The sequence below is a fragment of the Stegostoma tigrinum genome, chromosome 10 (genome assembly GCF_030684315.1).
Source record: "Stegostoma tigrinum isolate sSteTig4 chromosome 10, sSteTig4.hap1, whole genome shotgun sequence".
NCBI classification, from domain to species: domain Eukaryota; kingdom Metazoa; phylum Chordata; class Chondrichthyes; order Orectolobiformes; family Stegostomatidae; genus Stegostoma; species Stegostoma tigrinum.
The window spans coordinates 51,270,200-51,558,557 of NC_081363.1; the positions used below are offsets into that span (position 1 = coordinate 51,270,200).

The 288,358-nt window shown below is 41.0% G+C and overlaps 2 protein-coding genes across 2 annotated transcripts; one reads left to right on the plus strand and one right to left on the minus strand.

Moving 5' to 3' along the window:
* The first annotated feature begins 31,450 nt into the window (after window positions 1-31,450).
* On the plus strand, window positions 31,451-235,305 carry daam1a (dishevelled associated activator of morphogenesis 1a). Its single transcript, XM_048537719.1, has 27 exons — window positions 31,451-31,597; window positions 84,622-84,749; window positions 108,265-108,494; window positions 148,935-149,024; window positions 170,446-170,517; window positions 178,562-178,656; window positions 180,932-181,265; window positions 183,631-183,741; window positions 183,988-184,091; window positions 184,169-184,235; window positions 184,330-184,447; window positions 185,061-185,199; window positions 185,342-185,400; window positions 185,996-186,183; window positions 186,449-186,760; window positions 187,079-187,186; window positions 188,392-188,421; window positions 191,472-191,578; window positions 198,766-198,850; window positions 213,519-213,625; window positions 215,225-215,313; window positions 217,885-218,053; window positions 219,833-219,940; window positions 220,990-221,050; window positions 224,452-224,583; window positions 226,680-226,850; window positions 233,342-235,305. The coding sequence occupies exons 3-27, from the start codon at window positions 108,306-108,308 to the stop codon at window positions 233,543-233,545; spliced, it is 3,249 nt and encodes a 1,082-aa protein (XP_048393676.1). The 5' UTR covers window positions 31,451-31,597; window positions 84,622-84,749; window positions 108,265-108,305; the 3' UTR covers window positions 233,546-235,305.
* Window positions 235,306-280,604: 45,299 nt separating this feature from the next.
* Window positions 280,605-285,653, minus strand: LOC125455676 (G-protein coupled receptor 135). Its single transcript, XM_048537971.2, has one exon. The coding sequence runs from the start codon at window positions 284,737-284,739 to the stop codon at window positions 283,432-283,434; it is 1,308 nt and encodes a 435-aa protein (XP_048393928.1). The 5' UTR covers window positions 284,740-285,653; the 3' UTR covers window positions 280,605-283,431.
* Between the last annotated feature and the right edge of the window lie 2,705 nt (window positions 285,654-288,358).

Genomic DNA, 288,358 nt, shown 5'->3' on the forward strand with positions numbered 1-288,358 from the left:
TTACGATGGAGGACAACTCCTTGATGAAGCTGCCGAAGCAGTTGGGTAAAAGCAAAATACAGCAGATGCTAGAGACCTGAAATTAAAATGCAAATGCTGGAGGAACTCAGCCGGTCTAACACCATCTGTGGAGACAGAAACAAAGGGCACATTATGAGTACAACAATGAGTCTTCTTCAGGATGGAACAGAATTGACATTGAAATCCCCCAGCTAGAGTACATTCTGTTCTCTTACCATCTTTAGTGCTTCCTCCAAATCATGCTCGATGTAGAGGAGCACAGGGTTATCAGGCTAGGAGGGTTTGGATGGTAATCAGCAGGGAATTTCCTTGTCCACATTTGACCTGCTGCTTTGAGACTTCATGAGGTTCAGAGTCAATGTTGAAGGCTCCCAGAGCAACTCCCTCCTGATCGAATACCACTGTGCCACTCAAGTTAGGCATGAACTGCCAATTGAGCAGGGATGGTGATGGTTGCATCTAGGGTATTATCTGTAAGCTATTCTGTGTAAATATGACTATGTTGGATTGTTCTTTGATCTCTTTGTGGGGCAGCTGTCCCAGTTTTGGCACTAGACACTAGAAGTTGCAGTCTGCAGCATTGAGAGGGCTGAATTAGCTGTACTCAGTTGCGGTGCCTTAGTCAATGACAGGAGGTCCCTCTGGTTTCATATCTTTTTGAGATCTTCCAGAAGTTCGAACAACTAAGTAACTTGCCAGTCCATTTCAGAAGTCAACCACGGTGATATGGGTCTGGAGTCATATGTAGGCTGATCAGACACTTTCCCCCCCTACAGGGCATTATTAACCAGATTATTTTTATGACAATCAATGGTTTCATGGCAATCATTAGACTTTTATTTCCAGATTTTTTTTATTGAGGATAGACGTGACCACCAGTTAGGAATCTGGGCATCTGTCAGCTGGTCATTCTAGGTGGGTGGGTCATAGTCATTCTGTCACCACCGCTCACCACAAAAATTAAATGTGAAAAAGAGCTGGGAATTGGGGGAGTGACAGGGAACCAGTATAGGCACACGTACATGGCTTGGGTGATGACCTGGAGAATGTGAACTGAGTTAAGGTTGCAGAATGGGCACCTAGAAAGGAGTGAGTGATGTTGGGGGTCTCAATGATGTTTATGCTTAGGCTGAAAACCAATGGCAGAGGACCGCTCGCTGTCATTTCCATCATGAAGAGTATGGATGATGGTTATAAAATCTCTCTTAATAGCTGGTATAAGTGAGCTGAGGTGTAAGGCAAAGTGGATAGGCCTTTGTAGAGAGAATATTGGCTGAGTACATAAGATCTTGGTGACAAAGGCAGTCAGAGTATGTGGTCCCTGGCAATAATGCAGCATTGGCTTTCTCTGTGTGTCACACCTTTCTGGCAGCTTCACTGCTTCACTTTGAAGGACATTCTCACACACACACACACACACACACACACACACACACACACACACACACACACACACACACACACACACACACACACACACACACACTCCCAGCTGAATAATTGGCAATCATGAAGGGGAGATGACGGAAGTAGCTAAGGCATTGGACTGTTTACCATGGTGGAGCCAGTTGGTTCTGAAAATCTGCTGGGGAAGCCCCTGGTGTTTGTGTCCAGACAGGCAGACATACCAAGGGTCTTGTTTCCTAAGTTAAAGTGATCCTTCATAGCCTGAACTTCTAAGGGTTGGAGGAGGGCAGACAGAGTGGAGATAGAGGCTCTGGCTGACTCTGTGTTCTTCTGATTAGAAACTGCAGAGGGACATGCATGTTCTTTGACCAGTTGGATTCCTCTGGACACTACCCTTGGCATCTGGACTGTGGTCTAGTCTCCCAGCCCTCCTTTCACCCTGACTTCAGTCTTGAGGATGAATGCCCGGCATCATAGCATTCAATGACTCTCTAATATCCCCAGAGAGCGCTTGACTTGTCTGCATTGCAGCTGCCAGTCCAGGGTAGATGACCATTTCCTGGGCTGGCTCTGTCGCTCCAGCATTACAGTGATGAGGGCCATTACATCCTGAATGTCAGCAAGCCAGCATTGCTTCTCCTTTAGCATGTATATGAAGACCCTCATGCCATGTCCATGGATCATTTCCTGCTGCTGATTGGCTGATTGAGCAGGTGCCTGGTCTCCAACAATCCTCCGAATGCCTGTGGCCTCAGATGTTTCTCGCTCAACCACGTACACAACAATCAATGTCAAGTTCTCAGCAGCCTCCATTTCCACACTCCCTTCCACTATTGACCCTACTAACAAGTCAGTCTTGCAGCTAGTGGGGAGTCCAGCAGGCAGCCTTGTTAATGATTCCTCTGGACCCTGGATGGTGTTAACCTCTGAGGTTGAGGAGGGGACGATGGACACTTCTAGGCTGATGTGTTTGGCATGCTGGCTACAGCCGTGAGACGTAGGAAGCCGAAGGCCTTGCAGCCACTCATTACAATGGCCTCCATTGCTGGCAAATTTCAGCTTTTCAGCACTAAAACAAGTGATATTTATTCAGTTTCTGGGACATAGATAGCTCTGCATTCTCAGAGGACTAGTCCTGATCATCTTGTGCGAGGACTAATACCCTCTCCTCATGTGGGTGAGTATTAGGGAATTGCCCATTCATCCTTCAAAGCCCCCAGTGCCCCAGCCAAGGGTGTGGTTGCTCAGCTCTGTTCTGGGATGCAATGTCCTGAATTGACATAAAGGGGTAAATGAGTTAGACAAAAGATGGTGACACAGCTGTTAGTGCTGACGTATGTGGGAAAGATGTTGAGGTGTTCCAAGGGATTCAGGGTTAGAGATATGTGAGGATAGGTGGGGTGTGATAAGGAGAGTGATTGAAGGAAAAATGTTGCATACAACAGAGGTGTTGTCAGAGCAAAAACTTTGGTGCAGCTGAGTTGAATGGCACATATAGAGTGAGTGTAAGATAGCAAAGCATGGCACTTACCATGGCTGAACAGAGATCATTGACTTCTTTCAACACTGCTGCCCAGTCCTCTGAACCTGCACATGGCATTAATCTTTGTCCAAACTAGCATCATGCAGCCTCTGCAGTCGGACACTGGGATTACAGTTCTCCTCTGCAAATCCATCAACCAGGGCCACAAAGAGTCTGTCAGAGACTGAGTTACTAATTTGCCCCTTTCTGCCACCACTTCATGAGCAAAGCAGTTGCCAGATGTAAACATTCCTCCTGGTGTGTTATGGGATTTTAAAAGATGGCATGGCTGCAGGGGGAATCTGGTCTTAGAACGGATATTCAGTGATTGGAGAGTTCTTCTGGGAATGACTCATAGTAAGATGGGGAGAAAATCAAATGTAATACTCACCACGGGGGCAATTACAACAATTCAAGCAGTGAGTTTAGTAAAATTCAGAAAGAAAACTCACTCGATCTCACAGTATAAAACACTCCGCCAAATTCAACTTACCCTGTACTTAGCCAAACAAAAATATAAGAGTTAGTTTCTTGCATGTTTCTAAATTTACAGCTATAATCTCTTTAATGATCAATTCCAACACTTTCTCAAGGGCAGACGTCAAAATAACTGGCCTGTGGTCTTTACTTTTATGAATCCCTCCCTCTTAAATAGGGACCTTGAAATTAATAACAATGCATCTTCTACCTCATTAGTTATTTCTTTTAATGCCCTCGGATGAAATCCATTTTGTCAGCATGCAGCTCCATCGGTTTAAAGAGTACCACTTCCTCTGCAATTATAATTTCACTACTTTCCTCTCTCCCTTACTTCCTGATTACTGGCATTATTTTTGTGTCCTTTATAGTGATGACAGAACAAAATATTTCCTTGTTCATTCATGGATTCCTTACTATCTACTATTAACATGCCCCCATTCTCACTCTCTGAAGGATCAACACTGGCTACATTTTTTTCTTTTTAACTACCTGTAAAAAAAAATCCATTTTTACATTCCTTGCTAGCCTCTTCTCAAACTTCAGTTATTTCATCAAAATCATATGTTGTTACTGGCAATGTATCAACATGTGAAAAGGGCAATATGTCTTCCCTGTTGAGTTCTCTCTGTAAAGGGTACAACAATACAAATATCGCATCAGCATTACAATGATCTTCTGATTATCTGTAATAAAAGTAGTATTTATAACAGACACAAACAAAGTCCATCATTGCACTTGGCCTGCAATTAATGTGATACTAAGGATTTTAGATTCAAAATTGCCTTCAGTGTCTTATGATCAGTTTCAATTGTGGAACTATAATCATGCAAGTATTTACAAAATCTTCTCGATCCAAAAATCAAACACAAGGGTTTTTGTTCTATCAGAGCATAATTTCATTCACTGCCACTGAGGGTCCTCACCATTATCCAACACGTGGAAGATCATGGCATCTGGTTCATACAGAGAAGCTTCATTTGCTGTCTTGATCTTTTTGAACACAGCATAATGTACGAGAATTGTATAGAATTTTAATTTACTTTTACACTGCTTGAATGCTTCATCATCATCCTTGTCCAATATCATACAATAATCTTCCTCAAAAGCCTGTTCAATGGTTGTAGTAAGGTTGCCAAATTTGATATGAATTTACTGTAAGAATTCATGTGACACAAAAAAAATCTGAGGATTCTGATGGATACGTGATGGATCTCTTACTGCTTAAACTTTTCACTGAGTAGGAAGTAACCCATCATTTTTATCACTATGCCAACCCATTGTTAACTCCGAGTCCTCTAGAATCACATTCCACCATATCCATGACCAGTGCTATTTGGCAAGTTACATAAAAAGCTAACTTTGGAAACGTCAGCAATTTATTGCAAATGCATTTTCTTCTCACCTTTACTCAAATCCATCCTGTTATGTTCTCTCTCGAAATTTTCCAAAATTACAATGGAAGGACAGCTTTTCAAAGTCAAGATAAAATCTCCAGGAACTTCACTATGCAACTGATTACTTGATTCAAGCTGACAATTTTCTTCAAACTCTAATGACTTGGGACTGTAGTTCTACACTCTACAGCTAAGCTCATTTGCGACTTTACCTCTTAGTGAACTCGCTCTGCTAGCGTTTCTCACCACACGTGCCTATCCTGGTCTATACACTGGAATCCTGTTATAACCTGGCTCTTTGTATCCATATTTCAAGACCACAATATAAGTAAGAATACATTATACTGCTATACTGTTGTGTTTATCTTATGTGAGATTTTAAAGAGATAAATTGTTACTTTGTGCTTTAATGGGTGTATGGGAACCCCACACTCTTGATTGAGCAGGTTTGAAATTTTTGTTTCGCTGCCCAGTTAATGCATTCCTCCAACAAAAATAAGAATCTCCATAGATATGACAGAATTGCACAGATTGCTATCATCTGTGCTGCTTTTCACCCTTGTAAACATTTTAACTCAAGTCTTTATAGTTAAAGTTGGGGGTTGGGTAGCCATCTGGTAAAGATCAAAAAGCAGACAGAATTTTCTAAAAGGACAAACTTCTGGTTTTGATGTGATTTTTAAACCCAGTGCAGCTGTCAATATTTGTCAGATAATTCCAAAATACAAACACTTCAGTAACCTGGAAAGGAGCATCCCGTGCTGAACAAGGAGACCAAAATTGTTAAACATATTTCAAAACATTAACCCTAGCCACAAAAAAGTACAGAAATTAAGCATTTTTAAAAACTTCATGTCAATTTTCAGTAATGTATGTCTAAACTAATGTTATATGACAACTGCAGAGATAAATTTAAAAATCTTGGATTCCAAGGTAAAGATCTGCACGATGACAGACCATACTATAGTGACCTCTCATTGTACTACACTGTAATGCATGCTCAGTGTTAATATCTGATGGAGTGGCTTAGGTTGACTGAACAAGTGATGGTTTTTCTTCACCAACTGTCTGGACTTCATGGTGCATTGCTTTACAAGTGGCAGTTCTTGGGTATCTGAGAGCAAAAATGCAAAAGACAAGGGTTCAGATTGAGGATAGAAGGTTGAAGTGAGAAAACAGAAGAGCCATGGAGGCGCCATTAGGGAAGAAACATAAAGCAGGAACATACCATTATCCTAAAAGTAATTTGTGATGCCAGATGCATCAATCTAAGCATCTGAAGGTCTTATAATATGGAGAATTCTCCCCTCCCAAAGAATTCAGGGAATACAGGCATGCCCATCCTCTGCATATTCTGTTTTTCTTCCTCCTGCTATGGACCACCTTCTCCAGAATACACAGGGAAGAATGACAGTAATTGCTTTATAATATGTTTGGGTGATTTGCATAACACAACAGAATAGCATGAGTTATGTGGAAACATTGGGAGCTGGATGTGTAACTAATATTATTGAAAAGTATATGAAGATGATGTAGAGTATTTAGATTTTAGGGCAAGATGTGAGGGCCAGGGACTGCAGATGGTTGAGTGATGATGATGAGATATTTTAAATAGCATGATATTGGAGATTTTGGAGATTGGAGATTTTGATATAACTTATGTAAACATGACCTTCACCACAAATCTAATGTTATTGTATTTCATTTAGCTCTGCCTCAAGTCCTTGATACCAGACTTCAGGAATTGATCTCCCTGGTCATATGTTCCTAATCCTGTTTGAGGGTGCTTGTTCTGGACATTTTGATCCCATTACCACAACATGGTATTCCTCATCTGGACCAGCTCCACCACCGACGCCTCCAGCACATCATCAGTGAAACTAGGAGCCCTTCATTTCCCAGGGGTCTGTTTATATACTCTGTTCCTACATTCAGCCAGTGTCATTGAAGGTAACCAGCAGCAACTCCCTTCAACCAAGCTCCCACAGCTCACCAACGAGGAGGAGAACAAAAGCACAGTATTATGAACACACCTTGTCACTTGAATCTGACACCACCTGAGATCTTGATTGAAAAGCAAAATTCTGCAGATGCGGGGAATCTACAATAAAAACAGAAATGTTGGAAAAATTAAGCAGATCAGGCCACATCTGTGGAGGGAGAAATAGGATTAATGTTTAAAGTTGTTGACTTTTCATCAGAACTGGGAGAAGTTAGAACTGTAATAGATTTTGAGCAAGGGGTGAATGAAGGACTAAAGCAAGGTCAGTCATAGTGTGAAAACAGGAAAGATTGGATGCTGGAAAAGGTGTTCTTCTTGGGCCAAAAAGAATGGTCATGGGGAGAGAAAATAAATAAAAGAACAAAGGATATGTTTGCAGGAGGTGTGCTAATCAAAAGCAACAACAAGAGAAAAAGAAAACAAAAAAGCAAAGGAAATGAAGCAAAATAGAGGCTTAGATTATATTCTAAAACTGACAAACTTAATGTTGAGCCTGTAAGGCTGCAAAGTGACCAACTGAAAATTGAAATGGTGTTCGTTGAACAGTGCAGTGCACCGAGGACAGAGATATCAGTGTGAGAGTGATGTGTGAATCCAAGATGACAGGCAAATATCTCCAGAAGCCCAGGGTTATGCTTGTCCTCAGCAACATTACTCGTATTCATTTGTTTCTCAATGAAAGTTCCCTGATCTAACATGTCTTAAGAAATGATAAAAACAGAAACTGAGGAGTCCTCTGCACCCGCCCATAGTCTTATGCATTCAACCAGAAAAGACTAGATTTCATGTTTGTAATTCGGGATGACAGAATCTCCTACTTCCTAAAGACACAGATTTAAGATATGAGAATTCTTGACTGTAAATACTGTAAATAAAGTTCTTCAGACAGCTAAAGGGAGGTCGACTGCTTGATCCAGTTTGATCATGCCTCCCTTCACTCTGCACTTGTGCTGTATCCATGGCATGGGCTTCCTCAAACGACCATCTCATATTTCCTGCATGTCTTTCTGATTCCTCCCTCGTCTGGAACCCTTTGCAGTAATGTACAAACTGCACCTATCTCCAACACCAACTATCACCAATGCCTGCAATTTCTTATCCCCATCTCAACATCTCTGATCACTGCCCCAGCCTCAAATCTTCCCTACCAATGCATCAGATCTTGCAGCACATCCTGGTCACCAACCAATTTTCTTCCTGTCTCCCCTCGAACTTCCAATCTCTCTCCTCTATCCAAGCAACTCAGCTCTCCCCTTTAGAATTTATGTTCTCAATCCCACTCCATCGTCTCTGATCAACTCTTAACCTCAATTTACCAGTAAACCTAACTCTCCCTCGAACTTCCAATCTTCGCCTTATGCCCCATCCCCACCACAAAATCATCAACTCTACAAACTATTCCTTCTAACTCTGGCACATATAATCTCATCTCCAGCCTCCCAACTCTTGTTTGCCTCTGATCTTTCCTCTGGCTTTCAATTTCCCAGCCTTCACTCTGGGATCGCGTTCTACTTCCTCTCTACAAGCTGCATCCTGGTATGTGCCTTTCAATCTTTCAGTATGTGACTGGAAAACGGAGAAAAATATCAATCAGGTTCTGCTGTTAACTTTGGGAGAACCTGAATAAAATTTATTCTTTCCTCCAACCTGCATCTACTTTTCTGCACCCCGACCTCTGAGCTAATATTGGGACTGTAGTTATTAGTTATCTGGGCAGAGGTGTCAACTGACCAGCTCAGTGTTTCCAGCTTATTCATTTCAAATTTCTTAAAATTTAGATGAAAGTTGGACGTTTTCTGGTGCAGACACAATGGTCTTCTTCAGCACAAAAATAATCTTGTGATTCTATTATTCTTATGTTAACAGGACAAGCGTACTATCCACACACACAATCACACACACACACACACACACACACACACACACACACACACACACACACACACACACAAATTCGGTGATCACTCGCAATTGATGAAACAAGATATTCTTAACTAAATATATCCAGCACAGATGTGGATTATTTTTACTTTCCTGAAATAGTATGGATTTGAAGGATTACAACTGACATTGCATACATGTTGTTTCTTTCAATTTGGCAATGACACAGGAAGATCATGAGGCAGTGAAAGATTATCCAATGACAGTCTCATCCAGGAAATATCATTAATACTCAGAAGCCTGACGTCAACAGAATACATGGATTGTCTAATTCATAATAGTACTTTCAGCAAAATAGCCTTGAGGATAGTTCCATTCATTTAGCAACAGCTGTAATCTATCCACAAAAGGTTTAGATGATATCATGAACTGCAAAAGTGGAAATGATCAATATTTACTGAAATTAAATAATAGGTTACTGCCCTTTTTAATGTCTTCATAATATTTTGTCCTGCTTCTTACTGAAAAATAAAAATAAGTTTCACTTCTTAATGTTGTGTGGAGAGTTTGACAAAGTGTTTGACTTACACAGCAACACTATGTAAACTTGCAATCATTGGTAGGTGTTAGCTCTTATGTCTCAGCTGAAGTAATACAAAGAAATGATTTGTGCTGGACTAAAAGAAGCTCTGTATACATTATTTTGTTTCTGGGTATGCAGTGCGAGATGAATTTGAACAGCAGGGACTATGCCCTCATAAGATTAGGTGTGGAATTTGAGAAGACTGCCAATACATATTCTCTTCCATAGGCATCCAAATTCAGCATTGCTTATCAAATGAAATATTTTTCACTAGACTTAGTTAAGTTGTTAGTTTAGCTATAACCCTGTATTTTGATGCTGTGGAAAAGCACAAGCAGAAACTTAAATTACTACAAATTGAATAGTTTCAAATTGGGGGGGTGAAGAGGAAAAATATCAGTTAATCAGTTTTTCTTACAGTGAATGTTCACTTTGAAAAGTAAATAGTGAATGACTCCATCATTAGGAAATACCTTTAACTTTTCAAAGTACTGAAAGGAAAGAAAATGCCTTTCCAATGTTGTTATTGCATGGTTCCACCAATACTGGCAGCTTCTAATACCCAGCTGATATCCATGCATGCTCATTGATCATTAAACATCTACTGTAGCTTAATAGTGACAAAAAGTCAGGCTGACTTGTTTCTTACGTTCAGCCAATTGTAGTAGTTACTGACATTAATCAGCTGTAAATCCACCAATTGAAATGAGATTGTGACTGTTTGCATAGCTCAGTTCTACAAGAAGTTATGCTTTAACTCAGTAACTAGGCCTTTTGGGTGTTTTTCCTTTACCACAGTAAGAGATCTGTATTGTCTTAAATTGCAGTGTTTTTAAAGCTCTGTTTTTCAATGAAAAGTGTTCGGCCAGTTGGAAACTTTTCAATGAGGGTAAATATTTGCAATGATAGACTCCAACCAAACAGCATTGCAAATCTCACCAGTCCCAATCTTCACTAAATTATTGGAAAATCTCCATACTCAATTTACTCATCCATGGTCTCGGAGAACAAATTCAAAACTTCTTCACCAGGAAGACCTGTTTTCAGACTGCATTATCTCAGCATGGGAGACAGCTTTCTGAGTTGGCTGGCTGACAGACAGTAGGAAGGACACTACTGGGAATACTGTTGTGATCCTAGGATATGCAGACTGTAGAGAGCTGCTGTCACTCCACCAGACAGTACCCAGTGATCTAGCCATCTGTAGGAATTCAGGTTGCGAGCCTGCTGTCATGCAAAATCATGTGCCAGCAGTCCAATCCTCCACTGCAAGACATGGACATGTGTAGTTGTTGTTTCTGTTGAAATGGAAGCTAAGATAACGGCCACTAAAAACTGCAGTAACACAAACATGGCAGTACAAACAAGTTGATAGAGTTAGTCACCATATTAGAAAAGAGGAATTCCTGGCTCTAAGCAAAGAACACATCAGCCAGACACCTACATATTCCTTGACACAGATCGCAGACTTCATGGGAGACCTGTCGGTGCAACAAACATTTCAGCCTCAAAAACCATCAGGCATTGTTGAAGCCTAGCCCACTAGAAGTTGTCATCTAATTGCTTTGTAGAAGAGCTCATCTACAGCCTCACCCTTCAACAGGCTTGTCCCTGCAGTACCATTGTCATCTGTGTGTCTGTTTAGTGTTTGTTCCTGGTGTCTCCATGCAGAACTTGCCTCCATATTATTCTCAATGTTATCCTTTAAATTATGTGGAATCTCAGTAACTGAACTGGTGACTGCTATTGTGACATCAGGTGATGGTTTGTCTACATTATCACTGGCTTCTTATTCTTCTCTCAATTTGTTCAGGTTGCTGTTCTCTCATATCTGCTGGGATAAAAACAGCAAAATAAACTGTTTGGAGTGGAGAGAAAGAAATGAGTGCAACTTGAAAATTAGAACAGATTGTGAGTGCGTGTATTTTAAGGAGAATTTATAAGAATACTGTCATCCTTAATGGTTTGAGTCTCACCAGTAAATTTAGCCTTAGCAATTTCCTTCCCAAAATAGATATTACTCTCTCTTTGATAGGGTTTAGGACATGCAGCCACACCTCATGTTGTCTTTAGTAATGTAATACTTTTCCGTGCAAGTGGGATAACTAGTGTTTTGCATTGTGTATGGGTGATGTGGTGTATTGTATAAAATATGGTAATGATGACAACAATATTGCTAAGTCTGTTATAATCTCCATTGCAGCCAATAACTTAAAAATGCTTGAATTTTCAGTTATTAATGCAAGGAATGACACAACAGTTTCCAAATTTTAAACCTTCTATTGTAATAAATGACTAAAAACTAAATAACATTATTTTCTTGTGTAGGCAATTTATGTTTCCAAATTACTTCAGAGAAAGGAATGTTCTCCTTACATACTTATTACCTATCGCTCTCCATAAGTTATAGTCCTGTTAGCAATCTGTCCACAGTCAGGCTTGTCTTCCAAAGGGTTACAATATCCTCATTTTATTAGTTGGAGTGACTGACTACAGATTCTTTCTCCAGTTTCCATAGTTTCTTAAATCCATCGCCATCAAGAAAGGCTGCCTGATTATTTTCCTTGCCCCTGGTTATGTCAAGGCAAATCTCCAGATATCCTTAGACAGCTACAGGGTGCATCTCTTTGCCTACAGACCAGCATTCTTCTGCATCCAACTACGGTAGCTCACTAAGCTAAAAAGCCTCTGCTGTTTGCCATCCATAGAGAATATCTGCTGTCTAAATGTTGTATTCAGTGATTTATAGGGAAGCCTGTACCTTGATCATACAAATGGCTTCCTCTGTCTTCTTTCTCATGGCAACATGAAAGACGTTAATTTTATGCATAAGTAGAAATGCTACTTAACCAGCCTTGATCCTATGTCCCTTCAATCTTGGAAATGAGTAGACAATTTATAGTGTAACTGTTTACAACCTCGCATTTTCAATACTTTCTTGGACTTTAGGAGGCTTACAGTCGAACACATTTTTAATTCAGAGACTATACCTTGTACTTTCTTCTCAGTGACACAAGCTGAACCTTCCTTTGATCTTGAATAAACGAACCACTCAGGTTTATGGCCAGGCAGAAAATACAACAGGTCTCATGATTCTTTTCATTAACTCTAAATTAAAAGTTAAAGTCCTAGGTAACGTTAATCTTATAAATCTCAGATAGTGTGTATGAGGGGAAGGTGCAGATTACTATGAATGCTTATTGAGAGAGAATATAGATGAATAAGCAATGGGGATGTGGTGAACTGTTTTGTCTAAGGTTAATCATGTTGTTGGTACGATATAGTGCTGGAAATTTCATTTATTGACAACACTACATCTACATCATTAGGGCTAAATATTTGTCATTGATCTCCACTGACTATTCTCCTCCCTTGTCATCATGTGTTAGGAAGGCCTTCTACAGGACATTTCAGCTCTTTTCCACTCCCTCCACTGAGAGCTCCAGTGCAGCAGCCAGGAAAGTTTATGCACTCTGTCCTGTTGTCAGTCTTTGTTGTTCGTTCCTACTACTCCCAATGATTTCAGAATCTGTTTGAGCCACAATGCATTTTCCCTTTAAAAATTGCAGACTCAGTTTCATGGGGCTAGCAGCATGCAGAGAACATGACAATGAGCTGGCAGCAGGAATTTTATATCTTGCCTGCATTACATTAAATGGGCATATTGTGATCTCAAATCTGAATCTCCATATTCATTTTCAGTGACCATATAATTTAATATCCAATATTTCAGAGATTTATCAAGCAACAAGCAGCTTTGTTTTATCCTCCTTTAGTGCATGGAAGTAAATGCATTATTAGAAAAAATTGTATATTGAGTTACTGCGCAGTTTGAATAAATTCTGGCAACAGTCCATTAAACATTTGTATTTATAGATTGTTACAATACAGTCACAACCCATTATATGGCTGGAAAGCAGCAGCAGAACTGCAAATGCTTGTAAACACCTACATGCCTGACTGCTAGAATGTAGTTAATAGCTGTTAGGAAGTTGAATGACAGCACAAAGTGGAGGGAAACATTCAACAAGGGAAAATAGCTCAATTGAAACACAACAGTCACAGTTGATACCTCTAACAGTGGTTTATTTAATGACAGCATCAACTACTGGCAGCCTAAATGCAAGATCTCCAAACCATATTAAATGAGGAAGAAAATCAGAGCTTTATTATTTTCTTGGAATGTCCCAGGGAACTTTACAACTTGATTATCGCTTTGTTGGCAAACATGAACAAAAATTGCTAAGGCTATAATGCTCTACAAAGACATATAAAAGTAGTTATCAAATCCAGTAACAATATTTCCTTGATTACTAAATGTGCAAAGGAATAGATGCTTCTGCTAAAGAACTAAAGAATACATACCCAAAAATCCCAAGCATGAACTCAAGTCAGTTGATCATGACTGGTGAAGTCATAAAGTGATACAAATAGCTTCTGTGTTTTTCAGCAAGAAAACATCTAACTGGTATTCTTGCTCTTGAATAATGTTCAGTAATGTCTGACCATAAAGTGAACTTATAATGACATTGGGTTTGAACAACTAGAAGTGTCCAAAACCGATTACCCTGCCAACATCTATTGTAGAAATATCTTTCACATTGTCAATAACAATAATCTGAGGAGATGCACAAAACCAGCTCTTCACTTTCTGAGACATTTTTAACATATCTTAATTCTCAAAAGTGATGGAAAGTTTTTATTTGGAAATCAACATTCCAAATGTCAGACTACAGGAAATTGAAGGATAGATTTTAACTTATTAGCCCTGACATTGGAACATTGATAGGGGAGGTTGTAGAGGCGTGAACAGGCAGGGAATAAAGGAAAATTGAAAATGTGCAGGCAGATCAGATTAGTTTGGAATGGTATTATGGTCAGCACAGACTTGTGCTGCAGTGTTCAATGTTCTAAATTCTATGTTCTGTTACTAATTTATGATTACTTTACACAAACAAAGTTTAAAGTATGGATTTTGGGGAGATGGTGAAATAAAAAAGGCTGCTTGACAACGCCTGTATTGTTTGATTTCAACTTGATGTATAGCAAGACTTTGTTAAGGAGACCTATTATACCAACATTCTCAAGAAATGACACCATTTGAAATTGGACTTGAATGAATAATTGGCATTGCAGACAAATCATACAAATCTGCTGGAAATATCTTCCACATCCATTCTCTGGACTTCAATTTCACCTGATATTATGGGGAAAACAATGAATATGTTCTCCTTCAGAGACAAGACAATCTTTACTCACTCCCTTGAAAATGTCAGCACTCATCCAAAAAGAACCCAAGAAACCAAAATTTTCTGTTTGCATCCATGAGCAAGTATCACTGCCATATCATTTTAACTGTACCCACAGAACTCCCAACATTCTAACTTTTGGCTCAATATTTCTCACTTCTATTGGTTATTGATCTTCCCAGTCACTCCTCATCTTTTCCATTGATGCCTTAGTCACCAGTATACACTTCACTCTCATACTTATTTAAATGATGCTCCTGTCAAACTCCCAGCCTTCATAAACTTCAGCTTTTCCAAAATTCAGCTGTTTGAATCGTAACCCCACCAAATCCCATTCACCTACCACTCTTGGGCATTCTGACTTACAATGGTCCCAGGACCATCAAGAGCTCCAATCTAATTTTTGGCTGTCCTCCCAAAGTCTCTTCATATCCTGTCCCTCTGTGACCTCTTCCTGCCCTACAACTGTCCAAAAACGCTGTGACCTAGCAATTTTGCCATGTCTTAAGCTTTATCATTTCATGACCTCCTTTAAATCTATTTCTTTGACCTAACTTCCACAGGCACACATCTAGGAAGTGCCTTTGAATGTTTTTCAATACTAACGTCTTGAGATCCATGCAGATTTTTGTCCTCCATTTAGTGTCATCCATAAGAAAATAATTGGAAATTCCATCAACCGACTTATCAAATATGAGTGTTCTTGTTCGTTCTTTGATTGAAAATATATCTAAAAATAGAGGTAGATCTCATGTTACACACTGCTTTAATCTCAGGCCATGCTATTTCCCTTTGATGAATGTAAACCTAGTCAGGAACAATGGTCAAATGACCAAAATCAGAAGTAAATGTAAAGAATCAGATAATAAGAACTGCCGATGCTGGAGTCAGAGATAACACAGTGTGGAGCTGGATGAACACAGCAGGCCAGTTGGCATCAGGGGAGCTGATATTTCGGGCCGGGACCCTTCTTCAGAAAATGTAGAGACTCATTATCTATGAAAGGACTTCAAGAAGATCATGAACAGTGAGTGTCAGAAAACAACTATTGTAGCAATTTGATATGCTGATGCTGATTATAAAAAGTTGAAAATTAAATACCCTCTTGAGTCATTATCAATTAATGCTGGATGTTGAGTGAATTTAACAAATATTTAGGTCAATCCTTTGTGTAACTCTTTACCATTTGGATTAGTTGGATATTTCTAAGTTTGCATACAAGACTAATGAAAAGAAAAAAAAGTCTGAAAACCACAAATAAACTATTGAAACTCAATGGCTGAAATTTTATATTTATAAAAAACGAGGTGAATAACACTCAAATTTATTACGGAGTAAATTGGACTTCCAGAATACGCATATGTGCAGCTAAATGTAGAATTCAGGTAATAATTTGAGTTTTGTGGTTCTTCACAGTTTGGGATATGATAGAACTAACCAATGGATTCAGCCTTAAAATTAAGTGAGAGCATTAACTTATGTAGCCTACCCATTAGTTACTTACGAAATAAACCAATAAAAATAAGGGTTGGTGTATTTACATAAAAGTTAATCTTTAATTACATGATCAAATCATAAGTGAAAATTTTATATTTGTGGATACTCATTGCCTCAGAATTTAATTCGTATTGATTTTTAAAGACGCTTTTTAAATCTATTTTTAATTCTGCCTTTCTTTCCCAATCCTTATTTCACTTCCTGCAGTCTCTTTCACAATTCCTCATTAATACTTGCTGGTATAAACTCTCTGGGAAGAAGCCTATTGGGGTCTGAGTGATGTGGCCTATCGCAAGATATGTAGCAGATGAGACATCTGGTGTGGCCCATCTCAATGTCAAGGTCATCACAGTCCATCCTTTACGTATTTCAAAAGTGACATAATAAGATTCACACTATGCCTTGATAAAATGCCAACTGATGGTCATTATTGTTAAACACCTTGTTAATACTACAACTTGCCTCAGTAATATTCAGTGTCTCAACTTGCCAAAAAAGTTACGTATTAGGAAAGCACAACAAACAAACTAGAGCAGGTATCTGGCAGATTCAGCTCACCACTTGTGCCAAACAACATCCATGTTTGTGATGACCATACTACAACACCATCATAATCCATAGGCACCAGATGCACTCACTCTTCTCACACCATCTAGGAATTAATTCTCTTATGCGATGACAGTGCACTGTGGATGCATTGGGTCACATTAGCGACTAGCATTAGAAAGCTGCAGTGGAAGCATCTTGTGCATGGACAGGCAACCTGCTTGCAGAAGTGGACCAGGCTGTATCTCAGAATTGCTCACTTTCTCTTTCAGTGCTCAATCACATAGCGCCAACCTGGCTGAACTCAGCATCACTTCATCACCTTGCGTGTCGTACCGTGCCAATTTGCACATTCATAAAATCAAGCAGCCGACCTTTCTGATAAACATCCTTAGACTTGGGAACATATATCATGCAGAATGACAATATGGGGCATTAATTTTCACAACTGCTGCATGTGCCAGCAGTTTACATGGCAAACACATTGCTTGTGCAGCAAGAGGGCAGCCATATCTTGGGAAGTAGTAATTACCATCAGAAATAGGTCAGCAAGATTCCTTTTGTGACAATTAAAGAATTAATTTATTGTAAGTAAAACATATTCAATGAAAGATACAAAGGCAATTAACAAAACATTTGAAATGTACAAATATATACAACTATAGTCCTTAAAACTTTCAATCACAAACACAAAACCTCCCAAATCTGGGAAGAAAATAAAAACTTGGCAGAATGCCATCTTAAAAGTTCTTTGGCCAAGTAACAATTAAATTCAGGAAAAATAATTATTTGGAGATTGTCCAAATGTAGTACTACATCCAAAGTCACTTTGCACACAAGCTATTGATATTGGAATATGTTTCTGGATCAATTATGGGTGACTGAATTCACTTTTCTTGAGATGATGGTATAGGTTCCAAATTATCTTTTAGTAATTCTCCATTCATGAAAATAAGGTTTTTGGTGGGTTTACAACTCAAACATTGATGAGAGGGGTTCTGAAGAAATGTCACTGGTCCATAAGACCATAAGATATAGGAGTGGAAGTGAGGCCATTCGGCCCATCAAGTCCACTCTGCCATTTAAATCATGGCTGACGGGCATTTCAACACCACTTCCCTGCACTCTCCCCATAGCCCTTGATTCCTTCTGAGATCAAGAATTTGTCGATCTCTGCCTTGAAGACATCCAACGTCCCGGCCTCCACTGCACTCTGCGGCAATGAATTCTACAAGCCCACCACTCTCTGGTTGAAGAAGTTGTCTCATTTCAGTTTTAAATTTCCCCCCTCTAATTTTAAGGCTGTACCCACGGGTCCTAGTCTCCCCGCCTAACGGAAACAACTTCCTAGCGTCCACCCCTTCTAAACCATACATTATCTTGTAAGTTTGTATTAGATCTCCCCTCAACCTTCTAAACTCCAATGAGTACAATCCCAGGATTCCCAGCCGTTCATCATATGTTAAACCTACCATTCCAGGGATCATCCGTGTGAATCTCCGCTGGACACGCTCCAGGGCTAGTATGTCCTTCCAGAAGTGTGGGGCCCAAAACTGGACACAGTACTCCAAATGGGGCCTAACTAGAGCCTTATAAAGCCTCAGAAGCACATCGCTGCTTTTATATTCCAACCCTCTTGAGAAAAATGACAACATTACATTTGCTTTCTTAATTACGGACTCTACCTGCAAGTTAACCTTTAGAGAATCCTGCACCAACACTCCCAGATTCCTTTGCACTTCTGATTTGTGAATTTTCTCACCGTTTAGAAAATAGTCCATGCCTGTATTCTTTTTTCCAAAGTGCAAAACCTCACATTTACTCACATTGAATTGCATCAGCCATTTCCTGGACCACTCTCCTAAACTGTCTAAATCTTTCTGCAGCTTCCCCACCTACTCAGTACTACCTGCCTGTCCACCTATCTTCGCATCATCGGCAGATTTTGCCAGAATGCCCCCAATTCCTTCATCCAGATCATTAATATATAAGGTGAACAGCTGTGGCCCCAAAACTGAACCCTACGGGACACCACTTGTCACCGGTTGCCATTCTGAAAAAGAGCCTTTTATCCCAACTCTCTGCCTTCTGTCAGACAGCCAATCCTCAATCCAAGCCAGTAGCTCATCTCGAACACCATGGGCCCTCACCTTGCTCAGCAGCCTCCCATGAGGCACTGTATCAAAGGCCTTTTGGAAGTCTAGATAGATAACATCTACTGGGTTTCCCTGGTCTAACATACTTGTTACCTCTTCAAAGAATTCTAACAGGTTTGTCAGGCACGACCTCCCTTTACTAAAACCATGCTGACTTGTTTTAGTCTGACCCTGCACTTCCAGGAATTTAGAAATCTCATCCTTGACAATGGATTCTAGAACTTTACCAACTACCGAGGTTAGGCTAATCGGCCTATAATTTTCCATCTTTTGCCTTGATCCTTTCTTAAACAAGAGAGTTACAACAGCAATTTTCCAATCATCTGGGACTTTCCCTGACTCCAGTGACTTTTGAAAGATCACGACCAAAGCCTCCTCTATTTCCTCAGCCACCTCCCTCAGAACTCTAGGATGTAGCCCATTGGGGCAGGAGATTTATCAATTTTTAGACCCTTTAGCTTTTCTAACACTTTCTCTTTTGTAATGCCTACCATACTCAACTCTGCCCCCTAGCTCTCCCTAATTGTTGGCATACAACTCATGTCTTCCACTGTGAAGACTGACGCAAAATACTTATTAAGTTCTTCAGCTATTTCCTTATCTCCCATTACTAGCCTTCCAGCATCAATTTGGAGCGGCGCTATATCTACTTTTGCCTCTCGTTTGTTTCTTATGTATTGAAAGAAAGAAGTTTTTACTATCATTTCTAATATTACTAGCTAGCCTACCTTCTCCTTCCTTATTGCTCTTTGTTATCCTCTGTTTGTTTTTGTAGCCTTTCCAATCTTCTGATTTCCCAGTTCTCTTGGCCACTTTATAGGCGGTCTCTTTTTCTTTGATATATTTCCTGACTTCCTTTGTCAGCCATGGCTGTCTAATCCCACCCCAGATAATCTTTCTTTTCTTTGGGATGAACCTCTGTACTGTGTCCTCAATTAGACCCAGAAACTCCTGTCATTGTTGGCCTACTGTCTTGCCCGCTAGGCTCTGCTTCCAGTCGATTTTCGTCAATTCCTCTCTCATGCGTCTGTAACTACCTTTATTTAACTGTAACACCATTTTGATTTTGCCTTCTCTCTTTCAAACTGCAGATTGAACTCTACCATATTATGATCGCTGCCTCCTAAGTGTTCCCTTACTTTAAGGTCTTTTATAAAGTCTGGCTCCCAAAACATAGACTCTGCTTTCTCTCCACGTATGCTACCAGACCTGCTGAGCTTGCCTAGCAATTTTTGTTTTTGCTTTTAATGAAAGGGTGGTACACAATCAAGCTCATGGATGTTCTCAGGAATTTGCAGTATCTAAAGATGTGGTGAACACTGTCAACAGCAAAACTGCCTCATTATATTTCACATTCCAGTGCTCATTTCTGCTATAATTTGTTGAAAATATTTGGCCCATGCCATTTCAGATTAAGAAGAATTCTGAAAAATCTCCTTTCGACCCTTTCACCCTTTAACCCTTCAATACTTCAGACTGCAAGGAAGCTGAAAAGCTGCCCTGAAATGCTTGGGCACTGTATTTGCCAGCATTGAACCTATGAGAGGCAGCTTGTGCTGCTTTCCTTAGAAGATAAATGCTCAATGAAGGATAGTGGACATGAGAAACACTCTTGGTCTTGAATAACATTGTGCCGCCTCGAAGCGACGATACACAGAATGAACGTTTCCCTGAAGAGGTGTGTGAAATCATCTTTGATTACATTTACTCTTATTTATAAATGTAGAATGGCTTACGTAGGGCAGGCCATTGCACAAATCCTGAACACTGTTATTCAACCACAGTATTGTCCACATTAAAGTGCAATGTCTTGGCTGCAGTCATCAACACCATGGTTGAACCATCCCTAGAGACTGATGCTATCTGCAGTCAAGCAGTCAGTTTCTTGTGGTTGATGAACAATGTTTGGTCATTCCAATTTGTTTTACCCTTGTAATGTCTGAATAGGCTGCTCATCTTTCATGTGACTTAACAGGAATTGACAGCAAAAATGACTTTAGAGAGACAGAATTGAAATGAACATATTGCATATTTACAAAAGTGTAAGTGTATTTACAATTACATGTCACCCGTTCTGCCTATATGTGCTCAGTAAGTTTTCTCCTTCTGCTCCCTCCCCGTTACATTTAACTGCAGCCCTGACTTCAGCAGCTGGATTGAAGGCAGCCTTCTTTGTAGTTGTCCCTGTTGGACTGGATGTCTTGGGCCATCATCCTCAAGATCATTTATGTCTCGGAGTCCCAGGTCTGTTACATGTCTTGTGCCAGCTGCATGCTTACCTTTCTGGGTTTGGACCTCTGCAGGTTTTGGTATCATCGGCAGAGAGGAGGTGGAGGGGCTGCACACCTCTGGAGTGTTTTGAGAAGAAGCTTCTGTGGGTCCTATGTGTGACTCCTTCTCCCTGTGGTGCCTCCTAGAATCAACCTGTCTCATGGGAGGAAAGGACACCTGAAGTGAGATTAATCTCTCTTTGTCTCCTTGTCACATTGCTATTGATGCTGAGCACCAATCCTAGCTTTTTAATTTGCTATATTATTATCACATGTTTTGCGTGCAGTACAGGCAGATCATACCATATAATGTGCATAAAAGGTAATATTACAGCATGAGGAGTCCAAGATTATGGCTGCAGAGAAGGTGCACAAAGAATGAGGTCAACATTAAATTTGAAATTTGAGAGGTCCATTCAGAAGTCTAGTAACAGTGGGGAAGAAGTTGTTTTTGAATTTGTTGGTACATGTGTTTAAGGTTTTGTATCTTCTGCCTGATGGAAGAGATTAGAAGAGATAATAACTGGGGTAGGAGGTGACTTTGATAATGTTGGCTGTTTTTCTGAGGTAGCGAGAAGTATAAATGGAGTCAATGGATGGAAGGTTGGCTTGTGAGATGTTTTCACAACTCTCTGTAGTTTCCTAAGCAGAGCAGTTGCCATACCAAACTGTGATACACCTGGAAGGAATGTTTCTATGGTGCATCTATAAAAATTGGTAAGAGTATTTACGGACATGCCAAATTTTCTTTGCACCCTGAGCAAGTAGAGGTGTTGTTGTGCTTTCTTGACTGAGATATCAATATGGGTGGACCAGAACAGATTGTTGGTGATCATCACTCCTCAGAACTTGCCGATCTGGACCATCTCCACCTCAACTCCATTGATGTAGATAGGCTCATGCTCTCCACCTTGCTTCCTGAAGCCAATGACAAGCTCTTTCATTTTTCTGACATTGAGGGAGACATTGTTATTTTTATGCCATGTTGCCAAGCACTCTATCACTTTTCTGTATTCTGTCTCATCATTGTTACAGATCTGGCCTACAGTGGTAATATCATCAATAGATGGTGTTAGGGTGAAATTTGGCCACAAATCATGAGCGAATAGGAAGTATAGTGAGGGGCTGAGTATGCAGCCTTGCGATGTGCTGGTATTGAGGACAGTAGTGGAAGAGATGATGCTGCCTATTCTCACTGATTGCAGTCTGGGGGTCAGTAATTCGAGGATCCAGTTATAGGGGGCAGAGCAGAGACTTAGGTGTCAGGGTTTGGAGATTAGTTTGGTTCGAATTAGTGTTGAAGGCAGAGCTATAGTCAATGAGTAGGAGACTGACATAGGTATCATTGTTATCCAGTTGTTCCAGGGATGAGCATAGGGCTAAGGAGATGGTGTGCAAGTACGTGCACATACTGATTGTACTGGACTTGGACCTCCAATGGTAATTGTCAACCTCATCAGGGAGGCAGCCAAACACATATAATAGAGCCAGTAGAGTATTGATAGCATCACTAGACTCTGCCATTCTTTGATCCAACTTACAAACTGCCTATGACAAACCTGATTATAGTTTTACAAGTTCTGATGAAGTCTCACTGAATTTGAAATATTAACTCTGCTTTCATCTTTACAGACGCTGCCAGAGATGTTGAATTTTTCCAGTTTCTATATGATATTGTTTATGTGCCTATCTGTAAATTTTAACAAAATCATTAATAGCTGAGACCCATGGGATCACCTTCTACCTGGTGCTGAACTGATACCTGGTCTCCAGTAGTTCTGAGTGAGAGAGACTTGGGGCATTTCTTCCTCAATCACCCTGCAGAGATGTGTCAAGAGATGTTCTAGAGATTGTACTCCTGAATTCATTCTACATGAAGTATCCACTGGGGTGAAAATCTCTGAGCTAGTATGTGCAGGTGAATACTTTGCTAGTGATCTTCTAAAGTTGCAGTGACTTCCTCCTCAGTAGTGGAGCTGAAAATTTTTGATGCTGGCCTCTTCCATGCCTAGTTTCACAAGGTGCCACCATTCTGGCAATTAGCTAAGAGAGGGACTAAAGGTCTATTTCTGCCCCTATTATTTATTTGTTTATACATTTGTATTGCTCTTCCCTAGCAAAACCAAATATTTTCTCCTTAAAACATGTGTGGATCCTAACACCTACAACTTCACTGCTGTTGGTCTTGGTTCTCTCAGCCTGGAATGGGTCAGTTTTTTTTTCTGCAATGAGACAAAGGTAAGGATTAAGCAGGATGAAAGTGGGTGCAAGTATAGTTAGTGGTTAATGTATGAGCATGAGAGGTGCTGAGGCACCTGGAGTAAGTGAGTAGGAAGGTCAGAGGGCAGACACTTTAATAGTGTGGGAAGATGGTGCAGTCAATTGCCATTAAGTGGTCATGATGCGTATTATCGTCATGATGAAGGGTCAGCAAACTCAAAACGTGACTACGGTTTTTCTCTGCGCAGATGCTGCCAGACCTGTGGAGTTTCGCCAGCACTTTCCAATTTTGTTTTTCGTGATTCTTGGTGTGTTGCATATGAAATGGCAATGTTAGAGTGAGTGGAGTCCCTATGAATGTGTGGTAGCAGATAAAAGATAGTTGCACTTAGTATTTTGTGTATTTCATTGAACTTGGGACTCAGCACTAACCCAATATTTGCAATTCTGGCTGGCTATACCTGGTGGGAATGTGCAGGAAAACAGATGCTGCTTTCTTCACCACCTAGTCCATCAGCATTTCTGGGTATCTGCCCACAAAATGGGGAGCTAACTTGCCTTTCTGGGCCATTTTCACAGGGGTAAAAGTGTAAATTCATAGTATGAGGGCTAGTTCCTCTCCGGAAGCATCTAAAAGTGGTATGAAACTTGGTTTAAATATGGCATAATGGGAGGAGGAGGATCAAGATCAGGAATATCACACTGGCAGCTAGAGTGAAATAGGTGGAAGTCCAACTGATACATTATGGGTGGTTTTTTAAATTCATTCATGGGATGTGAGCTTCGCAGGCTAGGCCAGCAGTTATTCCTCATCCCTAATTGCTCCGACGGCAGTTAAGAGTCAGCCACATTGCTGTTGGTCACATGTAGGGCAGATCAGGTAAGGGTGGCAGTTTCCCTCCCTAAAGGATATTAATGAAACGGATAAGTTTTTCCGACAATTGACAATAGATTTGCAGTCACTGTTCGACTCTCAATTCCAGATTTTTTGTTGAATTCAATTTCCACCATCTGCTTTGGTGTGTCCTCAGAACATTACCAGGTACTCTGATTAACAGTCCAGCATGATACCACTAGGCCATCATCTCCCTTATACATGGTCCCAGATATCATTTCAGGCACTATTCATTATGCTATCATCAGTTCCTCAATTCACTTCCCCTATAAACAATGATGGATATTAGTCGGGATCGCCAGCTACTATCTTGCTAAAGACTGGAAGGACCCTCTATTACATTTTGCTTTTCTTATATAATTCTAATGTGCTTGTTGTTGCACAGAATGTTCTCAAATCTCAAGGGGCTTTTGGTAATTTTACTTTTCATGCAAGTAGTCCTTCTAGCAATCCCACTCTGATTAGATTGAGAGATAGTGAGTCAGGATTAAGAGGACTGGAGAGTATATTGCAGCTACAAGATGAACAAATAAATTGAAGCATATTTTCAGATTTCCTCGCATCACAACTGATATTATAGGCCTAGTTTAACTTATTTGCATTTCTACAGGGGCAAATACAAAAATAAACTGCGCTGCTCTTGGGAGCACATTACAGTGTTATGTCCACTCTGCTGAGTTCCAAATAAAAATTCCAGAGGAATTATATTGGACTGGAAACACTAACTTTGTTTTGTTCACCACAACTGTTGCTGCACCTATTGAGTTTCTCCAGCGCTTTCTGTTCTTATTTCAGATCTCCACTATCAGCAGTTCTTTGCTTTTGTTGTATGAGTAGTGTCACGCAAAAGAGATTATTAGTCACATGCTTAACAGAAATTAGCATAGTTGATGGTGAAAGAATCATTTGCATAACCATTATAAGTAGTGATAGACTTGTCCATCATTGTTAGGTTTCTTTAAAATGTAAATATTTAAAAAAATTAATTGTTTAGATGTGGGCTTTTGTGGCTAAGTTTCCTTTACTGTCCATCCTAAGGATAAAGCTGAATGTCTTGCTAAACTGCTTCATAGGGCAATGAAGAGACAATGAAAATTGGTGCCAAAATAGAAACAGATTTTCTTCCCTAAAGCACTTTAATGAATCAATGAGACATTTATAATGACCTGAAAGTTTGGTCACTTTCTTAGCTATGTGCACTCACATAAATACTGATTTGTGATTCAACAATTTTAGGGTACATACATCATCAGGGGCATTGGCAGAATTATTGCCAAAACTAATTGCCCTTGAGAAGGTGGTGGTGAGCTATCTTCTTGAACTGCCATAGCCCATGGGGCGAAAGTATTTCCAATGTTTTGGAAACCAGGGTGCTCCAGGAATTTCAATTCCAGTAACAACGCAGGAATGACAATAAAGCTTCAAGTCAAGATGGTATGTAAGCTTGCAGGTTGGAGGTTTTTCCATACATCTATTCCTCTGGTCCATCTAGATGATAGAGATCTAGGATTTTGAGATACTGTTGAAGGAACTTTGGCGAGTTGCTGCAGTGCATCTTGCAATGGTGGTGGAAAGATAAAACTTTAAGATGTTAATGGAGTGCCAGTTGGATGGACTTCCTTTTGTTACAATTGATTAAAGTACTTTGATTTGGGACTGTATCTTTATATTAAAATGAAGGGGGTCAAGCAACCTTTTCTGATGTCTGCCTGGCAACAGGTCAGGGTGATGGGGTTGCTAAAGATTAAGGGATTGTATAGATTATTTTACAAAGTTTCAAGTTAGGCACATTTGTAGACAATGTTTCAATGTTAGTAGACAGACTGCGAGTCTCCATATCTCTGGGAAGTATTAAGAATGCAAGATTTAAAAAAAGGAAATGGTTTGAGCTATCCATTTAATTCCAGAACAGGATGGATTTGGGGTCTAAAGTATATTTACAGTGTCATACAGCAGGGAAACAAACCGTTTGGTTCAACTATTCCATACCTACCATGTTCCCAAACTAAACTAGTCCAACCTGCCTACATGTGGCCTATATCCCTCCAAAACATTTCTATTCATGTACTTATCCAAATGTCTTTTAAGCGTTTTAACTAGCACTTCCTCTGGCAGTTCATTCCACACATGAACTACTCTCTGTGTAAAAACATTGCCCCTCGTGTTTTTAAAATCTTTTCCCGCTTAACTTAAAAATATGGCCCCATGTTTTGAACTTCCTCACCAAAGAGAAAATACCTTTGGTATTCACCTTATCTATGCCTGCCTGATTTTATAAACCTCCATATGGTCATCCCTCAATCTCCTACGCTTCAGTGAAACAAGTTCCAGCCTATCCTTATAACTCAAACCCTCCAGTCCTGAAAACATCCTGGTAAATCTTTTCTGAATGCTCTCCAGTTTAGTTATTTCCTTCCTATAACAGAGCGAACAGAACACACTCCAGAAGAGGCCTCACCAACATCCTGTACAACCTCAACATGACTTCCCAACTCCTATACTCAAAAGATTTGAGCCACGAAGGCAAGCGTACTAAACAACTTTTTAACCATACCTCTCTACTTATGATTCAAATTTCAAAGAATTATGTACTTGAACCCCTAGATTTCTCTGTTCTACAACATTACCCAGGGCTCTGCCATTAAGAGTATAAATTCTGCCCTTGTTTCTTTTCACCCAAATGCAATACCTCACATGTATCCAAAATTAATCTCCATCTGCCACTTCTTAGCCCATTGACATAACCAATCAAAATACTTTTGTAATCTTAGACAACCTTCTTCACCGTCCACTATACCACCAATTTTGCTGTCATCCACAAACTTACTAACCATGCCTCCTATTTTTCTCATCCAAATCATTTATATAAATGACAATCAAAGTAGATCCAGTACTGATCCCAATGGAACATTGCTGGTCATTGGCCTCCAGCCCTAAAAGCAACGCCCCAACACCACGCTCTGTCTCCTTCAGGCTAAAGGGATCAAAGGGTACAGGGAGAAAGTGGGGACAGGGCACCGAGTTGGATGATTTACCATTATCATATTGAGTGCTGGAGTAGGGCTTTAAAGGCTGAATGGCTTAGTCTTGCTCCTATTTTCTATGTTTCAATGTCCCTTGAGATGGATAATAAATCCTGGCCCAGCGAGCAATGCCACATCCCAGGAATAAAAACAAAACTGCAGTGATATTAGATAGAAGTGTACCAGGTCATGACAGGTTTTGGATCAGGTAGACTAAAGCTGTTCTCATTAGCTGATGGCTTGAGGTCTGGGAGAGGCAGATTTAAAGTTTTGGGCAAGAAATTCAGGGGAAGTGTGAGGAAGAACTTATCCACAGCGAATGATCCTCGGTGCACGCAAGGGCCTGGAAACAGATACTATAAATGATTCTCAAAGGAAACTGGATGGTGACTTGAAGGAAACAAAGGTACAGGTTTGAGAGGGTGATTGGTTGGATTACCCTTGGGTGATACAGCAGCTTCTTGATAGGATGAATAGCTTCCTTGTGAATGAAAGTTGATCAGTGTTTCGACCTTGATACAAAGGCCATGTGATTTACATTGTAATGGGCAACCTTGCAGAGAAAGCCATTACGTTACAGAATTTCCTAAAATATCACTGAATATCACAACCAGATGGTTTAGTGTACTTGGGGTCCAGGAGAGAGAATGCAGCTACAGTCCAAACTTTTCTATGGCTCACAATGCTAAAAATGGGTAAATGTTTAAGGTCAGATTAAAAGCAACAATTTTGTGAGAACTTGAAAGATTCTCCAAGGTTGCAGTAGAGTATTAGAGATAACAAGATGTTAGGCTGGATGAACACAGCAGGCCAAGCAGCGTCAGCGGAGCAGGAAAGCTGACATTTCAGGTCTAGACCCTTCTTCAGAAATGGGGGAGGGGAAAGGGAAGGGGATTCTGAAATAAATAAGGAGAGGGAGGCGGAAAGAAGATGGATAAAGGAGAACACAGATGGATACAGGAGACAGACAGGTAAAGAAGCAGGGGTGGAGCCAGTCAAGGTGAGTATAGGTGGTGAGTTGGGGCGGGGGGGGGGGAACAGGTCAGTCCAGGGAGGATGGACAGGTAAAGGGGGCGGGATGAGGCTCGTAGGTAGGAAATGGGGGTAGGGCTTGAGGTGGTAGGAGGGGATAGGTGGGAGGAAGGACTGGTTAGGGAGGCGGGTCGAGCTGGGATGATTTTAGGATGGGGTCGGGGGAGAGGAGATTTTGAAGCTTGTGAAGTCCACATTGATACCATCCTGCTCTACACCTTGCTATCCAGATTCTCCAGCATCTGCACTTCCTACTATCTCTTGTAATAGAGTACTGACCTTTAGTAATACTCTCACTGTGAAGCGGGGGGAGGGACAAAAATCAGAGGTCCCAGTGCTTCTCCTGGCCCCAGCCCATGCCCCTGATGAGCAAATAGGCTCCCTCAAACTTTAGTCCTCAGTTATTGGGCCCTGATATAACCCTATCCTAGGATTTGCTATGAAGAAAGTTCCATATTGCAAGTTGCTGAGAAAACAAAAGAAGTTGAGAGCTTTGGGAGTTAAGACTTTGGACAATTTCAGTAGTATAGAATGTCTACTTAAAGAATAGTGTTGTCTATAATGGTGAAATGAGTTCACTCAGTTATATTAAAATCGAGGGATGTATTCTGTTCTGTGGTTTAAAGTGTAAATTTCTTCTCAAGATAGTATTTAATTGAAAGGGTTTTATTACAGTAAATGTCTACAAATATAATATGGCATCTTTTCAGTTGTTTGATTTCACTCTAAGAAGATTATAATATATTTCTGCATGGTGTTAGGATATGGACAGTCAGTCATTGGAACCGCACGTATCTATGCAAGAGGAGGATATTTCCATCATCTCCAGGACTATGCCTTGAGGATGTTGAATGACTGAAGAGATAGTCCACAGATATAGACTTCCCAGTATTGATCTTTCTCCTGTTTTGCTACTATTTGTGTGTGAGCCCCAATTTGGTTTTGAGTCAATGGTGATCATAGAATATCAATGATGGAAAATTTTACGATCATAATGCAACTGAATGGCATAGGGAATGATTACGTTGTCGTTTGTGTGTGGTTGTACTGGCTTGCACTTGTGTGACATAAACGCTACTATCCAGTTCTTACCCCAAGTCAGGATGTAATGCAGTTCTTACTACATATGCACAGGAACTGCTTCATTATCTGAGAAATTGAGGAATAGAACTGAGCATTAAGAAATTATCAGCAAATATACTGCTTCCTGACCATATTTTGGGGACAAGGTGGTTGATAAAGCATCCAAAGATGGTTGGGTACTACCCCGAGCAGCAATGAATCAAGGCTGAGATGATTGACCTCCAACAATCATGTTCTTGCGCTAATTAGGAGTCCTGCCACTGGACAGTTATCCTCTCGTTGCAATTTATTTCAGTTTTACTGAGATCCCTGATGCCACTGTCTGTCTCCAAATACTGTGATGTGGAGGGCAGCCATTGTCACCACATTGCTAAAATTGAGCTCTTTATCTGTGTGTGGACCAAGGCCATAATGATGTCAGTGGCTCAACTCAAAATAGTATAAGTGAGTAGGCTGTTGGTGAGTAAATGCTCAATGATTTAGGGTCATTGGAAGTGAAGTTATTTGACTACAAGTTTAATAAATTGGGTTTGATATCTTGGTGCTTCAGTATTGCTGTCTCAGATTATACATAATTGTCAAGAAACTAATCTCCCTGGGGCTGAAAATTCTATTAGGGTCCAGTTTTCATTTCTTTGTAGAAATTGAGTTATGTGGTCATTTCAAGTCAACAATACCATTTTGCTGCATTTTAATTTACTGCAGAAATGTTGCAAAACCAGTCTATGTAACAGAAGCCATCACTCAACCTAATTACAGAACATTACTTCGGCAAACATCCTTTGAGTGTTGAGGGCATGTTATTACATTTATTGATTTTGCTTTAATTTGTTTTGGAAATTCTGAAGCAAATTCACCAGGTTTGAGTCACCACTCAGGTTGGACTAACACATTATTTTGGAAGTACCAAGCAATGTCGAGGCTTTATAACTAACTTGACAAACTACGTGGCTTATCTTTTTTAAACTAAGAAACAAACAAACCTGAATTGTACTCAAAACATTATTCCGTGTTTAATATTACGAGATGTGCACAATTCCAGTTGCGAAAACGATTTACATTGTTTTTACTGTACAGCTTTTTTACACGTGCATAGAACTGTTTGTATATATTATTTATACAGCGCCTTTCACGTCCATGGGACGTCCCAAAGCGTGTTACAGACAATGTAGTACACATAATTAAACACACAAAATTTATATTCTGTCTGAGATGTAAAATCAATTACGAACTGAATTTTAAAAAAGCTGTAAACAACAGGTCCAGTCAATCGATTGGCTTTTGAACCAGTGGTCATCGGTTTATAACTTCTATATTTTAATTTTCCAAAAGAAATGCCAAGTAATTTATTTTGAACGGAGCCATGGCCTGTTTGCAAAATAATAAAGTTACGACGTACTTGAACGCTAATTTAATCATGCGTTTGGTATAAACAACCGTGGATTCCTGAAATGGGTATTACATTACAGTCTGGTGGAAGATCAGTATATTCGATCTTTGACACACGTGTAATAAGTGCCATATGGCTCCTTATATCCCGGCTGTGGCCCTGCCCTGGTTAGTGCACCTATGAACCATTTCCATCTGACTGATTTCAAATAGACCTTTGCCCTACACTTATGAACACATAAGCAGACGCCAATACACTGTTTATTACGATCTGGCCATTTTGACGAATTTGAAAGGCGTGTCCAAAGCCAACACTCACTTGACCTTAGTGACAGTTTAAAGTGCTCACGTGTAATGATGAGTGGTGATTCATTTCACATAAGGTGTGACTCCACCACAATGTAAGACAAGATGAACATGATCCGTCGTGACGGAGAGTGCTGCTTTTGGGTTTTCTTTGACGATCAACCCCCGCGGGCTAACCGTTCAAGAACTCGCGCAGCGATAATCGCGAACCCTACCACGCCCGCAGCCACGACTCCAACGAGCGCACGTGAGCCCCCTGACAGCTCCATGCTTGAGGAAAGCCGCTCAGCGTCAGCCAACGAGAGAAGCGTTACCACCATTAGTCCGCACCCTGCAGGACAACCAATAATTACTGGTCTTGCAATTGAAGCGGTGTTACCATAGCGGCGGCCCCTGGGAATTGTAGTCCTATTTGATTGGCTGATTTCCTCCCTCCCTCCTTGAATCCTGCGAACTACAACTCCCACGATTCATTGCTGAAGCCGAACCAAGGAGGGTGCATGCGCAAGAGGTTCACTGCTGTCTTCGGTGGGGTCGGATAGGATGATGTCACCTGCAGTGAAAGGAAATTGTTAAACTGAATCCTTTTGTAAAAGAAAGAAAAATATGGACGTTGCTGCACGGATGGATGGAATTTGTTGGTGAGCAATCTCTGTTGTTTTATTTTGCCCGGAGGGAAATAAGATTTGCGGCTGGGTTAGGGTTGATTGATCGTGTTCGGCTGGTTCATCAAGGGGAAAGTGTGTGGAAATGTTCAGGTTAGTGCAAGGGTCCGGTTGGGAGCGCCACTGACCGGACCACTGTGTTTGCGAGCTATTTATTGTCAGGCGAGCCGGCAACAAAAGGAGACGCTAGGAGTTTGCAGGGTTGTTTCTAGTCTGCCTTCTACCGCTGGGGGAGGCTTTTTCCCTCTAACCAGACTCCCCAAATCCCACCCATTCGCAGCTGTTACTTTCATGCCGGGAGAGGAGTTTGGGGGCGATTTTGCGCCGGAGAAGCTGAGATGTCGCGAACAATGTCAGTTTCTCGTCTGATTTCCTTCTGCTGGTTCATGGAATTATAACGCCAAGCCCACATGTCAGAAATCATCAGTCGTTCCCAGTTCTGTCCTGCGCTTCGCCTTTTGTTTGTCAGCCTTGTGGCTCTTTTTCAATTTAAGGTGAGGTTGATCTAGTGGGAGGGGTGTCTTTTCCCCCTCTAATGTCTGTGAATGGTTGAAAGAAGGTAGGAATTAATGTGTTGAACGTTTTGAAGCTTGTGGCGCGTTACTGTTCAATATTCCCGAGTGGGGAGACCTTAGGGTTGAGGACTGGAATTTTGAGGGCAATCACCTGTAAAGGGATTTCGTGTTTCTGCCTCCACCCTTCTAAATGTGAGATGCATAATGAAAAGGCATATGTTTAAAAAAATTGCGAGGGTTTGGTTTGAGGTTTGCCCCGAAATATTTCATTTCGTCAGACTTGCACGTAACAGTATTGAGGCAATCGGGCAAACACTCGCTTCCAATCTGTTATCACTAGAAATACGATTGGATATGAGTACTAGAACACGTACGATTCCGTCTGCAATCAGTTTAATCATGGAATAGGGGCGGGTTGGGGAGACTACAGGAGGCAGAATGACTGCAGCTGAATGTGACTGAGAGGCGTGTGCTACTGAAGCGACTGAGAGTTTGACGGGATTGACGTGTGCATATATACTGCGATGAGATATGTTGGGATCGTAATCGAATTGTAATTTTGGGTGTGTCCGTTTTATACGTGAGGTCATTGGAGGAAAAAGTTACAGCATCAATAAGCATAGCTTCATAAGGGAGAGGTAAGAATATACTACAAAACAAGGTGGACAATTCTAGCTTTCATCTCTTCATCCGTATCGACTTGTACGCAGTTTATGTTGAGAATTTAAACGATGACTGACTATGAACACATGATGCGATATTACAATTGGTGCGTGGGTGAAGGTTGTCACACTAAACAGGCAGATTGTTTACCTTGGTACGAGGAACAATGTCAAATTTAGCCGATACCCAAAAAAGCTTGTCTCCATTTACAAAGCAAACATCATCTGGTCCAGAGCAACTTTGATTTTTTTTCCAGTAAGAGATGACAGCATAAATCAATGCATTTGTTGCGTTACCTGATACATCGCTTCAAGATTTTAATCTGAACGGCATTATATCAGAACTGCTTTTAGCTAAATTTATGATGTCTTGTTAAAGGAAAGGGCAATCTTCCAAATTTACCAATATTTTGAATATCAATATACAGGTTCTTGTCTTTTGTAATGTTTTAAGGTGTTTTGATAAATTAGTTCTGACTAATCCTTTCGCTCATGTACAGTTTTTTAACTGTGCTTTGTTGAACATCATTTCATAACTTTTAATGAAGTACAGTCTGCTTTTGTTGCAGTAGTTCTAGTATCTGTGATTTAATGGTTAAAGTATTTTTGACTTTAAACATGCATAGTGAACACAATTGCGATGCAGGATAAGAGGTCATCCTGTTGATTGAAACACTTCCTCTACATATGACAGTGTGACACATTTAATAATAGACAGAAAAAATACAGCAACAATTTGCAATGTGCTCTTTAGTATTTGGTTTACTTTTAAAAATAATGGTAAAACTTTAGGATACTATAGATTTTTTTGGGATATAGATGTGCAAAGTGTTACATTGAATGTTTCATATGGAACATATGTCATATATAGTGTAAAGTACTGTTAAATTTCAGGGTGCAAATCAATGTATTTTTCAGAGCATTTCTAAAGAGTTACAGAACACTGGGTAAAGGACTTGGGCCACAAAAGTAATTAAAACAATCTGAATTATGCTAGAACTGAATGTCCTAGAAGTGTTTTTTCATTTCTGCTTCTCGGGGAAGTTAGACCACATTCAAAAAGACTTCTTCTGGCACATCACATAATGGTTGCAAGTCTTTGACTTAAGATCTGTCTAGGAGTAGTTGCATTCTGATTATGATTAGACAAGTTTAGATTAGACTCCCTACAGTGTGGAAACAGGCCCTTTGGCCCAACAAGTCCACACCACCCCTTGGATCATCCCACCCAGACCTATCCCCCTATAACCCGCACATGCCTGAACACTACAGGCAATTTAGCATGGCCAATCCACCTAGCCTGCGCATCTTTGGACTGTGGGAGGAAACCAGAGCACTACGCAGACGCGGGGAGAATGTGCAAACTCCACACAGACAGTTACCCGAGGCTGGAATTGAACCCGGGTCTTGGCGCTGTGAGGCTGCTGTGCTAACCGCTGAGCCACTGTGTCGCCATATGTCAAATAATATCAAGGTCCATGTGTTTTTTTAAAATGTGTGGCGTGTTAACATAAGGACTCTAGAAATACAAATTTCTTTAGTTTTTAAACATTAAGCATCTGGAGTAATGCATGGTGTTACTATAATTTGCAGTTATTTAGATTCTTCTCTTGGAATTGCTGGTTCTTAGTATTTTGTCTATCAGTTGCTTTTTTTCTATTTTGAACTTTGGCTCTTTGTTAAATGAAACAAAATTTTTAAAAATCTTTGCAGTAGATAATGAGTTTTTCTGCCTCTTTGTTCACGTCTTGATACTAGTACAGTTTGTAAGCAAAAGCTGAGAGTTAAGCCCACATAATTGAGACTTGCAGATACTGTCATCTCATTTATAAATCAAAAATATGTTTCTGTTCTTGTATTAATAAACGTGCTACTTTTCAAGGAGACTTTTGGACTTGAAGTGCAATTAATGCTGTCTTTTTGAAGAACATTTGATAGAAATATGTTTGTTTGCTTCCCTGAAGATGAAAGCTAATGGTGACAGCCTCAACATAATTAATCTAAGTTCAGCTCTCCCTCTTGAGCATATCTTGGTTTTATTGCATGAGTTGTCCATCCAAGCTTATTTTGATGGGAGGGATAAGGTGTAAGGGAGTTGTTTGGCTACTTGGGTTGAGTCATAGTCATTGTTGCAGCCAATGCATCCTGATGAAACATTTGGACAGCACTCTACTATGCTGCATTACCAGTTTTGCAACTTGTGATCGCTGATCAAGTTCCTGATTTCAGTTATTCATTTTTTACATACTTTTATGATGCCCATAGGAAAGTAATGCAGCCTTCAAAGGACAGCCAGCCACAATGGCTATCTAGTAAGGAAATGCTGCAAGAGGGAGGGAAACAAAATGTATCTTTATGGAATAACCTACTTTCTTATGCTAACCAAGGATGCCGTTAACGTCTCTGATACTTAGTATAAGACTGTTCTTTGTATATCAATGCAAACGTAGCTGTAAACTCAGATTATCAAGTACAGTGTACTTTGACTTGCAAGACTCCTCCAGAAGAGCATTTAAATTCTTTCTTTATACCACTTGAAGTTCTAGGGTTGGCTTGTAGTCACCAACGGGCAGAAAGTCTTTTGTGAAGTACAGTGCAGTTTTCCTAACTCTGAGGGAAATACTATCAATGCGATCCTTTGCATGGGTGCAGTTATTATAAGTGTCAGGACATTTTGGATGTATTTTGGTAGCAGTGCAGAAAACTGAAGAATTTCACGTGTATTGATATTTGAATATATGTCTAGTATAAATTGAAACTGACTCTGGATTCTGTTTCTCTTCCCATTTGCATTGCCAGACTTAAATATTTGCAATATTGCACTCCTGCAAAGCTGCCACCCCCACCACCAAAAGAGATCTTTAAACTTTTCATAAATGTAATTGTACTGTCTCTCTCATGTTCTTTTTATACTGTTGAATAACCCGTATGGTTGTTCATCATGTATCCTTTGTGATTAGCTCTGAGATTTTGTTCCCTGTGCCTTTTTCTGCTTGTCCTGTTTCTACAAAAATGTTTACTTGTCTTTTTCAGTTCTAGAGATTTTGATGAGTATGAAATGCTAACTGACCTGCTGCATGCTTCATTCTTTTGGTTCTGCATGTGATACTATTGGAGCAAAGTTCATCTGTGGTGAATTATTTAATGCATTTAAGAAAGAACAAATTTTGTCACCTTTTTAAAAGTAGAATGTTTTGTAGATAATTCACTTGGGTGATTGCTTTAATATTTAATATTTTCAGAAAGTGCCTTGAAGAGGAAAAAAGTATAGTATCTCATGTTCAGAGTTTCTTTGGAAAAAATTCTGAATCAAATTCTTGAAGCAATGCACTTTCCAAAATTTGAAGACAAGTAAAAAATGTTGCCTTAAACTTAGATCTAATGCTATTACATTGGAGTTTGCAAAGTGGCTTTGAAATACTTGATAGAACTTTCAATGAGAATGGGTGCATTAAAGTTTTTTGTTGATTTTTTTGATTTGGAAACACTGGATGGAATTTAATAATTTTATTATTGCACTAAATATGTTCAGGGGTCTCTGACTATTTATAGTGCAGGAATGACAGCTGTTCAGTGACAAAGCATGATCTGACTGTCAGCAGAACAGGTTGCATTTTAATAGTAGAATGGAAGAAAGGGTAATTAATCAAAAATTAGCTGGTCTTGCTCATACTGTTCTCTGAATTGTGTGACTATCTCAAAGTCTGCTTCCCTATCCAAAGACTTTTTGTAAGATAATGATGCACGCAGCCTTGCTAATGGGAAGCAGCATGATGTGGAAAATAATCAATGACAGGAAGGATATATTTGAGCTTGAGCAGTAAACAAGTTGCAGAAGGGACTTTCTCAAATTGGAGACCTGTGACCAGTGGTGTTCCACAGGGATCTGTGCTGGGACCACTGTTGTTTGTGATATATGTAAATGATCTGGAGGAAGGTGCAGGTGGTCTGATCAAGTTTGCTGATGACACTGACACTAAGATTGGTGGAGTAGCTGATAGTGAAGGGGACTGCCAGAAATTACAGCAAAATATAGATAGACTGGAGAGTTGGACAGATAAATGGCAGATGGAGTTCAATCCGGGCAAATGCGAGGTGATGCATTTTGGAAGATCTAATTCAAGGGCAAACTATACAGTAAATGGAAAAGTCCTAGGGAAAATTGATGAACAGAGAGATCTGGGTGTTCAGGTCCATTATTCCCTGAAGGTGACAACGCAGGTCAATAGGGTGGTCAAGAAGGCATATGGCATGCTTTCCTTCATTGGGCGGGGTATTGAGTACAAGAGTTAGCAGGTCATGTTGCAGTTGTATAGGAATTTGGTTCGGCCACATTTGGAGTACTGTGTACCGTTCTGGCTGCCACATTACCAAAAGGATGTGGATGCTTTGGAGAGGGTGCAGAGGAGGTTCACCAGGAATTTGCCTGGTATGGAGGGTGCTAGCTATGAAGAGAGGTTGAATAGATTAGGATTATTTTCATTAGAAAGACGGAGATTGAGGGGGGACCTGATTGAGGTCTACAAAATCATGAGGGGTATAGACAGGATGGATAGCAAAAGGTTTTCCTCCAGAGTGGGGGCTAAATTACTAGGGGCCATGAGTTCAAAGTGAGAGGAGGAAAGTTTAAGGGAGATATGCGTGGAAAGTTCTTTACACAGAGGGTGGTGGGTGCCTGGAACACGTTGCCAGCGGAGGTGGTAGACGCAGACACGTTAGCGTCTTTTAAGATATATTTGGACAGGTACATGGATGGGCAGGGAGCAAATGGACACAGACCGTTAGAAAATAGATGACAGGTTAGACAGTGGATCTTGATCGGCGCAGGCTTGGAGGGCTGAAGGGCCTGTTCCTGTACTGTAGGTTTCTTTGTTTCATACTTCCCATTGATGAGACATAACACATTTAGGTGCCACTTAGGTATTTCTGTATGGAGGTTCTGATTTCTGGCGACAGTGTTGAGATGTAGCTTCCTCATTTTCACTCCAGTGGTAAGCCCAATTTAGCTTTATCAAAAATTCGCCAACTCTAATTTCTAAAGAAATTTTTTTTCTTGTTTTTTTTTGGTTCAGCGTTTGAAGCAGGATCCGTTGCGTGCATTTTCAAGACATGCTTGTCAGGGCCTGAGGTGTGTGAATGCAGAGCCCTCTACTGACAGCCAAAGCATGATTGAATATCTTGCAGTAACACAGTCCTCCCATGTGCTAACAGACCATATGGCCCAACAAGTTCTCTCACACTCTGAAGATGTTCCTACCCAGATTTGCCCCTGCTATCCCTGTAACCCTGTGTTTCCTGTGGCCAATCCACCTAACCTGCACATCTTTGGACTGTGGGAGGAAACCAGAGCACTACAGGAAATCTATGCAGAGACCGGGACAATGTGCAGACTCCAACCAGTCACTTGAGGCTGGAATTGAACTCTGGTTCCTGGTGTTGTGCTGCCTTGCTGCTTTTGGCACATGTTCTAATCATAAAATCCCTGCAGTATGGAAGCAGAAAATTCAGTCCATCAAATTCACACTGAACCTCCAAAGAGCATTCCACCCCAGACCACCCCCTACACTATCCCAATAGCCTTGCATTTCCCATGGCTAATCCACCTAACCTACATAGACAGTCGCCCGAGGCTGGAATCAAATCCAGGTCTCTGGCACTCTGAGGCAGCAGTGCTAATCACTGAGCTGCTGTGCTTCCCCGTTTATATCTGTGAATTTCATAATCCCAGATTAGTAATGCAATAAAATTATACAAATTAGTGAATTACTCTTCATATACAGTTTGCTATATTATCATTATGCTGAATGATGCAATCCAAAGTCAGGAATTTGATGCACAGACACATCTGTGTGTTCAAGTCCATTGTTCCCTGAAGGAGGCAACGCAGATCGATAGGGTGGTCAAGAAGGCATACGGCATGCTTTCGTTCATCGGACATGGTATTGAGTAAAAGAGTTGGCATGTCATGTTGTAGTTGCGTAGGACTTTGTTTCAATCACACTTAGAATACTGCAGACAGTTCTGGTTGCCGCATTAACAAAAGGATGTGGATGCTTTGGAGAGGGTGCAGAGGATGTTCACCAGGATGTTGCCTGGAATGGAGGGCGCGAGTCACGAAGAGAGGTTGAGTAAATTAGGATTATTTAGAACATGGAACAGTACAGCACAGTACAGGCCCTTTGACCCACGATGTTGTGCTGTGGAATAATCCTAATCCAAAAATAAAATAACCTAACCTACATTCCCCTCAATTCACTGCTGTCCATGTGCATGTCCAGCAGTCGCTTAAATGTCACTAATGACTCAGCTTCCACAACTACCACTGGCAAACTATTCCATGCGCTCACAACTCTCTTGGTGAAGAACCTCCCTCTGACGTCTCCTTTATACCTCCTCCTAACACCTTAAAGCTGTGACCCCTCGTGGCAGTCAATCCTGCCCTGGGGAAAAGTCTCTGGCTATCGGCTCTATCTATGCCTCTCATTACCTTGTACACCTCGATCAGGTCACCTCTCTTCCTCCTTCTTCTCTCCAGAGAGAAAAGTCCAAGCTCAGTCAACCTCTCCTCGTAAGACAAACTCTTCAGTCCCCCAGGCAGCATCCTGGTAAACCTCCTTTGTACCCTCTCTAAAGCCTCCACATCTTTCCTATAATAGGGCGACCAGAACTGGACACAATATTCCAAGTGTGGTCTCACCAGGGTTTTGTAGAGCTACAGCATAACCTCGCGGCTCTTAAACTCTACCCCCCTGTTAATGAAAGCCAAAACACCATATGCTTTCTTAACAACCTTATCCACCTGGGTGACAACTTTGAGGGAGCTATGCCCTTGAACACCAAGTTTGCGCTGTTCCTGCATTGCCGAGAATCCTGCCTTTAATCCTATATTCAGCATTTAAGTTCGACCTTCCAAAATGCATCACTTCGCATTTATCCAGGTTGAACTGCATCTGCCATTTCTCAGTCCAGCTCTGCATTCTGTCAATATCTCGCTGAAGCCTGCAATAGCCCTCGATACTATCAACGGCACCTCCAACCTTGGTGTCATCAGCAAACATACTAACCCACCCCTCAACCTCCTCATCCAAGTCATTTATAAAAACTACAAAGAGCAGAGGCCCAAGAACACAGCCCTGCAGGACACCACTCAGCACTGACCTCCAGGCAGAATACTTACCATCTACAACCACTCTCTGCCTCCTGTCAGCCAACCAGTTCTGAATCCAGACAGCCAAATCACCCTATTTCCCATACCTCCTGACTTTATGAATGAGCCTGCTGTGGGGAATCTTATCAAATGCCTTGCTTATCAAATTTATATTAGAAAGATGGAGGTTGAGGGGGGACCTGATTAAGGTCTGCAAAATCATGCAAGGTAAAGACAGGGTGGATAGCCAGAAGCTTTTTCCCAGAGTAGGGGACTCCATTACTAGGCGTCAAGAATTCAAGGTGAGAGGGGAAAAGTTTAAGGGAGATATGCGTGGAAAGTTCTTTACACAGAGGGTGTTGGGTGCCCGGAACACGTTGCCAGGGGAGGTGGTAGAGGCGGGTACGATAGCGTCATTTATGACTTATGACATATCTAGACAGATACATGAATGGGCAGGGAGCAGCGGGATACAGATCCATGGAAAATAAGTGACAGGTTTAGATAGAGGATCTTGACTGGTGCAGGCTTGGAGGGCCGATGAGCCTGTTCTTGTGCTGTAATTTTTTTTTTTGTTCTTGTTTTTTAGTACTTTCCATATTATTGATGCTTTTATTAGGCCTTACACCTGTATTCAATTGATTACTTGGAGTCTTTGGAATCTGACAGATTATCAAGCTTTGTACATTTCTGTGGCTCTCCAGTTATAGTGCTGAAGTGATTTAGTGCACGTGCCGAAATATTTCATACTTCTAAGGGATTTTTTTCTAACTTTTTAAGATTTGAATGATGCAATGTGATGTGGGGAGAGGTATGGATTAGCTGAATTTTGTAGGGTGAAGGAATTTGAAACCAGTTAAGATGAAAAAGGAATAAATTAATTTAGGTTTTACAACAATATGTATGGGAAGTTTCATTTGATTGCACACCTTAAAACATCAGGCACAATTTTTATCTCTCTTGCAGAGGTTAGAGATGTTGATTGTTTTCCTGAATTGACTTATTTTTTTGTGCAAATGTTTTGTTCCTCCTTCTAGGTGATATCTTCAGTGCTGTCTATCCTCTCTTGAAGCACTGTTTGTTCTGTTCTGTTCCATTTTGAATATATGGTCCGACCTGTTTCCAGTGTTGCTCTGTAGTGGTATGTAGATGGGGTCTATTTCAACCCTACCACCCCAGCAACCGCCGTCCACCATATCATCCTCTGCCACCTGCAATCCAACCCTGCCGCCAAAAACATTTCAGTCCCCGCCCCTATCCGTCTTTGTATGGACCACTCACTCCTCAACTCCCTCATCTGCTCCAAGTTCCCCGCTAACCCCATCAGGGTTAGTGCAGTTGCAGGAGGTTCTGCACTAGCCCTATATCTCCCCTCTCGCTTCCATCCAAGGTCCTAAACAAACTTTCCATATCAGACGCGTGTTCACCTGTCTATCCTCCAACCTGGTCTCCTGTATCCGTTGCCCCCAATTGTGGCCTCATTGGTGAGCCCAAGCGCACATATGTGGAGCATCTGCACTTTTTGTATGCCATAATCAACAACACCTTATGGTTACAAAGCACTTCAACTCCCTGCCCCACTCCCTTGATGACATGTCCATCCTGGGCCTCCAGTGCCACAATGATGCCACATGCAAACTGGAGGAGTGAAACCTCATATTCTGCCTTGGAGCCTACAGCCCAATGGACTGAATGTAGAATTCATCAGTTTTAAAATCTCCCCATCCCTGGCCTCCTCGATTTGACTCAACCTGTCCCACTGACTATTCCCCACTACCCCATACCTGCATCCACCAATCACCATCCCAGGTCCCTTCCCCACTGAACCGAAACGTCAGTTTTCCGGTTCTGCTGACTGATCTATTGTGTTCCTCCAGCTCCACGCTGACTCTGACTCCAGCATCTGCAGTTCTAACAATCACAATTTCAACATGTTTGTTTATGGTACTAGTGTTCGAAAACCAGGCTCCCAGAATTTCTCATGCTTGTCTTTGTTTTGCTTGTCCTCATATTGTAACTTTGTCCCAGTTAAACTGATGTCCTCCTTTGTCAGAGTGAATAGAAACAAGGGAGAGTTGGCCGTCCCGTTTTGCTGAAAGTTGACGTTTGTCCTGATGGCAAGTTTCCTGCCTGTCTGTCCTACGTGTTGCTATCTGGTATTTTGTATATCACATTTGATGTACAAACCAGAAATGGAGCTACCCATCAGAACTGACTGAACCATCTAAATTTTTAGAATGGAACAGAACGGTGCTTCAACGGAGGATAGACGGCACTGAAGATGTCAAAAGGGGGACAAAATATTTGCATGAAAACCAGTCAGCTGGGTGAACCAACCAACAACTCCAGCCACAACCTGAGCTGCAGATTTCAGCTAAACATTTTGCAGAGGATATGGGTTGTAAACTTGTTTTAATGTTGAACATTGTTCGTGGCAGTTGTACACAACTTGGTTCAACCTGAGTCAGTTACCTGGGAAGGGCTTGATGGTAAAGGAATGGAATTTGTTGTGGATTTTAAAAAAAAAAAATTCATTTCTAAAGATTTAATTGAGAAGATCAAGACTTGTCAAAGGTGCAGAAAAATGGAAGGGATTGAATACATTGCTAATGAAGTAGCGCTAGAAGTGACTGCGTGCAATCCAATATCTCTGGATGTTATTTATAAAAGGGATATATGCAGACAAAGATGAAGGAACCAACAGTCAATAACAGACATTCTTTTGAGAAGTTGTGTGCCATGTCATTGGTGGATTAATTAAGTTAGTATTAATAAGCTAAGTCCCTTGAGCAGGGCAGAAGAAAAATTGGCATGTGATGATATGAATTTTGGCTGCAGAGCTGACGAGATAGTGTTTTTGTTTCACAGGCTGAGTATTTGTTCATGACCCAGTTATAACATTAATGTCATATGATATTCGGTCACCTTATCACATGTCTTTGTTTTTGGCCTGTAACCTCGAGCTGCAAGTCAGATAGAAATACCTCACTAATGCAAAACAAGCATTTTTTTTTGTGAATAACTTCTGGTGTTCAAAACATTTGAAGGGCATTTTATTTGTAGGTGGTGGAGATTGTCCTTGTGCCAATATGTATTACAGTGGGCACTTAGTATATCTGATACCCGGCTGTGCAACTGCATTTCCTGCAGCACTTCATTTTTTTTTGTGTACTTGTCATGAGACGTTCAGTTTGCTTGTCACTGATTGCCATTGAGAAGCTGGTGTGGTCCTTGAACTGCTATGGTTCAGATATGAGTACAATGCTGTAAGGTTTAGAGTTCCAGAAATATTAATTCAGCAGCAGTAAATGATATATATCCAGGTGGGGAAGGTTTGTGGCTTGAATTGCTGTTTCAATTCAATTCTCCTTAGGTGGTTAATTCAAGACTTTGGAAGATGTTTTTGAAGAAGCTGCAGAGTATCATGTAGATGGAGTCCACTGATGTTGCTGGTCGTGTGGGGAGTGAATGTTTGTTTTGTTGGATGCAGTACTGAATGTATTTAGAAACCTTTTAATTTGAAACAATATTAAGTGATATGCAATTGGAGTATTCAAGATAAGTGAATTGATTCATTCTGGATGATGTCATTGTCATAGAGATGTACAGTACCGAAACAAAATCTAATCTCCTTTGGCAGCATTTGGCCTATGTCCCTTTTAAACCCTTTCTATTCATATACTCATCCAGAAGCCTTTTAAATATTGTACTTGTATCAGCCTCTGGCAGCTCATTCCATAGATGCACCACCCTCTGCATGAAACAGTTCAGCCTTAGTTTTTTTTTAAAATGGACCTTTCCTGACCCCTTTTAAATATATGTCCTCTAGTTTTGGAATCTCTCTTTCTTTTTCACTGCTGCCCCACCCCCAAAGACCTTGTCTATGCACCCTATCCTTGCCTCTCATTATCTTATAAACCCCTGTAAGGTCACCCCCTCAGCCTCTGATCCAGGGAAAATAGCCCCAGTCTATTCAGCCTCTCCCTATAGCTCAAACCCACTAACCCTGACAACATCCTTGTAAACCTTTTTCTGCATCCTTTCAAGTTTCACAGCACTCTCCCTATAGCAAGGAGACCAGAGCCGCGCACAGTATTCCAAAAGTGGTCTAACCAATGTCCTGTTCAGCCACAACATGACCTCTCAATTCACCAACCAATAAAGGATAGTTCTTGAGCCACAACTGCGCTTGATGATAAGGCCATGCAGAAAATTCCTTAATTCTCTGACTTTTGATCATTTTAGATGGTGGGCAGGGTGTAGAGAGTCAGTAGAAAACTCCATTCGGAATTCCCAATCTCTGACCTGTGTTTGTAGCCACAGTATTTAATGACTGATCCAGTTAAGCTTCTGTGCATTGGTAACCAGTAAGATGTTAACTGCAGGCAGTTTGATCTGTGATAATGTTTCATGTAGATGGAGGCAGTTGGATTCACCATGGTTGGACAATCTTGTTTCCTTCTGTCCCGTGAATGTCACCTTGCCTATTATTAGCTTGAGTCAGAATGTTGTTAAAGTCTTGTTGCATGTGGTCACAAATTGGTTCATTATCTGAAATTGTGCATGACAATACAAATCAGTAGCAAACATTGTTTATATCTGGCCTTGATTGGAACAGCTGAAGATGTTTGGGACGTGGACCTGTGGAACCTAGGGCTCTTTATCATCATACCATAATGTAGGAGGTATTTCTAAGAAGATTTATGTTCTACACCTGCTCCAGAGGTAGGATCATAGAATCCCTATAAGACAAAAATGGGCCATCAAGTCTGCACAGTGAACCTCCAAGCCCTCTAGCCTATCGCCGTAACTCCACATTTATCACGGCCAATCCACATAACCTGCACATCTTCGGACTGGGAGGAAACTGGAGCACTGGGTGGAAAACCACGCTGACACTGTGAGAACGTGCAAACTCGACACAGACATTTACCTGAGAGTGAAATTGAACCCAAGTTCCTGGTGGTGTCAGACAGCAGTGCTAACCACCAAGTCACAATGCGGCCCTACAGGTGTATAATAATATCTCTGAGCAGCTTGGTTAGAAACTCTGTCCTGGGGAATCTAGATGTCCCAGAACTGATGTGTTTGATCTTCAAGCACAAATGTCTTCCTTATGCTAGGCATGATTTCAGCTGTGGTGTGGAAATTTTTTTTAAAAATTGACTTCAATCTAATAAGGCTCCTTGATGCCACATGCTCTGTCAAATGCTGTCTTGGAAGTCAGCATCATCAGTTCACCTCTGAAATTCAGTTCTTTGGTTCATATTGAGAGTGGACAGAAGAAGCTGAATTGGAATTTTTCTACATTTTTTTGTGGGTTGTGCATGCCTGGATTCTGACATTGTGGCTAGGTGCCAATATTTATTGCTGCCCTGGAGCAGATTGGCTAATAAACGTCTGTTTAGTTCTAGAGCAAAGTCTTCAGCATTAAAACTGAAAGTTGTTGGGGCCTATAGACTTTATCAAAGTGTTGCAGCCATTTTTTCTATCTCCTCCTGAATTGACTGAAAATATTTGTTGTGCTGTAGAACTCAGATGTGCACCATCGGTGTGGTATCTCCTGGCTGAAACTTTTTGCAAAATCTTCAGTCATGTCTTTTGCTTTGAAATGTTGGATACTGGCATCATTTTGAGAATTGGAGTGAATGCAGAGCTTGTTCCTCCAAAATGGGCAACCACCTTTTAGTGACTTAAGGCTCCAGAACTTCGATCTTATCTGTTGGTGGCTGTCATTCTGTTTGATAGACAACATGCATGCTAATAAACTATCTGTAGCTTTACCAGGTTGGTACCTCCTTTTTAATGAAGCATGCATTACTGTTGGCATGCTCTGTCTCGATCTGTATTCATCCCCTGGCTTGCTGGGCATGGTATAGTGAGGACAATGCTGGGCCATGAGATTACAGGTTGCTAACTTACAATCCTCTGGGACCATTTTAGAATCTTGTAATTTTGAAAAATTAAAGCCCTCACATACTCTGTCAATGCAGCTGAAAGGTGAAGTCACTATAGTCCTAGCAGCCCTATGGTCTGCATCTCATTAGAAAGAGGTAGTTTAGGGTCTTGACTCTTCAGTAAAGGGGCAGAGCTGTGAAGGTAGGGCCTTCATGGTGACCTGACTCAGTGCAAGCATCGAACCTGTGCTGTTGGCATCACTTTGCATTGCAAACCAGCTGCCCAGTCAACTGAGCTAGTTATCTCTTTTTAGAACCCTGAAATTTAGGCCATCAATTGTTAACATCTAATTTTGTTAATAGTGTATTGAGTACTTTGGAATTAAAATTTGGTTCCTGACAGCAGTTTTTGTCAATTTAGGTAATTGGATTAAAATGCATTAGGAAAAGTCAGCACAGAGGACTGTCTCTTTAAAAGTACAGATCAGCTGGAACTCTGCACAGTTGAACCAATAAATGCTGAAATTTGCTTTTAAAATCAATTTCTCTTGGATGCTGACTTGAAGCCCAATTAAACAACACTTTTAAAATTTTTTTGTTGTCCACTAAAATTTGAGCTCCAAGCTGAACTTGGCGTAGTGTCCCTCAAAGCATAACAGTACCCTGACCAAAACAATAATATTTGAGATAAAATGTATATATTTTCTCTAATGAAGGGCAGTTGCTGCAAGTTTCTTTTTTTTAGTTAATGCTTACTGGCCATTGGAAAGAATTTATTTTGCTTTTGGTCTTTAAATTGAGTCTCTTAAAATAAATTGAACACTTGCTTTAGTCAAAGAATGTTGGGAATGTTGTTCACACAAACACCAAATTGTTACAGTGCAGCAGAAGGCTATTTGACCAATTCTCCTGGCTTCTCCCCTGCATATCCTTCCATTCTGGATAAGCTTACTACCCTTTTTTTTTTGATACTTTTAATTGAAACTGCATCCTCCACAATCTTGGGCAGTACATTCAAGACCTTAAACACTTTCACGCAGCATGGTTTTTTCCCTTTTTTTTCCAGTTTCATCCTGTAAGCAGTTAATATGAATTGTACAAACACTTTCAATAGAACATGCTCCCATGAATGACTTAATGCTATGTACAATATGCATTTAATAAATGTGAATAACTACTATAATCACTGAAATTTAAAATAGTAGTTTGGAGTGTGGGGGGAAATAAACGTATTTAACTTAAAGTTATCTTCCATTGTGCTCTTACAAATATCTAGTTCATGTTTTTGAGTGTTTAGTATATATTAAAACTTAATTTCTAATTAAAATGGGAAGAAATGCGATATGTACAATTGGCGCAAGTATGATGTCCCACAAAAGTTGATGCCTTGCTGATTTTACGAGATTAGCAGCTTGAATGGTAAGAGCAAGCCCATCTGTTTGAGCTGAAGATGTCTAAACTGCTTGCAGTAAGAACAGCCAGACCTGAGAGCATCTTGGGAGTTAAAACCTAAATTCATTAAAATCACTGACATGTTTTGAGGTGTTTAAAACCCATTTCATTCACCAGATTGAAAAAGAAATTGTAGCTAAGCTAAAAGTCAAGCTAAGGATAGCCCAGAGTAGGCTGTGTCATCATGGAGATGGGTGGAGCTTAAGGTTATCTCACTGTAATTTATCATTGGTGTCTGGGAGAGGAGGTAACTTTTTTAGCTTGAAAGATTGAAGCAAGGTGATGGCTTAAAGCAGAACAAATGCTACTGTTAGCAAACTCTAGGCCTTTAAGGCTCAGGCCAAGTCCTCGGTTTTGGTGCATCTGTGCTATGATAAAGATTACGGCTAGCGAGGAAATCTTGAGGGACATTGATAGTGAAGGAAGCCTATAAGCAATATTTGTTTATTGTAGTTTAGAAATTCACAGCTTTGAAGTTATTTTGATATTTTAAAGTAGAATTGCGATACTAATTACACATCAGATGTTTCAGTAGTCCTTTTAGATATGACTTGGTGGGAGCAGTGAGAAAACACTAAGATGTGCACAGTTTTTGAGACAGTCTGAGTACACAGTTTTGATGTTCTAAGGGAAGACCTTTTTTAAAGTGAAAAGTTGGAACTGCCTTGCAAATGTGATTTGAGTTTTAGTGGGATGTAGAATGAGCATCTGGGTAGATTTGTCTTGATTATACTAAAATGCAGTGAGAATTTCATTCACTGTTTATCTGTTATTATTTATCTAAATTTAAATCCTGAATGTTAGAATCTAAATTTGGTTAGTTCAGGATCATTTAACTTGCATATTCAGTAGAGAAATTATAGTCACTATTACATTTGTTAATTTGAATAATAATATTTTTGTCACTTCAATTCAATCCTAGAATCCTGCTTGTTATTTTCTTAGCCCTTGTCTTCCAAGCATTCTGTTGTTAAAGAATATCTATCAAGCCAAATTATTAACAAAGATCTGGTTTATCCAGTTTAGTCATGACTGGGATCACAACTCTATTAGATGTCTCAGTGATGTCTTATTGTGCCTTCAGAGTATGACAGATTGGTTTATATCATGAATTTTTAGTAATCATTTGCAGTAATTCATTTGAGGTTAATAACTGATTTTTTTTTAAAGTTTTCTTTTGGGAACTCCTGAAATATGAAGAATGAGCAGTAATTCAGTCGTCACATCTGAGTATCATAAATAAATATCATCAAATGTGGCTCTGAAAAAGCCAATGGCAGGATGCTGGTATTACAAAAATGCAGGATAAAATATTAAAACATAGCATTAGGAATAGCTTTTAAGAGCAATGTACCATGGAGCTAAGCAGATAGCAAGCTATCTTGGAGCTACTAATGGGTATTAAGGGAGGTTTAATAAATTATTGTCAAGTGAAAAATTCCCTTGGAAGTAGTGATGTTAATGAGAGAGTTTAATATTTTGTTTGGAAGTGAGAAACTTTGCTCAAAATCAAATCTTCAGCTTAAAGGGAATTACAATGAAACAAGGATGGAGTTAGCTAAAGTGACCTTGGTGGATTGATTAGCAGGCTAGACAGTAAACAAGTAGTGACAGACATTTAAGGATTTAATTCATTATCTCAGCAAAAATATGCCCCAGTGAGGAGGAATGATTCTGGGAGGGATAAACCAACCATGGTTAACCAAGGAAGTTTGGGAGAGTATTAAGTTGAAAGAAAGAGAGCATATATAGAGGCTAAAGTAGTGTTAGTCCCAAAGACCTGGGATAGATTCAGAACTCAATGGTAGACTAAAAACATAATAAGGATAGAGAAAACAAACTATAAGCGGAAACCAGTGAGGAATTATAAAACTGATAGCTTCTTTTAAATATATGAAAATGAGGTGAGACGTCAAAGCGGGCATATGCCCATATAAAATGAATCTGGGGGAGACAATTTCAGGAATCAAGGAATGGCAGAGGAGTTTAAACAGTCTTTGCATCAGTTTCTATGGCAGAAACTACTTCAAACGTCCCACTAATACTAAAGAATATCGGGGAACTGTAAGTACCATCGCTGTCACTAAAAGTAGTATGAGACAAATTTAATGTGGCTAAAGGCAGGGAATGCCCTGGCCCTGAGAACTTGCATCCTAAAAGAGGAAGCTACAGAAATAGATGCATTGGTTGTAATGTTTTCCAAATACTGTTGGATTCTGGAGAAGTACAACTGGATTGGAACATCCTTTTTTAAAAAAGGGCTGGAAACACAATGCAGGTAACTATAAGCCAATTTGGTTAGTCACTTTTTGAATACTGCTTTCAATTCTGGTCTCCTTGATTATAGGACAGATATTGTAAAACCTGGAAAGGGTTCAGAAAAGATTTACAAGTTTATTTCCGAGGTTGGAGCCTTTGACTTTTTAGAGAGGCTGAATTGGCTGGGGTTATTTTTTGCCTGGGATATCAGAGGCTAAGGGGTGACTTTATTGAGGTTTACAAAATCATGAACGGTATAGATGGGGTGAATAGTTGAGGCCTTTTTCCTGGGGTAGGGTAGTTCAAAGCTAAAGGGCATAGGTTTAAGGTGAGAGGACACAGATTTAAAAGGGACCCAAGGGGAAACTTTTTCATGCAGAGGGCGGTACATGTATGGAATGAGTTGCCAGAGGAGGTAGTGGAGACTGGTACAAGACAGTATTTAAAAAGCATCTGGATGGGTGCATGAATAGGAAGGGTTTAGAAGGATATGGACCAAATGCTGGCAAATGGGACTAAATTTATCTAACTTATCTGGTCAGCATGGGCGATTTGGATGGGAGGACCTGTTTCTATGCTGTACATCTAACTCTATCTCTTGTTGGAAAAATATTGGAATCAGTTATTAAGGAATTAATAAAAGTACGTTTGGAAAACCCTAATAATCAAGCAGAGTCAAAATGACCTCAAAGGGAAACTTTCTAATTTGAGTGTTTTTACATAGAACATAGAACAATACAGCGCAGAACAGGCCCCTCAGCCCTTGATGCTGTGCTGACCGGTGAACTAATCCAAGCCCCTCCCCCTACACTATCCCATCATCATCCATATCCTTATCCAACGACTGTTTAAATGCTCCTAATGTGGCTGAGTTAACTACATTGGCAGGCAGGGCATTCCACGCCCCCACCACCCTCCGAGCAAAGAACCCGCCCCCGACATCCGTCCCAAATCTATCATCCCCCCCCACCCCAACTCTGCAGCCACACCCCCTCGTACAGGCTGATGTCATCATCCTCGGAAAAAGACTCTCGCTGTCCACTGTGTGTGTGTGTGTGTGTGTGTGTGTGTGTGTCGGGGTGGTTTTCATTGGAGTGAAGAGAGATGAGAGGTGACTTGGTAGAGGTGTACAAGATGGTAAGAGGCACAGATTGAGGGGATAGCCAGAGACTTTTTCTTTTGTGGGTTTTTTATTTGAGCATCTCAACCAGAGTGGAACTAGTAGCTGTGTTGTATTTTGAGTTCGTGAAGACATTCTGCAAGGTACGTTGCCAAAGATTGTCATAAGTCGTGCCTGTGGTGTTCAAGGTAGTATGTTGGCATGGATACAGAATTGGCTCACCACAGGAAACAGTGACTGGGATATAAGGGGTTCCTTTTTCATCTTGGTGGCCTTTTAACCAGGTGGGGGTTCCATAGGGATCTGAGCTGGGACAGCAGCTATTTACAGTGTATATTAATAACTAAGAGGAAGAAAGTGAATGTACTGTAGCTGAACTTGCTGATGACCAATAGATGTAAAGGTAGGTTGCAAGAGGGGTAAACACAGCTTACAGAGAGATATTGATAGGTTAAGTAAGTGGACAGAAAGTTGACAAATGGAGTATAATGTGGGAAAATGCAAAGTCATTTATTTTGGAAGGAAAAACAAAAGAATGGGAATATTATTTGTTTGAAGGGAAACTTCAGAAAGCTGTAACATGGGGGTTGGAGGCACTTGTGTATGAAACACAAAGTTAGCATGTGATACAGCAGGTAATCAAGCTTGTGGAATGTTGGGTCTTATTTCAAAGGTGTTGGAGCATAAGAGCCTTACTGCAACTATACAAGGAGTGATAAAACTACACCTGGAGTACTGTAAGCAGTTTAGGTCCCCTTGCTTTTTTGGAAGCAGTTTAGAGAAGATTCACTGGAATGATCCCTAGTATGGAGGGATTGTCTTCTGAGCAACAGTAAAACAGTTTGAGAGTCTAATCACTGAAGTTCAGATGGATTAGAGGTAATCTCATTGAATCATGTAGAATTCTTAAGGATCTTGACAAGGTAAATCCTGAAGATGTTTTCCCTTTATGGGAGAGCCTAGGGATAGAGAGCATAGTCGTCGTCTTATGACCTTCTGGTCAGGATTTCCCCACTGCCAGACACAATGATATGTCTAGCAAAATTCGATGGCATATTTTCAAAATCCTGACCATAGAGTAAACCTGTACCTTTATTTCCAATTGCCAACATTTGAAGGTCAATTCTTGAATTGCATAGGACCTCTAACTATAACCAGAAATGGAAATCAGTGTCTTTTTAATGATTATGGCTGTGTCAACAAGATGTCCTAAAGATTGCCTTTGGAAAAAAGTATGGCAAAAATGGTAGTGGAATAGTTTTCTTTGATCTATAGCTAAATCAAAGAAATACTATAGATCAAATTTCAAATTTAAAAATTTGTGACATAGTTTGGGGGGAAAATTTTACATTTACGTCTTATCATCCACCATCTCAGAGCATCAAAGTTGGTATCAAACTTCAAAGACCATGATTTGGATTTATTGTCAGGAATGTCCCAGTAACTGATATTTTTTTTAAAAAAACTCCTTTTTGTTAATTATTGCAATTAGGGACTCTTCTAGCTTTTGACTTGGTATGACTTGAGGTGAGGAGATCATGTAAGTTGATAACTGCAGATCGAAGACTATATTTTTGAGTATGAAAAGCCAAAGCTTGGAATTTTCTTTCTGGAGACCTTGAGGTGATTATTACCTGCATCTGAAAAATCATTAAAAACAAAGTTTACTGAACCTTATCAAATCAAAAAGAAACTCAATGTGAGAAATTATTTTTCTTCCAATCAAGAGTCCTCAAAACAAGTGTCTTGTTAATATCTTGGGAACGTTGTGATTATTGACAAAAGTAGAAATGTATTTGTGGAAGTTGAAAAATCAGATGAGATAAAAATGTCAGACTTGGACAATGAATCAGAAATTGAAAATTCAAAATTGATGCTTCACTGGTTTGGTTAATATAGGTATGCTTAACATTTTAAAATGGAATTCTGTACTATTTTCAGTAAACTACTGAGGAGTCTTCCAAAGGCCACTACAGACTCCTAAATTAATTTTTATGGAAAATACTTCAGTCATACACGCTAATGCAGGCTATGTGTTATCTGCAAAGCAAAGTCCTTGTGCTCAACCTGTAGAAGTTAACTTAAGTGAGGGAAGAGATTAAATTCGTGATATTCAATTACATTATTGAACTGAATCATAGCTGGGACTTTGCTAGCATGATGTTGCTGAAGCCTGATGAATCACAAAGCTTCTGTATTGATTATTGCAAAGTCAACACTGTTAGAATAATTGGGTTCCAGCCAATTCCTTGACTTGTCATTGAAAGAATTGGACATGTTAATTTTGACGATAAATCATACTTATTAAAATTGATATTTCTTTGGCTCTGTACCTCTGAGTGGACTTTACCAATATAAAGTCATGCTGTTTGGAATGAAACATACACCAGCAAATTTGCAACAATTAACCAACAAAGGGAAGGACGATGTAATGTTAACTTTTTGTATTCAGCTAAAACTGAAGAACACTTACACCACTTGATTGAACTGTGTGTTTGGCTATGAAGAACCATTTTGTTCATAAATCTAGCTAATTTTTGGGCCATACTCGGTCACATCCAAGTAGTGCCTACACATTTGAAAGCATGGGGTATTTTAGATTTTCCAGAGCATAGGCAATATATAAAATCGCCAAATTTCATATTGGCAGAAGTGGACTTTTGGAATTCCAGTTGATAATGGCACCGTTTGTTTTTGTTTTAGCAGCAGCAAATCATAAATCATTGATACTGCATGATATCAGCAATATCAACGTGGGTGGCGATTTCACTATAAGACGACGAGTAGGGATTGAATGGTTTTTTTTTTAGGAAATTGAAAGCTGGGATACTGAAATATTTCAACAGTGGAGAAAGAGGCACTGAGTCTTGTGTTAGTTCTACATCAATTTTATACTTTATGCAGCAGCTCTGAACAGACTTTTCTTTGTAATGACCACTATTTTATTGGAGATGGGAGGAGCTGCAGATGCTGGAGAATCTGAGAAAACAAGGTGTAAAGCTGGATGAACACAGCAGGCCAAGCAGCATAATAGGAGCTGGAAAGCTGACGTTTTGGGCCTAGACCCTCCTTCAGGCTATGGGGGGAGAGGAGGAGGTTCTGAAATAAATAGGGAGAGAGGGGGAGACAGATAGAAGATGGATAAAGGAGAAGATAGGTGGAAACGAGACAGACCAGTCAAAGAGGTGGGGATGGAGCCAGTAAAGGTGAGTGTATTTGGGGAGTTAGGGAGGACGGACAGGTCAAGGGGGTGGGATGAGGCTGGTAGGTAGGAGATGGGGGTGGGGCTTGAGGTGAGGGGAGATGATAGGCGGAACGAAGGACCAGTTAGGGAGGCAGGGATGAGCTGGGCTGGTTTTGGGATGTGGTAGGGGGAGGGGAGACTTTGAAGCTTGTGAAGTCCATATTGAAACCATTAGGCTGCAGGGTTCCCAAGCAGAATATGGGTTGCTGTTCCTGCAACCTTCAGGTAGCATCATTGTGGCTCTGCAGGAGGGCCAGGATGGACATGTCTGCAGAATGGGAGGGGGAGTTGAAACGGTTTGTGACTGGGAGGTGCAGTTGTTTAGTCTGAACTGAGCGTAGGTGTTCCGCAAAGCGGTCCCCAAGCCTCTGTTTGGTTTCCCCAATGTAGAGGAGGCCTCAACGGGAACAGCGGATGCAGTATACCACATTGGCAGATATGCAGGTGAACATCTTGACGTGGAAAGTCGTCTTGAGGCCTGGGATGGGGGAGAGGTGGGGAGAATGTAGGGGCAGGTATAGCACTTCCTGCGGTTGCAGGGAAAAGTGCCAGGTGTGGTGTGGAGGGGAGTGTGGAGCGGACAAGGGAGTCGCGGAGAGAGTGGTCCTTCTGGAAGGCAGATAAGGGTGGGTAGGGATAAATGTCTTTTAGGGTCGGATTGCAGATGGCAGAAATTTTGGAGGATGATGCATTGGATCCGGAGGTTGGTGGGGTGGTATGTGAAGAAGAGAGGGGTTCTGTTTTGTGTTTTTTTTAATTGTGGGGAGGGGTGTGAGGGATGAGTTGTGGAAAATGCGGGAGACACGGTCGGGGGCATTCTCGACTACTGAGGTGGGGGTAGTTGCTTGGAAAAATGAGGACATCTGAGATCTACAGGAGTAGAATGCCCCATCCTGGGAACAGTTGCGGCGGAGGCAAAGGAATTGGGAATAGGTGATGGCATTTTTGCAGGAAGGTGGGTGGGAGGAGGTGTATTCTAGGTAGCTGTGGGAGTTGGCGGGCTTGAAATGGATATCGGTTTCTGGCTGCTGGAGATGGAGATGGAGATGGAGACAGAGGGGTCCAGGAAGGAGAGAGAGGTATTGGAGATGGTCCAGGTGAGATAAGGTTGGGGTGGAAGGTGTTGGTGAAGTGGATGAACTGTTCAAGCTTCTGTTGGGAGCACGAGGCGGCACTGATACAGCCAATGTAACGGAGGAAGAGGTGGGGTTTAGGGCCAGTGTAGGTACAGAAGAGGGACTGTTCCACGTAAACTACAAAGAGGCAGGCATAGCTTGGGCCCATGCGGGTATCCATGACCACCACCTCTGTCTGCAGGATGTGGGAGGAGTGAAAGACAAGTTGTTGAGGGTGAGGACGAATTTGGTTAAACGGATGAGGGTGTCAGTGGAGGGAGACTGGTCGGGCCTGTGGGACAGGAAGAAACGGAAGGCTTTTAGGCCAACTGTGTGGGGAATGCAGGTGTATAGGGACTGGATGTCCATGGTAAAGATGAGGTATTGGGTTCCAGGGAATTGGAAGTTCTGGAGGAGGTGGAGGGCGTGGATGGTGTCACGGATGTAGGTGGGGAGAAAATGAAGTCCAGATAGGTGGGGCAGGAGCAGGCGTAGACAATGGGTCAACCAGGGCAGTCAGGTTCGTGGATTGAAAAGCAACCCTTCACCACCCTCTGTCTTCCTTCGAGCCAGTTCTGTGCCCAAATGGTTTTTTTTCCCCCTCTTTTTCCATGTGATCTAACTTTGCAAACTGGTCTGTAATGAGCAACTTTGTTGAACGCCTTACTGGAGTCTGTATAGATCACATGCACCCCTTGTCTTTATCAGTCCTCTTTCTTTCTTCTTCAAAAGACTCATCTGTATCAAATCGGTGAGTCACAATTTCCCACACACAAAGCCAGGTTGGCTATCCCTAACCAGCCCTTGCCTTTCCAAATGCATGTAAATTCTGTGGCACAAGATTCCCTCCAACAACTTGCCCACCACTGATGTCAGGGTCACCAGTCCATGGTTCCCTGGATTCTCCTTACTCCTTTTTTGAAATAATAGCACTACATGAGCCAACCTCCAGTCTTCGAGCACCTCACCTGTGGATATCGATGATACAGATATCTCAGCAAGGGGCCCAGCAATCATTTCCATAGCTTCCCATGGAGTTCTCAAGTACACCCAATCAGGTCCCAGGGCTTCATCCACCTTATGCGTTTTAAAGATGTCCAGCACCACCACCTGTGTAATATGGACACTCCAAGATTTCTGTGTATTTCCCCGTATCCTTCTCCACAGTAAACCCTGATGGAAAATTACTCTTTTAATATCTACCCCATCTCTTGCAGTTCCATACATAGGCAGCCTTGCTCACCTTTTTAAGGGGTCCTATTTTCTCTCGAGTTAACTTTTTTCCTTAATATTTTTGTAGAATCTGTTTTGGATTCACTTTTAACCCTCCTGATTTTCCTGCTTTTATGCTCCCTTCTAGGGATTTACTCTTTTTTTTCTGCTGTCCGTACCTCACTTAGGCTTCCTTCTTATTTGTGACCCAAACCTTTAACTTGTGTAGTCATCCACTATTCCCTACATGTACCAACCTTGCCCTTCATCCTGGCAGGAAGATACTACTTGTTTGGTATTACTATTGAGATAACAAAGGAATGTTGTTATTAAGCACTTATTAATACCTTTTTTGTTTTCTCTTGTGAAAGGTGATATATTGTGTAAAATATTTTTGGAGTTTGATTTATGTTTTTAAAACAAAATCAAACGGATGTAGATTAGAGCTGTTATTTTCTCAAAAAGAAAAACTTATTCTGTGGCCTCAATGCACCAGTACGAAGAAGACCTGTGACTGCAGTCACATGCTGGACAGAACCCTGGGAGTGTTAATGGGTTAATATTATTTTTGGGCTTGTGGCTTAACATGGTTATACTGTCATTTTAGTTTTGACTTGTGTTCGGTTCAGGCAATGCCAAACTTATAGTTAAGAATGAAGAGTTGAGTTCAGATGCAAGTGTTTAGTTCCTTCCCTAATAGGTTTTAGTTCAGTTCAGAAAGCAAAAGCAGTTTTTATTCTCTAGTTTGTGAAGTTTCTAGGTGAGGAGAGCTTGGCACAGCAATCTTCAGGTTAGAATTGAGAAAGTTTAATCCATAACAGAGGTTACGGAGCGCAATGGAGGCCGGGACGTTAAATGTCTTCAAGGCAGGGATTGATAATTTCTTGATCTCGCAAGGAGTTAAGCGCTACAGGGAGAATGTGGCTAAGTGGAGTTGAAATGCCCACCAGCCATGATTAAATGGCAGAGTGGACTCGATGGGCTGAATGGCCTTACTTCCACTCCTATGTCTTATGCTGTCGTAAATTTGTTCCTCTAGTTTAGCAAAGAGAAATTGAAAGTTTTGAAGTAAAACAGTATGGAGAATGAGATATGAGTGGAGTTTAATTTTTCTGGATCGAATGTTGAAATCTCAGTTTGAAATCCTCACTGTTTATAATTCCAACTGTAATCTGTTTGTAATTTTGTGTAATAAGCTTGTGTTTTGTTAGCATCTGCAGCCTTGTGAATATTTTTGTGAACAACCACTAGATTAACTTTCAAAACAACCATATTTAAAGCCACATGTCATTGTGCACATTTTGGTTAGCAAGTCCATCAAGAGAATTCAACTTACTTCTTACGTTTTACCCGTAAGTGCATTAAACATGCCAAAATAAGGCTTGTCCAAACTGATTTAAATACAGTGGGTGCTTGTTTTGAGGTTGTTCCTATTTCAGTTACTTTTTTTCTTGTGCAAGCAATGGAAGCACCGTGTACTTTTTTTTAAAAAAGGTCTCAACATCTTTTTAAAGCCCGAAGTACACCAGCTCCACTATTTAATAACTTAACTGACATTTGTGATCAAAACAGCATTCATGCAGCAAAATCGCTTTCACCATTGATTTTAATTGCAATTGTTGTATAGTTGACAGATTTGAGGGAAATGGTAGAGTTGTGTAAACATTGCAGGAAGTTATTGTATTGTGCATAAATTAGTTTGCTTGTTGTAATTTCCTGGGATTAGTATAACTCAGATTTGTTGTTCACTTGGGCAACAGACTTGCAGAGGACTTGTCCATTGTGGACTCTTCTGTGACTGTGTACACTACTTTTTGTGATAACTATCCAAGTTTAAATTGCAAGGCAATTTACTGTTTTATATACTGTGGCCAAAGATGGCTCTTTTGGTCCAGTGGGAATGTCCATACATTTGAGCTGGAGGCCTGAGTTCAAGTCCCACTTGCTGCAGAATGTGTGCAGCATTTCTGAACAGATTGATTGATTAGAAAATATTCCTTAATTAGACTGCAATTACTTGATTTTTTTTTAAAAAAAAGTTCATCCTGTAGTTGGTCCAAGTGTGGATGTCTGATTTTTCATAATATTCTACACTGAAATTTGTTAGTGTTTGGTGCTAGACTTGGCTTCCTTAGTGAGGTGAGTGAGATGACTAAGTTTGTCACAGTTAATCCATTTGTTCTTCATCTATCTAGACTCCAACTATCATTGCTTTTTTTTGTATGTGAACATTGCTAATAAGGCTGCTGTCCTTTGATTTTTGATTTGAGTTGCTTGCTTAGACATTTGAGAGTCAACCGCATTACTGTGATCCTGGATGATGGTCAGTTAAGGATGGCAAGTAATCTTCCCTTAAGAACATTAGTAAACCAATAGGTTATGACCCATTAGTGACTGCTGTCATCGTTGCTGTTACTGATGCTAGTTTTATGTTCTAGATTTATTGTCCTGGCAGAATTTATATCCGTGTCTCCACTGCATTAATTAGCCTGGGCCTGTGGAGTTTTAGTGCAGTGACACCCACCATCTCCTCCCTTTTAATGCAATTACTGGTAATATTTGTTTTATATAATAATTGCTAATTTCTTTTGACTGTGAATCTGCATTTTGTTGTATTAATTTTCCTGAAAATTAAGTGCTCAGTGCCAGCATTCTAATCTAGTACTCTTTCTTAACGTTTTGGTTTGAAAGGACTTGAAGGCCAGAAGAGGCAGCAATGCTGTATATTTCAATGTTAGTAATTTTTTTGTGAAGAAAACGTGGGCTTCTACTCGTTTCCAATTGTTTTAAATGTGTACCTGTGTAATGCCATCTGGGGTGATTTAACAAACTGGATTTAAATACTAATTACTAAATTATCTGGGAAATTCTTTAGGTTATATAAATTTTGTATGGTTCTATTTCCACTACATCATTCAGCATTGTTTTTGCCTGATTGCTAAGTGGACTGAGTGGTGAAGGTAATGTTTCCAGGGGAAAAGTCACAAGCTAAAATACAGATTACTGCTTATACTTCACAAAAACTGTTCAATAGTGATCCAACGTATTGGTGCCCCAAATATTGTCATGGAGTATTAATACATGGGCTTGTGCTTCAGATACTGATCTGCATCATGGCTTTATGAACAATCATTAGACACCATTTTGTTCATCAACCCAACTTTTCATTTTGTTTTTGTACAAGTTGTACATGCAAGATAATATTTCCTGAAATAGGTCTGCTGAGCTGCAGTTAGATCAGTGACCTCTCCTATTGTTCTGCTAAGTGTACTGAAATAGTTTTATGTATTGATAGGATGGGCCGATCATTAAACCTTTTTGCGCTAATCAGTATGCGATGCAATCCTATGCATTAGATTATGGCATAACTCTTTTTAAACCTTGCTGTTCTGTCTAAACCATCCAGAATTATCCTGGGGGCAAGGATGCAAGTTATTTTTTCTCTGCATGGTCTTAACTTGTGGACTGATATAATCTTTTGGCTGGATGCCTGCTTTAGTTTTTTTCTCTGAAAAGTCCTTTGTCCTTGTATTTATTGTACTTTAATTGTGTTACATAAATGCATTCATGTCATCTTACATTGAGAATAAAATAATTTGACAGTATAAACGCAGACTGGTACAAGTAGGCACGATGCAGAGTACCACAGTATCCAATGTGTTTTACTCTTAAAATTAAATCTTGATGTTTTTAATGTTGATTTTATTATTATGTCCCTAGGTGCAGTGAAAAGTTAGGTACAGGCAGATAATACCTCATTGTGCATTAGGGCAATAGAACAGAGTGAGGAATATAATATTAAGGCTGCAAAGAAGGTGCATAAAGAGCAAGATGACTATTTAACTTTAAAATTTGAGAAGTCCATTCAGATGTTTGATAACAGCAGGGAAAAAGCTCTTCTTGAATCTCTTGATACGTGTTTTTAAGCTTTTGTATCTTGCTGATTGGAAGAGGTTGGAAGAATTTATAACTGGGATGGGAAGGGTCTTTTGCTGCCTTTCCGCAGGAATGCGAAGTGTAGATGGAATCAACAGATGGATGGTTGGGTTGCATCATGGACAGGGTTGTGTCACAACTCTGTAGTCTGTCAGTCCTGGGCAGGTAGTTGTTGTACTAAACTTTGTATCTGGTTAGAATGTTTCTCTGGTGTATCTTTTAAAAATTAAAACTTTCCGGACGTGCCGCATTTCCTTAATTTCCTGAAGTAGTGGTGTTGTGATGCTTTCTTGACCATAACATCGATGTGGGTGGACATTGTGTATTGGATTCAGTTAGAACAGACTTTTTGTGCTGAAATGTTTCCTGTTGGCAGAAATGGAAAGCAGCTGTGGCATTCTCCTCAAGCTAGTTTTTACAGAGTAGGAAGTGGAAGGGTAGTCTGAGTTTTATTTGATAGTCAGAAATGGTTTTGATCATCCATGCTTGATGTTAATTTTGTTATGTACTCTAAGCTCTTACTTGCAAGGTTTGGACATGGCTTTAATTATGTAAGTTAACCTAGATTTATGGCTGTTGGAAAAGTTGTCTGCCTAAAGTTTGATTAGGAGCATTTAAACAATTCTTTTACATCTCATTCCAGCTTCCTTTTTAGAATGTGTTAATTTATTACAGTGCTAATAATATCATCCAGTTTAAGCTGCTGTTTTTGTTAGAAAAACAGAACCGGTGTATCTGTTTGAAGTTTTTTTTCTTAAACTAGGCAAAACACTTTGCTGTCCCCTTTGCCCTGTGTAAGGCATGTGTTAATTCCTTGCTCATTCAAGTACTTCATGAGGCAATAAGTGGCTTGGTATCTTGGTTTATAGTACATATTGACATGGTTACAACATGGCCTGTTTCAAGATTGATTTTAATGTACAAATAATTAAAAATATTTGTTTTTTTAAATAGAAATGATTAGGTTTTTTTGAGATTGTGTTCCAGTTTGTAGTGGAAAGTTTGCTTTTAATTTGAGATTTTAGAACCTGTAAAAGGTGTGGTAGGTGAGTGTAAGCAGAAAATTTAGTTATGGACTCGGTTAACACCACTATCTATCAAATGCACTTCTTCATTGGGTATTATAGCAAATGATTCTGGTCCGTCAGTTGCTTGTTTGTAGGTTAAATGAAGATGGAGAAACCCAATGACTTAATGTTGGCATTTTAACTATGCTTTTAAGCTTCACTGAATAGAAAAGGTACTTCTGGTCAGACTTAATGGGTAACTTGTAATCTGTGCATTCTAGATTTTGGGGGGGAAAAACACTTCATTCATCAATAATTGGATAAATTAAATGATGCATGTATTCTTGAAGCATGGTGCACTCTTAAGACACCTTTTTATGTTGCAGACGACTGGTGTCACCAAGAGAAAACGTGATTTCATTATCACCCTATCATTTTAACTCTTTGGCAATCGTGGCTGCAACGCAGTCTTGTTGCATCCAACTTTCTATATTATGAAAGCTGACACACCCTTACGTGGTCGATATACAGAAACGTGGAGTGAAGAGGTGACCGGTTGTTTTTTGTTACTTTTTCATATGGCTCAAGTGCAGTTGTCAGTTTTTGTGTGAAAAATGTAACTCATCTCTGAATATTATGCTATTATGATCCTCTCTTACATTGCTCCAACTATTGTAAATAACTCATTTCTGTTGAAGAACAAGTTTAACAAAACCAGTAGTTACCATGACCAAAGGGTTGTTGAAGAATGTTATTAGGATTATTTTGGAAAAATTCTGCACATGAATGTCTTGGCATAGCTATTGATCATTATCCATTCACAATTGTTCATTTTGTTTGAAGAACTGAACTGCTGCTAATTTTTATTGTTGCACATATAAGATGGGCATAGTTACTTTGACATTTCATCTGCAAAATTTTGTAGATTTGCTTGATAACAGGTTTTAAGATGTTCAATTCCAGAATATTATTAAAGCAAGGAGTTGGTTAGCTCAGTTAGCTGGATGGCTGGTTTGCAGTGATGCCAGCAGTGGATTCAGTTCCGGCACCGGCTAAGGTCATTAGCAGGAACTCTCATCCTCAACCTGTCCATGTGACCCTTCAGTTAAGCCACCAATGGTTCTTTCATTGTTCCACCAGACCAGTGTTGCTCTCACAATGGTGAGCCCTCTCGCCCTCTCGCCCTCTCGCCCTCTCGCCCTCTCGCCCTCTCGCCCTCTCGCCCTCTCGCCCTCTCGCCCTCTCGCCCTCTCGCCCTCTCGCCCTCTCGCCCTCTCGCCCTCTCGCCCTCTCGCCGGAATGAATTCCATTTTGATTTCTTTTTTGTTGTTATTGCCATCTGATGTAGAAGCAGAAATTAAACCCAAGAAGTCTGATCCTCCAGTCAGTAAAATCATACCTAATCCTCATTCCACTTTCTTGCCTTTATCCCCACAATCCTAGATTCTCTTGCTAATTTTAAAAATCTGTCTCGCCAGCCTTGAATATACTTAATGAAACTGCCTGAACAGCTTTCTGTGGTAAAGAATTCCATAGATTCACAACCCCCTGGGAGAAGAAATTCCTCTTTGTCTCTGTTTTAAATGAACAGTACCTTTTATTCTCACATGTCCTCTGGTCCTAGATTCTCCCACAAAGAGAAACAACATTTCTGGATGAACCCTGTCCGGTCCCTTAAGAATTTTATATATTCCAATATAGTTGTCTCTCATTTTTCTAAATTCCGTTGAGTAAAGCCTCAGTCTTTTCAACTTGTCCTCTAAGACACTACTTCAAATCTGGTATCAACCTAGTTAACCTTCTCTAGACTGTCTTCAATGACCTATATCTTTGCTTAGGTAACCAAAAACTGTTCAGTGTCTTGAATTGCGTCTTGTATAATTTTAGTGAAACCTGTTTATACTCATTCCCTTTTTAAAATAAGAGCCCACTTTCCATTTGATTTGCCTTTCACCTGCTGAACTTGGAAGTTAGCAGCCTGTGATTCATTCATGGGGTCCCTCAAAATTCCTCTATAGCTTTCTGCAGTCTTTGTCTAAACAATATTCAGCTCCTCCTATTCTTCCTGTAACATTGCATAACCCCATTTTTTCACATTGTATTCTATCTACCAAAATCTTGCATACTTGCATGATCTGCCTCTGCCCCCCTGTAAACTTTGCAATCTTCACCAATTGTCTTTCCCACCAGTTTTGTCATAAGCAAGTTTTGCCATAGTACATTTACTTTCCTTATCCAAGTAATTAATATGGTTTGAAAAAAAATTGTGACCTCTGCACCAAATCCCTGTGGCACTCCACTAGTTAGGGATTACATTCTGAAAATGCCATCTAGGCCCGAAGCGTCAGCTTTTGTGCTCCTGGGATGCTGCTTGGCCTGCTCTGTTCATCCAGCCTCACATTTTATTATTTTATCTAACTATCTTTTTTTCAATTAATTAGTTCTCTATCCATGCTAATATTACTTGCAACACTATGGGCTGTTATTTTACGTAGCTTAATGTATGTTCCCTTTATCAAGAACCTTCTGAAAATCCAAATATATTGCATTTCCTTCCCCTTTTTTTTATTCTATCCAGTTTCTTAACCCCCAAAGAATTCTATTAAATTTATCAGGCATGATTTCCCTTTCATGAAAGCATGTTGACTGTACTTGATCATGCACTTGAAGTAAGGGGTAGAAAGTTTACAGGAGATTTGAGGAAAAACCTTTTCATCCAGAGGGTGGTGAGAATCTGGAACTCGCTGCCTGTAAGAGTGTTAAAAGCAGAAATCCTCTTAACATTTTAAGAAGTATTTAGATGAGAACTTACAATGGTGAGGTATACAAGGCCATGGGCCAAGTGTTCAAAATAGGATTAGAACAGTTAGGTGTTTACTTTTGACCAGTGCAGCCATGATGGGTCAAAGGACCTTCATCTGTACTATAGATCTCTTGTAAACACTTGACTAATGTCCATTTTGTTTTGTTTTAAACGGTAACATTTTTCCAATAAGGTTAAGCTAAATGGCTGATGGCACACCACAGTATGCCCTTTTTACTATGTCTGTAACGACCACAAGGCTAAGGTATCGGCACTCTTTCTTTCTACCCAATTGTGTATCTTTGATTTTTAGCAGCTGTCCCTTTAATTCCCTAGGGCCTAGAATTTCTTTTCTGAAACTATTTTTCTCCATCCCTCCTCCTTTTCAGACATTTTTGTTTTTAAAACCAACCTATTTGACTGTGTGTGTGTGTGTGTGTGTGTGTGTGTTTGTGTTTTTTGGTCATCTGTCTTAATACCACCTGTGTGATTGTGTCACATTCTCTTTGGTTCCGCCTCATGAGTGTGGCACTGGAATGTTGATATTGATTACAAATTAAGGGTTGTTCCTCATATTCAGATGAGATATTAAACCAAGACCTGTTCTGCTTGCTGAAATGGACGGTAAAATTTACTTGATACTGTTTTTTGGAGAAGTAAATGGGAGTTAGCTGGTGTTCTGGTCAGTGTGATGGAGGATAAATATTGGGAAAAAAAAAATGAACAGATTTTCTGGTCATTTTCACATTGCTTTTTGGGTGTTTGTTGTGGAGAGTGAGCTGATGGTATTTGCTTACAGTGGGTGAAGGGTTTTCAGCAAATATCTTCCCTTGAGAAGGGCATGACAGATAAATCCCATGCACTCGGTTATTAAAGAGCAAAAGGAAGGAAAAAGTAACTGTTAGGTTCCAAGGGATAAGTACTAAAGAAAACCCAGGTGAGTAGCAGTGAAGCTAAAATGAAAATTTAGGAAAGTGAAGAAAGACCATGCAAATATGTTCATAAATGTAAAACGTAGAAAATGAAAAGGTCTTTTACAATTCCTAGACAATGTTGGTGGTTCAAAGCACATGGTATGGTAGAGTTTTATGTTAACCCAGTGGTTACCATACCAAGCTGTTCCTTAAGGCTTTTCCTTGCCAGTTGATGCTCAGTAACCACAAAGCTTCAAAACCCTTTTTTTAGAGCTTCAGTCTCGTTGAGACTTCAAAGTAATCTGCATCTAACAAGTCCTGTTGAAATTTTGATTGCCATGACAAATTTCATTACAGCAGCTGAACAAATCCACAACAATATTTTAGAATCAACAAAATTCTAAATGCTAAACACTATACTTAAAATGCTGTAAATCTGAAAAAGGATTATTTTATTGTCACAGATACTGTCTGCCCTAGACTGTTACAAGAATACAAAAACTAGAAAAACTAAGTGAAACAGCCTGCAGTCTTTTTATGAAATCAGTTTGCCTTGCATTCTAATATTAAAGTCTTTCCTTTTTAAAAAATAAGAAACCAGAATCTTGATCTTAGCCAAGTTGGTCCATACGTGTGTAAACCATGTTTTAGTGAAATGTCCTTTTTTAATGTACTAGGATGCAGCGCTTCAGATCACAGAATCCCTACAGTGTGGAAACAGGACTTTCAGCCCAATAAGTCCACACTGTCCCTCAGCATCCCACCCAGACCTATCCCCCTAATCTACATATTGCTGAACGCTATGGGCAATTTAGCATGGCCAATCCACCTAACCTACACAGCTTTGGATGGTGGGAGGAAACTGGAGCACCCAGAGGAAATCCTTGCAGACGGGGAGAATGTGGAGACTCCGCACAGTCGCCCAAGGCTGGAATCAAACCTGGGGTCTTGGCGTTGTGAGGCAGTGGTGCTAACCAATGAGACAATAGTTTTTGAGAGAGACTGTGTGTTTACAAGCAAACTGGGTGAAACCTTACCTCCCACCTTCAGTGGCAGAAGTAATAACAGGATGATGACTGTAGAAGAGTGGCCCATGTTGGGAATGAGAAGATAAAGTGCAGGGCATTGGATTGATTCTTCGCAAGGGATCCCAATCAGAGAGGAGGAATGTGAAGTATTGGTGGAAGTTTCCATAATGAGAGAGGAAGTTTTTTAAGAAGCTTAACATCTTTTTTGAAAGTGAATAATTCCCCAGACTCTGGCAAAATCTCTCTTGGGTGTTAAGGGAAAAAGAGGAAATATTGTAGATTCTAACAATCAACTTACAATCTACTCTAGCAGCAGACATAGAGCCAAACGATGGAGGATAGCTAACATTGTGCCATCCTTTTAAGGAAGAAACATGTATAAACCAAGTAATTAAGGCCATTTAGTCTAACCTCCGTGGTGGGAAATGAAAGGGGACAGGATATATTTTAATTTAGACTGTTCGTTCCAGAATAATCCATGCTGATATTAAGGGAAGATGAAGTCTGAGTCATTCAATTTTTGACCCTCTATCAGTAGGAATAATGTATTTGATACAGTCTGTATCAGTTTCAGCAATACCTTTTTTGATAAGGTCCCACCTAGCAGACTGACCATGTTACTAAAAACCCCATGGATCCAAGGCAGAGATGTAAGTTGGAGCCAAAATTGTTTCAGAGAGCTAAGAATAGGTAATGGTTAATGGATGTTTTTGTGACCAGAAGGCACATCCCATTGGGAATCTGCACAACTATAGGCATGTGGCTTTTTGTAATATAATAAATGGCCTTTATATTCCATGAAGTGGCTATCACAGTCAGATTGAATTAAAAATGGTATTTCTGGGATGTTGGCATTGCTGGCTGGGCCAACATTTATTGCCCATCCCTAATTGCCCCAAGGGCAGTTCAGAGTCAACCACATTGCTGTGGGTTTGGAGTCCTATGTGTTAGGCTTGTTTTTCAGAGACCCTCCCAGACTTGATGCAAGAGCAACACACTGACCTGGTTACAAAAACACAATCCTTTTATTACTAAGCAAGTACAACCTGTGGAGGATCGCTGTATGCAACCCGGCACAGAGTGCTGAGTGTTGTGAGCGATTCTCCCCGAACAGGGGACAGTCCTGGTTTTATACCCTTGGAATTGGCAGATACATAAAACAAAACAATTACTACATCTGAGAACAGGATACAGCTTTGTCACGAAGTGTATGATAACGACAGGATGCGATTTCATGGGGTTACAACTGCCTGGCTTGATCAAAGGTCACTGATCTGGCCATTTCAGCAGAAACAAGGGAAGGTGGCAGTGTGAGGGTAGAGCCCATAAAAATTACAGAGCTTAATGCTTTTTGTGTTTACAGGTGTTTCACACCTAATCCTATTCAGGCAGGCAGTTAAGTGTTCACATACCCCTGTATGAGGAGAGAGGGAGCGTAAAAATTTCATGGGATGTTAACCCATTAACATCTCACTATGTAGGCCAGACCAGGTAATGATGGTGGATTTTGCGCCCTAAAGGACAATAGTGAACCAGATGGGTTTTTCCTGACAATTGGCAATTTGGTTTCATGGTCACTATTAGGGTTGTTTCATTATTTGGTAGCATCACTAGTAGTGTCAAATTCTGCCATCTGCATTGGTGGGATTTGAACGCAGGTCCCCAGAACACTATGTAGATCTCTGGATTATCTAGTGTAGCGATTAATATGATTAGGCCATTGCCTACCTGACAGCACTCTTCTCGCTGGTACCCCCCCCCCCCCCCCACACGCACATACACGCACACACTTGATACCATTTCTGACCAGCAATTTTGATTCCAGTCCTTCAGTAATGTTAGTAATGTTGCATACCTGAAATCCAAGCTAGCAAGGGTGGGGTGGTGTCAGTTTAATATTTATCCGGGAGTTTTCAATCGTCTTTTCCCTGGGTAACTGTCAGCTGAAGCAAAGCTGTCCAAATTCCACAACTTTAAGATGCTTTTTCAGAGATGTCAGATGTAGTGAAATTATCTGAATTTTCCTGGGCAGTTCCCACTGGACTGAGATTTGGGATTCCGCAAGGTCTAACTGTCAACTCTAGAGATAGCAAGAACTGCAGATTCTGGGAATCTAATAAGTGTGGAGCTGGAGGAACTCAGCAGGCACAGGCAGCATCAGAGGAGCAGGCAAGTTGATATTTTGGGTCAGGACCCTTCGGAAATAGGAGGGGGCAGGGAGCTTAGAAATAATTAGAGAGGAGGAGTGGAGCTGGGGAAGGTAGGTGCGATGGAGATGGGTAAGTGCAGGTGGGGAGTGATGGGGATTGGTCAGTGAGGTGGGAGGGGCTGTCAACACGAGTCAGCGTTGTTTTAACACAGTGCCTGGATCAATGATTTGAAATTGAATGCAGGGCGTATGATTTTAAAACTTGCCAAATTAATACAAAAACTGAGATGAAGAAGAAAGCCGTAAACACTTCAATGCCAGTTGATCCTTCACCATAGATTCTCTTGATTTAAATAAATTTATTGTAGCCAATGCAATTCCTCTATGGTGGATTGAGATTTTTTTTAAAAGAGGAAACCAGAAGTTTCAAGCATTTCAACCTTCTATTTCTTTAGAAAATCATTTTGTGTTGATTTTGACTGATTTGGCTTCTTAGGAGCAAACAATGGTAATAAAGTCTCCTCCCATACCTGTTAACAAAATCCCATTTAAGTAATTTACATAAAAATTTCAAATATTTAATTGTATTGAAATTACAATGTTAACTCTGATGATCCTCGGTCTTGAAATGAAAAGTAGAAGTTTCGTTTGAGTTTTGGGTGAGTTTTGATTTGTGAGACTGTTAAGCTTGTGGAAACTACATTTAGAGATGAAACATGCAACTTTTTTGCTTTGTTTATCTGACTTTTGGGCTTTTCCTTGAATTTCTTTGCAGCGTCAATTCTGTTTTGAAAGTAAGTTTTTTTTTTATTGACAGGTTATTTGGGCCAACTTTGATTAAACAGACTGAATTTATTTATTTAAGGTTGGGAAAACTAACAACACAATGTGGAGCTGGAGGAGCACAGCATGTCAGGCAGCATTAGAGGAGCAGGAAAGTTGATGTTTCCGAAAAGAGTCCTGACCCAAAACATTAACTTTTCTCATGCTACCTGACCTGCTGTGTTCCTCCAGGTCCACGCAGTTGTCTGACTTGAGAGTCTGTAATTCTTGCTATCTCTGGGTTTAGGAAAGCTGCTCCATTTTGATTATGAGAGATAATGGGAACTGCAGATGCTGGAGATTCCAAGATAATAAAATGTGAGGCTGGATGAACACAGCAGGCCAAGCAGCATCTCAGGAGCACAAAAGCTGACGTTTCGGGCTTAGACCGTTCATCAGAGAGGGGGATTCGGGGGAGGGAACTGGAATAAATAGGGAGAGAGGGGGAGGCGGACCGAAGATGGAGAGTAAAGAAGATAGGTGGAGAGGGTGTAGGTGGGGAGGTAGGGAGGGGATAGGTCAGTCCAGGGAAGACGGACAGGTCAAGGAGGTGGGATGAGGTTAGTAGGTAGCTGGGGGTGCGGCTTGGGGTGGGAGGAAGGGATGGGTGAGAGGAAGAACCGGTTAGGGAGGCAGAGACAGGTTGGACTGGTTTTGGGATGCAGTGGGTGGGGGGGAAGAGCTGGGCTGGTTGTGTGGTGCATTGGGGGGAGGGGATGAACTGGGCTGGTTTAGGGATGCAGTGAGGGAAGGGGAGATTTTGAAACTGGTGAAGTCCACATTGATACCATATGGCTGCAGGGTTCCCAGGCGGAATATGAGTTGCTGTTCCTGCAACCTTCGGGTGGCATCATTGTGGCAGTGCAGGAGGCCCATGATGGACATGTCATCAAGAGAATGGGAGGGGGAGTGGAAATGGTTTGCGACTGGGAGGTGCAGTTGTTTGTTGCGAACTGAGCGGAGGTGTTCTGCAAAGCGGTCCCCAAGTCTCCACTTGGTTTCCCCAATGTAGAGGAAGCCGCACCGGGTACAGTGGATGCAGTATACCACATTGGCAGATGTGCAGGTGAACCTCTGCTTAATGTGGAATGTCATCTTGGGGCCTGGGATGGTGGTGAGGGAGGAGGTGTGGGGACAAGTGTAGCATTTCCTGCGGTTGCAGGGGAAGGTGCCGGGTGTGGTGGGGTTACACACCACCCTACCAACCTCCGGATACAACGCATTATCCTCCGTCATTTCCGCCATTTACAATCCGACCCCACCACCCAAGACATTTTTCCATCCCCTCCCCTGTCTGCTTTCCGGAGAGACCACTCTCTCCGTGACTCCCTTGTTCGCTCCACACTGCCCTCCAACCCCACCACACCCGGCACCTTCCCCTGCAACCGCAGGAAATGCTACACTTGTCCCCACACCACCTCCCTCACCCCCATCCCAGGCCCCAAGATGACATTCCACATTAAGCAGAGGTTCACCTGCACATCTGCCAATGTGGTATACTGCATCCACTGTACCCGGTGCGGCTTCCTCTACATTGGGGAAACCAAGCGGAGACTTGGGGACCGCTTTGCAGAACACCTCCGCTCAGTTCGCAACAAACAACTGCACCTCCCAGTCGCAAACCATTTCCACTCCCCCTCCCATTCTCTTGATGACATGTCCATCATGGGCCTCCTGCACTGCCACAATGATGCCACCCGAAGGTTGCAGGAACAGCAACTCATATTCCGCCTGGGAACCCTGCAGCCATATGGTATCAATGTGGACTTCACCAGTTTCAAAATCTCCCCTTCCCCCACTGCATCCCTAAACCAGCCCAGTTCATCCCCTCCCCCCACTGCACCACACAACCAGCCCAGCTCTTCCCCCCCCCCCCCCCCCCCCCCCCACCCACTGCATCCCAAAACCAGTCCAACCTGTCTCTGCCTCCCTAACCGGTTCTTCCTCTCACCCATCCCTTCCTCCCACCCCAAGCCGCACCCCCAGCTACCTACTAACCTCATCCCACCTCCTTGACCTGTCCGTCTTCCCTGGACTGACCTATCCCCTCCCTACCTCCCCACCTACACCCTCTCCACCTATCTTCTTTACTCTCCATCTTCGGTCCGCCTCCCCCTCTCTCCCTATTTATTCCAGTTCCCTCCCCCGATCCCCCTCTCTGATGAAGGGTCTAGGCCCGAAACGTCAGCTTTTGTGCTCCTGAGATGCTGCTTGGCCTGCTGTGTTCATCCAGCCTCACATTTTACCATTTTGATTATGGACAACTTTGAACCAGGCAGCTAAACCTGATTTTTCTTCCTGTTACCAGATTGCAATTTGTAGAACAAAGAACAGTAGAGCACAGGAATAGGTCCTTTTGGCTTGCCAAGCCTGTGTTGATGACAACTCCTTTCTGAAGGAAATCGCTTTGCCACTAAATGGTCTGTATCCCACTACTCCCTGGCTGTATATGTATCTGTCAAGATGCCTCTTAAACATTGCTGTTGTATTTGCTTTTACTACCTCATTTGTCGGTGCATTCCAGGCACTTACCATCTTCTGTGCTTGAGAAAATACAACTAGCCTCTTTTACATCTTTTTTAAACTTGCCTCCTTTTTTACCTTAAATCTATGCCCCCTAGTAACTGGCATTTCTACCCTTGGAAAAAGAGTTCCCCACATGTCTGCGTGGGTTTCCTCTGCGTGCTCCAGTTTTCTCCCAGAGTCCAAAGATTTGTAGGCTAGGTGGATTGGCCGTGCTAAATTGCCCGTGGTGTTCACAGATGTGTAGGTTAGGTGGGTTATAGGGGGATGGGTCTAGGTGGGATGCTTTGAGGTTTGGTGTGGACTTGTTGGGCCTAATGGCCTGTTTCCAAGGATTCCTATAGGAATTCTGATATCCATCCATGCCTGTGATAATTTTGTAAACTTCTGTTAGGTCACCACTTAGCTTCCAACATTCAATTGAAAACAAATGGAGTTTGTCTAATCTCTCCTAGCTAATACCCTTCAAACCAGGCAGCATCCTGGTAAACTACTTCTGTAGTCTCTCGAAAGCCTCCACATCCTTCTCGTGGTGTCGTGACCAAAAGTGTATGCAATATTCCAAAAGATGGCCTTCTGAAATTTCTATATTCTAGCAACATGAGTTGCCAATTTTTGCACAAAATATGCCTCGATCGATTTGAAGGCAAGCACGCTGCATGCTTTCTTGCTCACCTTATTAATTTGTGGGCAGATTCAGGGAACTGTGGATCTGAAAGCCTAGATCCCTCCATAGTTACCGATTCTAAGGGTTCTGCCATTTACTGTATACTTCACATCTGTATTAGAGCCTCCAAATGCTTTACCTAGTCTAGGCACATAAAGTCTATCAACGTTCCAAACTGACCATGCCAGATTATAGGCTAGATCTTGAAGTTCCTGTCACTAATAGTTATAGCTTGTTTCCGTATACTATGCGAAACAATGTTCAACTGGCAATTCCAAATCATTCTATATTAAATTTTTTTTCTTCTTGTCCACCTCCAAATGCTTTGTCAAACTTGCAAGGATTATTAAATTCAGCCAATACTCAAATGATACTGTTGTGATCCCAGCAGACGACATCACTGGATTGGGAGTGTTGCCAAATAAAGAGACTGAGTGCAGGCTCACGGCTCCTTGAAAGTGGAGTCCGAGGTAGACAAGATAGTGAAGAATGCGTATGGTATGCTTGCATTTATTGGTCAGTACATTGAGTATGGGAGTTGGGAGGTCATGTTGCGGCTGTACAAGACATTGATTAGGCCACTTTTGGAATATTGTGTGCAATTCTGTCTCCTTGCTATAGGAAGGATCTTGTGAAATTTGAAAAGGATTCTGAACAGACTTACGAGGATGTTTCCAGGGTTGGAGCTGAAGGGTGAGGCTGAATCGGCTGGGGTTATTTTTCCTGGAGCATCGGAGGCTGAGGGATGACCTTAGAGGCCCTTGCATGAGGGTCATGGATAGGATGAATAGCTAAAATCTTTTCCCTGGGGTGGGGGAGCCCAAAGCTAGATGGCATAGGCTTATGGTGAGAGGGGAAAGATTTAAAAGGGACTCAGCAACTTTTTCATCTTGAAGGTGATGTGTGTATAGGCTGAGTTGCCAGAAGAAGTGGTGGAGGTTGACAAAATTACAACACTTAAAAGGCTTGTGGTTGGATATATGAATAGGAAGGGTTTAGAAGGATATGAGCCAAATGCTGGCAAATGGGGCTAGATTAATATGAAATATCTGGTCAGCATGGATGAGTTGGACCGAAGGGCCTGTTTCCATTCCTGTATGGCTCTAAGATTTTATGAAGAAATCTACCACTATCTTTTGTGAGCATTGACGTCTTTTGTCACTGGCACCCATTGGCAGCAGGGTACGATAATTAAAATGTTTGCTACTGCCAAGATATTTTTGATAGTGCCTTCAAAACCCAGGACCTCCTAACTTTTTGGGAATTCAAGTGTAGCAGATAAAAAGAAATCCCACCTCCCTTCTAAATTCCATTCTGACTTGGAATTGAATTTAGTTCCAAGATTCAGTTGTCACTAGGCTACAACCTGGAAGTCCTTCATGGATGGATGTAATTGTGGATGTAACTACACTGGCCATTGAGTTTATTCATGACAAAATTGGGCAGATATTTGATAGACAACGGAGTCAGATGGAGTAGGAGGCAGCCCAAAATATTGAGTTTCATATCAGATAAGTGATTTTATCAAATGGCAGAGCTGACTCAGCTGAATAGTCTACTCCTGGTCCTGGCTCCTATGTGTTCTGAAATGGGCTCCAGTAGTCTCAAACAGAAGCTCCCTATCACCTTTGGTTAAAAAATGTCCACCTTTTAAGTGGATCCCAAATTCTAAGAGCAAATAATTTTTTTTTAAAAGTGTTGCAGAATTGTTTGGCTACAATTTAAAATAGTTGTAAAATATCACCCAATTTGTTTTGCTTTATAACTGGATGCTAGTTTTTTTTAGTGCACAATGTCCCTGTTTGAAAGAGCAAACACAACTACAATGGAAAACAAGAATGAATTTCGTGGTTAGGACTCAACTTAACTTGTGGTAAACTGGCTGCATCCTGTAATGAGTGTTGGCAGGGGTGGGGGTGCATGGGTAGTGGGGAAGAAATGTGAAAGGCTGCTTTTATTTTGACTTATAGTTCTGCCTTCCTATGCATGTCCAGGTAAGTGTGGGCTTTTTAGACACAGTCCAGTATCTCTGTTGTTGAAACTATGGGATAGAGTCAGTGCTCGTGTAAAAATCTGATCCCGGATTCAGCTAGTTTATCTGCAAATACAACATCTAAAATTGATAGAGGAAAATACCAACCGATTTATCTAGCTTGTCCCAAATGCTTATGGCTGGAATATTGTGACAAAGCCGCCTTTTTAACTCATCTGTTTTCTGTTTATTCTCTCTTTGTTGCTGGCATTGAGGTTTTTTTCCTAACTTTCATTTTGATGTTTGTATCTTCCAGTTAATTTTCAGGTGTCTCTTTAGGTTGTGGTTTTAGTGATACCTCTCTTGGAATATAAAATTCCTGTGCAATATGTTTACCTGGCACTGTTAAACATGGAAATTTCATAACATCAGCAGGAACAAACTGGTTTGTTTGTTTTTTGTTCACGATAACATGTATATTGGTGAGAGCTAATGAATTCAAAGTTCCAATAATTTAGACTTGACTGCATCATTTTTTTCCTCTTTTTATAATGCAGAATATTTCATGAGAGGACTTATTTGGGCTTTGAAGTTCCTTTCACACTTCTACGTTCTGGCATTTCAGATTTTTTTGATATCTGCAGCATCTACTTGGCAATGGCTGCTGCAGAGGAATCAACATTCATACATAATCAGTTTTAAGTGGCAGAAACTGGAGTTATTTGCTGTTAGCCAAAATGCTTCAAGTGTAAAATTTTAAAATCATGGTGTACTATTGAATGTCATTTTAAAATGGAGTAATAGTTGATGCTGTAATATTGAAACAGAGTTTCATCTGCAATGAATTATGCCTTTTTATCAAGACCCTTTTGTTCATGTTATTCCTGAAAGTAGTGGCTGTAAATATGCACAGTTGCTGCTAGGTACAGCTCACATCTTGGCCTCACTCAGCCCCTACTTGCATATTTGCTGTGAGGGAGCTGAGTTAACATAGTTTGGAAAAGGTTCAGAGAGGAATGCAATAGGAAATTTGTAGATAAAGGGGGAATGCTTGCATGATAAACAGAATAATCTGTAATGTGACAAACAAATGAACAATCCAACATTGGATTAATATTAACTTTTCTATTCCAGTTGTGAATGGCAGTAGACAATTAAACAAATAAGAGAAACAAAAAAAAAACTGTGCTGAAAGAACAACTCATCAGGTCTCGCAGTATCTGTGAAGAGGAATCCAAGTTAACATTTCGGGTCCAGTGACCTTTGCTCAGAAGTAAGATGCTTCTCCAAAAGTATCTCCATCCTTGATGAAGGGATGCCCTGCACATCATTGAAAAAGATAGAGCTTGCAACCGTCTTCTGCCAGAGGTGTTGAGTGAGTAATTCATCCTCCTTCCAAGGTCATCGGTGTAAGCAGCCAATTTGATTCACTCCTCCACCTGATAGCAAGGAATTTCTGAAGGCTTACAAACTGGTTGCTGCAAAGACAACATTGGACTCTGGACTGTGACAATATTTTGGCAGAAGTACTGAGGACTTCTACTCCAGGACTAGCTGCACCTTTAGCCAAGCTTTTCTAAAATAACACTGGCATTTACTTGACGTTGTGAAACACAAGCAGGTCAGATTAAACCTGTTACATTACTACCCCGTCATCTTCTGTTGATCAGAGTGATGGAAAGGATCGTTGACAGTGCTAACAAGTAGCGCTGATGCTCAGCAATAGCCTCTTCACTGATGCTCAGTTTGAGTTCTGTCAGGAATATGCCACTCCCGACTTAATTACAGCTTTGGTCCTGATGTAAGCAGAAAAGTAGAGTCCAGAGATGAGGTGACAGGGACTGTCCATGACTACTTCAGGGAAGCATTTTACAGAATATTTTATTTATCAAAGAACCCAAGCAAAACTGGAGTCACTGGAAATGTGTAAAAACAATTCTGTTGTTTGCAATCGTACCCAGCATAAAAGAATGTGGCTTTAAAGGTCAGTCATCTCACTTCCAGACCTAATCATCTTTAGCTGCATCATCAGTGACTCACCTTCCATCAAAAGATGAGAAGTGGGGGTATTTTATACCTAACTCCTCTGAAACTGGCAGCCTGTATCCATATGTATCAAAACCAGACTTGGCCTGGTAAGTAGCAGGTAATATTTTCAATCCCATCAATGACCATCTCTAATGAGAGAGAATCTGTCCATCTCTCATTGAATCTCAATGTTGAAAGCTGAATCTCCATTCTGGGAGTTACTATTGACTAGGAACAAAACTGGATCAGTGTAAAAATATTGTTGCTGCAAGAAGAGGTCAAGTTAAGAATTCTGTGAATGCCCCTTGTCTTCCCAGCATCTGATGTTTGTTGACAATGGACAGAAGTGTGATTGGAATTGTCTACTTATCTGGATGGGTGTGGCTCCAACAGCACTCGAAGCTAAATCCCATGTACCCGCATGGGCCCAACCTATGCCTGCCTCTTTGTAGGTTACGTGGAACAGTCCCTCTTCCGCACCTACACAGGCCCCAAATCCCACCTCTTCCTCCGTTACATTGACTGTATCGGTGCTGCCTCTTGCTCCCCAGAGGAGCTCGAACAGTTCATCCACTTCAGCAACACCTTCCACCCCAACCTTCAGTTCACCTGGGCCATCTCCAACACATCCCTCACCTTCCTGCACCCCTCAGTGTCCATCTCAGGTAACCAGCTAGAAACTGATGACCATTTCAAGCCCACCAGCTCCCGCAGCTACCTAGAATACACATCCTCTCAGCCACCCTCCTGCAAAAGTTCCATCCCCTATTCCCAATTCCACCGCCTCTGCCGCATCTGCTCCGAGGATGAGGCATTCCACTCCCGCATACCCCAGATGTCCAAGTTCTTCAAGGACTGCAACTTTCCCCCCACAGTGGTCGAGAACGCCCTTGACCGCGTCGCCTGCATTTCCCGCTACACATCCCTCACACCCCACCCCCGCCACAACCACCCCAAGAGGATCCCCCTCGTTCTCACACACCACCCCGCCAACCTCCAGATACAACACATCATCCTCTGACACTTCCGCCGTCTACAATCCGACCCCACCACCCGAGACATTTTTCCATCCCCACCCTTGTCTGCTTTCCGGAGAGACCACTCTCTCCGTGACTCTCTTGTTCGCTCCACGCTGCCCTCTAACCCCACCACACCCGGCATTTCCCGAAACGTCAGCTTTTGTGCTCCTGAGATGCTGCTTGGCCTGCTGTGTTCATCCTGCTTCACACTTTTTATTATCTTGGATTCTCCAGCATCTGCAGTTCCCATTATTTCTCCCAAGTAGTACCTGGTTGATTTGGTATCCTATCCACTGCCTTCAGGGCTGATTCCTTCACCACAGTGGCATAGTGAGTTGTCAACAAGATGCACTAATAACTTGCCAAGCCTTCATTGACAGCACCTTTCAAACCTGTGATCGTTTTCCACCTGGTTGGACAAAGGTAGCAGATGCTTGGGGGTGACACCACCACACCTTTATAAGCCCCTGTCATTCTCACTTTGAACTCCTATAGCTGTTCTTTCACCATCAATAGGTCAAATTCCTGGAATTCCATTGTTGGCAATACTGTGTATCTGCTCACCATGAACTGCCATGGTTCAAGCAAAAACTCACTAACACCACCTCCAAAGGCAATTAGGGAATGTTAATCTAGTTAGAGATGCACATGTCCAATAAATAAAACCAAAAGAAAAATCTGTGCAGTGACACTGTTTCTGTACAAGAGCCACCGGGATTGTGAGATAGTAACTGTAGGATTGTAGTAAATCGGTAGGAAGTAAATTAGTTCTGGATGTGAGTTTGCTCGCTGAGCTGGAAGGTTAGTTTTCAGATGTTTCGTCACCATTCTAGGTAACATCATCAGTGAGCCTCTGATGAAGCCTCTTCATCAGAGGCTCACTCATGTTACCTAGAATGGTGACAAAACGTCTGAAAACTAACCTTGCAGCTCAGCGAGCAAACTCGCATCCAGAACCTCAACCTGCGCTACAAATCTTAAACTCGCTAGTAAATTAGTTTAGAACAGGATGTAGAAGCAGAGTTTGATTTCACCTATTGCCTTCAAAGCAAAGTGATTTTGGAGCTAATGGACTCTTCAAAAGATCTCCTCATATTTAAATATTTAATTCTGAAGTGATAGTTCAGTTTTTAATCAATAATTCAATTACCATTTTCTTAGCAAAATGTTAAAAGCTTAAGGCAAGTGAAATTGTGGGATGTAGTTTGAAATGAAGGAGGCAAGTATAAATTTTCCCCCAAAGGAGGGAATCTTAACTTTTACTTGACTGCGGGGAATTGTTCCCTTCAGTACTGTTTTAAGTAGTAAGGATTACGAAGTTAGCTACAAAATAAGGGCATTTTAGGGATTCTAGTAGGAGCCAAAGAGTAGGGAAAGGAAGTAATACAAGTTATGGTAGACAAAGACCAGATATGTAGCTATGACCGTATGTACCAAGTATGTTCAACTGTAGGTGAGAGGATGACTGAGCTCTGATTGTAGATCAAAGATGTTATGAAGTGCAGGGAAAAGAATTTCTTTCTGTTGCACTTTGGAGAACATGTGGAGAGTGTTCGAGGAGCCATAGATAAAATTTATCATGAGGTAAGCCAATGTTTGTTTTCAAATACGTAAAAAGTATTTTAGTGGAGTATTTTGCTTGGATTAACACCGATCAGTAGAATTGGCTCTGCAATTATAAATAATAATTACCAGATTCTTCCTAGAATATAATATTCAGTATTGGAAGCCAGCAATACATAACTGGCCTAGAAAAACTACAATGAGTTGTTTGAGGCTTTAAAATAGGATACTCTGAAGGACAGGGACTCTTCATTGGGCAAGATGAGATTGGGTATGACTTTTTCAAATTAGTAAGGCTCAAAGGCGTAGTCGCTGGTCAGGTTGCATACCTTATCAAAAGGTAATAAGAATACGGACTTTGGATGAGATGCAACAATTTTGGTTAACTTTCGCAGTAGCTTGGGTAGAAAATAAGCAAAACCTGAAATTGGTGGAACTTGGGTCTGGCAGCTGCACAGATTCTGTAGTTTCTTCAGCAATTTCTGTTTTAGTTTCCAGAGTCCAGCATCTGCAGTTCTTTGCTCTGTTTTCTTTTGTAGGTAGACTGTAAGTTGCTTCGATCTTCTCTTGAGGGTAAAAAATGGCAGCGAGATGTGCCATCACATGGGCATTTGCTGAGACTTGATGCAACAATGTAAATTATATATGAAGCACCTGTTTCCTGTCCTTGCAACCTTTGCTCATCTACACATTCGCTGACTGACAAACCCACAGCTGGTTGAACCATCTTTGCTGCACCTCATTTTTTTCACTCTGACCTGTTCAACCACTTCCCAGCTCCATGCCCATATGGAGCTATCTTCCCGGGTAAAATAGATCATACCAGTGGATCAAGGATTTGGAAACAGGGTCATTAACCAGTTCATTATAACAGGCAACGTCTGTTGAATGGCACACTTTGAATTACTGTAGTGTGTATGATGTGTGTTAAGTTCTGGACAAGCCAAGCCCTCTGTGCAGCCGGTCTCTGCTGCTGGCCTCTCCCCACAGTATTCACCTTTTATGGCTTTTATGATTGTGTAAACCCTATAAGGTCACTCTTCAACCTCAAGTGAAATATGTCCTAGTCTTATCCAGCCTGTCCTAATAACTCAAACCCTGTGGTCCCAGCAACACCTCTGCCAATGTCTTATGAGCGCTCTCCAATTTAATAATGACATTCCTACGAGCAGGGTAACCAGAACTGTGTACAATACTCCAAAAGTAACCTCACCAGCATCTTGTACAAGAGTAAAGATTCAGCACTTTTGATAGTGTTGCATTCACAGAATCAAATTTGAAATGCGGCTAACAATGAGAATTGATTGGGGAATTGCATCTTGCTGGAGAATGGGTTCTGTCTGCAGGATTCCAAATGATCATATGCAAAACAATGCAAAAAGCCTTCATATCTTATGAAGCTCTATGTGGGAACGAAGAATTGAAAGCTTAAAACCAGATAATTCTGTACTGGATAGGCATGTATAAAGATGTGGAAAGAATGGTAAATACATGCAAATGTACCAGAAGTATAGAAAACAATACAAAATGGAAGATACTGAAGTACCATCCAAACCAGGACCTACTATATGACCTAATTTGTTCATACACAATTGAGAATGGTATTTCAGTTGTAGACTATTGCTCAAAGTTCCCATTCATTGGAAAGTGAAAGATTTGAGAGCTACAACAATCATCTTAACATTACAGGTATTTTGGTTGCTGTGAAAGTTGGTTCTGAATTGTAACTATTCAATAAGGAGGTAGACGCAGCCAGTGACATCACTGAGCTGTGACAGGACAAGCTGCAGGAAATGTGCAAGCTGTGGTGATGACTGCTCTCTGCTCAGTGATATTGCCATTGGTGCATGTACCTCTGGACAGTGTTGGGGAGCTGAGGCAGAGCTAAGGAACCTAGTGAGAGCCGTCAAAGGCCTGTACTAAGAACACTGTTTGAGAGTTGTTTGTTGTTGAGTGAGGGGAGGATGTGGATGGAGTAGGAGAAAAGGAGGCTGCTAGGATAAAATGAATCCTCTTCTTTTTGGTAGGCAGACTATGTTTTATAGTTGGCTTTGCAGAATGTAAAATCAACAGACATTTGTTTCTGTTGCTTGAGAATGGTGTCAGTTTTCTTTTTTACTTTTTGCACCACTTAGATGGTGTTTGTAGGAAACTGAGCCATTCCTGAAAAAATAATGTGACATGGGAACTCCGTTCAGCCCTAGAGAATTTGAGCAATTCTCTAAGCAGAATGGCTTCAGTATCACCTTGGCACCACATTACCCTAGAGGACACTTTTTTTTTTATTGACCTGTAAGATTGACATAATGCATATGATTGCAGACACCATGACCGGACCCAGTTTTATGATTTGGATTAAAATAAATGCTGTGTAATTAAATTATAGCTTTTTTAATAGGCGTACTGGAGATGCCATCTGGGTTCCAATCTCCATTGAGTCAATCAATGTGGCAACAGAACAATTTGAATCCAGTTGCTGCTGTTACATGGAATGTCAGTATATTCCTGCGATTTGCAAATAAATGCAGTCCTCCAGTTTATGGCAGATAAATGCAGATTGCATTTTTTATTACAAAATGATTAAGTCATTTTGAGGAGCTGCGTTCTTTGTGGCCTTTTTGATTAGGACAGGCAACTGAACATGCTTGGTAATTCCTTTTTGATCGCAAAAGCAGCGGCCTAATTTAAGGGACCATCAAGAACTGTTCTTTTATCACTGGCTGCTGTTTGTACTGTATTTCTGGTCCCATTCAACTTGGTTTAATTGGTGCTTTTATTACAAATATGCCAATATAAATTTTTGAATTTTAATTTGCAGTAAAATTTGACAAATCTTTCGTGAAAATGCAAAGTAAAGAAATTTGAGCTGCAGCCATATTTTTCTGTATGGAAACTAGTTAAACTATTTATTCTTTACCTCAGTTATTCATCCCAAGATTGTGCGCAAATTTGCGCACGGCACCATCAAATCTCACACGTGTTCCTAGCTCAAATCTGGGAAAGCCTTGTTGAGTTGTACGTTAGGTGTGAAGTACGGGTGGCTGCAGCTCTAATTTGTTGCGATTAATTCAGTTCATCACACACACGCTGCCTACAAAACAGTACAATTTAAGATCAGTGTTAATCCAGCATGCATGTTCTGTTTCTAAATATTTTTAAAATCAAGATGTGCAAATACTGAGTATCATCTAAACAAATTGAAATTTTCACAGAAACAAATATTTTTGTCCTTGTTTATCTAAGTTGTATTTGTGCCCCATTGGATTCTTTTATCAGGTGAATGACAGGGACATAGTTTAAAAGTCTAACGGCCATTGAGTTTGCAAAAATGCATTTAATTGATGTTTGTATGGAGAGCAAGAAGAACCAGATGACTAATGCATAATTTCTTTGCTATCTACACATAAGGACACAATGAAGGGTTTTTGATTTTGCATCTACATGCCATGTATGTGTGAACAAAGTGCAAGAAGCACTTTTGGTTTGTTTAAAGCCATTTAATAAAAATGGGTCAAAACTAGTTACAATAGAGTGATAATTATGTTCAGATCACTTTGGGTAGAATATACTAATATTCTTTCAAAATGGTAAAATAGACAGGAGTTATCTTGCCCAGAAGTATTTATTTTCTCTTTTCCCCACAGGAACGCAGTCAAGTTGAATCTTGTGAGGCCTTCAACTTGCCTGGTCTCCTGTGCAACATTTTAAAATGAACTACTAAACACGATTTAGAATGCAGACACCTCCAGGTTGTGCAGTAAACTTTCTTTTTCAGACCAAAAGCAATAGATTAGACAAAAATCTTTAGAATTTCTTCAGCAAGGAATACAATTCTAGTGATTAGTGAAAAGAGCTATAGTTTATTTGTGGGGATGAATATAGAATCCCATCTGTGCAGTTCTTCTTGACTGCATGCTATTCACAGGGTGCCAACAGATGTGTCTATATTGGCCCTTTTGTGTTTCCTGTGCAAAAGAAAGTGGCTACCATGAGCTCAATGAAGTCTGTACACTTGAACAGAATGTTTAATGTCAGATTTAAAGGATAAATGCTGAGTGGATTGTGTGCCAGGACATGAGGTGTGAGAGGGTTTTTTCACTTCGCTTCAGCTGTAATAGTGAAGAAAATCCTATCTGACTGGAGATGCCAGTCACTAATTGGTCATGTTCTGTTCACTTTGGTATTCTTAGGTAAAAAATTTCTTGCATCTTAACATGAATTATTTGTGTGGTGGAGAATGAGAGATCATGAGTTTGTGAATATTCTGCTCTTCTTAATTTTGTTTTGCAGAAACCTAAACATTCAATCCAGATGAAAGTATCATTAAAAAGTGCTACAGCTCCAGATCTCTACAATATAAGATAATACCTCTAGATTGATAAATAGCTAGGCAAACAAACTTCTTTAAATTAATAATCTTTCAAGTGTTCCATGTAGAAAATCTTTTATAGGAATTTAATTACTTACACTGAAAATATGTTTGAATATATTGCAATGTTTGAAGGTAAAGGTGATTTATACCAACTTGGTGTCAACTGGAGTTGATAACTTCAAGGTTAAAATAAAGTATTGATACATGATTGCTGGCGTCAGTTGTGATTTACTGCTTGATGATGTACCACCACAGCAGCTATAAATTTTTAACTGTTTTAGAAAGCATCATTTAAATTTCATTGTTTTTGCAATGACAAATAAAAAAAACTTAGGATTTATTTTCATGCTGCCAGGGAGTTTATTGATTCTACCAGTCTGTTGCTGTTCGTAGGTATAACAAATATATTAAAGGAACTACGTACCGAACAATTTATTTGTGGAACTAAATTCAGAGTCTCACATCATTCATAAATTAATTCATAAGAATGGAGAATTCATAAACCAGCACTGGTTTATTATCCCTTGATTTTAATTTCAGTTTATGCCAAACTTATTGCCAAATTAGTTTTTATCTCATTATAGCCTGTCATCTACATTATTATATCTCATACTACTTTCAATGTTGATACAAGATAATTGCACCAATATTGCAAGAGAAAAGACTGCTAGTGTTCAGATGTCAGTTCAGATGCACTTTAGCTAATGAAGCTGCCAGTGTTTTTAATGAAAGACAGTTAGACTTTTTTGTTTATTCATTCACAGGATGAGGGCATCACTGGATAGGCAACATTTATTGCCCATCCCCAATTGCCCAGAGGGCAATTGAGAGTCTACCACATTTGTAAGTCTGGAGTCACATGTAGGCCAGACCAGGTAAGGATGGCAGTTTCCTTCCCTAAAGGACATTTGTGAACCAGGTGTGTTTTTCCAACAATTGGTAAAGGACTCATGGTCATCATTAGACTCTTAATCCCAGATTATTACTGAATTCAAATTCCACCGTGTACCATGGCAGGATTCGAACCTGTGTCCCTAGAATATCGCCTAGACTAACAGTCCAGATTGATACCTCTGGGCCATCACATCCCTGTATCCTGCTTGTTGTTCTTTTCAAAAAAAAGACAACTAAATCTGTTTTTTTTAGGCCAGTCAACTTTTGTTTTTTACGCTCAAGTGTTTTTACTGGTTTGATTTGTTTTGACTCTCATGCACTTGGAAAATTGGAAAGAGCATTTCAGAAGGTTCTTAACAAATCAGCAAGTAAATGCAAAATCTGAATATAAAAGGTTTGTTAATCTGCAGCTTGCGATTTCTAAAGTTAGTTAATTTTAAACTTTTTTTAATAGCAGTCAGTAGTCCAAAGAACTGACTTGTCCTTGCTTTTAAATTTTGGACCTTCCTGTTTAATGTAGTGTGCCTTGCTTTTCCACTGTTAGATCATGATTAGAAGGAGAACATTGACAGTGGGGCCCAAGATCCCTAGTTTATATGTATAGAAAAATTTGAAAATGCTGCAAGCATTAAACTCTGACAGCATTTTTTTTGACTCTCTTTCTCTCTTCAATGTTTTAGGTCCCTGCCCTTTTCACCAGAGCTGGGTAAAGCTAAGTTTGTATGTTTTTTGAATAAGTGAAGGGATCGGAAGAAAAATAAAAGGAAGGCCTGTGATGGAGTGAGAGGATAGAAGATACTGTTTCAAGGTACAGTAACAAAAGGAATTGTAATGGCTCAAGAGCAAAAGATGTGTCCAGAGGCATGAATGTTAGGATTCTAAATAGCTGTGTGGATGCAAATGAAATGATGGAAGTAGAGGGGGAGAAAGACAGAGTTGGACAAAATTATGGGCTAGCGATTTACAGTCTACAATTATTGAACTCAATGTTGTGTCGAAAAGGTTGTAAAGTTCCACTTAAAAGATGAGCTGCTGTTCTTCAAGCTTGTACTGAGTTTAATTGGAATATTGTAACAGGCCAGGGACAGAGCAGTCAGGTGGGATGCATGGTGAAGAATTTACCATACTGGGAGCAGAGGGTCAATAATGGTTCGAACATGGGTGTTCCATAAAGTGATCAGCTCAACTTCATTTAAGATAACCAAGTGTGGAACTGGATGAACACAGCAGGCCAAGCAGCATCTCAGGAGCACAAAAGGAAACGTAGGGCTGGAAACGTCAGCTTTTGTGTTCCTAAGATGCTGCCTGGCCTGCTGTGTTCATCCAGCTCCTCACTTGGTTATCTCGGATTCTCTAGCATCTGCAGCTCCTGTTATCTCTGAGCTCAATTTCATTTGCTTTTTCTCAATGTAGGAGAGGCCACACAGAGCACAGAATACGAAATGATTAAACCGGGGAGACTGTGTACAGGGTGGGGCCACTTCTTGTGAAAGCCTCCATTAAGTTTGCAACTTTATGCCACCCGATCGTCATACAGAATGAAAACAGACCTTTCAGTCCAACTCTTCTGCACCAGCTGAACTTCCCAATCTAACATAGTCCCATTTACGAGCTTTTAACCCAAATCCCCCTCAACCTTTCCTATTCATATATCCATTCAGATGACTTTTAAATGTTGTAATTGTACTAACCTCCACCATTTCACCTGGCAGCTCGTTCGATACACATAGCATCCTCTGCGTTTTAAAGTTACCTCTTAAGTCCTTTCTTAAAAATCTTTCCATCTCACCTTTAAACTTATGCCTTCTAGTTTTGGAGACCCCACCAGAGGAAAAAGATATTGTCTATTCACCGTGTAATGCCCCTCAATTTTATAAACCTCTAAGGTCACCCCTCAGCCTCTGATCCTCCATGGGGGGGAAATAAAGCACAAACCTGTTGAGCGCCTCCCTATAGCACAAACGCACCAACCCTGGCAACATTCTTGTAAATTTTTTCTGAACTCTTTCTAATTTTACAACAGCAGGGAGACCAGAATTGAAAGCAGTATTTCAAAAGTGGCCCAACCCAATGACCTGTACAGACACAATATGACATCCCAACTCCTGTACTCAATACGGTAAAGAATAAAGGCAAATGCCTCCAAAACCCCGTCCACCTACGATTTCACTTAACAGGAGCTATGCACCTGCACCTCCCAGATCTTTTTGCAGCACTGCCCATGGCCCCGTCATTAACTGTGTAAATCCTGACCTGGTTTTCTTTACTAAAATGGAACACCTCGTGTTTATCTAAATTAAACTCCATCTACCATTCCTCAGCCAATTGACCCATCTGATCACTGTGCCGTTGGACTCTGAGAAAATCTTCTTCACTGCCCTACAGTATGTACTTTGATGTTATCTGCAAACTTATTAACGTGGTCATGCCCAAATCGTGTTTATAAATGCAGTGGAGTCAGTACTGATCTTTATGGCATACTAGTCAAAGGCATCTGGTCTGAAAAGGTGTACAACTACAGCCATCCTCGATCTCCTAACTTGAAGCTGATATTTGGTATCCATGTGCTGCTGCCTCCTCCCTGCTCTCTTTCTCCTCCCCCCCCCCCCCCCCCCCACTCCGGGTGATCCAACTTCCGTAACCAGTCTACCATATGGAACCTTTGGATCAAGATATTCAAAATCTACAATGTACGTTCCCTAAAAGAATAACAAAATGAGGGACTTGAAATACTTGACCATGGAAGATGATAAAGCAACAGAAGAGTGTTTATGAATGGTGTGGTCTTACCTGCTGCTGGATGTTTCCCTCTGGCAATGTTTTTGCTGTCCCTCATTATGTAGGCCAGTTTGGATATCATAGTATTGAAGAATCTAATAGAAATTTATCATAGGTAGCTCCACTACAAACATTACCTTCACAGGTACTTAAGTGCCTGGACTAACCTTGAGCTATTGGATTATAAGAGAGATATCAAACAGTGCGTTTCTAATATAGTGTCATGGTTCAAGTAATCCCCAGCAAGAATTGTGAGAATTTTTATATCCTCACGTTCCGTAAGATTGTGAACATGTCTTTTTTAAAAGACAATATTGACCATTTAGATGTAATGTAGTATTGAGCAAAGAGGAGTTTAGATTCTGAATGTTCCAGCCAGGGCTGGCATTAAACCTGATGAGTCCGTTGTTCTCTAATTCTATTCTGATCGCTGGAATTTGGTTCAATGTGCTCATTAAAAAGTTAAAGTATGATATTGACAGCTGATTTTAAAACTGGTAGTCAACAAACTACATATGGTCACATTGTTGCTACCTCCAACAAAAAAGAATCTGACCATTGTCCCTTTAATATATAATGGTGTTATCATCATGGAGCCCTCCATTATCAATATCCTGGGAGTTGACATTGGCCAGAAACTGAGCTGGACCAGCTATATAAATGCTATACATACTTGAACATGTCAGAGGCTAGGAATTCTGCAGTGAGCAACTTGCCTTCTGTCGCTTCAATTCTGTATTCCATCTACTAAGCACAAAACAGCAGTGTGGTGAAATCTCCTGTACTTGCTTGCAGCTCCAACAACTATCTTTAAGTTTGATGCCATCCAGAACAAATGAGCTCACTTGATTCGCATCTTACTCATCACCTTTTTAACTTTACTTGCTGCATGCCAAGTGCACACTGGCAATAATCTGCAAGATGTACTGCAGTTATTAACCAAGCCTTTAGTGACAACACCTTCCCAAATTGGGACCTGTACCACGCCAGGGCAGCAGAATGTGGGAGCACCAGCATCTGGACGTTCCCCGCCAAGCCAAACACTATCCTGAGTTGAAACTATAATCACCACTTTTGATCAACTGAAATCCTGGAACTCCATTCCTGACAGCAGTGTGGCTGCACCTACACTCCAAGAATTGCATTAGTTCAAGAAGATAGCTCGCTACTGCCATCTTTAGGGCAATTAGAGTTGGTCAATCTCATAATCAATTAACACTTTTTTTTAATCTTGAAGCACAATGACATTTGTACCTTTTTTGGGTTAAGAGACCCCTGGTAATCATACTTGGGAGTACATTTTATTTGTTACAGCAATCAGGGTGAATTTAGGAGGTAATAATTCAATAATGTAAGATCCAAACAGTGTGAAATGGATATACGTAAAGTTTAAGTATAAAATGAAGGATACTGTCTTTGAATTTATAAAGCTCTAGAAGAACCACTTCTGCTTTGTAGTGCTACCTGATATGCAGGCTTCAGTCAGGTTGCAGAAAATTGTGACATGGTTAAATAGAATTTAATGCTATAATGTTCCTTGGAACTGTTTTGAGAACCTACTTTTCAGCACAAAGGACGGCTATTTGGTCCACGACAGGTCCTATAGGTACTAAGCTTCTCCTTCATCTGTCTTTTTCTCTGTGGCCTATGACTGTTTTCTGTTCAGAGAAATATCCAATGTTCTCCTGAACAATGTTTTGAATCTGTCTACCACACTCTTAGATGGTGCGTTCCAGATCTTAATTATTTGCTGTGTAATAAAACAAAATCCTTGTGTCACTGTCTCTTGCCATTCAGCTTAAATTGATGTTCCTCTAAGTTGTGAAGCACTTTCTCCCTATATATAATGTTCAGACTCATAATATTATTGTAATCTATGAACGTCTGGGGTTTATCATTGATTAGAAACTGAACTGAACCAGTCATAAGTACTGTGGCTTTCAGAACAGGTTAGAGACGAGAAATTCTGCAGCATGTAATTCACCACCTGTCTTCCTAATGCCCATTTACTATCTACAAAACATAGGTCAGAAGTGCATTCGATTACTCTCCCCTGCCTTGATCAGTGCATAACCAACAGCACTTAGGAAGATTGACATTAACCAAGACAAAAGAACTGCTTAATTGGTACCCCATCCACTGCCTTCAGTGCAGCGATAATGGGAACTGCAGATGCTGGAGAATCCGAGATAACAAAGTGTGGAGCTGGATGAACACAGCAGGCCAAGCAGAGATGCTGCTTGGCCTGCTACGTTCATCCAGCTTCACACTTTGTTATCTTGGATTCTCCAGCATCTGCAGTTTCCCATTTTCACAGGCTGGTGGAATAACTTTGACCTACAGTTTCCCCATACCGTCCTGCCATGGAGTTATATTGCTGCTCCTTTGCTGGGTCAAAATTCGGTGACACCTTTCTGTGCCTCCCTTCCTAAAAGGCATGAGTGTTCCCACACCCTAAGCAATACAGCAGGTCAAGAAGACAAGTCATCACTTTATTCCAAGCACTAATGAACACATCCCATGACCAAATAAAATCTTTTTTGACCACCTCTGTCAATATCCTGTCAAGTTTCTCTTTTTTTTTTAAGGAGAACAATCCTAGCTTCAGCAATATAGCTAAATGACAGAAATTTCATACCTGTACCATCCTTGTAAATCTTCTCTGCATCTTATAGTAACATTTTGACAATCAGTGCACTATACTATTTTTTGGGAAACAACACTCCATTGGCAGAACAACTGTTTTTATAAAAGTTTTCCATGTTTGTTCTCTAAGCTTGTATTTGTGAAGCCTGCATGCCTTGTTACCTGGTTTGTCAAAATGCTGTATCTCCCTAAGTGTTTTCTTTTGTAAATTCATTTGTGGAATGTGGGCATCGCTGGCTGGCCAGCATTTATTGCCATCCCCTGGTTGCCCTTGAAGGTGGTGGTGAACTGCCGGAGTCCACTTGTAGGTTGACTCTCAGTCCCATTATGGAGGTAATTACAGGATTTTGATCCAGATGACAGTGAAGGAAGATGAGTAGCTTGGAGGTGGTGCTGTTCCCACAATTTTGCCCTTGTCCTTCTAGTGGTTGTGGGTTTGGAAGGTGCTGTCTGCAGATCTTTGGTGAATCTTCGCATTGCACCTTGTCAATAATACGAGTTGCTAAGTGCACAGATACACCAAGGTCCCTGTTCTCCAGCACTGCGATCAGAACTGTAACCAAATTTCAGTTCACAATTCTCCACTTTAAATTTTTCCTACTATGAGTAAATATATACTCCCCTTTCTTGAGCTAAGACATTAGAATGTTTGCTAAAATCTCAAATGTTGCCAGTACACACACATGCACAGTAATCCTGCCAATGATGTCATTCTGTTCCACTCACTCACTCGGTATTTGGTCACTGCCTTTTTTTAAAAACTGGCAGACCATTTCACAAAGTGTACATACTCAGAACTTTTCATATGCACAAATTTTGGAGTGGGGGAGGGAGAGAAGGGAATGAACAAATTTGCAAAGAATTTACCTGTGGCTTAAACAGTCTTGAGAATCCTTTAGCTTCTTCCTGGAGCCTTCATAAAACTGAACTTAAACTTTTCAGCTAGTAAGAACAGCTGATGCTGGAGTTGGAGATAGCATAGCGTGGAGCTGGAGGAACACAGCAGGTAGCATTAGAGGAATAAGAAAGTTGACATTTCGCATCGGGGCCCTTCTTTTGCAGCTTAAGATGTCCCAAGCGTTGTAATCAAAGACCTCCGGTCTAGAATGTTCAGTGAACTCCTTGCACTGTGGTAACCTATTTCTTGACAACGCTAATCTCTTCAGGGTCAATTTTACATCCGCCTTCAGCCAAATATCCTGCAGAACTGCCTGGACTGAAACATAATGCAGCTTTTTCTCCTATTAAGTGTTTTTCCCTTAATTGAAAAAGAAATTCCTGACCACCTAAACCAGTGCCTAATGCACTCTCTTTACCTTGCTTGCTCAATTCTCCCAATGTAAAAGCCTATTACTATCTAGGAAGGAAAAGATTTGGTGGGAAAGCTCAGCAGGTCCGGCAGCATCTGTGGAGGAGAAAACACAGTTAAAGTTTCGGGTCTGGTGACTGTTCCTCAAAACGGTTCTGAGAAAGGCTCACCGGAGCCAAAGTATTAACTCTCTTCTCCTCCACAGATGCTACCAGACCTGCTGAGCTTTCCCAGCAAATTTTGTTTTTGTTTTCATTCCTGATTTACAGCATCCGTACTACTTTCAGTTTTTATTTACTATTTAGGAAGAGTTTGCCGCTCTTTGCCTTTTAAAGGAAATCACCCTAGCTGCAGAAATACCTACAGGTTAATCATTAAACCATTTCAAACATACATAAAACCCTATATGCTACTATTTCAAATCCAAAGATACAAACTCTAACATTAAAACCTTTTATAAAAATCACTCATCTTGCATCACAGTATAAATCTTCATATCATAGAATCCCTCCAGTGTGGAAACGGGCCCTTCAGCCCAACAAGTCCACACTGATCCACAGAGCATCCCACCTAGACCCACCCTGCCCCATAACCCACTTAATCTATACACCCCTGAACACTACTGGCAATTCAGCATGGCCAGTCCATCTAACCGGCATGTCTTTGGACTGTGGGAGGAAACCGGAGCACCCGGAGGAAACCTGCGTAGACACAGGGAGAATGTACAAACTCCACACAGTCACCCGAGGGTTGAATTGAACCTGGGTCCCTAGCGCTGTGAGGCAGCATTGCTAACCACTGAACCAACGTGCCACCCCAAATGTGACACTAAGCCAAATCTAGATGAGAGAATCTTTATAAAGAGCAGAGAGGGTCAAGAATTCCTAAAGTCTGTTCAGGAGAATTTCTGTTGTATTTTGCGTCAATGAGAAAGGAGGCATTACTGAGCATGGCTGTTCAAAATCGGGTCTGGTATGTAAATAAAGCGATAGTAAGAAAAATTTTAGGGGACCATAATCCTATGAAAAGGTTTTGGGTTACTATTGAAATGACCTGGAACCATCCAGGTTGAGAATAAGTGGAAAAGAGCAAACTTCAGTGGGGGTGAGAATTGGCATGTAAAATTAACTGAACAATAGATTGCTTTTATAGAAAAGCTATACCTTGATTTGTATCAGAACTTCTCCTGGATGATGATCAAATAGGATGAAATAGAAAAGGTATGCTTACGACTGATACTAGAGAGAGAACTTGGTTGAGAGTAAAGTACAATGTAGAAGTTTCAGAAGGAATCTTTAACCAAAAACAACAAAAAGTGGAGTAAGAGCATTGGAAGAAACTGGCAGCTGATGTAAATGAGTCCAAAAGTCTTCTGTAAGTGTAGTAAAATAGTAAAGGGTGGTAAAAGGAGAAGTGGAGCCAATTATGGACCCATTAGAGGATTTGTGTACAGAGGAATGAAATTTAGGATACGAAGAGGATGCTGCCCAAGTCATGGTCAAAGAAAATGCAATTGAGACATCAAATGGGTTTAACTTTGAGGATATTGCTGTATTTGTACTGTGTGTTTGGGACTTTGTGAAACTTGTTAAAGGATACTGAGGAAATTATGGAGGTACTGACCATAATTTCTCTTTTTTTTTTTCCTTGGGTGTAGGGGTAATGCTGGGGGATTGAATCTGAATCTGTAACACCCTTGCTCCAAAAGTAGTGTAAGGAATCTGACTACAGGCCCATCACTTTAACCTCTGGAGAGTAAGGTTTTTTTTAGAAACAATTAGTTTTGTGTTAACTTTAGTTATTTGGGAAAATGTCAGAATTTAGCAGGATTTGAGGGCAAATTGTTTAGCTATCTTACTTGAATCTTTTCAGTAACAGATTGGAGAATGCTGTGGATTTTTTAAAATTGGATTCTGGCTGAAGTACACTCAGAACAAAGATGCACAAAAAAATTTATAGGAAACTTCTTTGTGTATTAATTACTTGTAATTGTGTGCAAGTTTTGGAAGTTTTCCAACAACACTAGAATTGGAAATGGCATTATCGCAGAGTAAGATGTGACAACCCTATCATTATGGGTGTACCTTCGCTGCCTTCTCGAAGGCAAATAGGAATTGGCAACAACACCAGTATCCCCATTTCCTGTTTTTTAAAAAAAACCAGGCTGGAGTGGACAAGTGGCAGATAAAATTTGACTCCTCCTGTTGTAACATTCTTTATTTTGTTAGGCAAAATGGGAAAATTTTGAAGTAGCTGGAAGGGGTGTTTGTGCACACATCTTTGAAAATTGACAACATATTGACAAAGCAGCTAATAAAGCACATGAAGTCCTGTACTTAAAAGAGGCACACAGCACAAAGGTCAATACAAATGTACAGTCGTTCAGTCCTTCTGGAATATAATTCCCCATTCTGATGTCACAAATTAGGAAGACAGTGAAGGCAGGGATATGGATATAGACAATCTTTTTATTAGGATGGTTCCAGACCTGAGGGATTATCATGCAGAAGCTGTGACTATCTGTCTCTGAGCAAAGGAGGAGATTTGGTCAAGATGTGTAATGTCATTAGTTCAGATATAAACTGTTTCAAGTGATTATTGACTCCACAGCCAGAGGGCACAGATATGAGCCAGAGATAAGAATTTTCATTTTATGCAAGAGGTAGTTAGATTTTGGCATGTCTCTCAACTTTATTGGCAGCACATATTCAATTACAGCTTTTCAACAAGAATTGGTAAATACTTAACCAAAAATTGCGAAGATCTGGGGAAACGTCTAGAACTGAGAGACTAATCGGATAGATCTTGGAGGGAGCCAGTGCACTTTATGGGTAAATAGCTCTCTCTCCTGTGCTGTACTAGTCTATAATTGTGACTGATGTTAAGCATCAGGTGAAGAGAGAAATCTATTCATCTCTTCATATACTCAGACCCGAGCTGTATTCTTGTAGCTATCCATGCCTTATGGTATTGCAGAAGTATATAGACTGCATGATAATTAAAATTTACAACATTTATCATGCCAATGTTCTTGATAGAGCAAATACAATAACAGAGCTGCTAACTAAAATGGCCAGAAGAGCGTGCCTAGTTTTATTTTCTCATCTTTCCTTTTCTCAAGAAACAGGAGTATTGTAAAAGTAGCTGGATTGGTTAAAATAGCAGTTAATGGGCTGCAATAAATGTCTAAATGGCCCTGGTATTCAGAGGGTAAGAGTGGGTTCTGTGGTTTAGACTGCAGTTGTGCTGTGGGACTGTGCAAAAGTCCCCACACAGCTGACTCTGGGGGAATTGCACACGTAGTTGGTTTTTCCAATGAGCAAATTCCCTGAATTCTCTAAAATAATCCATGAAATCAGGTGAATTCTGAAGGATGCTTAGTAGTAATAAAGTTAATTAAAATTCGCCATGACCCTGGGATAGGTATTAAACAGATTCCTGTTTTTTTTTCCCAACCCCCACCCCAACGTGGGCTACCAACTGCTGCAAAAGGGACTAGTTTCCATGTCAATTCTTTCTACTGTTGATTGTGTGGATCCCTGGACAAGATTGTAAAAAGAGGTCCCTATGCAAAAAATGTCTCAGGATAAATGGGTAATTTTTAATCTAATCTGATTCAAAAGTCGTTTCTGACCTTCGGAATATCTGGGCCAATGTTTGAATTGTATTTCAGCATCCCTTTTCTGACTGTTGTGATGTACAAGTTGCAACATTGTGGATCAGATTTTAAAACTGAACTCCTTCATATGCAATTGAATTGTTGCTAAATACACTCCAATAAATGAGCTTCTGCTCTGAATTTTCTTTTCCATTTCTTTTGTTGCTTAGGCACACAGGTACATGTACTGTCATCAGCCTTGCCATTAGAAAGATGGATAGTCTGCTTTAGAAGAAGTCTTATCCCCGATCACTTGGGCATTTCAGAGCAATATAGATCAAGATCTTTGACTCAGCAGGCTCCCATGAACTTAAATTCAGGTGAAAATTGAGTTCTGGAAAAATGAGCATTTCATTGAGGGGAACTGGGGAATTGTGAATACTTTGACATCATGTTGTTGCTACATTGCTTTTATAGTCATTGCTTTTGAGAAGAATGAAATCAGAGGGATCCAAAATCACGGTTGCTTAGTTCTGTTTTTTTATCTCATGACTATAAATTAGGACCTTTGCCTTTGATATAAACATAAAAAAGGGGCAGTTTTCCACTAATTTTGTGACAAGGATGGGACCTAGACTTTTTGCCTAATCAACTCATCCCTTACCTTTCCTCACTTTTTTTTGCTTCCTATTCTGTCAAACTGACATGCTTTTGTCTTTTTCCTTGTGTGTCGAATATGTTGACAAGAAGTGAGACAAATGACAAAATATCTACAAAATTCAATGATAGACATTTTTGTCAGCAAAATAGTGTGGTCACTTTGTGCATTATGATTTGAGCGTTTATTGGCTGGGGAGAAGTTTAAATTATGTGTAGTTCATTACTGGCAGATGCCACGGAATGCAAGCATTAAGCTAATAATGCTTTGTCCAGTATCAAGGATCTTGGAACAAATTTTGAAACCAATTTTTGAACATAAATTGTTATGTCAGTTTTGCAATAAAATTTTTGGTAAGCTTCTAATAGCTAATTTATTAGGAAACTTGCAGTTGCTACAGACATGTCTTGCATGGTCAAAAAACTTTGAAAAGGATCCTAAGATAGGGTCAGGAAAATTTTTTTTATTCTTGAATACTTGCGTGCTCTTTGTGGTTATTGGAGACATTTGGATTCAAGTTAAAGTACATTGTTACTTTAAGATAGTGAAGCTTGTTTATTATTTTTAGTTGGTTACACAAATAGGTTTTGCATGCCTCCAGCAAAGAAGAAATAGTAGCTCAAAATACCACTTGTCATCTTTTGTCATGTTCCTGTTTAATGACAAGCTGTTGCATCGTCTCAGTGTCTCCAAGTGAAGTTGAATTGTCTCTTTTGTGGTGTTGTCACTTCATGGTTTGTGTTTAAACAAAGACAACGGAGATGAGCCTATAATAGCACACCATAAATAACAGGTTTAGGGTTGAGCCAAGAGCAAATATTATACCAAAAATAGTGTAAAATATTTAAGTTGATGAATAGTTATTTTAGCATGCAAGAATGGCTTCTGAAAGAATGACTTGGAAGTAACTTCTATAGCCCTGAAGGAAACCAATATCTAACTTGAGCTGTGGTGGAGTGAAAACATGCTTTGTGGATGTGGAATGTATTTTTGTAAAATATATTATTGGAGAGGGATGAATACAAATATATTTAATTTCTGTCAGGTATTTCTCCAAGTTGTTGCACTTCAGGGCTTGTGAAATATATATAGATCTGTTGTATTGACAGGATGTCAAATACTATATTTTGTCAATTTGATGCAATTTAATACAGTTTTAAATGGAGCCAAAATTTGCTGATTTGGTGCATTCAGTGCAATTTCTTTTTAAACTGGTGACCAAAACTCTTAAGGCCACAAAATTTTGTTCGTAGTATAAATTAAAAGTTTCCTGTTGCCTGTGGGCTACTTTACAAATCTAGTATCAAAATGAAGAAATAATTTCATCAACAGAATGTTTCATACCAATAAAATTTTAAAATAGCTCTCAAATTTTAATACAATTGTCTACTAACAAATTAAGTTCTTTATGAAGGCAGGTTTTTGTTAAAGCATTATGGAGTTTGTGTCTGTTTCACACAGCAGAGTCTGTGTCTTTATCCTTTTTAGGCATGGATAAGACTGAAGCCTTGAACAGAACGAAATATGCCTCTGGCTATCACTTACCCACCCACTTACCCTGGAGGCTGGCACCCTTGACTGTCATCCATGTTACTAAACATGCTTTGTGTTATGGCTATGCTGGGAAGATGCCGATGGACCTCTGTTTAAAAACCAAAGGCTTAATGCTTAGTAGCAGAGATAATGGGAACTGCAGATGCTGGAGATTCCAAGATAATAAAATGTGAGGCTGGATGAACACAGCAGGCCAAGCAGCATCTCAGGAGCACAAAAGCTGACGTTTCGGGCCTAGACCCTTCATCAGAGAGGGGGATGGGGGGAGGGAACTGGAATAAATAGGGAGAGAGGGGGAGGCGGACCGAAGATGGAGAGTAAAGAAGATAGGTGGAGAGAGTGTAGGTGGGGAGGTAGGAAGGGGATAGGTCAGCCCAGGGAAGACGGACAGGTCAAGGAGGTGGGATGAGGTTAGTAGGTAGCTGGGGGTGCGGCTTGGGGTGGGAGGAAGGGATGGGTGAGAGGAAGAACCGGTTAGGGAGGCAGAGACAGGTTGGACTGGTTTTGGGATGCAGTGGGTGGGGGGGAAGAGCTGGGCTGGTTGTGTGGTGCAGTGGGGGGAGGGGATGAACTGGGCTGGTTTAGGGATGCAGTAGGGGAAGGGGAGATTTTGAAACTGGTGAAGTCCACATTGATACCATATGGCTGCAGGGTTCCCAGGCGGAATATGAGTTGCTGTTCCTGCAACCTTCGGGTGGCATCATTGTGGCAGTGCAGGAGGCCCATGATGGACATGTCATCAAGAGAATGGGAGGGGGGAGTGGAAATGGTTTGCGACTGGGAGGTGCAGTTGTTTGTTGCGAACTGAGCGGAGGTGTTCTGCAAAGCGGTCCCCAAGCCTCCGCTTGGTTTCCCCAATGTAGAGGAAGCCGCACCGGGTACAGTGGATGCAGTATACCACATTGGCAGATGTGCAGGTGAACCTCTGCTTGATGTGGAATGTCATCTTGGGGCCTGGGATGGTGGTGAGGGAGGAGGTGTGGGGACAAGTGTAGCATTTCCTGCGGTTGCAGGGGAAGGTGCCGGGTGTGGTGGGGTTGGAGGGCAGTGTGGAGCGAACAAGGGAGTCACGGAGAGAGTGGTCTCTCCGGAAAGCAGACAGGGGAGGGGATGGAAAAATGTCTTGGGTGGTGGGGTCGGATTGTAAATGGCGGCAGTGTCGGAGGATAATGCGTTGTATCCGGAGGTTGGTAGGGTGGTGTGTGAGAACGAGGGGGATCCTCTTGGGGCGGTTGTGGTGGGGGCGGGGTGTGAGGGATGTGTCGCGGGAGACGCGGTCAAGGGCGTTCTCGATCACCGTGGGGGGAAAGTTGCGGTCCTTAAAGAACTTGGACATCTGGGATGTGCGGGAGTGGAATGTCTTATCGTGGGAGCAGATGCGGCGGAGGCGGAGGAATTGGGAATAGGGGATGGAATTTTTGCAGGAGGGTGGGTGGGAGGAGGTGTATTCTAGGTAGCTGTGGGAGTCGGTGGGCTTGAAATGGACATCAGTTACAAGCTGGTTGCCTGAGATGGAGACTGAGAGGTCCAGGAAGGTGAGGGATGTGCTGAAGATGGCCCAGGTGAACTGAAGGTTGGGGTGGAAGGTGTTGGTGAAGTGGATGAACTGTTCGAGCTCCTCTGGGGAGCAAGAGGCGGCGCCGATACAGTCATCAATGTACCGGAGGAAGAGGTGGGGTTTGGGGCCTGTGTAGGTGCGGAAGAGGGACTGTTCCACGTAACCTACAAAGAGGCAGGCATAGCTGGGGCCCATGCTGGTGCCCATGGCCACCCCCTTAGTCTGTAGGAAGTGGGAGAAGCTTAATGCTTAGTACTTCATTACATTGTGCCAAAATTTAAATGAGTTTTGTGAAATATGTTCTGCGAGTAATTTTTTTTTAAGAGGAATAAACTACCAAATCAACAAACTTAGGATGTAAATTAATACCTTGCTTGAATTTCTTTTCCATGCATTGACTTACAGCACTTCCTCTGTGCCCAGGGAGTTCTGTATTTGTATTCAAATTCCATTAGTACTTAAATCATCAGACCCTTGGGTCCAGTGTTCCTACTGGGCAGTGCAATGTACCGAAATTCGCCATACAAATCAATGACAAAATCCTGTGTGCAATGCATACAAACCTTTAGAAACAGCATCAATTTCTATGCTGCCTTTAATGAAATAAAACATCCCCAAAGTACTTGAACTATTATCAGACAGATTTGACACCTGATATACACAAGGAGATACTAGAACAAATGATCAAAAGCCTGGACTCGGTTCAGCTTTAGGATATATCTTGGAGGAAAGACTGCTGGGGGTGGGGGGAAAAAATGTTTCAGGAGGGAAACCATAGTTTATAGTTATAAGGCTGGTAAAGACCAGTTTTAAAATTATCATTCATTAGTGGACTGGGGGAAGCCAATGAAAGTCAGCAAACACGGGCAATTAAAATCAAGATGCTTTTTGTGGGTGTTTTGTTTATGGAGAGCACAGACTATTGGAATCAAATCTAGAGGCAATAAATGTACAGATTAATGAATGAGCTGCAACTGGGTGAAGTCAGACAATAATATGGAGATGTATATATAGACAGTTTTTGTAATAAAGCAGGTACGTGGTTGGAAGCATTTCCCTGCTTAAAACTGACTGCAGAGGTACTCAATACAAGCATGGAGTCTTTTTTTGTGAGCAGAGATTTTTGCAGGGCCTTGAATAAATGGCTTTTATATTCCTAATGTTCAATTCAGGATTTTAGTTCAGCAATCTGACCATTTAGACATGATGGAAGTGTCAAGACAGGTGGGACTGACATTTGGTGCATGTGGAACCTGAGGTGTTTTGGATGATTGTCATTTGAGAAGCGGTATGTAGACCATTAAGGTCTTTAACAAAAATCATCATTTTGTCTGTTTTTGTTTATTCTAATCAATGTGCCCAGAAATGATCTTGCACATTTCTGGAGCAAGTGTGCCTTGAACCTGGAGTGGAAACACTACCACAGCTACCAAAGTTCTATTTGTAAAACACCCAGAATATAATGAAACCTCTGAAGGTGCTTCACAAGAGCATTCTAAAACAAAGTGACACTTAAGCTGCATTTGCAAATATTAGGTCAGATGTCTAAAAGCTTATTCCAAGGATTTAAGGAATATCTTGAGGTCAAGGCAGATGAAGGAATGCCTGCATGTAGTGGAGTAATTAAAAGTGGGTGATGCACAGGGTGCCAGAAATTGACGAGGTATGCAAACAAAACAGTTTGTGTACTTGAAAGTGTACTTCAAAAAGTACGGAGAGGTTTGAAAACAGAGATTTTAATATCAAGATGTTGCTTCTTCAGGAACAAATTTAGGTCAGAGTGCAAGGGTGATGAGGAGCAGGAATTGCTGAGACTTGAAGTGTCACTTGAGTTTTCAATCACCCACACTATGGAGGGTAGAATGTTAGAAGTGGTAGGAGCGCTTTGTACTTTGGAATAGTTGAGTCCAGAGGTAATAAAGGCATGAGTGTTGGTTTCAGCAGCAGATGAGCAGAGATGGGAATAAAGTCAGGTGATGTTACAAAAGTAGAAATAAGAGATTTTAGTGATGGTATGAATAGAGTTGCAAGTTTATCTCAGTGAAATATGACAAAGACTCTGTAAGACTGCCATCACTGCCAACCCATTTTCAACTATTCACAATAGTTTCAACTGTCGAAAGGCAACAATGTGTTTGAGGACTTGGCAGAGGATGGGGAAGTTTTGAAGGTGGTAGTTTAGAAGGATGATGGCATCATGATTAACTTTTGAGTAGAGGAGTGATGACACACTTTTAAAAAAGAAGGAACATATCCAAAAAGAGACAATATTGGATAGTGGAGGATTAACGGTATACCTGGGTGATGGCTTTACAGGGGATGTGAAGTGGATGAACTTAGAGGACATAAGGATTTGGGAGTGAAACTTAATGAAAGTTACTTTGTACATGCTAAGACAGCAGGGTGTATAAAAGGAAGATTTTGGTCAGGCATCCTTATGGAAGGGAGGCAGAAGCAGCTAATGGAGTCTTCTTGATCTTGGCAACAAAGGAGAACATGAGCCCCCCCTTTATTATTACTGGAAGTCAAGCTGAAGCTTGTAAGTGAAGTGAAGGGTTTAAGAAGGCAGTTTGGAATAGAGACAAGAAGCTAAGGTTTTTTTTTCTGTCAAAGGTGATCCTGGAATGTTTAATGTTAACAGATATGAGCAGGATATGGTAGTTTAGCTGGACAGCTTAAAACACTATATAGGTTGATGGTTAAACAGTTAGCTGCCATACCCTTTCAAATCTTTGTTACTTTGACTAGAGAGGAGTTTGTACCAGGGTAGAAGCCAGGAGTGGGGAAAATATAGTTTTACTAGGGAATAGGATGTCAAAATTGGGACAATCTTAATTGTGGTACAGTAATTCCACAAATTTTAGCATGGATGTAGGAAGGGACGCAGCTGCAAGTGATTTCCTGAATGTGACTGAATAGATGAGAATGGAACCAGGCATATGTAGTTTCACCCAGTTGTTGTCAGATGGATTAGAGAACGTTGCTGTGATAAGCAGTGCTGAAGACTGAAGCAAGGTGAAGAAAGTTAATTTATCATAGTCACTAATGTAGATTTTTTGAAAAATATCTTTTGTTACTGTGGCAGGGTTGGAAACTTGATTAGAGGAACTGTGTTCTGGGTTGGCAGAGATTCATTCAGAAGATGGCAATATGATGGAATGGGTAACTGAAACCCTTAAATTATAACACAGTATACAGAAACCTGGAAAAATAGGAATATGAATAAGCTGTTTGACTATTTGAACCTGCTCCACTGTTGACTATAATTATGGGTGATCATCAATTCCTAATCTTTTCCTGCACTTCTCCCTGCCTTATCTAAATCCTGTGCACCTTTTTAAGCCCTAGGTGCTATATCCAACTCCTTAATCAGCAGGCCAGGCAGCATCCGAGGAGCCAGAAGGCTGACGTTTCGGGCCTTGACCCTTCAGAAACGTCAGCCTTCCTGCCCCCCTGATGCTGCTTGGCCTGCTGTGTTCATCCAGTTCTGCACCTTGTTATCTCGGATTCTCCAGCATCTGCAGTTCCTCCTTGAAATCATACAATGTTTTTTTGCCTTGATAACAAAAGTGTGTAGCTGGATGAACACAGCAGGCCAAGCAGCATCTCAGGAGCACAAAAGCCGATGTTTCGGGCCAGCTGCTTGGCCTGCTGTGTTCATCCAGCTACACACTTTGTTATCTTGGATTCTCCAGCATCTGCAGTTGCCATTATCTCTGATCACAATGTTTTTGCCCTGACTGTTTTCTGTGGTAGTCAGTTCTAAAGGCTTCCTGATCTGTGATTGATGAAATTTTTCCTCATCTCAGTCCTAAATGGTTTACTCTGTATCCTTAGACTGTGATCCCTGGTTCTGGACTCTGCTATCATAGGCAACATCCTTCATGCATCTACCCTGTCTACTAACATTAGAATTTTGTAGGTTTTTGAGGTTTTCTGCCTCCGCCACATTCTTTTCAACTCCTTTTAATATAATCCTAACCATTTTAAGCACTCCTGATACGATCGTTGCGTTATCCCAGGAATCGGTGTGATGAAGCTTTGCTGCAGTCCACCTAAAGCAAGAACATCCTTCCTCCGATTCGGAGATCAAAGCTGCACACGATATTCCAGGTGTGGTCTCACTGAAACCCTGTATAATTAGAGCAAGATGCCCCTGCTCCTGTATCTATTCTCTTAAAAATCTTAAGCAACATTTTATGCTTGCTTCAAACATTACATTTCAAATGGTGCACTTCTGTAGAAGTGCTGGCTTATTCGCATATCATGTTGGGGGCTTTGCTAATCATAAAATTTTAAGTCATACTTTAATTTGGATAAGTCAGTTACATATATCTGGAACAAATGAGAAATGTCAGGTACTGCTTGATCTGAGTATTTGCAGCTTTTCTATTGTCATACATACTTGAACTTTTACTAGAGGGGATCCTGTCAAAGGTGGCGTTGTTTTAGTAAAAAGTAAAAATGCTCAGGCAAATCCTAAAGTTTAACTTGTCTGTGGACTAAATGTAAACTGTAATTGACCTTCTATGTGGACCTTGTTTGTCTGTCCCTACCATGTACATTTTATACTGTTTTGGAACAAACAATATTTAAATTAACTAATCAAGTTGAGCAACATTTGTAACATTGAAAAATATTCAAAGTTCTTGTAAACAAAGGACAGTGCTGCATTATTTGTTTCAAGATGAAACTTGATGTGAAACTAATTGTATTGCAAAACAGGTAATCCTGTGTGAGGCGGAGTTGTTTCTTTGTTAAAATAAAGCTGCACAAAACCGACTCAAAAATACATGGACATTCTGCTTAAAGTGGAAGATGCTAGTATCTTAGAATCCTGAGAGGCAATAGAATGCTATTGCCACTTAACACCTGATTTTCCAACAAACTACAATAGCAGTAACTCTAGTGGTATTTTGTTAAAATTTAATTTCAGTTACTAAATTCAGAAACCAGTTTTCCTAAAAATTGTGTCTCAAAGTTAGTTCCTCTGTATATGTAGTTGAAATGTATCCTACCTTGACTCGGTCTTCTCTCCCCAGTCCAATCCCTGCCCACGTACGCCTGTGATTCCTCTGATGCCTTATGCTGGTTTCAAAACTTCCAGGATCCAGGTTCCAGCCACTGCCTCTTTGCCCATGAATGTGCAATCCCTTTACACGTCCATTCCCCACCACTTGGGGCTCTCTGCTTCTTCCTGGAGCGAAGACCTGAACTATCCCCACCCATCTCCACCACCACCCTCCACCGCTTAGCCAAGCCTGTCCTCACCCTCAACTTCTCTTTCAACTCTCTCACCACCTTCAGGTAAGAGGGGTGGCCATGGGTACCTGCATGGGCCCCTGGTTCTAACTGTCTCTTTGTGGGGTATGTGGAACGTTCCTTGTTCTAGTTCTATTTCAGACCCCAACCACAACCCTCTGGCCAATATATTGATGATATCGTCAATGCTGGCTCTCGCTCTTATGTCTGGAATTGGAAAAGTTCATTTCATTTTTTTCGCTTCCAACTTCCACCCTGCTGTTGCTTTCACCTGGTCTATTTCTGACTCTTTCCTGCCCTTTCTTGACATTTTCTGTTGAGGATTTTTTTGTATCATTGAATCCCTACAGTGTGGAAACGGGCCCTTTGACCCAACAAGTCCACAGTGACCCCCCCCCCCCCCCCGCCGCCAACCAAGAGCATTCCACCCAGACCATCCACCTATAACCTACCTAATCTACACATCCCTGAGCACTGTGACAATGCTAAATTGCACAACCTACCCAGCCTGCACATCTTTGGACAGGGGGAGGAAACCGGAGCACCTGTAGGAAATCCACGTAGACACTGGGAGAGCCTGCAAACAGACAGTTGCCCAAGGGTGGAATCGAACCTAGGTTCCTGGCACTGGGAGCCAGCATGCTACCTATTTCTGGAGATAGACTTGCCACTAATATCCAATATAAACCTACAGACTCTCTCACAGCTACCTGGACTATACATCCTCGCACCCTGCTTCCTGTCAGGACTCCATCCCATTCTCTCAGTTCCTTTGCCTCCATCATATATGTTTGTTTGAGGCTAACTTTGACAAGAGAACCCCTCCCCGAAATGTCCACCACCTTCCTCAACAGAGGATTCCCTAACACCATTGTTGACAGGGTCCTCAAACAGGTCCGACCCATCTCCCACATTTTTGCCCTCACCCCCCCCTCCCCCCGCCCTCGCTTCCTTCCCACAACAGTGATAGGATTCTCCTTGCCCTTGCATTCCATCCCAGCAGTATCCACAGCCAGAAGATCATCAGAAGCTATTTCTGCCACCTCCAGTGAGATGCCACCACCAGTAAAATATTTCGCTGTCCTCCCTTGTCTGCCTTTTGCAGGGACCATTATGTCCAAGACACCCTGGTCCGCACCTTCCCTTGTAACCACCAAAGGTGCAACACCTGCCCGTTTACCTCCTCCCTCCCTGGTATCCAGGGGCCCAAATGTACCTTCCAGCTGAAGCAACACCTCACCTGCACTTCGGGAATCTAGTCTATAGCATTTATTGCTCACAATGGGGTCTTCTCTACATTGGGGGATACTAAGCATAGCCCGGGTGACCGCTTCACAGAACGTCTAGTTTTCTGCTCACAAAAAAGACCTCCAGCTAACTGTTGCCTGCCATGTTAACACACCACCCTGTTTCTGTCTGTCTGTCTCTCCCTATTTTCTGCATGTAAGTCGATGTTTTCCCAGCTATCACTTTTGAGGAAGGGTCACTCGACCCGAAACATTAACTCTGATTTTTTTTTTTCCCCCTCACAAGTTACCAGGCCTGCTGAGCTTTTACAGCAACTTTTTGTTTTTGTTCCTGGTTACAGCATCTGCAGTTCTTTTGTGTTTTTGTTGTGTTGGGATGTATCAAATATAATTTCTGTTTAGAATTTTTGGTTGACTTTAAGTTGACATGAAATTGAACATTTATTTCACATCAGCCAGTCCTATTCCAGTTTGTCATGGCTCCACTTAGTGACATAATTGCATGTTAAACTGCAATCATTTTAATAATGCTCTAATTTCACATAGCCATGAATAGTTTGTGGTTGAGTCCTACATTTTTGTGTACTGTATTCTGCTGTAATTTTTTGTTTGCTGTGGGCTTGCATAGTATTTGGGGTGTTTCTTTTTTTCAGTGTTTTGAGAGACAAATTGGATCTACTATTGGTAATTTAAAAAAAGTTTTAGATTTCCTATTTCCTTCCAAAGTCCAATATGTTTTTAACTTCTCAGGAATTTACTTTTATTGCCCTGGAAAACGCTTAATCAACATTTGTGCCAACAGAATATGTGAATCTTAAATGCTTTTTGAGTTTCATGGATGTAAATATTTTATCTCAAATATGGAGCAATAAATTGAGAAGGGTTGAACGAGGCACAGCATTTGGATTAGGATGTGGATTGTGTTGTTTTGGTATTTTGCAAGGATGTAATTAACCTAGCTTACTATGGCAAATTTTAGTGATTTGAATTTAAAACCAAATGTTCATGTGAAACAACTTTAAGAGTAAGAGTAGGCCAGTTGGGCCCATTCAGTGATCTGATCATGGCATTGACCTCACTTTCCTGCCGGTCCCCATAAACCCTAGACTTGCAGATCAAAATGAGGTTGAATGGTTACCTACAGTGGTCAACTGTATGTATGATGAAGCAACATATCGCCAAGCTATAGTAATTACTTGGCCAATGGGGCAGAACCAAAACTCACAGCCAAACATCTACCATTATTGCTGTCCATCATTTAAGAACAACCCTGATGTAACTGGCATCCAACACTTTTCTCCCTCCACAAGATAAATGCTTCAGCATTTGTGCAAATTTCCAGCCTATCATTTTGCAACATTTTGAAGATATTTATACTGCTGAACTTCTGTAATTTGGGAACATGTAATGAAATACAATACAGTGGAACTGTTTTTGGTGGAAAGCTGACTGTTACTGCTGTTGATTATCCCACTTTAAATTATCAATATTAGGACAAAGCATCGCAAATCAATTTGCACATCTTGTTTTACTATTTCCTCCATTGTAACATAAATTAAATCACATGGGGAGGCTGTATTAACTTTATTTCTTTTGCATGTTGTCATTCCTGTACCACTGGTATAGTGATACACAATTGTGAACTCAATTCTTGACCTAATCCTATCTGTTTGTTTTGCACAAGAGACCCATGTATCTACAATAAGAAACTGAAGGATCCCTGGCAATTACTGGTTTACCCCATCATCTGTGAATTACAAGTTTCTTGAATTTTAAACAATGTGAAGCTGCCAATTTTACAAAAGAACTTGAATTTTAGAATTTGTAATAAATATAAAATGTCCAAATACTGAACATATAATTTAATGTTTCAAATAACAGTAGAGCCTAAGTTTTTAGAAATTGTTGAAAGGAATTGGATTAATGTTTAAGGGTGTTAGGAGCACAGTTCATGTTAATGCCTCCTGCAGGTTTTCAAGGAACCAACAGTCCGATCAAACCTGATTACATTTCTTAATGTTAACGGCATAGTACATGCCTACTCGTTCTCTAATGCAGAAAATTAGAATAGAATCTTGATTTTTATTCTTTGTTTTAAAGTGCATTATTCTTTAAACAGAGCTTGCAGAATAAAACCTATTAAAATTTCCACTTGTTTTGAAACAAAGTCATGTTTACTGCGTGCTGATTGTTTGTCTTTAAAAGTTAACCTTAAAGTTAAAAATACATTTTAAGTTATTTACTTTACAGTTCAAGAGATTTGTGCATTTTGACTGCACCCACATGGAATGTTCTGTTGTAAAGCAATAATGTTGCACTAAAGCTAAATTGTTTGGTAGCTACAAGTTGCCAACATTTCTGATCGAGTGTTCAGGTTTGGAGCATGATCTGGATAAATGTGAATGTCTATATTCTTCGTGCTAAAATGAACCAAGCAGTATACAATTTAAATAGAACTTTAGTTGGGGGTGGAGGAAGTGTGGTGGTATCTGGATGTCCTGGTACATGAATTGCAGAAAACGAGTATGTAGATACAGAAAGTGATTAGGAATGATGGAATGTTGTTTTATGCCTGGGGAATGGAATAAAAAACATAGGAAATTTTACTGCAGAGGGGAACAGGGTGTTTGCAAGGCCTTATCTGAAGCACTGTGTGTAGTTTTGGTCCCCTTACGTGGGGGAGAGAAAATGCTGCTTTAGAAACAGTTTGGAACAGGCTAATTCAACTTTATTTCTGGGGTGATGAGCTTATCTCATGAAGAAAGGCTGAACAGATTCAGCCTATGCCAGTTGCAATGTAGAATCAGGGATTTTTTTGAAATGCAACATCTAGAAGGGACCGAAATGAGGTGAATGAAAAAGGATGTTCCCTCCTGTTTTGGGGAGACTAAAACTAGCAAGTCTAATTTAAGATATTTCCCTTTTCAGGACAGAGCGTGAGAACTTTTTTAAAGAAGGTGGTATGTGTAGAACTGGAAGGTAATGGAGGCTGGGCCTTTTTATTTAAGGTTAGATTCAGTGGCCTTGTGTGAAAGGCAAACTTCCACAAAAGATTCAATATAGTTTTAGGTAATTGAGTTGTAGTAATTATAACTTAGCCTCCTGAAAATTTGGAAATGAAATTACTGTCTAACATATTGACCTAGCTGATACAGTGCAGTGGTTAGTAGATATTATTGATGTCAAGTTTTTGACCATTCAGAGAACTTATTTCTATCTGATTACTAGGCTCATTTGTGAACTGTTATTCCAAATGTACATGAAAACTTGAGTATATTTGCATTTATCTAAATAAAATGTTTTGTCATGCTGTAAGCTGTGCTTGCAGATAGAAGCAGACTGAGCTAATACAGTATACAAAAATTGCAGTATTAAATTGAAAAACTTGGCAGCTAAATATGCTGCTTGATATGTTGAAGTTATGACTCTGCTGGCACTATTTTTAATTGGTATAATTGATCCTGTAGACAATCCTTGACTACCTTATGAAAAATAATTGCATTACTCAAGTCCAACCATTTGAAATTTTAGTCCTCCGAAAGGTGGTTTTTTTTAAAGGCACTGGTAGTTTTTCTTAAATGAAATGTATAAATAAAATGTTGATAATTTTCTCCTGCCAGCATTAACTTGAGTCAATCATGTTGAATAGTCAAAACAGTGCATGTGAATTCTGACTTAACTCTTTCTGTACTAATGTAATTATCTCTCTTCAGTTCTTCAGGCACCATTAGCTGTGATAAGTAAATAAGGAAATATGAACATGGCCCCTCGAAAAAGAAGTAGTCGGGGTCTTTCCTTCATATTCTGCTGCTTTCGAGGAAGTGACCACCCAGAGATCACGTACAGACTAAGAAATGATAGCAATTTTGCATTGCAGACAATGGAGCCGGCATTGCCCATGCCTCCAACTGAAGAACTGGATATCATGTTCACTGAACTGGTGGTATGTACATGGTCTTCATAACTGATATTTAACAGGAATCTTTGTTTCAAGACACACATCAATGTGACTTTTACCAACCTTTGGAAACTGACATTTGTGAAAACCTGTTGCAAAAGAATAAAGATTTGCATAATTGAGGAATAATTGTTTGACTAGATGTCAGTAATGCATGTACTTGCATCGTCCTCTTGTAACAATGAATTTGCTTTGCCAAATTAGTAATCGTACCTGAGATGTTAAAACAAAATGTAGCTTCTTGACCGAGAGAAGTAAAATTTGGGGTTTTTAACTACACCTTCGTCCTTTTTTTATTGGGTAAGACCTCTCAACAAGGCACCTTAACTCCTGTACTTGGGATGGGACGTGATGAGAATTGGTAAAGACTAAAAGTAAGAAATAGAGGGAAGAGGAGAGCTGATCATCTTGTATATCCGTCACGTGCTAAATTTATACAAACTACTGCTATTTTGTATGAAATGCATTTTGTTCTGTTTGCACATTTGTATATCAGGTAATGCTAGCATCTACCTATTTATTAATTTTTATTGCGTTCATTCCTCCTCCCTCCTCCCTCCTCCCTCCTCCCTCCTCCCTCCTCCCTCCTCCCTCCTCCCTCCTCCATCCTCATCCTCATCCTCATCCTCATCCTCATCCTCATCCTCATCCTCATCCTCATCCTCATCCTCATCCTCATCCTCATCCCTCCTCCCTCATCCTCCTCCCTCCTCTCTTCTCCTCATCCTCCTCCCTCCTCTCTTCTCCTCATTCTCCTCATCCTCCTCCTCTCTTCTCCTCATCCTCCTCCTCCTCCTCCTCCTCTCTTCTCATCCTGAAGCAGCAGACCCTGCCCCAGGTGGAGCGGTGGGTCTGTGGACTCTGCATGGTTATTCCACCGCTTGTGCCTGGCCTCTACTTGCTCCACTTGGCATTGCTCAAAATAGTTAGTGTCTCTGGGGATGCTGCTTCATTTTCTGTATTCTAGGGAAATTGATTTCCATATGTTGGGCATGCTGCATTTGTTTAAAGAAGCTTTCAGAGTGACCCTGTAGCATTTTCTCTGCCCTCCTAGCTCCTTACCACTGCAGACCTCTGAGTATAGCGCTTTTATAGAGAGTGACCACAGGCCCGACAACAGTGTGGCCCATCAATTGCAGCTGGTCATGTGTGAGCAGTGCCTTTTATATTGGTGATATTGGCCAGAGAGAGGACGCGCACTTGTGCCTATCCTGCCAACAGATTTACAGGATTTTATGAAAGTAACATTAGTGACTCCAAGGATTTAATGTACATGGTCCATATTTCTGATGCGTACAGGGCGGTGGGTACAATGGCTACTCTGTAGGCAATTGATGTGGACAAAGTCAGCAATCACACAACACCAGGTTATAGCCCGACAGGTTTATTTGAAAACACAAGCTTTGGGAGCCTTGGTCCTCCTTCAGGTGTTAGTGAGAGGCGCAGTATCAGACACAGAAATTATAAGTAAAAGATCAAAGGGTCTCACAACTGATGAGGATGTATTAAACAAACCGAAGATGCTATTAATATGTACATATTAAAAAATAAAACCTTCTGACTGATTAAAGATATACCAACATCTTAGGTTTGTTTAGTACAACCTCATCAGTTGTGTGATTCTTTGATCTTTTACTTATAAATTTGATGTTTAACACTACCACTGTCACTCACTAACACCTGAAGGAGGACTGAAGCTCAAACTTGTTTTCAAACAAACCTATTGGACTTGGTCTGATGCCATGTGATTTCTGACTGACTGTAGGCTATGAGCATGGTCCTTTTAAAGTCTGAGTTGCGTTGTGTGGCAGGAATGAGCTGTGGGTGAACAGGTTTTGTTTTCTGAATGCTTAGTCTGAGGCCCATTGTCTCATATGCCTGCGTGAATACATTGCTGATTTGTAGCTTGGCTTCTGGGTCTGTGCACGCAGGCGCTGTCTTTATACAGCACCTTGCAGACAGAAATTGGAAGTTGTCTTGGCTCTGGCCTAGAGCCATTAAAGATTGAATAGTTGGCTGCTCATCTTTTAAGTTAACTCAGTTCCAGCTAGGAGCCGAATAGAGATGATGTGGTGTGTTGCAGTGAGGAAGATGTTGTGATGACTCCAGTTTACAAACGTAGTGAGTCTATGGTGGATCCGTTGGTGAGGATCGTATCTTTGTATGTCATCCTGATACAGGCAGAGATTGACAGATTTCTGCAGGCAACCAAATCTTAGGGTATTCCACGATCCTTCACATTTGACAGAGATGAAGGCATTTGAGATTGGAGGTGGCCGCAGACAGAGGTCGGCACCTTTCCCTTCACTTATAGGATGTGTTGTGCACTGGTAATCATGTCCCTTGTACCTCCTTGATAAGCAGAAGCTGCTTTGAGATGTTGGGGAGGAGCTGTTGAGCCTCTGAAAGGAAGTAGGTTAAGGAAACTTCTCCTGTTCTTTCCTGTGGCAGGCTGTGGGGAAATCCCTTTGAAATTTCCGCAGTTGGACCTGTCTCCTTTGTTGAAGATGGTCACAAATACGGTATCTGAGATCTACCAGCATGCTGTATTACCTCCCAGACAAGGATGATGAGGTTGTGGATTTGTCCAATTGTTTTTTTTTAAAGCTGTCAGCTGACTTTTTTGACTTTGCAGGCGGTTGGCAGTGCCCTGAGATGGCAACAGGTACTGTTTGCAGGATGGTGCCGGGAACACTTGCATCAAACCTGCATCTTGTTTGAGGAGGTCCTCTAAGTCTCCTCTCCTGTGGATGTTGACCGGCTCCTGGTGTTTGAGCGACTCTCTGTTTTTTTTTGGTTCTTTGGACTTAGCCCTTGAGCTCTCAGATTTTAAATAACTTTAATTGCGCTGAAGAAGCGGCACACGTTATGGCTTTTGGTGAGTTGCTGAGTCTTGTGGGCTTTTTCTAGCCACTATCCTTTAGGCAACAGGTTCTTTGTTTCACCTCAGCCTTCCGTTCCCTGTCGGCCTGTTTCTTCTCATTTGAGGTTTGATGGAGCTGTCAGTTCAGGAACTCATCATGTTTGCGATGAGGGAGATCCTGAATCTTCTGACCATTCGCAGGGAAGCAGTCTTGGTGGTTCACCAGTCAAGAAGCTGAGCATCTTTATGTACCTGCTCAGTGGCTTTTGGAGGGGACCAGTTGCTGTGGGCGCTGTTGACCTAACACATTGGTCTTCGCCAGATGGGCCGAGACACATCACTTGACTAGATCTGCCTTCTCCAGGGTGTTTAAGTCCAGCAGCACAGTCATCTGTGGAAGAATTTTCCTAGCTCAGATGACAGAATGACGTGATAACGTCTTGACACGGAAGTAAAATTTCAAGGGTATGTTGAACCACATCCACTTCTTTTTTTAATCCATTGTCAATAGGTAGGACATGCAGACAAGTTGTTTTTTTCTATTCACTTATGGGGTGTGGGCATTACTGGCTGGCCGGTATTTCTTGCCCATCCCTAGTTGCCGTTGAGAAGGTAGTGATGAGCTGCTGCCTTGAACCGCCTTTGCATGGAATGTGATGTAGTGAAGTAAAGACTGAAAGGAAGAAATCATTGATCAGCTGATACACAAACTTATACAAATTACCATTACTTTATATTTAGTGTTTTTTTTCCTTTGATTTGAGAATCTCTGGAAATGTCACCAATTTGTTACCCCTCCCTGATTGCCCCTGAATTGAGTGGCTTAGTAAGTTAACCTTAAATGACATTACTTTGGCTTTGTATTCATGTGGAGGCCTTGGCAGATAAGTCTGGTAGATTTCCTTTCCTAGAAGACATTAGTGAATTAACTGGGATTTTATGATATTATAGATATGCACCCAATATCACTTGGTCTTTACAACAGTATCTATGTTACTGCAATGTGATTAGTTTGATAATTCTGCAGTTATAACCAATGTATCTCTTCGGTAGTGCACAATTCATTTATTTAAAAAATGTAGGGCCCTTTTAAACTTCGTTCTGCATCTGTGTATGTATGGGTAACTTAAAGGGGATGGTTTGTATATACTCTGCATAAGGAATTTTGCTGCACTTTAGAGGGACACTAAACTGTTTAGCCATATTTAAATTTCTGGAGAGAATGTAGGATTCTTCAGACTGCTTCAATGGTTGATTTTGCAGTGCCCATGAGATGCATGTTAGAGTGAACATTCTTGTTAAGTAAACAATTGACCGACAAATAAACTGATCATTGATGGGTTGACTCATTTCAATGAAGCCAAGTTCTACTTAAACAAAACCTCAAGCATTCTGTTGCTTTTGAAAGAGCAACAATTGAATTGGACTTAATACAAAGCATCAATCGCTGATCAGAGGGAGCTTTCTACAGCATGTAGAACCTCCAGTCTGACACTTTGGCTGTGCTTATTAAAAGTCACTGTAGACTTTTAACACAAGATCGTCATTATTTGTATGAATTAACGCTACCGATTATATGGTTGTATTATTCTGGCTTCGATACTTACAGGCCTCCCTTCTGAGGAGTATTTTCTATCTGTGCTGACTTGATGTGTTCTGAATGTGTGGAACTTCTTCAGTAGGAAGAAGGAGTGAGAGAATGGCAGAGAAGTTCAGTTTCCCGAGAGTGTTTAACAATAACTTGTCTTCAGTTGAGAATGTTGTAAACCAAAATTAATAGAATAAGGGAAAAAACTCCTTATGGTCAATTGCTGTTCATTGTACAACTCTCAGGAAGTTTGTTGTTGTATTAAAAGTGTTTAACAAAAAAGTGCTCTGTACAACAAGTATTTTGTGACTATTATGGCTACTATTTTCACTTGTGCTTCTGAATTATAAAGTCAAAATGTTTTGACATTTTTGAAGGCTGCTATGCTGAGTGTGACCTTGTTACATTCTGAGCAGAAGGTCTGCACTGTTGTATCAAGTTCATTTACCAAAGATCAATGCAAGTACTTGTTTATTCAAGCAATTATACCTATGTAATATATCTGTAGTTCTTCCTGTTTTGAGTATCTAAATTGAAAGATAATAATACCTCTCTCTTTTATATTATTAAAACCTATGAAGTTTAAAAATAAACTGACCTCCGAGATCAAAATGTAACAGCTTGGGTGTGTACAATTCATTCAGCTCTTAGTATTGAAATCTCTTCTGCAGAGGTGCCCAGCAAACTCGTTTTGATACAATTGCATGTGTTATATTGATCTTATGAGCAGTTTTAGTGTTAGAATTATGTATACTTGAGTAATTTGGCAATAATTCAGGCGAAGCATTTCTAAATGGCTTAAATGACATTTGCTAATGTTCAAAATACATAGAGCATTTTTGGAAAAAAATTACAGCTGTTGCTGTTTAAGCAATTATTTGTTTGATGGGAAGGTATTTAAAGTTTGTGTCTAATTCTGTAGTCCATCACATTAGGACACCATTTGTTTGACAGTATGTAACTTAAGTGTATGAGTTGCGTTTTTGTCTAAGCCAACATAATGTCAGAGCCAGTCGGGGCATAGTGGGATGTGACCACCTTCTGTTGTGAAATTCTGATTTCAAAGGATGAAGTTGGAATTGCAGCATTGTGTCAATGAGATGCCATGCAGATGTACAGGGTGTCTAACTTCCACAGTATCAGTACAAATGAATCACGAGCTCAAAGCTAAAGTGTTTTGCATCAATGCAACTGTTATAGTTAATTGCGTCTTTCAAGGTACCTGAGAATAATGTCATAATGAATTTTCATTATTTTTCATAGCTACGGCATGAATGCAAAAAAACTCATGACTGTCAATTTATAATGGGCTAAAATTCTTTAATGTTTTAACAAAAATCTGTATCTCCTGTTATGGTTGGAGTTGATGGTTGGTTTGCCAAGCTGACTGGTTTTGTGCAAATATTTTGACTCCTTTTCTAGGTGACATCATCAGTGCTGTCTAGTCTCTGAAGCACTGTTGTTCTGTCCAACTCTCAATTTATATGGTCTGGGCTGTAATGGTGGATAGTCTTGTTTTCGATTTTGTACTGTAGTGGTACGTAGATGGGGTCTATTTCAACGTTTATTCATCAGACTTGTGGTTGAAAACCACCCTCCAGGAATTCTTGTGCTTGTCTTTTTCTTTGTTTTGCTCGTCTTAGTACTGTAACTTTGACTCATTTTTTAAAACTGTATTGAAACGAGGGAGAAGTGGTTGTGCTGCAAGTTGGTGTTCATGTTTCCTGGTGGTGTTTCCTGCTGTCTGTCCTATGTAGTGTTTCTTGCAGTTGTTGCATGGTATATTGTACATCACATTTGCCTTGCTCATTGTGGATAACCAACAGCCACACTTAGTTACTCTCAGTCAAAAGACCCCATACCCGTAATGAACAGGGCAAATGTGACATACAAAATATCTTGTGACACTGTGAGCACCACTAAATAGGACAGATGGGCGAGAAACCCGCCACCAGGATACATGAACACCACCCCTCCCTCCCTCGTTTCATACACTGACCTAGAAAGGCGTCAGTTTAAAACTGGGACAAAGTTGCAGTATTGGGACAAGCACGAGAATTGCTGGAGGCCTGGTTTTTCAACCACTGATGTGATAAACAAACATGTTAAAATAGACCCCAACTACATAACACTACAGTACAAAACCAGAAACACGACCACCCAGCCATGATAGACCATGCCATATAAATTTAAAGCGGGACAAAGCAACAGCGTTTCAACAGAGGCTAAGCTGCACTGAAGATGTCACCTAGAAGGGAGATGATGACTGGTTTTCATACAAACCAATCAGGTCGGCAAACCAACCAACAACTGACTCAAATTCTGAAAAGCAAAACAAATTACTTTGGGAAAAGAGCTACATGTTGCCAAAGGTCTTAGATTGTTCCAGCATAGAGCTATCTCAGAAATGATGGGCTGAGAGACCCCCAGTTCTGCAAACCTTGTTTAAATATTCTTTCATAATGTTTTTCAAAGCTGTTAAACTACAGTGAGAATCTTTATCAAGACATTTTTTAGTATAGTTTACACAACCATGCAATACATAATACTTGTTGAAGGTATTTAATAGTTTTCTGTTTTGGAAAACCCAAAGTAAAGACTGTTTTGACTGAGATAATTTTAAGAATTTCTCTAGGCGCTGCTTCGAAGGGTGATTATTGTGGAAATGTCTTCATATTGAGTATGTTCTGTGTTGTGTGGCAGTACCATGGCACTGAATGAGACAGGTGTATGATTTAGTAACTCAAAACTGGGCATCCATGAGATGCTCTGGGGTATCAGCAGAAATGTATTCATGAGTTTTAAGATTTGTAGCTCAGGTTGAGGTTCTGGATGTGAGTTTGCTCGCTGAGCTGGAAGGTTCGTTTTCGGGTGTTTTGCACAAACTAACGTCATTTGCAAAATACCTTGCAAGAACTGTGACAAACGCTATATTGGACAAACGGGCAGAAAGCTAGCCATCAGGATACACGAACATCAAATAGCCACAAAACGACATGACCCATTATCACTAGTATCCTTACATACAGATGAGGAAGGACACCACTTTAATTGGGACAACACATCCATCCTAGGACAAGCCAAACAGACACGCACGTGAATTCCTAGAAGCATGGCATTCCAACTGGAACTCCATCAACAAACACACAGGCTCCAAATCAATCTACCACCCTCTGAGAAAAAGAACAGGAAATGACATCACCGATGCAGGAAATGACATCACCAACCCAAGGAAACCTAAACTGACTGATAGAAAGCGGAACATAACACCGGCGCTTCACCGGAGGCTCACAGATGTTACCTAGAATGGTGACAAAACGTCTGAAAACAAACCTTCCACTCAGCGAGCAAACTCACATCCAGAAATGTATTCAACCTCGATCTGTAACCTCGACCCAGCATATTCTTCATTGTATCATTGCCATCAAGCCATAAAATCAACATTGGTTCAATGAAGATTGCCAGCAACAGCAGCAGGAATATCAAAAATGAAGTGTCAGCCAAATGCATGAATGTCATAAGCATCAAGTGAGAGACTCAGCTCAGCAATTTCATTATCAACAGATAAGATCAAAAGTCTGCAGTTCTGCCACATCCAGTTGTGAATGGTGGTAGACAGTTTACGAACTCAATGAAAGAGGAAACTCTACAAATATCCCAATTACTGATGAGGGAAATTAGGAAATTGTTTGGAAAAAATAACAAGGCTGAAGCATTTGTGAGGATCTTCAAACAGAAGTGCTGTGTGGATGTTCAATCTTGACCACCTCCAGAGCATCATAGATGTCTCTCTCTTTAGCCCATTAGTCTCAAGCCATGTGGTAAAGAATCTGCTAGAGGTAACATTGGTTACAAGAGGCCATGGGTCCTGATTACATTTTGGCAATTGTATTGAAGATATGTTCTCCAGTATCTGGTATGCCCCTAGCCGAGCTACTCCAGTTTTGCTGCAGACTGCTATCTACCTGACAATGCAGAAAATTTCTCGTATGTCCTGTACATAAAAAGCAGGATAAATCCAACCTGGCCAATTGAGTCTGCTGTTGGCTATCAGTAAAATTCTGGAAACTGGCATTTTACAGTGCATTCAAGCAGCATTTGCTGATCAATAACCTGTTCTCTGATGCTTAGTTTGCATTCCATAGAACCATTCTGCTCCTTACCTGGGGGCGTGTTGTACGTTTTCACTCTTTGGAGTCATACCTAGCATAAAGGAAGATGTTGGTTACTGGAGATCAATAATCTCAATTCCTAGGCATCTCTGCAGGAGTTTTTCAAGGTGATGTTCTAGACCCAATCATCTTTGGGTGTTTTGCCAATAACTTTCTCTCCTTCTGAGTTTATCAGTGGGGATGCTTTTTTTTTGCATTATGTTTAAAACCATTCGCAACTCCTCAGGTACTGACACAATACATCTTTATATATAACAAGATCTGGACAGCATCCGTATTTGGGGTGAGAAGTAGCATTTCATGCCACACGAGCCAGACAATAAATATCCCTCAACAAGAGGAGTTAATCATGGCCCGTTGATATCCAATGGCATTATCATGGCCAAATCCCCAACTATTAACACTCTAGAGGTTACCACTAATCATAGATTGAGTTGGACTGTCATGTCAGAGGCTAGGAATTCTGCAGCTGCTACCTCACCACTTGACTTCCCAAAATCTGTCCATCATCTACAAGGTGCAAGTCAGTGTGATGGAATACTTCCCGCTGTAGCTGGGTAAGTGCATCTCCAACATCACTCAATTTGACACCGTCCAGGACAAAGCAGTCTTCTTGATCGACACCACCTCATCCACAAACATTCAATCCCTTTTCCATCACCAACAGTGTGTACCATCTGCAAGATACATTGCAAAAACTTACTGAGGCTTCTTAGACCACTACTGTCCAGAATGAGACAAGACAGCAGATACATGGGAATCGGATAGCTTGACCTTAAGTTCTCTTTTAAGCCTTGCCCTGCCCTCACTTGGAAATATATTGCAATTGCTTCAGTGTTGCTGGGTCAGAATGCTGGAACTCTCCGAACAGAACTGGGCAAGTACCTATGCCAAATGGGCCGCACCCCTTCAAGAATGTAGCTTGCTAACATTTCAATGGCGACTAATGATGGCCAAAATATATTGGCTAAGCCAGTTACATCCACATCCCATAAATGAATAAATAAAATAAATCTAATGCCCTTCCACCTGCAACAATTCTCCAGTCACATTGTGTTTAATTGAACAATTCTGTTCTCAATGGTCTGTACCATGTGGCACTGGGAGTAGTAGGATATTGCTATGAGGTCCTGCTTTTGAATTTTCCTTCCTAACCCAAAATATCTGCATCCTGCTTCCTCCTTTATGTCTTTGATACTAGTGTGGCATCTGGCCATTTGCTCTCCCTACAAGTGCTTTGTGACATCTTGGACCCTGATACCAGCGAGGCAACACCCCATCCTAGAATCACATTTACAGTCGCAGAAATGATTTCTGATTCACTTGACCATGGAATCCCTGTCAGTTTTGCTCATTGTCGATCATCTTCCCCTCTGTTCAGTTCACTCCATGGAGCCAAACACTCAGTTGTAGCTGTGCTCTCCAAGGAATCTGTGTGCCTTCACTGGTAATCCGAATGGAAAAAGCAGCAGATAGACTTGGGAAGTTCCTGCATTGTCTGTCTGGTGGTCACCTATTCCAGCTCGGCCTATGCATTCCCAACCTGCATTGTGACTACTTGTCTAAATTCATGTAATTAGTTGCACAGGTGACTCCAGCTGCCACTCATGTTCTAAAACTTGGAGCTCAAACTTGTAAAGTTGGTACACCCCCTGCAGATACATTCATTTAAGATGCGTTGTATGTACATGGTTTTCCATGTGTTGCAAGACGTCAGTTATGCTTGGCTGAGCTGACGTGTCCTACTATAAAAGCTATTTATTACAGTTAAGAAATGAGGAATAACTTCCTCCTTATCAACTTTTTCTCTAGCTCTCTCATTGCAGAGCTTTTCTTCCCTTACACCCCACCTCATGCATTTTTACGTCCTGCTGTCCTGGAGGCTAACAAAGTTAATAAAAGAATGGCTGAAGGCTTGGTCGCTAGTTGTGTGATTAATTGGGGTTTTGGGAGCAGCTGCATGAACAGCTAGAAACATTGGGTAATAGTAATCCAAGTGAGGAAGGGGAATCACAGATGTGTGGCAATAAGAAGCATTTGGAGGATTTGAGGACCAAGACACAGATTTTTAAATTAATGACTTGGGTAAGGAGCCATTTGTAAGTCACTGACATTGTTGGGAAAGGATCAGTGCCGCAACGTTTTGGTACTTCTGTGGAGGTTGGAAGTTGAGAGACCAACAAGAAATATGCTGGGGTAGTTAAGAATGGAGGTGGTTGAAGAGGTGTAGAAACATAGAAAACATGAGGAAGAGTAGACAATTCAGCCCTTTAAGCCTGCTGTGTTATTCACTATGATGGCTGATTATCCATATCAGCAACCTGTCCCTGCTACATTGCCTCTCCATTCTTTGTTCTCTTTAACCCCAAGTCCATTGTCCAACTCCTTTTTTAAAAATTTTATCCTCTTCTCAGCCCTAAATGTATCCTTACAGTATCCTGAGACCGTAATCCCTAGATCTGGACTTCATTACCACTGGGAGCGTACTTCTTGCATCTATTGTGTCTAGTCCTGTTAAAATTTAGGGTTTTTTGAGATTCTGTTTCCCCTTCCTCACATTCTTTTGAACATTGAATATAAACCTATCCGCTTAAACCTCTGTTGATAAGTCAGTCCTGCCAAGCCAGGAATCAGTATGGTGAAACTTTACTGTATTCCCTCAATAGGAAGAACATCCTTCCTCAATTCAGAACACCAAAACTCCGTACGCTACTCCAGATATGGTCTCACCAAGGCCCCATCCTCCTGTGTGCGCATGCTTAAAAATCTTGTTTGCGACATTATGCTTGCTTTAAGTGTTATAGTTTGGATGGCGCCTTCAGCATTTTTTTAAAGGCTGTTTTCATAAGCTTATTTAATTAAAAACATACAAATATAATTAAGAATATCTTAATATTAACATTGAATCCAAAAGCAAACAAATAGTATGAAACTGATGGTAAGAATTTGTAATAACATATGCAATTGAAGCTATTCTGATGTCTAATTGTACTCTCTAACATTATTTTTACAATGAAAGCTCAGCAGGACCATAGAAAGAAGGCATAGCACACTTCTAAAAATGTTAAAAAAAATGCAGCACAAGGTCAGAATGTGAATTTGATAATTTTTAATATACAAGGTCAAAGTGGATAATCTGTGCTGGTTCCATTGATCATTTTACCTCCAGGGATATTTTACCTGATCGGATGATACTTGCATTATCGCCTGTGACATAAGAAACTGAGTGTGAATATCTTGGTATTGAAGAATCCAATAGAAATTTTTTAAACTTCACTATTACGTACGATACTACAATTAACCAGTAGGCTTCCAGTATCGTGCATCATGCAACAGTTATCAGATCTGTAACAAGGTGCTGGGATCCTAATGGATGGTAATGTTGGATAAGTTATCCCAATGTGTGACTTGGCTTGATAGATCCTAAGTTTTTTTATTTTTCTATTTGCTTACTGTGGTGGTCAGTCACTGAACCATTCACACAATGCTGCTAATGTATTTTAACAAAGGATCATTGAAGTTTATTATACAAAAAGGAAAAAGAAATTATACAGTATGAAATCTACTTGAGTATTTTAGCACAAATATTACGAATAAAGATTCAACCTGCTTATCTTCAGCAACAGCTTACAGATACTCCAACCTGAGTGAAAAGTTACCATTTCGTCATACCAACTGATCAAGGAACTATAATTGAGTCAGACGCAGAGTTGTACAACATGGAGGTCCGACTTGTCCATGCTGACCAGATAACCTAAACAAATCTAGTCCCATTTGCCAGCTTTTTGCCCATATTCCTCTAAACCCCACCTATTCATATACACATCAGGTGCTTTTTAAATGTTGTGGTCGTATCAGCTTCCACTGCTACCTCTGGTAGCTCGTGCCATACATTCACCACACTTTGTGAAAGAGTAGCCCCTTAGGTCCCTCTTTTTTTAAAAAAAAATTCTTTCCCCTCTCACCTTAAACCTATGCCCTCTAGTTTTAGACACCCTCACCCTGGAGTAAAGACCTTGTCTATTCACACGACCTATGCCCCTCATGATTTTATAAAACCTCTCTAAGGCCACCCCTCAGTTTCCGATACTCCGGAGAAAATAGCCCCAGCCTATTCAGCTTACCCCTATAGCTCAAACCCTCCAACCCTGGCAACGTTCTTGTGAATCTTTTCTGCATCCTTTCAAGACTTCTAAATGCTTTCCGAGTAGGCAGATCAGTTTTCGTACCCTCCGCTTCTAACAGTTTTCTATTTTTAGTTTTTCTCTTTTAGCCACTCAGCTTTTCCTCATCCTTGATCCTTTGGAGTCTATATTAAATTGAAACACTTTTTCACTTGACTGATATTATATATGCTACCTAATCTGGGTAGTTTGGTCTTTCCATGATGCTGGATTCATATTTTGAGGTAACAAGCTTCTTTCATCCCTTCTCCTACTTTTAAAAAAAAATTCACTGAACTGCACTTTTGAAGACCTCCTTTCAATGCATGTGAATGAAACCTCAGATGCCCCATTACCACAGAGTTTGAAAGGTAATGTAAAACTGTTAACAAGGTGTCGAGCTGGATGAACACAGCAGGCCAAGCAGCATCGTAGGAGTAGGAAAGCTAATGTTTCGGGCCTAGATCCTTCTTCAGAAAAGTTCCTACTATCTCTGAAACAATTTTAACCCCACTGTGAAGCCTCTTCTAAAGATGCCTGCCTTGAAGTATTTCTGAAGAGGGGTCTAGGCCCAAAACGTCAACTTTCTTGCTCCTCTGCTGCTTGGCCAGCTGTGTTCATCTAGCTCTATACCTTGTTATCTCTGATTCTCCCAGCATCTGCAGTTCCTACTATATCTCTGTTCTCCCTTTTTAACTTGTGCAAAACAGAAATACAAATTAAACATAAATTCATATGTTGTTTTTCCACTTTAGATTCCAGATTTCCAAATAAGAACTTATTACTAATCTGCATTACAAAAACTACAAACTTGGGAAGTTTCTTTTAGTGGCTGCGGCAGAAAAGTCTCTAACGTTGCTTAATGGGGAATTGGAAGATTTAAAAAGGAAAAGTACGAATGTGGAAATGTTGGTTTTCAATAATTAATCATTTAGATTTTAAATGAATGATGAATTAAATTGTTTGTGATTAGTTGTAAAACACTTGCTGCAAGGAGAAATAGCCATGTTGCCCAGGTCAAAAGTAACAGCATATTTCCTTCCTTAAGGAAAGATATAATTTTTCATTGGAGGCAGTTTCGGAGAATGTTCACTACGATGATCCTTGGTATAGAGGGATTATCTTTGAACAAAGGCCAAACAGTTTGGGACTCTATTCTCTCTAGTTTCCAAGAATGAGTGTTGATCACATTGAAACATATAGGATTCTTAAGAGGCTTGACAGGGTAAATGTTGAAGATGGTCCCCTTGTGTCAGTCTAAGACAAGTGGGCATAGTCTCAGAATAAAAGGGCACCAATTTAAGGCTGAGGGGAAGAGGAATTTCTTTGAAAGTTATGAGCCATTAGAACTCTTCCACAGACAGCTGTGAAAGCAGAGTAATTGTATATATTCAAGGCTGAGATAGTTGGATTGATCCTTGATCAGTAGGGGAATTGAGGGTTATGGGGACGGGCGGGAAAGTGGACATGAGGAATGCTGGATCTACCATGATCTTATTCAATAGTGGAACAGGCTCAAAGGGCTGAAATGGCCTATTCCTGTCCCTGTTTCTTATGGCCTTGTGGTCATAGGTTATGGTTTTTATGGCCCCCAGGCCAATGTAAACTTGAAATGTGAAAATGTTTTGAGGCAAGAGGTTTTTATTCAAAGACAGTTGTGTTTTAACATGGTTTAATTTTTTCATAATAAGCAACAGATGTTTTTCCATTTTGTTTTGATAGACATTTTGATTATTGTTTTAGGCATCTGTAGTTATTCTGAATTCACATGGGGTTCTTTTAAAGAATATGATGTCTTGGAGAACATTATTTATGAGCTGGGACATTTGGGGTGATATTATCACTAGGGAGATGACACTACACACTAGAAACAAATCACAAATTGTTCTATTGGTCCAATCTGTCTTTAATGAGCTAAGACAAACAATCCACTGCAAATAAGATGCCCTTACAAAGTAAATGATTGCCAAATTTGGAATTAATTGGGAACCACTGAGATGTGATGCTAGAATGATCATTAGTTTCTTTGAAAATAATCATGAATTGGGCAAATACTAACTAGCCAGTCCAAGATTGACAATGAATTGTTTATGCATTAATAAGCTTATTAGATTTCAAGACATCTGATCTTATGTGGTGATAGGGACTAGCGAGGATTAATAAACAGTGGTTCTTTGTGTTTTGGTGCGCAAGGAGACCTTGTGCATCAACACCCTTTTAGGCAGTGAATGCTAGATAAAAAGCACCCTTTTTCTCTCTCCTCTCTTCTAAACCTCTACTCCTTACCTTAAAACTGTGGGCCCATGTTATTGACTTTTCCACTAAAAAAAAAGTTTCCCCAATCTACTTTGTCAATGCCCCCCTCAATTTTGTCCATCTCAAACAGATTCCCCCCAGTTCTATATAAAACAAAGAACTACAGATGCTGGTGATCTGAAACAAAAATGGAAATTATTGCTGGAGAATCTCAGCGTTTGGCAGCATCTGTGGGAAGATAGCAGAGTTAACATTTTGAGTCCAGTGACTCTTCAGTAGGAACCCCCTTGGCCTTCTCTGCTGTAAGAAAAACAACCCAAGTCTTTCTAGTCGCTCTTTGTTGAATTACTCCAGCACAGGCAACACCCTGGTGAATCTTCTCTGTACCCCACCTAGTGCAACTGCATTTCATCTAGTGCAGTTCTGAACTAGGGTCACCAGACCCGAAAAATTTAATTTTGCTTTCTATCCGCAGATGCTGCCAAACCTGCTGAGTTTTGTCAGCAATTCTAATTTTGTTTCACATCCTTCCTGTAATGTGGTGGGCTGTACTGCAGTTGTGGCCTAATGTTACAAAGCTCTATCATAGCCTCTTTGCTGTTGTATGCAATGGCTAATAAAGACAAGTATTCTGTATGCCCTTTACCATCTTATCTATTTGTCTTATTGCCTTCAAGGATCTTTGGACATAAACACCAAGGTCCATCTGCTTTGTATTTCCTCGGGTCCTTCAAAGTGTACTCCCTTCGTTTGTTAGTCCTCCCAAAATGCATCACCTCTCATTTTTCAGGATTAAACTCCATTTTGCCACTGCTCAGTCCATCTGACCAGGCCATCAATGATGCCCTGTATTCTAAGGCTTTCTTCCTGCCTATTTACCACATTACAAATTTTCATAACTGCTCCAAACTTAGTGATCATATCTCATGCATTTATGTCTAAATCCTTTAACGTTCACAACAAACAGCAAGGGACATCACTGAATCCTGTGCTGTGACACAGCAGATGCAGAAACACCCTTCAACCATCGCCTCTATTTTGCTACTAAGACAGTTTTGAATCCAGTTTGCCAGATTGCCTTGGATCCCATGGGCTTTTGCTTTTTTAACTATTTTTGCCATGAAAGACCTTGTCAAAAACCTGAGTGAACTCCATCTAGATTGCATCAACTGCACTATCCTCACCTACACACCCCGTCACCTCTTAGAATTCATTTTTCAGTTGAATTTGTTGATGTCCCCTGACCTGTGTAAACTGGTATCTCAAAGTGGATAGAAACTTAAACAATGAAATAACAATCCATTTTGTACTTGATATGATAAATTTTATTTCCACAAAATTTGTGATAACCTATTGGTACACGGGAAAGGACTTCTAACTAATCAGGAGTTGTAAGCTTTTAGGTTACAGAAATTTGGCTGGGTTGGAGAAAGTCAATCATTGTAATTGACTTAGACGTGCACAATGTTAGCGTTCACCTATGTAAAGTGGAAGGGTTATGAGATATTTTGTCTCCATTGAATGCAGTGTGCAAAATATCCTCATTTGCCATAGTTTTATTATGTAAATGCTTCTTAGCAAATGTTATATGTTGATATCTTTTTTAATTAAAATGCTCCTTAGTTTTACTGTTACTACTTACTTCAAATGTCTTGCTGAGGTCTACTTCACAAGTTTCAAAATCTCCTCTCCCCCAACTGCATTCCAAAATCAGCCCAGCTCATACCCGCCTCCTTAACTAGTCCTCCCACCTATCTACTCCTCCCACCTCAAGCCAAACCCCCAACTCCTGCCAGCTAGCCTCATCCCGCCTCCTTGACCTGTCCATCCTCCCTGGACTGACCTATCTCCCTCCTTACTGGCTCCAAGGTGCCGCCTTGATCTGTCTGTCTCCTCTCCACCTATCTTCTATCTGCTTCCCCCTTTCTCCCTATTTCAGAATCCCCTTCCCGTTCCCCCATTTCTGAAGATAGGTCAAGACCTGAAATGTCAGCCTTCCTGCTCCTCTGATGCTGCTTGGCCTGTTGTGTTCATGCAGCTCTACACCTTGTTATGTCAGATTCTCCAGCATCGGCAGTTCCTATTGTCTCTGATTATAACCTGTGTTGTCTGACTTATGACCTTGCCCCCTCCTGCCCCCAGTCCAATACCAGCACCTTCAAGTCATTATTTACTTCAGATAAACATTTTTTTGTCTATCCTGTGTAACTATGATACTGGTGCATTATATTGCAGCTTTGAAGCTGGTAGCTGCAGTCTTCTGGACAGTGTATCTCACTTACATACCTGACTTGATCTGAAATTTGACTGCTCAGCAGAGAATTCTGTCCATGACTGTTTACGCAAATCCAGAGATTCTCTTCTGAGCTAAGAATTGAATCCTCTGGAATTTTGGATGGAAACATGTGCATGTTTAAAAAGTTTAAGCTCTTAACACGTGCTTGGGAAAATTTAGATCAGGTTTGTGGAATGAGAATTTAAAGTTTGTTGCAGTTGGAATATATTTCTGCAGTTATGAACAGACCTATAAGAGCAACTTTCATAGAATATCATTAGAATCCCGACAGTGTGGAAACAGGCCCTTCGGCCCAACAAGTCCACACCCACCCTTGGAGCATCCCACGCAGACCCATCGACCTATAACCCCGCCACCAATCTTCTTATTTCCGAACACTACGGGCAATTTAGCATGGGCAATCCACCTAGCCTGCACATCTTTGGACTGAGGGGGGAAACTGGAGCACCTGGAGGCAGCCCACACAGAAATTCAGAGAATGTGCAAATTCCACACAGAGAGCCACCCAAGGATGGAATGAAACCTGGGTCCCTGGTGCTGTGAGGCAGCAGTGCTAACCACTGAGCCACAGTGTATTGCAGCAGTCATAAAGCTGTCTTAATTTAGTTGTGATCCTGTTGGCATTCTCTGAACTGTCAGTATGACTTCAATGTCTCTCACTGCATGTTTGGGATCACAGTTGCAAGTATGGACAAAATGTTATTGTTTAGAACGCAAACATTTTTATGCAGCAAACTTTTTATTAAATGCCACCCATAAGACCAGGAGTTGATCAAATATTTTGGTTGATCAAGTCCACATAATCAATATAAAAATGCTCTAAGTAATAGAAACAGAATGCAGGTGCTATACACACTATTTATGGTATAAATCGCTTAAATAATAATACAACTTTGCCTTAAATAAGACTATCTGGCACAGAGCGTTCTTGCCCATACCTTCAGCTTTTCAAAACTTTAGTTCTCCATGTGGCATCCAACACATAAAAACAGAAATTGCTACAGAAACTCCTGTAGGTATGACAGCACCTGTGGAGAGAAAACATTTCAAATGATCCTCCTTTAGACTATTTTTTTTTCCACAGATGCTGCTGGACCTGCTGAATTTCTCCAGTAAGTTATTTGTTTCAGTCTCCAGCATCAACAGTCCTTATTTAACTTTTAGTATCAAATTTACAATGTAATGAATTTGTGATGGATGTTTAGAAGAGTCCACACGGATTTTTCAGGTTCTTTTGTCGATAGTACATTTGATGGGAAAGAAGTAGTAATTTGACTTTGTGACTTTGTTTTCCTTTATCGTCATTATTGTCACGTGTACTCAAATGAGTGCAGTGAGAAGTTTGTAATATTGCCTCTCGATGCCATCTTAGGGACAACGAATGTAGGTATATATGCTTAGTGGCTCACAGAATTGAAGTAGTAAAAAGAAAGGTTAGCGTGGGAATAGAATTTAAAAATCCAGAATGGGATTTAAAAAGTATCTATAACGTTCTCAAGGTGTAGTATTTATAATCCTTGTCCAACGTGTGCCTGTGCTGCAGGGCTTCAGAACAAGACGCCATGCTGGCTTCTGTTCGGGACATTTCCCACTCCGGGACTCAGCCTGTGCTCACCCCCATCCTACAGGTAGGATAGGGTAGTTTACAAAGTTGGGGGTGAAGGTAGGATGGGAAAGAAAAACCACAGCAATGCGGAAAAAGTAAAGGAAAAGGAACTAGTGAGCAAAGGAGCTCTAAGTGGCACATCTCACGCTGCCATCATCTTGTCAAACAGACAGACTTCATTTGGTTCATTACTGAAGTTCCATTCCCAAATCTAGCTGCACAAGTGTCCTTGCATATAGCATCATTTTAGATAGATAGCCTGTCAAATTGCTAGGAACTAAGAATAGATCAGTACATGGATGATGTTTTAGACCAATTGTTAAAATATATTTAATTCTTTCAGGGACGAATTGTAACACTAATTAAGAACAATAACATTTTTCTTGGAAGATTCCTATAAATGACCATTGGTGGCATTTTGGTGTGCTTGTGCAGAATAGTGAAGTGTCTGTCTACCCTTATTTAATTGACCAGTCATGTTGCCAGGAGCTTAAAACCAAAACTATATGTGCTACCTAGTGTCAGATGAAAGTCGTATTTTTGGAGTTCAGTCACTAAAATAATTAGGTTCCACACTGGCATTTCTACATAACTAATTAAAGATGATGATATTGTTCCTAGGGTATTTTTGTAAATTACAACTTCTTTGCATGCTACAGTCCAAATGAAATTAGCCCAAGTGACATGGTTACTCCTGCAGTACCTCTGCAGCTAGATAGTAGAAGTGAAGTTGTTTTTCTCCTGCATGTTTAGTAATTTAGCTGCAGAGTGAAACACGGGGGGGAAAAAAAACTGAGACCTTGTTGTCTTTCCAAATATTATTGTTAGTTTGAAGGTAGGCGATTGAATTGAAGTGAGACAGGAAAGATTTTAAAATGGACCTGAGGGGTAACATTTTCATGCAGAAGGTGATGCATGGATGGAGTGAGCTGCAAGAGGAAGTGGTGGGATGAGTCCAATTACAACATTTAAAGGACATCTGGATGGATAAATGAATAGGAAGGGTTTGGAGGGATATGGGCCAAATGCTGGCAAATGGGACTAGGTTAGATTAGGATGTCTGGTTGGTGCAGAAAGGGGTCTGTTTCCATGCTCTATGACAGTATTAGGTGGCATAAACTTACAATTTGAATGGAGGTGTTCACAAGAGGTGGCCCCAGCCTTCCCTGGTATAATCACTTGTATTCCCTGCTCAGTGTGGCCTCTCTTGCATTTGAGAAGAGCAAATGACGTCTAGGTGATCACTTTATGGACCATCCATGTTCAAACCATAATGACCCTCTGCTCCCAGTATGGTAAATTCTTCACCATACACCCACTAACTGCTCTGTCCCTGTAACAGTGTTCCAATAAAGCTCTGCAAACTTGAGGAATAACAGCTCATCTTTCAACTGCAACATTGTGTCCAAAAGGCAGTAAAATGTTGAGTTCAACAATTGTAGACTGTGATCTCTGGTCCATAACTTTGTCCCTCACCCCCTCTCTCGTCCTCTTTGTCTTCTATCCTCTTATCTCTCACTCTATCACATCTTTTATTGTTCTTTCCATCCCTTCACTTGTATCTAAATACAAATTTAGCTTTACCCAGCTCTGGTGAAAGGGCAGAGACCTAAAACATTAACTCTCTCTCTTCAAAAGATGCTGCCAGACTTTAATACTTTCAGCACTTCCTAATTTTTCTAAACGTATAAGCTAGGGGATCTTGGGCCCACTGCCGATGCTCTCCCTCTAATCATGATCTAACAATGAAAAAGCAAGGCACACTGCATTAAACAGGAAGGACCAAGCTTTTGTTAAAATTAAGGACAAGTCGGTTCTTTGAACAATTGACAGTTAGTGAAAAGGTTAAATTAACTTTAGCTTTTAGAAACTGCCTGCTGCAGACCAACAAACCTTCTTAAGATTGAGGTTTTGTATTTATTTGCTGATTCAATAAGAACCTTCAGAAAATTTCTTTCCAATTCTCCAAGTGTGTGAGATTCCAAACAAATCAAATAAGTTTTTAAAAAAACCTTGAGCGTAAATAGGAAACAAGTTGACTGGGCTAAAAGACCAGATTTTTGAGAATGACAAGCAGGATCTGGCTAACTGACTATTCCATTGTTAAAAATGCTGGCAGCTTCATTAGCTAAAGTGCATCTGAACACGAGCAGTCTTTTCTCTCGCATTATTGGTGCATTATCTTAGTATCAACATTGCAAATAGTATTAGATGTAATAATGTAGATGACAGGCTGTAATGTGATGAAAACTCATTTAAATGTTTACTGAAGTGAAATCAAGGGAAAACTAAACAAGTACTGCACTCTTATGAATTCATTTGTGAATTATGTGGAACTCTGAATTTAGTTCCACAAATAAATTGGTAGGTATGTAGTTCCTTTTAATCATGGGTCAGTACTTTATTTTAACCGTGAAATAATCAAGTTGATACATAATTGATACAAATCTTCTTTACTATAACTTTGGCAGTCATCTTCCTTGGTAAATATATAACAATGTACTCAAGCAAATATTCAGCCTGTACCTATGAATCTCCATTGTGGTTTCCAATTGATCCCACTGCTTCTCTGAAAATTCTTTGCTGACATGTCTTTTTAGAAGTTCACTATATTCTCATGCTGTGTTGGCTACCAGCATGACCTTGCGCTTCATTTGTTTTTTTTTATTTCTTTTTCACTTACCAATACCTGCTGTATTCAGTATGAATGTGTTATCACGCTAACATCTGTCATGCTGTCTCCTTTATTTTCCAGCTTTGTTCAGTTATATTTCTGTTATCATCCAGAGAGTTCTGACCTGGATTGCACTTTGTTCCTCCTGTGGTAATGCACTTGCGCAGCTCCCAAAACCACTCCCAAAGGCTGACAGTTGCTCTATTGCATTTCTGCCTGTTGGTCTTTGACTCCAATTTACCTGGGCCAGATCTGTCCTTCAGATTCTGTGAAAGAAGCTGCATAGATTTGGAATTCCAATTGAGTATTCAGCTAGTTTGTTCTTTGTTTTCATAACTAGTATAAAGTTGCTCTCCTCTAGTTTTTCACCCACTGTGATAGTACCAGTTCATTCCCCAGGATTGAATCTAGCTCAACCTTCCTTCTCATTGGGCTGTAAACAAATATACCAAAATGTTCTCATGAACACGCGTTGTTTCAAGTGTACAACACAGGAATGAAGTTTAGGATATTGGTCTATAGACTGTGTGCACATCTCATTCAAGAGGTCACAGCTATGGCATCCTCTTGTACACAACATACGTAATAATCCATATTTCTTTTTCTTTGCTTAATCAAGTTACCAGCTATGTATACTATATTGTTCTCATGCCTCAGCCCTACTCGTCTCTGCATATGATGTGAATGTGTTTTATTGCCATTGGTTGTTTAGGTGAAGGTGCTTTGCCAGGGAGTGTCATTCTTGAGTTGTTGCCGAGGCAGTTATCATTTTATTTCTGCTGCTGGGTTGTTGTAGACTTGTGGATGTTTTGGTCAGTGCATGTTTCCTATAGATGGTGTGTTAGCCCAACTGCAGGCAGCTGATCAGGAAGGGGTAATGTGCCTGAAGTTTTGACAATCTAGCTGTTTTATTGTGCAATCAAGGTGACACCTGCTCCACACAAGACTCTGGTTTGCCACTTCGACTGTTTCTTGTTGAGTATGTGTACTCTGATTGCCAGAGTTGAATATTGCAGAGTCAATGGTTAAACTGTCTTGTTTTAAATGGAGAGTTGGATGAACACAGCAGGCCAAGCAGCATCAGAGGAGCGGGCAAGTTGACATTTTGGGCTGAGACCCTCCTTCAGAAAAGGAGGAGTGGAAGGGGCCCCCTGAAGTAAAAAGGGGGAGAGGGAGAGGCAGATACAAAATGGATAGAGGAGAAGATAGGTGGAGAGGAGACAGACCGGTCAAAGAGGTGGGGATGGAACCAGTAAAGGTGACTGTGGGTGGGGAGGTGGAGGAGTTAGGTCAGTCCAGAGAGCACAGACAGGTCAAGGGGAGGGGATGAGGTTAGTAGGTAGGAAATGGGGGCGGGGCTTGAGGTTGGCGGAAGGACAGGTTAGGATCCACTTCGCAAAATCAGCCCAGCTCGTCCCCGTCTCCCTAACCTGCCATTCCTCCTACCTACTAACCTCATCCTGCCCCCTTGACCTGTCTGACCTCCCTGGATTGACTTATCCCCTCCCTACCTCCTCACCTGCACTCACCTTTACTGGCTCCAGCCCTGCCTCTTTGTCCTGTCTGTGTCCTCTCCACCTATCTTCTCCTCTATCCACCTTCTATCTGCCTCCCCCTCTCTCCCTATTTATTTCAGAACGCCCTTCTCTTCCCCATTTCTGAAGAAGGGTCTAGGCCCAAAACGTCAGCCTTCCTGCTCTGATGCTCCTTGGCCTGCTGTGTTCATCCAGCTCTATGCCTTTATTATCTCAGATTCTCCAGTATTTGCAGTTCCTACTATCTCTGAAACAATGTTTTGTAAATGGAATTTGGCTTTCTGCTTTTCATCCTGATTATTTCACTCGTACCTGTTGTATCTTCTGGATTTATTTGCTTTATTTTTGCTATGGTAGGAGTAGATTGTTGTCTTCACAACAGTCCATGCTTTTGGTAGGTGTTTCTCCATTTGAGGATTGCCATGTACACGTGTATGTGGTTTCTTTGATTTTTGTTTTGTTTTTTGTAGATTTCTTTCATTTTTGTTTTTTTTTAACTGCTGCCTCAACTCTTCCATCTGAATGGGGTTAGTGTAATGTGTGTTGTTGAATTTCCCAATTTTTCAGATAGCAAGAACTGCAGATTCTGTAGTCGGAGACTACAGTGTGGAGCTGGAGGAACAAAGCAGGCCAGGCAGCATCAGCGGAGCAGGAAAGTTGATGTTTTGGGTCGGGACCCTACAGAAAATTTTTCCTCCTGCTGTGATGCTCCCTGGCCTGCTGTGTCCTCCAGCTCCACACTGTTGTCTGAATTTTTTTTTCTCTCATAAACTGAAGGCCACTGTCACTAACGATAATGTTGTACTGCCATGAGGCCTAATGTGTACTTCTAAGCATTCACCAATAGAGGTGGTTGACATTGACATTAAATGATCCACCTGCCAGTGGTCAGAATAGCAGTCTGCTGTGATGAGCTAATCAGTTCTTGGAAGTGTGAAGAATCTGCTTCCTGCTTCGGCCATGGTATGTCGGGGTTGTCTTGTGTTTTCAGCAGCTCTCTAGCTTGTTTAGCTTGGTACTTCGAACAAACGCTGCACTGTCTGATTTTGTGGTCCTTGATTTTGTTGCTCATGTTTTTAAGAAGAACATATCTGAGCCCATGAACCCAACGGTGCCCACAGATGATGACTTGTGGCCGCCCGAGAGTCAGGTGGAGAAGAGGGGAGAGGAAGAATCAAGCAGGATATAGAAAGGGAGAGAAAAGCAGGAACTCAAGACGGTTGTAATGGTGGAGGGGAAGAATCAGGTTGATTTGTTCAGGTACACAGTGGGTGGGGCGGGGGGGGGGGGTAGGTGTGTAGGTAGTGGAAGGAGAGTGGTGGGCAGCTGCTGGCCTTAGTTCGGATTGGGGCAGACGGGAGATGGGGCTGTCGCAAGAAACAGTGGCTGTTGCAACAGCAAGCCAAAAAAAATGGGGCAGGACAAGGGTTAACATAGCTGCCTCACCGTGCCAAGGACCCAGATTTGATTCCACCCCCTGGCAACTATCTGTATAGAGTTTACACATTCTCTCCATGTTTGTATGGGTTTGCTCCCGGTGCTGTGGTTTCATACCATGACCAAGATGTACAAGTCAGGCAAATTGACCATGCTAAATTACCGTTCTTTCCAGGGGTGTGTAGGTTACGTAGATTAGCCATGTTAAATGTAGGATTACAGGAATAGAATAAGATGTTCTTCAGAGGCCAGGTACAAACTCAATGGGCCAAATGGCCTTTCTCTGCGCTGTAGGGAATCTGTGATGTCTCTTTCCTCCATCAGACTTAATTTCTTGATGGCTTGCATAGACGAGCTTTAGCATGTGTCTTCTCAATTCCTTTGGGATAATTATTTTATTTCCGATGTGCAATCTGCCTTTTTTTTAAACTGTCAATTCATCTGTCTATAACTTTCCCTGCTGTGTTGCTGATTTCCAGAACATGATGAGTGCTGCTTTGCGCACTATAGTATGCTCCACTTTCTTCAAGAGGACTGGTCTCAATAGCATGTCTGCAATATACATCTGTTTTCCCTTGCTTGCATGTCACATCCAGAGTAACCACCTTTGCAGATGCTTTTGGAGCAAAAAGCTGTGTTTTGAGGAAAATGCTTTGAGGTGGTTTGTGGTCAGGCTTGACTGTCTCTTCCAAGTAAGTATTGTCAGGAACCAAGCAAAAATTATTCTTGCTGTTGGTCAAAAGCCTAGGGTTGTATTTCAGGCACCTATAATTGTAATTTTTTTCCTTATTAATCTTCAGATTCACCTGATGAACTCTATATCAAGCAGTAACTCCTAGATTTTGATTATCATCAGCAATGGCTTCTTGTTCGATTTTGTCTCCGCAACCATAAACTAGCAGATCACGCACTTTAGCTTCCGCTTCAGGACGGTCACTATCTATCTCATGTATGCATTGATATTCTTCAGGGCAGTGAAACTGTCAAATGGTATGCGCAACCACTTATAACTACATTCTGAACACCCTTCAGCAGATATCTGCTGTTTTCATCCAGCTTCTCTTGCCAAGTAGTGAGATCTCTTCAGGGCTTACTTATATTATTTGAGTAAATGCACATTCTCATCTTTCCAAGATGATTCACTGCTTTTGTGCTGCTAATGCATTCCATGGAAGTTGTCACTTTCTTGATTAGTCTTTTCTAGTTGATTTGGAACTCAAGAACCTCACTCGTTTTATTGCTACGCGAGTCAACAGCAATGTCCTCTCAGCACAAGTGTCATGTCATCTTTATAGCCTTAATCTAACTTGCAAGGGCTTCTTTTTTTTAAATTGTCATGTTGAGTCACTTTGTATAGATTTGTCAAATTGTTGCAGCATAATGTTGCAAGCTATGTCTCATCAGTTGACTTGACTGAGCCAACCTATTATTTGGTGTATAGTGACTTGTCACAATCTTCAGCCAGTATCTCTTGAGTGGCTGTCTGTACTTGTTATGCTTCCTTTTTGCAATACCTTGTAGGCACAGTATTCAGCGTTTTGTAGCCAGAACATTGCTATCCTCCTCTTGTGTGATGTCTTCTGCAGTGAGGGCATCATGCTGTTGAGAGTCGTAAAGCTGTACAGCACAGAAACTGACCCAACTCGTCCATGCTGACCAGATATCCTAAATTAATCTAGACCCGTTTGCTGACATTTGGCCCATATCCCTCTTAAACCCTTCGTATACATGTACTCATCCAGATGCCTTTTTTAAAATGTTGTAACTGTACCAGCTTTCTCCACTTCCTCTGGCAGGTCATACCATGCATTCACCATCTTATGCATGAGAAAGTTGACCTTTGGTCCCTTTTTGAATCTCCCCCCTCTCTCCTTAAAACTATCCCTCTAGTTTTGGACTACCCCACCCCCATGCTGGAGAGAAGACCTTGTTTATTCTTTCTTTCTTTCCATGCCACTCATGATTTTAGAAACCTCTGTGTAAGGTTACCCCTCAGCCTCACATCCTTCCTGTGACTAAGAGATCAGCATAATATGCAGAATTCCAAAAGTAGCCTAACCAAAATCCAATGTAGCCCCAACATGATTTCACAACTCATACTGAATGCACTGAAGGCACAATAAAGGCAAGCATACTAAATGCTGCCTTCGCTACCATGTCTGCCTGGGATTTCACTTTTAAGGAACTATGAACCTGCTCTCCAAGGTCTTTGTTCAGCAACACTCGGATCTTCCCATTAAGTGTATACATCCTGTCCTGTCCTGTCCTTTCCATAATGCAACACTACGCTGTTTATCTGAAGTAAACTCCATCAGCCACTCCTCAACCCACTGGTCCATCTGATCAAGATTCTGTTGTACTCTGAGGTCCTTCACTACACCTCCAATTTTGGTGTCATGTGTAAACTTACTAACTATCCCTCCTATATTCACATCCGAATCGTTGATATAAATGATAAGAAGTAGTGGCACCAGCACTGATCCTTGTAGCACACCACTGGCCACAGGCCTCTAGTCTGAAAAGCAACCCTCACCACCTTCTGTATCCGTATGGCTATTTCACCTTCATTCCAAGTGATTTAATATTGTTAACCAGTCTACCATGGGGAATTCCAAGATAATAAAAAGTGAGGCTGGATGAACACAGCAGGCCAAGCAGCATCTCAGGAGCACAAAAGCTGACGTTTTGGGCCTAGACCCTTCATCAGAGAGGGGGATGGGGGGAGGGAACTGGAATAAATAGGGAGAGAGGGGGAGGCGGACCGAAGATGGAGAGTAAAGAAGATAGGTGGAGAGAGTATAGGTGGGGAGGTAGGGAGGAGATAGGTCAGTCCAGGGAAGACGGACAGGTCAAGGAGGTGGGATGAGGTTAGTAGGTAGGAGATGGGGGTGCGGCTTGGGGTGGGAGGAAGGGATGGGTGAGAGGAAGAACCGGTTAGGGAGGCAGAGACAGGTTGGACTGGTTTTGGAATGCAGTGGGGGGGGGAGGAGAGAGAGCTGGGCTGGTTGTGTGGTGCAGTGGGGGGAGGGGACGAACTGGGCTGGTTTAGGGATGACCATGGGGAACCTTTTCAGATGTCTTACTGAAGTCCATGTAGATCATGTCTTGTCTGATTTGTTTAGTCCTGTGTGTGGGGAGTCCCTGTCTGGCCTGGTCTGCTCTGCCATGAATATGATGTAGTTATTGATTCACTACCTGTGCACTTAACACCCAGGAGGTCAATTAATTGGTGCAGAAGTTGTCGTCTTTCGAGCATGCCTTCACTTCTTTTTGACTGCTCGTTTCTTAGATAATCTTGTCTCTAATAGCTTATCCTTTATTTATGCAAGTTTGTCGGTTTCTGGAAGCTAAGTTCACCATGTTATGTATTGATAAATGGATTTTTTAAAGATTTGCTCCTTAATATTGAATTAAATCTGCCGATGTGCAACTTTCAGTTGGGGCTGAAAGCATGTCTGTAAAGGTTTTAAAGTTGCGGTTTGTTTTTGGCTCTTCAGAGAGATTTAGGATGGAATACACTTTCTGAAAACAAGTCACCTCTTCGCAGTGATCAAGGTGGCACAGTGGCTCAGTGGTTAGCACTGCCTCAGCACCGGGGCCCAGGCTTGACTCCACCCTCAGGAGTAGAGTTTACACATTCTCTCCGTGTCTGCGTGGGTTTCCTTCAGGAGCTGCAGTTTCCTCCAACAGTCCAAATTTGTGAGATTAGGTGGATTGGCCATGCTAAATTGTGCCGTAGTGTCCAGGGATGTGCAGGTTGGGTGGACTGGCCATAGGAAATGCAAGGTGATAGGGTGGGTGAGTAGGGGGAAAAACTGTAGCTATTTCTCAAATGTTTTCCCACTGGCAGCCCAGCTCTGCAGCAATGTGCACAGCAGTGTGTTTAAGACAAGACCTTTATTGAAGTAAAGCTTAAGATACCTGCCTGTAGGGTGTGCACCTTATAGCTTTTATTATCTGACTATAGCAGACTAGAAAGGATATTTGTTTGAGATAGCAGGAACTACAATGCTGGAGAATCTGAGATAACCAAGGTGTAGAGCTGGACGAACACAGCAGGCCAAGCAGCCTCGGAGGAGCAGGAAGGCTGATATTTTGGGGCTAGACCCTTCTTCAGAAAAAGGAGGGTCTAGGCCCGAAATGTCAGCCTTCCTGCTCCTCTGCTGCTTGGCCTGCTGTGCTCATCCCGCTCTACACCTGGTTATCTTAGTATGTTTGTAGTGGTTTAATTTGAATTTGAATTCAAACATCCTCCCTCAAGTGAAGTGTCTGTAAATGCAGATAGTGAAGATTGTTGAATTGTGTACATGACTTCTGTTCGTAAGAGTGTAAGATTTGTCCATGTGGTTACCCTGGCAGATGTGTCTTGTTGTACTGGTAATTTCCTGACTTTTCTATCCATTGACCTGTTTGATAAAGAAACAGATCAATATTGTTTCAGATATTGGCAGAATCCCAACTCTTTCATCAAATGATGCAATACAATTGTAATTATCCACCTGAAAAGACATACTGAATCTCTACTTATTGACTTGTGTGAAGACAAAGATACGGCAAACATTTACTCACTCCCGATAAAACGATGCTATCTATGCCTCCATCTGTTTTGAACAGCTGTTTTTGTAGAATTTTTGTTTATTCATTCATAAGGTGAGGTATCACTGGCTAGGCCAGCATTTATTACCCATCTCTAATTGCCCAGAAGGCAGTTAAGAGTCAATCGTATTGTTATGGGTCTGAAGTCATAAAAGTAGGCCAGACAAGATTTCATGGTCATCTATTAGACTTTGAATTGAATTCAAATTCCACCATCTGCTATGGGAGGACTTGAACTCCAATCCCCAGAACATTACCTGAGTCTCTGATTTAACAGTCCAGTGATGATGATAATACTAGATTATAGCCAAATGCAACAATTGGTTCTGGTTGGTACAAGGCAACTTGATTTACACAAACTTAAAGCTCCTCCTAAATGAAAATTACAGTTGTTATCTGTGCTTTGTTTCATGCCATTGATTTAAACAAGATAGAACAGTACAGCACAGTACAGGCCCTTCAGCCCATGTTGTTGTGCTGAGCTTTTACCCTAAACCTATGGTCTGTCTAACTTCCACCCATACTATCAGACATATGCCTACCTAATAGCCACTTAAATGTTCCTAAAGAGGCCAACTCCATTACCCCTCTCCGGTAATGCATTCCATGCCCCTACCACACTCTTGAGTAAATAACCTACCTCTGATGTCTCCCCTATATCTACCTACACTCACTGTAAAACTATGCCGCCTTGTAATAATTACCTCTACCCTAGGAAAAAGTCTCTGGCTGTCCACTCTCTCTATGCCTGTGGTCATTTTGTACACCTCCGTCAAATCAAAATTGTAATTGAAATCTAAATAAGTTTTTGTTTAGGTTATTTCAAAAGTTGAAGAGTGTATTGCTAGCTGTGATTTCCTCTTGTTAGGAGTGAACTGTCAGGAATGAAATAGTATATGCATTTTGTTACTGTTGGGTGCAAGTGTGGAATTAAAACTCCATCACTTTTCTGTCCAAAATATGTATTTATTTAAAAAATTGAATGCTATTTTCTTGCCTTTGCAGATCACCATTGCCTTTGCAGCTAGCCTTTAAAATTGTGACTATTTGAATGTTGCTTGAGCTTCATCTGGAATTAAATACAAGTGCTTCTAACAGGCAACTCACTGGTCCCGTGATCAAGTAGCTGCCTTAGATTGAACTTGGAAGACTGAACAAAAACAAAGTTGCTGGACAGCACAGCAGGTCCCGCATCTGTAAAGGAAAAAAAATTACCGTTTTGGGTCCAGTGACAACCTCAGAACTGTTGGTGGCTGGGAAAACATCAATTTTTGAAATTCAGAAAATATGGAGGTGCGTGGGGTAGGAAGTAAATGATAGGATAGCGCCAAAAGAGAGAGAGAGAGACAGACAGTTGGAGAGACAAAGAAGTTGCTAACGATCAGGCTGGGAGGGTGAATAATTGTTACTGGGGACTGTTAGTGACTAACAGGGGATGTGTAATGGCAGGCTATGTGTAACAAGGTAACTGGTGTGTGGGGTGGGGCCTGGGACATAAGAGAAGTGGAAAATAAGGTGGTGTTCCTACAGCTTGCTTTGGGCTTCGCTGGATCACTGCCACAAGCCAGAGACACAGATGTTGGCCAGGGAACAGGGTGGTGCATTGAAGTGGCAGGCAACACGTAGTTCAGGGTCTTTTTAGCGAGCAGAGCGTAGATGTTCTGCAAAGCAGTCACCAAGTCTACGCTTCGTTTCCCCAATGTAGAGGAGACCACATTGCGAGCAGCGAATGCAGTAGAATAGGTTCTGGCAAGTGCTGATGAGGTGTTTCTTCACCTGGAAGATATGTTTGGGCCATTGGATACTGAGGAGGGAGGAGGTAAATGGGCAAGTGTTGCACCTTCACCAGTTACAGGGGAAGGTGTCATAGGGCAGTGGGGAGGTGTTGGGGGTGAAGGAAGTGTGAACCAGGGTGTCCCAGCGGAAGGCAGACGAGGGAGGAGAAGGGAATATTTGTCTGGTGGTGGCATCTCGTTGAAGCTGGCGGAATGGCATCTGATAAACATAAGTTTTTGCATGAAAGCCTAATTGTCGTGTTTGTTCTTTTCGGGAAGAAATGATTTGTCCTTAGCGGGTCAGGCTTATTAACATTAAGTTATTTATTTTGCTCTGGCTATGTACCCTTAAGGACTAGTTCCAAATTACCTGTAACAGTCCAACAGTGATGATCACTTTTTAATTTCTCGCTGAAATAACCTAACGTCTCTCAGCTTCCTCTCTGGGGAACTGGGAATGCTAATGAATTGTGGCCTACCAGTCACTGCAACATCCTGAGAATGAAAAATAACAATTCCATGCAATTTAAACAACAACTTTGGCTTTTGCATAGCCAGAGCAAAATAAATAACTTAATGTTGTATTATGGCATAGACTTTTCAGTTATTCCATTTTATCTTGAGAGGCAGCCGCATCTTTTTATGAAATTCTATTTTGATGAATTGCAAAGGGAATGACTTTTTCTAAATCAGATTGGATCAAGTTTCACTTTGCATCAATCTGCTTGATTTTCAATTCAGTATACTTAAAAGCTAGGGGAAATGCAACTGGCAATTTTGAAATTTGCTTTAAGCCCATTGACAATATTTTCAAATTCACCACCCCCAAACCACCCACCCACCACTTTGTCAAGTGTGAATACTGCAATTTGTTCATTTGTTTCAAAGTATAAAGTTTCTTTTCCAATAAGGTACACTCTCTTTATTATCCCTCGCATTGTCCTAATGCCCATTGATCCAAACTACAATCTTGACTGTGATAATAAAATGTGAGGCTGGATGAACACAACAGGCCAAGCAGCATCTCAGGAGCACAAAAGCTGACGTTTCGGGCCTAGACCCTTCATCAGAGAGGGGGATGGGGAGAGGGAACTGGAATAAATAGGGAGAGAGGGGGAGGCGGACCGAAGATGGAGAGTAAAGAAGATAGGTGGGGAGGTAGGGAGGGGATAGGTCAGTCCAGGGAAGACGGACAGGTCAAGAAGGTGGGATGAGGTTAGTAGGTAGCTGGGGGTGCAGCTACCTACCTGGTAGCTGCAGCCATATGGTATCAATGTGGACTTCACCAGTTTCAAAATCTCCCCTTCCCCTACTGCATCCCTAAACCAGCCCAGTTCGTCCCCTCCCCCCACTGCACCACACAACCAGCCCAGCTCTTCTCTCTCCTCCTCCCCCCCCCCCCCCCCCCCCCCCCCAACCTACTGCATCCCAAAACCAGTCCAACCTGTCTCTGGCTCCCCAACCGGTTCTTCCTCTCACCCATCCCTTCCTCCCACCCTAAGCCGCACCCCCAGCTACCTACTAACCTCATCCCACCTCCTTGACCTGTCCGTCTTCCCTGGACTGACCTATCCCCTCCCTACCTCCCCACCTATACTCTCTCCACCTATCTTCTTTTCTCTCCATCTTCGGTCCGCCTCCCCCTCTCTCCCTATTTATTCCAGTTCCCTCTCCCCATCCCCCTCTCTGACGAAGGGTCTAGGCCCGAAACGTCAGCTTTTGTGCTCCTGAGATGCTGCTTGGCCTGCTGTGTTCATCCAGCCTCACATTTTATTATCTTGGAATTCTCCAGCATCTGCAGTTCCCATTATCTCTGATACAATCTTGACTGTGCTGCCTTTGACTATGTCACCCCAGCCGCACCCCTCAAGATAGGGCCAATAATGATAACACTGTTTCAGGTAATTTGGGACAATTCCTTAAGGGTACTATTTTGAATGGCTATTACTATTCTATTTGTAGGAGTTAAAGTAAGGAGGACAATTTTAGTGGAACTTTTCTGAGGAAGTGTCGAGACCTGAAACGTCAGCTTTCCTGCTCCGCTGATGTTGCTTGGCCTGCTGTGTTTATCCAGCTCTACACCATGTTATCTCAAACTCGAATAGGTTAGACTGTTAGGTCTGATGAAGGGGTCTAGGCCCGAAACATCAGCTTTTGTTCTCCTGAGATGCTGCTTGGCCTGCTGTGTTCATCCAGCCCCACACTTTGTTATCTTGGATTCTCCAGCATCTGCAGTTCCCATTATCACTTAGGTTAGATTGTTGAATGGGTTGAACAAGTGGGTGGGAGAGAAATAATGCCAATAAGATGGGACATGGTGAAAGAGTTCAAGCAACAGCAAATTATCTGATGAGAGTAGGAGTTGTGTCGAATTATGGTAATAGTACTCTTCACATTAATGTGTATAAAGATGTATTGCAATAGTGCTTTTCATTTTGATTCAATTCTTATTGTTTGAAAATGCATCTATAATTAAAAAAGATTCCCTTCTGTGTTGTTGAATAGATTTTTTTGAAACTTTAATGAAACAATTGTGCTGTAATTTTGAAACTGATGGAAGTTAATTGTATTCCAGTTTAGATTAGTTCATGAGTAGCTTCTGGAACTTTAAATACATGTCACATGTACCTGTGAGCAAACATCTGATAGTTGTTCCTTTTGTTTGGAACATTGGTGTACAATGTGTGACAAGCAATTTATCAATAATTAATCTCAATTCATTACAAAGGACTGCGCTTAACTGGAGTCTGCTGTCTTGGTGTCAAATGCATCCTGTATCTAGGTCATTTAGTGTGCGCAGTTGTTCTATAAAATCAAATGTATGGTGTCTTTTTTCCCCAAAGTGTGGATTTTGGGTTAATCAAATTACGATGTTGTTGGTTAACATTATGGTCTGTAGAGGTTTTACTTACAAGGCCATTTATTATTACTACAACAAGTATATGGGACGGAGGGGGGAGCTTCTGCTTTGTTTAGCTGAGTAACAAGGTTTCAAGTAGGGTGATAATGGGAACTGCAGATGCTGGAGAATCCAAGATAATAAAATGTGAGGCTGGATGAACACAGCAGGCCCAGCAGAATCTCAGGAGCACAAAAGCTGACGTTTCGGGCCTAGACCTGTCATCAGAGAGGGGGATGGGGTGAGGGTTCTGGAATAAAGAGGGAGAGAGGGGGAGGCAGACCGAAGATGGAGAGAAAAGAAGATAGGTGGAGAGGAGAGTATAGGTAGGGAGGGGATAGGTCAGTCCAGGGAAGACGGACAGGTCAAGGAGGTAGGATGAGGTTAGTAGGTAGGAAATGGAGGTGTGGCTTGGGGTAAGAGGAAGGGATGGGTGAGAGGAAGAACAGGTTAGGGAAGCAGAGACAGGTTGGACTGGTTTTGGGATGCAGTGGGTGGAGGGGAAGAGCTGGGCTGGTTTTGGGATGCGGTGGGGGAAGGGGAGATTTTGAAGCTGGTGAAGTCCACATTGATACCATTGGGCTGCAGGGTTCCCAAGCGGAATATGAGTTGCTGTTCCTGCAACCTTCGGGTGGCATCATTGTGGCACTGCAGGAGGCCCATGATGGACATGTCATCTAAAGAATGGGAGGGGGAGTGGAAATGGTTTGCAACTGGAAGGTGCAGTTGTTTATTGCGAACCGAGCGGAGGTGTTCTGCAAAGCGGTCCCCAAGCCTCCGCTTGGTTTCCCCAATGTAGAGGAAGCCACACCGGGTGCAATGGATGCAGTATACCACATTGGCAGATGTGCAGGTGAACCTCTGCTTAATATGGAAAGTCATCTTGGGGCCTGGGATAGGGGTGAGGAAGGAGGTGTGGGGGCAAGTGTAGCATTTCCTGCGGTTGCAGGGGAAGGTGCCGGGTGTGGTGGGGTTGGAGGGCAGTGTGGAGCGAACAAGGGAGTCACAGAGAGTGGTCTCTCCAGAAAGCAGACAAGGGTGGGGATGGAAAAATGTCTTGGGTGGTGGGGTCGGATTGTAGATGGCGGAAGTGTCGGAGGATGATGTGTTGTATCTGGAGGTTGGTGTGATGGTGTGTGAGAACAAGGGGAATCCTCTTTGGGCGGTTGTGGCGGGGGCGGCCCACATTCTGAGTATGGCTCCTTCTATTATGGACTCTACCCTCTAGATATCTTGCCAAATATCCATCGTTATGTAGGCCTAAATATCAGTATTTGATGAGTCATTACAGTCAAACCACTTGTTTTCACCTGACCCTGCTATGTGTACTACTCAGTAGCTGGAATTTTTATTTAGCAAACTAACTCTAGCTGGTCTTTATGCTCCCCCGCTCTATCCTCTGCAAACTCTCATACTGTGCTTTTGTTTTCCTGTTTTAGGTCAAATCTACGCCCCTGCAATATCTTGAGATATCTAACTGTGCTGATCATACCCAGAGCTGTATGGCTGTATTTTGGCTTTCAATGAACTTTTTTCATGTGTTGAACCATTACCTATTCCTTCTAAGTCAGATCTTTGACAGCAGAAAATCTTGGGCCAATTGACGTTTGCTGAGGGATTTTCATAGGTTAAGCTGAGCTTTTTCTAAAACAAAATTCTTTACCCTCCTGATGTTGCCAGCACTTGCCCATGAGAAGCTGGTGGTGGAATGCCACCTTTTTAAACCGCATTATTCCATGTGGTGAAACTACTCCCACAGTGTAGCCAGTGTTTCAGAATGTTGAACCTTTGACGTTTCAGAGCAAGGAAATGTCCAGGGTGCATGCAATTTTTGGCTCCAGGTCAGAAGAACATGACTTTTTGACACCCTGCGAAAAATATATCGACTAGTGCTAAATTGTTTTTAAATTGACAGACTTCTTGGGAAACATAACTGTCTGAAGTATGTTTGATGTTGGTTTATGATGCTGAAAATAAATTATTGAAAAGTCTTCCCCAGTCTTTGGATATTTTAATTATAAGCAGCAACCACTAAATTCCCTCCATACTATAATAGTGTCTGCCAGATGGACTAATTGTGTTAAATATGCTATGTGCTGTTCTGAATTACCATCTGTGGCAAAATTACATTTGACATAACTGCCATTCTTGAGCTGTCACATATATGTAATGATTGCCTTGACACTGGAGTAATGACTGTTTACCCAGACACACAAACACTGAAGGTGATAGACGAGTAACGAATATGCAACCAAAGTTGTTTGTATTTTGTCACGAGGTGAGCCAAATTAAATCATCACTTTTTCAACAGAAAAGAGTGGAGTGCTAAGACAGAGTTTTCTTTTTTAAACAGTACATTTGTCACAATTTTCTGTACTCTGGGCTGCTATTCCAGTATTTTTGGAATCATTGTTTTCCAGTTGAGATGTTAAACTGAAGCCAACTTTCCTGGTGCCACAGCCAAAAATTAATGATCTCATGGACTTGGACTTGTTTTCATGTTCACCTGGCCTTAAAGATGTATCTTTTGTGGGGTGGTGTTTCCTTCCCTGATGTTAGACATTTTCTAATTGACCTATTCAGAGATGTTATTGCAGACTTCTGGAGCAGTTTAGTCTTGGGTCTAGGCCTCTGAACCTGATACCAAATTGGGGGTGGTGGGGTTTCGGGTGTTTGTGAACAGTCATGTCATCAAGCAGTCACCAGGAAGATTGAAGTCTTCTTAAACAGCAAACCAAAAAATGCAAGCCACTCATTCTTCACTTGTAATTTTAAATTTCGGAGAGCAAGACTAAATGATTGCGTTGTGTAGAAGGAATTAAGGCAGAAGCTGAAAGACCATAAATCTTTTAAAAAAAAACACATCTTAGTTTTTTTTAAACCAAATGCAGTTTGACGTTTTGCAAACATCGAACTTGTTTTCGGAGCCAATTATTTCCTAAACTTGAGATATCTTTAACCACCTACTTGTGCCCACTTAAAGATTTTTATAGCAAGACAAAGAGCATTGAAATGTTCTTGCCAGTCAAATAATGTTATCTAATTGAATGAAGTCTGGCTGTAGTTCAGCATACTTTGGAGAAGAGTAGAATCACTGACAGCAACCTGTGGATTTCTGCACTTAGCTGCATATTCGTAATCTCCAGAAATAGTTTTTTTTAAAATTTTGGTTTGAGGAGTAACCAAAGAGTATGCTAATCAGGTGCAGAGCTGGATGAACACAGCAGGCCGAGCAGGTAAGCTATGTTTTGGGCCTAGACCCCCCCCCCGCAGCGTTCTCAAGCGGAATATGAGTTGCTGTTCCTGCAACCTTTGGGTGGCGTCGTTGTGGCACTGCAGGAGGCCCAGGATGGACGTCGTCTGAGGAATGGGAGGAGGAGTTGAAATGGTTTGCGAATTGGAGTTGCAATTGTTTAGTGCGAACTGAGCGTAGGTGTTCCGCAAAACGGTCTCCAAGCCTCCACTGGTTTCCCTGATGTAGAGGAGGCCACAAAGGGAACAGTGGATGCAGTATACCACATTAGCAGATGTGCAGGTGATGTGGAAAGTGTTTGGGCCCGAGATGGGGATGAGGTGCAGGGGCAGGTGTAGCACTTCCTGCGGTTTTGGGGAAAAGTGCCGGAGGTGGTGGGTTGGAGGGGAGTGTGGAGCAGACAGTCATGGAGAGAGTGGTCCCTCTGGAAAGCGGATAAGGGTGGGGAGGGAAAAATGTCTGAGGTCAGGTTGCAGATGGCGGAAGTATCGGAGGATGATGCGTTCGATTTGGAAGTTGGTGGGGTGGTTCGAGAGGACGAGGGGATTCTGTTTTGATGGTTATTGCAGGGACGAGGTGTGAGGGATGAGTTGCAGGACATGCAGGAGACATGGTTGAGGGTGTTCTCGACCACTGTTGTAGTCCTTGAAAAACGAGGATATCTGAGATGTAGGGGTGTGGAATACCTCATCCTGGAGGCAGATGCAGCTGAGGTGAAGGAATTGTGAATAGGGGATGGTATTTTTGCAGGGAGGTGGGTAGGAGGTGGTGCATTCTACACCATCTCCCGCTCACCTTCCTACAAGAACGCTATCCCCATTCCCAATTCCTTCGCCTCAGCCGCATCTGCCTCCAGGATGAGGTATTCCACGCCCCCTACATCTCAGATATCCTTGATTTTTCAGGGACTGCAACCACCCCCCACCCCAGTGGTCGAGAAAGCCCTCAGCCTTGTCACCTGCATTTTCCGCAACTCATCCTGCAATAGCAACCAAAACAGAATCCACCTCGTCCACACGTACCACCTCACCAATTTGCGGATCCAACGCATCATCCTCCCGACGTCTTGCCATCTGCAATCTGACCCCACCACCAAGGGCATTTTTCCCTCCCCACCTTTATCCGCTTTCCGGAGGGACCACTCTCTTTCCGTGACTCCCTTGTCTGCTCCACACCTGGCACTTTTCCCTGCAACCGCAGGAAGTGCTACACCTATCCCCTCACCCCCAGCCCAGTCCTTAAGAAGACTTTTTCCACGTCAAGCAGATGTTCACCTGCACATATGCAAATGTGGTATACTGCATCCACTGTACCTGTTGTGGCTGCCTCTACATCGTGGAAACCAGGCCGTGGCTTGGAGACCACTTGGCAAAACGCCTATGCTTGGTCCACATTCAACAACTGCATCTCCCAGACGCAAACCATTTCGACTCCCCCTCCCATTCCTCAGACAACATGTCCGTCCTGGTCCTCCTGCAGTGCCACAACAATGCCACCAGAAGGTTGCAAGACCTGTAACTCCTATTCCGCTTGGGAATCCTGCAGCCCAATGGTGTCAATGTGGGCTTCACAAGCTTCAAAATCTCTCCTCCCCCAACCGCATCCCAAAACCAGCCCAGCTCACCCCCGCCTCCCTAACCTGTCCTTCCTCCCACCTATCCCCTCTTTGCATCTCAACCCTCACCCCTACCCCCACCCCCACCTCCTACCTACCAGCATCCTTGACCTGTCCGTCCTCCCCGGACTGACCTAACTCTCCACCTACACTCTACTGGCACCATCCCTGCCTCTTTGACCTGTGTGTCTCCTTTCCACCTATCTTCTCCTCTATTCATCTTCTATCCGCCCTCTTTCCGTGACCCCCCCATTTTTTTCAGAACCCCTTCCCCTCCCCCATTTCTGAAGAAGGGTCGAGGCCTGAAACGTCAGCTTTCCTGCTCCTCTGCTGCTTGGCCTGCTGTGTTCATCCAGTTCTACACCTTGTTACCTCAGGAACTGCAGATGCTGGAGAATCTATTATCACTACACACTAATCATTTTGTTATTGTGCCTACTACTGACTGCAAGCTTATGTCATGCTTTGCCTAGAATGTTGGGAAACACCTGCTGAAGGTATGGTCAGACATGTGACTCTAGGATTGGCTCATCAGACCCAGAAAACACACGACTAGTGATGCAGGATTCCTTGGATGGAAAATCACAACCATCACTGAGTGATTGCTGCCACTGGTCAGAAAATTAAGCTACATCGTCAATGTTTTTTCATTCTTTTCTCTATTCACTGGCTGCCGCCCTACTTCCTTGTTGATGCACCATGGTCACTGACTGGCCATCAATTTTTCACTGAACTGAGCACTTTTAAAAGTGAGTGATGCCAGTGAGTATTAATTGAGGGAGTTCATTCATGTCCTTGCCCAGTGCCCCAGCATGTGATTATTTGCTGAGTCTTTGAATTGTGATGCAGAGGTGGAAATCAGGTTGCTTTCTTTTCCATTCCAAAAGCCTGAGAATAATGACCTCCATATAAATATCTCAATTGGCTGTGCTAACTTTGTAAAGGTAAGCTAACCACCTAACCTATGTTTTCATCCCAAGCATAGTAACGTCATGACCATAACCTCAACAGCTCAGTAGTTCTTCGTTTTGTGGATTTTTATATGTATTAAATGTCCTTTCCACCTCAATGCAGGCTATGATGTTTGTCTTAAAATGTTGCAATTCCAGTTACGTGTAGTGTAGTTTTGATTTTATAGTCAGCAATCAATGGCAGGTTCTGTTTCCAACCACCGTGAGTTCAGTTTAGTACAGGGTGAAGCTATTGTAAGCAATGTTACAGGAAGTGTTTGTGATATTTTGAAGGTTAACAAGTCAGATGCTACATAAAACTTTCTTCCCTTCCGCACTCCACCACCCCCCCGCCCCGGCCCCAAATTCTCCTCTGGTTTTTTTTGGAAAAAACCTAGTGCAGCGAATCAGATTCAGAAATACGTTCTTAGTTGTAATGCACTGTCTCATCTTAACCTGCCATTCTTAACTTTTCATGCTGGGCCCAATTTGCGTGGAATTATATCTTGTGTTGTAGCTTTGGAGTAGGCTGAAGTTTTTCTAAAACAGTTATTTTTTCAGTTTAGTCAGCCTAGGCCATTTTACTCTTTTTGGTGCAAGAAGTGTTGGGTTAATGACAGACTCCAGTGTATAAATGTTTAGACTATTAATGACAATGACACTTTTTGGCAGTGGAAATGCATAAATATTTGTACTTGGTTATATTGTATTTTCTAAGATTTGTAACTTTGTATTTTGTCTTCCTAGGATGAACTTGACCTTACTGATAAACACAGGGAAGCCATGTTCGCACTTCCTGCAGAAAAGAAATGGCAGATATACTGTAGTAAGAAAAAGGTAAGAGAAATCGCTTTTTTAAAAACTATGCTTTTAAAAGTAGAAGTTGCCATTAAGTCCGAGTATAGGAACTTGAATTCAAAGGATACTTGACAAATGATTTTCACAAGAATGTTAACTATTGCTTGCATGTGTTTGCCTGTTTTTAATGCCTGTGCTTCCTGCCGCTTTCAAGTAGGGCACGGAATAATGACCTACTTTGTCCCAGCTTCTATTGATGCCCCTCTAAGTAACTGTTGTAAGTGTGTCTGAGAACAGCACTCAAAAGATGACAACACATGCATGGTATGTTTTCTTCCCTGCTGTTGAATAGGAGCATCTGTGCTGTATTTGATTTCTTCTCCCTGATTCCGATTCTAGAACACATTGGATATTTACAGCAAGTGAAATAATATTCAGGATGAGGGAACCAGGTTGAAGTTGGTTATACTGGCAAATTATAAATGGCTTTCTCTCCTCCTCATCTCTGTTGTTTTGAGGGGGAGAGAGAGAACCAGTGGAAAACATAAAGCGCTTGTAATTTTAATTTGTGCTTGGTAAAAGGATTTTTTTAGAAAAGCCGAAATCGTAAATCTCATAATTATCTGATCGCTGAAAATTATATTTTCATTTTCTTTAATGAAAGACAGTGTTGAAAAATTAAGTCCACTCTCATTCTATTTTCAGTGACAAATTTTGTTGTGTTTCTGCTGGTTTAATAGCTTTGACTGAGAGTATTGTTCAGCTTAGAATTGTTTTGTACAAGCAGCTGATTATTCATCTGTGCATTAATTTCCAATCAGCTAAATATTTCTTCTTTTTTTGTCGACCTCTGGGGCAGTCTTTGTGTTTTTAACAAAAGTCACACAAAGGAAATTAAGTTTGTTTTGATGAATGCCTGAACCAGGCATTCATTTCACTTACCCTGTTTTGGAGCTTTTACAGCTAGTAATGATCACTCATAGTCTTGTTTTATTTCTTGTTGGATGCATTTCTCAAAAATACTTGAGGATTGGATAATGATTTCAGTCTAAAATGATTTTGTGTTGCACAAATACCCTCTGTCTAAATACGAGCTTGCAGTTCACCTTGAACAAGAATTTTGAACTTGCCAACTCAAAAATTTCCTCAATAAAATTCAACAATGGTTGATCAATTAAAACATCTATTTTTTGCTTTACAACTCAGTTATTAATAGGTGCCAGCATACCCCACAATTTTTATATCTGTAACAAACATGATGTTGTTTCTGTGTATCTCTGAATCAATCTGAAATAGTTTATTGACATCAGTTGGGAAAGGAAACAGGTGTGTTTGTATGATATGTCTTTGTGTCTACTTCAGAAAGATCTGTCACTTGGCCTGACTCTGCTATTCTTCCTTTTGCTTCTGCATGTTCTGATTTGAATATTAAACTTTTTTTTTATTAAATCCTTGACTCTTGGAGCAAAAGAAAGTAATGAGTAAGGATCGAACACATGTGAACACTTTGACATCTTGAGCATCTCCTGTGATTTCAAGATCGAAGTGATCTTTTGTTTGAAAGTATTTATCTGCATGTAATAAATCTCTCATTGGCCTTGCCTATCCTTTTCTCTGATTTCTTCCAGCACAATGCTGACTCCCATACAGTGTGTTCAGCTTGTTTTGGCCTTTAGCAACATTAATGTCTGGTAAAGACAAGATCCATATCTTAAAATTTTGAAAGCATTTTAGTAACATATGTCCTGAGCCTAAGGACTCATACTTACCCAAAAGTCGTCCCTGCATTTTAACATCTCACAAAAGTGTTTGTGGGAGATGGGTCCTCAAGCTAGACATTAAACCTACAGTTTTGCATAATATACTTTCTGGTTAAATTTACAGGCGGTGAAATGCTCATAAATCAGGTTTCTAAGCTGACTTCAAAATCTGGAATATGCTCAGAAATGACCCATAGTGTTTAAGTGTCCCTACGTATTTTGGTGTGCTTAGCTCCCTCTCCAAACCCATTTCTTTACCTTAGGGAAGAGTATGGGGTTTTTTGACCGAGACCAAAAAAATCTCCAAGCCCTCATTTGTGCAACATTTTTTTGAAGCGGAGACAGTGTTTCAATTACTGAAATAGTGATTTGTTTTCAATCAGTATAACCTTTTTAAAAAGGCTTACTAATTTGCACTGAGCATGTAGATCGGGTCATAACATTTATTGCAAGCTGCTAACTGCGACACCATCTGACTCTTCAAAATATGCCAGAAAGTGGTGTGAACATTAAAACAGGAATTGGCAATTTGACCATTGGGCATGTGCCTCCATTTAGTTAGATGATGGTTAATATACACCTCAACTTTATTTTTCAGCAACAAAAACACAAGTTGCTGGAAAACCTCAACAGGTCTGGCAGCTTCTATGAGGGGGAAAAAGATCAGTTAACGTTTAGGGTCTGTTGACCCTTCCTCAGAACTAATGGTAGCTGGGAAAATGCAGAAGATAGGGAACAGGTGGGGTAGGGACTAAACGATAGGATAAAGGATAGAGGCGGAAGAGAAGAGCAGTTGGATAGACAAAGGAGTTGATGACAATCTGGCTAGGAGGGCAAATAGCTGTTAATGGGGACTCTTAGTGACTGACAACCTGTCATTACACACAATAGGTATATTTACAGTCACTAACAGTCCCCATTAACAGCTATTTGCCCTCCTAGCCAGATTGTCATCAACTTTTTTGTCTATCCAACTGCTCTTCTCTCTCTCCTGTCTCTATACTTTATACTTTATCCTATAGTTTACTCCCTAACCGTCCCCGCTCCTATTTTCTCCGTTGTACACCAACGTTTTCCCAGCTACCATTGGTTCTGAGGAAGGATCACCAGACCCAAAATGTAAACTCTGATGTCTTCTTCACAGATGCTGCTGGACCTGTTGAGCTTTTCCAGCAACTTGTGTATGTAATAACAAGGCCTCGCGCGTGGGATAGGGGGCTAGGACATGGGAGAGTTCAGGGCTTAAAATTATTGGACACAATAGTGAGTCCAGAAGGTTGCAGTGTCCCGAAGCCGAAAATGAGGTGGTGTTCTTCCAGCTTGCACTGATCTTTGCTGGAACATTTGAAGCAAGTCAGAGAGAGGGATGTTAACCAGGGAACAGGGTGATGTGTTACAGTAGCAGGCAAATGGAAGCACAGGGTCTTTTTTGCAAGCAGGACATTGGGCAACTGAATCGCTGAACTTCTGCCTACACTTCGTTTCCCTAATGTAGAGAAGACCACAATGTGTGCAGCAAATGCAGTAGATTAGATTCTGGGAAGTGCAGTTCAAGTTTTGCTTCATCTGGAAGGTCTATTTGGGCCTTTGGATACTGAGGAGAAAGAAGGTAAATGGAAGGTTGCAGGGTACCTGCAGAAGGTGTACTCTCCTCCCCTTCCTTGTCCATGTCTGGATGTGGTGGGAATGGCACCTGATGATCTTCAGGGTGTGGGTGCTGGTGGGTTGGTAGATAAGGGAAAGGGAACCCTATTGCTGTTGCAGGAGAGAAAAGAAGGGGTGAGAGTGGAAGTGCAGGGCATGGTCTTGGACCTGGTTTGGGGCCCAGTGACAACTGTGCTGGGGAATCCTCAGTTGAGGAAAGTGGATATTTTGGAGGCTCCCTTCTCAAATATAGCCTCGCCCGAACATATGCGGCAGAGACAGAGGGACTGAGAGAATGGGATGGAGTCTTTACAAGAAACAGGGTGTGAGATGTATTGTCCAGATGGCTGTGGGACTCGGAGTGGGTTTACAGTGGATATTAGAGGCCAGTCTATCTGCAGAAATGGAAACAGAAGTTGAAGAAGGGAAAGGAGGACTCTGAGGTAGATCAGATGAAATTGGAAGTGAAATCGATGAACTTTTCAAATTCTGGACGAGAGAGGAAAGCAGCACTGTTCTTCCTCGACCGAGGATTCCCCTGCACCGTTGTTGATAGGGCCCTAAACCAGGATTGACCCATCTCCCACACTGTGCCCTCACCCCTTCTCTTCCCTCCTGCAACAGCAGTAGGGTTTCCCTTTTCCTCGCCTACCATCCCACCAGCATCCACATCCAGAAGATCATCAGATGCCATTTCTGTCACCTCCAGTGACATGTCACCAGCAGACACCTATTCCCCTCTTTCCCCCTCCTTGTCTGTTTTCTGCAGGGACCGCTCCCTCCGGCCCACGCTTCCTTCACCCCCAACAACCCCACCCCGCCCCCAACATCCCTATGGCACCTTCCCTTGTAACTGGCAAAAGTGCAACACATGCCCGTTTACCTGTTCCCTCCTCAGTATCTAAAGGCCTAAACAAACCTTCCAGGTGAAGCAACACTTCACCTGCACTTCCCAGAATCTAGTCTTACTGCATTCACTGCTCAGAATGTGGCCTCCTGTACATTGGGGAAATGAAGCGTAGACTGGGTGACCACTTTGTGCAAAAAAGACCCTGAGCTTCCAGTTGCCTGCCACTTTAACACACCACCCTGTCCTGTGGACATCTTCTCTGTCTCTGGCTTGCTGCAGTGGTCCTAGAAAAATCAACACAAGCTGAAAGAACAGCACCTCATTTTCCTCTTGGGGGCCTTGCAGCCCTCTGGATTCAATATCATGTTCAATAATTTTAGGGCCCCAACTCTCCCATGTAATAGCCCCACACCCCAGGCCTCATTATCACATAGCCTGCCATTACACACTGTCTATTGTTAGTCACTAACAGTTATCCACCCTCCAAGTCAGATCAACCCCTTTATCTATCCGAGATAGTGGGAGCTGCAGATGCTGGGGTATTCAAGATAACAAAGTGTGGAGCTAGATGAAAGCAGCAGGCCAAGTGGCATCTCAGGAGCACAAAAGCTGATGTTTCGGGCCTAGACCCTTTATCAGTAAAGGGGGATGGGGAGAGGATTCTGAATAAATAGGGAGAGAGAGGGAGGTGGACTGAAGATGGATAGAGAAGATAAGTGGAGAGGAGAGTATGGGTGGGGAGGTAGGGAAGGGGATAGGTCAGTCCGAGGGAAGATGGACAGGTCAAGGGGGCAGGATGAGGTTAGTAGATAGGAAATGGAGGTGCGGCTTGAGGTGGGAGGAGGAGATAGGTGAGAGGAAGAGGATGTTAGGCAGGCTGGGATGAGCTGGGCTGGTTTGGAGATGCAGTGGGGGGGAGGGGAGATTTTGAAGCTGGTGAAATCCACATTGATACCATTGGGCTGTAGGGTTCCCAAGCGGATAGAAGTTGCTGTTCCTGCAGCCTACGGGTGGTATTATTATGGCACTGCAAGAGGCTCATAATGGACATGTCGTCTAAGGAATGGGAGGGGAAGTTCAAATGGTTCGCGACTGGGAGGCGAAGACAGTGTCTCCCGCATTTTGTGCACCTCCTCCCTCACACCCCGCCCTCGTAATAACCATCCCAAGAGAATCCCCCTAGTCCTCACATACCACCCTACCAACCTCCGGATACAACGCATCATCCTCCAACACTTCCGCCATCTACAATCTGACCCCACCACCAAAGGCAGTTTTCCCACCCCATCCTTGTCTGCCTTCCAGAGAGACCACTCTCTCCGCGACTCCCTTGTCCACTCCACACTCCCCTCCAACTTCATCACACCCAGCACTTGCCCCTGCAACCGCAGGAAGTGCTACACCTGCCCCCTCACCTCCATCCCAGGCCCCAAGATGACTTTCCACATCAAGCAGATGTTCACCTGCACATCTGCCAATGTGGTATACTGCATCCGCTGTACACGGTGTGGCATCCTCTACATTGGGGAAACCAAGCGGAGGCTTGGGGACCGCTTTGCAGAACATCTACACTCAGTTTGCAGTAAACAACTGCACCTCAGTCGCGAACCATTTCAACTCCCCCTCCCATTCCTTAGACGACATGTCCATCCTGGGCCTCCTGCAGTGCCGCAATGATGCCACTCGTAGGTTGCAGGAACAGCAACTCATATTCCGCTTGGGAACCCTGCAGCCCAATGGTATCAATGTGGATTTCACCAGCTTCAAAATCTCCTCTCCTCCCCCCACCCCCGCATCTCCAAACCAGCCCAACTCATCCCAGCCTCCCTAACCACCTCTTCCTCTCACCTATCTCCTCCTCCTCCCACCTCAAGCCGCAACTCCATTTCCTACTTACTAACCTCATCCCGCCCCCTTGACCTGTCCATCTTCCCCCGGGCTGACCTATCCCCTCCCTACCTCCCCACCCATACTCTCCTCTCCACCTATCTTCTCTATCCATCTTCAGTCCACCTCCCCCTCTCTCCCTATTTATTTCAGAATCCTCTCCCCATCCCCCTTTTCTGATGAAGGGTCTAGGCCCAAAATGTCAGCTTTTGTGCTCCTGAAATGCTGCTTGGCCTGCTGTGTTCATCCAACTCCACATTTCTTGTTATCCTTTATCTATCCAATTGCTCTTCTCTGTCAGGGCTCTATAATTTATACTATAGTTTACTCCCTACGTCACCCCCCCTTCCCTATTTTCTGTATGCAAACTCATGTTTTCCCAGCTACCATCAGTTCTGAAGAAGGGTCACCTGACCCGAAACATTAACACTGATATTTTTCTTCACAGATGCTGCCAGGCCTCCTGAGCTTTTTCTGCAACTTCTGTTTTCATTCCTGATTTACAACATCCACTGTTCTTTTAGTTTTTATTTTTCCACATTTTTGTTCTGTGTATTCCTTGATGAGATGACCTAATGAACGTTTGTCTCAGTCTTGGAAACTAATAATCTCAAAATCCAAAGTCATTTGAGATTATTATTCAGTCTTGTAAAGGAGTTCCCATTATCTTGTTAACCAAATACTGTCAGCCTTCGCAAGTGTCGTTTCTTCGTCAGTTTTAAGTGGTTATGTATTTAATTGTTCCTTCCTGTCGAGCTGAAGATCTTTAGAAGCTGTGACTGTCTTCAGCGATTCAAATGCAAGATTGTGTTTATTAATACATAGCTAATTGATTTTTCTTTACATTCTTACACCTTCAAGGTTTTTGGGCATCACATTTTGTTTTCCGTTTTGGAATTGAAACTCTACAAGTTAATCTGCAGCTCTGCAACAACACACCACAACAATACGTCAGTTTACAAACAGTCACGAGCTGGTACTTCTGATACATGTCTATAACATGAGTCTACTGATTCTATTTGTCAGTTTAAGCCCTATTATCAAATATTATCAACATTCTTCCGTTAGTGTAATCTCAGCCTTTGATAAATACATCTCTTGTCCATGATCTTCAGTCCCAAAAAAGTGAATTGTTGAATTCCCTTCCTTAAATATACATCAGCCCTTTGTGATATTTTTCACTTCCAGTGTCAGTTGTTTTACCTTTATCATTGAAGTCTCATTAATTCTATTACTAGTGATTTCTTCTGTGATGCGCTTTCAACTTGCTCTTCCTTAAATAATTGCCCATTTCTCCCAGATCAAAGCTTCTCCAGCCAATAGCTTTTCCTTTTCAATCTCCAGTTACAATTAATCATTTTGTTCTCCATATGACTATTATTAAAATGTATTTTTCTTATTCTACCCTTTCCTCTTAAATGTATTCTTTATTATTCTTCCTGGTCATTGTGCCACTTTTCATATAAATTAAAATTACTGATCTTAAACAAATTATTATTAAACCATGTCATTCCTGGAGTATTAATGAATTATCCCAAGTTTTTTTTAACAACTTGTTTCTGTTTTAAATAAGATTATGTTCAATCTTTACTTTTCATGATACCAATCTGTTATCTAGGAATTGTATTTCAGCTTAAATTAAAAGCCATTTTTTTAGCCTAGTATCAAACTTCTAATACTATATTACATCTCTTCTAATTTGCCTTGAGATATAATGAATTGTTCATTCATAATTATCTGTAAAAAAACTTTGCATTAAGCATGTAATTTTTTCACAACGAACCTCGTACTTTCCCATTGTAAATTTCTGCATCAGCATTTTCTTTCAGATAAGCTGTCAAGGTTATTGTATAGCTTTGGCTGTTGAGTGGGGCAACTAATGACCTATCACTCAATTCTATGCCATCTTATTGCAACTTCCTCCTCTTCTGTCTACATTTTGTCTATCAACATTAATCTGCAGACTATAATTGCTTTATACTGTAATTGCTTGAATCTATTCTATCCTCCACCTGTTTCTCCCAGCGAGTTTTGAGAAGATTTGTAGCTCAGGTTGAGGTTCTGGATGTGAGTTTGCTCGCTGAGCTGGAAGGTTCGTTTTCAGATGTTTCGCCACCATTCTAGGTAACATTATCAGTGAGCCTCCGACGAAGCGCTGGTGTTATGCCCCGCTTTTTATTTATCTGGTTAGGTTTCCTTGGGTTGGTGATGTCATTTCCTGTTCTTTTTCTTAGGGGATGGTAGATTGGCTCCAAATCAACCTGTTTCTCCGCTTCATGTGTTTGTGTGTCCTGTTTCTGAAACACATTGGATATGAGATCAGGGTGATTTGCTCTCTGGAAGAGTGATTGAAAGGGTTTCTCAATTTCATGTTTCCTGAGCTAGCTGCGTCCATAGACAACTCTGTGTAATATAGCAACTTGAACGCATGAGAATATCAAATCAACAGACTCTGGAACATTCTACACCCTCATCCTTTTGCCTTCAAGAGTATCTACCTTTAACCAGGAGGTATTTCTTTTCTCTCCCCAGGCTTTAATTTCAAGAAGTTTTTTTTCCCCCCATTTTACCCAAAATGTTTGCTTTGAATTATTTATAGGGGTAAGCATTTATATTTTCATATGGCAAAATGTGAACCAATTCTGAATTTTTAGATTTGTTTTGTACTAAATCAATAATTTTGTGCTTAAAGAAGCCAGGTTGATTGCTGTTTTGATTTTTTAAAATTCTAACATTGACTGTTTTCTCAGTTTTATATTGCGACCTGTGGAGCTGTGGGACAGGAGTGACAGCACAGGGCTTCCATCTCAATTGTCCTTACAATCCTTTTGTATTATTTTGCTGATTGGGTGTGGACTGATTTATCCAACAGTTAGTTGGACCATATTTATTCTCCTTTGTAGGCAAAGCATGCCTCATCACTCTTTCACTTTGTTAAATAATGGATGTTGTAATTATATTAAAATACAGCTTGTTCTGGAATACGTCTTCACTACAACCAGGATGTTAAGGCCAGTAGTCTTTGTTGTATGCCTTTATGTTGAAGCATTAAAGAATATGATTTTTAGCTTGAAGGTCCTATTTAATGGACACCCAAATGCTATATGCTTCTAAAGTCTGAAATTTCCTAGGATTATCCTCCCTGGAAAGAAATCTCAGTTCTGTAATTGAGTCTTCAGAAATCTTGTGATTGCGGAAATAACACTTTGTTTTTCCAAAGGGGCTGGAGGGGAGGAATGGGCAGGGGTAGAGGAAAAATAAGCTGTTTTCCTTGGAACAGATGAGGCCGAGGGGTCGTCTGATGGAGGTATACAAAATTAGGCAGCATAGACAGTAGATCGTGAGAATCTGTTCCCCGTGGTAGACATGTCTAAGACTGGAGGGCATACGTTTAGGTGAGGACTAAGTGGTTTAGAGGAGATCGGAAGAAAAATGTTTTCATCCAGAGTCTATGGAATGTGCTGCCTGAGAAAGTAGCAGAGGCAGGTACTCACAACATTAAGAACCATCTGGATGTGTACTTAACATGCCAGGGCACTGCTGGCTATAGATCAAGTGCAGATAAAATGAGATTATAGATTTTGTTGGTCAGCATGGAAACGGGCCTTTTGGCCCATCATTTCTGTGCTGTTTGAATCTATTATTATTGGTTGTGTGCTACAAGAGAGTAGGAAAGAAAACAGACAAGAGGAGAGCATGTATCCTCCAGTTCCTGTTTACAAATCCATTTGCACACACTGTTCTGCCCAGGTAATTGTTTTTGAAATTTTGAGAATTCCTAAATCGGGTTCAACATGGTCTATAGATGTGTTACATTTGAAGGAACTGGGTGAAATTTAAGATGGAATTGTTCAGCGAGGAGCAAATTCCACCAGGGATGGGTGGGTGGCGGTTGAGAACCGGGTGGCACTTTGTTCAAGGAGCAAGCAAGGATTCTTTGAACTATTCTTGTGAGGATATTGCAATCAGATCAGCCATCCATTGTTAAGGTGGCACAGGGCCAGGAAATTGAAAACTTGTGACAGAGAAAATTAGTGGAACTGTTAATGTATGTTGAGATATACTGAACAAGGCGAAGAAGGTAAAATCCAAGTAAAAAAACAAATCAGTCAGATGGGAACAGGTCAAAATGATGAATCTGTTTCTGTTTATCTGAGTTCTGTTTATGGATCTGGGAAGGAGATGCTGAGTTGTAAAGAGTTGGTGATTGAGTAGGAAACTGTGTAGGAAAGATCTTGGGAAACCATGAGGTCATGACTGTTCTTGAAACAATCCATTGATAATTGGTGGGATCATGGTTTAAGGAGAGTAGGAGGAAGTGTTGGAGAGTTCGAGTTCAGCCTCTGCCAGGTAGAGGTCAGTTTGCCAGACAAAAGCAAATCATTATCACCAGGTTTGATACCAGGGTTAGCCCTGAAAAAGAGGTGTGCAGCAGGTTGAGAGAGAATGGGTTCGTGTGTGTGTGAAAGGAGCAGAGATGTTGAACATAAATGTTTCATTAGTTATTGTTTTCGTATGAATTGTTTTTGAAAATTAGGAACTCTTGAAATGGATCTATAAACGAGTTACAGGTTAAAACTGAAGAAAAAAATCAGCATTAGGGAATAAATCTCATTGTATTTTGTTGGTCACCTCTCATCCGAACAGATAATACTAGAACTGCCCGTCATTCGACCCTTCACTCAAATTTGTCACAGCTACTGATGTCTTCTAAGTTCCAGAGTAAAATTTCATTTCTAAGCCAGTATGTATTTTACCTTTCTAATATTTTACATATCAATTTATTGCATCAGTTTGAGTATAAGTTTTTTTTTCAGCTTTCAAAACCTCAATTAAGCTGTAAGCATTCAGGAATATTACATAATCTAACCAATATCTTGTGGTCAGTCAATAACCTCCATGGCTTGTTGCTGCTCTAATTGAAGTTCCCGTGAGAGGTCCCATGCTCATTGAGTTAATTCAAACAATTTAGGCTTCAATTGCAAATTAGTTTTGGCAAAATGTAAAGATTGGCTAAATAAGTAAAACTCTGTTCTTAAGGGGAGTAGAATGTGTGTCCCATTATTATTTGAAGAACAAACACTTCATGTCTTTTTTACTATGCTTACGGAAGCTAACCTATTAAAAATAAAAGGAATTTTTGAAACATTACTTTTTGAATATGAGTTGAGTTCCTTCCAGCAAAAAAAAACTCATGGAGATGAGAGGAAGGAAGTGCCCTTTGACTTCCAGTGTCATTGCACATGTTAAATGGGGAATATGGTCATCTTTCTTACTATGGGTGTCTTTTTCTCGCTATTTATCTCTATTATTACCTTCTTTATCTCTTATCTCGGCTTTATTTTAATTTCCTTTGGGTAGCATTTTGCATGAAGAATTTTGCAGAGAAATAAATCACCAGACTGCATTTAAATGAGGTCAGAAATCACACGACACCAGATTATAGGCTAACATTTTTTTTGAAATCACAAGCTTTTGCAGACTTGCTCCTCAGAATCAGAAAAGAATCAGAATCTCTACAGTGTGGAAACAGGCCTGTCAGCCCAACAAGTCCACACGGACCCTCTGAGCATCCCACCCAGATCAATCCCTATAACCCACCTAATGTACACATCCCCAAACACTATAGGCAATTTAACATGGCCAATCCACCTAACCTGCATATCTTTGGACTGTGGGAGGAAATGGGAGCACCCAGAGAAGAAGGGTAGAATTGAAGATAAAATGTGAGGCTGGATGAACACAGCAGGCCCAGCAGCATCTCAGGAACACAAAAGCTGACGTTTCGGGCTTAGACCCTTCATCAGAGAGAGGGATGGGGTGAGGGTTCTGGAATAAATAGGGAGAGAGGGGGAGGCGGACCGAAGATGGAGAGAAAAGAAGATAGGTGGAGAGGAGAGTACAGGTTGGGTGGTAGGGAGGGAATAGGTCAGTCCAGGGAAGACGGACAGGTCAAGGAGGTGGGATGAGGTCAGTAGGTAGGAGATGGAAGTGCGGCTTGGGGTGAGAGGAAGGGATGGGTGAGAGGAAGAACAGGTTAGGGAGGCAGAGACAAGTTTTGGGATGCAGTGGGGGGAGGGGACGAACTGGGCTGGTTTTGGGATGCAGTGGGGGAAAGGGAGATTTTGAAGCTGGTGAAGTCCACGTTGATACCATTGGGCTGCAGGGTTCCCAAGCAGAATATGAGTTGCTGTTCCTGCAACCTTTGGGTGGCAACATTGTGGAATCAATGTGGACTTCACCAGCTTCAAAATCTCCCCTTCCTCCACTGCACCACACAACCAACCCAGCTCTTCCCCTGCCCCCACTGCATCCCAAAACCAGCCCAGCCTGCCTCTGCCTCCCTAACCTGTTCTTCCTCTCACCCATCCCTTCCTCCCACCCCAAGCAGCACTTCCATCTCCTACCTACTAACCTCATCCCACCTCCTTGACCTGTCTGTCTTCCCTGGACTGACCTATCCCCTCCCTACCTCCCCTCCTATACTCTCCTCTCCACCTATCTTCTCTCCATCTTCGGTCCACCTCCTCCCCCTCTCTCCCTATTTATTCCAGAACCCTCTCCCCATTCCCCTCTCTGATGAAGGGTCCAGGCCTGAAACGTCAGCTTTTGTGCTCCTGAGATGCTGCTGGGCCTGCTGTGTTCATCCAGCCTCACATTTTATTATCTTGGATTCTCCAGCATCTGGAGTTCCCATTATCAAGGGTAGAATTGAACCTGGATCCCTGGTGCTATGAGGAACAGTGCTAATCTCTGAGCCACTGTGCCACCCCTCCTTCAGGTAATGAGAGAGGTAGTATCAGACGCAGAATTTATCAGTGAATGATGAGGATGTCTTAAAACAAACCTAAGGGCCTGTTAAAGATTTAATCAGTTAGAAGCTTTTAATTGATTAATATGTATTTTTAAATCCCTGAATTCCTTTCAAGTCACTTTCCTGAGAGAACTAAAGGTTTAATCAGTGTAAAGAAGGCAGGGGTGAAAGTTTTTAAGTCACTGCCTGTTAGATGTGAGGCCATGTTTAGAATCTGTTTGGTTTGAAGTACACAGGTTTTATTTCTGAAGCAGAAATTTCTAAAATGCCACAATAACTTCCTATAAATTTTGCCGATGGGGTGGGGAGGGACTGTGATGGCGAGGAATCACTGAAACAACTGCGTAGTGATATCAACACGTTTCAGCTCACCATGCGATTTACCACGCACTACTTCTTTAGAATCAGTCTCTTTCTTGGACACCCACGTCTCCAGGGACGGACACCTCAATACCTCACTCTGCCCTGAGCCTACACATAACCTCGTGATGCCACATTTCTCTAGCTTCCACCCGAAACGCGTTAAAACGGCCATCCCCTATGGACAAGACCTACGCATACACAGGTTCTATTCAGATGAGGAACGAGATGGACACCCTCATGGGAACATGGTACAATGCACAACTCATTAACTGCTACTTCTGATGTGCCACAGCGCAAGACCATAATGACTTCCTCAGAAGACAGACATGGGATATGCCCAATAGAGGGGCCCTTCATCGCCCACTGCTACCTGGGAGCGGAGAAACTATGCCATGTTCTTTGCAGGCAACAACACGTTATCGATGACTATGAACACCTTGGCAAGGTCTTCCGCACACTTCCACTGCTCACTTTCAAATAACCATCAAACCTTAAACAAACCGTAGTTGACAGCAAACTACTCAGCCTTCAGGACAACATCGACCACAAAGCTGTACAACCCTGTCATTGGTAACCTCTGCAAGATATGCCAGATCTTCGACATGGACACTACCGTCACACCAAGGGAACACCCCTGTCGATGTGCACGGCAGATACTTGGCCACTGTTGTGTCTTGGATGCTGAGGCAAGTATACCCCGAGGCACGATATATTGGTGAAACTATCCAGACACTATGACAATGGATGAATGGACACCATGCAACAATCATCAGACATGGATGTTCTCTCCAAGTGGGGGAACACTTCAGCGGTCAAGGACATTTGGCCTTGTAACTTCGCTAAAATGTCCTGTAAGGTGGTCTTTGGGGTACGCAACAACAGAGTTGCCAAACAAAAGCTGATAGCCAAGCTCGTTACCAATGTGGGGGGCCTCAACTGCAATCTTGAGTTCATGCCATATTAGAGGTAACTCCAGCACACCATACACTCTTTTTTTATTTCTCTCACGCATACACGTGCACACTCCCGTGCTTTTCCTCCCCGTCCTGCACATTTGCACACTGTTGTGTGTGTATGCACACAAGTACATCCTCCCTCCCCCCTCACAATCTCACTTTGCTGATTCGTTCTATTCTGTCCGAAAAGCACACAATTCGTACAGTCAATTATTGTGGCGTTTTATACATTCCAACGTGAGAAATAAAACCCGTCTGACTCCAAAGCAAAACACAAACGGATTCTAAACAAGGCCTGGCACCTAACATTCATTGTCTGATCTAAAATGTCACCACCTCTTTACATTGATAAAACCTTTAGTCCTCTCAGGCCAGTGATTTGAAAAGAGTTCAGGGATTTACCTATACATAGTAATCAATCAAAACCTTTTTAACCAATTAAAGATTTAATGGTATCATAGTAAAAACCAAAAGAACTGCAGATGCTGTAAATCAGGAACAAAAACAAAGTTGCTGGAAAAGCTCACCAGGTCTGGCAGCATCTATGAAGGAAGTAAACAGTTAACCTTTCTGGTCCAGTGACCCTTCCTCAGAAGTGATGGTGGCTGGGCAAATGTCAATTTATATGCAGAAAATAGGGAGTTGGGTGGGGTAGGGAGTAAACGATACAATAGAACCCAAAGAGAGAGTTGGACCAGACAAAGGAGTTGCTAACAATCGGGCTGGGAGGGTGAATAGTTGCTAAGGGGGACTGTTAGTGACTAACAACAGTGGGTGTGTAATGGCACCATCAGTTCTGAGGAAGGTCACCGGACCTGAAACGTTAACTCTGTTTTCGCCTTTGCAGATGCTGCCTGACCTTCTCATCTCTTCCAGCAACTTTGCTTTTGTTGTTGTTTCCAACACTTTGTTTGTTTAGTACATCCTCATTAGTGGTGTGATCCTTTGATCTTTCACTTATAAATTGTGTCTGATCTACCTATCTCTAACACCTGAAGAAGGAGCGAGGGCCCGAAAGCCTGTGTTTTCAAATAAACTTGTTGGACTGTAACTTGGGGTTGTGTGATTTCTGACCTTGTCCACCCCAGTCCAACACCTGCACCTCCACATCGTGGCATTTAGATGAGGGATTTCAGATTTTATAAAAAATTCCTGTTTATTGACACTGATTCTACCCCTTCTCACATGTTTTCCCATTCTCCATTTCCCTCACTCCTAGTACGTACTCTCTCTTCCTCTTTGATTTATCCATACATACCTTAGCTCTGCTGTCAACTCAGCCCTAGGCATCCACCTAATCCCTTCCTGTCACTTTTGAAGGATGGAAGTAAGTAAGATCTCCTTACCTTCAGGGTGGCGCGATGGCTCAGTGATTAGCACTGTTGCCTCATAGCACCAGGGATCCAGGTTCAATTCTACCCTTTCTCTCTGGGTGCTCCAGCTTCTTCCCGCAGTCCAAAGATATGCAGGTTAGGTGGATTGGCCATGTTAAATTGCCCATAGTGTTTGAGATGTGTATATTAGGTGGGTTATAGGGATTGGTCTGGGTGGGATGCTCAGAGGGTCAGTGTGGACCTGATGGGCCTGTTACGACACTGTAGGGATTCTGATTCTTTGGGGCGGCATGATGGCTCTGTGGTTAGCACTGCAGCCTCAGTGCCAGGGACCCGGTTTGATTCCAGCCTCGGGCGACTGTCTGTGTGGAGTTTGCACGTGCTCCCTGTGTCTGTGTGGGTTTCCTCCAGGTGCTCTGGTTTCCTCCCACAGTCCAGAGATGTGCAGGCTAGGTGGATCGGCCAATCTAAATTGTCAGTAGTGTTCAGGGGTGTGTGGGATGCTTCCAGGGGCAGTGTGGACTTGTTGGGCTGAAGGGCCTGTTTCCACACTGTAGGGAATCTAGTGTAAACATTTTCTTCGCAGTGTTTTTTTAGTGCTTTACCTCAACAGCCTGTTTTCCTTCAAAACCTGTCTGATAACTTCTATAGCTTCATCCCATTCAGGTATGTTCCAGAAAGTCAACATTTACAGAAAATTAAAGGAATCTAATAATGAATGACAAATTTTGATTACACCTTGATGTCCAGGATCCTCATTTTGGAATCCTGCAAGACTTGGTATCGATTTGTTTGGTGCCACTTGTCAAGGATATTATGGTCAAGTCATTTGGTGATGAATATTGACGTGAAGTACGGCATGCATTTGGAACTTCAAATCAACCAGGAGATGACAGAAACAGAGTGCTGAAAATCTCATGTCTAGCAGCACCTGTGGAGAAAAATGTTTTGGTACCACTGATCCTCCTTCAGAATTCAAATGTTTATGAAGCTTTATCATGACAACTGTTTTCCTCCCTTTCATAATTTTGCATTAGAACATTTTTCAGAATGCTGTTTAAATTTGTAATTTCTGAAAAATTACACTTTACGAAGATAGGTGGACAGGCAGGTAGTACTGAGGAGTTGGGGAAGTGGCAGAAAGATTTAGACAGTTTCGGAGAGTGGTCCAGGAAATGGCTGATGAAATTCAATGTGAGTAAATGTGAGGTTTTGCACTTTGGAAAAAAGAATACAGGCATGGACTATTCTCTAAATGGTGAGAAAATTTGTAAAGCAGAAGTACGAAGGGATCTGGGAGTGTTGGTCCAGGATTCTCTAAAGGTTAAAATAGGGAGGTGGGTGGGGCAGAGGCCGTGATTAAGAAAGCGAATGTAATGTTGTCGTTTATCTCAAGAGGGTTGGAATATAAAAGCAGAGATGTGCTTCTGAGGCTTTATAAAGCTCTAGTTAGGCCCCATTTAGAATACTGTGTCCAATTTTGGGCCCCACACCTCAGGAAGGACATAATAGACCTGGAGCGTGTCCAGCAGAGATTCTCACGGATGATCCCTGGAATGGTAGGTTTTATGTACGATGAACGGCTAAGGATCCTGGGATTGTACTCATTAGAGTAGAGAAGGTTGAGGGGAGATCTAATAGAAACTTACAAGATAATGTATGGCTTAGAAGGGGTGGACGCTAGGAAGTTGTTTCCGTTAGGCGGGGAGACTAGGATCAGTGGGCATAGCCTTAAAATTAGAGGGGGTAAATTTAAAACTGAAATGAGACGACATTTAAGATGAGAACAGGCTTGTACTTGGTTTTTTTTGGAAGTTTCTCTGTATTTTGCATGTTAACACCTTTGCATTTAATACCATTAAATGTAACATTTCGTGAATTAAGCCCAGTCTTCTACCGATGGATCAGTTGTCTCGACATAGCATTCGTATGCACCAGAAAGTGGCATGAATATCTGAATTTGGAAATTATGGCTTTAAAATTGATCAATGTGTAGTGTTGACTTGGTCAGCATTTATTTTTTGTTCCTACTCACAGTTAACTGAGTGGCTTGCCAGGCAATCGCAAGGGGGTCGTGAAAATAAACCATAGTGCTCTATGGTTGGAATAATTAGACCAAACTAGGAAACGATGGCAGATTTCTTTATCTAAAGGACATTGTTGAATCAGTTTTGTTTTGAAGAATTGAAAATTGGACAGTTACACGCTCACTATTGCTGAACTAGCTGTTACGTCAATATTTATTAACTAACTAACTAACTAAATTTAAAATTTACAACTGCTATGATGGAATTTAAATCCTTAACTCTTGGCCCTTGATCAATGCTTTTAGGTTACAAGTGAGCGAAACAGAATTCCTGCTAGCAGGAAGAGGCTATTTGATCTATCGAGTCTGCATCAACTCTCCAAAGAGCATCCTGCCAAAAGCCACCCCCAGCCCTATTCCTGTAACGCCATATTTACCATGGCTGTCACCTAGCCCGCATATTTTTGGACACTGGGAAAATTTACCAGTCCACCTGACCTACACATCTTTGGAGTGTAGAAGGAAACTGGAAGATCTGGCAGAAACCCACACCAATATGAGAGAACATGCAAACTCCAGACGGTCATCCAAAACTGGGATTGAACCTGGATCCCCGGCGCTGTGAGGCATCAGTGCAAATTACTAAGCTACCATGCCACCCTTATCTTTGTAAATTTAAGGCATTGAATATTCCTCCCACTCATTGAAGCCTCCAAAATCAAGTGAAGTTGGTAACAGAATTGTAGAATTATAGAATCCTGACAGTGTGGATAGAGATCGTTCAACCCATTGAGTCTGCACCAGCCTCCTGACCAGCAACGCACCCTTTCCCTGTAAACGCCACATTTATCATAGTATTTACCAGTCCGGTAACATTATCACTGTACTACTATATCCCAATAGATTAATGCTGTGATACTTGCATTCACATCACTTTGCAATGCCTAAATTAGTGTTTTTATGCTGTTCTGGCATCTGTGTATGAGAGGATTTAATAATCCCTTAATCTTGAATATTGTGTTTAATTAAAATAATAAATGTGCACTGTAAAGTTTAATTCCTAGATGTCGTCAAATTTGATGTTGCTTTCTGAATACCATGGCTGTTCTTTTATCCCCTCTTCCTCTTTAATTTGGTTTTGCATGCGTTCTCTTACGTGCTATTCTCCTTTTCTGAGTGGCTGCTTAAAATTTCTTTGACAGTCATCAGGCCAAAAAAAGTAGCTATTTGAAAGAAAATACTTTATTTCCTCCTTTTACAGTTAAGGAATACTCTGTCAGTTCAAGAGTTTGATGTTTTCTGGCATCAAAAATGAGATTATAAAATTTTGCATGATTTCCTCATTTATGTGCATGTTTTTATCCTTTGCTAATCAAGTAAAAGTTTATTTGCATATTAATGTTAATATTTAAAGCTGAGTGTTTATTTCAGCATGTTTGATACTCATTCTTCTATTGGTTTTGTGGTGAGGGCTCCAAAGTATTAATGCTCAGCTTGGGTTTTAAAGTGAGGAATGGTGTGTAGCTTTAACTTTAAATTGTTGTTCTGTGTTTTGTGTTGAGGGCTAACCATCATTTTAAGTTTCATTTCTGCTTGTTCTAAGTGTGATTTGGGATGTCTGGACGTTTGTTTTGTTTATATGCAAAAATTAGCTCTTTAATTCTTTTGAGGTGAACGGTTCAGTGCATTAGCGGACAAAACAACTGCTGTTTCTTGCTGTGGAAAGTCAGACCAATCCAGAAGTCACCCAGTAGTAGGCTTCGTCGGAGAGAAGAGGTTCCCAACAGAAGAGGTGCTATTTGTTAGTAATCTTAGGGCAGAAGGGAAGAAGCCCTGAGTTGCTTAGAAGAAAAAGCCAGAAACAGAAGACTGTTTAGATGTCAGAAAGAAAGACATTCTTCTTGAAGAGCATTGAAGACATATGAAATAGCCAAAAAGCTGAGTTAGCTTGTTTAAGGGTCTTGGGAAGAGGCTAACGAAAATAGCATTGGATGAATGCAGAAATTTTGCCAAGAAACTCTTTGCTTCATTGTTTATTTATTGGTGGGATGTGGGCATTGCTGCCTGGCCAATATTATTGCCCATCCCTAAATGCCCTTGAGAAGGTGGTGGTGAGCTGCTGCCTTGAACCATTGCAGTCCACCTGCAGTGGGTTGACCCACAATGCCATTAGGATGGGAATTCCAGAATTCCAGAATTCTAGAATTGACTGAAGGAATAGCAATATATTTCTAAGTCAGGACAGTGAGTGGCTTGGAGGTGGCGGTGTTCCCATGTATCTGCTGCGCTTGTCCTTCTAGATGGAAGTGATTTTGGGTTTGGAAGGTGCTGTCTGAGGATCTTCGGTGAATTTCTGCAGTGCATCATGTACGTAGAACACAAGGCTCCTGCTGTGCATCAATGGTAGAAGAAATGGATGCTTGTGGATGCAATGCCAACCAAGAAGGCTGCTTTATCTTGGATGGTATCAGGCTTCTTCTGGGCTGCATGTGTTGGCAATTGGGGAGCATTCCATCACATGCCTGACTCGGGCCTCGTAGATGGTAAACAGGCTTTGATGAGTCAGGAGGTGAGTTACTTACTGCAGTATTCCTAGCCTCTGACCTTCTCCTGTAGAAACCTGAGTTTATGTGGTGAGTCCAGTTGTGTTTCTGGTCAATGATAACCCCAGGATGTAGATTGTACTGCCAACATGGCTGTAACAACAATGAGATTTAGTGTGGCGACCAGGTGACTTTTCACCTGAGTGTGGGTGTTCCTAAGAGTATTATTGGGATGAAAGGGTTTAGTTTACCTTTCTGATATTTGTAATGAGGCCATTTCAAATGGATATTGTGATAGTGTACTACAGTTCATCTTTCTAATGCATGTCTTTGTTTGCTAAAAGTACATTGGCAGTCTCTTGTAAATCTGGTTAATGACTGGCCAGCATGGTAAGCAAAAATTGAAACTTATTCTATCAACCCAGATTTCACTTTGGGATTTGACATGTCTATTATTATCATCAATGGAGTCCTAATAGTTTCACTGTGTCAACGCATTGTGGATTTTTTTCAGTGAAGTTTTTGTTTCTGTGGATTGCTGCATTTGACATTCATGAAAATATTTGAATACCTTTAATGTTGTCTGCCTGCGTGCAGAGTTCTTGCTTTTACTTTTGCTGTAGTATGATGTTACTGCCTTGTCCAACTTCAAGTTTGAAATGAGGGAGGCTGGAAAAATCAATTTACCTAAATTGCAATTTATGCAAAATCCACAAGCACCTTTTATGACCTGCCTTCACATCAAGCCAGTTGTTACCAGGTTCCATTGGCTTCCAGTTTCTTAGCAAATTCCCCCAAAGGTGCTAATTCTCACTTTTCAAATATTTCAATATGCAAGCCACACCCTAGCTGTTGGCCTTTGCTGTGCACTGCTATTTAGATGCTGCCATTCTGTTTGTTTCCCACTCAGTATCCATACTGTTAGCAGTTCTCTGTATAATGTCATGACTCCGGGCAGTTTGCACAGTATTAGCATAGCTATTTGAGGCTATCGAACCAGAGCCTGATTCTACCCTCGCTGAACAGTCAAATACTTACTATAGCATAGATGACCATCTAGTACTCAGAACAATAATTTTAATAGATTTTCTCACTGGTACAGAGTTACTCCCCCTGCTGAAATTAGTTAAGTCAGCATAGACATTAAAACTACAGCCGGTGATATTCACTCCAAATACCACTGGAAAAAGTTCACTCTATTCCCGTTAAATCTTTCCATTCCCTTTCTCCTATCATACACTTGTGGTAATTTGGTGATAATTGTACAATCTACCTTCTTTTAGGAGCAAGAAGAAAACAAAGGAGCTACAAGCTGGCCAGAGTTTTACATTGATCAGTTAAACTCTATGGCAGTTGTAAGTATTCATTTTATTATTCTCTACACTTATAAACCATACTATTCATCAAGTGTAGCCATAGTTCTGATAATGATTTTTAAAATGCATTTGTTCGTTGAAGAAGTTGTTTTTTGACAGAGACAGTGAATGGGAGTAAGTGGAAAATAGCAATTGTGTTGCAGCTCACTTTGAAATTTTAGGTTTCTCTCTATTTACCTTTAATTCAAACTTTTAGAAAACAGTAAGTGTGGAATTTTGCACCTTTAATTTTGGACTGAGGTAGCTTATTTCTCACATTGTTCTTAACTAATAATGCTTCTCAAGTGACAAATTCCATAAACTGGTATGTGCACTTTTGCTCATGAGTTATCGGTTATTTTGCCATTATCAAAGCAATGATAATGAAGGCCCATCTTCTATTTCTGTTTTTAAATGAATTGGTATCTGCTTTGTTTTGCCTTTCTAATCAATGTTTACCTCAAAAGTATTGAGACTAGAGCTCAGTGTATACTGACAGTGTTCTGATACTTCACTGAGCAGCTATTCTCTTGCTTGAACCTTAACTCTGAATGTTGATGGGCTATTGAACTGCAGTGGAGCGTTGCAACCAAACATGATTCCCTCCTCTCTCAGTATCTGCTTGTGCATGACCAGAAAGGGCTAATGGTTGCCATCAAGATAGGATTTTGTTTTTTCCCTTTTGAGGTGTAAAAATCAGTGTTCCTACTGTTAGTACAGCTGAAATCTATAACTCTGCAGAGATCAGGAACTAAATAAATCAAGAACATGGGGCGGCATGGTGGCTCAGTGGTTAGCACTGCAGCCTCACAGCGCCAGGGACCCGGGTTCGATTCCAGCCTCAGGTGACTGTCTGTGTGGAGTTTGCACATTCTCCCCCTGTCTGAGTGGGTTTCCTCTGGTGCTCTGGTTTCCTCCGACAGTCCAAAGATGTGCAGGCTAGGTGGATCGGCCATGCTAAATTGCCTGTAGTGTTCAGGGGTGAGTGGGTTATAGGGGGATGGGTCTGGGTGGGATGCTTCAAGGGGCCGTGTGGACTTGTTGGGCCAAAGAGCCTGTTTCCACACTGTAGGGAATCTAATCTAATCTTAAAAAAAAAACTAGGATGTTCTTGATCTGTGCGGTCCATATCTTTGCTGGATAACTTAATAAGCTACTTTAAACATTCGGTCTTTATTATGGAACTCAGCTTGGGATGTAATAATAAGGCTACTACTGTTTAATTTGATTTATTATTGTCATGTGTACTAAGACATAGTACACAAAAAAGTACTTTCCCTATCTAGATGAATCACACCTTACATAAGTACATCAAGATAATAAAATAGAATGCAGAGCATAATGTTACAGCTATAAAGAAGGTTCCGAGAAAGACCAACTCTGAGAGGTCCATTCATAAGTCAATTCTGCTTCAGAATGCTTAGTACACTAAATAGAACTGGCTATGTTTGCAATTAAAATGTTTATTTTGAGTTGAATACAATTTCGACATCCTTTTGATGTACCTTTTAGGAATGCTTCCACTTCCACAGTGCTGCAATGTGGCTGATCCTAAATTTAATGTTGGGTTTGCGGGAAGTTTTAAATCTAAGGCAGACATCAAAAGGATGAGAAACAATTGGAACAAAGAAAACTGGAATGAACTACATATAAATAGATATGAAACACATAAATTATTTAGTTCATTGCAATACGTGTGCTCATCAAGGGCAAACGTAGACTCCATTTATTCAGTTGCACAGCCAGAGTCAATACTTAAATATAGGTGAACCATTTCAAACTGAAAGAACAATTGCTCTCATACACATAAATATAGAAGTTCAGGCAGGAAGTGTTTTAAAAATGAATGAAAGAATATAAAGTAAGGAAAGTGCAAAATGTGAATATGAAATTCTTGCAAGCAATGTTGTGAAGTAAGGATCAAAAATGTTTATAAATGCATTGAGACAATAGTTGTAAAATGGGAATATGAATCCATACTTAAAATAGAGGTGAGACCAAATTTGAAGGTAAGGAAATAACAAACTTGTTAAACAAATATTATATGTCAGTGCTAGAACGAAGAGGAAAAAAACAAAATACCAGCAATTGTAATTGCTGCACTATTGACGGCATTGCCTTCAGCTGTCAAGTGCCTATGCAGAATTCTGTAAGGAGTTTCTTCTGCTACATCCAGCTTGTTTTGCTCATATCTTTGTGGCACTATTATCGGGAAACACACTCGCAATGAGTGCTTTGTATTTGGAACATACACTTTGAATGTGTAATCGAGGTAGTTTCAATTGAAGCATTTAAAAGGGAATTATAAGATTTTAATCTGAAAAGGAAGAATGTGCAGGGTTACAGGGAACAGCAGGACAATAAGATGTTCTTTTGGAGAGCCAGTATAGACATGACAGACTGAATAGCCTTTTTTCTGACAACTCTGCAATTCTGTGTTAGAGGTACTGTATAAATACAAGTCAGCTGTTGGTCAGAGAATTTTTAAAGATAAGTTGAGCAGAGAAACTTGGGTTAGTACAAATTTTGGGGAAAAATGTGATAGAGAAAATAATGGGACTTATGATGGCTAATCCTCAGGACCTGATGTATCATGAGGTAGAAACTTGAAAGAAATAGGTAAGCAAATTGTAAATCCATTAGTAGTGTTTCCCAGGAATCACTTGATGCTTCTATTATTTTTAATTAGTTTTATTTGGGATATGGATGAAGTAGTGGAGAGTCCTGTTTCCAGGTTTTGAGGGGACACCAAGTTAAGAGTGTGAATCAAAGTGTGTGATAAAACTTGTTGGTATTTCTGGCGAGGGTCAGAAAGCACACGACACCAGGTTATAGTTCAACTGGTTTATTTGAAAACACAAGCTTTAGGAGTCTTCTTCCTTCTGGTGTTAGCGAGAGGTAGTTCTGAAAGGATTACAGATTGTGACCCCACTGAAGTTGACACTGATTACGCTGAGAGACTTTGCTGGTGCACCTCTCGCAAACTCCTCAATCATCTCATACACTAACTCTATAGCAAACGCTGTAACATTGAAATTGAGGTATAATCCATATTCTCAGCTTGGGCTCAAGATATAGTTATACAGTACAGTTATGAGACACTGCCAAACAGATGAGGCAACTGAACTACACTAAGAACAAGAGGCTGGAGAAACTGGCATCATCACCAGCAATAACCATGTGGGTCTAGGCCCGAAACATCAGCTTCTGTGCTCCTAAAATGCTGCTTGGCCTGCTGTGTTCATCCAGCTACCCACTTTGTTATCTCCTAATAACCATGTCTTCCGTTTAAAAGCAGTACCACCATGGGAAAATCCATCGTCAACTTATCTGACCACAGCCTTCAAACAAATGAGAGCGAAGTTCTCAGCTGAGGACTTAATTTTTGCCCCACCACCAAAATGAACCTGATTGCATCTGCTGCAGGACCAGGAATTCATTAGATATGAGACTGGGAATTCTTCCAAGACGTAAACAGTGAGCCCAATGAGACACCTAGCGAATCAGATCAGTCAACAGAGATCCAAGGGGGAGCGGGCAAAGGAGTCGTCAGATTGGACCCCTGTGGATGGCCGCTGCTTGGGGCTTGACAGATATGCTCAAGCCAGAAGAGAATGTGTGAATGCCAGATTAATCAGCTGCACTCACAAGGTTAATGCAAAGCTACCCAGGTACAACTCAATGCCATCCATGCTGTCAAGACCAATCACAACATTGTCTGCTGGTTTGGTGACAAAGGGGGAGCCATTGTCACACAGAATAGAACAGACTACTGCAAGGAAGTGTGCCGACAGCTGAATAACCTAGAACACAGACGACAGCCAACCCAGACAAAGAACATACCCATCAACCGAACAGACTGGTCAAGACTTTGATTCAGTCCTTCAGAGTACCCTACACATACTCATCCTGGGGAGGGGACGACTTCTGCCTTCCAAAGATACACAAAGCTAACACGCCTGGGTGTCACATGGTATCACGCAATGGGACTCTGTTAGAACCTCCCTGGCTATGTCGAAGGCATTTTAAAACCCATTGTCCAAGGGAATGCCTCCGGTTCTGTTGTAGCACTACAGATTTACAAAAACTCAACACCCATGGACCAGTCAACCAGGAACATTCCTTTTCACAATGGATGTTTCACACTCTACACCAGCATCCCCCACTCCGATGGCATTGCCACAACAGCCTCAGTGTTCAATACCACCAACCACCAATTTCCAGACGTCATTCTACAACTCATCCAAAGAACAAAGAAAATTACAGCCCAGGAACAGGCCCTTCGGCCTTCTAAGCCTCCGCCGATTGAGATCCCCTCTCTAAACCTGTCATCTATTTTCTAAGGGTCTGTATCCCTTTGCTCCCTGCCTATCCAGATACATCTTAAAAGACACTATCATGTCTGCGTCTACCACCTCCGCTGGCAATGAGTTCCAGGCACCCACCACCCTCTGCGCATATCTCCCTTAAACTTTCCTCCTCTCACTTTGAGCTCATGACCCCTAGTAATTGACTCCTAGTAAACCAGACCCCCACTCTGTGGGTGGTGGCGGGGGGAGCTTCTTGCTATCCACCTTGTCTATACCCCTCATGATTTTGTAGACCGCAATCAGGTCACCCCCTCAATCTCCATCTATCTAATGAAAATAATCTACTCAACATTTCTTCACAGCTAGCACTGTCCATACCAGGCAACATCCTGGTAAACCTCCTCTGCACCCTTTCCAAAGCATCCACATCCTTTTGGTAATATGGCAACCAAGATGTACGCAGTATTCTAAATGTGGCCGAACCAAATTCTTCTACAACTGTAATATGACCTGCCAACTCTTGTACTCAATACCCCATCCAATGAAGGAAAGCATGCTTGTATGCTGCCTTGACCACCCTATTGACCTGCGTTGCCACCTTCAGGGAACAATGGACCTGAACGCCCAGCACATCCGCTTCATCGACCACAACAGCTTCACCTTCGGCAACCAATTCTTTATAAAGACCCATGGAACCGCCATAGAAACCACATTTACTCTCCAATATGGCAAAATTGCCATGCCAAGGATTGAACAAGACTACTTTGTGCTATACCTCTAACCAATGCGATACACCAGATAAATGTCAACGTTTTCTTCCTTTGGACTTATGGCGAGGAATCACTGAGAAAACTGCATGGAGATGAGTTTCATCCTACCATCACACTTACCATGGGCTACTCATTTTAGAGTCAGTCTCAATCTTGGACACACACACCTCCCAAGGGTGGACACCTCTGTACATTACTCTACCACCAGCCCACGGATAATCTCTCAATGCTGCATTTCTCTAGCTTCCACCCAAAACGCATTAAAACAGCCATCCCCTATGGACAAGGCCTACATATAGACAGGATCTGCTCAGATGAGGACGAACAGGACAGACACCTGAAGGTGTTGAAGGGCATCCTCATTGCCAGTTCCGACGTGCCACTACGAGGAAAAAACCGTAATGACGTCCTAGAAGACAGACATCGGATACACTGACACGGTACCCTTCGCCATCCAGTACTTCCTGGGAGTGGAGAAACTACACCATGTTCTTCATAACCTTCAACACATTATTGATGACTTTAAGCACCTTGCCAAGATCTTCCCCATGCCTCCACTTCTCACCTTCAAACAACCACCACACTTTAAACAGGCCATTGTTCGTAACAAACTACCCAGCCTTCAGGACAACATCGGTCACAAAACTATACAACCCTGTCATGGCAGCTTCTGCAAGACATGTCAGGCCTTCTAGGACACTACCACCACAAGTGGAAACAGCGCCCACCAAACGGAAGGCAGATGCCCATGTGATTCGGCCACTGCAGTCTATTTCATACACTGCAGGCAAGGATGCCACCACGATGCATGGTATGTAGGTGAACACTTGTGTACACTATATGGCCACGGACAAATGGACAGCGCACAACAATTGCCAAACAGGGATGCTCCTTCTATGGTGGACGCTTCAGCGGTCAAAGACATTCAACCTTGTGTCCTCCTAAGGCAGACTCCGGTATTTCGGTATACACAACAGTGTAGAGTCGTTGAGCAGAGGCTGATAGCCAAGCTCATTACCCATGAGGGCCTCAACTGAGATCTTTGTTCACTGCACTGCAGGTGACCCCACCACACTACATGCACATGCTGTCTCCTTTTTTCTCTCGCTCGCTCTCTCCTTTTTCTCTCGCTCGCTCTCTTCACCGCACCGCGCCTCTCCACCCCCCCCCCCCCCCCCCCCCCCCCACTTCTCCTCGCCACGTGTGCTCTCATCAATGGAGTGAATTTGTATTGGCACATACAGTTGACTTTGCTCAAAAAGCACACAATTTATAGATAGTCAGTGACTGTGGTGTTTATAAATTCTTAATTTAGAAATAGAACCTGTCTGACTCTGATTCTAAACGTGGCAAAATACCTAACAGATGTTGACCTAAAATATCATCTCTTCTTTACACTGATTAAATCTTTAATTCTTTCAGGACAGTGACTCCAAAGGAATTCAGGGATTTACATATACATGTTAATCAATTAAAATGTAATAACTAATTAAGATTTAACAGCACCTTAGGTTTGTTTAATACATCCTCATCAGTGGTGTGACCCTTTGATCTTTCACTTATAAATTCTGTGTCTGATACTACCTCTCTAACTTGCACCTAAAGAAGAAGCGAGGCACGAAGCTTGTGTTTTCACATAAACTGTTGGGACTATAACCTGGATTTGGCTGATTTCTGACCTTGTCCACCCCAGTCCAACACCAGCACCTCCAAGTGTGTTCCTGGAGCCATTTAATTTTGAAATCCATGTGACAGGAGTTCCTGGAGTGATGACAGGGATTAATTTGCACTAGGAAAGTTTTACGAGTGGACAAACTAAATCATTGAGTAGCACTACACTTTCCCAATTTAGAAGGATTGAGATTTTCTTTGCTTTGGGGAAGAACCCATAGCTTGGAGAGCTTTTGTTTTGCAGCTTGCAGATTATCAGGTGGAAATTAAAGTATGAAACATTTTGCGCAAAGTAAACGGATAATTTAGAACTGTTCGAAATGTTACCAAAATGTAATGATTCTAGTGTGAAGATTATGAACCAAAAATCACAACAATGGAGAATAATCTTGTTAAAATTGTAACCAGAGTCATTAATGAGTGGAATCAGGAATAATGCATTTGCGAAGATGTTAGTTGAAATCTGGACTGATGCCAGAATAAAAAATGACAATTAAATTCTTCAGTTGAGATCTTGTTTTTTGTCGGAGTTTCAAGGGACATGGAACAAAAGTAAGGTAGACAATGCAGTTGGAGATCAGCAATGATTTAGCTCAATATTGGAATGAGCTCAAAGACTGATACTTGTCCCTGTCTCTGTGAACATATACCGCAGCATATTATACGTATTTATGCACTATTGAATGTACTAACACTCCTAGTACCAACAAAATACAATTTTGGGGGATGCCAATTGGCTTCAAATAGGAAATTGCTTCTGAACACTTGAAGGTGACCTAACTGTTTAGTGTTGAATCTTTTTTCTCTCATCAGTGCATTCCAAAATCTGTAGAAATGTTTCGTGTAAAATAACTAAATAATGCTGATTAAAATAAATTGGCAATTGCTTATCATAAATATCTAATTCAGTGTTTTTTAATGAGAATATCATGTAATTTTGCAGAGTTACTCATGCAGTCTGAGAATACAGAAATAGAGGCCCCCCATTTAGGCTTCGTTACGTAGTGCAGCCTCCTAAGTTTATTAGGATAATTAGCTTATGTGTTGGAGAAAATTATTTCCTTTCTTGCACATCTTGCTTGTGACAATCAGTCTTCGTGGTCTTGATGGCTGTGCAAAATTGAACCACGGATGCTGATTTAGATCCAAAAACTAACTTGAAGCTGGGCGGTTAATTTGACATACATTTCTTTTCCAGCCTATTGTATCAAAAGTGTTCATTTTCTTTATCATTTTTGCATGCTGTAATATTAAAGGAAAGAATTAGTGAACTGATTTTTATTTGCTTTTTAGAGAAAATCGTTGATAGCTTTGGAGAAAGAAGATGAGGAAGAAAGGAATAAAACTATTGAGAGTTTGAAGACTGCACTGAGAACGCAACCAATGAGGCATCTGTCTTTGATTTATGCTTATGATTTTACATTGAAAGACTGTGTTTGTTTCTATTAAAGGTGACCATCAGTGTCACTTGCATGTGCCAGGAATTTCATTTAATAGTATGGGTGATGGATGTGTGGATGATGTCATGATACAGAATGATCTGAGATTCTAATTTAACGGTCAGTATCAAATGGGGAAATTTGGGGATCCAAATGTCAAATGAATTAAACTCGAATATAGATCAAACTTCATAGTCGCTAAGAAAGCTGTCTTCAGCTACATCTGGTGTTGACTCTTGCTTCCTAATTCAGTTATTAACAAGAAACATTGCTAGCTGATAAAGTGTAAATCTTCAGCTAAACATTCCATTACCAGGATGGTAGAAGGAAATCAGACATTGAAAATGTCAACTAATCCTAGCTATTTGATTCTAAAATATATTTTTCTGAATAATCTCATTTAGATTTGAATACTGCGTCCAGTTCTGGGCGCCCTATTATAGGAAAGATGTGGATGCTTTGGAGAGGGTTCAGAGGAGGTTTACCAGGATGCTGCCTGGACTGGAGGGCTTATCTTATGAAGAGAGGTTGACTGAGCTCGGTCTCTTTTCATTGGAGAAAAGGAGGAGGAGAGGGGACCTAATTGAGGTATACAAGATAATGAGAGGCATAGATAGTCTCTGGCTATCAACTCTATTTCCCAGGGCAGAAATGGCTAGCACGAGGGGTCATAGTTTTAAGCTGGTTGGTGGAAAGTATAGAGGGGATGTCAGAGGCAGGTTCTTTACGCAGAGAGTTGTGAGAGCATGGAATGCGTTGCCAGCAGCAGTTGTGGAAGCAAGGTCATTGGGGTCATTTAAGAGACTGCTGGACATGTATATGTATATGGTCACAGAAATTTGAGGGTGCTTACATGAGGATCAATGGTCGGCACAACATTGTGGGCTGAAGGGCCTGTTCTGTGCTGTACTGTTCTATGTTCTATGTTCTATGATGCAATGCTACCTGCTAGTAGTTGCAAAGATTAGCGAGAGTATGGGGAGCCCTTGTTTTATGTCTCCACTTTTTTAAAGTTGTTTTTTGCTTTTTAATGCCCCCCTCCTCACTTAAAGTACAATTCCTCATTTTAACATGGAAGGCTTGCCATTACAACCCTCAAAGGCAACTAATGATGGACATTAAATGGTGGCCCAGCCAACATTGGCCACAGCCCATGGGGAAAACAATTATTGTGGTTTGAAATCTTCTTGATCTAAATATTTAACCCTGTTAGGATGCTGCAGAGTTTCTTGACTGTGAATGGATGGGCAGCACCATCTTTAGTTTGGCTGGTGCCATACTATGTCTGTGTGGTCGTGTTACCCTACACCACCCGAATATTGTGCATGTGGTGCTCCACCTGTTGGTATCATTGGCCTTAAATGAAACCACCCAATAAAGCAATCAATTTCAGTTTGGCATAACTGTAGTTAATTTCTATAATTACCTTTCTATAATTGATAAATGTTCTTTTTAAGGCTCTTAATCTTCTCTCTCTTCTGTTTTGGCAAATAAGCTTTCTGAAGGTTTCGTTAGGTAGTTGACTAAGATCAGCAAGTGTCATGAATATAGGGAGTCCTCCATTTTAAGTCTCCATTTTAAAAGTATTTTACCTTTTTTATACTCTACCTCCTCACTTAATGTTATTCCTCATTTGAAGATCCCTTACGTCCTAATTGTGCTGGTCTTCATTCGCTCCTTTCACATCCTTGCACCTCTTGTGCCATTGCATTATCAGTGAAATCCCCTGATTCTATTGTTAGCAATTGTGCCATAGTGTTTGCATCCTGCAATTAAAGATGGTTGCTTTTTAAACATTACTCTGCTCAGGTACTGAAGTAAATTTGATTTTTAATCTTTGTTTCTAAATTTCTGTGCTGTTTGTACCTGTACTGGCAGAAGACCTGTTGATTTTTTTTTCTTAAAAAGTAACTGTCCTGTTCTGTACTCCATTGTACTTTAGATATGCAAGTACAATAGTTGAGGAGCTTGTACGTTACCTGGATTGTAAATTTATTTAACAACTATTCTGCAAGCCTGTTTTCTTTACTTAGACCTTCCTTGTTTTACAATCAGTTTTAGCTAGGAATGCACAGTCATGCACGTGGATGGCACAGTATTTAAATTTTTTTTTTGAAAACCATTCATCTAGGAGGACTATAGTCTATTATGTGTATTTAAATTGCATAATGACCAACTGAATTATTTTTGCTTGTTTTGAGCCTGATATTCTTCTGTTTGGCAGGTTTGTTACCAGATTCATTGACTTGGATGGTTTAACATGCATTCTGAACTTTCTGAAAAGTATGGACTACGAAACATCAGAATCTCGAATACATACTTCTCTAATAGGCTGTATTAAAGCACTAATGAACAACTCTCAGGGCAGGGCCCATGTTTTGGCTCATGTAGAGAGTATTAATGTAATAGCTCAAAGCCTTACAACAGAAAATATAAAGACTAAAGTAGCAGTCCTGGAAATTTTGGGAGCTGTGTGTTTGGTGCCAGGTGGTCACAAGAAGGTTTTGGAGGCAATGCTGCACTACCAGAAATATGCAAGTGAAAGAACACGTTTTCAGGTACAGTTTCCCACTGGTTGTGACCTGCAATTTTATCAAATGGAATTAAATATATGATCATTCATATAAAGGTCTGAGCATCCACCTCACAAAACAAGACTGAGTAACATCTTATGAGACTCTTGACTTCCTGAAAGGAGCTTCTGCCTAATTTCTTTTTGGTTTAGTTTATCCGTGTTTCCTGCCAATTGTAGCAGTGATGTGTTATCCTCGTAGAATACAGAATGTGAAAAATATGACCGCGATATGACCTTTTTAATCCCATGATCCCTAAACTTTGTAACTGTCAGTTCTTTTATTGCTTATGCAGTTTCTCTGAAGTAATTTTTGAGCTTTTGCTTATTTACCTCACTCATAGTTTTAAAAATTGCAAATTGCATCTTTCTCCTTCAGAGAGAAAGTTGATTTAGCCTGATTTGATAGTTCTTTAATTTGACGTTTTTTCACTTTTATATGATTTCATTTTTTACATTGTGCTGTGGGCTAATGTCCTGAACGTACCAAGCAAATAAAAATTGACTCAGTGCTTCCAGAAAGATCAGGCTAATGTTTGTCTCTTTTTTAATTGTGATGTTTGAAAATTAGCCTTTTTTAATTCAAGTTTAAAATGTAAATGCTGAATAGTAACTTTGACAATTGGACAGATCTTTAACAATTAAAGTTACTAAGTGGAAATACTTGCTATCTATTACACAACAACTTTTGTTGCAATCCTGAGAGATGTGCTGTTACAGTACAGTTTCTACATGATCTGGAGGGCCAGATGTATCATTTTACATAAAGACTGGCACTTGGATGCAGCTATAGACATCAGGCACTGACCAAGCATTTAGAAACCAGGTCTAGGATCTTTTATCAGAGATAGCAAGAATTGCAGATGCTGGAGTCCGAGATAAGTGTCGAGCTGGAGGAACACAGTAGGCCGGGCGGCAGAGCAGCAGGAAAGTTGATGTTTCGGGTTGGGACCCAACTTCAGAAATGGGGAGAGGGAAGGGAGTTGGGAAATTCTTGGCGGAGGGGTAGGGCTGGGGAAGGTAGTTGGGATGGTGATATGTGAGTACACTTAGAGAATGATGAGGATTGGTCAGTGAGGTGGGATGAATGGATAGGTGGGAGAGAAGATGGTTCTGTCTGGTCAAGGAGGTGGGGATGACTTGACTCCATCTTCTCTCCCAAATATCTGCTCCCCCCACCTACCTGACGAATTCCCTACGATGCACCTCCTACCTGTATTTACCTATACAAAAAACAAAAAATTGTTGGAAAAGCTCAGCGGGTCTGGCAGCGTCTGAAGGGTAAAAACAGAGTTAATGTTTCAGGGCTGGTGACCCTTCTTTCCCTACCTGCATTCACTTATCACTATTCCAACTATCTTACCAGCACCCAGCCCTCTGCTCTCTCTTTATTTCTTCCCCCTCCCCCATTTCTGAAGAAGGGTCCCAACCCAAAATGTCAACTTTTCTGCTCCTCTGCTGCCTGACCTACTGTGTTCCTCCAGCTCCACTGTGCTATCTCTAGCATCTTTTAATTTTGATTCCTTGATTGCTAATTCAACGCTGGCAGTTCACTACCCAAATATCAACTACGTCTGGGTATGAAGCAGGATCTGCAACAAATCCAGAACAGTGTATGTCAAGAGAAAAGACCCTCAATATGGATGGTTAAACACAGTGTCACCTTGTCTTTTTTGTTTTAAATTCCTTTGTTTTGATGTGTGATTAGAGACAGATGAGTAGTCCTCCTACTCTTATGTAATACTAGGTGTCATTAGTAGACAGTCTTGATGCCAGAAGCATCAAATTTAACTTTTTATGAATTCTAAGCAGAGGCAACTAGAAGTGTGTATATCTTTCCTGTTGCTACTCCAAAGTCCCAGTCAGCACTGACCACATTGTCAATATACTAATATTGATCATTTTTAGGCTTCTAATTTCTGCTCCACTCTTCCAGTGACATAGTATCAATATATGAAGTATTTCCTTGCTGTTCAGTGAAATATGAAAGTTATCCTGAAGAGGTTTATAAATAGGGCAATTTGTCAGTTATATTTTTCCTTTAGTTAGTAAAGCCACTACATAATATTTTAATGACCTGCATAATGTGTAGTACAACAAAAAGTAATAAAATTATTGGAAAAATATTTTAAAAGGTTATGAAAAATGTTTTTGAAATATTAAAATTTTGATTAGACTGTAATCCTTCAGGAATAGTAGAATTTGATTTTCAATCTGCGATTATGAAGAAAAAATGAACACATTAGGTACCTCTGTTAGAAACTAAAAGTACTTACTTTTCTTTGCAGTACTTTTATGTGTGCCCATATTATTTTCTCATCAAACTGTATGGTCCCTTTTTTCTCCTTCAGACTTTAGTCAATGACTTGGACAGAAATACAGGAAGGTACAAAGATGAAGTGAATCTCAAAACTGCTGTTATGTCTTTCATTAATGCTGTTCTAAGTCAAGGATCAGGAGAGGTGAGAACTTATTATTCAGAAGACCTAAAATTTGTCAATGCCAGTATTGCAACCTGTTTTATAGCCTGCCTATCATGAATGATTTTTAATTTTGAGCATGGTGTAAAATTGTTTGCTATCAACTCATTTGTCAATACTGCTGTTGGCCATTTCTGGTTCCCACTTATTTACAGTTTAGACCTCTTATTTTTTTCCTTGGGTATAGGTTTAAAAAAGCTTCCTATAATACTGTTTTTGTTCCAATAGGAAAGTCTCGATTTCAGAGTTCATCTCCGATATGAATTTTTAATGTTGGGTATTCAGCCTGTTATTGACAAATTACGTGAACATGAAAATGCAACTTTAGATAGGTAAGTGTACTTTATTTGCAGAAAATAAAATTTAAAACACTGATGCTGTGTTTATACTAACTCTGTTCATTTCTTAGGCATTTGGATTTCTTTGAGATGCTAAGAAACGAGGATGAAATTGAACTAGGAAAAAGATTTGAGATGGTGAGTAAATGGGTTATTGTTTACATTTTATGCCAAATCATATTAATACAAAAGTTTGGTCTGTTAACTTATGGTTATGAATGTACTATTTCAGGTCCATATCGACACAAAGAGTGCCACCCAGGTATTTGAACTGGTTAAGAAAAAGATCAGTTATACAGATGCATACCCGCACTTTATGTCAATTCTCCATCATTGTCTCCAAATGCCATGTGAGTACTGTGGATCATTTCATTTAAGGGAAAACAGTGCATTCAATTTTCAGTCGAAGAGTGAGTAAAGTGAAAGGAAATCATGGTGTAGAAAGTCTAGGCCTGAAACGTTGGCCTTCCTGCTTCTCTGATGCGGCTTGGCCTGCTGCTCGTCTAGCTCTACGCCTTGTTATCTCAGATTCTGCAGCATCTGCTGTTGCTACTTCCTCTGAAAGGAAATCAAGACTTGATTCGAAAATATGGTCAACTCAATTTAAATTAACGTGACTTCTGAAATATATTTGAAATCTATTTTGAAAAGTAATTGAAGAATATGGTTTACTTTAATATGCTAATACAGTGTAAATTGTTCCAGAGTAGTAATATGCATCTGTGCTGTTTCAGTTATTGTAATAATATCTCTTACCTAATCTTTGTTGTTCATGGATATATATTACTTGTACTCATGTAGAAGCTCAGCGATAAGGCATTCCAGTTTGTTATGGATTTATTTTTAAACAGTAATCTGACTCTGTCGTCTTCATTGATCTCAGAATAATATTCAAAGAAATTTTAACTGGCCTGTGAATTCTGCATGATTCCATTCCATTTTAATATTTTCTCCCTTTATTAGATAAACGAAGTGGAAACACTGTACAATACTGGTTACTGCTTGATCGAATATTGCAGCAGATAGTTTTACAGAATGATAAAGGACATGATCCTGATGTTACTCCTCTGGAAAATTTCAATGTGAGGAATGTTGTTAGAATGTAAGTTTTTTTTTTTTTTCCCTGTTATTTTATTTATCTTTAAAATTGTCATATTAGGCATTTTAATTTTGAAGACTGTTCAATTCTCATAATGTGTTAAACTGTATTGTGACAATTTTTAATCAATGTCCAACATAAATAGGTTGGTTAATGAAAACGAAGTCAAACAATGGAAGGAACAGGCTGAAAAAATGCGAAAAGGTGTGTTCATTATTTTATTCACTTTAGTTTCATGTTTTTAACTTTGTTCTAACATGTATCTTTCAGCCATGGAAATGGTGCTGCTTTAAAATTGCAATTCTATTATCCACTGCCACTCTAAATTTTTTGTTTTCTCCTGAAACTACTGCTTAATATGCTGTTTTGTAGGAATGAGTACCCTTCCAATTACTCTTCAGACAGTAATTCCTCATGTGTAAAGGTAGGACGATATAGCAACCCTGATGACGATACTGTATTTATTTGATTTCTGGAAGCTCCATAGCAAACGTGAAGAGGATCCCAACTGACATTTCTACTCTTGTCAATATCTTTAAAACTGATGATCATAAATGTAGCCCTCTAAAATATGTTGTTTTGAGCTAGCTAGAACTAAATTGAACTTAGGGTTGAGTCTGGGATCTTCTGCGTAGGTATTCTTCAAGTTCAGCAGTGTTATTTTTGGCTTGAGGGAAAACACAACAATGTTATTTCAATAAAATCCAATTAACTGAAGTAACTGTTCTTCAGATGCTTTATTTTCCACATGCACCCCCAACCCTAATAAGAAATCTGAAAAAGATCTCTTTGATTACAGAGCATAATGAGTTACAGCAAAAACTGGAGAAAAAGGAACGAGAATGTGAAGCTAAGACACAAGAAAAGGAGGAGATGATGCAAACACTGAATAAAATGAAAGAGAAACTGGAGAGAGAATCTCAGGAGCACAAAGCTGCTAAGAAACAAGCAGCTGATCTGATGGCCCAGGTCCAAGATCTAAGCAATGCAAGTTTCTCTTAATAACTGAGGCTGTTTTACTACTTTTTAAATGTAAAAAGTGCAATGTTCAAAATTTTATAAAGAAAGTACCGGTTAATTGTTACAAACAGTTGAAAAGCTGTATATTTTACTTTTTACTTATAGTGATAAGAAGTTGAACGTAAATACGTTGGTATGCTGTTCTTTTCCAAGGAACAGTCTGGAGTTTATCTAGTTCGAATGTGGTTGCTCGTTGCCTAATATCTTTTATGTAATTTTGCTTCAATTTTAGAGAGCGAGATATTCTGGAGTTCCTGGTGGGCCCCTTTTGACACATGGAGCCCCTGGTGGTCCAATACCACCACCTGCACTTCCTTTAGCAGGTGATCATCCTCCACCAGCAGCACCACCACTGCCTTCGAGTGGATTGGTGCCACCGCCACCACCCCTACCCCCAGGTGGACCTCCTCCCCCTCCAGGTTTGCCGTTGTTAGGTGGTGTGCCACCACCACCTGGAGCACCTTTGGGTCTAGGACTCAAGAAGAAAAATATTCCCCAACCAGGAAATCCTTTAAAATCCTTCAACTGGTCCAAGTTACCAGAGGTTAGTCATACTTGATTCATATAGTAAGAAAGATATCATTTTTGGTTTAAATAATCTTGTCCTAACAAAAATTATAATGTTTTATTTGTATTAATTGAATGCACTTCAATTTTACTGAATTATTTTTGCAATTAATCTTTCTAGAAATATATCCTTTTTAAAGAATTAGACTCTATGGTATGTTTAAAATATGTTTGCAATTATGTGACCTATATTCTATAACAAATTGAAAAAATGCTGTAAGAAACAACCCATGAATTCATTAATGTTTGTTCTAATTTTTTCCAAAATGGGTTTTGTTTTTGTTACTATCAATAGAACAAACTTGAGGAAACAATCTGGATGGACATTGATGATTTGAATGTTTTCAAAGTACTTGACTTGGAAGACATAGAAAAGACTTTTTCAGCTTACCAAAGGCAACAGGTAACTTGAATTAAGTTCCTGCTTTCAACACGTGGAATTAATATGTGCATAAAATACATGCCCAGAAAACCATGCATTGATCAGATCAATGACGAAGAAATGATATTTGCTCAGCAAATTGGATAACTTTATACAAAATGTGTAGTTTAGTTTTTTAGCATTGCACTTCTTGTTTGGCAGTTATAGTAATGTGATCACTGTAGTGATAGAGGAACTGGTTAATCAGCAGGTTTCCAACAGTTGTGCAGCATGTTGAGAAACATAGTGATATCACCAATGTGACCTAAATTGTTTCAAACTCGATCAGTAGATCAATATGTAACTTACCTAGTTAGTGTGACCACTTCCCATTCAACTCAGAAGGCAAATGGGAGATTAAACAGAGTTGAGATTTACTCCTGTTCTGTGTTCAGTAGAGGTTAAAACATTGATTCTGGCTGTTACATGTAGAAAGACCACGTCTTTTACATTCTAAACTATTGATGAGTAATTAGTAAAAGATGCTCAGCAATGAGTTACAGTTAAGCTCATTCTTTTTATTCTTATTTGGTCTATTCTTACACTATAGTTAAAGAAAGTGTGTTTTGCTTCAAGCCTGGTGATCTGTCCATTCGAATTACATCCGGAGCACAAAGCCTTACATTTGCCTTGAAAAATAAACGAACGTTGGGGTCTGGGCCGTCTTGTTAAAATATTTTCAGGGGGTTTGGTCTGGTCCACAACATAGCTTGTTGCATTGTATTATGAAGCATTAGTGCTTGATTACCTAACAAGTCAGATGTTCCAACCCTTTCGGAGCATATGCATCTTGACAAACTTTCGTAACACCTTACAAAATCAGCATTAGTTTGCACGTTATTGAAGTTATCTCTAGGATTGTTGAAATATTGTATCCAATTTGACACTGAACAGTGTGAGTTTGGAATATATAATTTGATATTATCCAGATTCTGATAAACCTGCACTCACTATAACTACTTCTATGCCTCAGCTTCCTTGTAATGGTGAAAGGGTTAACTTTGGCAAATGGCATTCTTGCTTGATGTGTGAAAACCTCCAATCACATTCTGAAAATGCTTTATTTTCTTTGTGCTGTAACTGTTATTTTCCATTTTGCAACAATCGCTGAACTGCAGTTTGTTTCTTATTGCTATTAACTGATGCTACCTGTTATCCTCCTTTTTTTGCTTTTGGCCTGCATTTAGGACTTCTTTCTGAGCAATCATTCCAAACAGGTAAGCATGTGCTTTGATAAAGCAAAAGGGATCCATTTGTAGTATAAATCACAGGGTGAGGTTTATAATGGTGAAGATACACATTCAAGTTAGTTTCGGTTTTGAGTAATGTTGATTTTAGTGAGTATACTAACCTGCATGTTTGCAGCATGACAAGTCACTTAATGCAATATTTTCTAATCAAGTGAAAACATTGCACACGTATAAATATATACTGTAACAGCATGTAAACATTGTTACAAATGGAACTTGATTTTTGAAGAATTTGGGGAAGTAGAATATTATGCAGATTAATTTTACCCTACCAAAAGTCAGAAGCAAAGGCTTAAACAGTAATAGGTTGCACCATGATTTATTAAAATTAACTTGCACAAATTGAAATGAAAAGACCTTTGCATAACTTCAGTACTCAAATTGCAAACGCATTTCACTTTGCACCTAAATTTTAAGGACATGAATTGTTAATGTTCCATATTTTATTTCTTGCAACAGGTTATTGGTCATGTAGTATTTTTATTTGCTAAAATGGGACTATAACATTTTAAATGGCGCATGATTTCTTACTGTTAGTTCATATCTGTCCTGCATTGATTACAGAATGTTACATTAATCCTCAGGCTATACAGACTACCAATGATTGAGAGAATTTGGACATTGTTTAGTAAAAGCTTATGTATGTTGCATGCATCAAAGATTCATAGATGTGGATTTTCCTGCATTTGCTATTTTATCTTTTTGGTAATTCTGTGTCTCAACCTTAATGTTGGTGCTGAACAATGCAAGGCACCTCTCTAAAAGCTGTCCCTGACCACCTCCACTTGCACACTACTAGGCAGTAGACAGTAATCTAGGATAATAAAGTGTGAAGCTGGATGAACACAGCAGGCCAAGCAGCATCTCAGGAGCACAACAGCTGACGTTTTGGGCCTAGACCCTTCATCAGAGAGGGGGATGGGGTGAGGGTTCTGGAATAAATAGGGAGAGGGGGGGAGGCGGACTGAACTTGGAGAGAAAAGAAGATAGGTGGAGAGGAGAGTGTAGGTGGGGAGGGGATAGGTCAGTCCAGGGAAGACGGACAGGTCAAGGAGGTGGGATGAGGTTAGTAGGTAGGAGATGGAGGTGTGGCTTGGGGCGGGAGGAAGGGATGAGTGAGAGGAAGAACAGGTTAGGGAGGCAGAGACAGGCTGGGCTGGTTTTGGGATGCGGTGAGGGAAGGGGAGATTTTGAAGCTGGTGAAGTCCACATTGATACCATTGGGCTACAGGGTTCCCAAGCGGAATAGGAGTTGCTGTTCCTGCAACTCAGTTCGTCCCCTCCCCCCACTGCATCCCAAAACCAGCCCAGCCTGTCTCTGCCTCCCTAACCTGTTCTTCCTCTCACCCATCCCTTCCTCCCACCCCAAGCCGCACCTCCATTTCCTACCTACTAACCTCATCCCACCTCCTTGACCTGTCAGTCTTCCCTGGACTGACCTGTCCCCTCCCTACCTATACTCTCCTCTCTACTTATCATCTTTTCTCTCCATCTTCGGTCCACCTCCCCCTCTCTCCCTATTTATTCCAGAACCCTCACCCCATCCCCCTCTCTGATGAATGGTCTAGGCCCGAAACATCAGCTTTTGTGCTTCTGAGATGCTGCTTGGCCTGCTGTATTCATCCAGCTTCACACTTTATTATCTTGGATTCTCCAGCATCTGCAGTTCCCATTATCTCTAAGACAGTAATCTAGGATTGTGATTTCTACCTGATATCTTCCTCCTCATCAGAGATTTAAAGCTAATTGTTCCAATTGAAATCTGCCAGTTTGAAGATTAAAGAAAGCCTTTGTGGTCTATACAGTTGACTTTTAAATTGGATAGTTTCTGACAGGATCATTTGAGTAGAATTGTGCCAAAAACCTTGCCTAATTAAAAGTTTTGTGCTGAATATGTGTGCGTCCAAGTAGATAGACAGTTGTCTGAAAATAGTTTAATGTTAAAAACTGAACTGCATTATTCAGGTGAGACCTGAAATTGAACATGCGTTTTGCTTAGGAATTTGGTTGTGCAATCACACCAATTTCCCCTGCATTCAAAAAGCTGGACAAACTGTAGTTCAACAACTTTTTGGAGAAGGACCGGATATAAATATTAAGAAATGTTTTTGGCCAAGCTTTACAGAAGTTGGCTTCAGTTTCTATCCATGCTGAAAGCAACAGCTTAGTTGTTGCTCATCAACAATCCAAAATTTGTCAAACTGAGGAATTATTATGTGACGCTTTCAGAATTTCATTTATGAAGATGTCTGTCAATTTGGGTGACACAGTGGCTAGACATGACCTCGCAGTACCAGGGACCCAGGTTTGATTCTAGCCTTGGGTGACAATCTGTGTGGAGTTTGCATGTTCTCCCGTGCCTGTGTGGGTTTCCTCCCACAGTCCAGAAATGTGCAGGTTTGGTGGATTGGCCACAGCAAATTGCCCTGTAGTGACTGGGAATGTGTAGGTTTTGTGGGTTAGTCATGGTGAATGTGGGATTTTGGGGATAGAGTTTGGTGCTGGATTTGGGTGGGATGCTCTTTGGAACAATGATGCAGACGTGATGGGCTGAATGGCCTCTTTACGCACTGTGGAGATTCAGTGATTCTTACTATCATCAAATTTAGTTTGATACCTTAATTAGCTTTTTACCCAGACTGGAGAGAACTTGTTATGAAACAGATTGAGTGTGTTCTTTTGTACATTTCTATTTATATCATCTGTTATTCCTTGACACATTTAGTGCAAAGGTCTAAAGTAGGTAATGAAGCCATTGAGCATGCATTGGTAAATGGGGCTGTCTTTTACAACGTGATAACTAAATCCACATGTGGAGCTGATGGTACTTGGGAATATTTTTAACTGTGCATTTTTTTATTTTAACCTTCAAAACTTTTATAGAGGTGATCCAAATGCTCAGAAATTGTTATAAATGTGCGATGACTGTAGCTCCACGAATAAAATTTGCCTGTATGGTTAAGACTTCTGTGGTATATTCCACTTATTTACCATTGTCATATTTTCTTGGCCCACAGAAAGAGACAGATGCCAATGAAGATGCATTTAATTCCACAAAGAAAGTCAAAGAACTGTCAGTAATTGATGGGCGAAGAGCCCAGAATTGCAATATTCTTCTGTCCAGGTAACTGTTTTATATTAGAAGAAAGCATGGCATTATTTACAAATTCAATTTTCTGGCTTGCACTTTTATTTTAAATTCTTAAAATAGCTATGAGGTGTTCTTGAGGCTGTGTGTACTTGTTTATTCAAACATGAAGAAACTGAAGTTACAAGCATACCATGGCCATAAGTACAGCCTAGAACTATTGAGAATATGTCGGGAACGTAGTATCAACATGAATGTTGGAATAGGAAACTTGGTGCATTAGAATTTTTGAGTTGGCATATCAGTGTTTGTGATTCTGTACATTAACTCCAGCATAAATTATGAACACCAGCTGCACTTGCATTGCTGCCTCTGACGCCCATGCTGGTGGGCGGGATAGAATTACCACAGAAAGAGAGAGAGAAGGAGGGAGGAAAGAAATGGAAGAACAAAAAGAAAGAACTGGCGAGCAGAGTGGAGCTCCAAATGAAGTGCCTTTGCCTGCAGCCATCTTGCCGAATCTTCAAAGCTGGCCGTATATTGCACTTGCAAATACAAATCTGTTGATGCTTGGCATTATTCTCATTATAATGCAATAAAGAGGTTGGTTAGTGTATGGGTGTAAACATTTCAGTACAACAACTGTAATTTGAGCACTTGAAGCTATACAGCACTTTGAGATGTTCTGAGTTTGTGAAAGGTGCAACATAAATCCAAGTTGTTTCTTTTCCTTTAAACATAATTTTCCAACTATAATTGTAATCTATTGATGCCCACAGCCCATGAATAACATTTGCAGTTTAATTTAAGAATATACAGAGCCAGATTTTCCGAGGAGGAGTAATCTCCTGCAGATTACCACTGTGCCCTTTTTTTTTAAAAATTAAAGGAGGGGTCTGCAGTTCTGACTTGATTAATTACTGTCATATGTACTGAGATACAGTGAAAAATATCATTTTGCATGCTGACCAGACTCCTATCTTAAATAAGTACATCAGATGATAGAACAGAATGCAGAATTTGGTGTTAAGCTACAGGAGAAGATAGAGAAAGATCAATTCTCATATGAGAGATCCGTTCATAAGTCTGACGACAGCAGGCAAGAAGCTTTTCTTAAATGTGTTGGTATGGGTTTCAAACCTTAATCTTCTAACAGATGGAATAGAGGAGGCCAAGCCTGAGCCTTTTCTGATGTAGGGTCTATGATGCTTTTGTGCTCCTAAGATGCTGCTTGACCTGCTGTGTTCATCCAGGTCCACACTTTGTTATCCATTTGACTTTGCTCTGTGGCCCTTTATATCATGCAAACCCTGCCATAGTTGGCATGTGTTATGTGGTTAGTCTAGGACTTTTAGTCTGATATTGTCAATTGGTATTCCTGATTGCTTTGCTTTGTGAAGGTTTGCCTAGTTTGCTTGTTTTCTATCAGTGTTATCCGACTTGAACATCTCAGACCTGAATCTCAGGAGAGAATGTATCTTCCAGTTCATCCAGAACATCTGGTTGGGGAACACTCAGATTAACTTCTTTAGAAGAAGGTTCGAAATGCATTACCAATGAAATCACTGACAATAGTGGCATACTCATTTACTTTGGCCGTTGAGTTCTCGAATATGGACAAGTCCACCGACTCCAAGCAATCACAAAGGAGCTTGCCCATTACCACAGACCAGCACTGTATGACTTTCTATACCAGATCCCCTCTCTTTAGTTTCTGCTTGTAAGATGGGAGAAAGAACACAGCATTGTGATCTGATTTACCAAAATATGGGCAGGGAATTGAGAAGTGTGTGTGTGGCAATGGTCTAGGTTGTTTGGGCCTCTGGTGGACAGGAGACATGTTAGTGTTATCTTGGTAGCCCACTCTTGAGGTTGGCTGGGTTGAAGTTATCGGAAGTTCAAATTCTGAGATGAGATTCCCGTCAGAGCTCCTTCAGAATGTGAAGCTGTTCGTCCTTTCTGTCAGTTCTTTCTTAGCACAGAACTGTTGGGGAAAGGCAAACCATGTCCCCGTTTCAGAGCAGTTCGTTGCAATATTCTGAGATATGAAGGTCCAGAATCAGTGCTTTGAATAGCTGTTGTCCCATCAACTCCTATCTGTGTTGGAATAACAATGGTCAGGTCATTGGGAAATCTGGACCATTGTTGCGTAGTAACTAGGGTTTTATGTTGGTTTAAAATTAAACTTGTATTCCCTCAAGTTTTGGCAGTTGGCAAGAGAAACCTGAGAGGATACTAGTTGAGGTTTTACTAATTCTTTGGATGTGAGCAGCACTGGCAAGGTTGTCACTTATTGCTCTGGAGTTGGCATTTTCAGCTATTTTCTTGAACTGCTGCAGTACATGTGGTGTAGCTAACCCACAATGTTGTGAGGAAGGGAATGCCAGGATTTTTAAAAATTGAGATATGGATGTCGCTGTCTAGACTGGCATTTAATGCTGATCTCAAATTGCATTTGAACTGAGCAACAGAGCTGGGCACATTACTGCAGGTCTGAGTTGTATGTGGACCAGACAAGGGAAGGATGGCAGATTTCCAAAAGGACATGCATAAACTAGATTGGTTTTATGACGGTTGCCTTGTTAATAACCAACTACGTGGTTACATAGTCACAGTTTTTTTTATTTTTATCGAATCCAAATTCAATAAATTTGGGGGATTTGAATCAATTTCCCTCGTACGTCAGCCTGGGGTTATGGATTACTAGCCCAGCAACATTTTCCACTATGCCACTGCATTTCCCCATTTTAACTTCACAGAAAAGTATACATGTCAGTCTGTTTAGATTTTAAACTGTTTCTCATTGTTTTTAGTAATGAAAGTAATGAAGATAAATGTATTTCAACAAAATTATAGCAACTCTTGTAACACATTTCAAATTTTAACTGGAATACGCCACCTGGTGACATCATTGCAACAGTATACAAAATAAACCTCTTACTTTTTTTTTGAATAAATCTAAGCTAAATAAAGATTGACTGTTTTCTTGCTTCACCGACTGGCTATCAGGTATCTAACACAGGTAAACTGAGATTGACAATGTTATGAAGGTAAAGTGTATAATATTTTAAGATGCCATGAATATATAGTTAAATTTTCATCTTACGACACCAAAATTATGCACAGACTTGTTCAGTCTTAGACTGTTGCTGAGGGTAGGGATTAAATTGATTGCTTGGAAATGTTGTCAAAAATGTGGACTGAAAATGAAGGATTCCTTCTTCTAAATATTTAATTGGAGGAGATTTCTGGTAATCTAGTATAGGGTATTGATAAAGCAGTCTGATAACTTAGTAGATGTGGAGGATTTGAGAGATGGCAGTTCGGTAGTGTGGAATGTTAGAATAATATGGCATGGAAACAGACCCTTTGGATCAACCCATGCGTGCTGACAAGTCCCATTTTCCAGAATTTAACCCATGTACCTCTAGACCCTTCCTACTCTGTTGTTAGCATCGTGAAAGAAACCATCTTAAGTTAAAACGTTAAAAACGTAAATAAATGTGTTTTAAGTTTGGGTTTTGAATTTTAAAAAATGCAATTCATAAGTTTTTTTTTCAAATTATGTTTAGTAACATGGTTCTCTGAGTCTGAAGTTGCGAATTAACTTTTAAGTATTTCTGCAGCTATAGTGATTAATTTTGTAACAGTTTGTGAAGGCTATTTTGGCAGCTTAATGGATTTTACAACTTGGGGTAAGCTATTGTATGTCGAGACTTCTGTTTGTTTGAAATTTCTGGACTGGGAGTTTTTTTCAGGCTTGAGAGAAATGCCCATACAGGGAGAGACTTTCTTGTTTCAGTTTGTTGTTTATGAACAATTCTGAGAGGTTTTTATATAGATGTAGATATATAAAGGGGGAGAATATAGTAAACGAGATTGCATTAGAGTAAGGAATTAATGGCAATTCCAGGCTGGAACTGTTGAGATAAAACCCTGAAGAGGAATTGAAGGCTGTTTGTTTCATCTTAAATGTATGGTAACTCCAGGAATAAGATACTGGAGGTTGCAGTTGAGGAGTCAAAGTTACAGTTAGTTTCTCCAGAATACCCTTTAAGGGCACTATAGAGAAAGAGATTGTAATGTGAGTACTGTACAAGGGTTCCTCTGCTAGGAATGTTGACTTGGTTTTTGAAACTGGTTTTGTAACTAGTGGGACTACGCTTTTACTGTGTGTTTAAAACTTTGTGCTGTAAGTCAATGGATCTGGTTATTTTCTTTTGCTTAATAAACTTCTGTTTTATTGTTAAGAAATTACTGCAACATTGCGTGATTCAGTTGCAATGAGAGCACACCATGTTCAAACCAAAACAAACCAATAAGATTTCAGTCTGGAATCTGAGTTGTCCAGTCAAAATATCAGCTAAGAATCTTAACAACATCTATGTAAAAACTCATGCTGTGCTTTTCAATCATACCATCATGGGGAAACAAGTGGATGAATGACAGGAGAGGACCAAGAATACATTGTTGGCGGGGGACCCAGTGGTACTGATTTGTGAGTAGGAAGGCAAGCCATTGCGTGTAAAAACCAAAAGAACTGCGGATGTATAAATCAGACATAAACAAGAAATTGCTGGAGATGCTTGGCAGGTCTGGCGGTATCGGTAAAGAGAAATCCAATCATAAGTCTCACAGGAAGGGTCACTGCACTCAAAACGTTAACTCTGGTTTCCCTTCACAGCTGCTGCCAGACCTGTTGAGCTTTTCCAGCAATTTGTTTTTTTTTTGTTTCTGAAGCCTTTGCATGTGTTCCTCTGGGAGAGGTTGTGGTCAGGAGAATGGCCAAAAGCTACAGGTAGATTCAGGAGGATGAGGAAGTCAAGGTTACATTTTGTCCCAGTCTCAGGAAGTTATTTGTGACTTTAAGCCATTTCAAAACTGTCGCAAGATTGGAAACCTGGTTGGAAGGATTCAAGAAGAGTTCTTGGAAAGATGGTACTTATTTGGAAGGCATCAACAGAATTTTGGAGAGGAAAGGGAGATTCGTGACTAGTTCGCAAGGATGGTGGGCTCATTAATTTTTCTAAGAGGAGTGACTTGTGGACAGAATAAGCTAAAAGTGGGCAGAGGACAGGACTAGAGAGGGGGGGGGAGAAAAAGAATGAGCTCAGGTCAGGTCAGATGGAAGCTTTAAAGAGGGTTTGGCCTTGTGGGCTACTGGAAGGGGTGAATACGGCAGAGGTCGGTCGTTTTCATAATGTCGAAGATGTCTGTGAGCTCTTTATGCTTACTGTATAAATTCAGTAAAGCAATACATTTTTCACTTGCTCTCGTTGGAAAAAATAAAACAATGTTTCAGCAGCAGAGTACAAATGAAACTACATGATAAATATGTAGCATGTATATAATCAAAGGTCACCGATTTAACATGTTGCTCTTTTTCAGTGGTTCACACTTCATGCTTTTTGTTACTTCAGCTGAAGCTCGCACTTTAGGAATCTGGGTAGTGTCAACTCTGTGCCAGTTAACAATTTCACAATGTGCTTTTGGTGTTGCCTTTGTGCCACTGAAGTGCTATACCAGTACCAAAAGTGCAGTATCAAACAAGCAACTGAAGGTTCCTAGAACTTACTGTATGGAACCAGACCCTTTGGTCCAATTTGTCAATTCTGACCAATCCAGATCTATTTGCCTGAATTTGGCCCATATCCCCCTTAACCCTTCCTATTCATATACCCATCCAGATGCCTTTTAAATGTTGCAACTGTGCCAGCCTCTACCACTTCCTCTGTCTACTCATTCCATACATGCACCACCTTTTACGTGAAAAAGTTGCCCCTTGGGTTCCTTTTTAAATCTTTCCCCTCAACCTTAAAGTTATGCCTTTTAGTTTTGGATTCCCCCACCCTGAGGAAAAGACTTTGGCTATTCATCCTATCCATACCCTTCATGATCTTATAAACCTCTATAAGGTCACACCTCAGCCTCCAATGCTCCTGGGAAATAGCCCCAGTCTTTTCAGCCTCTCCTGATAGCTCAAACCCAGCAATGCTAGCAACATCCTTAAATCTTTTCTGAACCTTTTTAAGTTTCACAACCATCTTTCCTTATGGCAGGGAGACCAGAACTGAATGTAGTATTCCAAAAGTGGTCTAACCAATGTCATATATAGCCACAACATGACCTCCTAACTCCTATACTCAATGCAGTGACCAATAAAAGCAAGCATACCAAATGTCGCCTTCACTATCCTGTCTATCTGGGATTCCACTCAAGGAATTATGAGCCTGAGCTCCAAGGTCTCTTTGTTCAGCAACACTCCCCAGGACCTTACCAGTAAGTGTATAAGTCTTGCCCTGATTTGCCTTTCTAAAATGCAGCACCTTGCTTTATCCAAATTAAATTCCATCTGCCAGTCTTCAGCCCATCAGTCCATCTGATTATGGCCCTGTTGTACTCTGTACTCTTTGCATTCCACTACACCCCTGATTTTCATGTCCTCTGCAAACCTCCTAACCATGCCTCCCATAATTCACATCCAAATCATTACATAAATGATGAAAAGCAACAGTCCCAGCACTGATCCTTGTGGCACACTGCTGGCCATGACCAGTTAGGAATAAATAGCTTTGCCACACGTGTGTGTGTGTGTGTGTGTGTGTGTGTGTTGGAGTGAAGGATAGAAAGGAAGTGGATTGTATGGCCAAAGGCAACCGTCTGTGACTACCTATTTGATTGGCTTGACTTTGTGATATTGTCCAGCAGTGTAGAATTACCCCTAACATTTAGTGTTTGGAATGAGATCCAAACCGGAGCTCAGTGATTGTGACACATGTAACTGTTGATGAAGGGATGATCCGAATTTAAGTTCCAGATTTGTAAGCATCACATCTAACAGCACCTGTGGGCAAGTTACATTCCTGGTCAAAATGACTTTTCCACAACCATTCAGATGCTGCCAGACCTGCTGAATTCACCACTATTTTCCATTTTTATTTTAAGATTTCCAGCATCTGCAGCACTTTGCTTTTATTTAAATGGATCATGTTCTACCTGCTGAAGTACAACGGTCTACTGTTTCAGTGAAACAACAGACTATACATTTATGGCGCATTCTTCGGTAACTGGCATATGAAAAAGAAATTGTAAAGTAGCTCTGATATCTCCCAACTATTGTCAGTGGTTTTGGCAAGGAGAATCTCTCCATCCCAGCTACAGGGTGTATATATAGTAACTGAGGAGATGCAATTTATGTACCTGTTGTCTATTTATCTATTTAGGCTAAAGCTGTCCAATGAGGAGATCAAACGTGCTATTTTGACAATGGATGAGCAAGAGGATCTACCTAAGGACATGCTTGAACAGGTACTATGTTGATTTTGAAGTATTTTGTGCTGTGATTGTACTTAGTGGGGCTGGGTGACTGGAGGCTATATCGCTTCCGTGGTCACTTATATTTTAGACATGAAGGGCCACTACATCTTATGTTGGAAGATGAATCTCTCTCCTGCCACTTTGAACAGATTTCACTTCCAGCAAAGAGTTTAACAATGATTACTCCTCTTCTGTCAGGAAATACTGTACCTGTACTTCTCTGTTTAATGGATAGAGATAGAGGAAGCTGATGTACTGAAAATTTTGTCAAACATTAAGATTGACAAGTCGCCAGGCCCGGATCAGATTTGTCCTCGGCTGCTTTGGGAAGCGAGAAATGCAATTGCTTCGCCACTTGCGAAGATCTTTGCATCCTCGCTCTCCACTGGAGTCGTACCTGAGGACTGGAGAGAGGCAAATGTAATTCCTCTCTTCAAGAAAGGAAATAGGGAAATCCCCGGCAATTATAGACCGGTAAGTCTCACGTCTGTCGTCTGCAAGGTGTTAGAAAGGATTCTGAGGGATAAGATTTATGACCGTCTGGAAGAGCATGGCTTGATCAAATACAGTCAACACGGCTTTGTGAGGGGTAGGTCATGCCTTACAAACCTTATCGAGTTTTTTGAGGATGTGACTAGTAAGGTTGATGAGGGTCAAGCTGTGGATGTGGTGTATATGGACTTCAGTAAGGCATTTGATAAGGTTCCCCATGGAAGGCTCATTCAGAAGGTCAGGAGGAATGGGATACAGGGGAACTTAGCTGCTTGGATACAGAATTGGCTGGCCAACAGAAGACAGCGAGTGGTAGTAGAAGGAAAATATTCTGCCTGGAAGTCAGTGGTGAGTGGGGTTCCACAGGGCTCTGTCCTTGGGCCTCTACTGTTTGTAATTTTTATTAATGACTTGGACGAGGGAATTGAAGGATGGGTCAGCAAGTTTGCAGACGACACAAAGGTCGGAGGTGTCGTTGACAGTGTAGAGGGCTGTTGTAGGCTGCAGCGGGACATTGACAGGATGCAGAGATGGGCTGAGAGGTGGCAGATGGAGTTCAACCTGGATAAATGCGAGGTGATGCATTTTGGAAGGTCGAATTTGAAAGCTGAGTACAGGATTAAGGATAGGATTCTTGGCAGCGTGGAGGAACAGAGGGATCTTGGTGTGCAGATACATAGATCCCTTAAAATGGCCACCCAAGTGGACAGGGTTGTTAAGAAAGCATATGGTGTTTTGGCTTTCATTAACAGGGGGATTGAGTTTAAGAGTCGTGAGATCTTGTTGCAGCTCTATAAAACTTTGGTTAGACCGCACTTGGAATACTGCGTCCAGTTCTGGGCGCCCTATTATAGGAAAGATGTGGATGCTTTGGAGAGGGTTCAGAGGAGGTTTACCAGGATGCTGCCTGGACTGGAGGGCTTATCTTATGAAGAGAGGTTGACTGAGCTCGGTCTCTTTTCATTGGAGAAAAGGAGGAGGAGAGGGGACCTAATTGAGGTATACAAGATAATGAGAGGCATAGATAGAGTCGATAGCCAGAGACTATTTCCCAGGGCAGAAATGGCTAGCACGAGGGGTCATAGTTTTAAGCTGGTTGGTGGAAAGTATAGAGGGGATGTCAGAGGCAGGTTCTTTACGCAGAGAGTTGTGAGAGCATGGAATGCGTTGCCAGCAGCAGTTGTGGAAGCAAGGTCATTGGGGTCATTTAAGAGACTGCTGGACATGCATATGGTCACAGAAATTTGAGGGTGCATCCATGAGGATCAATGGTCGGCACAACATTGTGGGCTGAAGGGCCTGTTCTGTGCTGTACTGTTCTATGTTCTATGTTCTATGTTCTATGTTCTCCTGCATTTGATTGTTTAAGCGGATGCAGCTGAATAAAGGTAAAGTGCGTAGTCTGGCATGTAAATACTGATTTGATTAGGGTGTGTAGATGATACAGTATGTGTGAGGGAGGCTTTTTTGGATACTGTGCCATTGTGTTGCCAGAGAGGGGCAACATCAGATTGCCATAACCGGCGCATAGCAGCCTTTTAAAGATAGCCTGAGCCCAGGGATGCTGGTCTTTTGGTGGATGACAGCTGAGTGGTGAGTTTTTCTAGGAATGGAATGTGTTAAAAATGATTTGGATGTGAGGGATAATGTAGAGATGGTGGATAGTTAAGATGATGCACTGGTAAGATTGTGAGAAATATTACAGGGCCTTAATGGCAAGAATACCTTCAAAAAAACTTGTCATAGCTCTCAGTAAGAGTCACCCCATATCTCTATTTATAAAGCCCTGGAATTGGATTTCCTTTTAACCATACTCAACCTGCCCTGCCACCTTCCAACGCTGTGCAAATATACTGTAGGTCTGCAGGCCTGCACTCAAATTAGAATCGTGCTCCTTCTTTATATTTCTTGCCCTCCCTCTTCATACTAACATAATACTTCATACTTCTCTGAATTAGCTTTCAATAACATATGACCTCCATTCCGCCAACTTGTCTATGTCCTCTTGAAGTCCATGCCTAATTTCCTCAAAACTACTTTGTTTTGTAGCATAGGCAGATTTTAAAACTTTGCTCGGCATAACCAAGTCAAAAGTGTGTACCAACACTCAGGAAGACCAGGACTACAAGCAGACTTAAATAATAAGTGGCAAGTTAAATTTGCACTGCACAAGTTCTCAATTCCAGCCTCAAACGAGGGAGAATCTAACCAGCTACCCCTGATGTTTAATGGCAATAGCAATAACTAATAACTTAAACAGATTAATGACTTGAAAAGTATGAACACAAGATCAAGCCAGAATGGGTATTCTACAATGAGTAACTTGCCACCTGTCTTCTCAAAGCTTTCTAAGAATCCCCAATACACAAGTCAGCGCTGTGATGGAATGCTCACCATTGGCCTGGACACTTGAAACTCTGACAACACTCTTAGAATAGATAAGAACTTAATGAGCTAGTTTGACTGGCCTATCACGATCTTAAACATGCACCCACTCTCTCACCAGTTTGCAACTTTTGCAATGCAAACTATCTACAAGATGCATTACATGATGTGGCTAGGTTTTTGACAGCACCTCCCAAAGCCACAACTACTTTCATCAGGAAGGGCAACAAATAAGAAATAACAAATGGAAGCATAAAAAAGGGGGAAAAGTACACCTTTTTGCCCTTTGAGCCTAGTCTGCTATTCAACATGATCATTGCTAATCATCCAACTGAGTGAGTGTTCTGTTCCTCCTCCTCCTCCTCCTCCTCCTCCTCCCGCCCCCATATATAGAAGATAATGCTTAGTAACGTTGTAAGCTCCAAGGCCCCAATTAAGTATATATTGTCATTTGCTCCTTGTTACAGAGTTAGAATCCTGGGACATCTTACCCAACCACGCTCTGAGAATATTTTCATCTCACACTTTTCACAGTTCACAAAAGGAGCTCATTGTTGTCAATTAGGAGTAGGCAAGGAATAAGTAAATTTGTTCAAACAAGGATGAAAGATAAATTGCCTGCTCCGCCCTTTGCTTTAAATGAACAACAGCAATAATTTGGATTTGTGAAACATAATTAACATAATAGGATTAGCAGGTAGTGGACCACAAACAGAAAGGAAAAGTACAAAATGGGAGTTGATTCACAATTTGAAGATATTGAACTCTTTAATATTTAAGTCCAGAAGGTTGTAAAGTGCCTAGTCTGGACATGAGGTCGTGTCCTTCCTGTTTGTGCTGAGATTCACTGGAGCACTGCAACATACTGAGGACAGATCAGTCGGCACTTGAGCAGGATGCTGTGTTAAAGTGACTGGCTACTGGAAGGTCAGGGTCATGCTTGACCACAGACTGGAGGTGTTCTGCAAAGCAGTTACCCACTCTGGTTTCTCCAGTCTAGAGTAGACCACATTGGGTAAAGTGAATGCAGTAGACCTCATTGGAGGAGGTACACGTGAAAGGCTGCTTCACCTGGAAAGGCAGTTTAGGGATGAACTGGAGGGGGGCAGGTGTTGCACCTTCTGCGGTTACATGGGAAGGGACGTACTGGTGTTGCTGATCATGGAAGAATGGACTAAGATGTCCCAGAGTGAACAGTCCCTGTGAAGCGCAGGCATGGAGTGAGGGGGAAGATGTTTTTGTTAGTGACGTTCTGCTGGACTTGTCTGAAATGGTGGAGGATGATCTTTTGAGTGTGCAGCCTGGTGGAATGAAAATTAAGTCAAGGGGGGGCCTGATCATGCTGTTGTGAGTGATGGAAGCACCAAGGGTGATAGCTCAGATGCAGTTGAAGGCTCAGTCAGCCACAGTTGAGAAACCACTGCTATGGAAGAAGGAAGCCATGCCAGCAGTGCTGTGAAGTTAAACATGGAGTTAGAGGGCATAGCTCAAATACTAAAAGAATTGCTTCATAGTTGCTTTCATCAAGGAAGATGCAGCTGCTAACCACGTAGTGGAAGTGGAGGCAATCAAGAGACTGAAATGACTAAACATTAGTCAAGCAATGATTCTCTGTACTTAAAAGTTGATATGTCACTAGGACCAGAAGAAGATCATCTGAGGGTATGGTGGAAAGGTTTTGCAGAGGTAGTTAATTAATAATCTTCCAAACCTCCTTGGATAGGAAGTGGTGCCATATGACATGAGAATTTCAGATGTTTGACACTTTTTCAAAAAAAAAGAACAAATTGTTTTGCTAAATACAATTTTTAACCTATTGTGGGAAAGTTCTTCAAAATAATTGGGGGCTGAATTAACAGCCACTCAGACAAATGTGAATTAATTAATGAAAATCAGCACACCTTTTATATTGCAGAGACTAATTACTATGGCTACCTTGATTGTGAATTTTGAGGCAACAGAAGGTAGTTGAGGGTAATGCTAAAAGTGCCAAGGAAAATGATCATCAATCAATAGCAATGTTGAAGCTCCTGATATAAACTGGATGTCGGATTAGCAGTCTGATTGAGCAATAGTGGAGTAAGGGAGGAGGTGGTGAGGTAAAACTGTTAGCATACCCATAGAAGCTGTTGTACTTTTCAGATGATGTCTTGGGGCTAATGAGTTGATCAAAGGTAGGAGGGGCTAAAGATATGCCTTGGAGAACATCTGAGGCAGTGGTTAGATGAGTGGTAAGAGGAGTCATGGAGTAGTACAGTACAGAAACAGACTCTTCAATTCAACTCATCCATGCTGACCAGATATCTTAAAATAATTTAGCCCCTTTTGCCAGCATTTAGCCCATGTCCCTCTAAACGCTTCAATATTAAATATTCCTATCTAGATGCCTTTTAAATGTTGTAATTGTATCAGCCTCCTCCACTTCTTCCTTTTGGAAGCTCATTCCATACACACACCACCTTCTGCATGAAAAGGTTGCTCCTTGGGTTTCTTTTAAGTATTTCTCCTCTTATCGTTTGTCCTCGAGTTTTGGACTTGCCCAACCCAGGGAAAAAACCTTTGCTATTCACCCTATTCACGACTCTCATGATTTTACAAACCTCTATAAAGTCACCCTTCAGCCTCAGATGCTCCAGCAAAAATAGCCCCAAATTCTTGCTGTAGCTCAAACTCTCCAACTCCAGCAACATCCTTAAATCTTTTCTGAATCCTTTCAAGTTTCACATCTTCCTATAGCAGGGAGACTAGAATTACACATGGTTATGCCACTTTTGGAATACTAATGTACGGTTCAGCTGCATCATGACCTCCAAACTCTTATACTCAATGTTTTGACCGATAAAGTCAGAGTTATACAGCATGGAAACAGATCCTTAGGTACAACTAGTCCACGCTAACCACGTTCCCAAACTAAACTAGTCCCACATGCCTGTTCGGCCCAAATCTCCCTAAACCTTTCCTGTTCATGTACTTATCCAAATGTCTTTTAAATGTTGTAACTGTACCTGCATCCATCGCTTCCCCGGCAATTGATTCAACACATGACCCATGCTGTGTCTTTTTTTAAAATGTTGCCACCACACTTCCATGTCCTTTGGAAAACTTTGGCCCCCTGCACGCTGGCTAATTAGTTAAGTTCATAACTAGAGGAGTGCAATCCCAATCAGCTGATTGGCTGTTTTTTAAAAAACAGCCATTGAGGGAGAGTAGTGCAGACTAATGTGTCACTGGCCCCAAACAGGTTGTGAATTGGACTAGAGTGGATCGTATATTGGTCAGTGTTACTTCACTACTGCACTGGGATGTTGATTTAAAGTAGAACTTGAACCCTGAACCTTGTGATTCAGGGGCAAATGTGCTATTACCGAGCACAGCTTTTGCACTGAAACCTGGAACCTGAAATCTTTCAGATAATTAGAGTGGCAAGTGCAGACAATTAGTACCTGTTATTATATAGAACGTATGGCACAAACAAGCTATTTAGTTCAGTAGGTCTGTGTTGGGAATTCTAGTCCATGTTGGCCTCCATGCACCCTACTGTGATTCAATCCACAGTGGTCAAAAACACCTTCGACCATGTCTCTCGCATTTCCCACAATTCATCTCTCACACCCCTCCCCGCAACAACAACCTAAACAGAATCCCTCTCGTCCTTGCGTACCACCCTGCAACCTCCAGATCCAATGCATCATCCTCCAACACTTCCGCTGTCTGCAATCTGACCCAACTACTAAAGACATTTTTCCCTCCCCACCCTTATCTGCCTTCTGGAGGGACCACACGCTCCATGAATCCCTTGTCCCCCTCCAGCCCCAGCACTTTTTCCCTGCAACTGCAGGAAGTGCTATACTTGCGCCTACACCTACCCCCCCACCCCCATCCTAGGCCCCGGGAAGACCTTCCACATCAAACAGATGTTCACCTGCAGATCTGCTATTGTGGTATACTGTATCTGCTGTTCCCGATGTGGCCGCCTCTACGTCGGGGAAACCAAACGGGGGCTTGGAGACTGCTTTGTGGAACACCTACGCTTGATTCGCGACAAATGACTGCACCTCCCAGTCGCCAACCATTTCAACTCCCCCTCACACTCCTTGGACGACATGTCTATCCTGGGCCTCCTGCAGTGCCACAATGATGCCACCCCAAGGTTGCAGGAGCAGCGCCTTGTATTTCGCTTGGGAACTCTGCAGCACAATGGTATCAATGTGGACTTCACAAGCTTCAAAATCTTCCCTGCTCGTCCCTGCCTCCCTACCGGCCTTCCTCCCACCTATCCACTCCTCCCATCTCAACCTCCACCCCCACTTCCTACCTACCAGCCTCACCCTGCCTCCTTGACCTGTCTGTCCACTCTGGACTGACCTATCCCCTCCCTAACTCACCACCTACATTCACCTCTACTGGTCCCATCCCTGCCTCTTTTGACCTGTCTGTTTCATCTCCACCTATCTTCTCCTCTATTCATCTTCTATCGGCCTTTCTCCCCCCCCCCCCCCCCACCCCACTTATTTCAGAACCCCTTTCCCCTCCCCCCATTTCTGAAGAAGGGTATAGGCCCGAAACGTCAACTTTCCTGCTCCTCTGCTTGGCCTGCTGTGTTCCTCCAGGTCTACACCTTGTTATCTAAGAGAGCCTTGTTTCTGTCTTTCTCACATACTTTGCTAGTCTGTCCATGCTCCTTGCCCCAGCTGTTCGCCTCCCTAAGCATGCTTTGGATAAGATCATTGTCCTGAATTCCTCCTTGAATTTAATTGTAGATATCTTCTATTTATGACTCCCTAGTTTTGCACTCCCTCCACAAGTGCAAACGTCCTTCTTGTAGCATGCTACTTTTTCCTGTGTCAAATATGTTTACAAGCTGTATGTTTCACTACCTGCATTGTGATGGGAGGAGTTCCAGCTTCCACCTTTCTGAAAAGGGTATTGTCACCACTAATTTATCAGTTTTCTTCTGCATAGAAATCTATGGCATATGAAATGCACCATGGTGTTCTGAAAAAAATTAAATATTGCTTATGTAAGAATGTATACAAAAAATCCCAGTTTCGTAGACTGTACAGAAGAAAGCCATTCGGCCCATTGTGTACATGCTGGTCAACGAAATCTTGACTACATTTTCCTGCTTTTGGCCCTGTAGACTTGAGACAATACAAGTGAATATCTAAATATTTCTTAAGTATTGAGAGTTTTTGACTAAACCACTCTTTCAGGCAGTGAGGTCCAGATTCCTGCGACTCTATGGGTGAAAACTTTTTTTTCAACTCCTGTTAGCCTTCTACCTCTGGCTTAAACCTGAGCCCCTGGTTATTGATCTCTCTACTAGTGGAGCAAGTGCCACCTTATCCAACTCTCAGCATATCTCTCAATCTTGGATACCTCCATCAGGTCCTGTATCAAGCTTTGTTGCTCCAAAGAAAACAATCTCACCCTGTCTAATCTTTCCTCTTAGCTCAGATGTTTCAGTCCAGGTAGTCTCCTGGTAAATCTCCTGTGCGCCCTTACTAGTGTAATCGCGTCCTTTGTATAACACAGTGAACAGATCACTCTGAGCATCGACTTTCATGTAAATGTAGCAAAATGATTTCCAATTAAGATTAAAACTTGTGGAACCAGATTAGCAAACTAAAGTTGCAGGTATGATTGAAATTTCAGGTTTTGTAGAATTTGCCTTTATGGCAGCTCATAATTTCTAGTAGATGCAGTCATTGAGTTTTGCAGTTCGTGTACTTTGCATAAATTCTTCAAAATATTTTAGGTTTTCAACTTAAATTGTTTTCACCATCCAGAAGGTGAAGATAGACCTTTCCAGAAAATAAATTGAACAGTCCTTTATCAAGCCTGCTGAGTACCAGGTTTATTGCTTATTTTTAATGTCTGAGATTCTCTAATGAATAGCTGAATATTTGTGGTAATTTCAAATTGCTCTATTTCTTTGGCATCTGTCACAAACAGCACACTTGTGTACAATATACTGTTGCATTCCTGCCTCTGTTGTGTTTGACATTGCACTTACTAGCTCTTTACCAGAACCACATGGGCTGGAAACAAGTAGGATAAATTGCTGACGTTGGATATGAGCTCTGGTTAATGATTGGGCTACTTCAGCCAATGTTGTAACTTTTGGTATGGGCAGCATGCAGCGTGCTTGTCATGTCCTGCTGGGATACAAAGATTAAGCATCTCAAGAGTTTAAAACTCATGTACGTAATGTAAACCGGTGATAGTTGCAAACAATATATGAGACCAAAGGCACATGGCAGTTGTAATTTAATGTAGAAATGTAGGAGGTAATTTTGATAGGAAAAGTAAAAGGTGATGTAAACCAAATGACACCGTTTCAAAGGGGATATAAGAACAAAGACTCTGGATGTTCATATGGACCAATGTGCTGTATAGCTTTTTTAATGTATATGGCATTCTTCTCTTTACACAAAAGAATGTGAATTGCAAAAGCGTGGAGGTTGTGATAAATCTTTACAAATCATTTTAATTCAGAAGTTGAACAAAACTCTGGAAAGCTCTGATCTGACACCCTCCCTAGAGAGAGAGAGAGAGAGAGTTAGCATGACAAGTCCAACGTGACTCTTCTTTGAAATAGTTAAGCTGTTATATTACTGGTGGACTTAGCTGGAATATTGTGCCCACTCCTAGGCATTTCACTTCAGGAAGCACACTGTGGTCTTGGAGAAGTTGCAGTGCAGACTTATCAGAATGATACCAGGAATGATGGAATTCCGTTTTGTGAAGAGACTGTAGAATCTCAAAGCTTTCTACATGCAGAGTAGAAGGCTGTGGGGGGAATTAACAGAATGATTCAAACTTGTAAAGTGCTTTGATAGAATGAATATGGCCAGACTGTTTCTATTAACAGGGTTGCCAATAAGCAGAGGATACAGATTTAATATAATTGGCAAAAGAAAAGGAAGTTTTTTTTTACAGTTCTGATTTGGCACAGATTACTTAAAAGGGTGTTGGAAGTAGATTCAGTAGTAATTTTGGAAAAGGAGTTGGAACTATAAAGTCCTAAAAGGAAACATTTGTAGAGCAATGGAGAAGGAGCAGGGGGTAGACCTGCTCTTGTATTCTGTGTTGCTTGTGGTTAATCTGGAATTTTTGTTCTGCTTTTTGAAGTTGTTGAACAAATTGGAATGAAAGCACTTCATTTTCAAAGGGAAAAATAGCTCTTTACAAATACCTACCAGCCAATAAGATTGAAAATATTTATTTAAATGCAGTCCTTTGTTATGAAATATACCATAGCATTTAAGTACGGGTTGGTTCTGAAAGGTTTGCATATGTATCATAGAACACGTTTTATGGAAATCGCTGTCCTGTTGTCTGATTTAATTTAATTTCCATTTTTTTGCATTGGTCCAGTCTATTTTTCTATCCTGTAAGTCCTTAATAGGCATGATAATTCAACAGTACCTGGGCTTTTGGCTGAGCTATCCTATGTACCTCATTCGTTAATCATAGCTTCACGCTTCGCACAGGCAACAGGGGACAGTGTAACAACTTGATTGGAAGAGTGAAATGTATTGCAGTGTGGTGTTATAGTTTGGCCCTGTCCACTTTTAAAATCAGTTTTTATTCTCCAACATGTGCCATGGTCAAATATATTTTAGAACCAGAACTGCGTGCGTTTAATCTATTCCTAAACTCGTAAAATTAAGCTAATGACCGGAAATTGTACTGGTAATGGCCCACTGTGGCATACCAGCTGGATTGTCCTTCTTGGAAGGAAGTGCTAGGTGGTATGGCAAATGTCAGGAAACTGATTTGAGCAAATTGTACGAAGTTGAAATCATGATCCCATTCCACACACAGCACAAGTAAGCTTTTACCTATGCACAGCTTTTACAGTTTTATTTTAAGCTGTATGGTTAGTGTTCGTGCATCAGTTCAGATTTTTAACTTCTGTGAAAACTGATGGATTTCAAGTTGCTGTTTTACACCTCACCTAAATGATGCTGTAGTAAGTGCCTTTCAGTGTGTGCACGTGACCCCTTTCATTGTGAGAAAATAATTAAATATTTGAAGTGCATAATGGAGTTTAAAATTTAATGAAATTCACTTAATTTTAAAAAAAAGCTTTCAGTGATTAGTACCATATGGAAATTGAATTGAAAGCAAGAATCCATTTTAAAATTTTGGGTGAACCTTTCCAGCACATCTACCGAGGTAAGCTTTTAACGTATATCAGTGCCAGATCGCTTACTATTGTACAGTTGGATAGTTTTAAGTTTTTTTTCCTTTAGCTTTATTCTTGATGCACAAGCAAGTGCAATATTGACAATAAAGTTGCCACAAACTCAGGCTATTTAGTGTATATTAAGAGTCTAGTTAGAAACTTGTTTACACCCTCCTAAAATTTTTGTTATTAACAAATTAACACCATCTCTGTTAGTCATGACACTTTTTTTGGAAGATTCTTTATTGTGGATTTATTTTTTTTAATCTGAAACAGAAGACCTCTTTCAAGTGATTTGTAAAAGCGTTTGAGTAATGGATTATGAACTACATGTGGTTTACAATTGCGGACAGTTTTTGTATTCCTGTTTGACGTACATGAGAGTAAACCGGTTGATGTGGCATATATGGATTTCAGCAAGGCGTTCGATAAGGTTCCCCACAATAGGCTATTGTACAAAATGGGGAGGAATGGAATTGTGGGAGATGTAGCAGTTTGGATTGGAAATTAGCTTGCTGAAAGAAGACAGAGGGTGGTAGTTGATGGGAAATGTTCATCCTGGAGACTAGTTACTAGTGGTGTACCGCAAGGGTTGGTGTTGGGTCTACTGCTCTTTGTCATTTTTATAAATGACCTGGATGAGGGCGTAGAAGGATGGATTAGTAAATTTGCAGACGACACTAAGGTCGGTGGAGTTGTGGATAGTGACAAAGGATGCTGTAGGTTGCAGAGAGACATAGATAAGCTGCAGAGTTGGGCTGAGAGGTAGCAAATGGAGTTTAATGCAGACAAGTGTGAGGTGATGCACTTTGGTAGGAGTAACCGGAAGGCAAAGTACTGGGCTAATGGTAAGATTCTTAGCAGTGTAGATGAGCAGAGAGATCTCGGTGTCCATGTGCACAGATCCTTGAAAGTTGCCACCCAGGTTGACGGGGCAGTTAAGGTGGCATACAGTGTTTTAGCTTTTATTAATAGAGGGATCGAGTTCCAGAACCAAGAGATTATGGTGAAGCTGTACAAAACTCTGGTGCGGCTGCACTTGGAGTATTGTGTACAGTTCTGGTCACCGCATTATAAGAAGGATGTGGAAGCTTTGGAAAGGGTGCAGAGGAGATTTACTAGGATGTTGCCTGGTATGGAAAGAAGGTCTTACAAGGAAAGGCTGAGGGACTTGAGGCTGTTTTCATTAGAGAGAAGAAGGTTGAGAGGTGACTTAATTGAAACATATAAAATAATCAGAGGGTTAGATAGGGTGGATAGGGAGAGCCTTTTTCCTAGGATGGTGACGGCGAGCACAAGGGGGCACAGCTTTAAATTGAGGGGTGAAAGATATAGGACAGATGTCAGAGGTAGTTTCTTTACTCAGTAGTAAGGAAATGGAACGCTTTGCCTGCAACGGTAGTAGATTCGCCAACTTTAGGTACATTTAAGTTGTCATTGGACAAGCATATGGGCGTACTTGGAATAGTGTAGGTTAGATGGGCTTGAGATCGGTATGACAGGTCGGCACAACATCGAGGGCCAAAGGGCCTGTACTGTGCTGTAATGTTCTATGTTCTCTAACATTGCTTTACGTTGACAGAAGCTGGCTTGCCACTTTATAGGAATCTCCTTGCACCTTAATCACTTCTCTTTCATCAAATCAACTTTATGCTGCCACATCTGACTGCCATTAGTCAGCTGAGTGGAGACAGCTGGTTACAGTTTAAAATGTGAGCAAAATAAAGCAGTAGTTCTTTCAAGCTTCCATGAATTGGGGATCTTTGTAATATAGTCCAGATCAAGGGTCCTTTTTCTTTTAAGATGAAGGGAAAGGATTAAAGAACTCCAAGTCATTGCCAATTGTTAGTGGTCACACAAACCAGAAAGTAACCTGAGGAAAGTACAATTTCACAACTAAATCAAGTACTCACCTCTCCTGTAAAATGTTTGTAATATGAATCTTGAAATTTTATTGATGGTTTTTATCATGAAGTTCACATCCCAGGATTAAATTGCCTGAATCCAGAGAAAGTAAAAATTTGTGGAGGGTGCGAAAGGTCTGTTAGAATATTGAAACTGAGACAGTGTGCAACATTTGGGCTAACAAGTTTATTGTATATTTTACCTTGTACAATCCTTTTTTAAATTAGTGTTTTACTTGACTCTTTGCAAATTTAGTACAAAAATTAAATTGGAACGTTTAAATGATGTTCTAAAAGGTTTGATTAGTTTTGGATGCCCGTATTTTGTACAAATAGAATCTTTAATACTCAGTTAACCTGATTATAACGTTTAGTCAATATGCTGAATAATTCACTTGTATGTGCTTGATATAATTTGCTATACTCTGGTTAGCAGCTTGAATTCAGATGGTTCTTCTGAAAATGTTTTTGCAGAGTTTGACTTCGAGTATTTCTTATTTTTACATGACTTCTCACTATTTATTTGAAGGATTGTAGAGTAGACATGCCTAGATGTTGATTATGGTCCAATATTTGATTGAGAGAATGATGGTGGAATATTTGACCCGGTTTCACAGCTTGAGTTGATCTTTTTTTTTGTTTAATAATCTTCCTGGAACATGATCAGGAATTATATAAAATTAAACTCCGATCACCAAAAGTATTATACGGTATATCAAAGTAGGTATCTATATATCAACTGACGCTGGAGAAATAAACTATATTCCTAATATCGGCAAGTACTGTATATGGGTTTTATATGTCCAAACTGATGTGGGAATTTTCTGAAGGCCAAGAAAAAGGCTGGGATCTCTGTAATTTTCGAATCCTTGTAGCAAGGAAAAAGCTATTTTGCCCACAGAGTGTGCACCAACCTGCTGAAGAGTATCCCACCTAAATCTCATTCCCTGCAACCCTGCATTTACCACAGCTAAATCACCTAGCCTACACATCCTGGACACCAAGGAGAATTTATATGGCCAGTCCACCTAACTGGCACATCTTTGGATTGCGGGGAAAAAACCCAGAGCATCTATAGTAAACCCACACAGACACTGGAAGGATGTGCAAACTCAACAGAGTTATCCAAGGGTGGAATCGAACCTGGGTCCCTGATGCTATAAGGCAGCAGTGTTAGCCACTGAGCCACCGTGATTCCCAACCATTCATAGATAGCTCCCAATGCTTGCATTATCATTTTAGATTGGATTCCTTCCTGTTGGAAGGGATTTTTTTTTCCTTTTTTTGGAAGTAGATTATCAATCTAAAATCCAATTACAAGTATTCAAGAATGGAACCCGAGAACAATGTTGGATTGATCTGCGAAACTTTACAACATTATGATGATGAAATGGTCCTTCGGTTGTGGAGCAGTTTCTTAAAAGGGTCCAGTGGCTCCATATGTGGGGAGATGAAAAATGGCAAGGGACTTGAATATGGGCTAGTTTTCTATAAACATAGATTTCTCATAAAGCTGCATCTATTTTAGTTGAAGTACTTTAATTGGTTCTTAATGTTCTTGTTCCAACTGGAAATATGTTGCATAAACATAAAAAAAGATTTTAAGTAATAAGGCTAAAATTATCCAGATTAAATATGCAATGTGAATACAATTAAGGAAATTAATTTTAAATTCCCTTTTCAGCTGCTGAAGTTTGTCCCTGAGAAAAGTGATGTTGATCTGCTAGAGGAGCACAAGCATGAAATTGAGCGCATGGCAAAAGCAGATAGGTTCTTGTATGAAATGAGCAGGTATGAACATTAGAACACTGATATAAGCAGAAATCTCTTGACAAAATTTGGTAGAGAGCTCAAAGTAGTCATTGAAGAAATTAGAGATAAAACATCCCTGATATATAGAATTAATGGAAGAAAGGAGTTTGAAGAGACTGAAGAGGACCAAAAATTCCAGAAAACGGTCAGTGTGACCTTGGAGAGATTAAGTTATAATTTATTGCTTCATTAATTAGGTTTATATTAGTGGGACACGTTTTTATTTAAACAGTATTCATAGTAGAGTTTAAACTAGTTGGGAAGTAATTAGTAGTCTCGGGGAGAATTGTTGGTTTGTTTGTAATTTTGTTAATTTGTTCATTGGGTTAAATAAATAAATTGTTGCTTGTTACCTGTAAAGTGGAGATCAGGGATTTTCTTTCTTTTAACCACTCATTAAATAGATTATGAGTGGGAAGACTAGTTTCTCAGGGTGTTTAGGGGATAATTTATTAGGGGGGAGCCCCTACTCCTGTCATAACAGATTAGGGCTTATGTCTGAGTTTAATTATCAGAGGGCTTTGGCCATTCCCTGTCGTAAAATTAATTATGGAAATGAACTGCAGGACACTTTTGTGGACGTTGTAGGGTGGTTGAATATTAATTCTTCTGGACAAAAAAAAATAAGAAACATAGGGAAATATGAGTTGTTGTGTTGTAATAATAATCTTTTTAATAAGCCATAACATGCTTGTAATAATAATTACAATTACACAAAGACTTTCCAAGGGGTTGGGTTTCCTGAAACTGACTATTGTCAGAAACAGAATATTTTTGTATTTGGAAGCTAGTTGACTGTAGTTTACTCGATAGTGTTATCGACTGAAAGTTAGGGGATCAGTTAGCTCACTTGAGTGGACAGCTGGTTTGTGATGCAGATTGCCAACATTGGGGGTTCAATTCTGTCACTGGCTGAGGTCACCATTAAATGTCTTACTGCCTTAAAGTATCACAGCCATGTTTATCTAATGAGACAGCAGTGTTTTGGTCATCTAGGACTGTGGCAACTTTCCTTTCGCTAGACTGAAAGGTTACAAATGCATTGCTGTGCTAACTTGATAATGTTTGGAGACTTCCAATGCTTTTCAACTAAATTAAGGAATTGACTTCAATAAAAAGAAGTGGAAAAAGTTGTTGTGTGAAGTGCGCAGCAACTGATTGGTCAGCTGTTATAAAAGCTTTCAGCTCCCCCCAGCCTTCCCCTTTCCTTTCTCCTTCCTGTTGAAATCAATAGAAAGGGAATTGGGGTTGGGTGCATAATGACTGATTGGTTGATTGACTGATTTGTTTATCTGATGACCGAGCTAAAGTTGAATTTCACTGCCAAAGAGACAAGTGGATGTAACAGATCAGCATGTGTGCTTGCGTATGTGTTAGAGAGAGACAGTTACAGGCCTCAGCCTTAAAACATATTGTTTTGGGATGTCTTACCCTAATGTTAAAATGTCTTTGTTAGAAAGTATACATTTTCTACTGGAATGACCTGTTTGAACTATTTAATGATAGCAATTTTCAGACAGAATTCCTGCTGTCAGACACTGCAATCATGTTCACGTGGATTGTTTTTATTTTCACTAGAATTCCTCACTACCAGCAAAGATTACAGTCCCTCTATTTCAAGAAGAAATTTGCTGAAAGAGTGGCTGAAATTAAACCCAAAGTTGAAGGTATAACTTTTGCTGTTAACAGTCTTGCTTGCTTTAGTGTTTCTGGCCTTGTCAGCATTCAAACTAGATAAGATAAACAGCATTACTTAAGAATAACCAATGGAAAATTGTCTTAATTTTCTTCAATTGACTTCACTTGTCTTGTTTCACAATATGCCTAGTTATGTGCTAAAACATTTCCAATAAGTTTTAATAGTAAATAATTTCACAGAATCACAATTGTTACAGCATAGAAGGAGACATTGGTCTATAATCACTGTGCTGGCTCACACAAGGCATATTTCACCTCCACACTGTTTTTTGTCTTTTCTTAGAAGCCCTTCATTTTCTTCCCTTTTTTTAGTTAATTCAATTCCCTCTCGAATACCCTCATTGAACTTAGCTCTGTCTGTCTCTATCTGTCTCTCTCTCTTTCTGTTTCTGTCTACTATCTGTGTCTCTGTCTGTCACCCTCCTGCCCTCGCCCAAGCAGTTCTATACACTTGGGCATATCCTTTTCCCTCATGTCACCATTACTTCTGTCAGTTACCTTTTTATATTTGTACCTTCAGGTTCTTGTTCCTTCTATCATTGTAATTTTGAGCTCATCTATCAAATCTGCTCCAACCTTCTCCATGGAAAGAATTCACAACCCCTCTCATCTACGTAACTGAAGCTCCTAATTCTTGGAGCTATTCTGCAGAAACATTTTATACTTACTTTTGTTCCTAAAGTGCAACCCCCAGAATTAGACATGGCACTTCATTTGAGGCTACGCTAATGTTCTGTTGAGGTTTGACATAAATTTATTGCTTTTGTATTCTGTACCCTGAGCAATAAGGCCTGACAACTTTCTCAACCAGCCCTGCCTGCTTCAATGATTTAACTCTTACACATTCCCATCTGTCTGCTCTCAATTCAGAATTGCACTCTTTGGCTTGTATTCTCTGTGCATTCTTCCTATCAAAATAAATTACTTTTCTTCATTAAGTATAATCGATCATTTGTCCTCCCATTCCAGCAACCTATATTCTTGAGAAGGTCTGCATGGTTTATAATGCTTCACATATAATCCACAAATTGTGATATTGTACTATGTGCACTAAGAAAGAACAACCCTAATACTTACCCTGGGTAACTTCACTGTGAACCTTACCCCATTCTGAAAATGACTCGTTGTTATCTTTTGTCATTCAATCAATTTCCTATCCACGTTACTACAGCAAACTCTCCAGTGTATCACCTTAGTAGCACTCGATGAAAATCCACTTTCTCTCTATTGCATCAAGATTATTTGAGCAGAGTTGAATGTGGACCTACACATGTAGGAAGTTAAATTGGTCACTGGAACTTAAAATAACTAGGTAATTTACTGTTTACAACTTTATAGGAAAATTTCATTGGATGAGCAATAGATTAAAGCTTTAAAAAAATGTTTGTTAAAGAAGTACTTGGCTAGTATCTTTTACTCTTTGATTACAAATGGAATTGTAGTGCAACCACCCTGCCATTAAAACCAAGTAATTTTTGCCTGTGTCATCACCAAATGAAATCACCTTTTAAATCTGACAGCAGTACCTTTTTTTTTCTCCTTTAAAACGGAAACCAAAGAGAAACTAAACATGGATTTGAATCTGGTCTTCCTGGTTTAGAGGTAGGGGGACTGGCAATGCATCACAGGAGTTTCAAGACTATCAATAACAGATTTTAATTATAGATGCTTTTTAATTATATGGAGATGTTGTGACATGCTTCTGGAAACTCGAACACCCTGGCTCGTTACTTTGAGCATGTGAGCCTGTCTCATTATCAGTGGTAAAGCATAGACCATGAGAGAGCCTAAATATGAATAGACGCTTGTATAACGTTTTTAAAAAAAGTATAACTTATTGTGTGATACAATCAACAATGGACACCAGTAACATGAACTAGTTTGGCATGATTGCAATTTACCCAGGGCCAGGTTAGTCATGTTTGGCTCCATTGAGACCTCCTGAAAGATCAATGACAGTCTCTCCATCCAGAGACTCTGATATAAGGTAGGGTGGAGCTAATGCAGCTTCCACTTTTTCTAAACCATTGCGTGTGATTGTTATGTAAAGTAGATTGGATTATTAATAATTTGATAATGTAACAGAACTATCTGGGTCAACCTAATTCAAGGATTGCTTTGTTTTTCTCATGAGTACAACTACCATTTTTCAAAATGTACATAATCAACATTTTTGATTAGATGTATTCTTTAATCAACATTTAATGTAATTATTGTGAAGCTTATCGAATAGCTTTTGTTTTGGAGGTTGGAAAGTATTCTCTTTTTCCAACAAGTTCCTTTTTCTGTCAATTTTCATGCAGTCTGGAATAGATTTAATCTTTTTAGCAAAACCATAAGTGTTATTGCGCTGATTGACTTGTGAAGCATTATCTTGTGTTTTTAAGGTGGTATTAGAACATGTTTTGAGCTGCTTTTGAATTTTGATACTTCAAATTTTTAGACCACTTCATTTTGAATATTTTGTAGCTGTGCGTAGAATATGGTAAACTCAGGCTCAGTTTCAGTAAAATGACCTTATTTTATTTTTGTTTTTTCAGCTCTTCTTTTGAGTTCCAAGGAAGTTCTAGAAAGCAAAAATCTGTTGCAGCTACTGGAGGTGGTTTTAGCTTTTGGCAATTACATGAACAAGGGACAAAGAGGCAATGCTTATGGTTTCAAACTCTCTAGTCTCAACAAAATCGCAGACACAAAATCTAGTATTGAGAAGTAAGACATTAATGACATTGCTCATTCAAAATCAGATTGTTACTGTTTTGTCAACTTTAGATGTAGCACTTTATTATTACATTATCTAGACAGAACAAAAATCTTTGATATACTGTGTTATATTTGTTGGCTATAGAGGCTGCACCAAAAGTTTGGCGGGGCGGGGGAAGACTTTGAGCAGTGCTTTCCAAACATTCCCCACTGTGACCCCCTTTCAAAGCTTGCAAACTATTTGCCCTCTTAGTGAGATTTGACAGCATGAGGAGAGGGGTAGCAGGGTGTTGTGGAAAGAGCAAGTGTGATAAAGGACCTCTAGGAGAGGTGGGCAGGCTTATGAATATGGAGGTCAATCTGTTGGAGCAGGTATTAACTGCTACAACTCAGTTCCTCAGTGGCAATTGCTGCTTAGGAGCTTGAACCCAAAACTTCTAGCGTGCGGCACCATTTTTGACTCTGCTGTAGACTGATCATGACTGATCTGATTGTAAACTCAAATTGATATTCCTTACAACAGGTGATAATCTTTCAGCCCCTTGCTAACAAGAACCTTATCTACTTCTGGATTAGCAATATTCAAGTACTCTGCTTCTACCAGATTTTCAGGAAGAGAATTCCAAGTATTCATGCCCCTCTAAGGGAAAATATTTTGCCTAACCTAAAACACCTTCTCTACATCTACCCTAAAGACCCCTCAAGATCTTGTGTTTCAATCAAGTCACTTACTGTTTTTAAGCCTAGCCTGTTCAACCTTCCATAAGACCAGGAGAGATAGGAGCAGAATTAGGCAATTTGGCCCACCAAGTCTTTCCTCACAACTTGCCCATTGCAGGTATAGTCTGCTAGCCTCCGTTATGCCTCTAAGACATTTGCATCCTTAAATAGGGTGACCAGTACTATGTCTAATGCTCCAGATGTAATTTCACCTTAATGATTGAAGCGTAAGCTCCCTACTTGATTAAATTCTGGGTTTTTTTGAATGATAACATTCTGTTAGCTTATTTAGTTGCTGTACTTGTCCTCATGCATGAAGCATAAAATAACATCGTATTCCTCCACATCTCAGAGCTCTGCAGACTTTCACCATTTAGATAACATGCTTTTATTTTATTCTCCTGCCAAAATGGATAGTTTTACGTTCTCCCATATTATACTCTACTTGCCACATTGTTGCCACAGACATAACGTGTTAAGAAGTTTTTGGAACCTTATTGTTCCCTCTTTTATCACTTGTTTTATTGCTTATCCTTATTCAGTCAGCAGATTGGCTGACAATCTTTTGTCCCATCATCATAAGTAATTTGTATAAACTGTAAAATGTTGATGACACAGCATCAATTCTTGTACCATGCCTCTAGTCACATATGGCCAACTTGCAAGGACCATTTCTGTATACTTTGCGCTTCCTGTTAGCCAACCACTTTTCTATCTATGCCAATATGCTATCCCCTACACCACGAGCTATTTTCCACCATTATCTTTGAGAGACCTTATCAAGTACCCTTTGGAAATGAAAAGGAACTGATTTAAATTAGCATTGATAATTACACCAGAAGGAAGTACACCATTTATTTGAAACACTTGCTCATTTGGTAAATACAGTAGAGGAATTGTTTGAAACAATTTACTTCATCCAAATTGAGAAGAATTGAAAAGATTTTTAGCCATTTGTGACTGTTGATCCCATACAACTTGTAAGGATCTCTCTTTGATTCTGTAGATTTTTTCTTGCTTTGTGTTTTTTGATTGCTTAAAATAATTAATGTTATTAATTTTTTTAAGGAACATTACCCTTTTGCACTATTTGATTACAATTTTGGAGAAGAAATACCCAAAAGTGGTGAACATACATGGTGACTTGCATAGCATTCCTGATGCAGCCAAAGTAAAGTAAGTTTTCACGATGTGTGGCTGTATAACTAGAGATGTTTATCCAATGCCGCCTTTGTAAAATCAGAAGTCATTTAATAAAATTCAGTAATGGTTGCACCATCATCTACTTCAGTTAAATTTAAAGAATGGGTATTATAGGTATTATAGTCATTGTGTGATTTTCAGAACCCTCTTCATTTTTTCTCCTGATATATCAAGCTGTTAACAAAACGACAGAAATTGTGCCCTCTTCTGAGTGCTAGTGACAGCATGGCATCAATTTTTTTTGTTACTCTTCCTTCCATGTTACTTAAAAGATAAATGTTCTGGGCAACATTATTTTCATTCTGCAGTGTCATGTCAGGCAAATAACCATCTAAAATATTACAATCTCTTGTGCAAGTGAAAACACATTACCTGCTTTTCTCTATTTTCGACGTGCATTTCTCATGACAAAGTGCCTTTTTTTTTTGAAAGATAAAAGAACAAAAGCAATTTCTTTATCTGAATTCTGTCTTCAGTAGCATAATTACATTTTGTTGCCTATCTCTAGTTTCCCTCAAGAATGTGATGGTAAGTTGCTGCCTTGAACTACTGCTCTCCATATGGTGAAGATGTTTCAGTGGTGGTGTTATATGTAGAGTTTAAACATTTTGACCCATTTTAGAATGATGCATGGTTTGGAGGGAAGTCATTAGATGGTGATGTTTTTGTACACTTGCTATCATCTTTCTAGGTGGGAGAGGCTATGACCTCTGGCAATGCTGATGGAGTAATGTGGAGTTGAGTTGACATGAAGATTGAATGAATGTGCCTTAGAGCAATTAACTTTGCCGAACTTCATAAGTGATGAATCAAGCTACAGCTCATTGACTTGCTGAAGCATTGAGAGTTCTTGACTAATTTTAAAGCTGATTTTCATTCCAAAATTGGCTTTCAAAGTGCTTCTCGCTAAACTTGTGGAGTGGGCATTTTGCTTGTAATTTAAAATAAGATTTAGTTTTAATAATTGAGAAGATGTTCGCTAAAACATGTCCATTGATCAGAGTTGTGTATTTTTTTAAAAGTTTGATTGAGCTGGAAAAAGAATTCAGTAGTCTCAGAAATGGCTTGAAGGCTGTGGAGAATGTAAGTATTCCTTGTATTTTTTTTTGTTTTGATCCTTGTTGGATTGTTTTCTTAAGTATCCAAAGGAAATCAGGGTGGGAAACTGTGATGGTCATTTGTGTATCCCATTTCCCATAACATCAGACATACTTCCTTCCTCACTACACTACACATGTGCCTATTCCTTCCTGTATTGTATACTTATATTTGTACCAGAACAGCCTGATTTCTCTCTGTTAAATGCACGTTTTATTGAGCTTGTTAGTTAACATTTGCACAAAGTACCAGTGCAATGGTGGTTCTGAAACTTCAAGGTAACCAGGAGTCATAGATTGGCTTTTCAGCTACAGGACACAACATTGACCAATATTCTCATTTTTTTTAAATTTGGCTTTCCTGTGTAATTCTATTGTTACAGGCATTTAAAAAGCTGGAAGCCAGATGCACAGGAAAAACTTTGTAGGATTATTTTTAGGAGTGGCTTACCCTTCTTTGTTTACTTGAACTATCTTTTAGAATACAGTGAGTTGTAATAAGATAAACCATCTAACTGTGTTCAGAGAGGTTAGAGTTATTTAAATTTGTGAAATATTAAATCATTGCTATTTTACTGAAGCTTGAAAGCATCATGTTGTGACAAAGGAATCTGAATGTAACTTTAGATCATAAAAGGGAAACAATACAATTTGGATTTCAATTGTGAAATAACAGGGTGTGGAGCTGGATGAACACAGGCCAAGCAACATCAGAGGAGCAGGAAGGCTGACGTTTCAGGCCTAGAACCCTCCTTCAGAAATGGGGGAGGGAAAGGGAGGTGGGGGGGAGGCGATTGGAGGATGGTTAGAGGAGAAGTTGATAGATGGAGAGGAGACAGACAGGTCAAAGAGGTGGGGATGGAGCCAGCAGAAGTGTGAGTAGGTAGGGAGGAGATAGGTCAGCCCAGAAATGGACAGGTCAAGGGGGCGGGATGAGGTTAGTAGGTAGGAAATGAGGGTGGGGCTTGAAGTGGGAGGAGGGGATAGGTGGGAGGAAGGACAGGTTAGGGAGCTGGGAACAAGCTGGGCTGGTTTTGGGATGCCGTAGGGGGAGGGGAAATTTTGAAGCTGGTGAAGTCTACATTGATACCATTAGGCTGCAGGGTTCCCAAGTGGAATATGAGATACTGTTCCTGCAACCTTCGGGTAGCATTGTTGTGGCACTGCAGGAGGCCCAGGATGGACATGTCGTCTGAAGAATGGGAGGGGGAGTTGAAATGATTCGCGACTGGGAGGTGTGGTTGCTTAGTGCCAACTGAGCGTAGGTGTTCTGCAAAGCGATCCCCAAGCCTCCGTTTGGTTTCCCCGATGTAGAGGAAGCCACAACGGGAACAGCAGATACAGTATACTACATTGGCAGATGTGCAGGTGAACATCTGCTTGATGTGGAAAGTCTTCTTGGGACCTGGGATGGGGGTGAGGGGAGAGGTGTAGGGGTAGGTGTAGCACTTCCTGTGGTTACAGGGAAAAGTGCCAGGTGTGGGGCTGGAGGGGAGTGTGGAGCGGACAAGGGAGTCCCTCCAGAAGGCAGATGAGTGTGGGGAGGGAAAAATGTCATAGGTGCTGGGGTCAGATTGGTGGAAGTGTCGGAGGATGATGCATTGGATTTGGAGGTTGGTGGGGTGGTACACGAGGGTGAGGGAGATTCTGTTTTGATTGTTGTTGCAGGGAGGGGGTTTGAGGGATGAGTTACGGAAAATGCGGGAGACGTGGTCGAGGGCATTCTTGACCGCTGAGGAGAGGGAAGTTATGGTCCTTGAAAAGTGAGGACATCTGAGATGTATGGGAGTGGAATGCCTCATCCTGGGAGCAGATGCAGCGGAGGCGAAGGAATTTGGAATAGGGGATGTCATTTTTGCAGGAAGGTGGGTGGGAGGAGGTGTATTCTAGGTAGCTGTGGGAGCTGGTGGGCTTGAAATGAATATCGGTTTCTAGGTGGTTGCCAGAGATGGAGACAGAGGGGTCCAGGAAGGGGAGAGGGAGATATTAGAGATGGTCCAGGTGAACTTGAGATTGGAGTGGAAGGTGTTGAAGTGGATGAACTGTTCAAGCTCCTCCATGGGAACACGAGGCGGCACCGATACCGTCATCGATATAACAGAGGAAGAGGTGGGGTTCAGAGCCAGTGTAGCTACGGAAGAGGGATTGTTCCACATAACCTACAAAGAGGCAGGCATAGCTTGGGCCCATGCGGGTACCCATGGCCACCCCATTTTGTCTGTTGGAAGTGGGAGGAATTGAAAGAGAAGTTGTTGAGGGTGAGGACAAGTTTGGCGAGTCTCGGCCCGAAACATCAGCCTTCCTGCTCTGATGCTGCTTGGCCTGCTGTGTTCATCCAGTTCTACACCTTGTTATCTCAGATTCGCCTGCATCTGTAGTTCCTACTATCTCTGGATTTCAATTATGGTACCTTTAAAAGGATCTTTGACTTAAGTTATTAAAATAAGTCCATGTCAATTGTGTAGAGAATTGTCTTTGCAAAAGTGGAAATTAGCATGTTGAGATGAGTGACTTTTTAGTAATGAGCTTTTTCTTGATCTTTGTGCTATTCCTATTTATTCTTTCTTCTTTCATGCTTTGAAGAAGGGTTGGAGAGAACCACAAAAACTGGCACATAGGAAATATTTCATACTGTGTTTAAATTGTGAAAGTTTTAAGAGATTTTGAAATCCCTTGTTTAGCACTCCTAATATATTCCTAAAACAATTGTACCAAACAAATCACTTTCCCGTGATAACAATGTAATAAAACTGGATCGTATTTCTGTACTGTAATTGGCTGCCTTGAGTGTACCTGGTTCATGCATCCATTTACTCAGACCAAGATGAGAATTCTTAATTACTTTTTACTTGCCTCTTCCTGCACCCCACTGCCCCAACACTCCTCCTCATTGCTCCCTTGCCTGAATCTTCTATTTATAACTTCCTGCCTTGCACCTCACTCCCAGCTCCTCTTCCAAGCCCTTGCTCATAGAGAGGGAAGGGAGAATGCAAAAAAGAAGCAACAAGTGTCTGGGTGAGGAAAGTGGCCTTTTTTAGTGGAAAAAGACTGTCTGCTGTAACTGCGTTTAAATGAACATGGAGGCAATACTTTTTTTTTAATATTCCTAATTCACAATGTGCTACCATCCAAATATGCTGAGAGAATATGTTTTAAAGGAAATGGGTGGAGGTGTGTGTGGGGGCCAGTACCTGTGTAATCATTTGGGTAAAACTGCTTCATATCCTCAAACTAGAAAAGAGCAGATAAAAGCTCCTCTGCGCTGGGTCTCACTATTCCAAGAGCTTTATAATCACTGAGTGCTACAACCTGTTAAGATGGTAAAAATCTTTAACATTCTTATTAAGTGGTTACAAGGAAATTAGATCACTTTGCATTTTTTCATAGGAGCTGGAATACCAAAAATCACAACCTGCGCAGACTGGTGACAAGTTTGTCTCTGTAGTGAGTCAGTTTATCACTGTTGCAAGCTTCAGCTTCTCTGATGTGGAGGATCTGCTGTCAGATGCTAAAGAGCTGGTAAATAACATGCAGTTTTTAAACTTTTCTTTACATTTGTACCCCTTTAACCCAGTACATTTGAAGTTTCCTGACAGTTAGGCCTTCCTATAATCGTAAACACCTCTCTTCCGGTTTTCTATACGCCTGTCCCCACCATGGACTTGCTATTTTTGAGTTAGCATCGTGTTCTTGGATAACTAATCTTACTGCTCTGACGCAGCTGTAGGAATTTGAGGCTTCTTAACTGGGAATGATCTGGTCAGTACTCAGCTCAACATGCAGGATGACTGAGATTGCTAACTACAAAGCAAGGTTTCAGATATACTTTCTTCGACTCTAGTGTCATGATGTCCTAACATGGGACAACACTGCATTACCATCACAAGTAACTTGTTTTAGAATTATGTAACTGGAGCCAGATATTTGCTGGAAGAGTCAGTATAAAGAAAGTAATTCATTTCATTTACTACTTTCATATTCTGATATTATAATTAAAAGTGCGATTTTTGGGCAAATTGTGCAGTGCTTAAACAGGAGAACAATTGATACATCAGGAGACTATTCTGTGACTGTACTGCAATTGCAAAACAAACACTTTACCTCAAGTTGAAAAATAACTTACTAAATGAGTAGGACTTTATGAAAACAGAACTGATTCAAAATGGTAACAATTCACTATTTTGTTTGAATCCTGAGAATAGCACTTTTATTCCAGTTGACAAATAACATATTCTTGGTCCCTGCTGCCAAACACTGTCTGCTGTGGTCATAATTCAATGACAATCATGTTTTTGATGTGCTTTATTTTAGTATTTAGTTGTGCTGTTACCTTGTCTGTAAATCTGGATTGCCGGTTTGAATCCATAACTTATTTTAGGAAGTGAAAATCTTCTGTCCTTCAATGGTGGGTCCTGTTGTCAATATTTAGTGTTTAAACACAAACGTGCCTAACGTTGGCCATGCAGAAATTAGCAAAATAGTGAATATTTTTGACCACCTGGTGTTCTTGAGCCTTTGTGGTTACACATCCTTTATTTGAACGCTGAGCTACGTGCCTGGTTCCTGTTTTTAATAAAATGAATGTGTTTGCCTCAGGACTATAAAGAAAGTGTACAGATGGTACCAATAGTGAAACTATGTATGATAAGAGGGGACTAACTAGATCAAAGCAACTTCATAAATTAATGTTTTACTAATAAAATGTTTTATGATCTAAAATGAAATCCTGAGCACTGTGATCTGTACTGCTGTTTTTTTTACTGCTGCTTTTACTAGAACTTATCAAATGAAGTACGTGGATGAGGTTGAACAGCAAGATTAGAGTCGTAAGGGATAAAGAAACACAAAAACAGGAAGAAAAGAACGCTGACCTAACATGATTGCACGTCATTAATGTGCGAATCCTATTGTAGTAATTCTGTATGTGATGTGGAACTACTGCATAATATCATACTCTGGTATAAATAGAGCTTTGCTAGAAGTGTACGATCAAAAACGGACAAGAGATCCATTTTTTTGAATGGGGAGACAATGTGACACCAAATGCTGTAATGGAATGCAGATTTCTGTCATGATTTACTATCTCCAACAAGAGATTATGCGTTATGGGACAATGCCCTGAAAAGGCAGGAGCACAAAAATTTTATACGATTGAACAGAAAGTCAGTAGCATTAGATGTTTAATATTGCTGCAAAGGAGGATTGTGAATACAAATTATGAAGGTAGAATTTGCAGGGTATCAAAAATGATAGTGTCAAAAATTAGTCTGAAGGAAATATAGCCACTATTTCATGAAATGTGTGATTTTTCCAATTGGAAGATTTTATTGCAAATATCTTGATCAGTAATAGTTGCATCCTGTGTTGGCAGTCGGGACCTGGATAAATGTATCACACTGCAGCTTGCTTATTCTAAGTGAAAATCCACATGAATAATGGAAAAACTTATTGTTTTTGTCATCAGTTAAATTTTCTGAACGTGCAACTAAATGCGTATTAGCTGATTTAACCAGTTTTGGCTACTGGAAAGTTATGTTCTTTGGTATCGTAAATGTGTTTTGTATTTACATATTGTAGATTTCTAACTTCCTACCCTGTCACTGTGCTTCTCCCAGTTTGATAAAGCTGTAAAGCGCTTTGGAGAAGAAACTGGCAAAATACAGCCTGATGAATTCTTTGGAATTTTTGATCAGTTCCTCCAAGCTTTTGCAGAGGCCAAACAGGAAAATGAAAACATGAGGAGGAGAAAGGAGGAGGAAGAAAGAAGGGCAAAAATGGAAGCACAGGTTAGATGAATGTATTTCTCAACCACAGGCATCTGTTCTTGTTTTTCATTTTCTTGTGACAAATTCTCAAATGATATCACCATTGGAAAAATTGGAATTGTTTGACTTTATATCTGGGGGAAAAAATAGGAGTTGCACAAATAAATGTGTACTTCAAATTTCATGTTTGTATTTTTTGAAACTATTTGTATGGTTTTAGATATTCCATATCGTTTGACCTCTAATATCCTGTTTATTATGTCTCATTCAATGCATTATTATATTGCCTTTGATAACTTGGGGTGCTGCAAAGTACTTTAAAGCCACTGTAAGAATATCAGAAACAAACTTATGCTCAACAAATGTGCACAAACTACAGCATAGCTATGACCTGATTATCTGTTTGAGATGTTTTGATAAATATTGGTTTTAACACTGATAACTTATGTAACTTTCTTTGAAACAGTGTTGTGGGACCTTTTTCAATAGTGCTGTTAAATTGATAGTTGCCAGATTTCAGTGCTTTGGAAACTACTTTCTTCATAAGAGACTAGGCATAGAGCTTTGAGTGTGATCGTTCTTTCTCATCTTATTGTTCAGAAAGTGTAAAACTTGGGCTAGGATATACCAAATATTTAAGTCCAAAAGATTGTTTTGTACTGTTATTGCACAGCAGCACTGTTAGTGATTAGACCATGAGACATAGGAGCAGAAGTAGGCCATGCAGCCCATCAAGTCTGCTCTGCCGTTCAACAGATCGTCTGATAATCCTCAACTCCAATCTCCTGCCTCCTTCGTAACGCTCGATTCCCTTATTGATTCTTTTCCATGTGTATCTATTTCTTATTTCTTACTGTAACTCATTGCCAGTTTTATAGATCCGTTTCTTTGTTTGCTGTGTCCTGAAGGATTACTTCTTTTTTAATCTGTGCCCAAATCACTTTACACATCAAATGAAGTATTATAATATTCATGGCATCATCAGAAATGGGAGGTGATTAGGTCATTTGGCTTGCTCTACCATTCAAGAATCATACGGCTAATCTGCTTATGGCCTTTCTACCCTTTAAACTCTTGACTCCCAAGTAAATCAAAACTCCATCTAATTCAGCCATGCATGTATGCAATGACCCAGTCTCCATTGCTGTCAATGAAAGAGAATTTCAAAGATGAACAACACTCTGAGAAAATAAATTTCTTCTATCTATCTTAGTTGGGAGATCCGTTGTTTTTAAGCAAGATCTCCCCATTTCTAGGAGACAGTAAAAACTGCAACTGCACAGAAATGGAGTCAGAGACAACACAGTGTGGAGCTGGAGGAATATAGCAAGTCAGGCAGCATCAGTCTCCAAGTCTACACCTCAGTCTCAGCGATTGTAGAGGAGTTCCGACCCCACGACCAAAGAGATATTTCCATCCCCACCCCCATCTGCCTTTCGTAGGGACCACTTTCTCTGTGACTCGCTCATCTGTTTCACAGTCCCCACTAACCCCACCACACCCGGCATCTCTTTCTATACAAACGCGGGAAGTGATACACCTGTCCCTACACCTCCCCCCTCACCTCCATTCAAAGTCCAGAACAAATCTTTCGTACCAGGCAGGGGTTCACCTGTACATCCATCAAATTGGTCTACTGTATCTACTGTTTCTGATATGGCTGCCTCTACGTCGGTGAGACCAAGCATAGATTCGGAGACTTTTGCAGAGGATCTGTGCTCTTTACGTGACAAACGACAACACCACCTATTTGCCAATCATTTTAACTACTCTCCCACTCCTTTGGTGTCATGTCCATCCTGGGCCATCTCCAGAGTCACAAAGACACCATCCACAAACTGGATGAGCAATACCTCCTATTTTTGTCTCGGGAACCTACAGCCCGATGGCCTTAACATGGAATTCACCATTTTTTAATATCTCCCCACACCCCCAGCCTCATCCCATGCCCAACCCTCCCTCTCATCCCTGCCTCCTTGACCTAATGCAACCTGTCCATCTTTTCCCCCACCTATCCACTCCATCCATCCCACTGACCAATCCCCCTACTTCCTACCTGCACTCACCTATCGCCATCCCACCTACCTTCCCCAGCTCCCTTCCCACTCCCCATTTCTGAAGGCTCCTGAATCGAAATGTCAACTTGCCTGCTCCTCTGATGCTGCTTGACCTGCTGTGTTCTTCCCGCTCCACACTGTGTTGTCCCCCTGTTTCTAGGTTCCTCCACAAGATAAAACATTTCTCTGCTTCTACCCCATCACGTCCTCTCAGAATCTTGTATTTCATTAAGATCACTTCTAATTTTTCAAACTTCAAGGATTTGAATTGAGACCAAAACCATACCTAGTGCTCTAGGTTCATTCTCACCAATGCCCTGTACAATGGTAGAAGATCTTTCTATAAACGTTAAATTCTGGAGAGGCTAGAGATCTGATATAAATACAAAGTGTGGAAAAAGGTGTAGCAACATTGTGGAGAGAGAAACAGTTCATGTTTCAATTCAATATGACACTATTTCAAAGAAGAAAAAATATTTTGAGCTCCAGCACTTTGTTTTAATCGGAAGACCTCCTGTCTCTTATATTCGATCTCCCTTGTGATAAAGGCCACCATTCGATTTTCCTTCCTAATTGCGTGCTGTGCGTGCATGTTAATCTTTTGTGATTCATGTATGTCAACACCTTCCTCCAGACTGCAGCATCCTACATTACACTGCACATTCTGACTTTGTATCCATGTCACAGCTTGCTTTCCTACACTGTCATCAGTAAGTTTGCGTACAATGTTATGGAACTTTTCATCAGTTAATATAGATTGTGTTGTTACAGGTACCAGTGTTGGTACCTGATCAATTCACAATGTTTAGAGTTTGTCAACCTGAAAATGATCCATCAATCCTGACTTGCTAGCAAACAGGAAACAGTCCTCAGCCCATGCTGATATACCACCCAAGTGCTTGTGCAATCATCTTTTTTATGTAGTACCTTTTTTAGTGTTTGGATTTTCAAAAGATATATTTAATGGTTTCCTTTAGCCACAGCTCGTTACATCTTCAAAGAACTCTCAAACATTTCAGGCAGGATTTTTCTTTCACAAAACCCTGTTGTCTCTGCCTAATTGTAATGATTTTCTAAATATCCTGCTACTACTACTATAATGGATTCTAGCATTTTACTAATGACAGATGTTAGACTAACTTGCCTCATAGTATCCTGCTTTCTGTCTCCCTATCTTTTGCATTTTGTGGCTTTCCAATCAGCTGAGATCTTTCCAGACTCTGTTGAATTTTAGTACATTGCAATCTTTGCATTCACACTGTCTGCAGCTACTTCCTGTCAGATTCTAGATTGCAGGCTTTTGTATCCAGGGATCTTGACAGGTTCTGGTCCTGTTCATTTTCCTACAGCTATTTAACATAGAACATAGAACATAACAGCACAGTGCAGGCCCTTCGGCCCTTGATGTTGTGCCGACCTGTCATACCGATCAAGCCCATCTAACCTACGTTATTCCATGTACGTTCACATGCTTATCCAATGACGACTTAAATGTCCCTAAAATTGGCGAATCTACTACCGTTGCAGGCAAAGCGTTCCATTTCCTTACTACTCTCTGAGTAAAGAAACCACCTCTGACATCTGTCCTATATCTTTCACCCCTCAATTTAAAGCTATGCCCCCTCGTGCTCGCCGTCACCATCCTACGAAAAAGGCTCTCCCTATCCACCCTATCTAACCCTCTGATTATTTTATATGTTTCAATTAAGTCACCTCTCAACCTTCTTCTCTCTAATGAAAACAGCCTCAAGTCCCTCAGCCTTTCCTCGTAAGACCCTCCCTCCATACCAGGCAACATCCTAGTAAATCTCCTCTGCACCCTTTCCAAAGCTTCCACATCCTTCTTGTAATGCAGTGACCAGAACTGTACACAATACTCCAAGTGCGGCCGCACCAGAGTTTTGTACAGCTTCACCATAACCTCTTGGTTCTGGAACTCAATCCCTCTATTAATAAAAGCTAAAACACTGTATGCCTTCTTAACAGCCCTGTCAACCTGTGTGGCAACTTTCAAGGATCTGTGTACACAGATCTCTCTGCTCATCTACACTGCTAAGAATCTTACCATTAGCCCTGTACTTTGCCTTCCGGTTACTCCTACCAAAGTGCATCACCTCACACTTGTCTGCATTAAACTCCTTTGCCACCTCTCAGCCCAGCTCTGCAGCTTATCTATGCCTCTCTGCAACCTACAGCATCCTTCGTCACTATCCACAACTCCACCGACCTCAGTGTCGTCTGAAAATTTACTAACCCATCCTTCTACGCCCTCATCCAGGTCATTTATAAAAATGACAAAGAGCAGTGGACCCAACACCGACCCTTGCGGTACACCACTAGTAACTAGTCTCCAGGATGAACATTTCCCATCAACTACCACCCTCTGTCTTCTTTCAGCAAGCCAATTTCCGATCCAAACTGCTATATCTCCCACAATCCCATTCCTCCGCATTTTGTACAATAGCCTATTGTGGGGAACCTTATCGAACGCCTTGCTGAAATCCATATCCGCCATGTCAACCAGTTTACTCCCATACAGAATTCCTACAGTGTGAAAACAGGCCCTTCAGCCCTACAAGTCCACACCAAACCTCAGAGCGTCCCACCTAGGCCCATCCCCCTATAACCCACCAAATCTACACCTTCTCTAGCAATTGTGATTTGTTTTTGCCTCATTTTTTTGTTCCATTCTAACCTTAGCAATATGAGAGCTCTTTAGACAAATGAAATAATGGAATCTATTAAAATACTACAAAAAAAATGCTCCATCTGGTTGAAACTTGCTATTTCTAAAACTTTTGTACGTTAGAATGTTTATATGAAGGCACTTTTTGAGAGCAGGTACAATACTTCCTTAGGAATAGGAGTGGATGATTTAGACCTTGGAGCCTGTTCTACCATTCATCGAGTTCACAGATGATCTGTGACCTAACTTCATGCTATTACCTTTATTTCCTGTTCTTCACTACTTTCTGATAACATTGATGTTAAATCTGAGTTTATTAGATTAGTTACTGTTTTGCAAATGAGTTCTAAGCTTCTTTTCTACCCTTTCCCAAGCTTTTACTAATTTCACTCCTGATAGTGGCAGCATCGTTGCAGAAGAAGTTGAGTTTAAAAGAATCAAGCAAGCTCAATATGTTGCTTTAAAACCAGACATCTGTGAATTATTGCAGAATTTGGAGTTCAGAATGTGTCTGATGTGAAACTCATCTTTATCCAATGGACAAAGGAGACTCTGTGTTGTACGAGTGGATTTTGTAGCTGGGAGTTATTTTGTTTCCTGATATTTACATGAAATTAATTATTCAATTGCGATATTTGTAATTGAAGGATTAGTAGCTGTGGATTATACCATAACCCACTGGATGGTGTGCTATAAATTAAGCCCCACCGTTCCTGGAGTTGTACCAAATGTTAAAAAATTATTTTATTATGGTCCACAGAGTACCCCAATTTATCTGACTTGCAGACCAATATTGATCAAAAACACAGACCAAGTTTTTGTACTAAACGAGAATTATTTCTTTTAATTAGACAATAGCTACGGGAAAACAGATATAAACCATCTGCATGTGACACTATTAACTAAGACTCTAATCTCTTCACAAACTCTTCCATGTACATGTATACACACGTGCTCTTGCATGCACATATGCGCAGACAAACTATGAGGAAAGTAGATGGTTGGCGGAGCCTGAAAAACGTGGAAAATCAGCTCAGTGATTTTGCTTCCCAGCTCCTGTGTTGATATGATCCTTCTTCCACTGGTTGTGCTCTTGGTGTTTAATTGTCTTTCTCTAAAAGCATACACTGATATGTAAGAAGTATATTCCTTGTATGATGTTTCCGATTGATCAATTCAGAAGCCCCAGCTGACAACTGCAGAATTGGTAAAAGGTTTTCAAGCTTAAACTGAGGCTTTAACTGCAGCGAACAGACAACTTCTGCTTGAGAGAACAACGCATACCTTCCTGTTTCTTTCTTTGTCTGTGTAACTTGTTTCCAACTCCAGTCTGCTCAGCTGAGAACCAATTGGCTTTACTTGTAAACAGCTGGTCAACTCCTGATTGTGCACTTATTGCAGGAACCCACAGCCACAAAAATAGAGTTTGCACTAAGTTCCGTATTTGAAATTATGCAGTCATTTGGTAAATTCTCATGTTTAAAACAGTTCCTTCTCATTGCACCCCAAAGTTTTAGACATGGCTCTTACAATTACAGTCTGTGGGTTAGTGGCCCATCTTGTCATTGTGATTTGTATCAATAACATTTTCCTTGCAATAAGATACATCATGACTAATTATAAAGATCCTTCACAACTTGTCTAGATATTACATTTTCTCTTCAGAGGGAGCGTAAAGTGAGGTTGTAAGTTGCCAATGTTTAATATGAAATGGTCTTTTTTCCTCCAATTGTAACAGTTTTGTCTTTCTCAAATTATTTTTCCTTCAGCTTAAAGAGCAACGTGAAAGAGAGCGCAAAGCAAAAAAGGCAAAAGAAGGCAGTGAAGAGGGAGGAGAATTTGATGACCTGGTGTCAGCCCTACGTTCCGGAGAAGTCTTTGATAAAGATTTCAAGCTAAAACGCAACCGAAAGCGTGTCATTAGCCAAGTAGATGGTAGCCGAGAACGACCAGTTACAAAGCTCAACTATTAAGCCATTGCCTGTAGTGCAGAATCATGGCTGTGTAGCAGCCAGTTTGCACTTGCTGTCCTGTTGTGATTACACTGACTGATAATACTGCCGATTGGCCCTATTAATGGCTGCTGTTCTTCAAAGCGGACTCCCTATCCCTCTTTGTAGCTGGGTTTTGCATGCACCACACTTAATATAAGAGATCTTTGTTTATGTGGTGCTGAAGCACAGAAAACATCCGATCATTCCTTGGATTCACACAACTGATGAGCAGAACTTTTGTTTTCATGATTTCATAATTAAAAACCTGCCCTTCCACAAATTTTCCACTGTGTAAGCATTCCATCTAAGCTAAGTGAAAAATTAAGCAACCTAATGGATTAAAGATGGTGCTGATGCAATTAGATTTATGGAGTTGATGATTACTTGGATTTGAACCTGAAGCTGGAGTATCCTGGGAAGATGGTGCAGACTAAGAACAATTGAAATGTGTATTGCTGAAGACCTGCAAACATCTGTGGCTTTTGACCTGGTTCCAAGGAATTGAGTAATTTCCCTTGATCATTTTTTAAAAACAATTCTTAGTTGGGAATTTTTTATTTTAAAAATTGTTTACTCAAAACTTTTTCTTACTGAAAATGAGTATGATCATCGGAATATGTTTATAGTATGTTGGTGATATCCAGATTTCCTTTGCTTTTATAAAAACATTCCAAAATTAATGGGGATGATAATGAGGGTTCTCTGAAGGGGCAGTGTAACGTTGAAGCTCTTTTCTTGCTGCTGGCAGCTCTACAGCAGGACCATAGCCAGACACAAATTATAATTGAAGCAGTTTTTAACAGTTATATTGGTTTTGGGATATGTGGGGAAAAGTAAGAATTTTGTTTAAAGGAGGGAAGAAACTGCGCTTGAAACTTGAATTTAAAAATGACTTTAGTAACCTCGTATCTAACTATAACGCAATTGCAGAATGAAAATGGCTATTGTAAAAAGGACAGTGTGAATAATTCAGGAGAATCGAACTCTACAGCCTATTTATATTTGGACATATTTGGGAAGAGGTGTCAAGACATTATATGTATTCAAGTACTGTAACAAATTATTCAAATTTTGTAGCTGAATCATAAGGCATCAATTTGGTAGCAACTGATGAAGAGCCTTTCCATTCACTATATAGTGAATTGATCCCTTAACCAAAGTGCCTGCAAACAGGTTTGTGTTTATGAATAGGGCTCGCTTTCGTAAAGTTTGGTGATTTCAGGATCTGATGTTTTGTTTTAAAAATGTGTGAACACTGTGCTGTTTAAACTATTGGCTAGGGGACATAAGTGTTCTGATTTGGTCCTGTCAAGAGTGAGAACACTATAAAAGCTTAGGTCTGAGTGTGTCTGAGTGTGTGTGCGTATGTGTCAATGTAAACAATTGTGTCTACATAAGTGAACACCTGCCTTTCCTGACAGACTTCGAAATACCCATTTTGCTTTCCTTTTCAAATTGGAAGTGTGAAAGCAATTCCACGTGCCACTATTAAAAAGTATTTTAGACTGGTGCTGGTTCCGGTAGAAGCTCATTGGTTTCTTGGGTTTATTTGACAATTGTTTCTAAAATGCCAAAAATGGTTAAAATATTTGTAAACAGGAATGTATACAAAGGATCTCATTTGTCGTTAATTTAGTGGGATGTCATTATAACATGAGCAATCACAAATGCTGTGTACCTTTTTTGACTTGTTAGATCCTAATGGTAAAATGCAATAAAGAAAAGTAGTTGAACAATTATTTTGTGTATCCTATCAGAAGATGGTGAATATTTGCAAAAGCTAATAATTCTACCAAGTGTATTAGGCAGCAAATATTTTTCAGTTGCTATTTATGGAAATTGGCACTTCTTTAAAGCACAAGCAAATCTTTCATATACTCTCTGGGTGTATTCGTTACTTCTACTTAACTGGATTAAAAAGGCATTGACGGTAATGTGATCAGAGATAATGGGAACTGCAAATGCTGGAGAATCCAAGATAACAAAGCGTGGAGCTGGATGAACACAGCAGGCTGAGCAGCATCTTAGGAGCATAGAAGCTGACGTTTTGGGCCTAGACGAAGCCCGAAACATCAGCTTCTGTGCTCCTAAGATGCTGCTCGGCCTGCTGTGTTCATCCAGCTCCACACTTTGTTATCTTGAAGGTAATGTTATAACTTTAAAGAAATAGTGCGTTACAGATACCAATCTTGTATACAGAAATTACACTTGCGTATTTTAAAAAATTTCAATTTTTCAGAAGACTAAAATAATTTTCAAGAAAATGTCAGAGGTTTTGCACAGTGCAGTAAACAAATGCTGACCAACTGACTTCAGTTATTGAAAAGTTTGTCTCCCGTAAATCACCTGGCACTCTTAGGCATTTAACTACTGCTTACAAACTTCCATCAAAATTCTCCTTCAAGGCTATGCTATCTGATGATATATTTGAAGTATTTTAATATGAAATTCTGAAATTAAATATTTTGGAAACTAATAACCATCATTCACGGGATATGGGTGTTACTTATATCCAGAGGGCAGTTCGGAGTCAACCACGTTGCTGTGGGTCTGGAGTCACATGTAAGCCAGACCAGGTAAGGATGGCAGCTTCCTTCCCTAAAGGATATTAGTGAACCAGATGGGGGTTTTTTCCAACAATCAGCAATGGATTTATTTTTTTGAATTAAGTTCATCCATCTGCCATGGCGGGATTCGAACCTGGGTCCCTAGAATGTTACTTGGGTCTCTGGATTAACAGTCCAGTGATAATACCACTAGGCTATTGCCTCCCCTACAGAAAGCAAAATTAACGATATTGTGGTTACATGTTGAATTGAATCCTGATCCTACTTCAAACAAATGCAAATTACTGCATAGAATGCAGTAAACTAGAGACCTTTATAGCAGTATTCATATCTTCAGAATGTCCCAAATTACTTTACTGCTCATGAAGCATTTGTGGAATGTAATGTAGGAATCACTGGGGCAATTTGCACAGAGCTAGTTCCCACAAACTATGTAAAAATTACCTGAAAATACAGTGTGATCAAGGTGCCAATTTGATAGGTATAGTGTACTGGGTAAATCTCCTTATTTCAATTTTAACATTGTGCCTTGGAATCATTTGTATTTGAGTGAGCAAATAGGTATTCAATGTAATCTTTCGTCTGAAAGATGATACTACTGATGGTACAGCGCTTCCTGTATTCTACTGGAGTGACAGTGTAGTTTTCTAGTCTCTGAAGTGGGACTTGAACCCACAAATTACTGGCTCAGATGTGTGTGCAGCATATTGAGCCAAGGCTGATGTTATGTTTATCTATAATTGTGTTGAAACACCGCTACTAATTAATTGGAATTAGTCGAAAGTACTTCTTAATGCCATTGAGAAAACTGTGTGCTGGGAATGATTTTCTTTGGAATTTTTTTGCATAATTCCTTTTTAACAAACTTCATCTTTTGAATGGCAGGCTTTGAGCTACAACTACAGGAACCTCTGTACAAACCCCTTATGCACTTGTGGACAGACAAAAACAATGCTGCATGCTACCAGGGATGACCCCCATCCACCAACCCCCACCCCAAAAAAAAACAGGCTAAGTGGCAAACATCTCAAACTGTGCAAATGAAGAGGTGCTCATTTGGCTTCAGGGATTTACATTTGTTAAATAAGTAAATTTATGTAATTTTGCTTTTGGGAAATATTTGGTCCACAGCATTTTGTTGGAATCCTTGACTGTTATTGATTTTGTTACTCAAGTTTAAATAGTTTGATTTCCTTTAAGCATTGTAAGACTTGAACACTACTTGATAGGCAAAATAAAATTGAGAGGGTTGTGTGTTTATAAAGTGTGACGGTTTGAGGACCAGGAATATGATTTTAATTTGTGCTGAAATAAGAATAAACTCAATATTAAACTAATCCTTTCTCAAGTAGTGAACCTCTGGAATGTGTTCACCAACTTCAGCCGTACTGCATCTCATCACATCTTCAAGAAGGAACTTGGCTGAAATAGATTGGATCTTATAACGGTCAGTGTGTAAACAGTTAATGCACGCAGTCAATAAGATCCTTGGGGCAGAATTTTTCCCAGCCCTTGAGCAGCATGGAGAAAGCTGGAAAACATGGTCAGATTGAAAAAAATTTGTATCTTAACACAGAAAAATTCACATTTTCCTCTTAAGGTTTCAATGATGAGTTCAGAATCTACTGATAAGTGATGAATGCTTTATTTCCATGCATTTGCATTTCATCTAATCTCTCATTTCTTTGTGGTTTGTGATTCTCTCTTCCTTTCTCAAAACCAGATGATGATGATTCCTGTCTTGAAAGTCAGTGATTACGTATTGATGGAGCTCACCACTTGCTTTTGAGAGCCTCCATTTTAAAGTCTATTCACCAACGTGTCATTGCATGCTGTTTGAGCAATGCCTGTCCCCTCCCTGTGTCTATGGAAGTTGACATCAAAACAGTAGCCTCGTCATATTGCATAATGCACTTCACCCTTGCTCTTAAGCTCGTAAATACCTTGTCTTTCAGAGCTCCAGGTCATTCTGCACATGGGGACAAACCCATATCATGAATCTGTATGGGATATGTCTTGTAGGTTCTAGCTTGCTTTCTTATTACTCACTCAATTTGCAACTCTCAGCATCTCGGGCTTGCATTAGTTTTTAGCATGGAGATTGGAAGCTTGTCATGCTTGGCAACACCAAGCAGAGGCCTGACATGTCACTCTGCAACACCATGCTACATCAATCTCACACGGACAAAATTATGACAGCAGCTTACACAGTAATAGTACTGCATGTACTTCAATCAAATAGTCTTCTCTCAGTCAGAGGGGCCCACCTTGATGTAGTCAAGAGGATTGAGGTGAGTCAGGGTATGATGAGTCAGTAAAGGGGCTTCCACAGGGGCTTAGTCATGATCGATCTGGGGATCATTGTATCTGCTGCCTGGCGATTGGGACATGCTTAACCCTGCAGATCAAGTCTAACCAGTCCAGGGATTAGAGGCATGTCATAAACCAACACAAATTGTTGGATGATCTGACAGCATCTATGGAGAGAAAACATTTTAATGACATGAGGCCGGTGGCTGTTCTTCAAAAGTTCTGAAGAACTGTGGAGACACCACTCCAGTGGCTGGATTGTGAATAGTTTGGCACATTCTCTCAAGTCCATCAGGGAATTGGATGTTGGCTAATTCATTTGGGTAATAGTCAGGAGCCTCATCAGAAGCCAGTCCATTGTGTATTAGGAAAAGTGGGATTCTCAAATCTGGAGAGGGGCTGCATGAGAGGATAATGTACGTGAAATTCATTATCAGGAATGGAATATGGTGCAGCATAGGAGTGTCCGGGATACTATGTGAGAAATGTATGTTTGCAGGTCACAGCCACTAAGGAAGGTCCAAGGAAGGTCATAAAATGCTGCTGTAGCGTAACCATGGATTGAGACACTGGGGATATGTGCAATCAGATAAAGGGATTTGATGGGAAAATGGAGACTTGAAAGCTGTTAGGTTTGATGGAATATGGCAAGTTGGGGACATCAATTCATGAATAAGTGTGTGTTTCTATGTAAAACAGATGAGAATAAACTTCCCTTCTGGACATGCGTACGTTTATAAATGATCACACCACAAGGTGACTATAAATGTGATATTAGGGGAGGCCAGGGCCTATCACAATACTTTTGGCCTCGGAGCACTCCTCATTAAACTGCAGTGTATTTGTGAAAGTAAAGCTGATAGGAATAGCTATGTGAGAAGCTTTTCAAAACTGAATACTTTTATTATTACAACCTTTATCAATCTTGTATGAAGAGACTACTTAGTTCCAATGTGGAGGATGAGGTCGGTGAGAACCATTAATTGGACATGCAGCACGCAATAGACAGGGTTGTAAGCCAATAGCCCCAGTGATCTTATTGTGTAGAGTAAGTGTTGTATGATAGTGGGGAGATGATGGTCTAGTGGTATTGTTGCTAGTTTATGAATCCAGAGGCCTAGGTAATGTTCTGGGGATAAAAGCTCAAATCCCAGTATGGCAGATGATAGAAATTGAATTCAATAAGGAAAATCTGGAATGAGTCTAATGATGACTGTGAACCCGTTGTTGAATGTCGGAAACACCCTTCTGGTTCACTATTGTCCTTTAGGGAAGGAATTGTGCCATTTTTACCAGGACTTGTCTACAAGTGACTCCAGACCACTGCAATGTTGCTGACTCTTAAATGCTGTTTGGGCAAATAAAGGTGGGCCAACCAGCTATCCACACATCCTGTGAATGAATTTTTTTAAAGAAAAGCTAGCATCTGTCCTTGACAGAAGATCATTGACATTCTTCCTGCGCTGCTTGGCATTTTATTTTGTCGAGAAAAGCAACTGGGCTGGCTTGGGTCTGGTGATATGGCATTCTTTTTAAGGGTAGAGGATGGATCTTTTCTCCCCACCCCTACCACCAGCTCTTCAATGTTTCTGTCTGAAAGCTCAGTCACATCCTGTGCAAGGACAGTCCAGCATCGTAATGTGGAAGGCAGTTGCTGACTTTTTTTTCAGCAGCATCTGAAGGTGTTTCAATATTAAGTATGGTACCAGTGACATAAAGGGCAAGCATTGAGCATTGCTGCCTCTGCTATGAGACTGCAAAAGATGTGTTCCATAGGGCTTGAATGAGGTGAGCAGAAAATAGTGAGGGGAAAAAATCGCCGTGAGCCACATTTGGGACAATTAAACCCTTGAACTAGTTTTGATCACATGTGGGTGAGTAGTACTTGTTACTTTGCACCTTATTATTTAATTCCTGTTGAAAATTTGGTACTGACAAGGACTTAAGCAAAGTGTCTATTAATTAGAACACAAGTGCAGTAAGTAATTTTGTCAATTTTTAATGTGTGTAAGAATGCCTCTTGATTTCTGAAATCTGAGTTTAAATCTAGCCTAGACTAAGGGAATAAATTTCTTTGTGAAATACCAATGTGAAATGAACTTCTCAACTGGTTTGCTATTTAGTCAGTTAACAAGCTGCTGTTATTGTTTGTGTATGGTACGTTTAGGGAGAGTTTCAACATTTTCCAAATAATGTACTGCAACATAAGTGTATCATGCCATGTCGGAATCAAGTTTTTAGGTATGTTTTTTGGAGCATTTCAACAAAATGTAGCTTTAGTTGGCCAAAAATAATCCAATTTTGCAAATGCAGCTTTGAAATCATTGATACTTGTTTTAGCTGCCATTACAAAAATGATGTATTCAGTCTTTAATCAATATTTCAAACAAAATTAATTTGACAATGTACTTTCTACAGAGAACTCTGAAATCTGGGGATTGGCCAGAAAGTGCATTTCATTTTGAGGTTTCTTAATTTTCAATTGTTCTTTAAGTCATGTAAAGAGAGTACAACCGAAATGTAAAATTTCCCGATGCATGTCCTTTCTTGAATGGTACTTTCCTTTTTGATGTGACCTTCATTTCCTGTTTTCTACATAAGCATTTTTGTGCAGTCATCAACTTGTCATCACTATTACTTTGGTTCCAGAATTTAACTTGACTACTTCATCCCAAAATTTTCATTCCAACTGTTAATGTAGCAAGGCTACATGATTGTACTGACTGTGTATATTTTGGCTTAACTTATTTCATAATTTATTTGCATAGTAATCTTTTCACAGCCCACCAAAAAGTTGATAGATACTGAGCCACTATATAACCATGCCCTCATCTATTTCAGTTTTCAACATTAGTTTCAAGTGTTTCATTTGGTCCTTTTTATATCTAAATTGAGTCTTAGTCATGTCAATTTTTATAGAAGTTAGTTTACCTCTTAAAAAATTTATTTCGTTTAGTTCCCAATTTTTTAAAAAAATAATCAACTAAGACCTGGGCTGTCCCTGGGAAGATGACTTGACTTGCTACAACTCTGGTTCAATGGTCTTGCAATGACTGAATCCAATATGTGATCTACAGACTCTGCCACATCTCGGACATGTGCTGTTTGAGAGATTGAGTATATAAGATTTTGGAGGTTTGTGTGCTCTACAGTGCTCACTTTTGCATGCACCAGATGACATGTCTGTGATCTGTACCCTCCCAAATAAAATTTATATGTTATCTTTATCTGTTGTGACCTGCCATAAGCCAGGGTCTTCAATGAGCCAGTAAAGATGCTTAATCTCTTCAGGGTTGCTTTGGGAACCAGTTGCAAGTAGCTCTGCCATAACACATGTTTTGTTAATGCAAATTGGCTATAATGTGATTGATGAATTGTGGACGCTCTTCGGATGAAGCAAACTTCCTGCTGTGCAAGTATAGTGATTTCCCTACAACACGACTTCTGCTAATTTTCTATAGCACTCGGTCAGGTAAGAATGCAACTATTGAGGCTATAGGAGAACTACTGAGTAGAGTATTTGCTCTGGGAGTCTTGTGCCGAGCATACAAACAACCCATCCCATCCAGCGGAGCTGATTTTGGATGATTACTGCCTTGGTGCTGGGCATGTTGGCTTGGGAGAGGAAGTTGCTGGTTGGTAGGCTGTCTTACCACCAGATTTGGAGGATTTTTATGGAAGTACCACTTTAAGATGTCTACTGTAGGTTACCCAAGCCTTTTGAAGCATAGAGAAATTTGGGTGAGCATGACTGTCTTGTAATCCATTACCTTTAGTTATAACTTTGAAATCTGAATCTCGATCTTTTTTTTTTATTCTCAGCTGGAAAACCTTGAATTGGAGGAAATTTGCAATCCATTTAAATGGAGAAATCTACTAGCAGCATATGGGGTGCTTCCCTTTTTATCTCACTGGCTCACAACGGTTTACTAAACCGAGGAATGAAATTTTGTTCTGGTATTTCAACTGCTTAAAGGGCATGAAAGGAGTGAACTGATTGTGGATTGCTTAGTTTTTATTTAGGGGTTATTTTCTAATGCAAAAGAAAATGGAATTGTTCCTGGCCACTCTGACCATTTTATTTAGTTTGCTTAGATATGTGGCCTACAGTAACTCTGACCTTTCTCAGACGCTGATCCACAGAGAGAAAATATTGAGACTGTGTTGAAATGCCAGTAGCATCAATAGGCTTTTAAATGACCCAGTTGATCTGGGACTTGAATGTTGTACCTTGATAAATTTCAAATGTTTGAGCAGAATGAAGGAAATTTTTAATGCAACTAATTGTTTACAATCCATATATGGCTTCCATTTTAATACAGCAGTGTAAAAAAGAGGTCTAACATGTTCCTACCATTATTAACATATTGATTTTGCCTGTTGTAAGAAAAATGAATGAACAACAGATAAAAGTATACATTCATTAATTCACTGGTTGAAGCTATATTGTACAGAGCATTATATATGCAAAGCCACCTCATGGTAAATAAAGGCTAATGTTTGATTCCAAGCTCCCTTAACTCCCTAGGTCCTTAATTGTGGTGTTGCATTTCAAATCTGTTCCCAACTTTACTGGGAGATAGCAAGACCTGCAGATGCTGGAAGTCGGAGTTGATACAGGAGAAGGAACAGAGCAGGTCAGGCAGCATCACAGAAGCGGGGAAGTCAACATTTTGTGTCGAGAACATTGACCTGAAATGTTGACTTTCCTGCTCCTCTGAGGCTGCCTGACCTGCTGTGTTCCTCCAGTTCACACTGTATCAATCCATCTTTGTTGGAATTTATATGACTAGGGTCTACCAGATTAACAGCCCCAATCTAGGATCTCTGGCCGACAGGTATAAATAGGAGCCTCTGAGGAAGCTGGATCAGTGTCAAGGACTCTCCACGTGCAAATAAGGGGTGACTTGTGATGGGATACCTGCCTCTGTGGAGTTATTTCAGAATTCTCTCACTTTTTTAAAATTGCTTCTTTCAAAGCACCAAAACCAGTAGAAGGCCCTCAGGGTGGTGTCTTAGGGTCAACCATCTTCAACAGCTTTAGTAATAACTTTGCTTCATCATAAGATGAAAATTTGGGATGTTTATGGGATAATTGCACAATATTTAGCACATTTGTGACTCCCCAGATACCAAAATAGTCCATGCACAAATGCATCCAAGCCCTGGACAGTAGCTAAGTTTGGGCCTGACAAATAGCAAGTCATATTTTTGCCTCACAGTTTCAATGTGATCACCATCTCCAAAAGAGACTCTAGCCATCATCTTTTACCATTCATGGCATTAACTTTGCTGAATTCCCCACTGTCAGCAGCCTGAAGGTTACCATTGACCAGAAAATGGGTGCAAGAGCAGTTCAGACATGACTTTCTATGTTGACCAACTCCACACCTGGATCCCAAAGTCCATCCTCTATTGACAAGGCATGAATCAGAGGTGTGATTTAAGATACATTCAACTGGACAAGTGGGGAGTAACTCCAGCAACATTGAAGAGGTTTGACATCATCCAAGACCAAAGCCAGCCGTTTGATTAGCGCCACATGTGCAAACATTCAGTCCCTCTGACATCAATGCTCAGTGTGTACTGTGAATTTCTACTGTGCCTCTTGTACAATTAGTTTCTTTAGACAGCGATTTCCAACCCACAATCGGTATTATCGAGAAAGGCAAGGTCAGCCAATGCGTGAAACACTACCACCCTGCAGTGCCCCTTCAAGCCATGCCTAATTCTGATTTAGAAATCTGTTGCTGGGTCAAAATCTAGACACCAACTCCCTTTTTAAAAAAAATTGTAGACCCACCTATACCAAATAGACTGCAGTGATTCAAGAGGGCAGCTCGCCAATTTCTCAAGGCCAGCAAGAGCGCAGAAATAAATGTTGACCAGTAAGTGATACCCATACTCCCATCTATGGATTTAAAAAAAAAACTACAGAAGTGTTTTTTTTCCTTCATTTCATTCGTGGAATGAGGGCGTCGCTGACTGGGCAGCATTCATTGCCCAGCCCTAATTGCCCAGGCAATTTGGCCCATTCACCCCCCCCCCCCCCCCCCCACCCCATCTTATTCGGGCAACCCTGCAATTTGCCCCTGGCTTTCTGAAAATTCATCAGTTTGGGGAGGAGGTTCATAATAAATAATCAGTAAATGGTTGTTTACTTCAGCAATGTATTTTATTTGAGTTGATTCTTGTTAATTATTATATTGCGCAGACACAATAAAATGATTATTGAAAGTAGGGTTGAACTCCGAGTTTAGCACAGAATGAAGTATAAATATCCACTTCAAAAGTAGGCCGATGATTCTTCAACTCCAGAAATCCTGGATCTATTATCTTTTGATGAAGCTAATGACAATCTAATGCAATGGTGATGTGGAGAGGATAAGTATAATATACTATTTCACATACTGTGTGGACAGGGTGCTGATTGGTTAAACCATGATTAGGATGCTGAAAGAATGGTTAAATATCAATTTTTAATTCTCAGAGCAGATCCTGATTGGTGTATTGCGATGGAGATGCAACCCTTAGCAACCCTTATTACGAAAAATGTGCAGTGTGTGTACAAATTCCTTTTGCTGTCATAAAATGAGGTCCTGGGCTTAGCTGCTTGAGCATGCAGAAACATCACGCTGTGGGACTGACTACTGAATTTCAGTTGATTTCTGGTGTAGTTCTTCGCACGGTCTGGATTATTTACTAAATGATTTCAGGAGCAAGATCACATCTAATGATTGGTTAATTGTTCTGAGGCTTGCAAGCATGGAATCATAGATTTCTATTGTACAGAAAAAGACCCTTAAGCCCATTGAAACTATGCAGTCAACCATCTGTTCTAATCCTAGCTCTTGGCATGGTAAGTGTATATTTAAATACTTCTTAAATGTTACGTGGATTTCTGTCTCTATTGCCCTCGCAGGCAGAGAGTTCCAAATTCCCATCACCCCCCAGGTGAAACAATCTTTCCTCACATCCCCTCTAAACCTCCTGGTCCTCAGATTTCTATAAACCTATGTCCCTGGTCGTTGATGCTTCCACTGAGGGGGAAAAATTTCTTCCTGTCTATGCCCCTTTAAAATTTAATACATCTCAGTCAAACTCCCCTCTCTGTCTCCACTGCTCTGAGGAAAACAAACCTAGGCAGTCCAAACTCTCTCTCCATAACTAAATCCCCTCTCTAACTTCACCATTAGAATGTGAATACTGGAGCGGCACACAACACTCTCTAGCACTGGCCTAACCAACCTTTTGTACAGTTCCAGCATAATTTTGCTGGCCTTAAAAGCTCTGCCTTGGCTAATGAAGTCAAATATACCATATGCTGTAAGGTCCCCTTTTGTTCCTGTGTTTGCCAAAGCCTACCATTCATCACATTTTGTCTTCTCTAAGTGCATTACCTCACACTTATCCGAATTGAATTCCGTTCACCACTAGTTAGCCTATTTGACCAGTCTGATTGTATCTTTGTCACAATTTACCACCCTTCAAATCTTGTATCTTACAAAAGTAACTGATCAAACTCTCTCACATTCAAGTCTAAGTTGTTCATATATACCACAAACTGCAAGGGCTCCAACACCAATTCCTGCAGGATTCCACTGGGCACAGACTTCCAGTGACAAAAAAAACACATCTCTACAATTGCCATCTGCTTCTGGGTACTCAGCCAATTCTGGATCCAATTAGCTAAATGTCCTTGGATTCCATGGACTCTCTGGGAATTGTCTCCCATGTGGGACCTGATCAAAAGCCTTACTGAAGACCGAGTACACTATATTAAATGTTTCCTTCATCTACACACCTAGTTACTACTTCTGCCAATTCAATCAAGTTGGTTAGGTATAAACTTCATCAAAACCATGCTGACTGTTCCCAGCCCCTCTAAATGCATGTTAATTCAGCCCCTCAGATTTGCTTTCAATGGTTGCCCCATCATTGACGTTAGACTGGCCTGGAGTTTCCTGGTTAATCACTTGCTCCCTTCTTGAATAACTAGATTGACTGACCCCAAATGCACTGGCATCTCTGCCCTGGTCACAAAGGAACAGAAAATTTATTGCCAATATTCTTGCTATTTCCTCCCTTGTCTCAATCAGCAGCCTAGGATATATTACATCTGCACCTGGATACTTATCTAATTGTTAAGCCTGCGAGACCACTTAGAATATCCTGCCCGTCTGTACTAATTTCTTGAATTATATCACAGCCCTCCTTCCTGATTGTTTTATCCATGTTGTTTTGGTGTTCTCTCATGAGGGATAAAGCACGAGCAGTGTGCAACCTGTGGTGAATGGTCAAGGGGATGTGTTTGGGATGTCCAAAGCAGCGAGGACCACCTCCCCAGTGGTGTCAAGTGCTAGGTTTTCTGATACAATTTGCCACAAAAGCTACATGCGTATGGAGGCAATATTAACATACTGCTTAGCTCCCTGATCTCTTCAGGCACCAGAAGCATTCCTTTAAGCCCCATTGGTACTTTTGATCGTCACTGAAGGAGGGAGATGTTTTTGTATTCCTCTGCTATTTATGAAAGCTTGGTAGGATCGCTGTAAATTGCTGTAGGACTTGTCACTTGTAAACATTCATTGTAAACACAAGCTTTTCTTCCTGATTAAACCAGGAAGAGCTGAATTCCAAAAGATGAATGCGTCATAGCCAATTAATTGGTACCCTTCCTTATTGGAAAGGCATCATGAACATCTGACCCTGGTGGTGAACCATTCAATTGATCAGAGCTGCAGCACGTGTCACCGAGCATCAGATTTCTGCTTTAATCTTGGTGATAAAGGTTTTTCAAAACTTGTAATGCATCACTGTTATACAAAATAGAAATAATGTTTGCAGATCTAGAAGCAATTCTCTGAAGTAATTTAGGAAAGCTTAGTGGTGGTAGTTCCGAGCATGTTCAGTTGTTAATTAACGGGGCTCTTGACCTGGATTCTACACTTAAATCCCATACTGAGTGGTTTTTTAAAAAATCACTTTTCTTATTATTCATTTACTGGACAGCATCTTTTTTTGTAAAAACAGAATAAACCCTTTTGATAAAATCTGCAATAAGTCTAATTGGAAAAACAATATCCTGATGTATTTATGACAATAGTAATAGTAGTACTAAACAAATGAATAGAACATTTAGGGGAACAGTTGATCCTAAATGGTTTTTAATTTACCTCCTAATCCAGGTTTTGGTTTGCATTTAAAATTTTTAATATGGGATATCTGTCTGGTTACAAGTAATTAAATCATGGTCTAATCTATTGACACTGTATGTGCATAGAACTGACCTTTGACCTGACCCCCGCACCCCTGTTACAGCATAACATTACCTGTTACACCCAGCCTTTCAAAAATCTTACATATATCATAGTCATCTTTACATCCACAAAACTGGAAGCTTAGTATTGAGTATGGTGTTGGGTTTTGACAGCGCTGTGGCTCCTACTTATTGTATCTCTTCTTCAGAAAGAAACTACATTCAAAATCTGTGTTGCCTTATCTTCCGTTATCTTTGACGCATTAAATTCACGGCTCTTTGGGTAAGCCTGTCATTCATCCGACATGCACATGCCTGGGAATCATTGTATTAGAGAGATCCCCTATGACTGACTAAATTTATACCTACTGCCATTAAAGAGTGAAGTGTGGTCTCTCAAACCACACAGTTTCATGGCCCTGTCTTGACCATATCTGTTAATTGATATGTTTTGGTGGATATTTGACCATAGTTTGTCTTAAACTTGCATTTGCTTAATGTTAGTTCTGAATGTTTGAGACTATTTTCTGTGCTGAGTAGATTACTGTACAAAATTAGAAAAGCAAAATTTTTAGATTAGATTAAATTCCCTACAGTGTGGAAACAGGCCCTTTGGCCCAACAAGTCCACACCGCCCCTTGAAGCATCCCACCCAGACCCATCCCCCTATAACCCACACACCCCTGAACACTACAGACAATTTAGCTTGGCCAATCCACCTATCCTGCACATCTTTGGACTGTGGGAGGAAACCGGAGCACCCGGAGGAAATCCACGCAGACACATTTCTAGACAAAACTCTGGAATCTTTTTGCCCTTTTATTCTCATATCAGGTAACTGGGATCTCAAACTTTGACTACTTCAAACGTAAAGGTACTGTTTCATAACTGGATTGTAACATGGACACACTTTCCTATCCCTTGCCAATCTGTCCACCTCTTTGTTTCCTCTTGTAAAGTCAGTTTGCTGTCCGTTCTGCTACATGTCACTTGATACTGCTTGCTATGATTTTACTTATTAGTCCACTATGTGCTCCATAAAATGTTTTGGAAAGATGAGAGATAAGTGGGAGCTGTTGAAATGGAAATTGGGGATCGGTGAGCAAGAGTATCGGGTGCACTGGTTGCACAGTGAACTCAAGGTGCATGAGAAAAGTGAGCAGGTGTGGGCAATTAAGCCTATAAAGTTTTTTTTTGCACCAATTTATTGTATCTATAGTCCCTCATTCTTCATCCTGGAGGAAGTCTGCTTCTATCGATGTAAACCATACTTCGAATTCAAAAGCGTACTTTAAATAGCTCATCAGTTCATTTTTGTAAGTGAACAGAAGATTTTTATTTATTGATCTTTCTTTGTGAATTTATGCTCTTCCACCCCTCCACTAACCCACTACATTTTATCTTTCTGATAGAGCACACATCAAATAAGGTCTTGAAGCTTTATGTACACTTGTCATTTCCTCCTGCAATTAAAACCAGAATTCTATTTGCTCTTATTCAGTTTTACTACTCTAATGGTGCTGGCTTTAGTGTTCGTCTGTGTTCCAATCTCTTCTGCTGTTTCATGTCACTGAGCCAACTTGTGTTCTGAGCATAATTAACTTGTACCAAATGGAATCACCTTGCATTTATGGCACTGAATTACATATGGCCTTTTTCAACTCAATCCCACTACACTTGGTCATCTTAAGAATTGAGTAGATTATTAAGTGGCATCTACTGTGAACTAACACAAAATTCAGCGAGGTAAAATTCATGATGTGGCCAATTTGGAAATGTACCTGTGGAGCCATAATTAAATACTGAAGCAGTTAAAGCAGCAAAGTGGCAGATGGAACAGGTATGAGATGGCCATCAGAACAGCAGGTACTAATCGGGTGTGTGAACAATGACTGGAAGGAAGGCGTGACCTGTACGTTATTCATTGCAAAAGATTGGAGGTAGTAGAATTTGAGATGGGATAATAAAATTATTTTTCCATTATAGTTAGTACCATACTAATTTTAAGATGATGATCATGATCAAAGTTGACAGAAGCTCGAAATGTTAGATGTAAGGTTAGAGGACACTTAATAGTACAAGTTATTGAACAGTACGTTGATAACTACATACTGAGGCAAAAGGCTATATTATTCTCATTGTATTTATCACTAGCCATCTAGTAGAAGTGTTTTAAATGCACTGTTAGCTCCCTGAGAGGGCTCCTGCATTTCCTTTTCTGCACTGTCATTTGCTGGCCACCTCCATGCTGGAGGCACTGGTGCTGAAAGGAAGTGCAATGTTGCTATAGCTACCACAAGATTACAAGTGGCCATTTTGTGGCTGTAGCAACTGGATAGTCTAGCTGCATATTTCCTCGGTACAAATTTGCAGATTCGTCACAGTATTATTGGCGTGAGAGAAGATAACCCTTCTAGGGATGATCTGTAAACATGAAAGAAGGTGACAGAAACAGAAGTGACAAAATGCATTTCCGGTTACAAAGTGCACCATACGGTTGTCTGTGATTGTACAATGTCTTTGCATACTGTTTTCATTATTAAAGGCAAAATAGTCAACAGCAAAAGACCAGAGATAGCCACTAAAATCAAGTCATCTGAAGGCCTTCCTCCTGGTCAAAGCTTGAAAAACATAACTGTCTACATTATGGGCAAATGTCATAATGAAATGCAAACGAGAAAAGTAATGCAGAAACTTATTTCTCGGTTCCCACCTATATAACTGGATATCTCAGTAGCTAACGCTGTCTCAACTGGTTATGCTGTTTTTTTGGATAATGTGGGTTGGTGGCTTCTCAGGGGAGTATATCAGTGACAGCTAGGTTCCTGATACTGTGACTGGCTCTACTGCAATTAGGGGTATGTTAGGTTCCAAGCGAATTATTGCAATAAGGGACTCTCATCTGGGGCACAGGCAGACATTTCTGCAGCCATCAGCGAGCCATCAAGATGGTGTGTTGCCTCCCTGGTGCCGTGGTCAAGGATATCTCCGACAGTGCAGGATATTCTGAAAGGGGAGAGTGACCAGCAGGAAGCCATTGTTTACATTGGAACCAATGACATTGTCAGGGAAAGGGATGAGGTTCCATAGAGAGATTGTAGGAAATTAGGTAGGAGTTTAAAAAGTAGGTCCTCGGTAGTAATATCTAGACTAGTATTGTTGCTATGTGCTCATGAGAGTAGAAATAGGAGAATAGGGCAGATGAATGTATTGTTGATGAGCTGGTGAAGGGGATAAGGATTCACATTTTTGGACCATTGCCTCACTCCAGGGGCAGAAATGACATGTATAAGAGGGACTGGTTCTGCCTGAATTGGAAGGGGAGCAATATCTTTGTGGGGAAACTTGTTGGTACCACTCAGGGAAAGGCTGAGACTGGTACAAAAGATAAGGGGAGCAAGTCAAGCAGTCAAGAGCTTGGGAGAGAATGAGGAAAGCAGATGAATTAAACAGGATTTACGTCAAAGAGGCCTGACAGATAAGGCAGATGAACTTAAGGCATTGTTGAGAACATGACTGGGATGATATTGCTATTACAGAAAAGTGGCTCAGAGACAGGACTGCCAGTCCTATGTTCCAAGGTGTAGATGTTATAGAAAGGATAGAAAGGATAGAGAGGATGGAGAGTGAAAAGAGTCTGTTTGTTGTTTATGGATAAAATTATGGCTATACTGAGGGAGGATATTTCTGGGAGATCATCCAGTGAAGTTACATGGGTGGAAATGAGAAATAAGAAGATGATCACTTTGTTGGGATTGTCTTATAGTTTATTTATAATCTCTTAGTTATCTGTGGTAAGAAAATAACTGGCTTTCTTCAGGCTTAAGATAATTTCTCTGCAGAGAGAGAGAGAAAAACACAGCCCTTCCAGTAGTACAAATGCTTCTCCCTGTATTGTTCATACCCACAAGCGATTCAGCTGCTGATGAACTAATTGGAGACTTGTTATCTGTCTGACCTTTGGTATTGGTTTGTGAAATTGTAACCAGTTGTCAATCATTTTGTTGCTTGCCAAATCTCTGTGTAGGCACTCATCCCTGGACCATGTCATCTGCAAATAACATCACCCCCACTTCGTCATCAAAGTAGCAGTGAAAACACCATATGCAGTTTAATTTTTTTTCAGTCGTTTCCTTCCATAGTCCTTGGGAAAAGGACAGTTTTAAAACTATTTTGGTCCTTGATCAAATAAAATGAGATATCAATGTCACAATTAAATAGCTGCACTTTTTAGTGGACACTAGGGCAGAGGCATTCATGGGGATTGGTGCCTGATAGGTCTCTTCAGCCTGATATCTCTGGACAACTTGCTTACATCAACATGGAAGAACAGGGAAAGGATAAGCTTAAACATGATGAAATCCTTTAAAGGTTTGTTCTTATATTTCAAGTATGTTAACATTTTAAAATCCTTGGAAGAAAACAAAAGTGAAATTAGGAACTTTGAAAAGTTTTAAAACAGAAGTAACAAAGATTTGTAGCTCAGGTTGAGGTTCTGGATGTGAGTTTGCTCTTCCTTGGGTTGCTGATTTCCTGTGTTGATGTCATTTCCTGTTCTTTTTCTCAGGATGGTAGATTGATTTGGAGCCAATGTGTTTGTTGATGGAGTTCCGGTTGGAATGCCATGCTTCTCGGAATTCTCGTGCGTGTCTCTGTTTGGCTTGTCCTAGGATGGATGTGTTGTCCCAATCAAAGTGGTGTCCTTCCTCATCTGTATGTAAGGATACTAGTGATAGTGGGTCATGTCATTTTGTGGCTAGTTGATGTTCATGTATCCTGGTGGCTAGCTTTCTGCCTGTTTGTTCAATGTTTGTCACAGTTCTTGCAAGGTATTTTGTAGATGACATTCGTTTTGCTTGTTGTCTGTATCTCCGATATCAGGGTTCTTAGCAGAGGCAGTAATGCAGAGACTTGAACAAACAGCTCTGCCAATCATCCAACCCAAACTTTGGGTCCGCTATGTGGATGACACCTTTGTCATCACTAAACAAAACTAATTAGAGGAAACCTTCAAGACCATCAATAATACCCTTTACTGGCATAACATTCACAAAAGAGGAGGAAAACAACAACAAACTGCCATTCCTAGATGTCACAGTAGAGCGAACAGCCAATTTCCGAAATGACTGCCAGACTACTCGGACCTCTTGGCATCAGGGTAGCCCACAAACCCACCAACACACTAAAACAGCAGCTAATGAACTTAAAAGACCCTATACAGACAACAAATAAAACAAACGTCATATACAAAATACCTTGCAAGAACTGTGACAAACACTACATTGGACAAACTGGCAGAAAGCTAGCCACCAGGATACATGAACATCAACTAGCCACAAAACGACATGACCCACTATCACTCGTATCCTTACATACAGATGAGGAAGGACACCACTTTGATTGGGACAACACATCCATCCTAGGACAAGCCAAACAGAAACACGCACGAGAATCCCTAGAAGCATGGCATTCCAACCGGAACTCCATCAACAAACACATTGATTTGGAGCCAGTCTACCAACCCCTGAGAAAAAGAACAGGAAATGACATCACCAACCCAAGGAAACCTAACCAGATAAATAGAAAGCGGGACATAACACCAGCGCTTTGTCGGAGGCTCATTGATGATGTTACCTAGTATGGTGACGAAACGTCTGAAAACTAACCTTATGGCTCAGCGAGCAAACTCACATCCAGAAGTAACAAAACAACAGAAAAAAATTCAACTATTTAAGGCTTTGAATATTCGAGCCTGCCATGAGCTGGCTTAAAATCCTTACGAGGAAGGAAAAATATTTTACTGTATCTCCAATATTCTGCTGTTTTATTTCATTGTATCTATTTGCAATCTTTCAGTTGCCTGTGTAGCAATTAGTAATCAAGTTGTGCTTTGTAGCTCTAAGCACTGTTCAAGACAAAGACTTATCATTGACTTAGAACATTTGAGGTGGTCCATCTATCTCTTGGGGAGAGGAGAGCTAATACAGCACTGCATGGAAATGACCACCCATCCTTCTAGATGTGAGTCAGAGTGAGTAGGCTAGTGGAAGCTTTGCCAGTGGGTCTTAGAAATGGGTACACAATATTGAGTCCCAAGATATCATTGACCTATAACACATGTTCTAATATGTGCCAGTGATAAATTCTTTGAGTACATGTTCGTTTCAGTTAGAAAACACTACCTCATTTTAAATTCTGTTCTCTGTTGCTTTATTCTCCACTCTTGTAGATCCCCTGACAAAATCTGAAATAAGTGACTGAAAGGTTTAAATTTTCCATTATAGGAAATTTTCACCTAGTGTTGTTCTGCAGAACTTATTTCATGTAAACCTTTGGTCTCCATGAAAATCTGCTGTAGCATTAACATCACTACGTGCCCGGACATTCCTATGCAAGTATCATATTGATCCTGAGAAATGTGGGTCTTAGTTGAAGTTGGGAGCAGTCAATCTTCAGAGGCAGTTATGAGTCTCTGGTTCGGAACAACTCAAATGTTTATTTGTGCTGGACCTCTGTCTCAATGTTATAGAATTCAATGGTTCTTCTGAGCAAATGCTCATGGCTTTGAACAGTGTAAATTGGTTGAGTATTTGCTGTGCCATTTTGTGAATTGTACGAAACAGCATTTTATTTTATCTATTAATGGGACATGGGTGATTTTAGCTAGGCCAGCACTTGTTGCCCACCCATATTTGTTCCTGTCATGATCTTGTTGGGTTTGAATTGTTGTGGAGTTATTTGTTAAATTCATCCATAACGAGCCAACAAACATCAAGTGATTACACAGTGGTTTCTGCTGAGAAAAGATCACAAAAATGGGTTACACTTCACGTGAAATAAAATATCCCAAAAGTGTTCTCAAACAGGTGCTATTGCTAGGGTGGGCATGGAGTAAGCAGCTTGAGCACTTGTCCTGCTAAAAAGAACTGAATGATTATTAGAAGCACCAAGAACAAAACAGTTTGGAAAGCTAACCCCTACTTGAGTTGTTATAGGTTAAATAGAAATAATTAATGGAATTATGATCCTCATTCATCATGGAAACAAATCCTCTGGCCTAATTCATCCACTCCGATCAGACTTCCTAATCAACCAAGCCCCATTTGTGATCATTCAGCCCACATCCCTTTAAACTCTTACCATTCATATACCCATCCACATTTCTTTTTAAGTGTTATAATTATACCAGCCTCCTCCATATCCCCTGGCAGCTCGTTCCATTCACGCACCACTCTTTATGTAAAAAAGTTAAATGTTTCCCACCCCCAGGAAAAAAAAGATCTTGGCGATTCACCTTATTTGTTACCATTTGTGATTTTATGAACCTCTATTAAGTCACCTTTTTGGCCTCCAACACTGCAGGGGAGAAAAGACCCCTAGTTTCTTTGGTTTCTTCCCATAACTCTGATGTATGTGGAAATACTGCTAACAGGGTAGGTAGATTGCTTAACAAGTGTTTAACATTAATGCTCTGATTTGAAGGAAATGGACGCCTTCAGGACATGCATTTTGTAAGAAGAGAATGCTGCTTTCAAGTCTGGCAATGAATGATCTGATATTGCTGCATGGTGGAAATGCACGAGGTAATTTTAATGTGAAGTTGTCCTTGTAAATCATTCCAAACTGAAAGTAGTCTGATGCTAAAGGAATTATGGAAGAATTGTAATGTAGCTAAGGCTGATGCCAAAATCTCTGTAGCTTGCAATGAGATTGCCTCATTCAACATGACTGGTCTATGGAAGAAGCTGTGGCCAGATTGCCTTAGAGCCAAAGCCGATGTGGAACATATTGAAACAAACCCAGGAGACAAATGTGAAAATGGGCAGGAAAATTGGATTGGATAAGCTGAATGCTGAAGGTTTTAGAGTCTTTTGCCTCCCGTGGGGCATTTACTGAGGAACTCTGCTATGGAGAAGGAGTAGAGTGATGAATAAGAAACAGTCATTTTGTTCAATCATTAAAGATGCCTTGAAAAAGCTGTAAGAAGCAATGACCACTTTTGATTAAAATCTTTCTGAAAAAGACTATAGTATGAATGAAATGAAACATTTAAAACGCACTTCTTGGGATAGAACATAGAATGGTACTGTACACTACAGTACGGGCCCTTTGCCCTATGATGTGCCAACCTATAATCCTACTAAGATCAAACTACCCTGCATACCTTACATTTTACTACCATCCAAGTGCCCATCCAAGAAACACTTAAATGCCCCTAATACATCTGACTCTACTACCACCACACTGTGAATAGGGAGAATACAAAAGCATAACTGTCATTGGAAGAATTCTTTAAGATCCCACTTCGAGACATTCATAAAGTGTACAAAGATTTCTTGTAGTCCTTCCAATCTTTCCTGAAACCTAACGCTGTCACCATTTATCTATTCCCTCGATAGAGGTGGGTTGCACACATTTGACGATATTTTCCACTGTGTTTTGAGGCAGTATCATCTTGCAAAATGGAATGCATTTTGAACAGAAGCCAAAAGAATTGTGGATACTGTAAATCAGAACCACAAACAGAAATTGCAAGGAAAGCTCAGCAGGTCTGACAGCATCATAGAGTTAATGTTTCGGGGTGGGTTCTGAGGAAAGGGGGCTCGACCCAAAACGTTATCTCCAATTTTCTCCAGATTCAGCCAGCCTGCTGAGCTTTACCAGCAATTTGTTTTTGTTTCAGATTTTGAATAGGTCGAGTAAGCCAACTCTGTATCCATACAGCCCTGTGGGCTATTGGCAGTATCAGAATTGTATTCAAACTCAATTTGTAAACTGATGATATAACCCCACTCCCCACTGCTGAGGAATCAACTGTGATAAGATGAGGTGTGCAGGAGCAGTACCCAGCAGACCTAAAAATGAGATGTCAATTTGATGAAGGTACAACGTAGGGCTACTTGTTTACCAAACAGACCTAAACTCTGCAGTCCTACCACCCCCAGCTGTGAATACTAGTTTAAATTTCCATTATCAGGAGGAGAAGGCTCTACAAGTATGATGGGGGAGCACAGCATGTTAGCAGTAAAAAATAAGGCTGAAGCATTCACAATGACTTAAAAAAAATTGGTGGACTAAGATGGTCGGAGAGCAGTGGTAGCTGAGGCTGAGCCAATGATAGAGGAGAAGGCATTCAGTCCTGTATCGGCAGTGGCTGCAATGCCAGGAGGAGGTGAACATGGCACTTCCCAAATCCAGGGTCACCTGGCTTGGACATGCAGACCTAACTGAGGCTCCAAGTCCACAGCTAAGTTCAGGTGCCTGAGTGAACAGCAGCATCAGTGGAGTGGATAATGGAGGGCCACTGTGACTGAGGTCTGCGCCATTGTCTGGATGAGCATTGGTTGGCACCCTAGAAAAAAATAACTTCTACTTCAGTCATATCTTTTAATACCTTCAGTAATTCAAAATTTTTTTTGTTTGAAATACATGTGACAGTAAACCATGAAATTTGAATCAAATTTCAGGCAGTAGTGCTGTTTGGATGATCCGTGTTGGTCTCCTCAAAGTTCCCATCATAACAAATACCAATCTGCAGCCAATTTGAATCTATCCATGTGATATCAAGAAATACCCGGAGGCACTAGATAATGCAAATAATTAGCTGTTTCCCTAGCCAAGCTGTACCAGCAGAATTACAACAATGAACAATGTGGAAAATTGCCCAGGCCTGCCTTGTGCTTAAAAAGCTATTGTGGACCTACTGCCCCATCAGTCCCCTCTTGATGATCAAAATGAGACAAGGGCGTTGTCAACAATGCTATCGAGCATCGCTTGCTCAGCAATTCCAACAGGACCACTTGTCCCCTCACCTCATAAACAGCTTTGGCCCACACTTGGACAAAACAGCTGAAATTAACTGTGAGCTGAGAGTGACAACCCTATTTAAAGGTAGTTTTTAACCAAGTGTGGCACCAAGGATCTCTTGCGGAACTTCAGTTGATGATGATCAAGGGTGAACTCTTGTGATTAAAGTCATAACTAGCATGAAGGGAATTAGTTGTATTTGTTGAAGGTCAATGATTTCAGTTACAGAACATCTCTACAGGGTTGCATCTTGAGCACAACCATCTCCAGCTGCTTCATCAATCACCTTTCCTCGATCATATAAGTCAGAAGTGGGATAGTCACTGATGATACCATAATGTTCAACTCCATTTGTGACTACTCAGAAATTGAAACAGTCTATGCCCAAAGGCAATGAGAATTGGCAATATCTAGGGAAAGTTACATAAGTGCCAGGCAATGACCATCTATAACAAGAGATAATCCAGACCAGGATAAGATCAGCCATGATCATGTTAAATGGTGGAGAGGACTCAAAATGTTGAATTGCTTACTCCCACTCCTAATTCCTTTGTTCCTAAATTCTTAACCATTTCTCCTTGACATACAATGGAATCCCTCATTAAAAACAGCCTGGGGGTTACCATTGATTTGAAACTAAACCTGCTTGTCATAAGACTGTGGCTGCAAGAGCAAGTCAGTGACTGGCACTCCTGCAGTGAGGAAAGCACCTCTTGCACTCCTTAGAGACTGTCCACCATCTACAAGGCACAAATTTGGAGTGTGATTAAAACATCTCCCACTTTCTTGGACATTCCAATAACATTATAGAAGCTTGACCCCATTCAGGACAAATCAGCCCAAATAGCACTGCATCCACAAACATTCATTCTCTCTACTGATACTCAGTAGATACACTGCTGCTACTATCTACTGGATGCACTGCAGAAATTCATCAAGACTCCTGAGAGAGTGACTTCAGAACCCATGACCACTTCCAAATAGTAGGACAAGGGCAGTCGACACATGGGAACACAATTACCTGCGAGTTTCCTACCAAGCCACTCGCCATCTGACTTGGAGATATATTGCCGTTCCTTCCGTGTTTCTGAGCCAAAATCCTGGAACTATCTCCCCAATGGCAATGTTTGTCTATCAATAGCACATGGAGTGCAGTAGTTCAAGAAGACAGCTCACCACCTTCTCAAGAGCAATTAGGGATGGGCAATAAATGCTAGCCTAGCCAACAGCCTCCACATCTCATGAATCAATGAAAAAAACAAACTAAACTTTTATAATAAAAGGAACCTCCTCACTGAAAGACATGCATCACAATGATGCCCACCACTTTCTCTCTTATTGCTGGGTCAATTTTAAGATGATTAACTTTGATTCCTTTTGAGCTTCTAGTGACAATGAAGGTCTCATTAAAAGAACATGATAATGTTCAGACAATGTACACTGTAAATCCACTGAATTCCAAAAATAATTGCCCTGTCATTTTCCATGTCCAGTTTCATTTGAGCCTTATTCATAGACTGCCTGCTCAATAGTGTTACAGTGTATCTTCATGTTTCTTAGTAAATTGCTCTCATTGTTTAATTTTCTTTAATTAGATGTTTGGTCATCTGCAGAATTATAAAATCATTCCAATACTTGAGTTTACCATTTTGTTTGACAATTTTATAGGCCTTTCCTCTTGATATAATACAAAATCCTCTGTTCATCATGGTTGAAATACTTCTTACTGGACTTTGTGCATTAAACAAATTTATTTTTGTGTGCTACGCATTATTAGCCAGCACCTATTTATTGTCATATCTTTTATTTACTGGTTAACTAGTTCAAAGACTCTATCATGCGCCTCTGGAGCAGATGGGCTTGAACCCAGTTCTCCTGGCTCAGTGGTAGGGATGGTACTACTGCGCCACAAGAGTCCACTGTCGGGTTTTTTTTTAATGTATTTTTCCAATCTACCATAGCCAATTTGTCACTTTAGATTTAAGGCCCCATTTTCTGATTGTAGAACACCATTTTCAAACTCAATGAAAAATGCAATCATATGTGGCTGTAATAGGGAAATAAAATTCTACATCTGACTGTATGTGACAGTGAAGAAGGAGAATGGTGAGAGGAAATATATCTATAGTTCCTCAAAGTCAAGCAATATTTATACGTGTTGTCTTGTTGTCTTGTTTTATCAGGCTATGACTTCATGTGCACACAATTTCATGACTTCAGTTTAAAAACCTGGTAAAAATATAATCTTTAACCCCAATAACTCATGATAATCTCAACACCTAATAAATGAACTTGAGCTGCACATTGTTAAAATGTGATGACCCACTAATTAAATAGTAACCTCCAAATCCAGGATTTACAGTTATTATGCAAAGGGACAACAGCCAAACAATGTCATTCTGGCATGCAAAAGACTAATTAACTTCAAATTTATGGAAAAGGTTGTCAGTGTTCTTATTTAATTATTATTCCCTTAAATTCCTTTTGCATCTTGGACTGACATTTATCGTAAGCAGATAACTTTTGCTGATTGTATGGAAAAAGTGGGATATATAGTTTCAATGTTTTAAGTAACAAAAAACTTGGAAAGGTACAAAATGGTGAGATGGGAATAGCCAGACTGCAATAAACAGACTTTTTGCAGATCAAAATGAATTCCGGAAAGTGTGAATTAATGGATTTTGTGGTCAGAATTAGAAGAGAAAATATAAACCAAATAGTATTTTTTTAATTGGATTGGCATCATCAATCATTCACTCATGCATATGATTGTCCACTTAAGAAATTCTGCCACTGGTCCTGGGATCTGAGAGTCCTTGGGATTCTGATGAGCCTGATCCTAGAACCACATCTCAACAATGCATTCACCAGGTGTCTGCAGGAGGTCTTGAGATCATTGGCATCCTTTTTCTGGTTTCATTTCAATATTCGCTCCTGCCAGCGGGTGTTCTCAAAGAATTATGTCCCTTCGTGCAATCCTCCAAGTTGGTTCCTCCTGAACAAGGGTCTCCGATGTGTTGACATCTGTGTTGCATTTCTTGAGGGAAGCCTTCAGGAAATGTTTGAAATGCTTCTTTTGTCCTCATTTGAATAGCTTCCTTGAGCTAGGTGAAGATGATTTACTTTAACGGTGAGAACTCAGGCATTCTAAGCACACAACTGACATAGAGGAGTTTGTTTTCGGATAATCATGGCCTCAATGCTGGAACTATTTGCTGCTTCAAGGATGCTGATGTTAGACCATAAGACCATAAGACATAGGAGTGGAAGTAAGGCCATTCAGCCCATCAAGTCCACTCCGCCATTTAAATCATGGCTGATGGGCATTTCCACACTACTTCCCTGCACTCCCCCCATAGCCCTTGATTCCTTTTGAGATCCATAATTTGTCGATGGATGCTTTCAAGGCAGAGAATGTCCCGGCCTCCACTGTACTCTGCGGCAATGAATTCCACAAGCCCACCACTCTTTGGCTGAAGAAATGTCGTCTCATTTCAGTTTTAAATTTACCCCCTCTAATTTTAATGCTGTGCTCACGAGTCCTAGTCTCCCCGCCTAACAGAAACAACTTCCTAACGTCCACCGCTTCTAAACCATGTTCGTGTGCCTGTCCTCCCAGCTAATGCAGTGAATCTGTTTCAAATAATATTGATAGTATTTCTCGAGTGTCTTGAGACACTCTATGCATAGTCAAATGAACAATATAATTTATCTCATATATGCTATGGATGTGAGTTTGCTCGCTGAGCTGGAAGGTTCGTTTTCAGACGTTTCGTCACCATACTAGGTAACATCATCAGTGAGCCTCCGAAGCGCTAGTGTTATGTCCCGCTTTCTATTTATCTGGTTAGGTTTCCTTGGGTTGGTGATGTACATCACCAATGCAGAAAATGACATCACCAACCCAAGGAAACCTAACCAGATAAATAGAAAGCGGGACATAACACCAGCGCTTCGTCGGAGGCTCACTGATGATGTTGCCTAGTATGGTGACGAAAGGTCTGAAAACGAACCTTCCAGCTCAGCGAGCAAACTCGCATCCAGAACCTCAACCTGAGCTACAAATCTTATCAAAACTTGCTTATATGCTATGTCTCAATTTATGAAACTAAATCATTTTGCTAAATTTCTAGGCCTCAGTTAAGGTATTGAGTCCATTTCAGGGAAGTCAAGGTTTTGGAAAGGTGTAGAGAATTACTAGAATGATACAATGAATGAAGGACATTTGTTATGTAGAAACTAAAGAACTAGGATTCTTCTGTTTCATGCAGACAAATTTGAAGCACTACTTTATGTAAATTGCCAAAATTACAAGGATTTTGATGAAACTGTATCTACTGCTGGGTGGGATACCAGTCCAATGCTAGACGATTAGGTAATTTGCAAGGTAAGTAAAGGGGAGATGAGTTTAGATTACATAGTCAGTTTTATGATCTGCAATGCATTGCATTAGAGTGACATTCAATAGTAATTTTCAAGAGAGAATTGAATATCTATTGAAAAGGAACAATTTACAATGCTATGGAGCAAGAGAATAAGCCAAATAATTTGCTTTGTTCAATACAGACATAGTGAATGTCCAGTTGTCATAATTCTATAATTCTGCCTGCACATCATATAATGTCAGCAGATACTTATTAGGAATGGCATTCTTCCATCAACAAGAGATGATGACAGGAACACGGCTTTAGTCCTTTGTTCAAGGTCAGATGAACTTATTTGCACATCTTTCAGTGTCTGATGATCCCATTCTAGAAGCACAAGGTCTGCCACAAGCGTCACACCACAGTGTTGTCCTTTGCTGGGAGTGTGGGTTGACCCCATGCTGATGCTTTGTGTTGCAGAGCTTGAATCCGCCTTAGAGCTTCTAAAATCGCATGTTGTCATGGTGGTGGTGAACTCTTGTTCACAGCTGATGTCAACCGATGCCTCAACCCCTAGGTCAGCTTTCCCACTTATCCTGGTTGATACTCATGGATTCCATGTCACTTTTGATAACATCCCCAAATTAGATGTTTGAGCACCATGCTGGCCTTTGGAAATTGCCTCCCCCATGTAAACATATCCTTGGTGATGCGGCTGTATTTCATCCCATGTATATCTCCAAACCAGTGAAGTTCTGTATGCTCAATTAACACTAGCATGTTTGGTGCATTTGCCCTTCTCTTCATTGCTAACTTTGTCCTTCTGTGCGTTGCTACGGGTGTATCGTTAAACACCAGAAGCAAATTTTAAGCCTAATTCTTGATACTTTTTGCATCCAGTTAGCATTCATGCTGCTGCTATTAGCAATAGTCTAGCTTAAGCCATTTCAATAAAACAATTGGTGATAGGTCTCTTATTATTTTGGCATATTTCCATAACAGCATAGCTGCTTCCTTCCCTCAGCTCAGTAAAATCAATTTGTCCCAGCATAGTCCACCTCCGCTGTAATATCCTCATTTGCAGGAAATGATTCCTGACTTTTTTTCTACCACACACCAGCTGGTCCAGCTGCTCTCAATATGTCTTCTGGGATTGCAGGCAGGCAAGCGAGTTTTATAGGCAGCCTTTCATCTTGATAGGATGACTGTTTTCACTCATTCTGTTCAGCATGGGGAAGTGCTTACAGTTACAGATCTTCTTGTCAAGAAGCTTTAATAATTCATTTCAAATGGGGCACACAATTAAACGTACCTCTGGGAGATGCATGTTGGCCCTGGAGCCTTTTTGTAGATCTGCCAGTAGACTCTTGCAGAGGAAGACATTTAGTTCAAGGATTTTTGCGGTGGGGGAAATAATGACTTGATAAGCAAACATCACTAATGTTTTCAGGCATTTTAAATAGATGATGATCTCATCAGAAGTTGTGTATTTTGCACTAAAACAGTTAAACATTTTAAATAGGTTTGTTGTTTGTGCACAGCAATACTGTGCTTTTTCATTTACTGTATTAGTACAATTATGCCATCATGTGGCCTAGCTAAGAAATGCAGCAAGGCATTGTCCAGGACATAGAGAATCATGTGGAGCTGGATGAACACAGCAGACCAAGCAGCATCTGAGGAGCACAAAAGCTGACGTTTCAGGCCTAGACCCTTCACAGAATCATCTTTTTGGAAGAAAATGTCTTTCAATAATTTTCGCACACAATGAGTGTTCAGACATGGAACATAACATTTTTGTTAAACAAATAATGCAGCTTATATTTTTGACATCTTTTTCTGCATTATTAAACCTGCCACTTTTCCATCTTTCTCCAGTTCTGAAAAACCAAATTGGATTCAATGTTAGAGATAGCAAGAACTGCAGATGCTGGGGTCAGACAACATAGTATGGAGCTGGAGAAGCTCAGCAGGCCAGGAAGAATCAGAGGAGTAGGAAAGTTGACATTTCGGGTTGGGACCCTGCTTCAAAAAATGTCAGAAATCCCGACCCCAAAACGTCAACTTTCCTGCTCCTCTGATGCTGCCCAGCCTGCTGGGCTCAACAATAACTGCTTCTCTCTCCATGAATACTGCTGGACCTGCTGAGCTTCCCCAGCATTGTATTTTGGTCAAAGAAAGCTGGATAGTTGAATTTGATGAGGTCACAGGCAAGCTGAAGAGATACAGAGAATAGATCCAGAAGCTGAGAATAAGCAAAGATACAGTCGCTACAGTTCTTTGTGTTAATTGAAGATAATATTGGATCTACATCATTGAGGCTAAGTTGAGGAGTTTCTGAGGATGGTGTACCATTTGTGCTAATGACTATAACCATGAAACTCTGTTCACTGGGGATCAAACTACATTCCAGAAGCAGAGCAGCTGAAATTCTTCGTAAGGCACAGCATTGAAGAACTGTGTTATTGAGTGTAATGCCTTGATATTGTGTGAACTGCCAAGCATTTAATAAGCTCTACCTTAGTTGTTTCTACTATTTAATGTGTAGTTTATAGCTTATAATCAACGATAATTTACTTGTTAATTTGAGGAGGCGATGTAAGATATTACCTAGGGTTTGATTTGTTTGATTCATGTACAGTAAATATTCTTCTGTTTTAAACTGTGGACGTTTTTGGCTTCATTTTTATTTTAGTCAGTAACTAGGATTTTGGCTCACTTTTAAAAAGAAAGTTAATGGAGTATATTGCGATGTAATAGTAATGTCGTGGGATTCTAGGCTGGGTACTGCAATATTGAACTGATTTGTGCTTCTAAGGACCCTCTGTGTAAATGTTTTAAAGGGATCCCAGACTGGAGACTTCAGCATGCCTTCTGTACTCCTCTATGGATATCACTGCATGGGAGGTGTCATTCTTATAGCCACAATTGAAAGATCCAGCTGAAAGTACAGAAAAGGACGTGTGCCCTATGATCTGTACAGGCAGCAATGATGTGTGCAGCGTCAGCACTGATTGGAAGATCATGTCCACTTGCAGCCTTACTGCACAGGACCAGGTAAAGGGCAAAACATTCAACAGACATTGCAAGACTTTGCAAGGTTACGTCTGAATTAACTGATAAACGGTATGGATGGTTGCAGCAATATGACAGCAAAGTCTATAAACTGGCAAGGAATGTTTTTTGTTGATAATTGAATAGCAGACTTTGGAAAGAAAATCATGTGAAACAACTTGATGCCTCTTGTGGCGCAATGGCAGCGTCTCTACCTCTGGGCTAGCAGGCCGGAGTTCTGGTCACACCAGCTCCAGACGATTGACATAACACGCCTGAACAGGTCGATTTTAAAAACTGTTACTTAAAACAGGTATAAAGGTATTAAGAAGACACATGAACAATATCAGACCATGTTTTGGAGGATGAGAATGTTTCATAGAATTTGCTTTCTGTCCTCACACAGACACACAGTCGTTTGATAACAAAGTGTGGAACTGGATGAACACAGCAGGCCAAGCAGCATCTCAGAAGCACAAAAGCTGACGTTTCGGGCCGAGACCCTTCATCAGAGAGGGGGATGGGGAGAGGGTTCTGGAATAAATAGGGAGAGAGGGGGAGGCGGACCGAAGATGGAGAGAAAAGAAGATAGGTGGAGAGGACAGTATAGGTGGGGAGGTGGGGAGGGTATAGGTCAGTCCAGGGAAGATGGACAGGTCAAGGAGGTGGGATGAGGTTAGTAGGTAGGAAATGGAGGTGCGGCTTGGGGTGGGAGGAAGGGATGAGTGAGAGGAAGGACAGGTTGGGGAAGCAGAGACAGGCTGGGCTGGTTTTGGGATGCAGTGGGGGGCTGCCTTCGCCTCCACGCTTACTTCTTTCACCGGGAACCTAACTCTCCCTCCACTGACCCCTTCACCCTCCTCCAACACAAGTCCTCTTCCTGGACACCACCCCCAGGCCTCCTACCCTCCCTTGACCTCTTCATCTCTAACTGCCGTCGAGACATCAACCACCTCAACCTCTCCACCCTTCTCACCCACTCCAACCTCTCCCCCGCAGAACGGGCAGTCCTCTGCTCCCTCAGCTCCAACCCCAACCTCGCCATCAAACCCACAGACAAGGGTGGCACAGTGGTAATATGGTGCACTGACCTCTACATTGCCGAGACCGAATGCCAACTCTCCGACACCACCTCCTACCGCCCACTTGATCATGACCCCACCTCCGAGCACCAAACCATCATCTCCAACACCATTCATGACCTCATCACCACAGGGGACCTCCCACCCACAGCCTCCAACCTCATTGTTCCCCAACCCCGCATGGCCCGTTTCTATCTCCTTCCCAAAATTCACAAACCTGCCTGCCCTGGTCGACCCATTGTCTCAGTCTGTTCCTGCCCTAACGAACTCATCTCCACCTATCTGGACTCCATTTTCTCCCCTTTGGTCCAGGAACTCCCCACCTACGTCCGTGACACCACCCACGCCCTCCACCTCCTTCAGGACTTCCAATTCCCCGGCTCCCAACACCTCATTTTCACCATGGACATCCAGTCCCTATACACCTGTATTCCTCATGCAGATGGCCTCAAGGTCCTCCGCTTCTTCCTGTCCCGCGGGCCTGACCAATCATCCTCCACCAACACCCTCATCCGCCTAGTTGAACTCGTCCTCACCCTCAACAACTTCTTTTTCGATTCCTCCCTTTTCCTATAGACAAAAGGGGTGGCCATGGGTACACACATGGGCCCAAGCTATGCCTGCATCTTTGTAGGTTACACGGAACAGTCCCTCTTCTGCACCTACACTGGCCCCAAACCCCACCTCTTCCTCCGCTACATTGATGACTGTATCGGCGCCACTTTGTGCTCCCAAGAAGAACTCGAAAGCTTCATCCACTTCAGCAACTCCTTCCACCCCAATCTCAAGTTCACCTGGACCATCTCCAACACATCCCTCACCTTCCTGGACCTCTCTGTCTCCATCTCAGGCAACCACCTAGAAACCGATGTCCATTTCAAGCTCACCGACTCCCACAGCTACCTGGAATACACCTCCTCCAACCCTCCTTCCTGCAAAAATTCCATCCCCTATTCCCAATTCCTTCACCTCCACCGCATCTGCTCCCAGGATGAGGCATTCCACTCTCGTACATCCCAGATGTCCTCTTTCTTCAAGGTCCGCAACTTCCCCCCCGCATTGGTTAAGAACACCTTCGACCATGTCTCCCGCATTTCCCGCACCTCATCCCTCACACCCCACCCCCGCAATAACCCCCTCATCCTCACATACCACCCCACCAACCTCCGGATATAACGCATCATCCTCCGACACTTCGGTCATCTACAATCCTAACCGACCACTAAAGACATTTTTCCATCCCCTCCCCTGTCTGCTTTCCGGAGACACCACTCTCTCCGCGACTCCCTTGCACGCTCCACGCTCCCCTCCAACCCCACCACACCCGGCACCTTCCCCTGCAACCGCAGGAAGTGCTACACTTGCCCTCACACCTCTTCCCTCACCCACATCTCAGGCCCCAAGATGACTTTCCACATCACGCAGATGTTCACCTGCACATCTGCCAATGTGGTATACTGCATCCGCTGTACCCGGTGTGGCTTCCTCTACATTGGGGAAACCAAGCGGCGGCTTGGGGACCGCTTTGCAGAACACCTCCATTTGGTTCGCAACAAACAACTGCACCTCCCAGTCGTGAACCATTTTAATTCCCCCTCCCAATCCTTAGACGACATGACCATCCTGGGCCTCCTGCAGTGCCACAATGATGCCACCCGAAGGTTGCAGGAACAGCGACTGATATTCCACTTGGGAACCCTGCAGCCCAATGGTCTCAATGTGGACTTCACAAGCTTCAAAATCTCCCCTTCTCCCCACTGCATCCCTAAACCAGCCCAGCTCGTCCCCGCCTCCCTAACCTGTTCTTCCTCTCACCTATCCCTTCCTCCCAACTCAAGCCGCACCTCTATTTCCTACCTACTAACCTCATCCCACCCCCTTGACTTGTCTGTCCTCCCCTGACTGACCTATCCCCTCCTTCTCTCCCCACCTATACTCTCCTCTCCACTTATCTTCTCGTCTATCCATCTTTGGTCTGCCTGCCCCTTTCTCCCTATTTATTTCAGAATCCTCTTCCCATCCCCCTTTTCTGATGAAGGGTCTAGGCCCGAAATGTCAGCTTTTGTGCTCCTAAGATGCTGCTTGGCCTGCTGTGTTCATCTAGCTCCACACTTTGTTATCTCAGATTCTTCAGCATCTGCAGTTCCCATTATCATTGGGTTCTTCTGATGGAGCCATGGAAATGGTTCATTTTGTGTTTACAGTGAAGTCTTGCATGCAAATGTTTGCTATGAAAAGATTCATAGACGTGTTAGAGCATAAGATATAACAGCAGAATTAGGTCAATGAATCTGCTCCGCCATTCAAACATGGCTGATAAGTTGCTCAACCCATTCTCCTGCCTTCTCCCCATAACCCTTTGATCCCCTTGCGAATTGAGAAAACGGCTATCTGTCAGTACCCTCAATGACTTGGGCTCGCCAGCCTTCTGCAGCAATGAGTTCCACAGATTCACAACCCCCTGGCTGAAGAAATTGCTCTTCATCTCAGTTCTAAAGGGTTGTTCCTTTAACCTGAGCATGTGCCCTTGGGTCCTAGTCTTTCCTAACAGTGAAAACATCTTCACCATGTCCACACTATCCAAGCCCCTCAGTATTCTATAAGTTTCAATTAGTTCCCCATCATCCTTCTAAACTCTATTTTGTACAGACCCAGAGTCCTCAAATGATAAGCCCTTCATCTCAGGATCATTGTGTAAACCTCCTCTGGATCCTCTCCAAGGCCAGCACATTCGTCCTTAGATATAGAGCTCAAAGTTGCTCACAATATTCTAAATGCAATCAGACCAGAGCCTTATACAGCCCCAGCAATGCATTTCTGATCGTGTATTCTAGCCCTCTTGAAATGAATCCAAACATAGCATTTGCCTTCCTAACTGCCAACTGAATCAGCAGGTAAACCTTTGAGAGAATCTTGAACTAGGACTCCTCAGTCCCTTTGTGCTTCATATTTCCAAATCCATCCCTGGTTTAGAAAATATTCTATGCCTCTATTCTTCCAAACAAAGTAAATAATCTCTCACTTTCTCACATTATATTTTGATCTTCTTTGCCTGCTCTCCTAGTCTGTCCAAATCCTTCTGCAGACTCAACCGAATTTTGTGTCACCTGCACACCTCGCAACAATGCCCTCCATTCCTTTGCCCAGATCATTAATATATAACATGAATAGTCATGGTTCCAACACTGACCCCTGTGGAACTCTAAATGCCACTTACTATCATTATTGACCACACCAATGGGCTAATCCTTCCTCCAGGCCAACTGGCCCAAATACCACAGGCTCTTGTTTAGCAACCTCAAAGATGCCCAAACCAGGCTGTTTCCTGGATTCTTTTCAAATTCTCTAAATTTCTGATGAAAACCCTGCAGAATAAACCTTGAAAACATTTTTAACCGAGGTGTCACTGCTTGCCAATTAACTGATTTGTTTTATTTAAATTTAAGCTTGAACTGAAACACAAACATGCTGGGGTAATTTTAATCATTTCTGGTGCGTGTATCAGTTTCAAGAGAAGCATTAAATTGATAAAAATGTGATATCAAACTCTCACTAAAGTAGCCAGTGCAAGCTGAACTTCAGAGAATTTTGTCTGAGCAATAATGTGCAGAGACAAAACAGTGATGATTAGATGTACAAATGTCTTTGTGCCTTACGTCTTGCCATTGATTAATGATAAAGGGCTGACTTTTATAACAATGGTTGAGAAAACCAATAGTTAACGAGCGGCCAGGTTCGGCTGGTTACATTCTGGAGCTTCGAAGAAGGAAGATATTGAACTCAAGATAATAAAGTGTGAGGCTGGATGAGCACAGCAGGCCCAGCAGCATCTCAGAAGCACAAAAGCTGACGTTTCGGGTAAATTATACAAGTAAATGCAAACAGTGAAAATAATATAAATAATTAAGACATTTGTATTAGTACATAACTACAAATATCCTAGTTGATCCATTCATCGTCATCAGGGTCTAGGCCCGAAACGTCAGCTTTTGTGCTCCTGAGATGCTGCTTGGCCTGCTGTGTTCATCCAGCTCCACACTTTGTTATCTTGGATTCTCCAGCATCTGCAGTTCCCATTATCACAGATATTGAACTCAATGCTGTTTCTCTCTCTACACATGCTGCATTGTGTGTTTAGTCTAGCTGATTTGCACACTCTTCCAGCACTCCTTGTGAGCAAAAATGTTCCCTCTGTCCCTCAAATAATCAGTTGCAGTTTATTTGCAGACCCCACCATAGCAACCTCTTCCATCTGTAACCTCCCTCCTCACAACCTTACCCTGGTTATTTACCTGTCCTCTTGGGCACTCATTCCCCCGCCCTTCAAAATTGCACCTCTTGTCCCTGACACAAACTGTTTCTCAAAATACTTTAACCCCAGAAAATGATCCTTTTTTAAATATTCATGTTGTGGGATGTGGGCATCACTGGCTAGCCAGCATTCCTTGCGCTTCCCAATTGCCCTTGAGAAGATGGTGGCAAGCTGTTTTCTTGAATGGCTGCAGTCCTCCTGCTTTAGGTTGATCCACAGGGAATTCATCCATGGATGATGATGAATGGATCAACTAGGATATTTGTAGTTATGTACTAATACAAATGTCTTAATTATTTATATTATTTTCACTGTTTGCATTTACTTGTATAATTTACCTTTTAATTGCCTTCCTATTTTTTTCAAATTTACTGGAATTATTGTCCTTTTGTACTTTTTGGTCATGCAACGCAGGATTCATTTTAATCTTTAAGCAGCAGTGAATGCATTTTTTAAAATGATAGGGTAATCATTTTGTGGTAAGTCTTTGACTTTTTTTTGTTCAGATTAAATATAATTTAAATACCTGTGTGTTTTTGATAAGACAAACTGTCCATACCTAGAACAGGAGAAGAGATTTGTGCTGAGGTGAAAGATTGCAGGGGTGTATGTGAGAGAAGGAAGCCCAGGCAAGATTTGCATAGAGGCAGATAATAGAGGATTGAAAGGAAATGCAATTATGTGAGGTTAAAGTTTGGAACGAATTGAGATAATGAAAAGGAGCTGCCTCTAAATTAAGGTCTGATTACTTTGTGGAGTCATAAGTAAACTTGGGCTCTAAGTGCATTTGGCCTAGAGACCAGGGGCATACATTGAACTCTATTCAGCCCAGGATATCCGGATTCAATGTATAAATTGTCTATGAATTATTGGGGGATTCTGAATCTCATATGGAGCATGATTGGAGGTCTGATTGACCAGCAATTTTAGGGCCAGTTGGAAAAATTAGTTTGTGATTTATTTTCTGACTTTTGAAATTAATACCTAGTGTGTGACAGGAAATTCCTATTGGCTGAAAGAAGCTTTGTGCAGTATGATAGTGGTAAAATGCAAACTGGAAAGCAAAGAAGAAGATGATATGCAATTGCACTGTGGGTGAAACTACTTGGCCTGCGTTCATACAAACAGGTAGGTTGATAGTTTATGACAATCATAAACCATTGTTTGGAAAGAGACAGCGAGCTAAATGCGGCAGAAAATACTGCACATCACCAACAGAATCCTCACGATTTCCTCTCCAATTTTGTTAGATTTTGGAAAAGGATTTCATTCTTCCCAATTTTCCTCTGTGGGTTAAGGAGGGAGGGCTTTGGTTATGTTTCATTGGGATGTCTTTTGGGCCAGGTGGGCCTCTACTATAAGGATGGGTTACACCTAAACTGGAACGGCATCAATGTTCTGGCTGGGAGGTTTGCTCGTGTCACTTTGGGTTTGAACTAGTGTGGCAGGGGAATGGGAGCCAGAGCAATAGGTCAGCAAGTGAAATGACCAAGAAGGAGGTACAGACTAAACCCATTAAGACTAAGAGGAAAAGCAGTCGGGGAGGGTACTCAACACATTAGGACCGGTGGTCTGAGGTGTAATTTTTTTAATGTGAGGAGTGTGACGGGTAAGGCAGATGAACTTAGAGCTTGGATTAGTGCATTGCATATAATGCTGTGGCTGATGCTGTGGCTATTCCAGAAATTTATTTGATACAGGTTCAAGTCTGGCATCTTAATGTTCTAGAATTTAAATATTTCAGGTAAGATAGACGAAAATGTAAAAAGGGAGAATATCACAGCTGTACTGAGGGATGGGACCTTAGAGGACTCATCCAGCAAGCCCATATGTGTAAAGCTCAGGAATAGGAAGGGTACAATAAATATGATGGGGGCTGGACTACAGGCATTCCAACAACCAGCAGGAGGTAGAGGATATATGGACAGATTATGGGAAAATGTAAAACTACAGGGTTGTTCTGGTGAGTGATTATAACTTGTCTGATATTGACTGTATCAGTGATAATGGGAACTGCAGATGCTGGAGAATCCAAGATAATAAAGTGTGAAGCTGGATGAACACAGCAGGCCAAGCAGCGTCTCAGGAGCACAAAAGCTGACATTTCTGATGAAGTGTCTAGGCCTGAAACGTCAGCTTTTGTGCTCCTGAGATGCTGCTTGGCCTGCTGTGTTCATCCAGCTTCACACTTTATCTTGATATTGGCTGTAACCTCCTTAGTGCCAGGGGCTTGGATGGGGGGAGTTTGTTAGGTGTGTCTAGGATTTTTTTTTCAAGCAATATGTAAATAGTCCAACTGTAGAAGGAGCCATACTGGATCTGGTATTGTGGAATGAACCTGGAATGGTGATCTAAGTTTCAGTGGGGAAATTTTTCAAGAACACTGAAGGGAAGAAAGCTCAGGTGGAAAGTCTATGGGCCTGGTAATGGTCTGGCAGTACTGAAGACATGTGCTCCAGAAGTTACCACTCCTCCATCCAAGTTTTTCCAGAATAGTTACAAGACTAGCATCTTTCCAATAATGTGGAAAATTGCTCCCAGTATGTCCAAAATATTGCCCCAGAATCGAATCTGGCCATTTACCACCCCTTTAGACCATCAGTAAAGTGATGAAAGGTGTTATCAACAGCGCTATTGAACAGCACCTGCTCAGCAATAGCCTGCTCAGTGATACCCAGTTTAGGTTCCACCAGGGCCACTCAGCTCCTGACCTCATTGCAGCCCTGGTTCAAATATGGACAAAAGAGCTGAATTCCAAAGGTGGGGTGCGAGTGACAGCCCTTGACATCGAGGCTTGCATTTGACTGAGAGTGGCACCATGGCATTCTAACAAAACTGCTATCAATGGGTATCAGGGGACAAACGCTCTGCTGGTTGGAGTCCTACCTGGCACATAGGAAGATGGTTGTAGTTGTTGGAGGTCAGTCATCTCTGCTCCAGGATCTCTCTGCAGGAGCACCTCTCGTGTTCTAGGGTGAACCATTTTCAGCTGCTTCATTAATGACCTTCCCTCCATCATAAGATCAGAAGTGAGGTGTTCGCTGATGATTGATTGTGTAATATTTACCACCATTTGGAAGTCCTCGGATACTGTAGCAGTCCATGTTCAAATGCAATAAGATCTGGACAATATCCAGGTTTGGGCTGACAAGTGGCAAGTAACATTTGCGCCACATAAATAAATGCCAGGCTATGACAATCACCAATAAGAAACAATCTAATCACCATCCCTTGATATTAAATAGTGTTACTATCACAAAATTCCCCAGTATCAACATCCTGGGTGTTACTATTGACTAGAAATGCAACTGGATTTGCTGCATATCACAAGGTCGACAACAGCAAAACAGGTTAACACTGTGGTGAGTAACTCATCTCCTGACTTCCCATGGTCTGTCCATCATCAGTAAGACACATGTGAGGTGATGGAATACTCCAGACTTGCCTGGATGAGTGCAGCCCCAATAACACTGAAGAAGCTTGACACCATCCAGGACAAAGCAGCCCCCTTGATTGGTACCATATCCACAAACATCCACTTCCTCCACCATCTTCCTGAGTAGTAGCAGTGTATACTATCTACACTATGCACTGCAGAAATTCACCAAACATCCTCAGCACCGTCTGAACACATGACCCCTTCCACCAGAACAACAGATACATGGGAACACCACCTGCAAGGTCCCTTCCAAGCCACTCACCAACCTGTCATAAAAATATATCACCATTCCTTCACTATCGCTGGTTCAAATCCTGGAATTCCCTCTCTAATGGCTTTTGGGCGAACATACAGCAGGTGGACTGCAGTGGTTCAAGAAGGCTGCTCACCACCACCTTTGCAAGGGTAAGTAGGGATGTCAATAAATGCTGGCCAGCCCACGACCCCACATCCCACAAAAGAATAAAAATAGCAACAAACACTACTATACATAGCTTGGACAAGCAGCATGTTTCTGTGCTGTTAATTGTATGTAATTCTTTTGATCATAATAAATCGTGTTGCTATCTTTTAATGGTTCAGCAATTTACCTTAGCTGATTAGCTTTCCAATTAAAATGAATGGAAAGGGAAATTGGGCTGTAGAACTGGCGATTTTTGTGTTAATTACTGAAGCCTGGTGGACGTTTCTTCAATTTGGGATAATAGTACAGTGGAGAAATAAGGTGACAATTTAGGTAATTAAAATTAATTAATTTTTAATTTGCATTTTTGGCAGGACTCATGGAGTAGTGGGCTTGGACTACCAGCATGTTCCTCCCGTTAAATGTGTTTTTTAAAAAATATTTGGCAATGATCCTATCACATTAGAGGGCCACAAACATTTGGAAACCCTCGTTGAAAAAGTGGTGGAAGCAAAGTCTTTGAATATGCCACTGTAGAGGTAGATTCTTGGCAAACAATGGGGGTGAAAGGTTATCAGGGTTGGCAGGAATATGGTAGATTGAAGTGTATGAGCAGACCAGCCATGATCTTCCTAACTGATGGAGCTAGCTTGAGGATTTGAAAAGTCTACTCCTTATTTGTATATGTAAATTTACTGTACCAATCTTACATTGGCTGTATTGTCTGAAATGATGTAGATTCTACCTGGGAATATGCTGTTTGAAATTTGGCTGCTGCATTTCCTGCAATGAATAAGCCTTTAAAATATCTCATGTAAAGCAATTTGACACATTCCATGATCAGAAATTGTCTGTCTGCATTTTGCAGGGATCACTCCCCCTAGGACACCCTAGTCCATTCCACAACCACCCAAGCCACTCCGCTCCCCATGGCACCTTCCCATGTAACAGCAGAAGGTGCAACATCTGCCCCTTCACCACCTCCCTGCTCACCATCCAAGGGCACAAACCATTTCACCTATACCACCTCCAATCTTGTGTGTTGTATTTGCTGTACCCAATGTGGCCTACTCTACATTGGAGAAACCAAACGCAGACTGGTGACCACTTTGTGGAACACCTCCTGTCTGTGCACAAGCAGGACCCCGACCTTCCCATAGCTGGTCATTTTGATACAACATCCTGCTTGCATGCCCACTTGTCTGTCCTTGGCATGCTGCAGTGCTCCAGTGAATCTTCAGACTAGGCACTTTACAGCCTTCTGGACTTAATATTGAGTTCATCAGCTTCAGATTGTGTATGATTTCTTCTCTTTCTTTTAGCTTATTGCATTCTGTTATCATGTTCTCTCTCCACCCCACCATCCCCATTCCAGTGGGGACTGTGTACTTTCAATCTGGCAGGAGATGCACCATTGTTCTGCCTTTCACCCATTCGGATCACTTAATCTGAACTATCCTTTCTTCATCAGCAACCTATATCCACCACCTCCTCACTACCCCCCTTAAACCATAGCATTATGCTGTCCCCTCGACATTTCAATTCGGCTCTGATGAAGAGTCATCTAGACTCGACGTTAGCTTGCTGTCTCTCCATGAATGCTCTCTGACCTGCAGTGATCTCCAGCATTGGTTGTTTTCAGTACAGATTCCAGCATCTGCAGTAATTTTCTCCTACATTAATGTGCCTTTGTCTTTCTCTTTCCTGCCACAATAAAAAATTTGGATATTGCAACACAGAAGGTCTTAAATTAATTTTCTAATATGACTGTATGCCAATATTTCTGTAAATCCTTTAGATGAAATCTCATCAGATGGAAGAGGTAATAGTCTACAATTCTCAAATGGTTAACTTTTTGCATATGTAATTCAAAGCAAGCCTTGGACATTGCAGATAATAATTACATTCTAGATGTTTGCCAGTAATTTGCTTTCAACATTGCAAACATCTCCCACAGTTTAAACAAAACGAATATGGTTTTTATACCCTCTAACCAAAGTTTTTGATTGAATGTGGCATCAAACAGGTAAGAAACCACAAAAATTGGTGCTGCTCCTGGCTTGGGTCGTAAACCCTGAACCAATCGTGGTGCACCTTCTAGAGCTCAAGGCCTGATTTCCATAGAACCCCTACAGTGTGGAAACAGGCCATTCAGCCCAACAAGTCCACGTTGACCCTCCGAAGAACATCCCACCCAGACCCATCTCCCTATGCTTTTCTGTAACCCTACATTTCCTATGGCTAATGCACCTAACCCATACATCCCTGAACACTACAGGCAATTTAGCATGGCCAATCCCCCTAACCTGCACATCTTTGGACTGTGGAAAGAAACCAGAGCACCTGGCAGAAACCCATGCAGACATGGGGAGAATGCCTGTGTGGCATTTCACAGTTACCCAAGGGTAGAATTGAAACTGGGTCCTTTGCGCTGTGAGAACAACACTGCTGACCACTGATCCGATGTGTCGGTGTTTTGGAGCCAGTTGAAGGAATGGTTTGGAGGCAAAGTGCAGCCTGGAGAAACACAAAGAGAGAATCATGCCAGTAGAGCAGTCTGACTGTGGATAGCCTGGAAAAATCAGATGGATCAAGTTTGAATTTGTGGATAGGAAGGAACTACTAGATGTTCACATATTCCTAATTGGTAGTTGTAAAGGGGAAGCAATAGAATCAGAAGAAATGCATTCACAGTGGTTTGACCGGGACAAAATTGAGATGTAATTTGATGACGTCTACTAGTCCCCTTGTGACTTCAGAAGAAGCTTTTCAAGGGTTACTTTAGTTCAAAGGATATTCCACTATCCTGGAATACATACTGGTGGATGAGCTGGAAATGGAGGAGTCCTGATTTTAAAAAAAATTCAGAATTGTGACCCAGTGCCATTACTGAAAATTAAGTTGCAACAGAATAGTGTACAACTTGAGAGGAATTTTCAGGTGGTGCTTCTCCTAGGTATCTGCTGCCCTTCTCCTTTTAGATTGTGGAGCTTTGGAAGGTGTTGTTGAAGAAACCGTGCTGTGTTGCTGCAGTGCAGCTTGTACCTCAATGCCCTGGTGCCATACTGTGTTGGTAGTGAACGGTGTGAATGTTAAGTTGGTGGTGGATGACGTGCCATTCAAGTGGGCCTGCGTTGTTCAGGATCATGTTGAGCTTCTGGAAGCAAGTGGAGAGTATTCTGTCACAATCCTAAGTTGTGCCTTGTCAATGTTGGGTGTAGTTTTGGGTCCTGACGTAAACCTCTGTACCAGACGCTGGCATCAAGAAGTCCGAACGAAATTGAAGTCAATGGGTAACAGTGGACAAACTTTCCATAACTGGAGTCATACTTAACATAAAGGAAGTTGATTGTGGTTGTTTGAGAGCAATCATCTTGTCTCCAGAGCATCTCTGCAGGAGTTTCACTGGGTAGTGTCCGAGGCTAATTATTTCCTCCATGAACTTCCTTGCATTGACAAGATAAAACTTAGGGATGCTCACTGCTTAATATTCTGAACAATTTGAGACGCGTTAGATGTAATGTACACACAAAGGCTACCTCAGTAAGGCCTAGCCCATATTCAAGACTGGACTGGTGAACGGGAAGTAACATTTGCACGACATATATAGCAGGCAATGGCTATCTCCAACAGAGGTGCTAATCACCTATCCTTAACACTGAACCATGTTACCGCAGCTGAATCTGTTAAGATCAACATCCTGAGATTTATCTGGACAAGCCAAATAAATACTGTGACTACAAGAGCGGGTCAGAGGCTGGGAATTCTGCAGCAAATAATTCACCTCCTGAATACCAAAGGCCTTCTCACCATTTACAAAGCACAAATCAGGAGTGTGACTGAATACTTGCCACTTGCCACTTGCCTGGGTAGATGCAGCTCCAGCAACATGCAGGAATCTAAACACCATCCAGGACAAAGCACCCAGGTATATAGCACTCTTTCCAACACTAACTCACAGTCACAGCAGTGTATACTGTCGACAAGATGCACTGCAGCAACTCACCAACAGCACTTTCTAAAACTGTGACCGTTGCCACTTGGAAAGATAAAGGCAACAGATTCTGCCCCCCCAAGTTGCCACCATACTGACTTGTAAAGATATTACCATTCCTTCGCTGTTATTGGGTTGAAATTTGTAAGTCTCTTACTAACAGCACAGTGAGTGTACCTACATGAGTTAGACTGCAGTAGTTCCAGAAGGAAGTTCACCATCACCACCTTCAGGGCAATGAGAGATGGGAAACCATAAGACCATAAGACATAGGAGTGGAAGTAAGGCCATTCGGCCCATCGAGTCCACTCCATCATTTAAATCATGGCTGATGGGCATTTCAACTCCACTCCCCTGCACTCTCCCCGTAGCCCTTGATTCCTTCTGAGATCAAGAATTTGTCAATTTCTGCCTTGAAGACATCCAACGTCCCGGCCTCCACTGCACTCCATGGCAATGAATTCTACAAGCCCACCACTCTCTGGCTGAAGAAATGTCATCTCATTTCAGTTTTAAATTTCCCCCCTCTAATTTTAATGCTGTGCCCATGGGTCCTAGTCTCCCCGCCTAACGGAAACAACTTCCCAGCATCCACCCCGTCTAAGCCATACATTATCTTGTAGGTTTCTATTAGATCTCCCCTCAACCTTCTAAACTCTAATGAGTACAATCACAGGATCCTTAGCCGTTCATCGTACGTTAAACCTACCATTCCAGGGATCATCCGTGTGAATCTCCACTGGACACGCTCCAGGGCTAGTATGTCCTTCCTGAGGTGTGGGGCCCAAAATTGGACACAGTATTCCAAATGGGGCCTAACTAGCGCTTTGTAAAGTCTCAGAAGCACATCACTGCTTTTATATTTCAACCCTCTTGAGATAAACGACAACATTACATTCACTTTCTTAATCACGGACTCTACCTGCAAGTTAACTTTTAGAGAATCCTGGACCGACATTCCCAGATCCCTTTGTACTTCTGCTTTACAAATTTTCTCACCATTTAGAAAATAGTCCATGCCTGTATTCTTTTTTCCAAAGTGCAAAACCTCACATTTACTCACATTGAATTGCATCAGCCATTTCCTGGACCACTCTCCGAAACTGTCTAAATCTTTCTGCAGCTTTCCCACCTCCTCAGTACTACCTGCCTGTCCACCTATCTTCGTATCATTGGCAAACTTCACCAGAATGCCCCCAGTCCCTTCATCCAGATCATTAATATATAAAGTGAACAGCTGCGGCCCCAACACTGAACCCTGCAGGACACTACTCGTCACCGGTTACCATTCCAAAAAAGAGCCTTTTATCCCAACTCTTTGCCTTCTGTCAGACAGCCAATCCTCAATCCAAGCCAGTAGCTCACCTCGAACACTATGGGCCCTCACCTTGTTCAGCAGCCTCCCGTGAGGCACCGTATCAAAGGCCTTTTGGAAGTGTAGATAGATAACATCTACTGGGTTTCCCTGGTCTAACATACTTGTTACCTCTTCAAAGAATTCTAACAGGTTTGTCAGGCACAACCTCCCCTTACTAAATCCATGCTGATTTGTTCTAATCTGGCCCTGCACTTCCAGGAATTTAGAAATCTCATCCTTGACAATGGATTTTAGAATTTTACCAACTACTGAGGTTAGGCTAATCGGCCTATAATTTTCCATCTTTTGCCTTGATCCTTTCTTAAACATGGGGGTTACAACAGCAATTTTCCGATCAACTGGGACTTTCCCTGACTTCAGTGACTTTTGAAAGATCACAGCCAAAGCCTCTACTATTTCCTCAGCCACCTCCCTCAGAACTCTAGGATGTAGCCCAACGGGACCAGGAGATTTATCAATCTTTAGACCTTTTAGCTTTTCTAGCACTTTCTCTTTTGTAATGCCTCCATACTCAACTCTGCCCCCTGGCTCTCCCTAATTATTGACACGCTACTCATGTCTTCCACTGTGAAGACTGATGCAAAGTACTTATTAAGTTCTTCAGCTATTTCCTTATCTCCCATCACTAGACTTCCAGCATCAATTTGGAGCGGCCCAATATCTACTTTTGCCTCTCATTTGTTTCTTATGTATTGAAAGAAGCTTTTACTGTCATTTCTAATATTTCTAGCTAGCCTACCTTCATATTTGATCCTCTCCTTCCTTATTGCTCTCTTTGTTATCCTCTGTTTGTTTTTGTAGCCTTCTCAATCTTCTGATTTCCCAGTGCTCTTGGCCACTTTATAGGCTGTCTCTTTTTCTTTGATATATTTTCTGACTTCCTTTGTCAGCCATGGCTGTCTAATCCCACCCCAGATAAACAAATGGCAGTGCCCTGCCGGAGACACTTGCATCCCTCGTTTTGTTTTAAATGACTCAGGAAACACCCATTGCAATAATTCTATTCAATAATTGTGTAGTGCTCATTTGATTTCAAATGTACATTTTATTCAAATGTATTACACTGAATTTTTCAATATGACAACCTTGCCCTGATGATGCAGATTGCTAATACTGAACATTAATTTTAAAAATATTTAAGCTGTAATGATAACAAAAAAAAGGACTGGCATACGCACAATTTCTGTTCCTTGGTTTATGCAACACAATAACATACAGCAATCTGGGCATCATTTGCTTAGAATATAAAGCTACATTAAAATGCAAGAATTTATTTTTGATTTGTTTTACAAAATATTTTTGACAAACATTAGCAAATTCTGAGGAACCATTTCTCAAACTTTAAAATGCCACACAAGAAAATTTTGGCTCCCTTTTTTACTGTTGTTTTCAAACGGAAAATGAGGAATGAAAATATATCATACTATAAAGCGTCAATATTTACGACTTAATACGAATTAACATCAAGCCACAAGAACACCTTAGAATGTGAAAACAACAAACTCCAAGTTGCTGGCTTTATAAATAAGCTTTCGTGTGTTCACTATGTTTTAATTAGAATTGTTCTAAAATGTAACACATCTGTAATGTTAGCTTTGATGTTACTCATGAAGAGATTTTTGGTTAATTGAATAGGTACTAGTGTTCCCAGTTAACTGCTAGCATGTAAGGTTCAAATGACGTGATTTTTCAATTGATGTACAGCCAAATAGACCCGTTGTTAAAAACAAAATGATCTCACTGTTTTGGCACTTTGGGCACTTATTTGATTTTGACACATAATTAGCAACAATGAAAGTATACGTACAACCTGACAGCAGAAACATTTCAACCTTGTGTTATATGGCATTGATTGACTCAGTGTTTTTCGTCACTTGTTCACTACTTCTATGCTCTCATCAGACTCTTCTCCAAAGGAGTTGGTGTCATGGTTCCATAGATTGTGATCATCGTCTGAAACCTCACTCGAGCAAACATTTGCGAATTTCAATAATAAATGCTGGCTACCATTGTGTGGGGATGAAGGGCTAGAGGAGGAGGGGGCCTAAATCATTACAACTATGAGCTTATCTCCAACTATCCTACACAGTAATGACACTGAATTTATATTTGATCCCTTTCCTTCAAGCGTTGCTGAGGCCGCTCATGGTAAACCCATTGTCTCAGAAAAGTTCAATGAAAACATTCAGTAACCTAACATCACAGGACAAATGACGGTGCCAGACTTGTCAGCATTGTGGTCTTTTCGATCAGACTAAACTGAAGCTCTTCAGATGGATATGAAAGATCCCTTAGCACCATTTTGAAACAGATTTGGCCTGATGTCCTGAGCAACACATCACTCAGTTAGCACTGCCAAAGTTAAGCTGTTTGTTCATATTTCACACTGTTTGTCAGATCTCTGTGTTGTAAAATTGGTTGCTGCTTTTCCCTAAGATACAACAATGACTATCAAAATTATTTCATTGGTAATGGGAAATGATTGGCAGGGGGGTGTCCTAAGGTACCAGATAAATCCAAGTTTTTTTTAAATGATAAAAATAAAAATAAAAATCAAAGCTGGATTTTTCAGGCTGTATGCCTCAGACCGTCAAACAGCGGACAGTTCCAATTACAGTATCCTAAAGACTTAATCAAACGTCTTTAAAATATTAAAATGAGATAAGTTATGTGACAACTGAAAATAATGCAGTTGCCTTCTGAATTGAATTGCAATTTTCAAGCATTACATATATTCCATTATAAGTTGTTCTGAAATACAATCTTGTGGAACTCAGCATTTCAGAACATTTGCTAAGTGTCCTGAAATTACATCTTATTGTTTAAGAGTTCCCATTAGTACTTCCAACTATTTTGTTAGGAACTGATTTTTTTTTTACTTCCTAACTGTTAATATAGGATTATACCATCTTAAATCCAAATTACAATTTATTTTAATATAACTAAATCATAGATAATGGGAACTGCAGATGCTGGAAAAATCCAAGATAATAAAGTGTGAAGCTGGATGAACACAGCAGGCCAAACAGCATCTCAGGAGCACAAGAGCTGACGTTTCGGGCCAAGACCCTTCATCAGAGAGGGGGATGGGGTGAGGGTTCTGGAATAATTAGGGAGAGAGGGGGAGGCGGACCGAAGATGGAGAGAAAAGAAGATAGGTGGAGAGGAGAGTATAGGTGGGGAGGTAGGGAGGGGATAGGTCAGTCCAGGGAAGACAGACAGGTCAAGGAGGTGGGATGAGGTTAGTAGGTAGGAAATGGAGGTGCGGCTTGGGGTGGGAGGAAGGGATGGGTGAGAGGAAGAACAGGTTAGGGAAGCGGAGACAGGCTGGGCTGGTTTTGGGATGCAGTGGGGGGAGGGGAAGAACTGGGCTAGTTTTGGGACGCAGTGGGGGAAGGGGAGATTTTGAAGCTGGTGAAGTCCACATTGATACCATTGGGCCGCAGGGTTCCCAAGCAGAATATGAGTTGCTGTTCCTGCAACCTTTGAGTGGCATCATTGTGGCACTGCAGGAGGCCCATGATGGACATGTTGTCTAAAGAATGGGAGGGGGAGTTGAAATGGTTCGCGACTGGGAGGTGCAGTTGTTTACTGCGAACCGAGCGGAGGTGTTCTGAAAGCGGTTCCCAAGCCTCTGCTTGGGTTCCCCAATGTAGAGGAGGCCACATCGGGTACAATGGATACAGTATACCACATTGGCAGATGTGCAGGTGAACCTCTGCTTAATATGGAAAGTCATCTTGGGGCCTGGGATAGGGGTGAGGGAGGAGGTGTGGAGGCAAGTGTAGCACTTATTATACATTGGTTTTCTTTCAGAAACTGTTTGCTACAAATTTCAGCAAATTTAAAGCCCCTCAGTTTATAAACATATCTCATTGAATAATTTTGAATTTTGTCTAAAGGCTTGTATTTGCAGTCTCTGATTTGGGTGCAGTGGGCTCAGAAACAGTATCTGGTTGTCCATCTCTGCAGAAGAGCACAGCTGGGTTTTTACAAGCCCACATTGCAACATCTCCATTTGCAGGGCTGGAGGAAGACATCCTGCTGCCAGAGCCTTGTCGACTGATGTACTGATCCCTTATTCTGTCCACCCTACTCCTGGCCTCATGGTTCTGACTGGACAGGTATGCTGCTATGTTTCTAGTCCTGTAGCCATCTTCTCTGTTCCTGCCCAAAAGAATGGAGATGTTAGGGTTCCTGGTAGCATAGATGAGTGGATTGAGAGCTCCATTGGCCCATGCTAGCAAAATGGCTACAGTGTCCATGATAGGGGTGAAATGGAAATTGCCTGTGGCAGTGATGATGCCCATGATACAATAGGGACCCCAGCAGCAGATGATGAAAACAATCATGATCAACACAGTTGTAGCTGTCCTCATCTCACTGTAGAAGCGCAGTAGGTGGGCATAGGTGGTGACTGGGCGGACCCGGATCTCTGACAGCCTGACCGTCTTGCAGATGTTGTAGTGGCAGAAGCACATCAGAGAGAAGGGCAGAAGGTAGCAGACAACAATCAGGATGATGCTGTAACTGGTGCCCATCCGGGAGCTGCCTGAGTGGAAGATGTACATGCAGTGGTAGAACCCCTTCTTGTGGACAACCATTGGACCATTGGCTTGGGCCATGAGATACCAGGGGAAAGAGAAAAGGACTGCAATCAACCAGACGGCAACCAGTAGCTGGGTGGCCCTGCGTCGCCCAATCTTCTCCTGGGGTTGCCTGACGATGGCATAGTAACGATCAAAGGAGATGAGCATCATGGTGAGGGTGGAGATTATCCCAAAGCAAGAGTTGAAGAAGCCATTGGCAATGCAGAACCAGTCACCAAAGATCCAGACCCCCTCCTGTGTGAACAGCATGATGAAGGAGAAGGGAACACAGAGTAGAGCGGTCAGAAGGTCAGACAGAGATAGAGACATGATGAAGGCATTGGTCACTGTTCTGAGCTGCCGGTGTTTGACGATCATCACTATGACTGCTGAATTGCCCAGACAGGAGAGCAGGAAGATGAGCAGAAGGATGAGAGCTTTGGAAGCCATGGCCATGCCATGGAGCAGAGAGTTGGTGTCAGCCTGATTGCTGGGTCGATCCTGCAAAGAGATCCTGGTTCGGTTGCCAATGATGGTGGTAACGTTGATGGTTGTGTCTGAGCTGTTGATCTCTGTGAGACTGTTGAACAGAGGAAGCTTGGTTGAAAGATCCATTGGACTGAACAACACATCCGGGAAACGGGTAAGTCATCACTGACCCTGCTTTAACCATAATACAGAGGTCAAATGAATTGGCTCTGATGGCAGGCGGATATCTACTTCTAGCTCAGCTTTTAGAGACTTGAACAGTGGAATGTTCTCGCCATTATCCCCGTGGTGTGCAGAATTTCTGTGCATACCTTTCCACTGGTGTGTCAGTACCTCATTAATGCCAGAGGCAAGCCCCTACTATTTAGAGTATTGCCATTTTATTGAGCACTCTGGTAATCAGAATAACACCAGTGCTGTGGGTTCACATCCTGTTCTGACATGAGGTAGACTTGGGACCTTCCTCCTCATCCAGCCCAACGGGGAGGCAATGAAAAACCACCAGTGACAGAAACTGCCAAGAAAACAGTTCAGGATGAAGCATCAGCAGACAATGATGAGCCAAGGATCTGCCTTTGGGTAGAACACACGTGAATGAATGAAGCATGATACAAAATAACAAGGCAACTTACATAAGTAGCTGGAGGTCCACGAACCTTCAGCTTAATCCCCTGCCCAGAGACATACAAAAAACAGAAGTCACATGACCAGAGAATCACATGACCATAGCCATGACGCAAATACCACCCACCTACAATGAAACTGCAAACTGTACCAAGGGGCTCCTGATGATGATTTGCTTTATCTTCCCCCTTTCTGTTACAGATTTTGTGATGATCGGCGAGCCCTCTCTGCTATCGTTAACGCCCTGAAATGTTTGACCATTGCGCGCTTTGTCATGGGGAAGGAAGGCTGGTGTGAATATGAAGGTTTGAGCCGCCTCCCCACGTACTGAGCAGGAGGGGAGTGGAGGGAGTTACGGGCTGCACAGCTGGAATCGCAGAAACACGGTTTTGTCTCAAACGTTAGGCACTGATCCACGTTTTCTATCAACAGGCAAGACAGCTAGGGTGACTAGAAATGGCTCAGTAACACTGAACCCCACTATTACAATGGGGGTGTTAACAATCTGCGATTTCTTCCCTGTGCTGTACTGCCACAGACAGCGCTTCTGATGTGACAGCAAACCAAATCTCTCACGTCTGCTATTATTTTATGGTAAACTGAGTCGGTGTCTTTTTTAAAAAAAGTGATCGAGAAAAAAAAAGTGCAAGGGGCAAGCTTCGACCTTACACATTAATAGACAAATAAAGACTGAAAACGTTAATCATGAAAAAGAGTGTCTCTTTGTTTAGTGAAACTGACAGGAACGCGTTAAGCTGCCAAGTAGGCGCATCCCCATAGTTTAAAATCTATTCCAAATGATTACAGACCTAAACAACGGTTCGAGGAAATATGCCAAACATGCTCAATGCTGTGGATTGCCAAAACTATTCACAATCTTCAAATTATTCAGTCGCACATTTTTGTGGATGAAATACTGCATTTCGGTTTTGTTTGAAATTAACCGTTTGCATTGTCATGAGTAGGAAGGGGGAGTGTAATCACAGATGTAATTTAATGCTTGTAATAATTACGTACAAATGTTGATCATACCAATGAGGAGCTGGTGTGGACCATACTATGGGATCTACTTACTCCCATATTCCTTCATTACAGGAGAGGCGAAAAATCTGTCTATCCCGTTCCTAAATATATTCAACTGTGAAGTACCCACAATGTTCCGGGGTAGAGAATTTCAAAGATTTGTAATCTTGAGTGGGGAAATTTCTCCTTGGTCCTCTTTAACATTTCAAGCTTATGTAGTAGAGATCATATCCAGAAAGGTAAACAATCATGTTACCGGAAATATGGGCATTTTCAGAAACCAATTCAAATAGAAACTGACCTGGGTGAGGGAGTTGCAGTGGTTGAGTTAAACAGCTAGCACATGATGGGTTGAGTACCTGTTTCTATGTGATCGTTGGAAAGGTGTGCTAATGCTTGAGCTTCGCTACTCCTGGGTTCATCAAAAATGTTAATAATTTTAGCAACTTATTCATACGTCTCCATTATTTCTGTTTGATTAACTCGAGTGAATCTCAAGTTTCTGTACTTAAATTACTACTTATTGCAAAGAAATCAATGCTAACTATAGACAAGCAAAAGTACAGATGATCGCTTTGTTAGCTGAAACTCTAACCTCTTCACCTCCAACCCCTACACAAGCAAAGGTGACAGTTATAGACCACGAAAATAATATCAAAATGCCGTTCAATAGCATTCGATAAAAAGTCCCCTTCACTTCCTAAACCCTTGATCTTCAGGCTTATTCTTTGAGTTCTTTCAGATCATTACTGTAAACACAGTGTAACTTACACACAAACTTTCAGTCAATGGTGAGGGACAACAGCTCATATCAGCTCGTGAAAAAGAATACATGGCAATTTTCCAGGCTTTGGTTGCTTCACTGTACTGAGAGAGACCTGTTTCAGATGCAACCTGGAAGTTTCTCCACCTGTAACCCTAACACATTCTGTAACCTGCTGATGACTCATGGTCTCTCCAACTGCTCCCGATTGGTTTGGATAATTAGCCAATCTGTCCTTGAATGAGGTTTACTCTGTATGCACTCAGAATGCTTTGGATCTGAGCCACCTTCCCTATTACCAGAACAAGGCATTGGTGGAATCACGACTCGCGATGCCAGTTCTTACATGTGCAGCGACTGCTTCCACAGACCTTGGTTTACAGCAAGATCCTTTCCCTAATTTGTACCTCAATCCAAATTAAAACAAAACAAAATATGTGATTTTACAATGAGAGAAAAATATTTTCTAATCCTAACTTTTGACATCTTCCACAGTTAGCATACCCTCCTGATTTTTTTTAAGTATGCTTGACCTTTTAGTGTTTATTTGCATGTCACTGGACAATTTTGCTGGGACTTTCAGGTTATTGGGTAGTCCCAGAACCTCGAGGGTCCACTGACTCGAACCTGGCTTTATATTTAAAATGCTATCTTTAGTTTTGTCTGAATATATAGTTAGGTTTATGTATTTAATTGCAATGACAAGTGAATTATTTCACGTACATTGAGTAGGGTGAGAAAGAAAAAGTAAACAAATACAACATAGTTCAACAAGTGGAGTTGCTTAGAAACTCAGATCAATAATTGATAATCACAGAATTTTTTTACAACACAAATATAAGGTTCTTAGCATCAGAATTGGCTCTTTTAAATGAGCAACTCTCTTAGTGCCACTTGCCTGCCTTCTCCCTGTGATCTAGCTCATTCTTCTTTCTCAGTTAACAGTCTAATTCACTTTTGAAGCCCCAATTGAAATTGCATCCACGATACACTGTGTATTCCAGACCAGAATCATTTGTGTGAAAGAAATTTCCTTGTGTCACTTTTGCCTTTTTTAATGATTACTTTAAATCTCTAATGGTATCTTTGAATAAATTGTTCTATTAGGTTTATAGTTTTAGAATAATGTAATAGTCAACAAGTGATTTATCGAAGGTCAGGAAACCACAGCAGTCCCAACAGAAGCAGGAAATCATCGTGTTCTGTCTCAGTTGATTGCAGTAATTTGCTCACTAGATTTTAGGCAGTGGCTTCTTAACTTCCCAAAATGATGGCTATCACCTGACAAAGGGTCTATGCTCGGAAAGCTTGTGATTTGTGATAAACCTGTTGTGC

Coding starts and splice junctions, on each gene's coding strand:
- daam1a (XM_048537719.1), top strand. CDS start 108,306: ATGAACATGGCCCCTCGAAAAAGAAGTAGTCGGGGTCTTTCCTTCATA. Junction 108,495..148,934: donor TCATGTTCACTGAACTGGTG/GTATGTACATGG, acceptor TTGTCTTCCTAG/GATGAACTTGACCTTACTGA. Junction 226,851..233,341: donor GGGCAAAAATGGAAGCACAG/GTTAGATGAATG, acceptor TTTTTCCTTCAG/CTTAAAGAGCAACGTGAAAG.
- LOC125455676 (XM_048537971.2), bottom strand. CDS start 284,739: ATGGATCTTTCAACCAAGCTTCCTCTGTTCAACAGTCTCACAGAGATC.